General features: G+C 38.3%; 1 long non-coding RNA gene across 4 annotated transcripts; it reads left to right on the top strand.

Moving 5' to 3' along the window:
• Positions 1–66,978: 66,978 nt before the first annotated feature.
• LOC108393289 (uncharacterized) lies at positions 66,979–192,065 on the top strand. Of its 4 annotated transcripts, XR_012121040.1 has the most exons (8): positions 66,979–67,323; positions 134,736–134,976; positions 143,334–143,433; positions 152,842–152,909; positions 154,509–154,593; positions 156,318–156,414; positions 185,266–185,320; positions 191,573–192,065. It is a non-coding gene; the product is annotated as an uncharacterized lncRNA (long non-coding RNA). The 4 variants fall into 4 exon arrangements; XR_012121038.1 differs by lacking the exons at positions 152,842–152,909; positions 156,318–156,414; XR_012121037.1 differs by lacking the exons at positions 152,842–152,909; positions 154,509–154,593; positions 156,318–156,414.
• The last annotated feature ends 96,293 nt before the right edge of the window (positions 192,066–288,358 follow it).

Here is a 288,358-nt window from a genome sequence, read left to right on the forward strand (position 1 = left end):
CCCAGAAATCTTAACACAGTGGAATATTGTAGTTGTCCATATAAAATATAAGTACCCTTTTCATGATAAGCACTCAAAATATTTGTATAATAAATAGATTAGGTTGCCCTGGATTTTTCTGGGGAATGGAAGAAGGGAAATTATGAATAATAAAGGTGTAGGGGTAGGTATAGAGGAAAGAAAATATCAGGGAACAAAGATGGAATAACAAAGCCTAGCATCAGAATAAAAACAACCAGTGTAAGGAAAAAAATGTGTTTGTACATACTTGCTATGAGAAAAAGGAAAAAGTATGTGTGTGTGTGTGTGTGTGTTTTTCTCTGGTTTATTTGTCTCTTGCAATAGTTCCTGCCACTACCTCCTAAAATAAAGATGGCTAGAGTAGAGTGATGAAGCCCTCTGGGTTTAGTAATTGTGTGACCTCAAGCAAAGGACTTAAGAGTATAAATCTCAGTCTCCTCATATGTAAAATGGAGGTAAAAACAAAAAACATCTTTCTGACTGAGCTATTGAAAATCATATGAAATCATGTGGATTAATGATTTACATGGGATAAAGTAATGACTCAATGGATTAATAATTATTTAAAAAGTTTCTGAGAATGGAAAACAACTCCTATGAGTCCAGTCCATGTCTTAGCGGAAAGAAAACCCCCAGGTAATTACAAAGGAAATGGATGCAGTGTAATTCCACCATCCACTCCCTGTGCCTCATTCAGAAAGGGGGATTGGATTTGCCCTCTGACCTGTCTAGTTTACATAGAGGGAATCCTGCGGAAAGTCTCAACATTTCCCTTCTCCATTTCATCTCTGCTTCCAATATGCTATGACGCCTTTACCTAGAGAGGCATGGGAACTGTGGAATAGTAACAGTTGAGGTCTTTATGTCGTGAAGAGCTTAGGCTTCTTCAAGCATCTCCTGTAAGTTCAGTGTCTTTGGGCAAAAAACTGGTTTGAGAGGTTGTATATGGCCAGGAAATCCCGCATTATTCAAGCTTGAAAACAATCATTCTGTGTCTCTTTTTCCATAGTAACTCAGCCTTCTCTGGGTTTCTATTCCATTCTGCTCCCTGCTAGCTGGAAAATCTCTGTATTTTCCAGTATACATTTTTTGGGGAGAATTTTCTAGTTGGATAAATACACACTGTTGTCCTATATTAATAAGCTATTGTAAAAAGGCAACAACAAGAATGACAACAAACCCAGATGTGTAAGGAGACATCGAAGAACCCAGTATGCTAAAGTGTTCTGCATATGTCCAGGTTGATGGTGGTTCAGCTGACCTAAGACTGGGGTGAGCTGGGAAGCTTGGCTCCAGGCTCTTGGTTCACTTCAACTCTGTTCCATGTATGTACATTCCAGGGCCCAGGCTGAAGGAGCAGCAGGTTTCTGGGCATTGTCTTCTCATGGCAAATGATCAAACAAGCCATGCCTCTTGAGACCTCAGTGGGGCACATTGTCACAGTCACCGTATTTCATCAGCTCCAACAAGTTGCATAGCCAAAGCCACCAATATGAGAGTGAATATACTCTGCTAACTAAAAAAGCAATGTCCTTTCCCTGGACATCAAAGTATTTCTTTCCATGGGAAAGGGCGTGGATGTAGAATTCTAAAACAGAAAGTTGTGAAGAATTTTAAACAATGATCCCAGATTTACTGCAGATGACTTATCTCGGTGCATCAGGTGCCCACTCATCTAATCTTTGGCTGTATTTACACAAAAGGCTACTGAGTAGAGCAGCCTGCCGTGAAAGCAGGTCAATGGGCATGACTTACCAAGACTCATGTATCTAGGGTGTGAATGCCAGAAAAGGGGTAAATAGCATCAGGGAATAAAGAATAGAAGGGGACAGCCCTCATTGTTAATCACATTCTACCATGAGTGTTTCAAAGGCAAAGGTTAGTCAAATCTGTTGGGAAGTACATTTGTTGAAAAAAGTAAGTTATGATTCAAAAAGAATGAAGTTATGAACCCTCAAATAGTTGAGTCTTAATACAAATAACTATAGACAGTCTTTCTTTAGACTCCAGTGTGCACAAATTTCACTGAACCACAGTTTACTTAAATAACATCAGTCCCTCAGCACCATGATTCAAAATCAGTCACCATAGTATATTAACTGTGATTAATTACATAAAGAACAAACTTCACTGCTAGCTCTTCAGCCTACAAATCACTGTGTAAATAAGAGATGTGCATCATTATCAGTGAACAATCACATTGCTTCTTTCAAAGTCTTGGTAATTGGTCATTGTGCATCTTATATTCAGTTCACACACATACAGCAAAGCATGTGTGCCTTCTTGTCTCAGTGATAAACTCATGTAACATTTTACAAAAATGGATAATGAAGTGTTAGTTACTAACAGCTTAAAAATGATGGAGGTGGTGGTGGTTCTTTCAAGAGCTAAGAAGAGAAGGGAACAGACAGCTGTCATGGAAGAGGGACCAGCTCACAGCTGGTGCTTAGATTTCTGAAGGGATCACACACAGCTGATCCTCAAAGTGATGAAAGATGCTGGAAAGATGCATACAAGAGCTGGAAGTGGGAGCATCTTTTCTCCCTTTTTTTCTCTCATCTCCCAGCAGTGCCTCCCACTGGCAGTAGTTTGGGAAATGTAGTTTATAGTTTCCAGCATTACAGCCAAATATAGAAGGGTTGGGGTGGTCTGAAAGGTAGTACATAAATAGCTGCAGTAGCTGCCATTACTATTTCTCCCAGGGATTGTTGCAAAAATAGGATTGCTACTGCCTTGCTTTGATACCCCAGGTCTCTAAAGAGGCATATCTGCAAGGGCACTGTCAAAAGTTGGCTCTACTTGTAAGTCATGCTTTGAAATAAATGGATACCTGTTGTCCAAATGTCAACCAGAGGTCAGTTACAACTACTTTTTTGGTCCATAACAATCAAACATTTCTTTCCAAATGCAATCATTGTTACTTGCTAATTGTTTCATTTCTTATTCTCAAATGACTAACCTTTGTGTGATTCCATGTCCAAGAACTTTTCTTGCCTCCTCTCTGTTCTCAGGCTGTGGGATTGCTTTTCCTTTATCACCTTTCTCATTTGCCTCTCTATTTCTGGTAATGAGGTATCCTGGGTGTTGATTCTTTGAGAGTATTTTTCTGTTTGGTACTCAAAGAAAAAGAGGCTAAGGAATCTGAGATTTTAATTTATTTCAACTTCCTGTTTCTTTCTTACACCTCTGCTGGCCCACTGGGAAGAAACAAATCTACCCCTTTGGAGAATTTTAAGCTTATTATGCTCTGGAAAAGAAAACAGTGGCCTTTACTTACTTCTTAATGTATTTCTTGATTTCTTTCCCATACATTCTTTTACACATAAGCATTTGTGTGTGGTAAAGATAGATACCTATAGCATTTGAGCTGTTTAAAAGATAGTATTAAGACAGTTCTGGAATCTTCCCTGACACCCACTTGTATTGGTTGCAGTGACACCTGGATGAAAAAGGCTAATTAAATAATACAGGGACATTTAAAAATTATGAATTGAACAACCAGCTGAAAACTAATATAGGTTATAATTCTTGTTTATATTCTAAATTCCCATAGCTTTTTTCAAATATGTCATTGATTTACTAAGAAGCTATAAGAAAGATACCAAACAGTTAAACTGACTAGTGCTTCTTTTTTGTTGCATTTGTTTATGTTTACTACTTTTCATGGCAAACTTTTAGAGGCACTTCACTTTTGATGTAAAAAAATGGTATGTTTGTCCTGGAGAGCTAGACCAAGATGTACTCAGTTTTTGAAAAAGTATGCTTCCATGGCTTAAGAGAAGATTGGCTTGGCATGACATTACCAGTGAGGTCTTTGTGACACACTGGCCTGCTGACCCCATTGGATAAGAAATAGTACATATGAACTGTTACATATAATATAGAATAATATAGAATACACACATGTACATGTATTAGCAAAACTAATTTTCCATGAAGTATTCATTCCTATTAATCAGCTACAGAAATAAAAAAGTACATTCTAGTGGAAGGAGCCTTGGGTGACTTTTTTGTTCAGGCTCTCCTATTATTTAGCTCTGTGATCTAGGTAAAGCCATTTAACCTCTCTGGACCTCACTTTGCTTATCTGTAATAAGAGAGAATGAACTAGACCAAAGGTGACAAGCAGAATTCATCTTGACCACCAACTCCAGAAAGCCAGCTGTTACGTGCTGAGAATTCCAAGGCTGAGTCTGGGCCTAATGAGAAAGAGTGCCATGATCGATTAGTGCTGTCTGCTATGGGTGCAGAATGTGGAAAGCAGCACCAAGAACACCATATATTAGCTGTCTCCCTCGACTAGATTACCTCCAAGCTCACTCATGCTATGCCATATAATTCAAGTTATTCATCATGTGAATTTAAATTTATAAACACAATACAAACAGAAAAAACAGACCTTAAGATTTCCTGATCTAAATGTGGATTTGGGGAAAACATGCTTTCTCCTTTTCAAAGTAGGGATGAGAAAGGAAGTTTCTGCCACAACTTTTTTGAAAGAATTTTAAAATAATGTAGATTTATCTCCTTTATGTCTTTCATTTTCTTATTAAATATTCATCAAGTACCAACTTTGAAACTGACACAGTGTTGTGTGTTGAATATTTGCTGAACTGAATTGAAATGGGGGATAGAGAGATTAATAGACACAACCCTTGCCCTTGTGGGGTTCATTGTCCAGAAGGGAAGGCAGATATCCTAGCAGGTAATTCCAGTACAACATGTTAAATGCTATAATGGTCTTGTGAAACCCCCAAAAATGAAATGACTAGCTGTCTCAAGGAGTTGCTTCAGGTTCTACGGAGAGGATAATATCAAAGTGAATGTTAAGGGTTGACCAACAATTTGGTGGAGAAGGATAGTTTAGGTATCTTGGCACTATTGAAAAAGAACTTCTCACAAAGTATTTGTATTTGGGAGGTGTGTGGGTTTGGATTAAGGTGGAGTCTAGAAAAATAAAGTATAATTGTTAATGATTATTCTGTTTGTTTAAGAAGCAATGGTCAAATAATGTGGGTCTGGAAAAGAAATTTGAACTGCCTGGGAGACACAGGGTGAGGTGTTTCAAATGGAAGTTTAAATATATCTGGTAACACCTTGGAACAGCTTGGAAGGAGAGATGGTAACTGCTGATCAAAACTGGAGAGTCAGAGAGAAGGGAAGAGAGTGCACTGGCTGAGAAGAGGGATGGGGAATGGAGGACCTCACCAGAAAATTTGTGTAAGGATTTGGAAAGAGGTGGCCTAAATTCAGGCTTCTCCAGGGATATAGATGGAATAGTATCTCATGCTGGAGAATGACAGCAAAGTATTAAATAATGAGAATGACCATCAAGAGTTGTGTAAACAAGAAGTTTCACTCACCAGAAGAAAGGATATATGCAGCCTAAGGAGGGAAAAGCTGATTGTGTATTAGCAGGTGAAGACTTCATTTTTAGAGCATGCAAAAACTCCCAAAAGACAATAGAAAAAAATTACTCAGAGGAGGAGCCAAGATGGCAGCATGAGTAGGGCAGCAGAAATCTCCCAAACCATATATATTTTTGAAAATACAACAAATACAACTATTCCTTAAAGAGAGACCAGTGGATACAGTACAACAGCCAGGCTATATCTACATCTGCAAGAACTCAGCATCTCACGAAGGGGGTAAGATACAAGCTGTGGCACGGCGGGACCTGAGTGCTCCCCCTACCCCAGCTCCCTGGCAGGAGGAAAGGAGTTGGAGCAGAGAGGGCATGAAAGCCGAGGACTGCAAAACCAGCTCTAGAAATCCGCACCGGAGCGCAGGCACACAGTGCACGGTGTGCTGGATATTAGAGAAACAGAAAAGCAAAATCTGCAAGTGGGTCCCTGTAAGCGGCTCCCCTGGGACAAAAGAAAAGTGAGTGCTTTTTGAAAGTCTTAAAGGGGCAGAGACCTCACAGCTGGATGGAATCATCTCGGCACACACAGCCCAGCAGCTGGGAATCCTATGGAATTTCAGGCACCCTAATCCCCTGGGCAGCAGCACAGCTCTGCAGCCCCTCATGGCATAAGCAGCCTGCCAGTTGTTCCTCTGGCCAATGCAGCCCATGACACAGTGGCCCAGTGGCTTGAGACAGGCGGCAGCAGAGCGGCCTAGGAGCAGGCGCACAAGCTGGTGGCGGCCAAGCGGCCCCAGAGTGGCCACGTGAACCCGTGGCGATAGTCAAGGAGCCAGGGAGCAGCCGTATGTGCCTGCGGTGGTGGCAGAGCAGGCCAGGAGTGGCCGTACCCCCAGCAGCTGCCCAGAATCTCCTCCCGGCATGCACCACATGGGCCAGACCCAAAGGCTGCCACCACTGGGCAGCTGCCCAGCACAGGCAGAAGAAACTGGGGCAAGGTGTGAAGGGGCACCACTCTTGCAGGAGAGCACACCCGGAGTGTCTGCCACACCCCGCAGGGCTCTGGGCTACCCTGATGGTGACCCAACCCACAGCAGCTCAGGGGATTAATCTGGAGGCTACTCCAGGAGTGTGGGTAACCAACACAGGCAGTGGAGAAGGGCAAGGCATCCAGCAAGCAGGAAATGACTTTGTTCTCCCAGCTGACAGATGTGCTACCTGCCTACGGCTACCTCTATTGCCATGAAAAGGCAGAAGAATTTGGTCCAGTCCAGAATTATGCAGACAACCCCTGAGAGAGGACCTGGGGAGATAGATTTAACCAATCTTCCTGAAAAAGAATTCAAAATGAAGGTCATAACCATGCTGATGGACTTGCAGAGAAATATACAACAGCTAAAGGAGCAAGTAGGGAGGGAGAACACAGAAATCAAACAATCTTTGGAAGGACTTTAAAGCAGACTGGATGAGGTGCCAAAGGCAGTTAATGGAATAGAAATCAGAGAACAGGAATACAGAGAAGCTGACACAGAGAGAGATAAAAGGATTTCCAGGAATGAAAGAATATTAAGAGAACTGTGTGACCAATCCAAACAGAAGAGTAGTAGCATTATAGGAGTACCAGAAGAAGAAGAGAGAGAAAAAGGGACAGAAAGTCTCTTTGAAGAAATAATTGCTGAAAACTTTCCCAAAATGGGAGAGAAAATAGTCTCTCAGACCATGGAAGCCCACAGAACTTCCAACACAAGGGACCCAAGGAGGGCAACACCAAAACATATAATAATTAAAATGGCAAAGATCAAAGACAAGGACAGAGTATTAAAGGTAGCCACAGAGAGAAAAAAGGTCACCTACAAATGAAAACCCGTCAGGCTATCATCAGACTTCTCAACAGAAACCTTACAGGCCAGAAGAGAATGACATGATATATTTAATGCAATGAAACAGAAGGGCCTTGAACCAAGGATACTGTATTCAGCACGATTATCATTCAAATATGAAGGAGGGATTAAATAATCCCCAGACAAACAAAAGTTGAGGGAATTTGCCTCCCACAAACCTCCTCTACAGGATATTTTAAAGGGACTGCTCTAGACGGAAGCACTTCTAAGGCTAAATAGATGGCAACAGAGAAAATAAAATCACAGCAAAGAAAAGAGACCAACCAAATACTAACGAAAGGCAAAAAATAAAATCAACTACTCACAAAAGCAGTCAAAGGAAACATGAAAGAGTACTGAATAAAACACCTAACATATAAAGAATGGAGGAGGAGGAATAAGAAGGGAGAGAAATAAAGAATCATCAGACTTTGTTTATAGTAGTTTAATAAGAGAGTTAAGTTAGACCGCTAGATAGTAAAGAAGCTACCCTTGAACCTTTGGTAACCATGAATCTAAAGCCTGCAATGGCAATAAGTACATATCTTTCAATAATCACCCTAAATGTAAATGGACTGAATGCACCAATCAAAAGACACAGAGTAACAGAATGGATAAAAAAGCAAGACCCATCTATGTGTTGCTTACAAGAGACCTCAAACCCAAAGACATACAAAGACTAAAAATCAAGGGATGGAAAAAGACATTTCATGCAAACAACAGGGAGAAAAAAGCAGGTGTTGCAGTACTAGTATCAGACAAAACAGACTTCAAAATAAAGAAAGTAACAAAAGATAAAGAAGGACATTACATAATGATAAAGGGCTCAGTCCAACAAGAGGATATAACCATTATAAATAATATATGTACCCAATATAGGAGCACCAACATACCTGAAACAAATACTAACAGAACTAAAGGAGGAAATAGAATGCAATGCATTCATTCTAGGAGACTTCAACACTCCACTCACTACAAAGGACAGATCAACCAGACAGAAAATAAGTAAGGAGACAGAGGCATTGAACAACACATTAGAACAGATGGACCTAACAGACATCTACAGAACTCCACCCAAAAGCAGCACAATACACATTCTTTTCAAGTGCACATGGAACGTTTTCCAGAATAGTCCACAAAAAGAGCCTCAGTAAATTACAAAGATTGAAATTGTACCAACCAACTTCTCAGATCACTAGAGTATAAAACTAGAAATAAATTGTACAAAGAAAAAAAAAGGCTCACAAACATATGGAGGCTTAGTAACATGCTCCTAAATAATCAATGGATCAATGACCAAATTAAAACAGACATCAAGCAATATATGGAAACAAATGAAAACAACAGCAAAATGCCCGAACTTCTGTGGGACACAGTGCAGGCAGTTCTAAGAGGGAAGTACATAGCAATCCAGGCTTGTTTAAAAAAGGAAGAAGAATCCCAAATGAATAGTCTAAATTCACAATTACTGAAACTGGAAAAAGAAGAACAAATGAACCCCAAAATGAGCAGAAGGAGGGACATAATAATGATTAGAGAAGAAACAAATAAAATTGAGAAGAATAAAACAATAAAAAATATTAATGAAACCAAGAGCTGTTTCTTTGAGAAAATAAACAAAATATATAAACCCCAAGCCAGACAAAAAAAAAATCTACATGAATAAACAGAATCAGAAATGAGAAAGGAAAAATCACAACAAATACCACAGAAATATAAAGAATTATTAGAGAGTACTATGAAAACCTATATGCTAACAAACTGGATAACCTAGAAGAAATGGACAACTTTCTAAAACAACCTTCAAGACTGACCCAGGAAGAAACAGAATATTTAAGCAGACCAATTACCAGAAATGAAATTGAATTGGTAATAAAAATCTACCCAAGAACAAAACACCTGGTCCAGATGGATTCACCACTGAATTTTATCAAACATTTAGAGAAGACATAATACCCATTCTCCTTAAAGTTTTCCAAAAATAAAAGAGGAGGGAATACTTCCAAACTCATTCTATGAAACCAGCTTCACTCTAAGACCAAAACCAGGCAAAGACCCCGCCAAAAAAGAAAATTACAGACCAATATCCCTGATGAACATAGATGCAAAAATACTCAACAAAATATTAGCAAACTGATTTCAAAAATACATCAAGAGGATCATACACCATGATCAAGTGAGATTCATTCCAGGAATGCAAAGATGGTACAACATTCGAAAATCCATCAACATTATCCACCACATCATCAGAAAGGACAAATACCACATGATCATCTCCATAGATGCTGAAAAAGCATTCAACAAAATTCAACATACATTCATGATAAAAACTCTCAACAAAATAGGTGTAGAGGGTAAGTACTTCAACATAATAAAGGCCATATATGAAAACCCACAGCCAACATCAAACAACAGTGAGAAGCTGAAAGCTTTTCCTATAAGATAGGGAACAAGTCAAGACTGCCCACTCTCCCTGCTTTTATTCAACATACTACTGGAGGTCCTAGCCATGGCCATAGGACAACACAAAGAAATAAAAGGCATCCAGATTCCTAAGGAAGAAGTCAAACTGTCACTGTTGCAGATGATATGATATTGTACATAAAAAACCCTACTAGAACTAATATCTGAATTCAGCAAAGTTGCAGGATAGAAAATTAATACACAGAAATTTGTTGCATTCCTGTACACTAATGATGAACTAGCAGAAAGAGAAATCAGGAAAACAATTCCATTCCAATTGCATCAAAAAAGAATAAAATACCTAGGAAAAAACATAACCAAGGAAGTGAAAGACTTATACCCTTAAAACTACAAGAAACTCCTAAGAGAAATTAAAGAGGATACTAATAAATGGAAATTCATCCCATGCCCTTTGGTAGAAAGAATTAATATTGTGAAAATGGCCATCCTGCCTAAAGCAATCTGCAGATTTAATGCAAACCCTATCAAAATACTGACAGCATTCTTGAATGAACTGGAATAGTTCTAAAATTCATATGGAACCACAAAAGACCCCAAATAGCCAAAACAATCCTGAGAAAGAAGAATAAAGTGGGGAAATTATGCTCCCTGACTTCAAGATCTACTACAAAGCCATGGTAATCAAGACAATTTGGTACTGGCACATGAACAGACCTATAGACCAATGGAACAGACTAGAGAGCCCAGATATAAACCCAAGCACATATGGTCAATTAACATATGATAAGGGAGCCATGGACATACAATGGGGAAATGACAGCCTCTTCAACAGCTGGTATTGGCAAAACTGGACAGCTATATGTAAGAGAATGAAACTAGATCACTGTCTAACCCCATACACAAAAGTAAACTCAAATGGATCAAAGACCTGAATGTAAGTCATGAAACCATGAAACTCTTAGAAGAAAATATAGGCAAATCTCTCTTGAATATACATATGATCAACTTCTTCATGAACATATCTCCCCAGGCAAGGGAAACAAAAGCAAAAATGAACAAGTGGGACTATATCAAACTCAAAAGCTTCTGTACAGCAAAGGACACCATCAATAGAATAAAAAGGCATCCTACAGTATGGGAGAATATATTCATAAATGACAGATCCGATAAGGGGTTGACATCCAAAATATACAAAGAGCTCGTGCACCTCAACAAACCAAAACAAATAACCCAATTAAAAAATGGGCAGAGAATCTGAACAGACACTTCTCCAAAGAAGAAATTCAGATGACCAACAGGCACACAAAAAGATGCTCCACATAGTTAATCATCAGAGAAATGCAAATTAAAACCACAATGAGATAGCACCTCACACCAGTTAGTATGGTCACCATACAAAAGACAAACAACAGCAAATGTTGGCAATGATGTGGAGAAAGGGGAACCCTCCTACACTGCTGGTGGTAATGTAAATTAGTTCAACCATTGTGGAAAGCAGTATGGAGGTTCCTCAAAAAACTCAAAAGAGAAATACCATTTGACCCAGGAATTCCACTCTTAGGGATTTACCCTAAGAATGCAGCAGCCCAGTTTCAGAAAGACATATGCACCCCTATGTTTATCGTAGCACTATTTACAACAGCCAAGAAATGGAAGCAACCTAAGTGTCCATCAGTAGAGGAATGGATAAAGAAGATGTGGTACATATACACAATGGGATATTATTCAGCCATAAGAAGAAAACAAATCCTACTATTTGCAACAGCATGGATGGAGCTAGAGGGCATTATGCTCAGTGAAATAAGCCAGGCAGAGAAAGACAAGTACCAAATGATTTCACTCATCTGTGGAGTATAAGAACAAAGCAAAAACTGAAGGAACAAAACAGCAGCAGACTCACAGGACCCAAGAATGGACTAACAGTTACCAAAGGGAAAGGGACTGGGTGGATCAATGGGAAGGGAGGGATAACGGGAAAAGGGGGCATTATGATTAGCACACATAATGTAGTGGGGGGGCACAGGGAAGGCTGTATAACAGAGAAGACAAGTAGTGATTCTATAGCATCTTACTACGCTGATGGGCAGTGACTGTAATGGGCTATGTGGTGTGGAACTTGATAATGGGGGGAATCTAGTAACCACAACGTTGTTCATGTAAGTGTATATTAATGATACCAAAAAAAGAAAAAAGAAATAAGAGCGTCAGGGCTTCCATGTTGATGACTGCACATCAAATTAGACTGGCAGAGATGCTGTGAATTTCTGCATTTGAATGCCCCAAGCCTGGACAGTTTCCCTCCAGCTTACATAGCCTCTGCTCCCTATCTGACCCTGTGTCTCTTTGCACATTTGTGCTGTTTGCATGGGCTCTGAAGACAATTGAGTCTGTGACTGTGGCTTCATCAACTACTGTATTCTAAGTCCTCCACACGGAAACAATGACTCTAAAAAAAAAAAACAAAGAATTACATTCTCCCTTTATGTACGTGTTTATCCATTAAGTACTTATATGTGCGCCGTTTCTTTTTGTCTAAAATCATTGATATCTTCCCAGAAAGGTGTGTGCATGTGTGTGTGGTGATAATAGAGAAATTGTAAAATCAGATGTTGAACTGAGCTGAGATCTATAGTTCACATCCCTGTTTTGAGACAGCTGCCTCTAACCTCTGAGAAATTTAGTGTTGTGAAGTGTTCTATTAAAACCTTGGAGAGACGACAACATCGTAAGTCCTAAGTGAACTAAACTAAATAATAGGCTTTATTGTTTTTCAACCCTTGTGGCTTGATGGAATCATAGAATGATAGTGTTTGTTGGGCAGAGTGCAGACACCTTACAGATGCATGGAGATGGTCCTTCAGAGTCTCCTAGGTGCTGGTGATTGTATTCCAGGCCCTGGGCACAAAGGAGATGACACTCTGAACCTGAAGCTTTTTGCAGACATTTGGAGATGAACTGACCGGGCCAGCTCTGCAGAGGGGACATCTGCCTTGCTGGAGATGGAAATCTTAAAAAAAAAAAAAATGCTGCAGTGTCTTGTATTTCTTTCCATGGTACTTCACTTTAAAATTTTTAAACTTTGCTGTATACCTAAGGCTTGTGGTATAAGAACACAGCTTTCCAATCTTATCTATTTTCCAATGTAGAATAAACATGTTGGGTTTAGTTAAATTATGAATGCTGATAATCTTCATTTGGTACAATTTATATTCTTCTTTTATCTTTTTATTTTTGACAGTTTAGGCTGGGGCATAAAGCATAATTATATTCTTGGCATTCTCCCTTAGAAGTTTTAAATCAGTTCATGAGGCTTTCAGTGCAGATCGTGTCATTTATCCATCAGCATTCAGTCCATTTAATTCTGGCCTCTCAGCTGAGCAGCCCTAGCCCCTGTTGTGAGTGATTGGCCTGCTCCAGTGCTCCCAGCTTCTCCTGTCACATTGCATTTGCATAAAAGAGGACAGATAACCAAATTTGAGCACACAAATGAAAATGCTAAGCGCTAAACCTGTCACAGTTGTTGTTCAACTAATTGTGAAAAATTTGATTTGCTCGCCTTTCACTGTTTGTCATGTGGACCCCCTTCTCAAATGTGCCTTGACTTCAGCCTCTGTATATGTAGCTTTTAAAGTCTTGAGCACAAGCAGCCCACCCTGGGGATTACTTACCTCTCCTACCAGCTTTTAATGTTGGCTCATCTTCTTGACTAAATTAGGCCACCATTGCAAACAAACACATAATTAAAAACCCAGGAAAGACAACTGCAGTTGCACTTCTTAAATTGATTTTTACATCACTGGTGTATGCCTCTGTATGCTCTTCCATTTGATAATTTGATTTCTTTATATAACCTTTTGGTAGGATAAAATTAAGGATGGGCATTGTAACAAGTTTTATGTTCTTTTGAAAACTGTGTGTTATTTTGTTTCTTCCTGTTCCTTAAATAATGAAAATTGTATAGTTGGTCTTAAAAAGCACATTTATTCACTAATACTTTACCTGATGTGCAAGTATGCGTTTTTAATCAAGGTTTCAAATGATTACATTTGAAATAGTATTAAAAACAATGGATAAAATTCCTTTGCTTGCAACACTAAATCACATGAGCTCTGTTTAAATGATATTTTTATGTGCACTGTGTACAATCTGATTCAGTATTTGTTATAAAGAGGCTTAACTATTCTCGTCTTACAGGTATTAGGTTGTTAATTTCTTGATGTCCATTAGAACAATACATACTGCATCTTTTTTTTATTAAGGTATCATTGATATACAATCTTATGAAGGTTTCACAAGAAAAACAATGTGTTTACTACATTCACCCTTATTATTGAGTTCCACCCCATATCCCATTGCAGTCACTGTCCAGCAGTTTAGTAAGATGCCACAGACATACTGCAATCTTTTAAGTCAAAAAGTTTGGTTTCCAGGAGTCACACAATAAAATGTCTCTTTTGTTGATAACAATACCTCTGATTGCTTTTCTGCATTAATTTGTCCTTAATCTTTTAGATATATAATGATCAAAGGCAACACCAAAGATGTCATTAACTAAAGTTGAATCCTTTTAAGGTTGAATTCAGCTTCAACTGCCTTTGAGAATTGGAGGCTTATAGTCTTGAAATTGGGTTGAAATGAAATGTGATGTTACAGTGACAGTTTGTGGTTTGTGAAAGTTTGATGTAGTATCATTTATTGCAATATTCCTTTGGGATTTGTTTTTAGTAGGTCATATGAAATAGATTATTGAAGAAATATTTGAATATATGTAATTTTATATAGTCATACTCTAAAGAAAGCAATGTCTTTCTCCTTTTCTCAACCCCTTAATATGCTGAGGGATTAAATCTAATTAGAAAATTTGAATGTACGCTAATCTCTTTACAATATTTAATCCTGCTTCAGTCCAAAGAAGTTAGATTATGGTATGAAATGCTCACTACTTTAAAACATACTTGACAGATTTAAGTGTTGACCTCTTCTTTGATAGAGCTAGGGGAGTAATTTTATTTATATTATTCCTATTACATTTTGCTTATACTTGACTTATTATGTCATAATTTCTTTTTTGTGATGAAAGTCTCTGAGTCTATATAAACTTAAACTAGACATGGCTAGTTACATATGAACAATGTTAATTATGAGATATTTTAATGTCTCTACACCAAAACTCTGGAAATGACCACAACAATTCATTTAACACTCCAGGAATGATGGAGTGAAACTGTTATCAAAGCAATCTCTTATTACAACACAGTACAGGGCTTTATACAGAGTAGGAACAAAATAAGTCTTCTCCATTGCTTACTTTCATCTTACTTCCACGTTGTGCTAACTCCTCTTCAGTAATGTTTCTTCTTTATCCTTTATATCCTAATAAAGTATTTTATTACTTCTTTAACAGTAATGTTTTCTTCTATATACATTTCCTTTATGCATTGGTTTAATTATGGGTCTTCTAATGGAGACAGTGTTGTAATACTGGAGTTAATAGTTTGCATTTCAGAGCCAACTACACAGGTTGGAATCCTGTCTCATACTGTGTGTCCTTGTGTCTCGTTACCTTCAGGTTTCTCTTCTACCTAATGATGATGATAGTAACACCTTCCTCACAGAATAGCTATTAGGTTTAAATGAGTTAATGCATGTGATGCTTTTAGATCAGAATTTGACATATAGTAAGTACTCAAAAATAGTAGCCATTACTATAGTGCATACAAGATTAATGCTTTCCATTTGCCTTTGACCTGTTTTAAATACTTTTCTAAGATTACTAAGCAATCATACTTAGCATTTTAATAGTTTTATATAATATTTCATAGTTAACCCAATATCCCCACAATTATTGGATATTGATATTATTACAAGTTTTTTTTTCTTTCATAAACATAGTTCTCTGTCTCTTTCTTTCAGGCTCTTTTCCTCAGTACTCTCACCTATTATATTATTCCTCTGAGTTAAGTATCTAGAGGTGAGATTCCTGTTTCATATGGCATGAGCATTTTATAGAGGAATACTGAACTATATTGCAAAATCATCATCCAAAAAGTTCAAACCACTTTACAGTGTCAACTGCAGTCTCTTCTCACCAATACTAGCCTCACTAGCGTATCCTGCCTTTGTGTGCTCATCACATCTGTAAGTCTGGGGAGAGGAAATCCTGGGGCAAAATACCTCTAAATCCAAAATCAGTCAAAGGGATAAATAAAGTTTAAAATTTGTTTATTGCTTACAAACTGCAGTCTGGGGTCATTTCTCTTTCTTGCTCCAGCAGAAGCAAAACCAGCTCTCCCCCTCACTTCTCAGGTACAGATAAACCCTCTGTTGCCCAGGTAATTACCCACTGATAGGGAGATGAACTCTCCATCTCTGAGGAATGCCTACTTATATGCAAATGAACTAAAGCCATTACTTTCCACCCCTGAGGACTAAAGCCAGGTGAGATATTCTGGAAATATTACAGTTTTACCCAAAGACCACCCCACCAGAAATCTCGCCTTACAATTTACTTGTTCCCACTCTTCCGCAGTGGTTCCTAGGTGAGAAGACTGAAGCATTGTGACCAGACTAATGACATATAATAGCAACAGCAATAAAATCATTATAATTCTCAAAACAGAGGATTCAGCCTATGCAGATTAAGTAAATATGCGTTATAGCACAATCTCTCACTAAGCACAAAATATGTTTAATACACTAACACTATTATTATAGCAAATAACCATGATATCTGGGGACCACTATGCCTGTTATTCCAGTAATAAACAGGAGGCCAGCTACCCAGCCTTTTCCCCAAGGTGCCAGAAGAGCCAGCCATTGCTGGTCCATGTATCGAAATGTCCAGGGCCATGTCTATTTTATTCCTGATGGCTGCACCCATCCTTGCAATGCATGTCCAATAAAGTGGGTGCCTTGATTGCTCTCAATCACTGACAACTAGCCATAGGGCTCTAGGCTCCTCTTGGTGGTTTGCTGATCTGCACAACATACAGGGCACTCCTTTCAGGCTCGGCTGACTTCTTCAAAGGTCAATGGCAAGCCCCACAGATGAGCTACAGCCCACATTGTCTTTTGCCCCATGTGCAACAAATGCTGATGTAGCCATTGGCTCACATCAGAGGCAGGCTTTCCTTCTAGCCAGCACACCCGGGCCAATGCATCTGCTTCATTCCCTGGGGATGCCAAAGGTAAATGGCCAGTCACATGATATACGGTAGATGTCTGTGTCATACCACTCTGCGGCCTTTGGGTCCAGTCTTGCAGCCACCCTGAAAAGGGATAGGTGGTTATTACCTTGCTTGGAGCTGTTCCAGTGATGGGTTCTGGAGCCAACAAGGCATGGTACATGGCAGCCAGTTTCTTCTCTTTCAGGGTGAACCGGACCTTTGCTCCTTTCCACAGTTGTGACCAGGCTCCAGCCAGCAGGAGGAGCAGCAGCAGGGGTGGCAGCAGCAGTCTTCAGCTTGGGCCACAGGCTGGGGTCGGTGGGGTTGGCATGGCCAGCAGGGGTGTTCGTACCTCCACAACTGCACGAGGGTAAACACATGTTCCTCAGCACAAGCACCACTTCTCCCCACCATTTCTAGGGGCAGCCGTCCCAAAGGTTGCACCCATTATGACAGATTTCGGGTTCAGAGGAATCCTGTCGACTAACGCCAGATGTAAATGCTCAGTCAGCCCTTTGGCTAATTAAGTTAACAAAACGGTTTCCATTCATTTTGCCCTATTTGTAGGTTTAATTGTATAAGAACATTTCCCTGACCTTAGGAAACTTACAAGTTATTTGGACAAACACAAAACATTAAAAAAAATCACAGATAAAGATTATGAAGCAATGCCACCAGCATAAGCATAGACCAGAGTTTTCAAATTCAAATGGCAATGGAGCTGAAGAGTGTGTGTGGTCTCTAAAAGTATTAAAATTTAGTAAACAATAGCAACACCATGTTGATCAAACAAAACATATTTGAGTGGCATTCTGCTTTGTGACTACTTGTTATATTTACAGAGCCAATCATGGTTGAGGAAGAGTTAGGCATCCGTTCTAGGCTTTAAGTGGCAAATGGTATGTGAAGATGGGAGACCATGTGGTAGAGAGAGGGGATGGAAGGGAAAAAGTAGAGAAAGAGAAGTAGGTGGTCTTTCCTAGAATTAATGAGTGCTTTGATTTTATTTGGGAGGAAATTTATGCCCAGGGCAAAAGCTTGAGTGATGAAAAAGGGTGTATTTACTGTATGTGGTGGCATGTTATAGAAGGGTACTGTTCTCCCTTGGAGAGTAATCTAATAAAAGTAACATTTCAGGATGATTGTGCAGGTGGCATGCTGAAATTGGGAGACAGAGAAGCCTGGAGAAAGGGACACCAGTTGGAAAATTATTTCAGTGGTCCAGGTATTAGGTGCTAAGTATCATTGTGGTAAGAAATGGAACATGAGCGCACACAACAAAGATTTCATAAAAAGAATTAATAGGCCTTGAGACCATGTAACATTTGGAGCTATGAAGGATGAAGAAATCAAAGTTCCTTGACATTTCAAATTTGGGCAAGATATTAATTAAAATAATGAAACCAATATGGCTGACTTTGTGGGAAACAAATGATTTTGTGTGTAATTCTAGATTAGTGAAGTAAGATATTCAAGAGACATCATGTGTATGTAGCTGGAGCGATTGAGATTGATTTCAAATATGAAGGTTACATGGAAGGAGGAATTGCAGAACAATGAACAAGAGTTGGGGCATAACTCATTTCAGTAATTTGATAGTGAAAGAAAAAAGTGAACTAGGGAAACAGTTTGAGCAAGTAGGAGAATTACAAGAGTTATTGTTTTTCAAGAAAAGGGAGGGATATTGGAAGAAGCCTGTAAAGTAAGTCTTCCTATGAGAAAGTGATTGTCGGTTGGTTGTTCCCCTGACCAAAACAAGTCACATGATCAAATGGTTTAAAAATCTCACATGGATTGGATCCTAGAACTAAGTTCCTTTTTTTGCTGCTCTGGGGAGAGCAGAGAAAGGGAATTCCCTTTCTTCTTGCAAGAGGTAAAATCAGAGTTTAAAGTGGGAGAGGACACTTCTATAAATCCCTAAAATTGTGTGTGAATTAAAAATGTTTTACTAGGATCTTCTCTCATGACCTTTAATATCTGCCTCTGAACTTTGTTAAATGTTCTGTTGGATTTGTAATGTAATGATATCTTTTTAAAGGAGCTTTGAGAAATTATAACTTCTAAGACCCAGTCACTGCAGGAATGATAATTATGATGGTTCACAGCTGTGGCAGGTATAACCCCTCCTCTTCAGCATCTGGTTCTCCTTCACTTTTGGGCAGATGGGCCAGTGGATTTTTCCTACCTGCTGCCCTGATGACAGGTGTACTGTACAATTTGCTTTCACAAAAGCATGTGAGTGGAAGTACTGTGTGTTAGAAATGATTCAACTCTGCTCATTCCTCCCACAGCTGTTGGTCATAGACACTCATGTTGATGTGGAGATACCCTAAGACTCAAGCAGGCGGGAATGAAACCAGCACGTGGAGGTGAGCTTCCTTTAAGTCTGTTGTCTGGGACACTGAGAGAGAATTTTTTTCTTTAAAACACAGCATGATCAAGTTTATCCTGGTTAATAAAATAACTGAACTGAAAAAATAAAAAAACAAAAAAAGAGCAGTTGTAGGATGCCTAATGGTCTCTCTTCACTTACCTGAAATGTTATAGTGATTGAAAGTATGAATCTTTTATTTAGTTAGAATGTAGAGTTTTATAATCACAATAATCAGGTGTATAATGGGTAACAATAACACCTAATATTTCATATTTCATAAGCTCTTGCTGTGTGCCAGGGCTTGTTCTAAATCTGTATAAGCTCTGTGCATTCTCTCATGTAACCCTTATGACAATCCTAAGAGCAGACTGCTATTAATATGGCCATATGACTGATGAGGAAGCAAAGGACAGAGAGGTTTTAGTAACTTGTCAGTGGGGGGTTAAGGGTCACACCTTAGTCTCTGATTTCTGATTCTGCGTGCTTAACCACTACCAAACGACTTCTTGAGGCATCCAGGAAACGTGAATCGGTCATGGTTCCTGTGGTTTCTGGATGTAAATCCTGGCTGTTTCTTCTATAAAGATTATATGCATCAGACTTCCAAACTTTAGATCCCTTCAGCTACTAATTAGTAAATCTTCAACTAAGAGAGGAGAAACAGATTATTTTAAAGAATGAAAGTGGTTTACAAAGATGAGAACCTTTGGTTAGTCTTTGGGTGGGAATTATTTACAATTGAAAATGGGTCAGAGTTATTTGCAGTTGAACCTTGAGAAGTAATTTAACTGATTGGTTGATTCTATATATACAGGAATGGAAAACAAATGCCACCAATAAGGTGAGAAATCTCCAGTTATGCAAATCACTTCATTTATTTAGCACCTGTGCTGTGCAAAGGCTAGTACTAGGTATTATGAGGATTCAGGGATGAATAAGCACAATACCTTAAGGAGCTCACTATCTAGTGATTATGTGACATCAAAAATAATAACAGTGACATCTAATATTGCTGAACATAAAAATGTGCCTATATACTAAAAACCATTGAATTTTGTACTTAAAAACATACGCCTGGCATTTCACATTTCTCACTCTTTAAATTAATCTTATGTAATAGTTTTCCACTTTATGAATAGAGATAAGATATGAGGCTCAGAGAGTTCAGTTAACTTACTTGAGGACACATAGTAGGTGGTAAAACTGGGATTCAAATGGGAATTTGTTGCACATCAAAGCCTAAGCCTTTCTTTTCTCTACTAGTATTTCTAAAAGTGTGTTAGATCTATACTGGTGGTAAGGTAATGATTCTAATGTAGTACATAAATAACATTTTAAGGGTTATGGTTTTTAGTCATTTTCCTCTTCCCTTGACGGTGATACTGGTTTTCTGCTTACAATAGTGATATGAAATTTATTTTAGAATAAATATATTTAAGTAGTCAAACTGATTTAAATAAAAATAGTATTTAGATATGTAAAAAATTGTGCACAGGGCACCTGAGTGCTAAAGTATGAAAAACATTGCTCTAGGCCACATTGCACTGTGGCTGCCAAAGGGCTGAGGGTAAGGCTAGGTTATGTAGCTATAACAAACAACTCCTGAATCCAAGAGCTTAAGAAATTTTTTTTAGATTTTATGGCTCACGTTATATGTGACTGAGGGATGTGACTCCAAAATGACTGGAGGGAATAGTGGAGGTGTGTCTGTTTCATGTAATCACTCAAGAATCTAGGCTGACAGAAGTCCCACTATTTTATGTCATTCATGGAGAGGCAGGCTGGAGAATTAAGTGGGGCCAGATCCATGAAAGGTTAAAGAATTTGGACCTTACCCTGAGGGCAAAAGGGATTAGTGCTTTTAATGCCTTTTGTTCTATTCTCTGCAAGTTAGGGAGTGTCCTGGCCTAAGAAGATAATACAGTATGTTGCCTGGGGACATATCAGTGAGATTTTTGTGATTCAAAGGTAATATATGAAATCCAGGCTTTACTGCAAATAAACGCGGGGATTGTTTAAGTTGCAAAAGGATTCTTTGCTTAAATAAAGGATTAATTGCAAGGTGCTCTTTAAGAGTAAGTATCCCTTAATATGGACTATTTGAAATGAGTACTTAATTCTGTGTGAGCCCAACTTTTCAGAAGCTCTTCTGTGATGCCGAGTTTCACCTGTTTCACAATGAAGGTATCAGTGTAAGTATTTAAAATGTGAATGTTGTTCCATTAACATTAACAGCAAAATAGAGTTCTCCCTCTACGTGAATGCAAGGCAAGCAAGTGTAATTTAGATTATAAGCATTGTAACAAATACGATTTTGAGAGGCAGTGACATTTCTTTAGTGTTTATTTGAGCTCCCAAACACTTGGTTTACCGCAGACATTGTTTTACATTAGCTGTCTTCTTCACTGGATCCTTGAGGGCAGCAGTTAACTGTCTTTTCAGCGCCTGGCATAGATCCCAGCTCCTAGTCGGTGCTCAATAAATAGTTGCTGAGTGACTATATAAACACCTACTTGCATTTTTCAAATGAAATTTTAAGGCAGAAGGCTTTCCTAGTCAGTTTCACCTCTGCCAACCATGTCTTTCTTTGTAATTCATCAGTCCTTACTTCTCCAACTGCACCTTTGCTAGAGATAACAGCTAAATATTTAAGTAATCCGAGATAAATAAGAAATATGCTTCAAGAGGGTCAATGCATTCTTAAAGTGTTGATTCGGGTGACTGAGTGAGAAAAATGAGTTTATCAGTGTAGGCAAGAAATAAATTCTCAGCAACCTTAGCGTAGTTGTCTAGTTTTGAAACATTAAGGCCAATTTATCAGCCATTACATTCTAGTTAAGTACTAATCAAGTTTATGTTCCCCCTCCAAGCTAAGTAATAGAGAAGAGCCCTGATTGCAGGGGAGCACTTAAACCATCTATTATACTATTTTGAAAGGCTTATGACTTTAACTTCTATGAAGAGCATATGCTTATTGTGTCTAAATGTCAGTTTCACAAACTGGGACCATCTGGTAACTGGAAAATAATCTGCAAAAAATGAATATTTACTTTGTCATCTCCCACCTAGCAAGCATTTTTTCTTTGTAAATTTTGATTATGTCTTTTTATGTCCTGAAGCATATGTATTGATGCAGATTCCAAATTCTGTACCACTTGTGCCATTGAGAGCTGTGGTTCCCAGATGATCTCCGTTCCCTTTATTCAAGCTTAAGCATCATTTGTTATCCTTGAAATTTATGTGACAAGCCAGAATTGTGGTCATGTATGCATTTGCTTCCTAGCAAAACTTACAAAGCGAAGGGGTAGAAAGCAGATGCACGCAGGGCTCAGATTAGCACTTGAGTTCAGTAATAAAGGACCTGCCAGTAATTAAACCACCTCAGAATAATGAAATGATTGTACACAGTACTGAGGGAGGTCTACCATTACATGCCAACCATAGCTAAAGCAAAGGAGGACCTGGGCTTTGAGGGAAGAAGTATTGACCTGAACCTGACAGATGTTTTCTTTTGACACTTCTGATAGATAATATTATTTGGAGGCATTGAAATCAGTGCATCTCTGTTTAGATGAAATACAATGCCAGGGTCACAATATATTTGTTTGCTCTGTGCTTTAGAGTATTTAGGTATAGGGACCAAATTTTTGAAGTTCTTTGTTAATAAGAGAGGCACTATGTAAACAGAACAAATTTCCTGGGGGTAGGGAATGGGAAGGGCCAGGCATTGTCTACAAGAGGGCAGCATCTAAGTCCACCTCCTCAGTTTATGTTATTGTAGTTCCAGTTCAGAAAGCAACACTTAAAGCTATTTAGATGGAGGGTAGTGAATAGGGATGAAGAGGCCAATTAACCAATTTTTCTTGGCCTTTCCTCAAGCATAGACACATTCTGTACAACACCCCAGTTTTGATGTATTATTTTAATTAATCCCAGTCTTTTGATTCCTGCAGAAAGAAGGTTAGCAAATGTAACAATGCTCGGGAGTTTCTTTATCGTAAAAGACACATAATTTCAAGCATTTAATAAGGTAGATTTATTCTGGGTAGTTTAGCTTGCACATTCACTCAAACAGCCCTCCCCAAAGACAACATTAAAAATGTGATTAGTTAGCTGCCATCAATAACACAAAATAGGAAAATGCTCTCTGAAGGGACAGCTTTGTGGAGGGCACTGCACAGTGTGTAGTAAAAATATATGGCCTAATAAGTTTACATTTGCAGGCTCATTTGTTAAAACTCTTGAATTTCTAATTTGTGTCGGAAAGATAAATGAATGGAGCCACAGTAAAGTGTGAGATTAATACTGATGGATGGGGATTCAGTTTTTTGCTAGCTTCTTAGTTCTACACAACCCAGTAGGCAGTTTATAGGAAAACCAAATGTAAATAAAAAGAAGGACATTATTTACTTTGGTGGAGACCAATTGCCAGTTATTTTGTTCCTTTCAACCCTATAGTTAAGGAATTTTCTGTGTAATTTAATTATTATACTTCAGTAATCAAAAGGCCTGCAATTTATAATTTGATCTTTCTATATTGGCCCCCAGAAGCTTTATCATGTAAAGAGCAGTTAAAAATTTTCTTTCTCATTTCACAAAATATTTCCCTACTGAGACTGTCCCTAAAAAAATTTCTGTACAAAACATGTAAAGAAGACATGGTTTCTGAGGAAAGGCAGAAAAAGAGTGGGTTTTTTGACAACCAAGGGATTTAGTAAAATAAAATTCTGTAGTGAAGGAAACAGGAAGCAGAAGGTAAATTGAATGCCTTTTGCCATCTTAACTTTCCCACCAGGGACAACACTCAAGGCCTGAAGCAGCCCCTTCAGCATGGAGTTTCCTGGTACCCCCAGAATTTCCTGCCTCTGTGTCACTGATGGCAATCAGATCAGAAATAGCAGGAATGGTCAATGGCAGAGACAGAGGAATTCAATATTCAAAATACTAGTTTGACAAAAACTGCTCTAAAATCATGAGATGAATGTTCAACACATTTATGAACTCTAGCTCCTTTGATTGAAGCTAGACATATATCTAATGACAGAGCATGCTGTAAACCTCATGCCAATATATCATACAGTCTGCCTGGAAGGGTGGAAATGGGCTTCTCCCTCTGCTCCTCTTCTGTCCCCATCCCTACCCCTCCCTCCTCTCCATCAGGGTGACATACACACCTGAAAGCAGTCTCCAGGAGGAAATCTCTAATGTCCCTAAATCCCTCACTGATTCTGCTTGTCTCAGGAAGCCCCAAGAGTTTGTGTGGTACAGAAGAAAGAGATTTGGTCAAGAGAATAGAAAAATGTGAGAGGTGGCTCTGGCTCCCCTGTGAAGGCTGTGTGATGGGCACGTCACTTACCTTCTCAGGGACTGTCTTCCTCATCCCTAGAATATTAGGGCAATATTATAAGGGATCTTATATATGTAAGTGCTTACATATGTAACAGTGCTTTAGAAAATAGTTCAATTCTGTCTATCTGTAAGCTGAAAAATCACCTTAAAATATTAAAAACGGTAAAGGAGAATTAAAAAAAATCAATGTAGCGTAATTATGTGGCCATGTCTACAGGAGTTGCTCATATAGCACCTCCATCAACATGAAACCTGGGGTCATTGTTAACAGGTGTTTGCTGACTCAGAAGGGCTGCATGGTGGATTCTGTGGGGGTGGGAGCTTGGGCCTCTGCTCCTACTGCTTCTTTACTACATAAGCCCAGGCTATCACTGTGCTGGGCACTGGCCTCCAGCCAGTGGCCTCCAGGCTTGGACTGGCCTCTCCTGAGCCCCAGTAGCAATTTTTAGCCTGGGGCTCTCTGGAGATATTTCTGAATAAACTACATCTGTCCATCTGGCACTGAGCAGCTGGCTTTTCAGAGAACCATCTCTAACTGGTAGTTCAGCTAAGGCTAATTCTATTGCTGATGGGTTTCATGTGCTCCAGTTAGATCAGTCCTGGGAATGTAGCCTTGTCTGGAGATGGCTGTTCCTCTAATCTACTTAGAAATTAGCAAGAGGTGCTCACAGATCCAGCAATCAGCATTTATTGAGCACTTACTATGTTTAAAAAAATGATCTCTTTTCATAGAAATGCAAGAATGTGGTCTTTGCCTGACACGACCCAGAGTCAAATGTTTGTACTTAAGGTAGAGTGTGAAGGAACGGAGGCATTGTCAGGACATATAACCACACACTGGGTTGGGGGAAGGGTAAAAAATACAAATACATTGAAATTTTTATTGGGAGGCATTGTTCCAAAAAATGAAGCACTATGTAGAACAAAGACGAGAGGCCTGTGAAAGTTTTCTTTGGTGAGTATTATTTGTAGAAGACAAATCTGTAGAGGATAAAGCCACGGATTACTTTAGGAAATTCTATGAATGGATTTAGCATGCACTTAAGGCCCCCTTGCTCAGGGCTAAGCAGAATTAGAAGGGGTATAAAACACTTAGAAGAGTGTTTTCTCCCCTTTTATGACATCATGTATTCTTCTCTTTTATGGGCCCTTGATCTAAAGCCACTAGAGTAATTTGTGTTAGTGAGTGAATCCTCCTATCAACCCTAAAATGGAGAAAAGAAATTTTCAGAGTCTTCGTAGGTGAATTTGTGGTAAAACATGAAGCAGGAGATTAACTCTGAAACTTCTAGGACTCTATTCTCTCACTTAAAATTCCTGAATTTTTCCCTAATGCGTACAAGATAAAAATGCAAGTTCCTTAGCTCAGCATTCAAGACCCTTTGTAATTACTCTTAAGACTTGTCTATGCAGCCTCATCTCTTACATTCTCTAGCAATGCATTCTGGCCTCAATTACTTGGAACCCATTTGTAGGTTACTGAAAACTCAATGCTTGCAAGCAATGCCATTCTATTGAGATGCTGTTTCCTGAACTGGAATGTTGCCCTTGTCTTCTGCTAGTGCCACCCCTTTCCTAACCTTCAAGGCCGTACTCAAATGCTGCTTCAAATAGAGCCACAGTGAGCACCTTCCTTCCCTTTGCTCCTCCCACATGCTCACTTCTCCCCTAGTATGCAGCCATTAGCTGGCAGTTATCTGTTTGTGTGTCTCTGTACATAAACTCTGAGCCCTTCAAAGAGAAACCTGTGCCGGTGTCCCCACACATAAGATGAGGACAAAGGCACCAGGAGTCTGAAGGAGAGCCATTGTTCCAGATTAGTGCCTTGGTGTTCTGTGATCGGGAGCAAGACAAGACGGACTGACGGGGTGGATGCTGGAAAAAGTCAGTCATTTCTGTGTCTTGGGTGGGAGATTGGCTGAGCCAGAAATCAAAGGCAAATTAAAGTGCTTGGGATGAGTTATTGGCATGGAGATCTGGAATAACGTTTTCCACCATTATTCTAAAAGGCTTATATGTTTTCAAGGGACTTTTAGACTCATAAATGGACGTGTTTGTAGCCTTTTGCTCTTTAATGTGATCAAAAGGAATGCAGTTTTTCAGCTGACAGCTGTCAGGCTATTATAGGGAGGAAGAGACAATATAACATTAATTTAAATAAAACACACTGTAAATGAATGTCCTTTATTTGGAAACCACAAACTTTCAAATCTGAAATTCTATTTGGTCAAACAATGAAGAGTTCTACTTCCTATGTTAGTAATCAGTAACTCGAATCTCCCAGAATCAAGCAAACTGTCAGTCCCTTGTTTAGGAAGGATTAGTTCTGGAATGAATCCTTGCACATTTGCTTTCAGTCTCTCATGTTGATCTCATCCTTGCATATGTATATCCACATTTGCCTCTCAGTGGGAATGCGTATTTGACATTTCAAAGGCTACAAAATATGATCTAGAAAATAAACACTGCTGTAGTAATTTTGATGGTAGATCATCTGTTTAATGTAAAGTCAGTTAATTTTGAGACTGCAAATTAGGTTGACTTGATTTGTTATCAATTTTCAGTGCTGATTAGCATCCTGAACAAAAAAAAAACAAAACAAAAACTCCATAAGATCTAGCAAGGATAAAGGGTAAGGATGGATTTTTATCTTTATAGGAAGAACGGGTAGGTATTTCCCAGCATCTAAATGTAGGTTTCTTTGATTAACTCTACCACACAAAAGGCATTTTATGTGTTTAGATTTAAGGAAATGATATTCTGGGTAATGGAACTATTGTTTCAATCTTTATTTTATTTTATGATACTGGTGAGCTTTTCCCCATGGGAAGAATCAAGGCCGCTCTTTTTGGTTGTATTGATTCATAAAAATAACTTTCTATGGAATTCTTTAAATAGATGTTTGGTGAGTTTTGTGCTTATATGACATTATTGCTTTTGTTAAAATGTTCAGTTTTTTGTTTTCCTTCCTAACTGAATGCCTTAATTTCATACAGGCCTAGTTTTAGAATTGAAGTTGTTATTATGTTTCAGATCCTAATTATTGGAAAACTTTCTTGGAATAAAAACTTTCATATCCACCAAATTCCATCTTTTGAAAATAAAGATATCAATTTAAGAATCTCCTATGTGACATAAATCTAAGAACTGTAGATAAGCCCAACGCAGCTCAACGAACATTTGGTTTATGCCACTGAAATAATCACTATGATTATTATCTTCTTTCCTTGTAGTGTTCATTGTAAGGGTATGTGTTTATGGGTGTTTAGAATTTAAGGGAAGCAAAGGAATGAGTGAAATAGTTGGAAGGGAAAAGCAATTTCAAAAAATTATTTTCTATTTTTGTCAAACTAACACACACATAATTAAAAATGTCAGGGCTTTTATTGAAAGCTTACAATGAAAACCACAGTTCTGTACCTTGATCTTCCCTACCCCTCAGTCCTATTCTCCAGGGAAAACTACGGTCACATCTTTTAGCTGTTTCTTTACCTCTGTATTTTTAAATAATAAACTTATACTGCTATGACCTTTTCAATCAACTGTAAATTGATTTATTAATTTTAGAAACATGTATTGACTTGTTCTCATGATAGATGAAGATATAGCTTTCTTCATTCCCTCCCCTCTCCACATCAAGAGTTAAATTACTTCCCTTCAATAAACTTACCATAATTTCTAACAGTTTAGTGTTTACATTATTAACATTGTAAATATTTTTTACTTTGATGAGCAAAATAGTGTACTAAGACTAAATATAGTTTTCCAATAAAAGTTATCTTTCTGGTATTAATAATTGCCAGTTTTTTCTCTTGCTGATTTTTCTGTTATTTTCATAAATTCTTCCTAGTCTTGCCAACACCCTCTCAATACCATTGTTAAAGTGATCAAATGTATTTGATCATCTAGCAAGTCCTTCGCCTTGTCTCACCTCTGACTGACCATCTATAATCCTTCATCTGCCCACTCCAATCCAGGAATTCTCTAGTCTGATTAATGCTAGAGGAGCTAGGATCCTCCACTATTGTCTGCCTGAAATTATTTTTTATTTATCCTGTGTTTGATAATTTGGCTGGATGTAAAATTTGAAGTTAAAAGTAATTGTTCTTTCGAACTTTAAAGCTATTACTCCATTTCTTATAGTTTCTAACTTTGCTGTTGAGAAATCTAATGTATTCTGATGCTTGTTTGTAAACTGTCTTCTTTCTGGAAGCTTTTAAAGTCTGCTGGTTTCTCAGGCACTCTGGACTTTAGTGATCAGCACGATTTCATTTATTGTGGTAGATCGTTGTTGGCTCTTCTCATCAGAAGATTCATTATTTTTCAGTTCTGAGAAATGTCCTTTTATTATTTCTTTGATAATTTCCCTCTCGTCTTTGTTGTCATTTTCTTTCTTCAGAACTTTATTGTTTGGTTGTAGGGCCTCCTAGACTGATTTCCCAACTTTTTTAAAAACATTATTTCCTCTGTTGTATTATCCATCACCTTGATTTTTGTCTTAGTTTTTTCAATATTACTTCAACTTTGTTCTCCAGTCCTTCTATTGAGGTTTACTTAGGTTTTAATGTACTAGGAAACTTTCATGTTATCTGAATGTCTCCTCCTTATTTTTATTAAAATAGGCATCTTGTTTTTATTTTACTGTTTCAAACCTCTCTTTTCATTCCTATAAGGATATTGTCTTTCTCTCTCTCTCCCTTCCTTCGTTTCTTTCAATATTCTTCTGTTCCCAGTAAGGTCTCTGCTTTTCCAACTTTCCCCCGATTTTTTTTTTTTTGGTACTAAAGGTTTAATTTTGGAGGGCTTTTTCAAATTATGATGATCTTTTGATGTATGTTTTTATTTCTTAGTTTAATTAACTGATACATTAATTAAAAGTTCTGAGTATGATTAGGGCTTGCTATACTGAGCTTTTCTTAGAATGAGTTTGTTACTAGCCTATATACTTTTAAGGACTGGTGGTAAATATTTGTATCAATAGGTCTTTTCTTTGGGGTGTTTGATTTTTCTCAAGAAAAAAATATCGAATTTCCTATCTTGGGGCAAAGAATGTGGAATAGAAACCTGTCTGGAAACTGAAGGGTTGACGGTTTGCTGAAGGGCTTAAGTCTCTGTTTTTCTGATGTCTCATCTCTACCTCCATGTGGTGCTTGTAGTCTCCCTGACTCAATTGCTCTGATCTCAAATTCTCTAATAAACTGTCTTGAGGGGTTAAGGAGGGATAGTCATTGGCATCATATAGAAGAGATGGATTATTTTGTATTTTATCCAATGCCCCTTTGTCAGCCTCATATCTAGCCTTCAGTTTATATGCACTTGGTATCTCCAATTATTGAGTCTGTCTGGGGCTTGGTGACTGACACTGCCTTCTTATTGGAAGATAGGCAGATTTTAGTTCCTAAAGGTCAGATAGAGCACCTTCAGAATCTTTTCATTTTCTGTTCTCTTTGTTCCTGTGGGTTTACAATTTTTTTTTTATTCCTTATTGTTGTTTAAGTGTGATTTTTGGAGTCAGTGTAGATAAAATACATAATATTTAATGGGCATGTTGAAAGAGAAGTCCAAAAATTTAACTCAGTAGTTCTATTTGTACTTTGTAAGATACTTTATAGTCATTTTTCACTATCAAAACAGGCTTCAAAGGGAAATATTTGCACTCTTACTTTGAAAATGAGGATATCTGAGTTTCAGAAGAAATAATTTGCCCAACATCATATGTTACTGAGCTTGAGTTTGAACTCTGTGCATCTGACTCCCAACCCTCATCATTTTCTGTGGTGGTATCATACCTCTTTTTTGTGTGAAATACATTATGTTAAGTCTTCATTCTAGCATATTCATAGGACCCAACAATATTCTGATGTGTTCACTGTTTTGCTTGCAGGAAGCAGAGCTAAAGCTCTGTGCTTAGACAGACAGCCTCCTGTTGGACCTGAGTACTAGGACACGTCCCCTTTCTTGTGCTGGTCCTAGGTAGCCTCCCTGTGCCATATTCATTCTCTCTTTTGAAGTTCTCCATTTGGTGAATCACAGTCTATGTGTCACTCCAAGTCTCCATCACCTCTGCACCCAGATGTTGTTCTGGTTCCTGGCTCCCAGATAACGATTTTATTCTCACTCTGCTTTCCCCAACTTTAACATTCTTTTCCCTACCTATGCCCAACTAATGACTTTCTTTTATCACTGAGAAAGTGAAAGTTATCAGAAACAAACTTCTACATCTTCCTTCTATCAAATCTGCTAGCCTGTATCCATACCAAGCACCTTACGTTCCCTCTTGTTGCACTAGATGAAATGTCCTTTCTCCTAATTTATGCCAACTTCACTTCAAAGGCACCGGGTCCATGCCCTTTCAGGCCACCTGAAAACTCTCACATCTTCATTTTTTCCTTTTCTAACAGATCACTTATAAGCATACATCATGTATAGTATTCTACATTTAGAAAAAATCTTGCCTTTCCTCATGATCCTCATCGAGCCACCATTCTTTCTCTCCTCCCTTTCACAGAAAAGTTCCTTATGTTACCTGTATTTGCTTTCTTCAGTTTTCTTCTCAAATTATTACTTGCATCTTCTCATCAGGTTTTTTACACTTAGCACTCCACTGAAACTAGTTTCACCAAGAACACCAAGCACTGCCCCACTGCTGAGCCCACTGGGTGATCCTCGGTGCTCATTTACTCAGTCTGTCGGCAGAATTTCACACTATTGATTTCTCCCGTCTGGAAACACTGTCTGCATTTGGCTGCAACCTTATGGATTTTTTCTTTTTTTTATAGGCTGTCCAATCTTTCCTTTCTCAGATCATCCTTCTCTTTCTGACCTTCACATGCTGAAATGCTCCAGGCTTAGTCCCTGGACCTCTTTCACTTTATTTGAATTTTCATTTCATAGATGACACATCCATTCATGGGGTTTTAATACCATGTATATACTGTTGATGCCAACATTTCTTTCTCCAGCTTGAATTTTCCTCTGAACCTCAGACTTGCATATCAGCTTCATGCTCAACATCTTCACTCAGTTGTTTAACAAGCTTCTGAAATTTAACATAGGCAGTTGAACTCTTGATTTTTCCCTTCTGCCCCCGTTCTTCCCTCAGTGCCCCTCATAAATGGTTCTTCATGGATTCAGTATTTCTCAGTCTCCAAACCTTGAAATCATCCTTGATTTCTCTCTTTTTCTCACACTCCATGTCTGGTCCATTAGCAAATACTGTTTCCTGTATCTTCAAAATAGATTCCACGCATGACCCCTTCTTATTACTTCTTTCACCAGCACACCAATTCAAGCTGTCCATTCTTGCCTTGTCTAAGACAATGGAAGCCTATTGGTCTGTCTGCTTCCATTGTTACCTTCCTATAGTTTATTCTTTACCCAGTAGCCAGAATGATACTTGAAGAGCGTATCATGTTTCTCTGTTACATTTTCTTCATAGCATTCACCACTGTGGAACATTGTATAACTATTTGCTAATTTGATTATTTGCTTTCTTTACCACCAGAATGTTAGCTCCATGAAGGGGGATATTGTTGTTCTTGTTCACCTCTTAGTCCATTTCAGCTGCAAAAAATATATGCCATAGACTGGGTGGCATAAACAACAAAAATCTATTTCTCACAGTTTGGAGGCTGAGAAATCCAAGATCTGGGTGTCAGCAGATTAGGTGTCTGATGGGAACTTCTTTCCTTGTTCATAGATGGCCATCTTCTTGCTGTGTCTTCACACCAAAGAAGGGCAAGGAAGCTTTCTGGGGTCTCTTTTATAAGCTAACTAATCTCATTCACAAGGGTTTCACCGACCTAATCACCTCTCAAAGGCCCCATCTCCTAACCCCCTCACACATTTTAGATTTCAATATGCTAATTTAAGGGGACACAAACATTCATTCTATAACCACCTCCATATCTCCGGTGTCTAGAAAAGGGCATGGTACTTAGGCGGGTACTAATAAACTTTTAATGAATGAGTTCATGAATGATTTTGGAAGAAGCCCCCTCCTGGTATCCTGTAATTATTTTTTCAAATGCCCTTGCTGACTTTGTCTGCCTGCATTATCCTAAATAGCCATTCTCCCATGGACCTCTTAAATATATGAAAATATTTTTGACATTTAAGGGTAACTGTTCCATAACCCTATTCAATTTATTTAAATATTAGTTTAAAATGCTGGATAATGGAGTAAAGTGTATAAGAAATGACTAAGTGATTAAAAATGGACTATTATGGAATTTTCTATAAAATAGTCTTTATGAACAAAACTCTATCATGACAGTTTTAGGGGGAATAAATTTGAGTTAAATTATTTCACCTTACAGAAAATTTTCTTTAAACATGAGCTGTGGTAAGTGTCTAGTTTTGTGCCTTGCAATGTGTGTATATGTGTGTGAATGTATGCATGTATTTATATGTGTTTTAGAAGCTGGGACATTACACAGAAAAAGATGCGATCTCTTCCTAACCTATGCAGCATGTGTTTCATCTCTTAAATTTTCTGATAAAGAATACTCTTTCATTGCCTAATGCCCTTCGTTTAAAATAGAGAATATGGTCATTGCAAGAACATAAACAAAGGCAAGCACAAAATATTTTTCAAGACCTAGTTGAATTGGGCACAAAGTTTGTTTGCTACTTCCATGTGACATTTTTTCTTGGAACTATTTGTGCAATGGGTTTTTACACATGTTTACAAAAAAATGATGAGTCCTTCACTGACAGGGTTCTGTCAGTTTAACTTAAGAGCATATGGCAATTTACATATAAACTGCTTTATGTTTGGAATAATAAAAATGTCAGAGCAAATAGGAAATGTTAAATACGGTGATATTTTTATACCATGTAAATATATTGCTCCATTTAAAAATTGAAGTTATAAAAGAATGTGATTGATACTGTGCAATGTAGTTGCCAGAGACGCTATGCAACACCACTGGAATTGTATGTTCACTTTCAGGCTGAGTACTGTTTTATTGGTAAATCATTTGACTGCTGTAATGCTTTCTTTTGGCCTGTATTCCTCTAGTAAGCCTACCTAGGAAGCATAAAGAATGTTCTGGATATATCGAGTTAGGTGTAAACAAGTTCCCCTCTCAGTCCTCCTCTAAGGAATGGGCGTGAAATATTGGTGGTTTCTTTATTGTAGTTGCTTCCCTCTGTGGAGTTTATTATGGTGTGGTGCTTCTGAGGTCCTGAAGGGCTGGTTTTCAGATCACTTTCCTGGGTTATACAAAAGTACATGGTCCTTAGTGAGTGAAAACTGAAGAAACTTACACTGTTCTCTTCAAATGGAATTAAATAGATGTGGTGAGGGAGGAAACACTGGAAAGAGACATGTCTGAATAAAGGATGTGCCAGCCCGACGGTAGATCTTGTATGATTTACTCAAGGTTTGTGTTTTCATTCCTTCTAAATTTTGAAGGAGGTGAATGATATGTGTGAACACCTATGAGTATATATAAAAACAAATGTGTGCATAAAATTTCATACCTAAACCATCTGAAATAACTCAGACCTGTCAGTTAAATTCCCTTGAAAAAAAGAAATGGTGGAGAGATATTCTTTAAAGTAGTTATAGACTCTTTTGGGATCAGAGAATGAATTTTGACTTGTGTTTAGAGACTACCTTAATATGAGCAGTACAGAGATCTAGATAACATACCCAAGCCATAAAAAAAAAGGATAAAACTAGAAAAATAGTAATTTTGCATCAACTCAAAACTTGGACAGAGGTCAACAGGGAGTTGTTCTGCTGTGCTTTTCAAGCACAGAGGTGTCTGCTGCTCTTTCTTGATGAAATTCTGGGATGAGAGGTAAATTGTGTGTATTTCATGCCTTTGGAGTAGACAGGTGTCGAAGTCCTACCCACACTAATTATAAATAATGCTCTCTCTGACTCAGTACTTAAGGCCTGACAATAACTCACCCATGTGCTGTCTCTCATAGTCCAACAATGAGGATTTCAGTGTCTGTACCTCATTGTCAGGAGACCTCTTGGAGGAATCCAAGTAGTAAATTTCTGCCAGCAGTCCTTACTCTTATTCCTAACCTTTTTGCCAAAATCAGGTAAAAGAGGTAGCAAGGGGGGGCAGACCAATCCAAACCAAAAGTCTTTCCTGGTTATGATTCAAGTGTTTTTTAAAACCTTCTTTAAGGAAACATTCAAGGCTGATCTGAACACCCTGTGACTCTATAGAGTCTTTATTGTCATATAGCATGTTGGATGCAGTAGTAGGAAACACAGCTAGTCTTTATCTCTCCATTAATTATACAAGGTAGGTGGTGGTGTCTCACCATTTGAATGAGGAGACAAGAAAACTGAGGCTAAGAGATGTTGAGTAATCTCTCCATGTCAAAGTACAGGGTGGAAGTAAATTGATAAGTAAGTGGAATAATTTCAGTGGCAAGTCCACTGTTGTTAGCATATGAGTTATATTTTGCTTTGCCCAGTACTGGAATCATCTTCAGAAATCATAAAAATTATTTATTACCCCCAGGCATATTTCCAATGCTAAATAACAGTCCTTCATAAAAAAGTAACACTTAAAAATTAGAGACACACTTTAAAAATAGAGGTTTATCTATATTACTTATTTAATTCCTACAAGAATCTTGTGAGGTAAATAAACATTACTGTCCCTGTTTTATTAAGCTGTGGAGGCTCATGACTTGCCAACATCTGTCCACTGCAGTGGTTTTTGAACTATAAGAAGTCAGGATCTTCTAATTTAAATCTTTTCCTCTCCTCTTCTTATCCACTGGTGTGGGCAACTGGTTTTCTTAATCCCATTAGGTATACAGCGGAGAGGCTGTACAAAGGCATTTCATGACTGTCCTTCAAAAAACCAAAACAAACAAACAACAGGAAAGCATTTATCCATTGGTGCCTTTTCTCTGTTCTTCCTAGAATGCCCAAATTATGTCTGCATGTGTGTTGTCTCCATAAGCTACAAGACAGGAAGTGTGAAGCACTGACATGGGGCTGAGGCAAGGTGTTGTCAGCTTGCATCTATGTGAAACTGGTTGGAGTCCACATAGGAACCAGTCATGGTAGAAGTAGCTGACATGAAATTCAAGTAGTGCAAGAGACTCTGAAGTAATATACAAGACAAATTCAATACAAATAAATTCAATACCCCTCCAAAAGCCAAGAAAACATTGAACTTGGGACAAGTAGAAATAAAATAGGTAGTTACAGTAAGACCAACTGTATCAATAATAAAAAAGTAGATGAAACATACTAGTTAAAGACAGGGTCAGATTCAATTTTTAAATTCTAGCTTACATTTAAACTATAAAGGTTTAGAATGGTTTAAAGGATGAAAGAAAATATACCAAACAAATGTTAACAAAAACAAAGATGATATAGATATATTGTCAGATAAAATAGGCTTTAAGAGTGAAACCATTGTTAGGAATATAGAGGGTCAGTAAATGATAAAATACTGAAATCACCAGGAAGATGTGGCACCTCTAAACCTGTATGGCTCTAAAAAAATATCTTAAACATATAAAGCAAAAATTGATAGAACTAGAGGAGTCCATAGCACCAATAATAGTGAAAAAATGCACTACATCTGTTTCAATTACTGTCATATCCAAGAGAAAAATATTTGATGAAGATAGAATTTTGAACAACACAGTAGACAAGTTTAATCAAAATATGCACCAAATGCTTAAAGAAAACACATTCTTCTTAAGCATACGTGTAACATTTACGAAAAAATGATCATGAACTGGATTCAAAAATGAGTTTCGACAAATTTCAACAAATCAGTATTATATACACTGATCTATAACTTATATCTCCCAGATCTTCAGAAGTTCTGGAGCTTTCTGGTAAACACTTCAGCAACAACGCTGTGGGTTAATTCCACGTGGAGAGACTAATAATGCCCAAATGGATCTACAACCTTGGGTTGGTGGTGTTGGGAAAAGGGCCTTGTTGCAAGGTGAATTATGAGGTGACAAACTACTTCCTATGAATCCTAGATAGGAAGATATATACCTGTTTACCAGAAAATGCAGAGAAATCAGCAGCTAGGCAATACCTGAAAAGAATTCAGTTAATCAGCAGCTTCTAGTAAGGGTAGTTATTGGAAATCTAGCTAAACCAAGGTGAAGAGCTATTCAGTTTATTAGAGAGGAATGAAAAATTTTTAGGTGCTGAACTGTGTCAGAGGAGGTCAGATTACATGAGTTAATGTGAAACTAACCTACTCTGCAATGGTTGTTTCATGCTGTGTCTACAACTGAAGGCCATTTCTTTCAGGTGTATATGCTCTATGTACAGCCACATACAATTTAAATTTTCTGGATAATATCCTCATTTTTGTTCTTTTCTTTTTATTTTTGCCCAAGCTACGTAGTTGATGGTAGTCCTTTAATTCCAACTCCTTTACATTTGAGTTATTAACTCAGGTGATATGAAATTGGATTGACACATGTATATATTACAAACCTCCATTGATTATTTTTCCTTTAAAGAGGGTTGATAATTCTGGAGGCAGGGAATGTTAAGTGCTGGTTGGGCACTAAACTTTACTACTGACATTACCTAGTAAGTATCTCTAAAAGAAATAATAAAATGGCAGCTTTTTAGAGCTCATTTGTGACTCATAAAATATGGGTTAAAACCACCCATTTTATTACACTTTTACTTCTGTAATTATTACTGGAAGTGATAGAACAGTGCAGGGCAATCAGGAAATCAATTCTCTCAACTCCTACAAAGGTCCACAGGCTCTCTGAAAATGATACAGACCCTGCACTGGAAGATCAGTTTAGTGAAATAAACAGAATCAAATGAAAAATCAAACTCAAAGTAATGTAAAGCAGTCAAGATACTGCTAAAATCATAGATCTTCAGAATCTTTGAGCCCATAAACACCTGCTTATTCCCGAGGAGATCTGCCCAATGTCTCCACATCTTTAACCTGCTCTCCTAGTAAGTGGGAGACAGTAATTATACATAATGAATTTTGTGTTGTGGGGACTAAGTGAGCTGATGCATTAGCACAGGTTCTGACATATAGCAAATAAATGGTCAACAAATATCAATTATAATTATAATTGATTTTCTTGCATATTCTTATTCTTCAATATAATTGCTGACTGTTTTCTTATATGTGGCCCATTAGATTGCCTTGTGGTTCATCTTATGTGATGTTTATGAAACTATATGACTGGTAGCCAATTTTCCCCCCATCCTTATATGCCTGAACCTAGTAATCACAATTGAGTTGCCCTAATCAAACCTGTTTTCACTCACTTTAGTTAGGAAATGATAGGAAGACAGTGAATCTAGATTTCACAAGTGTTGTGTGAATGCCCACTGTCTTAAAAGCATTGCTTTTTTATTTATAGGAATAAGCTGGGTTCCCTGATTTTAAGAGCTTATACTATAACATAGCAGACACAGATGCAAATACTGTCATACAACTAGAATGGGGTTGCATAGGGGAGAAAAGTATGCTTGGACTAAAATACAGATTTAAATAAAACCAATATTTAACCAATAAGCTACTGGATTTCAGGGGCTTTTCTCAGAATTCACTACTGTTTGATATTGAACCAATCAACTACAGCTCTAAATTGGAACATTCATTTTTATGATATGCAGTAATCACTTTAAAATCCCATTGTATTACTGTTATTTAAGATAGTACTGTCTGTGTTTGAAACCAGGAGAAAACATAAGGTTCTTTTGCATAGCTACTTAATAGAGTTTCTTTTTCAGTTCCTCCAAGGTCTTTCATCATAATTCATTCACTTCATTAACTAATTCAACAAATATTTACTAAGCTTCTATTATGTGCCAAAAACTGTGCTAGGCACTAGGGATTCATAGATGAATAAGCTACATTCCCTGTATTCAAGAGGCTCACAGTCTAGTGGAAAAAACAAACAAACAAAAAACCCCAACACCTCAACAAAATATTAGCAAACTGAATTCAAAAATATATCAAAAGAATAATCTACCATAACCAATTGGGATTTATTCCAGAGATGCAAGAATGATACAATATTTGTAAATCAATCAGTATAATGTACCACATTAACAAAAAGATAGAAACCATATGATCATCTCAAAAGATGCTGAAAAAACATTTGACAAAATTCAATACCATTCATGGATAAAAACTCTCACCAAAATGGGTATAGAGAGTGTGTACCTCAACATAATAAAGGCCATATACAACAGACCCACAGCTAACATCATACTCTATGGCAGAAAGCTGAAAGCTTTTCCCCTAAGATCAGGAACAAGACAAGGATGTCCAGTCTTATTCAACTTAGTGCTGGAGGTCCTAGCAACAGCAATCAGACAAGATTAAGAGATAAAAGGCCAGTTCTCCAAAAAAGAAATACAGATGGCCAACAGACACATGCAAAGATGCTCCACATTGCTAATTATCAGAGAAATGCAAGTTAAAACCACAATGAGGTATCACCTCACACCAGTAAGGATGGCTGCCATACAAAAGACAACAACAACAAATGTTGGCGAGGCTGTGGAGAAAGGGGAACCCTCCTACACTGCTGGTGGGAATGTAAATTAGTTCAACCAGTGTGGAAAGCAGTAGGGAGGTTCCTCAAAATGCTCAAAATAGACTTACCATTTGACTCAGGAATACCACTCCTAGGAATTTACCCTAAGAACGCAGCATTCAAGTTTGAAAAAGACAGATGCACCCTATGTTTATCGCAGCACTATTTACAATAGCCAAGAATTGGAAGCAACCTAAGTGTCCATCAGTAGATGAATGGATAAAGAAGATGTGGTACATATACACAATGGAATATTACTCAGCCATAAGAAGAAAACAAATCCTACCATTTGCAACAACATGGATGGAGCTAGAGGGTGTTATGCTCAGTGAAATAAGCCAAGTGGAGAAAGAGAAATACCAAATGATCTCACTCATCTGTGGAGTATAAGAACAAAGGAAAAACTGAAGGAACAGAACAGCAGCAGAATCACAGAACCCAAGAATGGACTAACAGGTACCAAAGGGAAAGGGACTGGGGAGGATGGGTGGGTAGGAAGGGATAAGGGGGGTGAAGAAGAAAGGGGGTATTATGATTTGCATGCATAACAGGGGGGTGGGAGAAAGGGGAGGGCTGTACAACACAGAGAAGACAAGTAGTGATTCTCCAACATTTTGCTATGCTGATGGACAGTGACTGTAAAGGGGTTTGTCGGGGGGGACCTGGTATACGGGAGAGCCTAGTAAACATAATATTCTTCATGTAATTGTAGTGTAGATTAATGATTAAAAAAAAGGAAACAAAAGGGGGATTACTCCCTGATAGGATAAAATGAACTGTAAATCAACAATTAAAGCATGCTTTAAATATCCTTAATTTTGATCATTTAAAGGGTGTCAGATGATCAGCTATGGAAGTACATTTTTCTGATAATACTCCTTTCTCTTAAAAAAAAAAAAAGCAGTTCCTGTGTGGTGATCTCCAATAAGTTCTTCACAATGATATAAAGGGCATATCAAAGTGTGGGCAAAGCGTTTGTTGGTGTTTATACAGAGGATCAAAGCCTAATTTGGCTACCCAGAAAATGAATTAAGATGCAATATGAAGAACTTCCAACATCAACAATCTCTGGAAGAGTCATTCCAGAAGATGAACATCAAAAAACTTCAGCAAAGATCCTGGCACTGTTGCAGTTGTAGCTGCATTCATCCCACTGGTTCTTGGACTTGCCATTGGAATGAAGAAGGAGATATCTAAGCTGGCCTGTGCATACAGTAAAACAACAAATTTGACTGGATCTATACTTTTGGAACTCAACCAAGAATTAGGAGAAGTGCAAGTTGCAGTGCTCCAAAATCTTGTGACTACAGACTATCTACTGTTAAAAGAACATATGGGATGTGAACAGTTCCCAGGAATGGGTTGTTTTAATTTATCTGATTTTTCTCAAACTATTCAAATTCAGTTAGACAATATCCATTATATCATTGATAAGTTTTCACAAATGCCTAGGGTGCCTAACTGCTTTTTTTGGTTCCACTGGAGATGGCTGGTAATTGCAGGTCTGCTTTGGTTATGTAGCTGTATTCCTATTATGTTAATGTGTGTGTGCAATTTAATTAGTAGTTTAAAACCTATACATGCTTATGTTACTCTACAAGAAGATATGTCAAAGAAATAATCAATCTTCCCATGTTTTCTTCCATCTGCTACTTCTATAGCTTTTCTTCTTCCTTCCTAATTACAACCCTTAAGTAGAATTCATGCCTCATATAGAAATTACCAAGTATCATAATTCTTCCAAGTGGTAAAGATACCTCAAGACAAATGCTGGGTATAAAAGCCACAGGGCATAAATCTGCAAAGAAGTAAAAAGCTAACCTTTTCATACAATATTGCTTCTCTCTCACTTACCAACTTTACATTTCCCGGTATGGCCCCGAAAGATAACTGGTTAGCCAGAGATGGGTAAGATTCCTCAAGGGAAGAACAACCTAAGATAGGCACAGTCGCAGGGGGGCCATCAGGTGAGAAATTGGGGATCAACAGAGGTGAGGCTTAGAACCTCACCCCCCCTGTTTTGAGAGAAATCTTCTGCATCCGTGGATGTTTTGTTGCCCTTGTCCAGCTCGGATTAATACTTAGTCTATAGGCTCACACCTGATCATCTACATTAGCCCTCTTACAGCACTAAATTATGTTTTCTACCTTTTATCTTGCATCTACCTACCACTTCAGTATTTTGATAAAAATAATAATAATAATAACAACAATAATAAGGGAGAAATGTGGGATTCACATATAAATCAAGTATAAAAATCAAACGAATATTCATATTTGACCTGATTGTGTATAGTTCATAATGTGTGATCAAAACCGAAAGTTTCTGTGATGACTGCCCTTGTACTGTTCACCATGTAAGAACTTATTCGTTATGCTTCAGAAGATTGGAGACTGTTGAGAACTAGGCTTGGGGTTGATTAATGATTGTGCATTGAGTCCCCTATACAGAATTTTATTGTTGTTAACAACCATTTGATCAATAAATATGAGAGATACCCTCTCAAAACAATAACAACAACAACAACAACAACAACAAAAAGAGATAAAAGGCATCTAAATTGTTTGGAAAGAAGTAAAACTTTCACTATTTGCAGATGACATGATATTATATAGAGTCTACCAAAAAACTGTGAGAACTAATAACTGGATTCAGCAAAGTCGAAGGGTACAAAATTAATACACACCTGCTTATTCCAGAGGAGATTTGTTCAATGTCTCCACACCTTTAACTTGCTCTCCTAGTAAATGGGTGACAGTAATTATACATAATGAAGTTTGTGTTGTGGGGACTAAGAAATCTGTTTCATTCCTATAGCAGATAGAGAAGTCAGGCAAACAATTCCATTTACAATTGCCTTGAAAATAATAAAAGATCTATGAATAAACCTAAACAAAGAGGTGAAAGAACTATACTCTTAAAACTGTAAGACAATCATGAGACATTAAAGAAGACAACAATAAATGGAAATCTATCCCATGCTCATAGATAGGAAGAATTAATATTGTCAAAATGGCCATCCTGCCTAAAGCAATATATAGGTTCAGTGCAATCCCTGTCAAAATACCAACAGTATTCTTCAACAAACTAAAACAAATAGTCTAAAATTCATATGGAACCACAAAAGACCCTCAATAGCCAAAGGAATTCTAAGAAAGAAGAACAAAGCTGGAGGTATTATGCTCCTTGACTTCATGCTATACTACAAAGCTTCAGTAATCAAAACAGTATGGTACTGGTACAAGAAAAGACCCACAGATTAATGGAACAGAATAGAGAGCCCAGATTTAAACCCATGCATATATGGTCAATTAATATATGATAAAGGAGCCATGAATATACAATGGGGAAATGATAGCTCTTCAAGAACTGGTGTTGCCAAAACTGGACAGCTACATGTAAGAGAATGAAGCTGGACTATTGTCTAACTCTGTACACAAAAGTAAACTCAAAATGGATTGAAGACCTAAATGTAATACAGGAAACCATAAACCTCTTTGGAGAAAGCATAGGCAAAATCACTTGAACATAACCGTGAGCAATTTTTTCCTGGACACATCTCCTCAGGCAAGGTAGACAAAATTACAAATGAGCAAATGGGACTGCATCAAATTAAAAAGCTTCTGTACAGCAAAGGACACATCAGCAAAGGACACATCAGCAAAGCAAAAAGGCCACCTACAGTATGGGAAAATATATTCATAAGCAATTTATCCAATAAGAGGTTAACATCCAAAATCATAAAGAATTCATATGACTGAACACACACACACACACAAAACCTGATTAAAAAGTGGGCAGACGACCTGAACAGACATTTCACAAAGAAGAAATACAGATGGCCAACAGGCACATGAAAAGATGCTGCACATCACTAATCATCAGGGAAATGCAAATTAAAAACCACAATGAGATATTACCTCACACCAGTTAGAATGGCCACTATCCAAAAGACAAGAAATGACAAGTGTTGGCCTAAGGATGTGGAGGAAAGGGAACCCTCCTACCCTGTTGGTGGGAATGTAAATTGGTGTAGCCACTGTGGAATGCAGTATGGAAGTTCTTCAACATCTAAAACCAGAAATGCCATGCAACCCAGTAATTCCACTCCTAGGAATTTAAATGAAGGAAACAAAATCTCTGATTCAAAAATATATATGCACCCTTTATTTATTGCCACATTATTTACAATAGCCAAGATACGGAAGCAACCCAACTGTCCATCAATAGATGAATGGATAAAGAAGTGGCACATATATACAATGGAATATTTTTCAGCCATGAAAGAAAGAAATCCTGCCATTTGCTACAACATGGATGGACCTAAAGGGTATTATGTAAGTGAAATAAACCAGGCAGAGAAAGACAAATACCATATGATTTCACTTACATGTAGAATATAAAACCAAAACAAAACAAAGTGAACAAAACAGAAGCAGACTTACAGACAATGAGAAGTGACTAGTGGTTACCATGGGAGAGAGTTTAGGGTTGGTGGGTGGGCATATGATGGGGGATAAAGGGGCAAAAATATTCTCAATCAAGATATAAATTGGTCATGGGGATCGTAGTACAGCAAGGAGAATATAGCCAATGATTTTGTAACATCGTCCAATGTTGAAAGATAGTTACTGCACTACTGGAGGTAAGTAGTTAATAATATGGGTTACTGTTGAACCACTGTTATATAGTCGAAACCAATATAACATTGTATACAATTATACTTCAATTAAAAAAAAAACCCAGCAGTACATCAATGTGATAAATTACTATGTTGTGATAAATTCTGTAATGAGGAATAAAGCAGTGATGTATGAATGGTTTTCCTTGAATTAGTTCTAGTATGTCTCTGGGAAAAATAAAAATTTTGAAATGTCTATTTATGCCCCTCAGTGCCCTGGGCATTTCTGTAATCTTTGATTTTTTGATTCTGTACTTTCCAAGCCTTTATGCTAAATACCATGCCCATTGCACAGGTTCTCTTTTTATGTCATCTAATCCAACCCTAAAGAAGTGTAACTACTCCTGACATGAGATTTCTCCTCTTCAAGAGTTAGAATTTCAGTAGGGACATCTTGAAGAACAAAACCAAGAATGAATGTGATAGAGGACTTGGGCAAGGGTGCCTACCTAGGGATCCTTCTGTACCACTGTAAAAAATCTGTGTCATATAGTGAAAAAAGAATGGACCTTGGATGTGATAGACCTGAGTTGTAACTCTTGCTCCAGCATATACTGGCAGTGTTGGGCAAGTGACTCAGTCCCCTTGAGTCTGTTTCCTCATTACAAGAGGGTAAGAATCTCCATTTCAGAGACCCACTGTGCCAATCAGATAAGGTCAATGTATATATAAAATACCTAATGTGATGCTTTGTATGTTGCAAACAGTAAAAAATTATAATAGGGACAGGCAGACAATGGATAAGAATAGTAACTAAAATATGGTATGTCGTGGTAATACAAGCTACTGAAGAAATAAAAAATAGGGAAAGCAAGAAGGCAATGGAAGAGGCAGTTTTCAAATTTAAATAGAATGGGCAGGGAAGGCCTGACTATAATATGTTTGAAGAAAGCCATGAAAACACCGAGGGAATGAGTCACACTGACACCTGTAGAAAGAGAATTCCAGGCAGAGGAAGAGCTGGTGCAAAGCCTGGTGTGTCTTAAATAAGGGGAACGCGTGGCTGAAGAGGAATGAACTGGGGAGAGGGGGATGTTAGAGGGGCACAGACAGAGGGTAGTAGAATACTAAGGCAGAGAAGGTGGATGGTACAGACCATTTGGGCCTGTGTTGATCATCACAGCAATTTGGCTTTAACTTTGAATGAGAGAAGACGCTTTTGGAGGTTCTTGTGGTAAAGAGCAAAACAATCTGATGTACGTTTTTTTAATTAAGGTATCATTAATATACATTCTTATGAAGATTTCACAAGAAAAACAATGAGGTTATTACATTCTCCCTTATCGTCGAGGCCCCCCCATACCCCATCACAGTCACTGTCCATCAGTGTAGCAAGATGCCACAGAGTCCCTATTTGTCTTCTCTGAGCTACACTGTCTTCCCCGTGACCCAACACACACCATGTGCACCAATCCTGATACCCCACAATCCCCTTCTCCCTCCCTCTCCACCTGCCCACCCCAAGCCCCCCTTTGGTAATGGCTAGTCCCTTCTTGGAATCTGAGAGTCTGGGGCTATTTTTTTCCTTCAATTTTGCTTCATTGTTATACTCCACAAATGAGGGAAATCATTTGGTATTTGTCTTTCTCTGCCTGACTTATTTCGGTGAGCATAATAGCCTCTAGCTCCATTCGTGTTGTTACAAATATTAGGATTTGTTTCTTTCTTATGGCTGAATAGTATTCCATTGTGTATATGTACCATGTCTTCTTTACCCATTCATCTACTGATGGACACTTAGGTTGCTTCCATATCTTGGCTATTGTAAATAATGCTGAGATAAACATAGGGGTGCATATGTATTTTTGAATCTGAGAACTTGTTTTCTTTGGGTAAATTCCTAGAAGTGGAATTCCCATGTTAAATGGTATATCTATTTTTAGTTTTTTGAGGAACCTCCATACTACTTTCCACAATGGTTGAACTAATTTACATTCCCACCAGCAGTGTAGGAGGGTTCCCTATCTCCACATTTGTGCCAGTATATGTTGTTCCTAGTCTTTTCTATGTTGGCCATCCTAACTGGTATGAGGTGATATGTCATTGTGGTTTTAATTTGCATTTCCCTGATAATGAGCAATGTGGAGCATCTTTTCATGTGCCTGTTGGCCATCTGAGTTTCTTCTTTGGAGAAGTGTCTGATCATATCCTCTGCCCATTTTTTAATTGGGTTATTTGCTTTTTTGGGTGTTGAAGCATGTGAGTTCTTTATATATTTTGGATGTTAACCCTTTGTCAGATAGGTTATTTTCAAATATATTCTACCATACTGTAGGATGCCTTTTTGTTGTGTTGATGGTGTCCTTTGCTCTACAGAAGCTTTTTAGCAAGATGTAGTCCCATTTATTCATTTTTGCTTTTGTTTCCCTTGCCAGAGGAGATACGTTCAAGAAAAAGTTGCTCATGTTTATATTCAAGAGATTTTTGCCTATGTTTTCTTCTAAGAGTTTTATGGTTTCATGACTTACAGTCAGGTTTTTGATCCATTTTGAGTTTACTTTTGTGTATGGGGTTAGACAATAATTCAGCTTCATTCTCTTGCATGTAGCTGTCCAGTTTTGCCAACACCAGTTGTTGAAGAGCCTGTCATTTCCCCATTGTATATCCATGGCTTCTTTATCATATATTAATTGACCATATATGCTTCAGTTTATATCAGGGCTCTCTAGTATGTTCCATTGTCTATGGGTCTGTTGTTGTGCCAGTACCAAAATATCTTGATTACTGTGGCTTTGTAGTAGAGCTTTAAGTCTGGGAGCGTAATCCCCCCCACTTTATTCTTCCTTCTCAGGATTGCTATGGCTATTTGGGGTCTTCTGTGGTTCCATATGAATTTTAAAACTATTTGCTCTAGTTTGTTGAATAATGCTGTTGGTATTTTGGTAGGGATTACATTAAATCTGTAGATGGCTTTAGGCAGGATGGCCATTTTGACAGTATTAATTCTTCCTATCTCTGAACATAGGATGTGTTTATTGGTATCTTCTTTAATTTCTCTCATGAGTGTCTTGTAGTTTTGAGGGTATAGGTCTTCCACTTCCTTGGTTAGGTTTATTCCTAGGTATTTTATTCTTTTTGATGCAGTTGTGAATGGAATTGTTTTCCTTATTTCTCTTTTTGCTAGTTCATTGTTAGTGTATAGGAATGCAGCAGATTTCTGTGTACTAATTTTGTATCCTGCAACTTTGCTGAATTCAGATATTAGATCTAGTAGTTTTGGAGTGGATTTTTTAGGGTTTCTATATCTACAATATCATGTCATCTGCAAACAGGGACAGTTTAACTTCTTCCTTTCCAATCTGAATGCCTTTTATTCCTTTGTGTTGTCTAATTGCCATGGCTAGGACCTGTAGAACTGGAAGTGACTTTATTTTTGTATCAACTTAATTAAGCAATCATTTGAGGCTGAGCTGCATTTTTGTGACTGGTTGTGTTTTAATATGCACACCTAGCTTGATTGTTAAGGACCATCAGAGTTGCTGAATGTTACATTTTCACATCTCTCAGCATAGGTGGATTTAATAATTGAATCATTAGACTCAATTGCAGAGATAATCTGGGAACTCCTAATTAGTTTAAAGAAAATACAGGTATAGTTTATGACAGATTTTTGTTGGGGACAGTGGGTCTAGCTTGAAGATCCAGTCATATTACTCTATAACTCTATTCTTACATATCTGTTATATTAATACTCTGCCAATGATGTCATTGACAGTTAAAACAGCAGAAAAACCAAAGCAAAAGTAAAGACCAATTAAAAATTTGAAAATTACTCTTTATCTAACCAGCTTTTTGTCACGACTGACATTATTTTTATAGCTTTTTATTGAAGTATAATTGACATAGAATAAACTGCATGTATTTAAAATGTAGACTTTGATGAATTTTGATATGTTTTTATACCCATATAATCATCATCACAGTCAAGATAAATGAACACATCTACAGTCCTAAAAGTTTCTTTGCATCTCTTTGTAATCTCTCCTTTATTCCCTTCCCAAAAGTCCTTTTAATCTCCAGGAAACTATTGATCGGCTTTGTGTCACTGTAGCTTGCATTTATAGAATGAAATATAAATGGAATAATATAATACATTCTCTTTTTTGTCTGGTTTTATCCACTCAGCATTTTATTATTTTGAAGTAATCTGTGTAGTTGCATGTAGCAATAGATTATTCTTCTCTATTTCTGAGTAAATTAATTTATTTTTGTTACTGAGTAGTAATCCACTGTATGGATATAGCACAATTTATTTATTCATTAATTGGTTGAGGTACATTTGGGTTCATTTAGTTTGGGCTCATACAGATAAAGTTGTTATGAACATTCTTGTACTAGTCTTTGTGTAGACATATAGTTTCATTTCTTTTAGGTAAATGCCTAATAGAATGGTTGAGTTGTATGGAAGGTATATTTTAATTTTTAGAACTGTCAAAATGTTTTCCAAATTGATTGTACAATTTTATGTTGTGTTCATCAATATATGAGAGTTCTGGTAGTTCCACAGCCTCACCCACACTTGGTATGGAGAGTCTTTTTAATTTAAGCCACTCTAGTGGCAATATAGTAAGGTCTTATTGTGATTTTAATTTGCATTTCTCTAATGACTAATATTGGATGTCTCTTGTATGCTTACTTGTCATCTGTATATCTCTTTTAATCATATGCCTGTTCAAAGCCCACTTAAGAAGGTGAGTTGTCTTCTAATTGTAAGAGTTCTTCATTTATTCTAGATACATCTTTTTTTCATATATATGCTTTGCAAATGTTTTCTCTGAGTCTGATGCTTATCTTTCATTTTTATAGTAGTATCTTAAGAAGAAAAAAATTTTAATTTTGATGACATCCAATTTATTATTTTCTTACAGTTTGCAATATTTTTGTGTCCTATTTAAGAAGTCTTTACTAAACCTAGGTTCAATAAGACTTTTGCTATGTTCCTTCTAGAATATTTGCAACTTTAACCAGTACAGTTAGATGTATGATTTGTTTTGATTTAAATTTTGTACTATAAATCACTGCTTAGCAAATTTTTATAAAACCTAAGTGGAAAGATAAATTCTATTCATGGATTAGAAGAAAATATTGTTAAGGTGCCAATTCTCTCCAAATTGATCTATAAATTCAACACAATCCCAATTAGAATACCAGCAGCTTTTTTGTAAAAATTAACAAGCTGGTTTTAAAATTTAAATAGAAAGGACCTAAAGTAGCCAAAGCAAGTTAAAAAAGAAAAAATCTGGATGACTTATGTTACCTGATATCAAGACTTACTCTAAAGCTATAGTAATCAAGAGAATGTGGAATTGATGTACAGATAAACAAATCGGTTACTGGAGCAGAATATAGAATACAGAAATAAACCCACACATATATGGTCAATTGGTTTTCAACAAGTGTGCCAAAGTAATTTAATGGGGGAAAGGATAATCTTTTCAACAAGTGGTGATAGAACAATTGGATATTTGTATGCAATGAAATGAACTTGACATTGTAGACATTTAACTGAATCAAATAAAACCTCAAGAACCTGATAAAATACTGTGGTTTCAATAGATTTTTCAACACATAAATGATTAAAGATAAATGATTAAATTGAAAAAAATGTTAAAAATTTGAATTATCACCAGCCAACTGAGGAAAATTCATACAAATGATCATATAAATGGTGATCAATATTGACAGGTGCAATTCAGTCTCTGGTTTGCCTTCTATAAAAATATGCAAAAAAATATCCAATACAATTCCAAAATGTATAAAACAGAAACAGCCAAATAGTCACATGCTCTATCATTGTCTACATAAGCAAACCAATTTATGCATTTTTTTTAAAGGATTGGATATAGGGCAAGATTAGGTTGTTTGGAAAACAGCTTTTTAAATCAGTGAAACAAAACCTTTTTGTATCATAATATTTACCTCTTTTGTGTCCAGATGGAGCCTATAGTAGCAAATACAGAATTGAGATATAAAGGTGAAAGACTTACTAGTTAAGAAAGAATTTATTTGATATCAATTCCCATAAAACTATTTATATGTAACTCTCTGTTCTCTGGCTGTTATCACTGTTTCAAAACAAAATAAAAATTTAAAAAACACTGTTTTTCCATCTCTTTTTTTCATTTAAACTAAATGCAGATTTGTTAGAGACCTTGCTGCTTTCCATGCCAGTAGATGGCATTCTTATTCTTGTTTTTATTTGACTAGTCTTGGATTCATGATAAATGCAATGCTGTGTGCTAGACTTACATTGAGTTCTGGTTCCTACAGTCAAGTTCAGGATGAACCATTTCTGATGCATATGGAAAGGAGAAGAATATGCTCAAGAGAAGGATAAAAATGGAGTATTTGGAACTGCAATGTGTTCAAAACATTGTCACTTCTTTGTTTTTTACTTTGCTGGGTAACATCTGGTTTAGTGAGGGTAGGAGTTTTGGGCAATGGGAAGGCTGAAACTTGGTCATTCAAACTATCCCCATCTCTGCAGGGCAGCACGATTTCTTGAAGGTTCCCTCCTCCACTTCTGGGTGATGATCAGGCTTTCCGGCTGTGCCTGCAACTTGTTGATCTATGTGGGGCAGTTTCTGGATGTCAGAGAATATTGACCTTGTGGCTATAGGATAAGGTGTTGGGTCTGCATGCTGGCTGTTGTGGATGTTCCTTGTCCCCCTGGTCACTTGGTCTTGATGAGTCTGCTGCTGTGATGTATTCCTTTGGTAGAGCCAGGATTCCCTCCCCCAGTTCTTCAGGTGCTGCGGTCTGGGCTGTTGATCTCAGGCCACAACCTCCATCCAGCCCTGGCTGTGACTCTCCACCACACAGCACAGACCCTGCTCCAGGGTCATCTTACTCTCAGTAGGGCAACCTGTGGCAATCTTCATTTGCTACTCTTGGCTGCAATCTGACTCTCACTGAGAGCACTTAGGCATGCCTGGGTTTCTTCTCCACCCCCCACATAGAGCCACTGGAATCTCAGGGCCACCATTTCTGACCTGCTTCCTATGTGTGACCCCTGACATTTCTATTCTGCTGTGATTCCCATGCTCTAGGTGAGAGCATAGCACAAAGCGGCATCTTCCCAGGCTTTCAAATGGGAGCCTGCCTTTAGCTTAACCTCCTATCTCTCTGAGATGGCTACATATTCACTAGGTCTTCAAGGACCAGTCATACCTCCTCCCTCTTTCTCCCTTCAAGTTTTTGTCCCCAGAAAGGGGACATGACATGTCTGTTGAAAACATCCCTTAATTTTTTTTTGAACCATACAGATTATCTTTACCTTAGATTTGTGTTCCCAACACTGTCAGATCCAGTGTTCCCCTTTTATATAACAAACATTGTTATATAAGTATTCAAATTGATTGTAAGTATTCAAAGACTGAGCTTTATTACAAGGGAGAAATAAAAGGAGAGTAATTTGTTCTAGAAAGATATTTGCTACCATATGTAAAATCATTATGATTCCCATAGCTCCAAGTGCAGATTGATTTAATTGTTCTAATTTTTGCTCAAATATCATAAACGGTCAGATTTTTTAAAACTATTAATATTCTTGATACATATTATCATAACAAAGTATAATCTTTCCTTGACTTATTTTGAAGTTATCATCCCATATTAAAACTGATCAAATAATACTGTATACTATATGTCAAGCAAAATTAGGTAATTATGAATATGCCTTCATTAATACAATGTTGTACAAGATTCTGTGGGAAGTGGAACAATTCTTCCTTGTGCAGAACTTTCTTGAGCTAACTAAATGCCAGTAGTACCTCAATTACTGTCACAATTAACCCCTCCCCAGTTTCCAAAACGTCCCCTAGAGGGCAGTAGCATTCCCAGCAACAACCATTTTTCTAGGCAGTACCTTATGACAAAATAAGTTTATGATCTCTCCTGGGTCTGAATAACAGGTTCAGCAATACTGTGCAAAATGAGCCTTTTGTTCATATATATATATACTTTAAAATCATCCCAACCTTTGTGCTGTGGGACTTCTTGGTACAATGTCCCCCAAATTGATACATCTAGGTTGCCCAAACTTTTGTTTGAGAACCATAGTAATGTACTATACTGCCATCTTTTCCTATCTTTTGCTCACTTGTCTATTGAGTGTTTTCTCATGGATCTGAATCAACTCTTAAATCTCTCAGTTATGATTAGGAAAATCGGGAACCAGAGAGACCAAGAGACTAACAAAAAGACTCAGGTGGAAACTGAGTAGATCAGGACCAAAGCCCAAGTATTCTGTCCCCAACTTTCCTATTATGTCATATTTTATTGTCCCATAAATTAACTCATTGTTTTTTTTTATTTGGAAATGAGTGTCTAAATAATTTTTTAAAATTATTGTTGGTGCAAATCAGTTTAGTAGGGCCTGACTGTGCTTGGGTAAAGGGACACATGGAATTTCTAAACCTGCAGACCTACTAGGGGAGGACTCCATTAAAGCTACAGCCACCTTATGAGGCCCAGCCTAAGGGAGCCTTTCAATTATACCCACAGCTCCTCTTCAGACCCAAGGAGCCATGATTTTCCTTGGTCTCTTATTCCATATTTATCCATTCTGATAGTGAGGCTTTGTTTACTCTACTGTTGCGATCTTTTTTTCTTTTCTTTGAATGCAGAAGTGTCCAGTGCCTAGATGTTCAGGTGCTGTCTGGGAACAATCCATCTTTTCTGGAATCAGGTAACAAAGCACACCAAACATAGAAAACAAAAACAGAATTGGGTTTATTTTCTTCCCTTGATGTAACAAGTCCTGTTTAAGTGTGAGAAAGTTAGTGTCTTTTCTACAAAATTAGAAAAAGAATTTCTATATCAAAAGCAAATTTTATGATCCAGTCCCCTCAGTCTGAGACCTTCTGCTCTATCTGTTATTCCTTCTAAATCAAGAGAAGAACAGTAGGCATAATGGCTGAGTTGTAAATAATGAACTGTGTGTGTGTATTAGGGAGAGAATGCATATGTAGCAATTGACTTAACTAGGTGTGCAGCCCTGTGCACATTTATGTCTGAGATCCAGATCAAGCCCTTAACAGGCAAGATTCTTTAATATAAATGAGAAATGGTCTTTATCCTGCCATAATGCCCTGCAGCCTCTCAGACATGACTCTCCACAGACCGATCACTCCACAAAAAGGTTGGCCAGCTCACTGAAGCCATTATCTTTTATTTATGCAGATCAAATTGTGACAATCCTTGAATTCTTTGTTTTATCTTTTAAAAAAAAAATCCTCCTGATTCGGTCCTTTCTTTCTGTTTCTGTATAGGCAACTCCCCAAACAAGCATTTTCATGACTTTCCAAGTCATTGAATGAAAATATGAGAGTATAATTTGGTTAGCTTGTATTATTCCACAAAGAAAAGAAAACTGTTTTAATTTTGGAGGTTACTACATGAAGGAAGAGGGGAAAATTCCTTAATTTTTTAAGCCACACAGGAAACTATATGCTGTGCCAACATACTAACCAGCAACAAATCCCAGTAGTTTACACTTTCATTATTTAATGTGCCCTCTGGAATTTTGGATGTGGCACAGAAAAAAAAAGTTTTTAAGCAAATTTCTTACATATGACCCTAATTTCAATGGATGTACTTAAAAAAAGAAACCCTTAGCTTTTTTCCTTTTATATTTCCCATTAGTCAGTATTAGCTACATATTCATGGGTGAGAATTTAAATAGCATACAGCTTATAAAAAAACATACCAGGGTGACTTTTTTTAATGGGTGTTCTTCCAGTGATCTTTCCCTCTTGGGGAGTTGGAAGGGAAATGTTCAACCTTAGGAGGTAAAAGAAAAAGAGAATATTACTTCTGAATAGGGCAGTTTGGTCTCCATTGCATATTACTTCTTTTTTTTTTGTCCCTGCAGTGCTGCCTTTTCTAGCTTTTATCTGAGCCAAGTAGCAAGGCAAGAGGCCCACTGAGAGATCAGGCAACAGCCATTGTCGGAAATATTTTCCCAGTTGATTTGGGGGGTGGTGCTGAATTCAGCTGATATCCTCAGGGTTCTTATTCCTGCATTTCATCCATAAGCATTTTATTGACTGCTAATTATTATGCTTTAGTTGCCCTGATAGATGTGATGGCAGATGCAGCAAAGAATCAAACATGATTCTTGCCTTTATCCATTCGATAAATATTTGCTTCCCGTTCGTGAAACAATGAACCAATCTACTGATCTTTTCAGTCTAGTGTGGAAGGCAACTGTGTTGTCCTAGGAGTAGAAGTACTGTGTGTGATGGGAAGAAAACACCGGGTGCTAACTTGTGTTGTGAGTGCAAAGGCTAGTAAAAGTCTCCCTGAAGTAATAAAGTTTATGTTGAAACCAGAAGAATGAGACCAAGTTAGATCTTGTGGAGGTAGGGAATGGAGAGTGTCCTAGGAAGATGGGACACAGCTGTGTGAAAGCTCAGGGGTGCATTGGGGGAAGTAAGACAAAGCTCAAAGCTAGATCAAACTCAGTTCTTTTTCTCATTCAGATAGTAAACTTTGAGGGCTGCTTTTAAGTGGCCACGAGTGGCTGCCTTAAGTGACTGAAGAGGAGAGCTGCATCAGGAGCAGCTTGCCATCTGTAATTCACATCTCACTGGGAGGGACGGGGACACCCCTGAGAAGCAGAGGATCCGAGTGAGGAAAGAGAGTTCAAAAAATAAATTGTTTGAATTGGAGTTAATATAAAGAACCAGCAACCCATAAAATATTAACTGATGATAAGAGGACAATGTCTCTCCACAACTAAGGAATAATTGAGCTCTTGAGAGCAGGCATGGATTGTATTTCAGGCTTCTTATCAGTCATTAGGAATGAATTTTTAGCTGCTGGTTGAAGGCAGATGATTAAGAGCATTGGATTTGGAGCAGGAAAGTGACTTCAGAGAATATATAGAGAGAGATGGGACAAATTGTTGAGTCAGAGAGAGAGAAAGTGTTAGAAGACCTAGGCAGCCAGAGGCTCCGTGGGGATATGGGCAGGGAGTGAGGCTTTGTCTATAACACTGATTCTTCTCGCCACTGTCCAAGACCCTTCAGGGTGACAACTGATACTTCCATTTGCAACTAAGAGTGGAGGCCTTGTAATTTCCTAAATATGAAGTTTGCCATGTTCTCCTCTTCTATGCCCATCAGGAAGCCATTTCCTATCATGAGAAAGGAAATTGCAAGTATCAATAGGAAAATATTTAGATTGGAAGTGAGGTGTGACAGAATATTTCTGGAAGGATAATCTACCTAAGTTTCCTCAGGAAAGAAGGACAATGTTTTTCTTATAACTCTCAGGTAATATTACACTAAATTGAACTGCATTCATGATGAGTTTCTTGTCATTTTAGCTAGAGCATTTATTTTTCTATTCCTTTTTTAAAAAAATTAAAAATGAAGAGTCCATCTAAAGAAACTATTTTTTTTAAAAAAACCTTTCATGAATTGCATTTATGATGGATCAGGAATTTTATTTGATTTCTGAGATGAAGAAACTATTGAAGAAATCATGTTTGACTACATTCATATACAAAACTGATGGTGAAGTCCACAATGCAAAGCAGAGATCCTAGGAACTCAGAAATAAAACTAGTCAATTAATAGATGATAATGGTGCCATGAATATACAGTGGGGAAAAGACAGCCTCTTCAATAACTGGTGTTGGGAAAACAAGAAAATGAAACTGGGTTATTTTCTAACTCCACATACAACAGTAAACTTGAAATGGATTAAAGACCTAAATATAAGACATGAAACCATAAAACTCTTAAAAGAAAACATAGGCAAAAATCACTTGAACATAACCATGAGCAATTTTTTTTCTGGACATATCTCCCTGGGAAAGGAAAACAAAAGAAAAAATGAACAAGGGGACTACATCGAACTAAAAAGCTTCTGTACAGCAGAGGACACCATCAGCGGAACAAAAAGGCAACCTACAGTATGGGAGAATATATTTATAAATGATTTATCCAGTAAAGGGTTAACATCCAAAATATATAAAGAACTCATATATTTCAACACCAAAAAACCAAATTACCTGATTAAAAAAGGGATGGAGGACCTGAACAGACATTTTTTTCAAAGAAGAAATGCAGATGGCCAACAGGCGCATGGAAAGATGCTCTACATCGCTTAATCATCATGCAAGTGCAAATTGAAACCACAATGAGATGTCATTTCGCATGGGTCAGAATGCCCACAATCCAAAAAGAGAAGAAGTAACAAGTGCTGGCTGGAGGATGTGGAGAAAAGGGACCTCTCCTACCCTATTGGTGGGAATGTAAACTAGTGCAGCCACTGTGGAAAGCAGTATGGAGTTTCCTCAAAAATCTAGAAATAGAAATACCATACAACTCAGTGACTACACTTCTAGGAATTTACCTGAAGAAAACAAAATCCCTGATTTGAAAAGATATATGCACCCTTCTGTTTATCACCCCGTTATTTACAATAGCCAAGATTTGGAAGCAACCAAAGTACCCATCAATAGATGAATGGATAAAGAAGAAGTGGTACATATACACAATGGAATTTTATTCAGCCATAAGAAGAAAACAAATCCTGTACCATTGCAACAACATGGATGGACCTAGAGGGTATTATGCTCAGTGAAGTAAGCCAGGCAGAGAAAGACAAATACCATATGATTTCACTTATTTGTGGAATCTAAAAACAAACAGAATGAACAGAACAGCAGTAGACTCATAGACACGGAGAAATGACTGGTAGTTACCATGGAGGAGGGGTTGGGGTAGATGGGTGAGGAGGTGGGCGGAATAAAGGGGCATAAAAATTCTCAGTCATGATGTAAGTAGGTCATAGAGATGGAAGTGCAGCATGGAGAATGTAGTCAATGATTCTGTAACATCTTCCTAGGTTGACAGATAGTTACTGCACTAGTTTGGGTGAGAATTTAATAATGTGGGTAACTGCTGAGTCACTATGTATATACTTGACACCAATATAATATTGTTTAGCAACTACACTTTAAAAAAAAAAAAAGAAAATGAGCCACAGGTGGTCAGTCAGTAAGTAATGGTGGTAACAAAAAGTTTGTAACTGCAAAGAAGCAAGAATTTGTCCTTAAAGGTGGAGGAGTGGTGGTCTGAAGGCTGTGGTGAAAGAAGAGAATATCAATTACATTGCCTCACCTGGACATTAGATGTCGTCATTCAAAAGGACAGAGGGGAAGGGCTGTCCTCAGAGGTGTACCATTTAGGTAAGGCAGGAGGTAGAAAGAATACTCTATAGCGAGGTAAGGAAAATAAGAAAGTATGTTTGTTCTAGAAAGAGAATACCAGAGGGTTCAGGGAAAGGTTTTGGACAGAGTGAAAAAAGCAGTGGGAGGATCAGTGGACTAGAAGAATTATAAGGCAAGATGGGGAGGAGAAATGAGTGTGGATAGAGGGGAACCTTGAGCCAATGATGAAGTCACTGTGCTAAGAATCTGTTGAAAGTTATGGATCCTCTCTCCAGAAAAATATGCATTTAATTGTATATGCAAATTTGGCATGCAATCTCAGGAAGGTCACAAACTCAAAAAACATTCACTTATATCTGTTGCCAACAACCAGATCAATATACAGAACATCACCTGCTCCCCAGAAGCCCCACCTTGAGTCCTCTTTTGGTCACTAACCACCCTCAAGGGTAATCAGTATCCTAACTTCTATGAAACTAGATTAATCTTATCTGTTTTTGAAGGTAATATAAATAAAATCATCTACTATGAAAAAAAATAAAGCTAATTAGATAATAGCAGAAACAGAGAGAAAATATATATTAAAATAATAATTAAAGACTCTCTAAACTCATCTAAGCAGTAGTGCTTAGGGGAGTTAAGCAGAACTTGTCATCCTGGACTGACCCCATCCTTACATGCTGGCTTTGACAATCAGTGCCAAATTGAAGGTGAATGATTTCTGTGTTCATATTAATCATTGAAAATGTCAACCAAATCTGAAATTCCTATGTTCGAGTCTGAGCACTCCCTTTACAGGGCACATCTATGAGAATGCAGTCCTTATTTATTGCATTCTGGGTAAGACATGCTATCTCATTCACATGTGAGAAACTCTAATGCATCTTTCACTTTTAAAGTGCCCTCTGAAGCTTTCTGCTGCACAACCTCTCTCCTTTCCCTCTTACCTCTAAATTTTTCATACTGTCTTGAGCATCTCTCCAAGAATTGCAAATTTTAGCTGGAACATGATTAATTTAGCATGTGGCCTCCTCCTACGGAGTGCTCTGCCGTCCATCCTCCTTACTCAAGGCTACCTCTCCTCTTGGCTCTTAGCAGGAAAAGAGAATTAAGGCAAAGGCCCAGGTGTTTCAGATGTGCTGTTTGAAAATGAATTTTTACTGGCCGTACCACAAAGCCAAAAGTGTGCTGTTGCAAAAGTGAAATTACAATATATAGTTGTTATTACTTTAGTTGCAAAGCTTAGGCACCCTATTTCCCCCTCTCAGTTTGCCAAGGGAATATCTATTATTCTTTATTTGGAGGTGAAAGGTAAAACACAGGCATTTCTCCTCCTTAAAGACTCCTTATCTTTATTTTGTTCATGTTTCTAACACTTTATTTCATCAGCTAATATTTTCTGTGAGAAGGTCACCTCACTCTACTATTAAAGGAAGAGGCACATTTATTTCTCTTGGAATTCTTTTAATAGGACTCAACCTAGCTGAGACATGAAAGCCAAAGTCACTGCAATCACAGGGGGCTCCCAGTGGGGCCAGTGAGTACACCCGCTACAGATCTTTTTGGCTTTTACTTATTTGGCTCCCAAGCTTTTTATAAAAAAGGACAGTGGAAAATATAAACTTCCTTTCGGACAGTATTTTGATATCTTGTTTGAATATACCTCCTTCATTTTAATTACTTGTTTAAAACTACTCTTTGTGTGAGAGATGTGATTATCAGGTATCTAAAGTGCTTAGCAAGTGGCTGGCACGGAGTTAGGACTCAATTCTTGTTGGTTGTAATGCTGATATGAAAGAGGAAGAGGAGGAGGGGGGGAATGCAGGATCTCTGAAAATATCAACAGAACAACTTGTTGATAAGACAAAGCTGAGTTTATTCATATTGCAGTAAGGGAGGGCATCCTCAGTGGAAGGCTGGTTTGAGGCAGGTCTTTCAGATTTGAAGCGGGGAGTGGATGTTGGAGGGGTTGGAAGATGTTTATTGTGATTCGGTAAAGATCATGATGTAATAGTTTATGACTGAGGGATTTGAGAGTTTTGAGGGGTCTTAAAGAGTCAGCAGTCATTGGATCAAAGAGTTGAACATTTCAATGTTCACTTTTGGGATTTTCAAGAAGGTCCCAAATTAACAATAAAGTCATTTGCAATTTGTTTTCTTCTTGGGCATGTTTTCTGAAGTAGGAAACAAATGCCAGTGAAATCAGTGAAATAGTAAAGTTAAGTTAGTGGAGATAGCCAGTAGTACAGCCACACTTAGATCGTGCTAAATTGGGTGGATATGGATAGATGGCTTATATTCTTCCTCCACATTTTATTCTTCCTCCTCTTTAATCTGGAATTTTGTAGGTGAAGCCACCTGCTGTCAGGGAATTGGCTATTTGAGGTGTGAATGTGTGTGTGCGCACGCGTGTGTGCACTATAGTATAGTAAATATTCTGTGCTGACTTGAAAAAGAAGAAGCAGTGCCAGGGAAGACTTTCTTCAAGGCCCTTTCAAATCTTGGTGCTTTGTAGAGTCTAAACAAAGTAAATCTAGCTCCTCTGCAGACACTCGCAGGTACCCCTGTGAAGTGTTAGGATTTCCTGCTTTCTTACCCCCCCACCCCCACACACACTGTGAGAACCTCAAAGAAGGATTTCACTGTCTTTCTGTCCTCAGATAACTTTCTGCTTAATGCCAGGGACTGTATCATGTGCTGAAGATACAATGAAGAATAAGAAGCAGTATCTGCCCTCTTTGAGTTCTTGTTCTAGTAGAGAAAGCAAATGAAATAACTATCATTTATTTACCATTTTAATGTTTCTAAGGGCTAATAGAACACTGCACTGAGTACTGTTCCAATAAATCTGGGGTGAATAATGAATGAATAAAGGATTGCACATCCATGAGGTGCGTGTAAAATGGTATTTTATTTCCTTTTATTTTCCCAAGAAATGTTATATATATTGCACTTTTTGTTCCTTTTCTAAATACATTGCCTTTTTATATCATTTACCCATTTTTTTAATACTAGATGATTGTCTTTTTAAAAATGGGTATGTAGGATTTTGTTGTATGGTCTGAGCAAAAACTAGTTTTATGGATTGTAAATACCTTCTCTCTGTGTCTGTCTTGTGTCAGTGTCACTTCTTATATATTGTTTTTTATGGTCCAGAAGATTTAATTTTAGTGTACACAAATTTACGAATCTTTTCCTTTATGACCAGTGCTTTTTTGGTGTCCTGTTTAAGAAAAATTTTCTGTCTTGATGTGATAGACATGTTCTCTATTTTTTTCTAAAAGTTTTAAAGATTTGCTTCTTGAATTTATTTTATTTAATTTACCTGGAATTGACTTTTGTGTATGGTATAAAGTAAACATCTGACTTTTAGTTTCTTCACATGCATGTGCTGATCAGAATATCCGAATACCTAAGGGGCCCTTCTGCGAGTCTCTGAAGGTCCTCTCTTTGTGCTGCTCTCTTCTCCCTTCTCCTCTGTCCTACCTTTAGCTTCCTTGATTGCCCTGAATTATCAGCTCTATCTCCTCAACTCAAGCGGTTGTGCTTGAGGTCCTCCCTGCGCTGTGGCCTGGAAACACTTTCAGGGCAGTTGAGGCAACCGTCAAGCTTACCTCATTTGTTTTCCATGTCTCAGGGATCACTTTCCTTATTTGCCTCATGTTCAGTACCATGAAAACCTTTGTTTCATATACTTTGTTCACTTTTTGGTTGTTTCAGACAGAAAGGTAAGTCTGATCTCTGTTACTCCATCTTGACTGGAAGCAGAAGTCGCAGGTGGGACCTGGGCTCATGATAATTCAATACAACTTGATGAGGAAATGGAGACTGAGAGAAATGAAGTGACTTTCTAGGTCTTTAAATTATTACTTCAGGAGATCAGATGGTGGGTTGGATTGCATTTTCCCTGAGCTCTGGTGTTATGTTTGGAAAGACAAGATTTAAAAGATCTTTTTTCTTCTTTTTAGTGTTTATGAGACCTAGGAGAGAAGGCTGTGGTTTGGGCTAGGAGAGAATCAGTGGAGCTAGGAAAAGAAGCAGACTTCCTGAGGATGAGGCCTCAGTTAGTGTAAGACTGCCTGTGGCCTCACCTCCAAAGTCCCAAAACCTCACTTCCACCATGGTCTTAGGGTAAAATCGAGTCACAGGGCCAGCCCAGAGGCAATTGAGGGACACGAGGAGGGGTTATTATCAGTGTGATCACTGGGGCAAACATCTTTAGAGCTAATTACCATGGTAATCCTCCAAATGGTTTGAGTGGAGAAATGGGGAATAAAATGACAGAGGAAAAATATGGCCAGACTGTGGGAACCTTGAATACTGGGGTGTAGTCAAAAGGAAACTAAAGGTGCTTGTGCATAGGATTAATAAAATGAGACCTAGGAAGAATAACCTAGTGGTGTGTGTTCTGATTAGAACAGGGAGTACAGATGCAGACTGAAATGATAGGAGGCTGTTGCAATTATAACTCAGGTATGAGTAGGTAGAACCAGAACAAAGGTGGATGCAGTGGGAATAGAAAAGAAAAAGAAACTTCTGGGATGTTTTGATTCTGACTTGATATGTCAGAATCCTGCTTAGTAGAAAGATGAACTTCCACTGGCACATGGTAAATATGAAAACCAAATAAAAGAATATGCCAAGTGAAGAAATATGTTAAGTCAAGAAATTTAAAGAATTCATAAGAATAAGAGAGATAGCAGGTGAGACCAATTAAGCAGAATAAGGAGCAGGAAGGAAATAGTAGAGAATAGAAACAGTGGATGTTTAAAGTGGAAACAGGGGCAATGACTATACCCACAGAGACAGAACGTAAATTACATGGGGAAAAAAAGATTTTCACAGGGGAAGAAAAAAAAAGCGCTTAATAGAAATGTATACCATTCTAGGTAAACTCATTAGAGAAGCAAGTAGTACATAAATTTCAATGACCACTTAATAGTATGATAATTGATTTTATTAGTGATAATACATTCACTTAATAAACATTTCTAAATATTTGCCATGTACACACAATGTACTCATCTCTGGCACTAAGATGTTCAGAGATAAAAATACTCTCAAACTCTACCATCAAGAAATTAGAGAGAGACGTATATAGAAAAAAAATTGTATGATCCCAAGATAAGTGCTAAGGCTAATATAATGATAGGAAGAAATTACTTGGAACACAGAAGAGAGAGTGGATAACTTTTCCTGAGGGTGTCAGAGATAGTTTCCTAAAAGACCCGAGTGTTCAGGAGGGATGGGAGTTTGTAACTGTAGAAAGAGGACCATTTCATTCCAGATAGTGGGGAGACCTGGCTCAGAGAAAGGTGGGGAGGCTTTAGAAAGCAAGGTGGATGAGAAGACCAGCACGAAGTCCCATATACTCTGATCACCAAGGTAGGGAAGTTGGGAAACTGTAATTATTAAAAAGTATTTTAAGTCATTGCTGCCTAAAAGGTTATTGCACTGTCAGTTTCCTGGAAGTCAGTTAGCTTACAATGGCTCTATACTACCCAAAGTGCCCAGACTAAAGTGTTTCTTAGTGATATTTGTTACCATTGCCCACTCTTATTTTTACTTCAATGTGATGGTGTGGCTACTGCAAGATTTGTGGAATTCCTAAGTGAATTAAAGGCTTATGTGTCTTCCTGTGTGTTGAAGCACCAGACTAGATTCGTATTAAACCAGTATTAAGTCATGTGTTAGGTATTCTTAGGATCGCCTATGTGACTTTGGAAAAGTTGGGAGAGGCAGATCAGTCAATCAATCAATCAGTGTCCGCAAATTGTGTTATGAAGTGTCCTTGGCCTTGCATAAATTCCTATTTTATAATGTAAGAGTTACCAGGCAGCATGGAGTAACAACGCAGAACGCAAGCCATCTGGATGAGACTGCCATCTTTGCAAGTGTTAACCAATGGCGATATTCTACTTCATGACCTTAATCCAAAGCATGATGGCTGCTGTTTGAAGTATGTTCTTTGGGTAAGTCTTTTATTCAGAATAATGCTAATATATATGTTTTGCAAATAAAGTTCCAGTTCATAAAGTACTGTCCCATCTGTTATTGGCTCACTGCACATCTAAAAGGTAGGTAGGCATTTCCCCATCTATTTTACAGACTAGGAAACTGAGGCTCAAAGACATCTAGGGCCATGCCTGAGACCAGACAGCTCCCAAGTGTAAGTGGCAAGATTTGATCTTAAGTCTTTGACTTCAAGCTCCTTGTCTTGCTACAACACTATAACTTCTTCCTGCAAGTGTCTATAATAAACAATAACTGGTTATTTTTTTTTGTATTCATGGAGGTCATCTTCTTTCTTTTTTTAATTCAAATATAGTTGATATAAAATATTAGAATGGTTTCAGATGTACAAAATAGTGATTCAACAATCTGATGATTTTAATTTAACTTTAAATCTTTGTCAATGCATTTAACAGGGCATTTAAGCACATTATTAATTATAGATATAATTTCAGTAAAGATATGACACTTTTTAAAAATATAATTTGTATCTCTCTGAAGTAGACAGCCTTCTGATAAAGAACAATTCATTTTACTTATTTACTTGATAATGATGGTGAAGTTGGCCTTGACCAGCACAGGGTCTAATAGATTCTACCCCACAAACATTGCTGGGACACGGTCCCTGCCCTCAAGAACTTGCAATCCAATGGGAAAGACAAATGAACCAAGTATCTGCAGTACAGTAAGTGATAAGTGTTGACTGGGAGGTGCAGATGCATGAAAGTGTGGGAAAGGGGGACATTGATTTCAATCAGAGCAATCAGGAAAGGACCATGGAGGAGGTTTCTTGGAGCTAAGTTACGCCATATGGATAAGATCTCAAGAAGTCTCCATGTGTTTGGGTCTGGAGGGAGGTGGAGTGAGGAACATTCCCTAAAGAAAAATTCAGGGCTGACATTAGGAAGTGGGAAGGTATTTGAATAACTACGGATAATCTGCTGCCACTAAGGCAGAAGATGCTGGTAAAGGTGTAGGGCAAGAAACAATAGCACAGGGAATTGGGGGAAGATCATGGAGGGAATTAAATGCCTCCCCAGTGTCTGTTCTGCAGGCCCAGAAAGATGTCAAGATTGGAGCTGAGAGGCTTAACAGAGCTGTCTGTGAGAAGGTTGCTGCAGGAGAGGTTTATAGAAAGGATGAGAGGGAAGGAAGATTATTTTGGGGAGAGGCTAAGGAATGACTAGGAAGGTGACTCAAGAGGGGCAGAGAGCTGGGTTAGATCCAAAGGAAACGACCATATGAATAGAAGAAGAGACTTTGAAGTGTGTTCTTTTTTTATTCAGGATAATGTCAGGGAGAACAGTCAGGTAGTGGGGGTCCAGAGAGGTAGGAGCCAAAGGCAATGCTGAGATGTCTAGCTTAGAGGATGGTGAGGATGGTGATGATGGAGGGGAACTAGGGCAGATGTGAAACCAAAGGGCAAATTGGTGAAAAGATACTTGTTTTGTTTATTTGCTTTTAAAATTCTTGTAGCATTTTAGTTTTGTGGATAAAGCATAATATGACTTTTCTTTTAGGAAAAAAAAATCAGGCAGAAACTATGTGTTTTGTAGACTGTGATTTATAGTGTTTGGCGGTCGGGTAAATTTTACCCTCTTTGGCCTAAGCACTCAAAAGAGAGCTCTTGCTAGGACACACATTCCGATTTCGTGTTTCTGTATTTTACAAGGGAATTGAAATGCATCACTTCAGAGTGAATTAGGATTGAGTTTGTACATTTTTCTGCTTAGTGGAACTGAAATAGTTTCCCAGGGAATACATTCTCTGTTTTTCCAACACCTTTCCCTTATTCCCCAAACAGATTACCACATGTTTCTCTTATTTCCCACAGTGTCATCAGAGTGAGAGTGTGAGGGTGAGATCAGGCATAGGGCATGATAACTTTACGCTTGAGACAGTGATACATAGGATCTGAAGTTTCTAAACTCCTGAACACTCTGGGGTGCAAAGTATCTTTCGTTTTCTAGCACAAAACCAACACAGCCCATGGAGTAATCCCTAAAGCTATCTGGGCTCATAGATTCTGCATCTGAGAGCTCTGTTGTTCAGCATTTGGAAACATTTCGTACTGTTTCCTCAATGCCCAGTTTCACATTTGTGACATAGTATACTTCAAAAGAAAGCCTTTGTTTATATTCAGCAGGGCTAACACTAAGGAAATACACATGCAGTTTCTTTTACCAATGCCTTGAACACTTTTCTCCCACATTTAATCTCATGGGAGTCCCTTTCCTCTATCTTCCATCCTCTATTTTTCCACCCCCAGACCCTGAGAACTCTTAATTTCCCTGAGCAACACCAGGAGATATTCTCTGATCTAAACCCAGTATTACCTGAAAAACTAGCTGAATAATCTCTTTTGGAAGAAGCTTAGAAGTTACATGTATTTGGAAAAGGCCACTTATGTAGTGGGGTTGCAAACTTACATGCATTACACCCAGATGTGCCTAGAAAAATTAATTAACCTGTTCTAGAAGGTAGAGGAGGAAGATAACTGACAGTCTAATCCATTTTAAACCCCAGTTGGATATAATTTAAGTAGTTCTTTTGGTTATGCTTGCTTTCTACTCCTTCTTCACCCCAAAATGGTGTCTGTCTGTCCTGGAACTTAGAATGTCTTCTGACATGGGTGAGGAGCCCTTGGGATTTCTTGCAGGATCTGTGGCCCATCCCTTAGCTGCTCTGCCCTGTCTCAGTGTCCCTTGTCTTATCAGTGGCTGCTGCCTCACTGCCCATCCAGGCGACCATCCATATGACCTGGTCTCTCTTGCTTGGCCAAGACCTGAAAGCCCTCCATATATGTCTTGGTCCCATCTCAAACCTCAGGCAGCTCCAGACCAGACTTGCAGCTACTTGGAGGTATTTGGGGGCATCCTTGGTCCCATCCACACCCCTGGGGACTGAAAGAAGCTGAGAAAGCACTACTGTCTGCCTGTCCCAGTGTCCTTTACTTGTTGTAGCTGAGTGTTATTGGGGTGGGGTGTTGTTCACTACCCAGTGACCCTGTGACATTGGGAGAAAGATGGACACCATTCTTCATATGGATTTGGGCCTCTGTTCTTCTTATCACACATTATCAAGTAGGGCAACCATGTAATTAATGTCCAAACTGGGACACTTTTGAGACTGAGAGGGAGTGCCAAATTAATGAAAATTATACAATATTTTTGAAATATATTTTATTGAATGAGATACATCACTTTTATTATTTTGATGGCATTGTCAAATATTAAAACTTGCAAAATGAAATTCTTCTGACTAAAAATAAAAATTACATGTATCTGTGTGCAGACAAAATGGGAACAAGTAGCCACCTAGTTACAAGCTGAGCCTGGAGGAATATCAGATCCACATTCCCAAGTTCTCCAGCACAGGATCAGGGCACCCGGGGTCAGGTCAGCTAAGCAAAAGGGCCTCCGGACTGGGACTGGGGTTACTGCTGGCACTGAGTCACTTGTGAAGTGTTCTCAGGTTCTGGCCACATCACGAGACACCAGGCCACACAGACGGCATCCTTGATTGCCAGTGGAGCAGCAGCCACCTGCCAGGAAAGGGACATCATTGTGGAGGCCCAGGGGCTGGGGAATACTGTTTTATTCTCCGGCCTGCTCTGGACCCTGGGTTTCCCTGAGCAGTCTGGACATGCTTGAGCTTTGGCCTTTGGATATCTTTGCAGGAATGATCAGAGCCAGAAGCCACGGTTTAGAGAGGAAACCCCTAGAACAATGGGAGATGGAGGCAGAAAGGAAGAGGGCTCCCAGAGATTTCTTTTTCTGCTGAGATTCTGATGACCTCAGAAGGTGAAAGCACTGCCTAGAGTGCCTGATGTTGGGAGGGGACTGGTGCCTTTAACGTAGTGAAATCACTACGTTATAGTGATAATCATGTGATAATGTGATAATCATGTGATAATCATGATCACAGAAATGCTGCGTCATAGGAAACAAAAGAGATTAGCTATGTTGGGAGTAAGCAAACAAATACAACAATACAACAGATGCAGGAAGTGAAACGAAGAAAGTAGCTTAAATTATTTTCTAATGAACGAGAGTGTCTTTCTGAGTACTGGCATTAGCAACTTGGTTTCAACTCTGACAAGTTTTCAAATTACGGTAGTTCCCTTTTATGCCAGGTTTCAGTTTCTGCAGTTTCATCACCTCCAGTGGTCAACGGAGGTGGGGAAGCAGATAATCTTTTGACGAATCATCCGAAGGTCAATAGTAGCCTAACACTACGTCACAATGCCTGCATCACCTCTCATCATCTCCTCAGCTGGGCATTTCATCACCTCACATCATCACGGAAAGCAGCAGGGTGAGTACAGTGCAGTAAGATATTTAGAGAGAGAGAGAGAGAGAGCCCACATTCACATAACTTTTATTGTAGTATATTCTTACAATTGTTCTATTTTATTATTAGTTGTTAATCTATCATTGTGCATAATTTATAAATTAAAACTTATAACAGATATGTATTTATAGGAAAAAACACAGGATATTTAGGGTCTTAGTACTCTCTGCAGTTTCAGACATCCACTGGGGATCTTGGAATACAAGTGGATTCCCAATCCTGTGGATAAGGGGAGACTATAGTAATATGCTAGAAATAGTATGTGATTCCTATTTTTCTAAATAAAACTGAAAATGATAACTTTCAATTTTCACTAGAGGGACTGTAGAAGTCCTGGGAGAGGAAATTAAGATCACAGACCTAGTACAGTTTCATGTGTCAGGGTCGTTTTGGAAATCGATCTGCCATCAGTGGTAACTTTAGCAGATTGGCTCCCAATTTGCTCATTGGAAAATGAAGCTGGGCAGCACAAGACTATGAAGATCCTTTCAGCCCATATGAGAACATTGGGCTTCTTTACTGGGGGGTGATAGACCACAGGGGTTTCAGCAGTAGAATCATGATGAAAGTGGGGTCTTAGGAGATCACTCTGGCACCATTGTGAGGCAGAATAGGGCAACAGAACCCAGCTGATCAATACTTCTGGGGCGATAGCCAGAAAAGGAGTAAAAGTCCTGAAAACAGTGTTTATTTGAAACCAAAGGTTATCAGACCATGACAGAAGAGGCTCCACGAAGCCGAGTTGTACCAAGGTACACTTTTGAGGACATCAAAGAAATAAGATTGAAGCAGATGTCAAGTTAATTTTTTGCTCATGTAGAATTTCTCTAGCTAAAGGGAAATTTTTTTTCCCTCCAGATAATGCCCATATTACTCTGAACTTCTCATTCATCCTAAGATTTTTTTTTCTGAGGCTCAGTTTTCTCCTTTTTTTATTTATGTACCATTATTATCCTGAACCTTTCAAGCAATATCAAGATAAATTATTTTAAAAAGGCATTGTTTTATAGAACTAAAAGTAAAAATCTACCAGAATAACAATAGTAGTGGATATAATTTGGAACAAATAGCAATTGGATTATAAAAATGTGAACATTTACAAACGCGTTTTAGCAAGTTATGCTTTATCTCTTGGCAAAGCCATATTAGGTAAATTATGGACGATGCCTCATTTTGAGATTCTATATCCCAAGAAGTGCTGGTCTCTCCCATCATCCCCTAATTGCATGCATTTTCTCTGGTAAACCAAAATCTCATACAGCTGGGGTCACTCTTAATAATCAGCCAGAATTTAGTACAATTTGCATTCTTACCCTTTGTTATTGTTTTAAAAACCAAGACAGAAGAAAATACTCTTTTTTGCATGGATTTATTTAAAAATTCGTGTGGTCCATACAGTAGGACTCTGCCAGCGGAGATTTTGCAATGAGGATGGTTTATTTCAGCAGCCGAATTCTGTTAGAGAATATCTTGTGACTTGCCTTAAGGTAAATGTCTGTATCTCCAACACTCTTTGATTGCAGCTCTTGGTTTTGACTCTTCAGGGCTGGCTGTCTCTTTATGCTATCCTCTATCAGCTGCAGTGAGCAGTGGGGAGCTATCTTTTCTGTAGCCTGATGATGTCAGGCTCTTGGAGAGCTCAGATTCCAGCTTTTATCTGCTCTGTCAGGAGCACTTTATTTGGATTGCTTGTGTACCTACATTTCCCAAATCAGAATCTTGAGAGTCAGGAAAACAACTACAAAGCAACAGTAAGGAAAAAAAAAAATCTATGTCCTGGTGCATTTTAAGGGACCTATAAGCCATGGCAAATTTCTTTCCAGCAATCCTAGGAGTCCTCAGGGAATGTTTTGTGTTCTGTAGTTTTCCTGGCAGACATGTCCAGCATTTTCCTCTTCTCCTGATCTGACTTGCTATGATAATGTTCCTATTTCTGGGGAAATTATACGTGGCTACCCTGCCCCTATCACTCCCAGCCAGCAATGTCATCTCTGAGACTGGTGACCACCGAAGGAGCATAAGATACCTGTGTCCCAGTAATACTGAGGAGAAGGTCTCAACAGAGGATCCTCTGTCACCCTAAGTGTTGGTGCTCATAATGTGAATCATTTGCTCAGAGTGAGATACTTGCCTTGGATAGGAGGTTAACCTTTTTATAACTGTCCCCTTCCTTGCTCAGGATTTAGGTGTCAATTGTTAAGGCCTCAAGACAATCCTTGCTCCTGCCTCTGGGTGGTGTAGGACTCTGAGGTAAAAGTGGTCTATGGGTGTGTGCATGTGGTGTGTGTGAGGGTGTGGTGTGTGGGTATCCTCATGAATGTGAGGAGAAGCTCAGAGGGAAAGGTGCCCAGGGACCTGTTAGTTAGCTGCATGCAGCCAGAGGATGGGAAACAATATAGTCTGTTTTCCTTCCTATTCTTTTGAATGGTTTGAATTTTTACAATATGTCCATGTTACTTTTACAATAAGGGAAAGACCTGTTGATATATATTTTTTAAAGACAATGGTGTGTCTTCCCTAAATTCATGTATTGAGACCTAGTCCCCAGTATGATGATATTTGGAGGTGGGACCTGTGGGTGGTGATTAGGCCATGAAGGTGGAGCCCTCATTCTAGGGATTAGTACCCTGATACAAGAGGCCCCAGAGAGCTCCCTCACCCCTTCCACCATGTGAGGACACAGGGAGAAGACAGTGGTCTATGAACCAGGAAATAGGTTTTACCAGATACCAGATTTGCCAGTACCTTGATCTTGGGCTTCCCAGCTACCAGGACTGTGAGAAATGAATTTCTATTGTTTATAAAACACTCAGTCTATGGTATTCTGCTATAGCAGCCAGAACAAACAGATGAATGGTAAAGCAGAGGGTTGCTCAGGTTCCACAGGAAAAGGCCTGTTCCTGCATGTGGGTGGTGGGAGAGTGAAGCTCAGTGCAGTGATCTGAGCAGGTGGGGCCACAGAGGGCAGATCTGAGGCCAGGAATGGATGTGGGCTGAGGACTGCAGGCTGACCCAGAGATCTGTAGAGAAGGATGTTCTTCCATTCGCCATCTTGCTGAGGGAGATGGAAGGTGGGCCCTTCTCACCCAATCTCTCCTTTTATCCAAGGCTGTGAATGGTGTTCTATATACCATTCACCCTGTTACTGGGAAAGGAATTAAGAGTGCCCAAGCACCCACTCCACCATGATGGGTTCCCATGTGGAACCTCTGATCTTGGCCTGTCCTCAGGATTCGCCCCAGCACGGCCTCTGCCAAATTAATTTAAGGCCTTATATTATGTCTGTACGACTGTATGCTTTGTTAGACTTTAAATTCTTTTAAGGGCAAGGACTGTATCTTATCCATTTTTATTCCCTTTTCTAGACTTTAGCACTGTAATTTACATGAGGTAGGTGCTCAATACATATTAAAGAAAACAACTGTATAAGAGTGAGGAAACATTTCATTTATTTCACTAGTGTGTCAAGAGCTACACCTGGTGAAAAATTGTTGGTTTAACTCCCACTACATTTGTCTTCTGTAAATTGGAGATAATTTTTCATCATGTTAGTAGTAGTATCATGAGGCTTAAGAAAAATGATCCATGTTAAGAAGATGCTGCATTGTTACTGCTTAATAAATGTTAGTTAATATGATTTATGCAAATCCAACAGTTGTTCCTGTTTTGCAAGGTTAACCAGGTGTGAGAATGACAGAGGTGAAAGTTCAGAAATTTGCTTATTTCATCAGTTAGAAAAGAATCAAACTTCCTAAAGAAACTTACATGAAAAAACAGGTTTTCAGTCTACTATGTTTCTGTTAAAATATCCCATAACAATTAGCTTATAGCTAATTGGACTTACCTAAGTTTCACAGACCTGAATATGACCTGAAGATCAGTCACTTTAGGTCAGTGGAGAGGGCAGAAGAGACTGATAATTCAAGTCCTAGGAGGGCTGGGTCAGCTCTGGTTGTTGTTTTTTTTCATGGAATACCATTTATTTGAAGAAGGAATGGCACGGAAACTGTGACTATTTAGACTGGATATTTGGCAGACACTTTCTTGAAAATGAACATTGGCCTGTCCCTTCAAGAAAATCAACTGACAGATGACAACTGACACTACTTGTTGCCTTGATAAAATGTAAACTGAAGAGAAAAATCAAAAGTTTGGAAAACTTGTGTCCCACCAATAGGCTTGACAGCTTCTCAGTACTGACACTTTTCTGTTGGGAACTGTGGTCATATAAGACAAATGTGATTTTTTTTGATAATTTGATTCCACTATAATCAACAGTGGAAGATCTATATAACTTAGTGAAACAACATATTATTTCAAAAAAATCATGCATAGTAGAAGATGCACTCAATGTGTAAGGTATGCCTATGGATTTTAATATGACAGGAAATATTTAATGATACTGTTTCAGCTTCAACTTTGCAAATAACCTTTGAGAAAGAATGACTTGTGTATTTTAATTTAGTATCAAAAATGAAGATCAATGATCATCTGAAAAGGTTATTGAAACTACTACTTTTACATATTTGAGTGAGACCATATATTTTCTCAAAGAACCAGTTCCTGGTTTCATTGATTTTTTCTATTGTTTTATTCTTCTCTACTTTATTTCTGCTCTGATCTTTATTATGTCCCTCCTTCTACTGACTCTGGGTTCCATTTGTTCTTCTTTTCTACTTTCTTTAGTTATGAGTTTATACTGTTTATTTGGAACTGTTTTTGTTTCTTGAGGTAAGCCTGTGTACTTTCCTCTTACAACTTCCTTTGCTGTGTCCCACAGATTTTGGGCTGTTCTATTTTTGTTTATATTTGTCCTCATGTATTGCTTCATATCTGTTTTAATTTGTTCACTTATCCATTGATTATCTGAAAGCATGTTGTTTGGCTTACATGCATTTATAAGTCTTTTTGTTTTCTTTGTCTAATTTATTTCTAGTTTCATACCATTGTGGTCTGGGAAGCTGCTTGATATAATTTCAGTCTTTTTTAATTTATTGAGGCTCTTCTTGTGGCCTAGTATGTGATCTATTTTGGAAAATGTTCCATGTACACTTGAGAAAAATGTGTATCCTGCTGTTTTTGGATGGAGTGTTCTTTTGAGATCTGTGAAGTCCATTTGATCTAATGTATTTTTCAATGCCTCTATTTCCTTATTTATTTTCTGTCAGCTTGATCTGTCTGTTGATGTGAGTGGTGTGTTGAAGTTTCCTGAAATGAATTTGTTGCAATCTATTTCCTCCTTTAATTCTGTTATTATTTATTTTACCTAATTAGGTGCTCCAATATTGGATACATAGATATTTCTTGTTGGACTGATCCCTTTATCATTGTATAATGTCCTTCACCTCTTGTTACTTTCTTTGTTTTGAAATCAATTTTGTCTAATGTAAGTACTGCTACTCCTGTTTTTTTCTCCCTATTATTTGTATGTAATATCTTTTTCAATCCTTTCACTTTTAGTCAGTGTATGTCTTTGGGTTTAAAATGAGTCCCCTGTAGGCAGCATATAGATGGGTCGTGTTTCCCTATCCATTCTGTCACTCTATGTCTTTTGATTGGTGCAGTCTATTTACATTTAAGGTGATTTTTGATAGATATGTACTTATTGTCATTTTATCATTTTCTGATATGTTTTTATATCTCCTCTCTGTTCCTCTCTTCCTCTCTTACATTCTTCTCTTATTATTGATGGTTTATTTAGTGTTGTAATTGGATTTCTCTCTCTTAAAATTTGTTTATTTTTTTGTGTGTTTATTTATTGTAGGCTTTAGTTTTTTGGTTACCAAAGGTTCAAGGATAGCTTCTTTATTATATAATAGTCTATCTTAAATTGTTGATTACTCTATTTCAAACACTATCTAAAGGTACTTTTTTTCCATTTTCTTTTTCCAGCTCCACATTTTTCATATTAGATGTTATAATCTGCACTTTTTGTGTATCCCGTGACTGATTTTATGTATAATTGATTTTGCTTCTTTTGTTTTCTTTTAATTTCATACTTGCTTGATAATTTGTTGGTCTATTACCTTTATTGTTGGGTGTATTTTCATTTGTGAAAGCTATTTAGCCTTAGGGTCATTTCCATCTACAGTAATCTCTTTAACATATCATGTAAGACTGGTTTAGTGGTGACAAATTCCTTCAACTTTGGTTTATCTGGAAATTGTTTAATCCCTGCTTTAAATTTAAATGATAATCTCACAGGGTAGAGGATTCTTAGTTGAAGGTCCTTCTGTTTCAGAATATGTATCATGCCACTCCCTTCTGGCCAGAAGAGTTTCTTTAAGAAGCCTGCTGATAGCCTGATGGGATTTCCTTTTTAAGTAATATTTTTTCTGTCTCTGGCTGCTTTCAATGCTCTCTCCTTATCCTTGATCTTTGCCATTTTAATGACTATATGTCCTGTGTTGTCTTGCTGGGGGTCCTTTTGTTAAGGGAGGTCTGTGCTTCCATGACATGAGTGCATATTTCCTTCCCCAGATTGGGGAAGTTTTCAACAATTATTTCCTTAAAGAGACTTTCTATCCCTTTCTTTCTCTTTTCCTTCTAGTACCCCTATTATGTGAATACTGTTTTGTTTGGGTTGGTCATATAGCTCTCTTATCATTCTTTCATTCCTAGAGATACTTTTTCCTTTCTGTTCCTCTCTGTTCTTCTTTGTTATCCTGTTCTCTAATTTCTATTTCATTTACCATCTCTTCTATGTGATCAAATCTACTTTTAAATCTTTCCATTGTATGTTTCATTTCAGATACTGTAGTCTTCAGCTCTGAGTGGCTCTTTTTCAGGTTTTCTATTTTTTTGTTGAAGTCTTCCCTGAGATCTTGAATACTTTACTGTAAATCTGTGAGCATTTCTATGACTTCATTTTGAAATCTTTAACAAAAAAATTGTTGATCTCTGTTTCATTTAGTCCTCTCTCTGGGGTTCTGTCTTGTAGTTTTGATTGGATCAGATTCCTCTGCCTGTTCATTTTGTCAGTGAGTCTGTGTTTCTTCTTTTGTATTAGATGTCTCTGCTATGCTTTCTGGTCTAAAGAGTAATTGCTTTATGAAGACGGTGTGCTATGGTGCCCAGAGGTTTAAAATTCTTTACTCTATAGTGCCTGGCTCTATTTTGTGGGAACCACAGTTGTCGGCATGCTGTGGGTTGGGTGCCATTCTGTCTGGCTTCTGTAGTGGTCTGAGTCTGGGTGGGATGTCTACTTAAGCTGCTGATTTTGTAATCAGCTCAGGAATCTCTGTTGAGTTCACTGTGGGTGGGGCCACCCTCTTCCTGGCCTGCAGCAATGGCGGGGCAGCAGGGTTAATGGGGTGGATGGACCATTGTGCCCCAGCCAGACACATAACACAGGGTTTGAACACCCACACAAAGGAAGAAACTCTTGGGACTGGCTCCTCCAGGCACCTCCCCGGATGGGCTGAAATGAAGCCAAGCAAGCTGGGAGAGTCTCCCTCAGTCGGCCAGGCAGCAAAGTCTGCTGCTGCTGCTGGGCCAAGTGGGTTGGTTCCTAGCAGTGCACAGGGAGGTGCCTTGGGGTGGCTTTACCAGCAAGGGGGTGGAGTGTCTGGAGCTCCCGAGAGTTCCCAATCTGTTGGACTGAAGAAGGGCTGGGGAGGTATCCTCCACCTACCCTTTCTCCTGAGGAGAGAATTCCATCCAACCCTCATCACCTCTGGTACCCCTCCCACTACTGGCAAGTCTTTCACACTGCCACCTCCTCTTTGGGTCTCAGGACTGGTGGAGCATGCCTGCCCTCCACACTGGCTGGGGTCTCAGCCTCCCAGAGTGTTCTGCCTGCCCCTGGTGTCCAGCCCCACTGATCAGCAGAACCCAATGTCATGTGGGCTTGTGCTCCTAGAGCCGATCTTCAGGGCCAGCTGTGACGTGCTCTGAGCTTCTACCCTCCCCCATTCTGTTCCTTTTTCTCCACATGTAGGCTGGTGTTGGGGAGGACTTGGGTCCCGCTCAATGTCGGCTTTGCTGCCTCACCCTTCTCTGTGTGGTCCTCTCTTCCTCCTCAGGTGTGGGGGGTCTGTTCTGAAGCCTTCAGGTTGTTTTCAGGTCTAGTTGCATTTCAACTCATTTTTTATTCTTCTCTGAATCCACAGCCCATAGGAAAACACCTGCTCTGAAAGGGAGTGAAAATATTTGCTTAAAAGGATTAATGAATGATGAAGGGTCAAGGTTCTGTGATAGTTCTAAATTGTACAAAAATATGTCAAATATATGACTTATATTAGAAAGAAAAAGTTATGTGTGTGTGGTTCTGAGATTTGGATATTGATATCAAGGTATTTATTTGTGGTTAAAAACTGTAATCAAAGTAGTTCAGCTATTAGTTACTGAACATCCAACCTGAGTGAGCTGAGTAGAAACAACCTATGAGAATCTTGGTTAAGTGGTATAATTTGAATGTTTGGGTCAAAATGCTTTTTCTGAATCCCATATAATAGGAAAACTAAGTTTAATAAGTAAATTGTGAGAAATCAAAAACTCTAGAGACTGAGAGACCTCTGAAGTAAAAGGATTTATTGAGCCATTACAGATGCTAGCTGGATAAAGGACTGAGTCTTGGGGCAGGAAGTTTCTACTTCGCCAGCAGCAAAGTCAGTTAACAGATGCAACTTGTCCACCAGGCACAAGAAAATGTGACATATAAAAAGGGTTGCAAGGACTCTCTGGAGGACTTGTGCCGGGGGACAATCATCAAAAAGCCTCCACAGGGATCTGGACGATGCTGCGGTTGTGGCTGCATCCACCCCACCGTTTCCTGGACTTGCCATAGGAATGAGGAGGGAGATGTCTAGGCTGGCATGTGCATACAGTGAGACAAAGAATTTGACCAGATCTGTACTGTTGGAACTCAACCAGGAGTTGGGAGGGGTGCAAGTTGTAGCACTCCAAAATCTTATGACTATAGACTATCTACGGTTAAAAGAACATATGGGATGTGAACAGATCCCAGAAATGGGTTGCTTTAATTTGTCTGATTTCTCTCAGACTGTTTAAGTACAGTTGGACAATATCCATCATATCATAGACAAATTTTCACAAATGCCTAGGGTGCCTAACTGGGTTTCTTGGCTTCACTGGAGATGGCTGGTAATTATAGATTTGCTTAGTTTATGTCACCATATTCCTATTATGTTAATATGTGTGCGCAAGTTAGTTAGTAGTTTAAAACCTATACATGCTTAAGGTACTCTACAAGAAGATATGTCGAAGAAATAATCAATCCTCCCATGTTTTCTTCCATATGCTACCTCTATAGCTTTTCTTCTTCCTTCCTAATTACAACCCTTAAATAGAATTCGTGCCTCATATTGAATTTACCGAGTATTATAATTCCTCCAGGTGGTAAAGATACCTCGAGACAAGTGCTGGGCATAGAAGCCACAGGGCATAAATCTGCAAAGAAGTAAAAAGCTAACCTTTTCAAACAATATGGCTTCTCTCTCACTTACCAACTTTACATTTCCCTGTATGGCTCCGGAAGATGACTGGTTAGCCAGAGACGGGTAAGATTCCTCAAGGGAGGAACAACCTAAGACAGGCACAGTCGCAGGGGGGCCTCAGGTGAGAAATTGGGGATCAACAGAGGTGAGGCTCAGAACCTCACCCCCCCTGTTTTGAGAGAAATCTTCTGCATCCGTGGATGTTTTGCTGCCCTTGTCTAGCCTGGATTAATACTTATTCCATAGGCACACACCTGATCATCTACATTTGCCCTCTTACAGCACTAAACTATGTTTTCTACCTTTATCTTGCATCTACCTACCACTTCAGCATTTTATTAAAAATAAAAATAATAATAATAATAAAGGGAGAAATGTGGGATCCACATATAAATCAAGTATAAAAATCAAATGAATATTCATATTTGACCTGATTGTTTATAGTTCATAATGCGTGATCAAAACTGAAAGTTTCTGTGATGAATGCCCTTGTACTGTTCACCATGTAAGAATTTATTCACTATGTAAGAATTCGTTCACCATGTAAGAACTTGTTCGTTTTATGCTTCAGAAGATTGGATACTGATGAGAATTAGGCTTGAGATGGATTAATGACTGTGTGTTGAGCATTGACCCCCCTATACAGAATTTTATTGTTGTTAACAACCATTTGATCAATAAATATGAGAGATGCCCTCTCAAAAAAAAAACAAAAAGGGTTGCAAGGAAAAAAAGTTCTTTAAATTCACATTGGATACAGATAAGAAAGGTGGGCCAGTCTAAAGCCCAGGGATAGGGGGTTGGTTCTTAGAGAAGGACGGTGGATTGATGATGGTCAGACATTGGTTACATGCAAGGGGATGTGATGCTTCTGGGGGCCTTTCAGATGATTGTTGAAATGACTTCAGGAACGTGAGATTTCTAGTTAGCTAAGGCCCAGGGCTATTGACTTGTTGGATTCCCCTGAGGAAGGCGCCGCCCCAAATCACTCACTAAAGACGTTTCTTGATGCAACAAGCAAGAGGAATTTATTCGGAAGCCAACTAGTTGGGGTCCAAGTCAGCCTGTCGCAGCAGGTCTCAATGAGGACCCCGAGCACACTAAGGCAGAAGATTTTATAGTATTTTCAAAAGGGGTAAAATTTTTCATAATCACAATACAGAGTTTTTTCTATAGGCTCATAAATCTTTTGCTGGCGCCACATCCTGGGGTCTGATTAGATGAGATCACCTACGGAATGTCTAGGGTGGTTCTAGTAAGATAAGCTAGGCGTATATGATTAACTGATTTACGGTTAGCTAACTAAAGGTCACTACAATTGACACAGGCTAACTAACTTGTTTTTCAAGATTCTAATGATTTTGCTTCTTCTGGGTTAGGGGGTGGTATTTAGGCCTTAAGATGGCTGTACTTATGCTAACTTTTGATTCTTCAGATCCTACATTTCCCCATTTCTCTTTTTGGGGCATTCCAATCATGGAATGTTTGTATCTTCTTATGAGTTGAGTGAGTGGTATTGTTGCTTCAACATTAGTACATGAACGGCACTCACTCTTTCTCTAACAAAAGTTATTAACCGGTTTAACATGCAGGGTCCTAAAGTTAGAAGCAACACAAGGATGAGTAGGGGCCCAGCCAGAGTGGATATCAGGGTTGTAAACCACGGGGACCTGGTGAACCAAGATTCAAACAGTCCTTGGCCTGCTTCTCGCTCTCTCTTCCTCTGATCTAGCCTCTCTCTAAGTTTTGACATTGAATCTCTTACTATCCCGGAATGATCTGCATAAAAGCAGCATTCTTCTCTTAAAGCTGCACACAGTCCTCCTTCTTTTAGGAACAGTAGATCCAGCCCTCGTCTATTCTGTAAGACTACCTCAGAGAGGGAAGTTAGAGATTCTTCAAGTTTTGTAATGGATTGCTCTATTGTTTTTAGGTCTTCATCAATAGCAGTCCTTAGTCCTTCATAATGCTGGTTCCCTTGAACAATAGCGGCTGCCCCCGTTCCCACTCCGGCTGCAACTCCTATCCCTAACAACACGGCTAAGGTCAGCGAGACCGGCTCTCTTTTATATCTATGCCTAGGTTCAAATTCAGTTACGAATGAGAGATCATCATGATACATTAACCTGGGTACTAGCTGAACCATAATACAGAAATCGCGAGAGGAATTGAAGGCAGAAGTAGAGACACATGGGGTCACTCCAGTATTACAAGCCCACCATCCCTCGGGGGGAGGGACTAGATACTCATTTTTACCTGAGGGGGTTATAGCTACGGTTTCATTACACAAGGCTTTATGGGTGGGGGGGACTGTACCTAAACATTTTCCTTTTCCAGTTACTTCAGTTAGAGTTAGTTTCCGGTGGCTTCCCCAGCTACAGATCTCGTGACGGGTTGTTTTATTAAAATTGCCTAACAATCTTAATCCTTCATAATAAGGCGGCCCAGAAGAGAAACACAACCAACAGGATTCAGTAGTTTTAGGATTGGTGGTGTTTAAGGCCTGAAAAGCTCCTTCAAGGAGGTTAAAGAGGCGTCGTCCTGTGCTAGGGAAAGGGGCAACTTGACCAGGAGTGGAAACAGAGGGAGCGGCGGTAGAGTCTACAGGGGGGGCTGGGGTCTGCTCGGGGGCCGGGGCTGGGAGACGCGGCCGGTCCTGCAGGACAGTGTTGGGTCCCACTGGGATAGCCGGGAGAGTTTCTACTTTTAGCCTGAGCATAAATAAGACTCCATTGTCATACCCACTCTGGTACAGTCTTAGTCCCCAAGTAAGCCCCTTTTCCCAGTTTGCTGCCCTTTTTCCTGCATCTGTGAAGGAGATATCAATGAGATTGCAGGTGGGATGAGTCTTGCACTGGGCATGAGTGGCACCTCGTTGGATTTTTATAAGGCCTGGAGGGGGTCTCCCTGCGCTTCCTGTCAGCCAATGGCATGTCCCTGTCTGTTCACAACCCCAATTCTTACAGAAAAAATCTGTCTGCCCTCCACATTGTGAGACCTCGGCATCAGTTGAGGGGGCCGGGCATACATAAAAGCAGGCACTTTGAATTTCTTTCATAGTCCCAGAGCCCCAATGCACTATATAATCCCGAGTGCTACATCCGGGTACTCCAACTGTGTCCTCATACCTAGGGTCTTGCTTGAAAAGAGTGCATACGTCTACAGTGAGGGTAGGCCACCAGGTTCCCTTAGGGTGTTGTCCTGTTATCTGGACTACTATTTGGCGGGAAGCTGGGGTAATGATTTGCCATGTCAGTAACCTGGGCTCATGAGGGTTAGGGTTCTGGTGGGTTGGAGGTAGCAGAAACATCAGAATTACTAACAGCATAATTCTTTTTACACAAGCGAAGCTTAAGGGGGTTATCAGTCCGAGTTACTCGCCAGTCTGGGTCCGGGGGTGCCTTCTTTAGATGTGAAGCGTGTATCCAGGAAGAGACGCCGTCCACTTTTACAGCTGTGGGAGTAGTCAGGAGGACGACGAAAGGCCCCTTCCACCGTGGCTCGAGGTTTCCTGTCCGGTGCCTTCTTACATAGACAGGGTCTCCCACCTGGAACTGGTGAGGCACTGAGAGTTCCTCTGGCCGATAGGCTTCCTTGATGGAGGCCCACACCTCTTTCTGCACAGCTTCCAAGGCTCGTAACTTTTCAAGCAAAAACTTATTAGTTGCACACTCAGGGAATACATGAAGATGTGCTGACTGAAGCGGAGCTGGGGCCCCAAACATTATTTCAAAAGGCGTTAGTCCAAAGCGGCCGGGAGTGTTCCTGACTCTAAATAGGGCGAAGGGAAGGAGGACTAACCAATCACATAAGCCAGTCTCTATGGACAATTTAGTCAAGGTCTCTTTTAGAGTTCTGTTCATCCTTTCTACCTGTCCTGAGCTCTGGGGCCTGTATGCACAATGCAATTTCCAGTCCGTCCCCAGGATCTTGGCCAATCCCTGACTTACCTGGGCAACAAAAGCAGGGCCGTTGTCGGAGCCGATTACCTTTGGGATTCTAAACCTGGGAAATATTTCTTCAAGGATCTTTTTAGACACCGTCTGAGCTGTCTCAGTTTTGGTGGGGAACGCCTCTGTCCATCCTGAAAATGTGTCTAGAAAAACTAGAAGGTACTTATATCTATACTTGGCAGTATATATCTGGTGGCTCCCTGGCTGACCTCTCTTACCTTGGCCAAATTGGTGGGACGTCTTGCGGCCCCACGGAGACCCGCCACCAGAGCCTGGCGATAGATGGTTAGTCGCTCCCTACCTTCTGGAGAATTAAAGTCCCAGTTGGGTCTAGTCAACGGGAACCCCCTCTCTATGTCATGAGGGAGTTGCGAAGGCCGTCCGTCGGTTCCAGGCACATTCTTCCGTGCCTCCAGGAGAATCCTCTCTCTCTCTTCCGTGGTGAAGAGCACCTGTAAAAGCTGCTGACAGTCATCCCAGGTGGGCTGGTGGGAAAACATCAGAGACTCTACTAAACCAGTTAGTTTCTGCGGTTCCTCTGAAAAGGGCGGGTGGTTAGCTTTCCAATTATACAAATCAGCAGAGGAGAAGGGCCAATATTGCAGAGGTTGGAAAGGCGGTTCCCCTTCTTCTCCAAGGATGGGAACTCCATAAGACCGGAGAGGAAAGATACCCGGTGGGCCCAAGATGGCCCCTCGGCGGCGCCGGGTGCCCTGGGCAGGTCCCGGAGCCGGCCCTACTGCCTCAGCATCAGGGACTGAGGGTGCCGGAGCTGGGGGTGCTGGGGGTGCTGGGGCCGGGGGCACCGGGGGTGCCGTGGGGGCAGGAGGGTAAGGAGGGGGAGGGGGATCATCAATTATAAGCGAATCTTGAGTATCAGGGTAAACTTTGGTAGTTTCTTTTTCTTTTTTCTGAGGTTGAGTCTGGGCAGCTAAAACTCGAGGGCCCATTTTCTTTTGCACCCAGGGCTTTACCCAGGGTGGTGGGTTCTCCACCAACTCTTGCCAGACTACAATGTAGGGTTGCTGATCCGGGTGTCCTTGAGACAAATCCTGAAAAACAATAGCTTTTACTGCTAGTAAAGTGGGGAGATCAAAAGTCCCCTCCGAGGGCCACCCAACATTGAAGGTGGGCCATTCGGAGGAACAGAAAGTCTGCCATGGTCCCTTTTTCACTTCTACTGACAAGTTACGTGCCCTCGCTCTAACTTCCGTCCAATGATCTAGTGTCAGGCTAAGGGGGGTCGTCACTGTCTGTCCCATTGTCAGTATAACAATAATTAGACACGTAAAGGACACAAAAAACAAAGACACACACAGATTAGACACACAGCGGCCGCTTTTGGTTCTTTTCAGAGCCTCGAACAGAAACCGAAAGAAATCAGAGGGTTGAAATTCTCGGCGCCCAAAAATCAACCCTATCTCATCAGGTTCAGTTTGCCGGAAAAACAGACGGGAGGCTACCAGGCGTCCCTGGCCCCCCAACCTCCCTGAGGCGTCCCCCAGGGTTGCAGCCTGCGGTGCTCTAGTACGTCTACCGACCGCAGTCACAGCCCCTGTACGGGATTGAGACGGCTGCCAGACAACGGGTACCCTTCAGAACTCTGACCGGTCTCACTGAAACAGAAAACAGAACACAAACAACAACTCAAGGCGCCACTAATCTTACCTCTTCCTCCAAGAGCGACTTCGGGAGTGAAGCGGGGTGGACAACCGATCCCGGACGAGCCCCCAAATGTTGGATTCCCCTGAGGAAGGCGCCGCCCCAAATCACTCACCAAAGACGTTTCTTGATGCAACAAGCAAGAGGAATTTATTCGGAAGCCAACTAGTTGGGGTCCAAGTCAGCCTGTCGCAGCAGGTCTCAACGAGGACCCCGAGCACACTAAGGCAGAAGGTTTTATAGTATTTTCAAAAGGGGTAAAATTTTCCATAATCACAATACAGAGTTTTTTCTATAGGCTCATAAATCTTTTGCTGGCGCCACATCCTGGGGTCTGATTAGATGAGATCACCTACGGAATGTCTAGGGTGGTTCTAGTAAGATAAGCTAGGCGTATATGATTAACTGATTTACGGTTAGCTAACTAAAGGTCACTACAATTGACACAGGCTAACTAACTTGTTTTTCAAGATTCTAATGATTTTGCTTCTTCTGGGTTAGGGGGTGGTATTTAGGCCTTAAGATGGCTGTACTTATGCTAACTTTTGATTCTTCAGATCCTACAGACTGATTATCTTCCCTATCTTCCCTTGTCTCTCTCCCTCATTACAGCCCTTATGTCACTTAACTTTAGGACATTTCAGAATTTTCCTGTATGAATTGGTAATCTATGAAGGAATACTTACATAGAAACCCTGTATTCAAGAAATATATAGAAAGGCTGATTTGGAGTTTCTCTTTTTCAGGGATATGAAAGAACACCTTGAGGGTATTTAAATAAATCTAGTGTTCCTGCTGCTTTGTACAGAGGAGCTACCCACCTTGTTATATTTGCTTTGCCACCCTGCACAGCCATATTAGGTACCACCCTATTGGAGGAAATAGTATGCGAGGGTTTTCCATTTTAACTGTTAACTAGCAAAAAGCTTTTCCCCTACACCACAAAGTACCAGGATTCACCAGCTCCTGAGAGGCAATCTACATGAAAATGCTTTTGCCAATTCTTAAGTACTGACTTCTTTAAAATTTACAAAGTGATTTTACCTACTTAATCTCATTTGAGCTTCATAATTTTGAATGGTGGAGACCACTATCAATCCCATTTTATAGGTAGATGTAAGTCTGGGGAGAGGAAATCCCAGGGCAAAATAGCTCTAAAAACCAAAATCAGTCAAAGTGAGAAATAAAGTTTAAAATCCGTTTATTTCTTACAAACTGCAGTCCAGGGCCTTCGCTCTCCTCTGCTCTGGAAGAAGCAAGCCAGCAAGCACGCCAGCCCCCTCCCCTTAACCTCTCAGGTTCAGACACACTCGGTTGCCCAGGTAATTACCCATTGATATGGAGATGGACTTCTCTCCACCCCTGAGGAATGATGCAAATGCCCTAAACCCATTCTCTCCACCCTTGAGCGCCTGTCAATATGCAGATCTACTAAAGCCAGGCGAGACATTCTGGAAATATTACAGTTTTACTCACAGTAGAATAAGGCTTAGAGTTCAAATCACTTGTCTAATCTAGGTCCTGTGCTCTTTTCATGAAATTTGGTGCTTAAAGTGTCTTAATAACTGTAGAATGGAGTGTGGAAATGGAGGTGGAGCAGGGAGAGGTAGGAGTATTGTTGATAAATAGCAACACAAAAGCTGGAAGCTGGACTTTCCACTTTGACAACCTCTGGGTGCAGTCACACTCACACAGCCAATTGAAGACTCCATAAATAGCACCTTGAGAGTGGAAGTAGCTTAGGCTATGGGACACTACCTCAAAAAAAGGAATATCTAGAGAGAGGGGATTAAACTGCTAATAATTGCTGGGGACACGTCCACAATGTAACAAATGCCCTTAAAGAAGCAATTTGGAAAAGAGTGAGTTGGAAACCTTGGGGGAAAGTCAGACTCTTTAGTCATAAAACATCTGAACAAGACATAATTATTAGCCTCAAGCTTTATTTTAATGATGCATTATGTCTTAAATACAATACCGACAGTTTGTAGAAAGATGCCAGCTGCTTAGAATGAATAGAACAAAAGTAAAAGAAGGGCCATTTGTAATGAGCCTGTATCTTTGTACAACCTGTCATTTTTGTGATCTGATGCTCTGGTACCCCCACAGGGCTGGCAGAACTTGCGGGCATATGCCCTACAACATCTGCCAATGGTCCTCTGGGCTGTGAGTGTGCTCCACTTTGATTCTTCACCCGGTGTGTGCCTTGATGTGTTTTCAGCAGGTTGTAAGAGAAAGGGTGATCTATCTCTGGAGTGGTGTAGCCAATTAAACGTTTTCCATAGAATTTGGAGACTTGATTTCAAATTCTGACTCTAAATGTGACAAATAACTTAGCTTTTTGTCCTCTCAATTCCTGACTGCAAAAATTGGCTTGAATCTAGATACTTTAAAGGATTATGGTGAGGATTAAGTTATATTCTTTTTGGGAAAATGCCTAGAAAATAGCAGAAGTTTTTCTGAAGGGCAGGTAATTGTTTCAGTACCTCCTAGGGAAAATCAAATCCTGTATTAAAACTTAGTGTTCATCTGGAAAATCAGTCTTTTTCTTTTTATTAACAACTTATTCTTTATGTCACAAACATGTATTCTTCAACGTACATCCCTTGTGACAGTGCATCTTTTTACCAGGGTGAATAGACAGGTAATTTCATTTAGACAAGGGAAGAGCTTAGTGAGCTTCTTTGGGACTTCTCATTTGAAATTAATTTGAATTTTTCAGTCTTTTGGAAAGGATCAGATGAACAATGCCTCCCAAGGCATTTAAATATTAATTCAGTACTATTACTTCCAAGAAGCAGTTGATGAACACCCAAGCTGAGCTTACGTATTTGTTCATTTGCTCCATAGTGTACTCACCCACACTTTGTGCTCCCACAGTGCCTACACACAGCTCCAACACTGTTTCTACCATTTGATAATACAGTTAACTTATAGGTGGTTTCATTTCCCTACTAGATTTCAGTAACTTAAAGATAAAACTTTGACCTATGTGTCCTCGGGCTTGACACATATAAGTCTCTGGCATATTATACTTAGCTCAGTGAGGGTGTTTTTGGCAGCAGATAACAGATAACCTAACTCAAAATGGCTTAAACACTAAGGATATTTAGTATTTATGTTGTAAGATGTTTCCAGGCTTGGTTGGTTAATGAGTTTTGTGATATCATCCAGTTTTAGGTTCTTCGTATCTTTCTGCACTTGCGTTTTCCGGATGACTCTGTGGCCACCTTGTTTCCTGCATCATATCAGACATGCAACATCCTGTAGGAAAAGGCACTTTCATTCTTTTATTCCTTTCTCTGTCTTTTTTTTAAAGTTCTGTCCTTCTCCTTCCCTATCAGGCTTCTCCTGCCATCTTATTGACCAGAAAATAGTCATATCCTTACTCTTAAAAATAATCAGTGGAATAGGAATGGTGATACCAAACTACGCTTGGACCAATCAGAGCTCACCTCCGGGATGAGGATGGGGAGCATTTTCTTGATCAAAATGCCCACCCAAAAGAGAATGGATATCTGAAAAAAATGTTTTGTTTCACTATTTTTTTTTAACATAGAAGAATGCTGAGTTGAGAAAGTAATCAAGAATGTCATGAAGAACTAAATATTTAAAGAGTAAAAGAATGAAGGTACTCCACATTTTAGTTTACCAAATAATCTGTTAAAATACAAGTATGTTATGAAGTTGACTTTAAATATTAAACATCCTAAGTCCTGAATCAAAAGCTATTTTCTTTTTTGAATAGATTCCATTTAGCAATATTGAAATTCAAAATTCTAAATGCTTTAGAAAGGCAGACCTTATATTAGGGCAAAAACAGAGGAAGAAGGCTCTAAAAATAATTTTCCCAATTACCTGCCATTAATACATTATATTCAACAACTAGACATTTTATTCCTTTGGATTCACATACTTAAACCTCAATGGTAGAAACACATTAATCTATAATAATCAGTCACTTATAGTTTAATATCAAGTATTTAATTATGTACTTTTTTCCCATAGTAAGCCAGGTATAAATGTTTTCTATGTAATAAGGAGGAGAGAGAAATCCTAAATACAATAAATACTACTAGAATATTAAGATTTCCTGTTTTCCATTATTTTATATTTAATAAGTACTGGTATTAAATTAATGTATTCAGATTCAATGATAAATTTGAGTTGATTTCCTTTATTTAAAAGTCAGAACTATAACATCTAGCCCTAAAATCTTGAAAATATTTTGATCCTTAATATTCTCTCTCTAATGTAGTATTGGATATTACTTTTACATCATGGAGGTCAATGAGTACTATAAAAGTTTAATTAAGATCAGTTCTTTGGAATCTTTTCACCAAAAGATGGCAAAATGAACCTAAAACAACATTTCTGAAAATCCTCATATATTCTCTTTTCTATCACAAAGGATAAAAACATTTAATATTTGTAATAGTAACTAGAATTCACATGGCATATTATAGTTTATAAAGGGTTGTCTCATGCATTACCTCTAATGGAGCCTTACAATAAAACTCTAAAGAAGTGTTCTTTAGAGGATGAATGGATGATTTGTTGTTGTTGTTATGCTCACTTTATAGGAGATAATCAGGTCCAAAAGCAATAGATGTTGAGAAGGTATTTGCAATGCACTTCCACTTAAAGGTGACAGGTAAGTCTAAGCATTTATCTATACTTTCTCCTACAAGATTCAGAAGGACAAATAAAGGAAATGGTTGAAGACCGGCAATCTTACAGTTTTGGAAAATGGAAAACCAACAGTATGAGGCAGCTAATTTAGGAGAATAGAGAAATTTGAATCCTGAGTGCCTGGAGAGTATAGGAGGGTGCCACAAAGAAGAAAGCTGATTCCCTTCATAGAACCCTACAAGGGTTTGGGAAAAAGAGTTATTTGGGACTATGAAGGGTGAGGGAATGGAGTTAAAAACATAAGACTTGGTTCAGAGTCTATATAAGGAACACTTATGCCTCTGGTACCCAGTCTCATCCATACTGATGGATGACCATCCCTCAGACCCTGAGGAGACATGAGGTTTATTCTCCAGAGAAATTGTTCTAGACAGGATTCAGTCTTTGGCACAACAGAGGGACATATTGAGGTTCCTTGTTAAAAGCAGGGCAGGTAAATTCTACTGACTGAATTGAGAGGTATTCCATCCTGACTCCCCTGGATGGTATCTAGGCTATTAGAAACCAGACTTTTATACCTCTGGAAAAAACTAAACAGTAACAAAGAATACTTACAGACATTGATGTTTGTAGTTCTCTTGAATAAAGTTACTCTACAATGTAGTTTTATAGTCAGCATGCCTTGTCCACTGAGAACCTGTAGTCAGTTTTTTACTAATTCACTCTTAAATGTGAATATACAATCAAGCCTCATCAAGTTTGAGGACAGCCTCTAACAAATAAGAGGTAGACAAAAACAAAGACACAGTAACTTGAAGGGAACAGATGCAATATAGGATGCATAAGAAAGCATTCTACCATGAGAAAGATGAGAAGAAACTGCATTCATGAAACAAGAAAAGGATGCTATAAAAGGAACAAGGAATATGAAAGAGCTCTTGTAAATTTATATATATATAAATTGGAAATTTATTTATATAAATTCATATGTATATATTTATAATATATAATATATACATTTGTTATATATGTTTTTATTTATATATATTCCATATTTATGTATATAAATTGGAAATATATATGGAATATATATTCATATATATGTATATATGAATATAGATAATGTTTATTAAACATTTGGAAAGTAATATTTAGAAAATAACCCAGGAAATAAAACTAAAATATAAACAGAAAATAAAACAAACTAAAATAAAACAGAAAACAGAAACAAAAACAGTAAAAAAATTAGGAGATAATCTCAAGTTACAACATAAAATGAAAGGAAATTCCAGAGGAGAGAGTGCAAGCATTACGAAAGTGGAGAGAAGAAAATTATTTAAAGAAAAAACACAAAACGATTTTCCAGAATTAAAAAATATGAATTTCTGGGTTTAAAGGTGCCCACCATCAGCATCATCACTATCATGAACAAACCAAATATCAAAAAAGAACACAAACATTGCTATGAAATTTCAGAGCACTGGAAATAAAAAAAACTAAAAGCTCATAGAGAAGAAAAAAACAGGTAAATATGGAGGACTGTGAGTGAGAATTATGTTAAATCTGCAACAACGACATTGGAAGTCTGGTAACAGTGAAAAGAAACTCAAAATTATGAGGAAAAATAATTTTCACCATGGAATTTCACCATTCACCTTGGCTTGATACATGATATACATTAATTTTGATAATGGAAATCATCTAAATATTTAATCAAAAAATATTTAATACTTATAAGGTGTCAAATAATGTCTCAGGAAGCTGCTAGAGGATGTACTCTGCTGAAATGATGGAATAAACCAGGAAAGAAGATGAAATTTAGGAAAACGGGAATTTTACACAGCGGGGAGGCAAAGCAATGCCTGGGGTAAAGGTCAGAGGTCCCAGACTGAGCTAAGTACCCAGTTAAAGAATAACTAGTCCAAACTGGAGCAAGTGGACAAAGAAGTTTAGAAGAGAAAGAAAGATAACTTTCCACTTATTTATGTGGAAAATAGTACTGAGAAAGACTGGAAAATGTAGGGAGATTTAGTCAAAGAAAAGCATATGGAGAAATGAGGCAATTACTAACTCCAGGAAAAACAAAAGTTATGCAAAAAAAAGAAAGGAAATATAATAACAATAGTAATGAGCTCAGCAGTGATCAATATTTATATACTTATAACATTTCAAGTTATAATATTTTAATAAGAAACTGAGTTATGATTTATTGGAAGGATGAGGTAATGGGTAGTGTTGAACCCTTACTCTCCACAGAGGAAACTAATAAAAATAATGTCTAGAATTGATAAATCAAAAAATATATAATTGTGTCATTTGGAAATAGGGATAAACATTAGGACAAATTGCTGAAAGCATGTAAGATGATTGATTCTCTGGGGAAAAACTCAGGAGTAGGGAAAAGATTTCAAATTTTTGTTTCATTAACCTTTGTAATAGCTTTTTAGTGTCTAGAGTATATATATATACACACATATATATACGTATGTGTGTATATATATTTATATATATTGAGATGTATATGTATATTTCTACAGATCAATAAGAGAAAATTCACTAAAAAAGGCCAGCAGTTCACAGAAGAGGAAATTTAAATGGTCTGTTATTTATGGGTAAAAGGCTACCGATCTTAGATGTAGCCAGAAAGCAAATTGCAAATGAAATCAATAGAGTGCCACTTCACATGTGCCAGAGTGCTAAAGACTTAAACTGTAGCAGTATCAAAAGTTGACAAGGCTGTGGAAAAATTAAAGTCACATCCTGTTGGTGGGCATATAAACTGTAATTTCTAACTTTGGAGAATAATTTGGCAATTTCTTGTAAAGTAGGAGAGGAGCATTACTATGACTCAGCAATTTTACTTCTAGGTATGTATTATTAATCTAGAGTTTTTCCCCCAAACTTCCCTGAGGATAAGAACCACTGAGTGGGTAAGTCGGAGGTGGGGTGGGGGTACTCATTAAACATGCATCTTCCCAGTCTTCTCCCTGGAAAACATGACTGAGAAAGACTGAGATAGAGCTTGGGATTCCATATTAGAGAAATGTTTGAATGTGTGTGCCAGGCTGTTAGTTGCTGCATTGTTTTTAACAGCTATAATGTTCAATATACTTAAATATCTACTAACAAATGTAAGAACACATCAGCTGTAAAATAATGGAATGCCATTGAAATAAACTACCTACATTAATATATGTATGTATGAACATGGAAAGATCTTGAAAACATAATACTGAATAAAAACATCACAGAATGTTAAGTACAGCATGGTACCATGCATGTAAAGTTTAAACCTCACAAAATAGTACTATTTATAGTACTGTTATAGATATATAAAACTCTTTCATTATTTTATGTTACACACAGGTGTAACATAAAATAATGAAAGAGAGTGATACATTTTTTTTTTTTGAGAGGGCATCTCTCATATTTATTGATCAAATGGTTGTTAACAACAATAAAATTCTGTATAGGGGACTCGATGCACAATCATTCATCAACCCCAAGCCTAATTCTCAACAGTCTCCAATCTTCTGAAGCATAACGAACAAGTTCTTACATGGTGAACAAGTTCTTACATACTGAGTAAGTTCTTACAGGGGGAAGAGTGCAAGGGCAGTCATATCACAGAAACTTTCGGTTTTGATCACACATCATGAACTATAAACAATCAAGTCAGATATGATTATTCATTTGATTTTTATACTTGATTTATATGTGAATCCCACATTTCTCCCTTATTATTATTATTATTTTAAATAAAATGCTAAAGTGGTAGGTAGATGCAAGATAAAGGTAGAAAACATAATTTAGTGCTGTAAGAGGGCAAATGTAGATGATCAGGTGTGTGCCTATAGACTAAGTATTAATCCAAGCTAGACAAGGGCAACAAAACATCCACGGATGCAGAAGATTTCTAGAGAGTGATACATTTTTTTTTTTTTTTTTTTTTTTTTTTGGCATTTGTGAAAATTTATCTATGATATGATGGATATTTTCCAACTGTACTTGAACCATCAGACAAATTAAAGCAGCCCATTTCTGGGATCTGTTCACATCCCATATGTTCTTTTAACCATAGATAGTCTATAGTCATGAGATTTTGGGGTGCTACAACTTGCACCCCTCCCAACTCCTGGTTGAGTTCCAACAGTACAGATCCAGTCAAATTCGTTGTCTCACTGTATGCACATGCCAGCCTAGACATCTCCCTCCTCCTTCTCATGGCAAGTCCAGGAGATGGTGGGCTGGATGCAGCCACAACCGCAGCATCGTCCGGATCCCTGTGGAGGCTTTTTGATGATCATCCCCCGGCACGAGTCCTCCAGAGAGTGCTGATGCCGGAAGCTCCTCCTCATATCGTATCTTAGTTCATTTTCTGGGTATCCAAGCTAGGCCTTGATCTTCTGCGTAGAAACAAACAGACCCTTTGGCCACACTTTGACATGCCCTCTATACCACTGTGCAGAACTCATTGGAGGTCAGCACACAGTAACTGCTTTTTTTTTTTTTTTTTTTTTTTTTTTTGAGAGGGCATCTCTCATATTTATTGATCAAATGGTTGTTAACAACAATAAAATTCAGTATAGGGGGGTCAATGCTCAATGTACAATCATTAATCCATCTCAAGCCTAATTCTCGTCAGTCTCCAATCTTCTGAAGCATAACGAACAAGTTCTTACATGGTGAACGAATTCTTACAGAGTGAATAAATTCTTACATGGTGAACAGTACAAGGGCAGTCATCACAGAAACTTTCGGTTTTGATCATGCAATATGACCTATAAACCATCAGGTCAAATATGAATATTCATTTGATTTTTGTACTTGATTTATATGTTGATCCCACATTTCTCCTATTATTATTATTATTTTTATTTTTAATAAAATGCTGAAGTGGTAGGTAGATGCAAGATAAAGGTAGAAAACATAGTTTAGTGCTGTAAGAAGGCAAATGTAGATGATCAGATGATCAGGTGTGTGCCTATGGACTAAGTATTAATCCAGGCTAGACAAGGGCAGCAAGACATCCACGGATGCAGAAGATTTAGAGAGTGATACATTTTAACTTCAGGGAAGTGGTTACCCCTAGTGAGGAAAGGAGGCTTCAACTCTGCAATGTTTATTTACTGAATAAAAAGATCTGAGGCAAATACAAGAAAATTGTGTATGGAGTATATAGTCTTACTGCCTTTTTCTCTGCCCTGTTAAATGTTATAAAAAACAATAACCAAATAGGCTTAGGAAATTTGAGTGATTTCTTCCTTGTCACATTATGATAGAAGCACACCTTGAATCCAGATTTTCTATCAAAGTTTCTTTTCTTTCTTTAGGAAGAAGCAGTAGAAAAGCACTAGCTAGGAAGTGGACCTTTGTGGGTGTGTATCAGAGAAAACTCAGAATTTTGAGTTCTAATTACTGACCTCTTAGCCTGGAACAGTTCTTTTCTAGTTATGAGGTTGCAGGACTACCTTCTTTTCTCAGCGGTGTAGAGTGGGGATTACATACCTAGCGTACATGAAGCACCGTGTACATGAAGCTAGGACAAAGTGTGTTCCCAGCCCGGGGCAATGAAATCCGTGAAGCCAAAATCGTCGAGGGAAAATCTAGATGGGAGAAGCTCTTTATTGCTTACAAGAGGCCTGGCTCCATTCATCTCTCTCTTGCAGCTACTCTTATTCACCATTCCTCTCCCATCCCAGCGCGCTCTCACCTCTTCCCCAACCCCTTTGGGGAGGAACTCCGCAGGCAGAGCCCCAGTTACTGACAGGCGCCAGACCAATTGCACAACAGCGGGGAGGGGAGAACAGCTTCTCTCCACCCCTTGTCCCCAGAGGCTGCAACTGCTCTGGTGGTAAACACCTATTATTATGTAAAACAACTAAGGCTAGGTGAGAGGTTCTGGAAATATTGTAACTTTTATTCACAGCCCATCCCTCCAGAATTGTTATGTAAAACGACTAAGGCCAGGTGAGAGGTTCTGGAAATACTGTAATTTTTACCCACAAGCAAGAACAGTGCTAGGGACACAGTAGCTTATCTGAATTCCCTACCTCTCTCCTCTCTCCTTTCTCCCTTCCTTCTTTAGCAAAACCAACAGTCATTTGTCTGAGTGCCATGGGCTGTATAAATGTGCAAACCACACTGTTCTTTGAAGTAACATCAAATTCAGAGATAAAAGATTATTTGATCCATCCCTAACTGTATGGTTTGTTCTCCTCTAACTGCTCTCTAAGCTGTGGACCTACAGGTCTGAATTACCTGTTTGCCTTGTTTGAGGAGGTACATTTGTTTTTCCTCACAAAGTCTGGCTCTTAAATGGGGTGTTTACATTTTGAAAGGAAACAGTCCCTTAATCATGTGCCTTAATGTATTTTAACCTGAAAGATTAACTTTTGACCGCATCCATCTTTACTGAGGCTATATGGTAGCTTTCCTTAAAAGAACTGCCAGGAATACAAACCTTTATTTTTTGACTTCTTCCTTTTTTAACGGAAACTATTTAAAAAGTCCTGTGATTTCTCATTTTGCTTGATTCTCTCACCAGGGCCACTGCCATGGTAGGAACTTTTAATGGGGATGTGATTGGGACTGGGCATTTGTCAGTTAGCTGAAAAAAAAATCACTTTAAAGTTATTCAAAATTGACTAAAGCTCTATACATAGATCTGCATGCATATAAGTTCATTGGCCAGTATGACAAAAGCCAAGATCTATATTTTGTGTGAGTCTGATTCGAAGGCCTGGCATTTCTTGCATAAACCACACCCATTTTGAATCCTTGATAATTTCCAGTTTGGGATTCTGTAAAGTGGAGCAAAAAGGTAGAGACTCCTAAAGCAATTTGAGGTACTCTTAGCTTTATTATTTTTTCACTTTGTTTTTTATTTCTCTGCCATTTGAGAGCAAATTTTAAAACAAGTCTACATATCAAGTTCTTCAAAGTATTCAACTTAGTTTTCAAAGAAATGTTACTTGTTTTAGAACTTGTATATCATAGGTTTATGAAATATTTAGTAAAATTAAATAATAAAATAATAACTGGGAATATGGAAGGTTTGTGAACAGAGGGGTTGTACTACCCACCTGGAGGAGAGGGAATGATGGGCATATTGGAGAGCAGCCTGACATTCAGAGTGTTCTGCATACTGTTGGCAACTGCTGGCATATTTTAAGAGAATGGGAAGTGCCACAAATGTGATAAATTAGTTAATTAGAGGTTGCTTAAAATAACTTCTATATTTCCATCTGTCTTAATATAACTACAAATAAGAACTGTGAGCTTTTAACAACTGAGATGATCAAAAATATACTTTCTCTGAAGTATAGGAGGCTTGTGTAACTTTCCAGACATAAATGATTTTAAACAAATCTCCACTTTATGCCATAAGACAGAGTAGAAATGTTCATAATCGCTTAGAAGGAGATAATGTTTTATGTGTCACTGGAGGAAAGTATAAAATAAATATTTTACAATTTTTCTCTACCCCATCTATTGTTTTGATTTGACTCAAATAACCTTTTCTTGTTATTGTAATCGACTTCCTAATGCATCTTCTCAACCGTGTAGGCAGATACACAGAACTTTATATGCATGAATAATATAAGTTGATGTAGCAATATATTTTTTTTGTTTTCACATTACATATACAGCACAAATCCTAATAAAACTAGACTGGAATATATTACAAATTCATTTGGTTAGTATTCAGTTACAGAGTGAGTGAATAAATATATATGATTTAAGTTAAGAATGTGAAGTCCATTACTTACATGCCACCTCTTCTACTTTATTTTGACTTTTGCACTTATCATGTTTTATTAAAATTTAGAAGTTGTAAACATGAGTAGAGTGAGGGCCATATCACAAAGTTAAAGTTAGGGGGTTGTTATATATTGGAAATGAGAGAAACTGTGGAGAAACTTGTTCTCAGGTGCATTGATTGAGAATATTGCTGTGTCAGTGATGCTGCTGGCTTTCCTTTGTGAATAGTGTGTGCTGATGGGCAAGTCTCTTGCATCTCAAAGAGTAGACAGTAGACCACTGTATTGAATCCATTTTCAGTCCGTGTTAAGGACACAATATACCTATTATATTTATACTTCTCTGGAGGCAGGACCAGAGAGTGTGCATTTAAAATAAACTCTACTATTGATTCTTACAAATGATTAAGTTTGAGAATTTCTTATTCTGATTCTTTAGTTGCAGAGCCTTTGCTAGGGTAGTTGTAATCATGGCATGTGATTTAGTGAGGAAATGTTTTTCAGAAAAATCCATGAGGTTGGGAGTGAAGAGGAAAGAGCTAAGCAATGGTGTGGTCTCAGGTAAAAATCTAGCCTTAGTCTGGTCCACAGGATGTGGGCTAAGGAGTTGTCGTCCTTTGAGGCAAGGATGGGAGTATTTAGTACCCTGCTTTTGCCCAGTCAGGTGCTGGGCTGCATGGGGGGAGAGAGTAGGTAGAGTACAGACCTTCCCTGGTAAGGCAGTTCTTAGTAGCAGAGACACTCTTTCGGGAAGAGGGTGGCTAGCTATGACTCCTCATCAGCCCATACTCACAGGAGTTGGGAGATGAGTGCCATGGTCTTGATAAGAGGATGTGGGTGGGGCATCGGAACAGCATTCATATAAAGTTCTGTGTATCTGCCTACAGTCTGCCCCTTCCACTGCTCAGGTCCGCTTGCTTCTCACATTAAATTCACTCCATCCACACAGATCCTGTGATCACAGTTCTTGGAGAAACAGAAGAAGAGGGATTCTGGGATAAACTATAGCCCCTGAATACTGTAATTGATACAATGTCCTAACTGATGCCCATTATCTCCTTCCTCTACCACCCACTCTGGTTCTCTGCACCCTCAGCTAGCACTTCCAGCAGGTCTAGGTGACCTGCCTTTTGGGTTGATGGAGTTTCCTAAGTCTCTCGTTACCATGCCTTTTTGAAACTAGAGTTGCTGTACCTGCCCATTTATAGTCACAAATGAGCATGGATGTGTCAAGAGATGCCTGGCAGATGTGCCAGATATGTCTTCATTATTAGGTAATAGTTCTTCCTCATTTTGTTCAAGGCTGATTTTCCTGGCTCTTAAATGGCTCCCTTTTTTTTTACTTGCTGGACTAATGGCATAAAGAGCCCATTGTGACTAGTGGTAGCCATTGCTTTGAATTTAGTTGTTGTTTTTCTGTATCCCTTGGTAAGAATGCTGTCCATTTTGCAATCTAGACTCAGAGGCCATAAACATATGGGGATGGGAAGCACAAATTCAAGTGGAGCCACTGGAAGTGATGATGAGTGTGGTTACTCCTGCCTTTCTACTGCTTGATATGCAACACCATGTGATGGCCCTTGCTTTAAGGACTTTACCAAATCCTGCAGGATAGCTCCTCAGAGTATCATCTTCAGGCTGGTGTCTCAGCTGCATCTTTAAGAGGCTGTTTCATCACTCTGTTTGGACAATAAATTCTTGATGGTACAGAAAGGTAACACTCTGTGTCCCACATATGCATGCCCACTGCTGTACCTTCTTGACCATAAAGCAGGTCCCTTGACCCAGAGTGATGTGCAGAATTCCATGACTGTCAAGTAGACATTCTGTGAACCCTTGGATAGTGGTGCTAGTGAGAACCTGTGGGCAAGAAAGTCAAATCCATATTGTTTGTGTTCATAGGCTACAACTAAGGGTGACAGGGGATTTACCTATAGATACTTAAAAAACCAAGATTGCCTTCTAAAAGTTAGGCCATAATATTAGGATGTGATGGACAACCATGTCTCTAACCATCTGTGAATCCTTAATGAGATTTATAGCTTCATTTTCAGTTTGCATTTAATTCACCTTGATGTTCAAGACAGGAATTGGATAATTTATTTCATTTTCTCTGATGTCAACACATGCTTCAAAAGCATGGAGATTCTTTCTTTGCTTTCCTTGCTTTGCGAAAGCTAATATATTCTGTATGTTGCATTTAGAAATTTTTTTCCATAAGCTTTAATTCTGTTTTTCAGGTTTCATCTCTTTTTTTGTTAATATTTGATTTCCAGAAATTTGATTGATTATTTCCTAGATAGGGTTTTCTTTCTGTTTATCCTGTTTAGGTTTTATTAAGTTTCTTTAATCTATTGGTTGATATTTTTCATCAAATTTGTAACATTTGCAGTCATTATGTATTCAAATTATTTTTTTCTATTTTGATGTTTCTTCTGTGAGCCTATTTATGTATATATTATGCCACTTGATATTATTCTATAGGTCATTGGGGCCCTGTTCATTTTTTTCAGGCTTTTTCTTCTTTATATGTCAGTTTGGATAATCTCTATTGTCCTGTCTTCAGCTTCCCTGTGTTCTTCTGCAGTGTCTAATCTACTGCTAAGCTCATGTAGTAAATTTTTCATTTAAGTTGTTATAAATTTTTATTCCAAAATTTATATTTTCTAATACTTTCCATTTCTCTACTGATATTCTTCCTATGGACACTAATTATATTAATCTTTCCATTAAATCTGTACATATATTTGTTAAACTGTTTTAAAATAATTTCCTATTAATTCTAATATTTCTGCCATCTCTGGATTTGTTTCTATTTACAAATTGTTTTCCTCCTATTTTAGGTGAATCAATCCTTTATCTAGTCATTTTAAATTATACACAGCACATTGTAGATGTTCTATTATTAAAACTTTGGATTTCACTTTCTTACTTTAAAGACTGTTGAGCTTTTATTTTCTCAGGCAATTAATTTTCTGGTGAATCAGCCTGATTCTCTTGATGCTTGTTTATAAGCTTTACGGTGGCATATTTATAGTGGTCCTTACTCTAGGGGTACACTGACCCTATTCTTAGCATGTGGTCTTTCTGGGTTTTCAGAATACCTAGATATTAGTTGAACTCTCTATACTCTTGCTGACTGGAAGCCCAACATCTCTCATCTCTGAGAAACCTCTAGAATCTCCAGTTAACACACACGTCTCCAGTAACTGTTTTTTTCCCCCTAGGCTTTAGAGTTTTATCTAACCATCTGCACTTAGTAATTGGTTGAGTTCTTGAGAGGGCCCCATGCAGATATCTGGACCCTTTTCTCTGTGCAGTTTCCTTTTGACAATTTCAGTCACCCCAGTGGCCCCAAACTCTGATTTCTGCCTCCTCAGCTCAGTGAAGCTGTTGCTTGAGCTCCACCTTCCTGAAGTATGTTCCAGAAAGTGCAGCTATGAGAGAAGCAGGCTGACTGTGGGACTCAGGCATGTTTTCCTTTCCTAGTGGATCGCAGTTCCGCATGGCTCTTTTCAGGCACAGGAAAACGGCTGCTTCATGCAGTTTGTACAGTGTTATTGTTTTTTAAAGCTGGTAGGCTAATCCAGTACCAGTTAGGTCTGGAAATGGAAGCCTTCATAACAGTTTTGTTTATATTAAGAGACTAGCATTTGTCTATTCCTAAGATATCTCTTCTATTGCACTGTTTTATTTTCTAATTAATTATTTTTATGCATCAATCCAATGATCTATATTTCTGATCTATGCATTTTTTTTAACTATGAGTTCTTTGGTGTATGGTATGATTGGTGTCCTCTAAGATAAATCAGTTGTCAAAATTAAATTTATTTTAAAATAAGTTTACTCTTAATTCTCCTTAACCACTACAAATTTAATCTTCAAATTTTTATTTTTCTTTTGTTGACATATTATCTACAGTTGTTGATAATCTCTTTGAGGCTCAGCCTAGTAGCCTATAATTTCAGACAGGATGCTAAACAGCCACTTTTCCTAAGACATTAAATAGTCTAGAACAGTTTAATCTCAGAAGTTACCTTTGCCATTTTTAAGGTGGGATCCAGAGCATCTTAAAAAAATCAAGTTCCAGCAGTATTTTCCTCCAAAATAAAAATTTCAATTCTGGTGATGGAAAATTTGCTTGTTCCTTTAATAATATCTATCCCATTTATTTTGGTAACATTTTTTTCCCTTGTAGTTGGCAAAACCAATGAAGGTAGGAACCTTGTTAACTACTGCATCATTAACACATAGTACTCTGCCTGCATATGATAAATACTCATTTGTTTAATAAAAAAATAATAGTTAACCTTCATTGAGAGCTAATATGTGCCAGGAACCCTTCTCAAAAACACATATTATTATTATTACTACTCTACAATTTACACATACTTTATTTATTTGGTTGGAAGCTTTCTTACATCACATAAAATATTTTATGTGGTTGGTTGCAGCTTTGTTCACACAGACCTCAGTGAGCTGTTTTTAGTTTTCTGTGCTTAACACTGTTTCATTGCTGCTGTTGCTTTGGTTTATTTCTTTCAGGATCAACATGAGTGCTTTAATATAAAATTGTTATTTTCAGTTCTTTCCTGGGTTCTTACCTTTGCATTACCATACCTGTAATGGAGCTAACGTCCTAAAGTCACCAGATAAATTCTTCTCTTCTGACATTGCATGATCCTCTAATTCTACTAGCTAACGAAAAATGTCCAAGTCAGCTACACCACATACTAATGAACATATTGAATCTTGTGCACACTCAATGTTTTCAACATCTAAAATTCCTAGGAGCTTAAAGGATTTCCCCTTCCTGGGTTTGCTGGGCCCTGGTATGGTGGCCATGGGAATGTCCATGTATTTGTTTTAGCAACTTTTTGAAAATGTTTAATTCTCTTTTCTTTGACCCTCCAAGCATTGGCTTTTGGCAGGACCATTTTCCCAACAGCAACATAATAGGGCGTTAGATAAAATTTTTAGGTTTTGAAATTCTAAGAGATTTGGAGAGATGGACTTGCCTGGAGATATGGCTCCCTGAGAAAGAAATCGTTTCAGAAAAGTGGATTGGACTCCAGTTTACAGAGCGTGGACTATGGCAGGTGTGGACAAGGCTTATGTTAACTTAAGGGAGGGAGACCTTGAGTGAAATGGGGGAAGGCTATGATACCTTCCCTCTATAATCTGTCAGATCTTCAGAAAAATTGCTGAAGTTTCAAAATTCATGAAGTGATTGCATTTCTTGTGGAAAACAATGAGATAGGTTTGGTCTGTACACGGCTTGTGAAGGAGCAGAGAAAGGGTGGCAGAGACCCGTACAGAAGCAGAGGGCAACCTGAAGAATTAAGGTTACATACACTATAGGTAGGTCATGGAAAAAGCAGAACCACATGGACAAGACAAGTAGTGACTCTATAGCATCTTACTACACTGATGGACAGTGACTGCAATGGGGTGGGGGGTGGGGACTTGATAATATGGTGAATGTTGAAACCACAATGTTGCTCGTGTGAAACCTTTGTAAGATTGTATATTAATGATACCTTAATTTTAAAAAATTGAAAAAAAAAGCCCCCCAAAATTGAAAATAAATGTTTCTGGAACTAATAAGCAAAAAAAAAAAAAAAAAAAAAAGATTTAGTGCCCAGAGACACATTGTAATCTTGAAGAAATTTATGTTTCCTCTTTGAGATAATGAATATTAAATATCTTATCATGTTTCCTTTCTATCATGGTTCAATGGACACTCAGAGCCCCATTTGTTGATTATATGTAATCATGTTATAATTCTGCTACCTATTTACCTGCTCCCTATAATCTCAAGTCCCTATTTTTCCTTTTACTAAGCTTGTCTAAATAACCTTTTTTGTAAACCACCACAGGTTTTCTTTTTGAGATATAAATAAATTTGGCAAATTAAATTATTACTAGCTCTATGAGTGATTTGTAGATTAATATATCACATAGTCTCACCATAATAGCTCAGTTTTTAACCACTTGACATCAAGAATAAGTTAAATATTTTGGTGCCCAGTTCTGTAACTTTGTGTTTCCTAACTTCTCTTTGATTACAGAACTAAAATCACTGACATGTCTAGAAAACATGGAAACATTTACATTGCTTGCCCCATATGTTTTTTTCCATTTATTTATTTTCTTTCTGATGGTTTCTACATAAAATGAGAAATTACATTTTTTACTTACCCCTTTTTCTTTGTTTTTCTTGTCGAAACTGGATACATCTGGCCTGTTATAACTCAAGAGTAATTATTTTTCAGTTCAAGGTGACAATTTATTTTATTATGAACTGAATCACATTTCCCAGGCAACATATGTTTTAGGACTTAAAGTGCTCCACTGACTGCCAGTGTAACATTCAATAGTTAATTTTCATTTTGTGGAGTGCCATGTCCACAGTCTTTAGGGTTTGCACTGAAATCCTCCTTTAGGAAGGGGTAATAAGGGATGATTTTTTAAGGTAAGATAGATCTAGAGCTAGAGTTTCATTGTAATATCAAGTATTGGAAAGTACTATATAAGCAAAGATTGTTTGCATAACTGACAGTGACAAGAGCATGCCTTTATTCTGAAATTCTCTATTTTTTGGTTTGTTCAATAGACTTCTTGTGGGAATTTGGTAATCACGTTGCAATTCCTTTTAGGGAATGAGTGAGTGTGGGTGACTGAATTTATGCAGGAATCCTGAGAATTCCTGCGAATGGAAAGTCTTAACTGTGGAATTTTGGCCTCTATCTCTCTGTATCTGCTATTGATGGAGCAAGATGTTTGGGATGGAATGAATAGAATTGATTATAATGCCAAGGCCCAGCGGACTTCAAGTTTATATATCCACTTATATGATCCAATATCACCATTTCTGTATCTCACATGGACCTGTGACCCCCTTTGCTTTCACACCCCTCTCTGGTCAGCATCCCAGTTCTACACATCATTGGCTCTTTCCACTTAATAGGATAATTGTATCCCAGGTATTACCAGCATTTCTTGGGCCCATGGAGAAAAGAACTCATTAGTTATGCTAGTTAGTGTAGTAATTAGGGCTAATTGCAATGACCCTTTCTAGCATGCCTACAGTTGCAGATAAAAATTCAGTATGGGGATGCCAAATTTAAACTTAGGCTCCAGTGACCCTGTATTATTTACAAAGTTGAGTTTATTTAACTGAATATGAAGCATAATCCACTCCACCTATTTTTCTTTCCTTATGAAAGCTTCACAGAGGGACAATGGAGTCTGTTTTGCTTCTCATCTGACTCTTGCTTGATTTCCTTTTATCCTGCCAATTCTGTAGGCAACAGGGGGTGGGAGAATTGCTTAGTACCTGGCATAGGAGGCCTGGGTTTGAGTCCAGCTCTGAAACTCATTATTCATGTGACTTTGGTATATTACACATCCAGAGTCTCACTTTCCTGACCTGTCACATGGAGACTAAAACTCTCTTAGCTTTGGATAGCTGAGAAGAATAAATGATTAAAAAGATTAAATGAGATATTATATGTGTACAAACTTCTGTATACTATGATGTGTGCTACTCATGTGAAGAATATTAATAAATATTATATACTGTCATTAATTTATATCTTATAAGATATTTTGATATAATTTGGGAGCTGTTCTGATAAAAAAAATATTCTGATGAAATTTGGGAGAGCAACCAACCAGATTTATTTCTTTCAAAGGTGTCCTGTGTGCCTATAGTGGTAAATAAGTAATGATGATAATAAATACATCCAGAAATTAAGTATTTATGTATAATACTTTACAACTTCATTTGGTGGAGCATCTTTCATGCCAACTATATCCCCAAACAGATTACATTCAATAAAGACTTACAGTGATAAGCAATAAATAGTAGCAGTGAGAGACAGACATTGAGATAAACAGGCAGGGGAAAGTGCTTTTCAGCTAAATTCTGAAAATAATGAAGAATTTAGAGGGTGAAGAGACCCAGGAGAGATGTCACAATAGGCAGAAACTACTGGAGATAAAGTTCTTGCACTCAATTTTCTTAGTGAAAGGCTTGAGGCACAAAGTTCCAGGGCCTTGAGCCTCTGTCTAGGTCATCTGTCTGGCAGCATATCTTCACTATGGGAAAAAAGGATATTAAGTCCAAGAGAAGTGAATTCTAACTTCATGGGAATTATGAGGCAGGGGAAGTCTTGCTTTGATCTGTATGAAACAGAGGGAAACTATGTATTGGTATTTTATTCCCTATATTCCAGCCAGGAAGTGCATCTGTGAAGATCATCTCTGAAAATGAGCTGGAAATCTGATTTATTGTCTAAAGTGAGGATTTTCAAGTTAGTTCAGAATAAACTTACTTCTAAACCCTTCGCTAAGTTTGTCTTTGGTTCAGCCAGTTTTGACACAACAGAGTTATTTCCTTGTATGTTGACTTTTTAGTAGACATGTGGATAACATAATCTCTTAGACTAACATGATGTGTGTGTGTGTGTGTGTGTGTGTGTATGTGTTTGAAGGAGGGAGTAGTGGCAGGTAGAGGAGAAAGGAAAGAAAAGAGGGGAGGAAAATGTTACCAATCAAAGTCTAATTTAAGAAATGTTACCAGTTCTATTCTGTTTCCTCATATATAAAAGGAGAATAATAATATCTACTTACCAGGGTGTGTGAAGATAAATGAGACAATGGTAAATCTTTCAGAGAATGCACTGCAGTGTATAAGGCTCTTAATACATATGAGTCCCATCTCCATTAGCCTGAAAGTATTATTGCCATGGAACCCAGGAATGCACGAGAAGGAATTCTCTCTTCTCTCTCTCTTTAAGGAATTATTCTTTGGAAATTTTGTGAAACATTATAATAGAAACAGGACTACATCACAAAAAAAATCCTTAGAGTAGGCATTTAAAAAATCTCATATTTTTATTTAAAAATGTATTATGTGCATTTTTCAGCCCACTTAACCTTTGTTAGTCTCTCTAGGTAGTACTAAAATGAGTGTATTTCTGTAACTCGTAGTGACTGAGATTGCAGGAATGTAGGAGTGGGGAAAGGTAAGAAGGCTCAAAGGTTAAGGAAAGGTTGCTTGTATGAGAGATTTGATTTACATAATCTAAAAATTGCATATGTAAGAGTTGCAAAGTAGTAGTGTTGGTGTGGTTTGGTTTGATTTGGTTTGGTTTAAAGGCAAACTAATGCCCTTCAGTGAAAGATGACCTTTCAAACCTATTTGAAACCTCATTATATCATTTTATGTTCAGATTTGTAGATGTAGTTCACTTTCAATAGAATGTCTTTGGCTAGCTGGGCACATATTGACAGATTTAAGGCCACTAAAGGGTCTCTCATGAATCTAAAACTGCCTCAAAATGAGCAATTCATTTTGGAAAAGCATATTACAAGTAAAAAAAAAGAGTTTAACCTAGAAGTTTTGATTTGAGGAGAGACTGTATGTAAATGCATGAAGAGGTTAGTGCCAAGTAGCTACAAGCAGAAATTGGTTTCATAGTTGCTCCTGATATGGAAAATTAAAAAAACAAGAACTAGTCAAATCAGTCAAACTGCCATGAGAGGATCAGGTCCTTAAGGACAGAGCTCCTGTCTGTTGCATATGATGTGTACCCAACGCCTATAATGTGGGAGTCACATGGTAGGTTCTCACAATTTCATAGTAAAAAAAGAAATGTATATATATGAATAAATAATATATATTGAGAAGGGAATGGTTTGATTTTTTTTTTTTTTTTAGGTAGACTCTATATTATTTGATCCCATGACAGAGGCTGTCTTTTATAGAATTTCCTCTATTTCCCTGTTGTCTTCCAGGTAGATATTTCTATTGGTGGCATTCTTTATGGGCTAATAAGTGCAGGTGATGCCTCAAGAGAAAGAATGATCTGAAGTTGTTACATTAAAAAGGTTTCCCAGGCAAGCAGGAAATGGCCTGTAACAGGAGCACCTGGTCACAACTTTAATCATTTCATACTGGCTGACTGCAAAAATTAATTAGAATGGTGAAGAAAATACTTGAATCTAGACTTCATCATGTTGGTTATGCAAATTGGGAGTTCTTTAAATCTAGGAGTATGGAAGATTAATCTGCAACTTTAGCCCCCCAAATTCCAGTAAATCCAAGAGAGGCTATATGGCTCTGTGAGATGGATGAGAGAGAGAAAAGGCTTGGTTAGTCAAGGAATCATGAATGGGAGATTTTTGGGTGTGTCTGGAGTTGTTCAGGCCCCAGAGAATTAATTTCTAATAGCTATGGGGAGTTTGGACTATGGTTTGGAAAATAGCAAAGCAACCAGGGATCTTATGATTGATGGCAATCAAGGAGTAAAATCATACCATGTATTTGGAGGTCAGGAAATTGATCTGACTTCAGAAGACCACAGTATTTTGATACAAAAGGAAACTCAAGCTACAATAGTCATGAAGTCAATCTGGGTGAGAAAGAACTTGCAGGAAAGGTGATTAAGGTATGTAAGGGAGTAGATTCCAAGAATTAGATAGGCCAAGAGAATGAAAGCCTCCCTCAGAAAACAGGACTTGTCTGATTATTCCTATACAGGGATAACTGGACTTAAAAATGATTTTCTTCCTGCCAGGTGTAGGAAGTGGTTCCCCAGAACTGTTGGTACACCCAAGGGGGGAATGGCTCCTTCCTTCTCAACTCAGAGGGGGCAAAGGCACTGAGTGGGAGACTGGGAAAGTCGTCACTGCTGAACAGGAAGAAAAGCAGGAAATCAGGAAGATGACTGTATTTCCAGGAGAGTGGGTGTTCCTGGCCCAGGGCAAGTCCCCTATGAGTCTGGTGAAACAAAAATAAGTCACAGGAAAGGGTAGGTTGGGAGAAACTTTTCATTGTTCACATGTTGCTCGAATTTGCTGGCCAGGCTCAGCACCCTACAAGGCCTCTGGCAGAGGCTTACTCTCTGCCTCCTTAGCCTGCTCTCTACTGCCTGCCAGACCCTTCTGGGAGCAATTCCATTGGCGGGCCCTTGGTGATTGGCAGATGCCAGACCAATTACATACAAGGAACAGAGGGGAGGGGAAAATGGCTGTTTTCTCTCTACTACTGCTTGACCCAGAGTGAAGGGAGGCCCTGCAGTGGTAAACACCAATTGATATGTAAATAAACTAAGGCTAAGTGGGAGATTCTGGAAATTGTCATTTATGCCACAATGAGATTATAGAAGGATCTCTCCAGGGCAACACTGGATTGTGTATTGTAGGAGGATTGCATTTCTTGCAAATAAACACAAAGACCTTTCTGTGTTTGTCTTCTATTTTACAAGAAGAGAAACTCAATTGATTCTCTCCAATCTAGTCACCAAATATACACAGGACAGGTGTCCAGAGTGAAATACCCATGAGCAGTTAACCAAAGTCATTTTCAGATTTAATGATCCCAGGAGTCTAAATGAGTGCAGGATCTCTCTTAGCTGCCTGAATAGCACTGCAGATGTCCCTCTGTGGTTTGGCTGACCAATCAAACAACCCAGAGGGGAAACTGCTTCTATGGTGAAGTCTGTAATGTCTGATCTATAACCTTCTCATTTCTTTTTTTTTTTAAAGATCTTTTGATAACACACCACATAGGAGTATTCCTAAAGTATTCAAGTGTTGTTACTGGCTATAATTAAGTTCTTTCAGCATTTCTGTTATAAATTCTTCTTTCCAAGTTTTAATATCTCAGCGACTTCTAATCCCACTGGGCCCAACTTCTCATAATTTTAGCAGGGATGCAAATTTTTCTGCTCATTCCTAAATATTTTCAATCAAACGAAAGTCCTCCTTCATTGCAGAGGTATAAGGAAATAGGTTTCAAGTACTTTTAAAAGAGAGAAAAAGAGAAAAAGTATTCTAGGCACAAAATCTGAGAGAAATGTTCAAGAATGCAAAACACATCTAGTTTTGGGGTGGGTGGGCAAATTTGAATATGTCCAGTATCAAAGAGTTTTACCTTGTGTTTTTAAAAATGAAATTCAAGATTTAAGTGTGAAAATAAGCTAAAATCATATTGATTGTTGGTTTGAAGTTTTGACTTCTTTTTTTAAAGAGAAATGTTTTTTACTTTTGTAAAAATTTAAGATTGTCAACTGATTCCAATATATTCATCTGATTTGGGCTATAATCAAAATGTTTCTTTTCCTCTCTTTTGTGTGTCTTGAAGCCAAATGAGGGAAAATCATTTATGATATTAATTTATAAAAATCATTTATGATATGATTCATAACAAAGTTATTAAAATTCAAAATTATTTTTATTTTTTATTGTAAAAAGCACATAACATAAATTTACCATCTTAATAATTTCTAACTGAACAGTTAGTTCAATAGTGTTAAGTATATTGCGTTGATGTACAACCAGTCTCCAGAACTTTATATCTTGCAAAACTGAAACTATACCCATTAAACGATGGCTCTCCATTTCCCCATGCCCCCATCCCAGCTTCTGGCAACCATGGTTCTACTTTTTGTTTCTATGAATTTAACTACTCAGGGTGGAGGGAAAAAGATGGCGGCATGAGAAGAGAAGCAGAAACCTCCTTACAAAACTACATATAAAAGGAAAATACAGCAAATACTACTAAGCCTCAAAGAGAGACTCAAAGACTGCAGAACAGATTGCCTACATCTGGGGAAAAGAGAAGACCTCACAGAAAAGGATCAAGAATTCGACTACTCAGAGAAAGCTCGTATAAGTAGACCATACAGTTTTGTCTTTTCGTGACTGGTTTGTTTCACTTAGCATGATGACCGCAAGGTTCATGCATACTGTAGCATGTCAGAATTTCTTTCCTTTTTAGGGCTGAATAATATAAAAGTTATGAACATTTGACTTTTTGGATATTAATTCAGTGTTGTCTTTGTACTCTATTAATCCCAAAATCCAGTTTCTGAAATGGAAGACCCTGTTATATCTTCAAATACTTTCATACTTATTAAAATTCCTCTCTGGGGGTTTAACTTTTGAGTTTGAGGCTACAGGTCTTTGACCTTGGCTATCCTAGTTAAGACAACAAGCAGTTTTTACAACCAGGTTTCCTAGATAGTGGAAGGTGGCCTCTTAAGGTCTCTGGCATTGGCTGTTGCTCCCAGGTCAGAGTGGTCCTGATCCTCTGCCTCACTGTCCTTGTGTCTGCCTCCCCTGCGTACCCCATCCTCCATTCTGTCTCCATGGTGAAGTGTCCTTGCAGCTATCCTAGTTCTGGCCATTCCAACCCCGTCGGCACTTCTGGATGTGGCTCTCACGCTCTCATCTGTCTCTGAAGTTACTTCTGTTGTGTTCTGCAACTTTTCTTGTGTCCATCCTTCTGCTTTCTTCTGCCTCCTACAGTTTCCCTGATACTTCTTGTTTTCCCAAGCACAGATTAATTTTTTTCAAGACATGTGAGTCATCCTCTTTCTCACTGAGCTCTGACATTTGATAAAATTCAGTTCAACTCACCAAACATTTATGGAAAATTTTTGGGTGTCAGACTGAAAATGAAAAGACAGCCAGGCACTGACAGTATCCTTAAGGAGATCTTCAGCTAATGGGGCAGATAGATATGCAGACAGACCAAGTCAGTGTGGGAAATGGGGAGTGGGGAAGAGCCTTTGTGGCCTTTGTGAGAGGCATGGGTGAAGAAAAACCTTGCCATATGTTGGAAAATGAGATCAGAGCTTAACATTTAAAATCAGTCTTAAAGAGTGATGACAAGTTGGCTAGAAAAAAAATACTTGAGGAAAAATTCTTTTCCTCAATTATTTGCTTATTTTGTAAAAACACACTTTGAAATGCATGATCCCCAGATTTCTTCCCACCAAAAAGATACTGATTGGATAAAATTGTAACTTTTCTCAGGTGTATTTGTTATTTCTTGTTACCCCAGTACCCCTACATTTTCTACAAGGTCTATTTTTGAGGCCTTCTGGGTCTGGTATGTTAAAGAATCCCAAGGATCTGAAGGGATGGATTCTGATGACCTAGCACAGTATTAACTGTTACCAGTCATTTACATGTAGGTATGAACAAAGAAAACAAGCAGGTTTGATAGGAGCAGGAAGATGAAAGGCAAGAGAATCGGAAGAGTTTTGGAAAGACACAGCTGAAGGTTCACTGGTGAAAAGGGAGTGGAGAAGTTAAGGACCTTGAACAAACTAAAGACTGGGTTCTCTCCAGAAGTGTTGTTTGTGTGGAAGAATGCCCTCTGAGTCATATTTTATTTGAACAATGAGTGTCTAAGGTTTCTCCAAGGTGGTGTCCAAGAAGAACTACCCTCCTCCCCACCTGGGTTCCAAGCAAGCTGAGAAATAAAACAAAGAGTAAATATGGACTAAAAAAGTGCCCCCTTTGCCACTTGTAGAGTTCAGGTTGAAAGAAGGAGCTCTGTTAGTCTAGTGGATTTGCTGATCTTGAACCCAGAACTGGGCAGACTCCTCCCCACTCCCTTCTTGGCAGCACTCGACTGGCACAGGACCCTCCGTAAGCGTAAGGTCACTAAGGGTCAGTCCTCAAACCCTTCTCTGCATTTACCAAGCACATGCATCACACCTCCACCCTGCACTGGAGTGAGGAAGGGGGAAGGGAGAAGCTGCAAAGCACTAAAATCTTTGCTTCCGAGGAAGGAAGGCTAAGAAATAAGGAAGAGAAAAACATTTCCCTCCAATGAGTTATTCTCACTTACATTCCTTCTTTTTCTTAAAATGGAACTTTAAATGTCATCATGGAGGTTATTGCCTTTCAGCTCTTTTTATTTTCAACTTTTGTTTTGTCCTTTGTTTTTGGCATTGAAGCTTTCTCAGCTTTTTCAGCCGTGGGGTTTGGTGTGAGCAGCCTCCATCCCTCTATGATAGCGGAAGTATCATCTTAGTTCTCCCACTTGTTGCTTTTTTGTTTTGTTTTTCCCTATTGATGGGCCTCATTTTTTGAAGCAGAATGCAGGAGGATGTAGGAACTAGATGCATTCGAGTCCCTGGCACCATTGCCATCTTCTGTCTGCCTCCTCAGGCTCTCTGGTGGATGCTGTCAGTTGCAGTGTTGATGTGGTCACATCTCAGCTCAGGGAACCTGAAAGTGACGGCCTGTTCACCTGGACACCCTTCCCCTGGGGCTGGTGAACTATTATGGGACATTTAAATGAGCCTTTATGTTTGTTTTAGGAGTTATTACCTCCCTCATGTTCCAGTAATCTTTGTATAGCATTGCCTTTGTGAAGCTTATAAGAGCTGCAGCAACTTAAAAATGGAGCAAATGGCTCTCCAGGGAAATCTCCAGAAGCTGTGAACCACTTGGAGTTTGTGAATGCTTGGAGTTTGATTTTCACCATGAAACAAGATCAATGTAAGTTAGAAATTTAATGGAAAAACATTTTGTTCCTGTGGGTAAAGTTGGATTGGTGACAATTAGGTATTCTAACAGTCAAGTTTCATAATCTGGATTGATTCTAGAGAAATTTAGAAATTATCAATTGTTACAGTTCTATGAATATGAAAGAATACCAGGACAGGGGATTCCAGTATAAATGAGAGCCAGTGCCATCAATGCTAATTCGCTTTCTGTTTTCTTCGTGACACAACAAAGTGGCCGAAGAGATCTTTTGCTGTTGTCATCACTCATTTTTCAAATGAAAGGTAGTTTCAATATCTTATTTTTAAAAAGTTATTTTGGCATGGATAGTATAGATTTGTAAAGTTTCTGGATCTAAGATAGGGTGTGTTTTCATCCTAGGCAAGTTTGAAGTTGCTTTTCAGGCCCTTAATCTCATAGAATTTAGACCACCCAAACTTAGTCCTCCCTACCTCCATGCCACCCGGTGTCTTCTAGTATCCTCTGCCTCACACCTGTGTCCATCCCAAAGAATGTTGGGAAAAGTACTCTAAAAGTTTGAGTGTATTGTCTGTGCCTTGTGCCTCCACATGTATTGTTAACTCTCACAGAGGTCCTTTGAGGAATATTTGATCTGTGAAGAAAACAGAAAGTCAGTGAAATGAAATGCATCACTAATTGCCATATAGTCAGTGATGGTGATGCAGATAGTCAACACACATGCCTGACTCTAGATTCTAGACATGTGCTCTTTTACTGTTCCATGCCATTCACACTAGCCCAGATTTTTCCTGGTGCTCTGTCACGCTTCCGATTAAGTCATGAGTCTCAACTTCTATTCAGTTGGTTCTTCTTGAAGGTTAAAAGGCAACTAGATTAAATGTTGAAATGATGCTACATTTGAAGTTGTAATAGCATATTCAAAGCATAATAGCATAATCAAAATCATGCTATGGTATTAGTGACCACCAATGTCTTTGAATGAAGATATACGTCTTAACCCTGAAGAGAACTTGGGGCAGAAATGTAAACCTTGTCACCACTCTTTGCATTGCCTGTACAATGCTTGCATGTGGGAAAACTTAGGTTATATTTTCTCATATGTGTCTAAGAATATAGCACACTGCAGAGCTCTTTGTAAATAGCACACTTGCAAAATTATATTATGTGGATGAATGAATGAATTGATGGGCAGTATTCAACCTCAACAGAAAGGCAGTTTAAGTGGATTTTCACATGTGGCATTCTTTTTTACTCTTCATGAATAGCAATGCTATCTGTACAAATGTAGGTTTTTAGCCAAATAGAACATGGTGGCATCTAAGAAATGCAATATGATGAATGTGTTTGGAGCTTTTTAAACTTTTAGCAATTTATAAAGTCAACTTTCCAATATTGTGTATACATTCTTTTGTCCCTTAGAGTGTATTTTGAATGAAGATCATAGTGTAAGGTGGTTGCTAAACTCAAGCTGTGTTAAACTGCCTGACTGCCCTACTTTATTGTTTCTGACTAGAGGTAAGGCTGGTGATATACTGAAATAAAATATTGATGAAAATGCACTGAAAATGTGTTAAAGCATCATATTTTGAAATGTATGTAGAGCTCTTTGAAGTAAAATAATGGTCTTAAGTGAATTCATAAAGATGTTAGCACATCTTTTTAGTGATAAAATTGTAGTGACAATGGACATTCCTAACCTCACCCAAGAACATAGATTAACTACAGGGTTTATTAATTTTCCAATTTAAGAATAATTTAATAACAATATAGGAAATATATGCTACAAATACTGAATTTTTTTGTAAATCTCTAATATTGACACAACCTAATAAAGATTCATGTTGCTACCACATGATTTACACAATGCTAAATACTTTTAGATTGATTTCAGCAAGAGAGATTGGAGAACACTCTTCTAAAAGTCTCAGGAGAACCATTTTAGCATATTTTTGATAAGGACCCACATGCACACAATAAACAACTTCAAATATAATATCATTTCAACATTTAATCTAGTTACCTTTTAACCTTCATGGATTGTTAGACTAAGATTTCAAACTTAATAAAAGAAGGAAAGTATGTGTATTTGTGTGTATGTGTGTGTGTTTTAATAAAATGCTGATCTTAGAGTCTTTCTCTAGAATAACCAACTATTTTCCATGAGGACAAAAAGGGAAAAATATGATGGAAATAAATGGATATATATCAATATCTTTAAAAGTATTTATACATGAGGTCACTGATCTGCCCATTTGGCAAGGATATACTTTAGAAGAAACTATATTTTAATGATAGCTCTTATGCATTATTTTATATTTCTGTGCATGGAAGGAGCAATGATACAGCATGGACAGCTAGATGGAGCTGGCTTTCCATAAGTCACAAGCTTTTTCATTGCTAGAAAAGCACATTCTGATGGTTTAGTGCAGATTCTGTTCTGGAGAGAAAAATAAAGAGAACACTGAAGTGTTCTCTCTGGTGGACCAGTAATGACAATAAATGACAAATCCTATTAAAAACAAAACCAGAATAAATTGTCACTTAATTGAACACAACAATGCAAAGATTGCCAAGGGGCCTGCTTTCCCACAAGAAGTATTTTGTTATAAGCATCCAAGATCACAACTGAACCCTAAGTTTATATCACCCCTAAATCTTCATTGTGTAATTGCCTTACTACTAGGTAACTAGATTAAGTTGGTGAGATAGTTTAACTGGAATATCAGGGGATATATACAGCATACTCAATTTCTTTTATTAAACAAATTTATTTCTGGTTGCTTTCTATTTCATTATAGCAGCTATAAATTTCTTTTTATACATATTAATGTATATATTTTTTTTCCTGGAGTAAGGTAGACCCCAAACATTACATCTAAATTTAGAGAGCAAGGGTCTATCACTGCTTTGCTGAAGACTACTTGGTAAACTTCTTATCTTCTCCCCTTCTGCTAAACATTTTCAATTATATCAGGTCTCAGGTTCTAAAAATTTCTGTAGGTCTGACAACTTAGCACAAATGACTCTTTCCATAATTTTTTGCTGATACCATACTGCACAAGGCATCTTCTTGTCTTTTCCAAAAGAGAGTTTCAAAGCCACCGGAGTTTTCTAGGGCAAAACCCCCAAAGGCACCCCTACTTTCAGATAGAAAAAATGTATTATTCTGGATGCTTATGCACAAAATTTTAACACATTTTTCAGGGATAGGGTAGGAAGACCAGAATCAAGGCCAAATAATCAAGGACACAGAATTAAGACTCTTAAATTAGCTGTCCAGTTTATTCTTGTGACTTTTTGGAATGTGTTGTCTTGGGTTTTAGATACTTTCTATCAGCTCTTGTCAATAAATAGTCTGTGAACTGTTGTGGGTTCACCTAGATCCTCTTAGGAATCCACAGGTCCAAATTATTGACAAAATACTAAGATATTATTTGCCTTTTCCACTGTTTTGACATTTTCACTGATGGTACAAAAGCAGTGGTGGGTACAAGTGCTAGTACCTCAGCACAGTTAAAGACTGTGGCACCAATTATGACCATAGTCATGTTTTTCACTGTGACTCACTTGCAGAATGTCTTTGATGAAGCAGTTAAAATCACCCATATCATCAAAACTCAACCTTAAGAATACCTTTTGGGAGAAAAGAAGATGGCAGAGTAGGAAGGCAAAGTGGAAACCTCCTCCCTCACACACACCAAGGAAGCAACTACAGCAAATACAACTAACCTGAAAACAACCTGAAGACTGCAGAGCAGACCACCTACACTGTAAAAAGAGAGAAGACCACGCAGAGAAGGGTAAAGTGACAGAGCCACAATCAAGCAGGATCCAAGCCCTTCCCCAATCCCTGCCCACAGGTGGGAGGAAGAGAATGGAATAGGGAAAGTATAGATGCTCAGGAACTCTGCACACCTGGTCCTGGAGATCTGCTTGGAGAACACAAGTCCACATTGCATTGGGTTCTGGTGATTAGCGGGGCTCAATCCCAGGGACAGTTAAAACACTCTGGGAGGTGGAGACTCCAGTTACTCGTGGAGGACAAGCATGCTTCACCAGTCCCGCTGAGACCCAGCACAGAGCCAGATGTTTGAGAGACTTGCAAGCAGTGGGAGGGTGCCAGCAGGGTTAGGGTTGGATGGAGCTCAATCGGCAAGAAAAAGGGCAGGTGTACATACTTCCCCAGCCCTCTCTCAGCCCAACATGTCAGGCACTCGCAGGAGCCCCAGATGCTCCATACCCTTCACTGGTGGCTCAGCCCCTGGGCATCTCCCTGCGCACTGCTAGTACACAAGCCCACTTGGCCCAACAGTGTGATACTTTGCTGCCTGGCATGCAGAGGGAGGCTTTCCCAGCTTCCTGGGCTCTGTCTCAGCCCACTTAGAGAGGCACCTGCAGGATACAGCTCCTAGCATGCCTTCCTCCTTGTGGGCAGCCAAGTCTGGTGTTGGCCTCACTGCCTCGCAGCTGACCTATTGCCCCTATGCCAATGAGCCCTCCTGTTGAGGGACTCAGTGCACCCTGCACCTGCCCCAGAGACATACAACTGCCTTGCCCACCCCATTAACCCAGAACACTGTCATTGCATCAGGGCAGGCAGAAGACAGACTTACCCACAGTGATCCCTGCAGAAGCAATTGCTCTGATCATGAAGGTCTGGCTAAGGCAAACTGCCAGCTGCAGTGAACTGAGACCACTGTTGGTAGACAGACAGAAAGGTGACCCCATCAGTACCTACCAACAACAACTGGAGCTCCACTGCAAAGGAGAACAAGGCACTGGAAGTAAAGAGTCTTGAGCTTCTGGCCACCACAGGACACCTTCTTCATAAAGCCGGTACTCTCTAGACCAGGAAGCACAGCAGATCCATCAACTACAAAGGAAGACACACAGAAACCCTCACAAAATGAGAAGACAGAGGAACATGTTCCGAACAAAACTATGGGATAAGACACCAGAAAGAGGGCTAAATGAAACAGAGATCACCAATCTTCTTGATAAGGATTTCAAAGTAACAGTCATAAATATGCTCACTGATCTGTGGAAAAGTACTGAAAATCTCAGGGAGGACTTCAACAAAGAGATACAAAAGCTGAAAAAAGAGCCACTCAGAGCTGAAGAATACAGAACTGAAATGAAATACACAATGGAGGGAATGAATAATAGACTGCTGCAAGTAGAGGAGACAATCAATGAAATGGAAATTGAAGAACAGGAAAACAATGAAGCTGAGAAACAGAGAGAAAAAAGAATCTCTAGGAAATAATGATAAGGGAGCTGTGTGACAACTCCAAATGAAACAGTATTTACATAATGGGGGTAACAGGAGAAGAAAAGAGAAACAAAGGAATAGAAAGTCTTTTTGAGAAAACTTCCCCAATCTGGGGAAGGAAATAGACACTCAGGTCATAGAAGTGCAAAAACCTGCTAACAAAAGGAATCCTAGGAAGACAGCACTAAAACATATAATAACAAAAATGACAAAGATTAAGGATAAGGAAAGAGTATTGAAAGCAGCCAGAGAGAGAAAAAAGATTACCTTTAAGGGAAGCCCCATTAGGCCATTAGTAGATTTCTCAGCAGAAAAGTCTACTTTGACAGGCTAGAAGTGAGTGGCATTAAATATCTGTGGCATGTTATTGAAACAGGAGGACCTTCAACTGAGAATTCTCTACCCAGCAAGATGATCATTCAAATTTGAAGGAAAGTTTAACATTTTTCAGATAAATGAAGGCTCAAGACATACAGAGACTAAAGTGAAAGGATGGAAAAAGATATTTAATGCAAATAATAGGGAGAAAAAAGCAGGAGTAGCAGTACTTAAATCAGATAAAATTGATTTCAAAACAAAGAAAGTAACAAGAGGCAAGGAGATTACATAAAGATAAAAGGATCAGTCCAACAAGAAGATATAACCAATATAAATATCTATGTACTAACATAAGAGCATCTAAACACATAAGAAAAATACTGCAGAATTAAAGGGGACTAGATTGCAACTCACTCATTTTAGGAGACTTTAACATACCACTCACATCAACAGACAGATCAACCAGACAGAAAAATAAGGAAACAGAGGCACTGAACAATACATTAGATCAGAAGACCTTAACAGATATCTACAGAACATTCCACCCAAAAGCAGCAGGATACACATTTTTCTCAGGTGTACATGGAATGTTCTCCAGAATAGATCACATGCTAAGCCACAAAAAGTGCCTCAATAAATTAAAAATGATTAAAATTGTATGAGGCAGCATCTCAGACCACAATGGTATGAAACTGGAAGTAAATTACACAAAACAAGCCTACATAACATACTTCTAAATAATTAATGGATCAATGAATAAATTAAAATGGAAATCAAGCAATACATGGACACAAATGAAAACAAAAATACAATAGTTCAAAATTGCTGGGATGCTGATAAGGCAGTTCTAAGAGGGAAGTACTTAATAATACAGGCCTATCTCAAGAAAGAAGAATAATCTCAAATAAACAGTCAAAATTCACAATTAAAGAAACTGGAAAAAGAACAACAAATAAAACCCAAAGGTAGTAGGAGGAGCATAATAAAGATTAAAGAAGAAATAAATACAATAGAAGAGACTAAAACAATAGAAAAAAAAATCAATGTAACCAAGAGCTGGTTATTTGGGAAAATAAACAAATTAGACGACCTCATGGCAAGACTTACCAAGAAAAAAAGAGAGAGTACACAAATAAAATCAGAAATGAAAAAGGAATAGTCATAACAGATACCACAGAAATATAAAGAATTATTAGAAAATTCTATGAAAAGTTATATGCCAAGAGATTGGACAATCTAGAAGAAATGGACAAATTCCTGGAAAAATACAACCTTCCAAGGCTGACCCAGGAAGAAAGAGAAAATCTGAACAGACCAATTACCAGCAATGAAATTGAATTGGTAATCAAAAAAATCCCAACAAACAAAATTACAGGACCAGGTGGCTTCACAGCTGAATTCTAACAAACACTAAGGAAGAGCTAATACCCATCCTCCTTAAAGCATTCCAAAAAATAGAAGAGGATGGACTACTTCCAAACTCAGTCTATGAGGCCAGCATCACTCTAATACTAAAGCCAGGCAAAGACACTACAAATAAAGAAAACTATAGATCAATATCTCTGATGAACTTACATGCAAAAATCCTCAACAAAATGTTAGCAAATCCAGTTCAAAAATATATCAAAAGGATCATCCATCATGACTAAGTGGGATTCATTCCAGAGATTCAAGGATGGTACACTATTCATAAATCAATCAATATCGTATACCACATTAACAAAAAGAAGGATAAAAACCACATGATCACCTCAAAAGATGCTGAAAAGTATTGGACAATATTCAACATCCTTTCATGATAAAAACTCAACAGAATGGGTATACAGGATATGTGCCTCAACATAGTAAAGGCCATGTATGACAAACCCACAGCTAACATCATACTGAATGGTGAAAATATGAAAGCTTTTCTTCTAAGATCAGGAACAAGACAAGGATGTCCACTCTCACCACTTTTATTCAATATATTACTGGAGGTCCTAGCCACAGCAATCAGACAAAACAAAGAGATAAAAGGCATCCAAATTGGTAAGGAAGATGATAAACTGTCACTATTTGCAGATGACATGATAATATAAAAAACCCTAAATACTCCACCAAAAAACTACTAGAACTAGTAACTGAATTCAGCAAAGTTGCGGGACACAAAATTAATACATAGAAATTGGTTGCATTCCTATATACTAACAATGTACTAGCAGAAAGAGAAATCAGAATAACAACTCCATTTACAATTTCATAAAAAAGAATGAAATACCTATGGATAAACCAACCAAGGAGGTGAAAGATCTGTGCTCTGAAAACTGTAAGACACTCATTATAGAAATTAAAGAAGACACCAATAAGTGGAAATCTGTCCCATGCTCATGGATAGGAAGAATTAATATTGTCAAAATGGCCATCCTGTTCAAAGTAATTTACAGATTCAAGACAATCCCTATTAAAATACTAATAACATTTTTCAATGAACTAGAACAAATAATCATAAATTTATATGGAACCACAAGAGACCCCCAAATAGCTAAAACAATGTTGAGAAAGAAGACCCCCAAATAGGTAAAACAAAGCTGGTGGTATTTTACTCCCTGACTTCAAGCTATACCACAAAGGTATGATAATCAAAACAGTGTGGTACTGGCACAAGAACAGACCCATAAGTCACCGGAAGAGAATAGAAAGCCCAGATATAAACCTATGCATATATGGTCAATTAATATACAATAAAGGAGCCATGAATAAACAATGTAGAAAAGACAGCCTCTTCAACAACTGGTATTGGGAAAACTGGACAGATACATGCAAGAGAATGAAACTGGATTACTGTCTAACGCCATACACAAAAGTAAACTTGAACTGGATCAAAGACCTAAATGTAAGACATGAAACCGTAAAACTCTTAGAAGGCAACATAGGCAAAAAGCTCTTTAACATAAGCAGGAGCAAATATTTCCTGGACACATCTCCTTGGGCAAGAAAAAAATGAAATAAAATTTGAACAAGTGGGACTACATCAAACTAAAAGCTTCTGTACAGCAAAGGACACCATCAGCAGAACAAAAAGGCCTCCTACAGTATTGAAGAATATATTTGTGAATGATTTATCTGAGAAGGGGTTAATATCCAAAACATATAAAGAAGTTATATGCTTCAACAGTCAAAAAACAAATAACCTGATTAAAAAATGGGCTGAAGACCTAAACAGTCATTTCGCCAAAGAAAAAATACAAATGGCCAACGGGCATGAAAAGATACTCCACATCACTAATCATCAGGGAAATGCAAATCAGAACCACAAGGAGATATCACCTCACACCAGTTAGAATGGCCACTATCCAAAAGAGAGGATGTGGAGAACTGGGAACCCTCCTACATTGTGGGTGGGAATGTAAATTGGTGCAGCCACTTGTGCAAAGCAGTATGGTTGTTCCTCAAAAAACTGAAAATAGAAATACTATTTGACCCAGTATTCCCACTTCTAGGAATTCACCCAAAGAAAACAAAGTCCCTGATTTGAAAGGATATCTGCATCCCTATGTTTATCACTATATTATTCACAATAGCCAAATATGGAAGCAACCAAAGTGTCTGTCAATAGATGAATGAATAAAGAAGAAGTGGTACATATACACAATGGAATATTATTGTCATTAAAAAAATATTCTGCTATTTGTGACAACATGGATGCACCTAGAGGGTATTATGTTGCATGAAATAAGCCAGGTGGATTTCACTTACTTGTGGAATCTAAAACCAAAATGGACAAAAGAGCAGTAGACTCATAGCAGAGAAGTGTTTGGTGGCTCCCATGAGGGAAGGGTTTGGGTTGGTGGGTTGGGAGAAGTACAAAAATTCCCAATCGTAATATAAGTTGGTCACAGGGATAATATTACAGCATGAAAAATACAGCCAATGATCCTGTAATGTCTTTCTATGTTGACAGATAATAACCACATGTGTTGGGGTGAGGATTTAACAATATGGGTAACCACTGAACCACTGTGTTGTGTATTTGAAACCAACATAAGTTTGCCTATCAAAGATATTTCAATTTAAAAAAAAGGGAATATTTTAACTATTCTATTGAGAAAATGGGAGGTAACCATAAACACATTGCTGCATACCAAAGTACAGTGAATTTCTCAAGTAAAGAAACAGGTTCAATTGTACTAGTTCCTTTTCTTCATGAAACACCATTATTATCTGAAATAATGACTGACAAACCATGGTTATGCCGATGGGTATTTGGTAGATGTTTCTTGAGAATAAACAAAATGAACCTATCCCTTTTAAGGAAAACAACTGTTAATTTTTGTTTTCTAAGATAAAATTCAGGCTTTCAAGCAAAACAGAATTTCAGAAAACTTGGATATGCCACCATGAACTTGATAGCTCTTTACTATTTAAAGGCTTTTCTGATAACAGTGGTGGGAACATGAACAAATGTAATTTTTTGATCTTCTGTAATGGAATGCATGAGTTAAATGCATGAGTTACAAGAACATGCAGGAGTAAAAGATCCATTTGAAAGGGAAGACAGATCAATATATTCAATGTAACAGAATAGTTATCAAATTTCTAAAGTTTGTTGATACGGTTTCTGATTCCATGTTAAATTAGCTTCTAAGAAACTACTTGTTGAGTTTTGGTGCAACACTGAAGAATATCCTCAGTTACATAAAAATGCTATTAAAATACTTCTTATTCCAACTACAGAACTGAGGCCAGATTTTCTTCATATACTTCAACTAAAAATAAAAAAATATCCTATTGAAATAGATTAAATGCATGAGTATCCAGCTGTCTTCCTTAAGTAGAAAATATAAAATGATTTCAATATTATCATTGGTTTTGTTTTTGAAAACTTAATTTTTTCCCCCAGTGGGTAATAGATTTATACTGATACTTTAAAGTAAGTTTAGAGACAAATATACTAAAATTTTTTAAAAATTTCTTTTAAAGCAAATATAATCCACCTAAACATTATTTGGGTCCTAAATATTTTCTAAGTGTGGAGAGGGATCTTGACACCAAAAAGTTTAGGTTTTGCTTTTCTGTCTTCTAAGTGGAGAGGTCCTAATCTCAATGCTGAATCACTTGTGTGAGGGCACTGTGATATGCTGCCAGATGCCCTCTTCAAGGAAAGACTTACTGTCCCAGTTGCTGGGAATGTTGCCACCAACAGTCTTTAGTTGTCAGCCCCTTCAGGGATTGTCTCAGTCTCAGAGAGCTGCCTCACCTAAGGTCATGTCCCTTCTCAGGGTGGCACACATCTGATGATTGGTGGAGGCAGGTACATAAGCCATCCTTGTCCATCTCAGGACACCTCAGAGGGTCCATTCTAGCTCCAGATATCCCCCTGGGATCAGCTGTGGTGTCAGTTAGCCTGTATCAGTATCCAGAATGTATATTCCAGGCACCTTGGTACAGGCTGGTTTGGGATTCTCTAAGGCTAGTTTAGCAATGTGCACAAGGAAGGCAGACTTTGGCTTCTGGGAAGCACCAGTGAAAAAAACCTGATGCTCCTTCTATTTGTATGCTCTTGGGATAAACTGTCTTAAAAATTTTAGGTGTGTAATGAGGAGGCAAGAAATGATCAGGGAAGAGGGTCAAGAGGTTAGTAAGTGTGGGAAAAGCAGACCTTTCTGTTCATCTAGTTCATTTTCACATTTAACATATGCTGACAGGCAATGTCGGATCAGTTGAATAGTGATCAGGATTAGTTGTTGAGAGTGAGTGGATGGTCCCTCATCTGTCTTCATCTCAGGCCTCCCTACCTGGCCTAGAAAACAAAGCTTGGGAGGCAGCCTCATCTGGATCAGGAGTATTTCAGGCTTTAACATTCTAAAAAGTGAGGAAGCTTAGTTGACCTTTCTGTAGCGCCATGTACATGGTGAAGTAGTCACAACAGAACATTTATTTCCAATTTGATAGGGTTAGCTTTCTTGCTCTGGGTATCAAAAACTGTTTCATAGATCCTGGATGTATAAAGGGCACCTGATTTGAAAATGAAGTCAAATTTTATGCTGTGATATTTGAAAAATACCTATCTGTAGCCTGGGTGGTTTAAAAATCTATTCATTTCATAGACACTCATTCATTACCTACTATATGGCAAGAAGTGGGATACAGTATTTCTGACTTTAAGATGCTTCTTAAGATATGTTAGAAGATAAACTGATCCATATTAAAATTTTTATGAGTTTGGACAAAGATTGATTTGAATTAGGCAGCACCGAACTGGAAGGGTTAGGAGCACTCCATTGATAGGAGTTAGGGGCAAGACTTTTCATAGAGAAGATGCTGCAGTGCAGCAAGGAAACTGTTTGATCGGCTATAGCTTAAGTGGTTGCCTTTATTTGCAAAATTCTAGTTGGCTGTTTATGATTGGTTGTCCTTAGGTTTTGATTTCTTAACCTTAAGACATTTACAGGCTTAAGTGTCAGCTTGCTGACATGGGTTGCAAAGGTACTAGAACCACCTCAGCCTTATTTATTAACAGACAGATGATATTATTTGGATCTTATTTAGTCCATTTGCCTGTGCAGGCATAACCCACACATGGTGAAACAGGAAAGAGTTTAACAATTTCAATTGAGATAGCAAAGCACTGAATGTAAGTCATGTATTTTGTGGAAGGAGGACCCTGTTCTGGGAGATGGGGAGCCAATGGTGAACAAACTATTTTGTCCCTCACCTTTATTTTACAGGAGAAAGTGAAAATTAGGACAGAGAAAAATAGATATGACTAAAAAAATCAATGCATTAGGAAAACAAAAAATAAAATAGAGTATTTGAATAACAAGCAGCATGCTTGATCTATTGTAAATCCAAATCATGAGTGCACACATATTCCTTTCAAAATACATAGAACATCACAAGAATTGGTTGTATATTAAGCAACAAAGAAAAACTCAAAAAATTCCCCAAAGCTGAAGTGCTATTGGTCACAACATTTGCCCACAATATAAATAATATTAGAAATAAACAGGAAAAAGATAGTTTTGAAAAGTCCTAAAAATTCTTAAAGGGGGGAAGCAGAACTGTAGTTAGAAAACATTTGGAAATAAACAGTAGCAAGAGGCCTACTTATCAAATCTGTGGGATACAGCCAAAACTGTACTTAGGAAATTTTATAGACATAAATGCATTGACTAGGAGATGGAAGCTTGAAAATAAATAAGCAAGTCATTCAACTCAAGATGCTGGAAAAAGTAAAGCACAGTAGTTAAAGAGAGTAAAAAAAAATAAGAATCATATTTTTGTCATATAAAATTAAACCAAACAAAATACATATAGTAAATAATAAAACATAAAAGTTTTTCTTTGAAATAATCAGGAAATTTTTAAAAAAGATTTGGTGAGTTTTATCAAGAAAAAAAGACACATCAGAAATGAGAAATATGACAAATTACATGGGATTTTCAAATTTTGAGAGAATGCAGTGTTCAACATTATACAAAGAAATATGAAAATTTTACAAAACTCATGGTTTTCATGGACTATATATTAACAATGACTTAAGGACAAATAAGAAAATATAAATAGACCAATAAAGATATAATAAAATGACAAAGACAGTTTAATGGTGAGGTTTTTCAATCCTTCAAGGAAAATATAATTTTATGTTAAAGAAAATATTCCATAGAAATTTAAATACTTTATACCTTATCATAAGGATAGCATAACCTTGATGTCAAAATTACATAAGTGTAGCTCCTAAAAGAAAATGGTGCAACAGTTTAACTTATGTACGTAGATACCAAAACTTTAAATTAAAAAAATGTCACGTGAAATCCACAATGTATTAAAGGCATAGTATCATAACCAATTAGGATTTATCCTAGGAATGCAAGTATGAGCCATCACTAGAGCTCCATCGGGGTAATTAACTACAATAATACTTTTAGTTATTGTTTAATACTTATATATTTATTCAAGAAATATTTATAAAATGCCTACAGTGAGGAAGACACCGTTCTAGATTTTGGGGTAAAAGTGTGAGTAAGACAGATAAGATCTCATGGAGCTTATATGAGATGAAAATCTAAAAATCCACATAACATCTTGATAGATGCTCAAAATATGCTTCAAACATTGATACAATTCAACATTCACTTCTGAAAAAATTTTTTTTACCAGGGAAGAAAAATAGTGTAAAGACAGGCCTGGCTAGAGCTACCTTGGCAACATTACAATATTCCCTTAAATTCAGGAACTAGGAAAGAATGTCAGTTTTCACTCTTAAGTGCTCTTATGTTGGGTGTATTTATATTTATAAATGTTATGTCTTCTGGTTGGATTGACTCTTTTGTCATGTGCAGAGCACAGTGATACTACAGCTTTTGTTTTAAGATCTATTTTCTCTGAGATGAGTGTAGCTGCGCCAGTTTTCTTGGCGTGGAATACCTTCATGGGTGGACAGATTCCTACACATCCTTACTTCTGAAGTGAGTCTCCTGTGGGCAGTGTTGTAGATGTGTCTTTTTTTTTAAATCCATTCAGTCACTCTATGTGTTACAATTGTAGAATTTAGTCCATTTACAATTAAAGTAATTATGAATGGGTATGTACTGATTACCATTTTGTTAATTATTCTCTGGCTTTCTTTGTAGTTCCTCTCTATTCCTTTGTTCTTCTCATTCTCTCTTCCCTTGTGGCTTGATGACTTTTAGGGTTATGTTTAGATTCCTTACTCATTTTCTTTTGTGTGTTTACTATAAGTTTTGCTTTGTGGTTACCATTGAGGCCCACATATATCATCCTATGTATGTATTTAAGTCTTTCGGATGCTGATAGCAACTTCAATTTAAACACATTCAAAAACTCTGTATTTTTGCCGCCCCCCCGACATTTTATGTTTTGGATGTCACATTTTACATCTTATTTTATGTATCCCCTTGCTAATTATTGTTATTTTAGTTTAGTTTACTACTTTTGTCTTCTAACCTTCATAGAAGCTTCACAAGTGATTCATCCACTACCTTTACTATATACTTACCTTTTCTAGTGAGTTTTTTACTTTCATGTATTTTCTTGTTATTAATCAGTGCCAGTTCTCTTCAGCTTAAATAAGTCCCTTTAACATTTCTTGTAAAGCCAGTTTAGTAGTGATGAACGTGTTTAGCTTTTGCTTGTCTGGGAAACTATCTCCCCTTGAATTCTGAATGATAACCTTTCTTGGTCTAGTATTCATTGAAAGTGTTTTCCTTTGAGCACTTTGAGTATGTCACTCCATCCTCTTCTGGCATGCAAACTTTCTGCTGAGAACTATGTTGATAGCCTTACGGGGATTCCTTGTATGTAACAATTATTTTTCTCTTGCTACTTTCAAGAGCCTCTCTTTAACTATCTACTCTTTAATTATAATGTGTCTTGATGTGCAACCCTTTGGGTTTTATCTTATTTGGACTTTATAGGCTTCCTTGCCCTGAATGTCTGTTTCCTTCTCTAGATTAGGGAAGTTTTCAGTCATTACTTCATATAAATTTTCTGCCTTTCTCTGTTTCTTTTATTTCTTCTACTTGAATCCCTGTAATGAATGTCATTCCACTTGATGTCCCATTGAAATTAGATTACTTTTAAATAATTTTAGCAAAAAGTTTTTTATATATATTATATATAACCCAAAGTCACTGTACTGAACACATTACAAATGTCTTGAATTAATTTAAAGGACTAAGTGCTGAACATTTATAAAAGTAAACTTATTCTTTTAAATTGAAATTTGTTCAACTGCAAAATTTGCTCAAAATTGTTAAGTTGACATATAAGAAGGGACACAAAGATAAAACTAAAAGATGATATTCATGTATTACAAAAACCTGTTTATGTTTTAAAATCATATTTGAGACAAAGAAGGAGTACATAATAAAACATTGACTTTTATTGGGAGAAAAGAGCCAATCATTTGAAATCATAAATGTCTTTTTGATTCAGAAAGCACATAATTTAGGAATGACTTAGGGTTGAAAAAGGAGCTTTTTGCTTGTTTGTCTTGCCCCTAGGTGGTGATAAAACTGTTCCAAAGTAAAAAAGACAAGGCAAAAAGACAAATGTAGGCAGGATACTAAGTTCTTCCAGAAGATTCTGGTTTTGATTCTTAGGGATAAGTTGATTCAAGTTATCTGCTCTTTTTCATATTTTTACTCATATGAACAAGGATAATCCTTTTAAGAGCCTTATATCTGGATATTTTCTTCACTGTTTCTCCTTCCTGTCTTCTGTCTTCCACCAAACTTGTCACAAATACAGACTGGGGCACCTATTTTCTAAACTATCATCATTAACTCACTAAACTTCAATTTTGATAGTGGTCTATAATTATAATGACAATATAGACTGCTCAGATTAGGCTATGTTAAAAATTGTTAAATGAATTATATTGCAATTATATTGTTAAATGAGGAATTTTAATGTGCAATTTTACTTATTAAGTCCTTTGCTTCAGATATTTTAAAGAACTTTGCTAAATAATTATGTATCTTGATTATCACATCACATTACACCAGAGTTTCATATGCCTTTGAAGACATACCATTCAGCTAGAAATCCTCTGAGAACTGAAGAATCCGATTTCCAACATGTGTTTCAAAATTTGAACACCATTTCTTTTTTTATTTTTTTTAATTTTTTTTAATTTTTTTTAATTTTTTTTTAATTTTTTTAATTTTTTTTTTTGAGAGGGCATCTCTCATATTTATTGATCAAATGGTTGTTAACAACAATAAAATTCAGTATAGGGGGGTCAACGCTCAATGTACAATCATTAATCCATCTCAAGCCTAATTCTCGTCAGTCTCCAATCTTCTGAAGCATAACGAACAAGTTCTTACATGGTGAACGAATTCTTACATAGTGAATAAATTCTTACATGGTGAACAGTACAAGGGCAGTCATCACAGAAACTTTCGGTTTTGATCATGCAATATGACCTATAAACAATCAGGTCAAATATGAATATTCGTTTGATTTTTGTACTTGATTTATATGTTGATCCCACATTTCTCCTATTATTATTATTATTTTTATTTTTAATAAAATGCTGAAGTGGTAGGTAGATGCAAGATAAAGGTAGAAAACATAGTTTAGTGCTGTAAGAAGGCAAATGTAGATGATCAGATGATCAGGTGTGTGCCTATGGACTAAGTATTAATCCAGGCTAGACAAGGGCAGCAAGACATCCACGGATGCAGAAGATTTCTCTCAAAGCAGGGGGGGGTGAGGTTCTGAGCCTCACCTCTGTTGATCCCCAAATTCTCACCTGATGGCCCCCCTGCGAATGTGCCTGTCTTAGGTTGTTCCTCCCTTGAGGAATCTTACCCGTCTCTGGCTAACCAGTCATCTTCCGGGGCCATACAGGGAAATGTAAAGTTGGTAAGTGAGAGAGAAGCCATATTGTTTGCAAAGGTTAGCTTTTTACTTCTTTGCAGATTTATGCCCTGTGGCTTCTATGCCCAGCACTTGTCTCGAGGTATCTTTACCACCTGGAGGAATTATGATACTCGGTAAATTCGATCTGAGGCACGAATTCTATTTAAGGGTTGTTATTAGGAAGGAAGAAGAAAAGCTATAGATGTAGCATATGAAGGAAACTTGGGAGGATTGATTATTTCTTTGACATATCTTCTTGTATAGTACCTTAAGTATGTATAGGTTTTAAACTACTAACTAATTTGCACACACATATTAACATAATAGGAATACGGTGACATAAACAAAGCAAATCTATAATTACCATCCATCTCCAGTGAAGCCAAGAAAACCAGTTAGGCACCCTAGGCATTTGTGAAAATTTGTCTATGATATGATGGATATTGTCCAACTGTACTTGAACCATCAGACAAATTAAAGCAGCCCATTTCTGGGATCTGTTCACATCCCATATGTTCTTTTAACCATAGATAGTCTATAGTCATGAGATTTTGGAGTGCTACAACTTGCACCCCTCCCAACTCCTGGTTGAGTTCCAACAGTACAGATCCGGTCAAATTCGTTGTCTCACTGTATGCACATGCCAGCCTAGACATCTCCCTCCTCGTTCTTATGGCAAGTCCAGGAGACGGTGGGCTGGATGCAGCCACAACCGCAGCATCGTCCGGATCCCTGTGAACACCATTTCTTTTTAACAAAATATATATTTCTCAGGGAAAAACACAATATTATTTTTTTGTTGTTTTTGAATTCAGATGTATTTTCAACATAAAATGTTGATTGAGGTTTTTCTTTGCTAGTGATAAGCCTGATAGAGAATTCATGAAATTAATTAAATTTTAGATGCTCAACCACCTCCCCATAAGTTTAATATCCCAGTCTGGATAAAGAGGCATACAACTGAGATTGTAAATCCTATTTAATCTGAAGAAAAATAATCCAGTACTATACTAACAAATATTCTAGCAACATTCTGGAAATGAAAATACCTATTTGAGGCCTATCTTTGACATATAAGAAGAGACACAAATATCAACTTTGTATTTGCTATTCTGATATTGTATTAATTACTTCTTTTTCAATAATAGATGATTAAAGAGTAAAGGAGTTGTAGTTCATGCTCGTCATTGGGTTATTTTCTAAAATCAGAAGTTGAAACAGCTACTATTCTGCACAACTATGGGAAACACAGTTTCTTTGGACTATAACATAAAAGGCACTTCCTGGATCAAGGCAGCTCCCTGAGCTAGAATTCTGGATAGAATGACCAATAAGATACTTCCCAGAAAGGCTGTAGAGATATTTATACTAAATAGATATGAGTTTGTTAGGTAGAGCAGCTCAATTTCTTGAGATTAGCCATTCTATATAACAAGGAGAAGAATTTTACCATTACCATAGTACTTCCATAAACATTAACTGAACAGTAGTACATGTCTGGCATTATGTTAAGTAATTCACATTTTTTTCTTAATCCTCAAAATAATAAAAGAAAATTGAGATTTTGAGAGTTAATTAACTTATTCAAGGTAGTGTAGCTAGTAAATTGCAGGAACTAGAGCTAACCCAGGTTTCCCTGACAGAAACAGGTTGCTCATAATACATGCTATGCCACGCTACCACCATAGTTCATTAAACAGTTCCCACTGGCTTGCATTAAAGTTTATGCCATGGACTTCCCAGCCAAGAAATACTTGAACTTGTAATTTTGTCTGAAATTTGAGTGTCCTATATGGAAATATAATGAAGAAGTTCAAGCTTTAAAAACTTCATGATAAATAAAAAAAAGTTCTGTCTCTAGATGTTGGAACAACATATTCAGGCCATGGATGACTTCTCAGTAGTATAATTCTGTGTATTTTCCTCCCTTTTTCCATTGATTCATTCTTCTTGAATTCAGACTATAGAAAGGGACTCTGGCTGAGTTAAATAAGACATATTTATTGAAAGATTGTTGAGATCTCATTATTTGCCCTGAAGGGTAGAGAACCAGGCTCAGAGAATGCTCAGAGAAAAATAGATGTTATGCAGCCAGAACCATACCCCAAATCAGGCCCTGGAAACAATCAGGGGCAGACCCAACAACTAGTAATAATTTTCAGCAAGTGACATTTAGGTGGCAATGCACAGCCAGGACTAGGATGAAGCATATGCAGGCATTTATCTTGGGTTCAAAATTTAAGAGGATTCCTCCCAAAACTCAATAGTTAAGACAAATAATATTTTAAATCAAATATTAAAAAAAAAATCAAAATCAATGCAACAATCCATGATGAACAAAATACCAAATTTTAAATACAAGATGATGGTAAAAGATAGTGCAAGGTACAGAATTAAGGAGGGTTATGTGTGTACATGTACATGTACATGTGCATATGTGTGTGTGTGTGTGTGTGTGTGTGTGTGTGTTACAAGTTCAGTTCAAGGTAGGATGGGTTTGATACATCCACAAAACATCCAAAGCTGGAAACTCTTAATTAAAGTTTGAAATCTTGATCTCGAACTCAAGATAGGGTAGCACTAAATATAGGAATTTAGGGCCTTGGTCAAATAGATGTTACTTGATATTGTGGAAAAAAGAAGAGATCTAGAAGGAAATCTAGAGAAGAAGATGGAGGACTGAATCCTGGAGAATGCCCACATTTAATGGGAGGGAGAGGAATAGAAGGCAGTGGAGGAGAATGGAGAAGTCCAGAAGGTGTCAGGATAACCAGGAAGGAATGCCCTCCTAGAGATCAGAAGAGTAGACACTCATGATTAAGAGGGTTGTTAAAAATGAACAGGATCAGAAAAGGTGCAATGAAGTTAAGCAACCAAAAGCTGTTATTTATAAGCATTTGTCACATATTAAGCAAGCACTGTGCAATATATTTAACATACATATCTCTTTGAATCCTCATATAACACCATAAGGCAGGTCTTTTTTTCTTTTTATATATGAAGAGACACCAGGATTTGGGGAAGCAAAGAACTTGCCAAGGTCACACAGTAATAAGTGACAGAGGGATATGGAGCTCAGGTCTGTCTGAATGCAAACTCGTGTGTATGGTATTTCCTACCAGACTCATAGTTTTCATCTCTATCTGATTATCAGGATCAACAGTGAAGCTGTAAAAAATGCAGACACTAAGGCTTCTGCCCTGGAGATGCTGATTTTTCAGGTCTCAGTTAGTGTCAGGAGACCATTGTTGGTTGTCTTTACAGTTAAACAACTATAAAATAAAGGGTTTGGACCAGATGATAGTGAAGCTCAATGATTTGTGACAAATGTTCATAAGCAAAGCAGATAGGCAGTGACATAATGAAGTATACATGCTTTTTTTTCTTAAAAAAGTGACTTTGTAATTTCAGTAAAAGAGATTGCATATTCCTTTGTACTATTGGCACCAGTCAATTCAATAGTCAGAAAAGTATTATCATAGTGAAATCACTGAGTATATTATTCTCAAGCCCTTAGAATCTGCAAAACATGACCTCTAATAAATCATCTTATATCAGCACTTCAGTGTAGGATAATGCACAACATATCCTGTCTCTTTTAATAGTCATCCGAGTTACCATTTGCTGCATATCACCATTTTGCTCATAAAGGAGAATATCTGCTTCATTAAGTAAATAAGAGCAAAAAAACTAAGTGAGTTTTCTTTCTATTAAATGAAGTCTTATTTAATGTGGTAATATTTGGTCTTGATTCTCTTAGTGCAGTTCAAAAATTAGCCTATATGTAGAGCACTTTAATAAGTGCTACTAGTTTTATTTGACACTGAGCACAGTGTTGTGCACAGACTATAGGTTAATATTATTGAATGTTTGTTGAATATCTGTAAAGCAGAGAAAACCCAAAAGGTATGTGGTAGTTATTTATATAGCCTATACAGGATATCAATGTATTCTTGATTTCTAAAAATTACACTTATGATCATTTAATCAAGGACAAAATACAAGCACAAATAGCATCATACTAATAATATTTTACACTTAGAGAAAAAAATACAGAAGACTTTAAATGGTTTGTATTTTCTTATGGCTGTGCATACCATAGATCCTTATAACTTATTAAATTAAAAAACTGTGTATAGTAGGATAAGGTTACAAATTATTTATATCATTATTGCCTGTGCATGCCAATCAAATAGCATCTAAACCACAAAATTACAGAAACAAACTATACATATGACTTTTGATGGAATTTATCTTACCTTTGGGATTGTTATATTAGACTATAACCCTTGGGTTTTGTATGTGTCCTTTGTGGAAGAATTTCAAAACACTTTGCAAACACTGAACATTACTTTGGATACCAGTGAAAAATGACACATTAGTAATTGATCTGTGTATGGCAGTACCCACCGGGACACTTGTACTCAAGACCTATAAGACTTAGGCAGGTTCCTTGATAACAATTATAGTGGAATGAAAATCACTGTAGTCTTGCACCACAATTTTTACCAAAGATTGACTCCTGTTGGAAAAGTTAACAGAATAGTTGCTGGAAAATCATCATCTAAAATACATTTGTGTTCATTTCTGGTGTTCTGAATGAAGCCTAAATTTTAGTTATTGGTCATGTCTTAAAGTAACAGTACATTAATCATAAGAACTACTATTTACTGAGAGCTTATTGTTGCTTGGCACTTAACATACATCTCATTTAATCCCTATAATAACCACTTAAGGTGGTTTTTAAAAATCCTTTCTTATAGAGAGTCATAGTATGCTCTGATCAAACTCACAGAGTTATTAAGTGGTGGAGCCAGAGTTTGAACCCAAGTCTTTCTGACTCCAAAATCTGGGCTGTTAATCATTAACACCAATGCATCTATAAGTTTATGGTATTCAATAGGACTAACTGCTATATTATGAGTGGATTAATATGCAGAGTAATAAGAAACCCAGCCAATTCTGCTGGCTGACCTGAGTGTCAAACCATGATCTAAGTAGTCTGCATTGTTTTAAAATAGTGAAGGGGTCATAATACACTCTTCACACATATTTTTTTTTAAAGGGCATCTCTCATATTTATTGATCAAATGGTTGTTAACAACAATAAAATTCTGTAGAGGGGACTCAATGCACAGTCATTAATCAACCCCAAGCCTATTTCTCAAGAGTCTCCAATCTTCTGAAGCATAACGAACAAGTTCTTACATGGTGAACAAGTTCTTACATAGTGAATACGTTCTTACATGGTGAACAGTGCAAGGGCAGTCATCACAGAAACTTTCGGTTTGATCACGCATCATGAACTATAAACAATCAAGTCAGATATGATTATTTGTTTGATTTTTATACTTGATTTATATTTACACATATTTTTTTAAACTGAATATTTTCAATCCTTAAATTCTTTAACACAACAGATTTTATACAGACCATTGCCAGAAATGATGTTGTCTGAAAAGCCATAAATCATAAATAACTATTGAAAAGCTCTGGCAGAGATTTCATAATGAAATATGGTGTTTGCTTTATTTTCTTTTAGCACTTTAAAGATGTTACTCTGTCTTTTGGCTTGCATACTTTTTCATAAGAAGTGTGCTGTTGTTCTCTCTTTTGTTCTTTGGTTTATAATATATCTTCTTTCTCTGACAGAGTTCATGATTTTTTCTTTATCTTTGGTTTTCAGTAGTTTTAATAGGACATCCTTAGAGTTTTGTTTGTTCGTTTGTAATTATTATTGTTTATTGGAGATTCTGTGATCTGTGATTATGTGTTTTATTATTTTTGGAAAAGTCTCAGCTATTATATCTTCAAATATTTATTCTGCCCTGTTCTCTCTTCTTTTATTTCCCATTTGTATAGCAGCCAATCTTCTTCCCTTCCATGGTCTGCTGCCAGTGAGCCAGGACTAGTGTCCCATCTCTCTGTGGAGACACCCATCTTTCCTTAGATTTTATAATGCACCTTAGTGCTCCCCAATGGGCTTAAGAAAGGTTATGATTTTGTAGTTTATCTGGCTTCTTCTCTTGTTAAGATGGGAGAAAACACTTTCCCACTTTTTACTTTGTGGACTGAAGCAGGAAATCTCTTTCACTTTTGAGAAGTTTATGATAAGATATTTCCCTTTAAGATGGCCTCGACGACAGTATAGATATTTTATCAAAACTTCTGGTTACTTCTTATGAAGAAGAAGATTCAATTGGTGTATTATCTGCCATATATTATAGTCCTTTACAGGTGTTTCTTCAGTATCATTATCACTTATGTGTCACCAAATCTAATAGCTGGCAGCTAATCAATTTTTCTTCTAAGAAAGAAACCCAGATATTCTGCATGTAGTATGGTCAAGAAAACATGATGATTACCCACTAAATTAACTACATGATTTCCTCATGAAATATGTTCAATAGAGATTAACAAAGTTTGATAGTTTATGAAGAGTTTGAATTTGAGTATTTTATTCTTCAATGCCCTTCTGTTCAAGGAAGAGACACCATTCAAAAACATCTGAAAGAAAGCTCAATTTATTATAATTTATTATTAGTTCCTGTTCAAGAAGAAACTTGTTATTTGTAGAGTACAGTCCCTCTGAAGAAAGCAGAGTGATCTTATAGTAGATTCTGAAGAGGTGTGGAGTTCACTGATGGCTGACATTCAGGAATACTGAAGAAAACCTATGACTGATAGATTTGGGTGGGTTTAAACCTGGTTCTGTGGTTACTAGTTTATAACTTGGGCTAAAGTCAAAGAATAGTCATGTGCTTCCTTTCTTGAACTTGAAAAGAGAAATTTCGTATTCTCATTCTATACTTAAGGTAAAAAAACGCTTTAATGTCATATGTATACCTGCTTATTTGATTGCATTTAATCAGATGAGAGGGTTCTGGGAGATGAAGGTTGTGCACCAAAATCTGGGTTACAAAGTAATAGATGGCACAGAACATTAGGGGTACCAGTTAGGATTTTGGGGGCAAGCAACAGAAATCAACTCTGGCTACTTTAGGGGAAAAAGTTGGGGAATTGATCAGATGGATATTGATCACAGAATCAGTGGAAGGAAAGAGTACTATGCTTGAAAAATGGGCAGAAACCCCAGCAGTTTCAGAGGTGTCAAGAAACAGCATGTGGAAGGAAGAAAGCTGTCTTCTAGCAGGGACAATATGCGCAGGATGGGAGTGCTTCGTAGCCCACTGCCACTGCTTCTTGGAGAATCCAGACATGCATGTGCTTTCATATGTGTAATCAGCAAATATTTACTGAGAACCTACCCCATGGTGGATTCTGTTCCTAGGTACAGGCATACCTCATTTTACTGCACTCAGCTTTATTGCACATTGCAGATACTGCATTATTTTATGGGTCAAAGGTTTGTGGCAACCTTGTGTCAAGCAGGTCTTTTGGTGCCATTTTCCCAAGAGCAACTGCTCACTTTGTGTCACATTTTGATAATTCTTGCAAATATTTCAAATATTTTCATTATTATTATATTTATTGTGGTGATCTGTGATCAATGATCTTAGCTGTTACTATTGTAATTGTTTTGGGGTGCCATGAACTGCACCTGCAAGACAGCTGAATTTAATTGATAAATGTCGTATGTCATGACTGCTCTCCTGATCTGTTGTTTCCCTGTATCTCTCCCTCTCCCCAGACTTCCCTATTTCTTGAAACACAACAATATTAAAATTAGGCCAGTCAGTACCACTATAGTGCCCTCTAAGTGTTCAAGTGAGAGGAAGAGTCAATCGAAGTCACAATGTTCACTGTTGTCATTTTAAGAAATTGCTACAGCCACTCTAACCTTCAGTGACCACCACCCTGACCAGCCAGCAGCCATCAACATGGGCAAAACCCTCCATCAGCAGAAAGATTACAACTCACTGAAAGCTCAGGTATGCTTAGAATTTTTTATCAGTAAAGTATTTTTTAATTAAGATATGTACAGTGTTTTTTAGACAATGCTATTGCACACCTAATAGACTACAGTATAGTATAAATGTACTGGAAAACCAAAAAATTCATTTGACTTAATTTATTGTAATGGTCTGTATCCACAGTATCTCCAAGGTACTGGAAATGCAGTTGCCATTGCTCCCTTGAAATTTACATTCTGAGGAGGGAGACTGATGATAAATAAAAAAGTAAATATATGTTCAGATAATGACAAATGCTGAAAAGGATGAGCTGCAACTTGAAACAAGATATTTAAGGTGGCTCCCACAAATGTGACATTTTTCACAGAGAACTGAAGTAAAAGAAATAGAAAGTCATGTGGATACATGGAGGGTGAATGTTCCAGACTAAGAAAACAGCCAATGCAAAGGCTCTGAGACATGAAAGTGTGGGGCACTGGTGTGATTGGAGGAGTTAGGGGTGGTGTCGGAGGTGACTAGTTCAGAGGTCAATGAGGGTTGGGTGGACAGTTGGGTAGATCATGTAGAACCTTGAAAGCCATTCTAAAGACCTTGGCATTTATTAATTTTTTCCAGCATTACTGAGATATAATTGACATACAGCATGACATAAGTTTGAAGTGTACAACATAATGATTTGATATATGTATATATTGCAGAATGATTACCACATTGAATTTAGCTAACACATCCATAGACTTGCATACTTATGATTTTTTTCTTGTGATGAAACTTTCAAGACATGCTCTTTCAGCAACCTTCAAATATACAGCAAGTGTATTTGAAAGTGTTAACTATAGCCACCATGCTATAGATCACATCCCCAGAACTTATTTATCTTATAAACTGGAAATCTGTACCTTTTGATCACTTACATCCTACATCACACATTGGGGAACTATATCCTACTAGGACTATATGACTGAAACAATAGGAAATTCTCCAAAACTGAGAAGGGGAATTAGATACCGTATAGACAAAACACTAACACATGTCAGGAATTATAATGTTGTTTCAGCTTGTCACAGGTCCTAAAAGCAGAAGATATGTGTGGCCACAAATTCTTCCTATCCCTGTATGTGCACCTATTTGCAGGGTGTCTTAGCATATGTTCCTTTCAAAAGATGGTGTTTATTCCTTACTCCTTGAATCTGTGCATATAGGATTGCTCTATTTCAATGAGACATTAATTGAAGTACACCACAAGTGGCTTGAAAAGTGTGCAGTGGGACTTACGTTATTACTTCTTTGGAACCCTGGAAGTACAGCTATGTGTAGAAGCTCAAGCTAGCCTACTGAATAGTGAGAGACACAGCCCAGTTAACCCACCCATCACTCCACTGACAGCCAAATGATAGACATGGGGAGAGGCCACCCTAGATCATCCAACCCCCAGTTGATTTGTCAGCTGGCTCCAGACATGTGAGAGAGCTCAGGAGAGATCTGTGGAACTGTTTTAGCCAATCCACACAGTTACAAACTGAATAAAATCGTTGTTGTTTTATGCCACTAGGTTTGGCATGGTTATTGTATAGCAAAAGGTAACTGATCATCTACAAATTCAATGTAATCCCATTTAAAATTCCAACATATTATTATTATTCTTTTTGGGTATTGACAAGCTAACTCTGAAGTTTATGTGGAGAGGCAAAAGACCTGAAATAGTCAACACAATACAGAAGGGGAAAAACAAAGTCAGAGGACTGACACTACCCAACTTCAAAGATTGTCATAAAGTTGCAGCAATCAAGGTGGTTTCTTGGTGGTGTTGGTATTAGTGATAAAATAGAGAAAAAGATGGTTGGAACAGAATAGAGAGCCCAGAAATAGACCAACACAAATAGAGTCGACTGATCTTTTACAAAGGAGCAAAGGAAACACAATGGAAAAAAGACAGTTTTTCAACAAATGCAAGCATGTGTTATCACACAGCATTACATCAAATGTGATGGATACACACATACAAGAAAGTGAATCTAGACACAGACCTTACACTCTTCACAAAAATTAACTCAAAATGGATCACAGACCTAAATGTAAAACATTATAAATTACATTTTTATACAGATTTAATGTAAAAATGTAATTTATGTTTTATATAACTTTTAACATTTCTAGAAGATAAATAGCATAGAGAAAATCTAGATGACCTGAGTATGGATATGACTTTTTAGATACAATGCCAAAGGTATAAACCATGAAACAATTAATAAGCTAGTTTCATTAAAATTAAAAACTTCTGCTCTGTGAAAGACAATGTCAAGAAAAGGAGAAGACAAGTCACAGATTAGGAGAAAATTTTTGCCAAGACATATCTGACAAAGGACTGTTATCCAAAATATACAAAGAATTCTTAAAACTCAACAATAAGGAAAAAACAACTAAAAAATGGGTCAAAGGCCTTAGCAGACACTTCACTAAAGAAGATACACAGATGGTAAATAAGCATATGAAAATATGCTCCAATCATATCATATGTCATTAACTAAACAAGGTATCACACACCCCTACTAAAATGGCTAAAATCCAGAACACTGACAACACCAAATGCTGGTGAGCTTGTGGAGCAACAGAACTTTCATTCATTGCTGGTGGGAATGCAAAATGGTGCAGTCATTTTGGAAAGTAGTTTGGCACATTCTTAAAATGTAAGTATACCCTTATCATATAATCCATCAATCATGTTTCTTGGTATTTACCCAAAGGAACTGAAAACTTATGTCTACACAAAAACCTACACATGGATGTTTATAGCAGCTTTATTCATAATTGCCAAGACTTGGAACAACCCAAATGTCCTTCAGTAGGTGAATGAATAAATAAATGGTGGTATATCCATAGAATGAAATACTATTTGCCACTAAAAAATGAACTATAATGTCATAAAAAGACATGGGAGGACTTTAATGCATATTACAATGTGAAAGAAGGCAGTCTAAAAAGGCTACAGCTGTTTGATTCCAACTACATGAGATTCTCAACAAAGCAAAACTATGGAGACAGTAAAAAAATTTGTGGTTTCTAGGGAGAGGGGATGAATCCGTGCATCACAGAGAGCTTTTAGGGTGGTGCAACTATTCTGTATGAAACTACAGTGGCAGATACATGTCATTATACATTAGTCAGAATGCATTGGAATGTATAACACTAAGAATGACCCCTAATGTAAATATGGACTTTGGTGATAATGATGTGTCAATGTCAGTGCATAGGTTGTAACAAACAACACTCTGGTGGGGGAAGTTGATAGTCAGGGAGGGGCAGGGGATATGGAAACTTTCTGCTCAAATTTGATTTGAATCAAAAACTCTAAAAATAGTCTACTAAAAATACTAGGTTAATAAATATTCAAAATTAAAAACAAAAACAAAAAACTGATGACTTGCTTTTACTTACAAATCACAAAATATTTGTGTTTAAAGACCAAAAAGGCCTAAAGTTAGAAATGGTTGTATAATTATTAACAGTAGCAAGATATTCTTTTTCAACTAGAATGAAGAATATACTATTAGGTTTTGGTTGAAGAAATGGAGGAAAAGCCTGTTTATTTATTTGCAAACATGACTGTGCCTGAACAGGAAGACCCCAGACTCTTAATTGGAGAGATGATGTCTCATCTTCAAGAAAGAAGAGAATAAAAATGCAATGCCTTTGGATAGCAAAATAAACCCACTTTGAGTTTCTACCCATTAGCATTGGTGGACAGTCTATTAGGCACAGATTCTGGGGCAGAGATTCAGTTCACTTTTTCCTGTCCTCAGTTTATTTCGAATAAATATCCAAATAAACATTACCTCACATGCTCCCAGAAGTGACGGATACCATCTCTGGGCTATTTTCATTCTGAGCAATTTATCTGGAGGTATCTCTGAATGGACGAACACATTGATGATCATCATATTATAAACTCATCACTTTTTGAAAACCAATTTAAAGTAATTTTCAAATGAAAATTATGTCCTAAATGATTTTCAAACCAGTTAAATAATTTATTTGAGGGTTTCTGTTTTACAGACAATCAAAGTAGTATTGTCCTGTTTGGTAAGATATTGCTTCCAAAATTCCCAAAGCACTCCCTCTTAAAGAGTCCTAAGATCTAACAGGCACACTCAGGGCCGCTAAAGTAACCCAAAGAACATTCGGTGGCTTCCCTTGGAAAGTCACAGCATAAATGCCTTTGCTGGTGAGAATTCTGATAGAGGAAAGATACATTATCTCATGATGCCAGTACCAACAGAATGTTCAAAGTGAAATTGTTTCAAATTTATTAAAGGCAGTATTTTGTTTTATTTTATTCCAGCTTTTTTAGTTACAATTGACAAATGAAATTGTAATTTGATGGCAGGAATCCTTTCATAATGTATGAGTATTTAAAATCATGGTATAATATATGACAAATCTGTTGGTTTGTATGACTGCTTTATAAGACAATATCATATTGTTATGTGTATATATTATATATGTATTTTATGTAATATGGAAAGCATTATATAAATAGGCTCTTCTTTATGGATCTTAAATATGGACTCTTTTCCCAGCCAATCTACTTAAGACTTATCCAAAGACAGTTTCAATTTGTTTTTGAAGAACAAAAACAAAAACTGTATAATGTTCCAGCAACAAAGGTAGCTAAGCAGCTCAGAGATGTTTGGGCTAATATTCTGCCTAAGGCAATCTTCATGTTATCAGCCCATCCTCAGCTCATCATCCTTTCAATAATGTAATATAAGTGGCTAAACCCCTAGAGCTGATTGTATCACAAAGGGATTACCCCAGTCCCATTCTGGGAATTAAACCTCCAGACAAAGGGCAGACAGCTGGGCTGCCTGCATCAATTTGACCTAGGTTATTTTCTACGTACATTAGTACAATCTGCTGCCACAGGACAGAATTGTAAACATTCTAGCTGTGTTCTCAAGACTCTGTTTTTAAAACGCTAACATCCTTCAGTGGGCTTTAAGTACTCAATAATATAGTTAAATTTGCAGCAACTGAGGATATAGAAGGGAACCTAATGAAGCTGAAAAGGCTTGGGATTCTTCAAGATGTGTTTGTGAGTCTGAAAATTACAGGCACTGAGTTGAACGTTGGCAAAGAACTGCACGTGAGGTCTGTAATCACTCCACACACTGATGACTCCCCCCACACAGGTTTTTAAGAACTTTTTCCTTCCTGTTGACTACCTTACCATTTGGAAAACTGGATTATATTTGAAATTGGAATTGCAGTAAACAGTGTCACTATTTTTACTGGTATTTTCTGTTGTCTTACAAACATTTGAACAAAAAATAGTGTATTAAAGGGTTTCTGCTTTGGAAATAAAATGTCCAAGGGGAAGGTTTTCAGATTTAACCCAACATTGTGATATAATTACTTGTAAGTAATTTACACACTTGTGTGGAAATATTAGTTCAGAGTTTTAAGAGATTTTTGTCAGTGTCCAATGTATCTGAACTTTGGAAATGCTGCCAATTCCATGCCTTTACAAGATGCTGCATCCACAACCTTTAATCACTCTTCAGTCTTACTGCCTCCTGTGAAACTCCTTTGTCAAATGGGATGACATAGTAAAAGGGACTACATTGGAAAGAGCTTTCCCAAATAACACAATATTTTGGTGGCTAAGATGTGCCTGGCAGCTAAATAGGAATCTTATTTCAATTGAACTCTATTTAGGCCTCAAATCAGGATGTTGCACAGTTTGATTTTAACACAATCAGTCAAATTACCCTAGCCCTGATGGCCCAGAACCTGATAGATAGTGGCAGCTAAACCCAATGATGTTAAGAGTAACAGTATTAATGGAAACAGAAAATTAGACTTACAGTTCTAGAATGAATTCATGTGCTCTAGAATAAATGTATCCTGAGATATGTTGGGTAGCACAGTCTTTGTATTATTGATAGGCAAAGCAATAAACATTGAAGAATATATAGGGCTGATCAAACTTTTCCTGGGACTGAAAATCTTTTGAAAAGTAGGTACTCCTAAGGCTAATTTAAGCTCCATATCAAAAGATGGGCACTGGACATTTCATTTAAATTTTGTTACAATATTACCAGCACAGATAATGAATGTGAAAATGAATTCTTTTTCTTAAGTGGTTGGAAATACTGAATTTTATTTGTAATTACAATTTAAAAGACATTCCAAAAAAGAGACACAAATATGCACCTCAGTGACAACAAGCTCCTGCCAATAATAACCAGCACAATTTGTCCCTTATTGTCCCTTATTTCCCAGAATTCCTTTACTTTGTCTGGCTTATAAGGGATAGTCCTCAATTAGTTGTGCTATGTTTTCTCTTGCTTGGTAAGCATTTTTGGTCAAACAAGGAATGGCAGAGTTCCACAATTAGATCAAAAGATCAATCCTAATGTACCATTTTCTCCTCACCCTCCTGCTGTAATAAAGTGGCTGCAGCTCTCCAGGGGACAACTCAAAATCCTAGGACTGATATTTCTAAATTAGCTGACTCTCTGACCTTGCTGGTAATTGCGTTAGTTTATCAATGTTCAACACAATTTATTACTCTCCAATATGTACCAAAGTGTTTATCTCTCAACACTAACAATATTAAAAAATCTAAACTATCTATTGCAGTACAAAGAGGCATCCTTTCATTAGGGAAAAACATAAATAAGTGGGAAATGTCATGTGACCTGCCTTAGCACAGAAGAGTCCCTGAAAGGAAGAGGCGTGCCTCCTCCTCTGATTTAATGACATCGTGTTTGTAAAATCTGGAAGAAGAGCCATCAGGTTTTATTTCCAGTTGTGTCTGTGTGTGATACAGGAATGAAATGTGCTTTCTGTGTTTACTGAAGTAATGGTTTCATTTTGAGAAAAGTAAATGACATTGATAAAGCCTTATCAAAGCATTTAAGAGCCACGTGGGTACTGATAGCATCTCACTTTGACTGACAACATGGCACACTTCTATGGGGAAAAGCTTTAAGTTCATGGGTCTTGCTTGGAATGAAGGAAATCAACAGCATTCATTCACTACCTTCATCTTAATCATTTTATTATATTTAAATCTTGTGCCTGATTAGGATAATGAACAAGCTGTGATGAAATTCAGTGTATATTAGATAAACTAAAAGTAATGTCATATTAAAGTTTTGCAAGAGAAGTGTTACCTCATTTTCACATCCTATCAACAAGAAAATGTGGTGTGACCTGACTATGAATGATGTTAAGACCTGCTCTGATAGAAGTAGGTGTGATAAAAATCATGTTGTCCAACTTTAAGTAATGGGCTGCCTTTTATCTACCCTCCTTCTTCCACCCAGAAACAGTCTGTTCTCTACTGTTTCCTCACAGATGATAGAGAAGTTAGGAAGTATTCAGTCACATCCCTCCACTCACCCACCTACTACATCCCATTAAACCGAATCCCTGTGCTTATTCTTCACTCAAAGGAATGGGTTTCGAAGGCAGCTCATACTGGAATAAAACTGGTCTGAAGGCTTGCAAAGCACTTGGTATCTTTTAAAAATCTTGGTGTCTTTAAGTTTGAACTCATATCATTATTACTATTATCATTATTTTACTTTATTAATAACTGTTAGGCTAATGTTCTTTCAAAAACAGATTTGTTTTAATTGCTTTTGTTCACCAGAAGCTCATTTCAGTGCAAAGAATAAAATCCTTTTGGTAAGGGAACCATTAGATTTGCCTCCTCTCTGCAATTTACTCTGGAGTTTTCCACAGCACTTTAAAATCCATATTTGGAAAATTTTATTGTTCTAATTACATGCCAGAGTCATTGAAATTCTTTTAGTTTTTAAAAGTCCTCAAACTCTCTGACATTCCTTTAACGTTTGAGTGCTATTTATGGTACATTAACATTGCCAACCTGAATCAAGAAACCCCCAAAGTGTGTCCACAGTGTATGTTGCTCAAGCTAAACTACAAATGCAATTTACTGTATTTTAGATTCAGATTAAACACTCACTAAATGCCTGTAAGAAGCCAAATTGTGTTCTATTCATTTCAGGTATACACTACATACTTTCTAATCACTTGGGAAATAAATTATTTTTGTTGATTTTAATATAATTTTACTCAAGTGCTTTAATTAGCCTTATAACATTTTGTTTTAAATAAGTAATTGCATTATTTTCATTTAAGTAAAAATGAAGGGTAAATAAAAGTTATTTTGGGCAGTAAAAATCTTTGTATTTTATCAAAGTAGCAGTTTTTGTAAATTTAAAAGATCTCTTAGGGAAAACAGGGTGATGAACATTTAGTAGCTGCCTACTGTTTGCCGCTAGTACTTTAAATATGTTATCTGCTCTTCTAAGAATATTAATTGGGCATTTATCTTGTGACAGGTACTTTGTGTAGGACAGAGGATGTGACAGTCCATGCACTGAGGCGGGTAGGAAAGTGAGCAGGCCCTTTGCATGCAGTGCTGTGTCTCATACAGAAGTGGTGAGTACCAAGTGTTAGGAGATCCCACAGGAACTGCCAGTCTGTCTGAAGATGTCTGTGTGGTTGAGATCTTGCTAATCTATTTGGAGTCCCTCCTTTTGCCCTCCCTCCTTTTCTCCTTCTTCTTCCTCTTTTCCTTTTCACTTTACTAGATTAAAAAAAAAATTACCAAAGTATACCTGATTTTTGTATCACATCTAACAATATAGAGATACAGAAAGCAAAGGTTAATAAGCTCCTGATTCCATACTCCAAATGATAATTCTCTGAGGTAACTACAGAGAAACCACTGTTCTGCACTAGAAGCCATTTCAATGAAGTGGCTTTGAGGGAGCAACGTGCTGTTGGAACTGTCTGGTCTGTGTATGTGACTGAACCGTGTTAAGGCTTCTCTATGAACTTTTAAGATTCTGGCCACTACGTGTAGAGATCTACTCATCTCGCGGCCAAGATAGGCCTCTGAAGTAAGTAGGCCTGCCACCTGCCAATCTGGGGTGGTCTGCCTCTGTCTCTGGTTTCTCCTTGCTTGTGTCCAGGACCGGCGTGGGACCCAGCGCCTTCCCACATCATCTCCCTTTCCTCTGCACCTTGCATGTCCTTCCTGCATTTTGGACATTCTGAATCACACATCTCACTGTGCTTATAGTAGTCAATTTATATGCATCCTAACATATGTATTTAAATGCATTACTAGGTTTTGTTGTGTATTTTATAAAAATCTGATCATACAAGCAACATATGCCATAATGGATACAATGAAACTCATTCAACTAGTTCCCTATAGATGGGAGTTCTGGTTGGTTTGTTATGATACAGAAAAATCTTGCAACAAACATCCTTCAACATCTGTCCTCTCCACTATAGATTTTATTTCCCTGAATGCAGATTGCTAGGACTAAGTACATGTCCATACTTTTAGCTTTGTATCGATGGTCAGATTGCTTTAAGGTTATGGTATATTTATCAGCAATGTATGAGGCTTTTCCTTTCTGTTGCCTTTATCAGCACAGGATCTTACTGCTCTTTGTAAGTCTTGACAATGGGTAAAAAGGAGGTGTCTGTCTAGTTGAAACCTGAACATCCTCAGCTATTAGTGAGGAAAGCATCTTTTCCTATATTTAATGTTTATTTATTTATACATTTCCTACTTAGGTGCTTTGCTTGTTTTTTCTGAGTTGTCTTTTTTCTTTTAAAAACCAATTTACAGAAGCTTCTTCTTTTATCAGGGTTATTAATCCTTTGCATTGGTCAGGGCTATCATTTGATAAGGAGGGAAACATGAGTTTGTGGAAGCATATTGAACAGCTCATAGAATCAGTGGAAGGTTTTGAGAAACAGGCTTGCAGCCAAGTTTCCAGGAACACCCAGAAGAGCACTGCGGAACTGGCGTGAAGAGAAGGCTCCCTACCCTGTGGCCTCCGTGGCCACCATCCCCTGCAAAATCAATTAACCCTGCAGAGTCTGTTGCCCCAAGTGGGTGAGTTCTGGATCTTAAGATTCCTGCAGCTGCCTGTAATTGGCTGAACACGGTTGACACAGCTGCAGCCTGTCTGCAAGCGGGCTGGGAAAGTGGTTTTTCTGACTTCTGGTGTGTGAAGGTGGGTTCAGAATGTGGTAAATTGTTAAAATGCAGGCAGATATTCCAAAGAATTAAGCCATCACAAACTACAGATGTTCACTGCACCTTTTTAACCTGTCTTATGAATTGCAAATATTTTTCCCTAGTCTATATTTTGGCTTTGTTTGTGATATCTCCTGTCATATAATTACAAAAAAAGATACAAACATGTTAGGTTTCTCTCCCTTTATGGCTTCTAAATTTTCTTTCTTGCTCATGTAGTTCTCTACCATCCCAAGATTACACAACTCTTAAAAAAATTTTTGTCTTTAGCTTTATTTTACTTTTTACACTTAGATCTTTAATTCATATGAAATTTATTTTTGTATATTATATTAATAGGACTTTAATTTTTTTCAGATTAATATTAGCATCAAAAAATCCTATCCTTTCCCTCATTGAGTGGAAATACAAATTTTGTAATACTATTAAGTTCTTATATAAGCTGGATATATTTCTTTACTTTCTTTTTCTATTTTATTCTTATGCAAATCTATACTGTTTTGGTTGTAAAGTGGTTTTCAGTACTCTTTATAGTTTTAATAGTTACAGTGTGCTTTATTTTAATGGTAGTTTGAGACTAGAGATTTATTGCTGTTATAGTTGTCTCATTTACTTTTTTAAAATAAAATTTAAAATAATTTTGCTTGACTTTGACAAAGACAATGTCAAATTGTGATTGAACTCGCCTTACATTTGGTGGAGATTGATCACATGAGACCAAACCTTCCCATCCAAGAACATGGTCTGTCTCTTTATTCAGTTCTTTTCTTATACCTTTTAATAATATTTTGTAGCTTTCTTCAGATAGTCATGTATCTTTCCTGTTAGATTAACTCTTATGAAGGTTTCACATGAAAAAACAATGTGGTCACTACATTCACCCATATTATCAAGTCCCCACCCAAACCCAATGCAGTCACTGTCCATCAGTGCAGCAAGATGCCAGAGATCTACTATGTCCCTTCTCTGTGCTATACCTTTCTCCCCGTGATCCCCCACACCATGTATACTAAACATAATACCCCTCAGTCCCCTTAACTCCATTTTTTAAAAATTGAAGTATCATTGGCAAACAATCTTATGAAGGTTTCACATGAACAACGTTGTGGTTTCAACATTCACCCATACTATCAAGTCCTCACAGCCCCTACTGCAGTCACTATCAGTATCTACTGCTATTTTGTCTGTTTTGTTTTGTTTTGGTCTTAGATTCCACAAATAAGTGAAATCATATTGTATTTGTCTTTCTCTGCCTGACTTAATTCACTTAGCATAATACCCTCTAGGTCCATCTGTGTTGCAAATAGCAGGATTTCTTTCTTTTTTATGGCTGAATGATATTCCATCATGTATATGCACCACATCTTTATCCATTCATCTATTGATGGGCACTTTGGTTGCCTCCATATCTTGGCTACTGTAAATATTGTGACAATAAACATAATGTGGGGTGAATATATCTTTTTGAATCAGGGATTTTGTTTTCTTTGGGTAAATTCCTAGAAGTGGAATTACTGGATTGTATGGTACTTCCAATTTTAGTTTTTTGAAGAAACTCCCTACTGCTTGCCACAGTGGCTGCCCAGTTTAAATTCCCACCAGCAGTGTAGGTATCTTCAAGAAATAATTGCTGATTTCTTTCAAGTATTTATTCATCATCTATTAATATAATCATATGGATTATCTCATTTAATTTGTGATATGATTATGTTGTTAAATCATTCAAGTATTCCTAGGCCTAAACCTACTTGTCATACTTCTTGAGTATTCAATTATTTAGTATTTCATTTAGAATCTTTTTCTGTATCACAAGTCAAATTTTTGTCTTTATTTTCCATTTTGTACTATTTTGTTGAGCTTTGATATTCTGTTAGTGACTTTTACTGTTGTTTTCCTTATGTTTTGTACCCTAATTTCTTTTGTTCTCTTGTTCCAACAAGTAGAAGCATAGGGAATATGATTTTGTCTCTATACAAGGAACCAGATTTCTTTAACAACAAATGAGATGGCCTTTGAGATATTGTGTTTTTTATCATGAATTGCATTATATCAGTTAGGTGTAGAAGGAATATTCCTCTGACTTAGAGATTTGAAGTAGATGACTTTGGAAGGCCCCATTCAACCCTTACATTCATAAGCACTGAATTAGGTAGGGGTTAGGAGTGTAGCTTCCAGAGTCAGATTCCTGGGTTTGGATTTGAGCTCTAAGACTTACTAATTGTGGCAATTCGCCTACCTTCACTAAACCTAGTTTCTTTATTTTCCAAAGGTGAGGTTCAAATGAAAAAACCTCAGTGAGGTATTTAGCATAGGGTTGGGCACCTGATAAACACTGTAGATATTAGCAAGTAACCTCATGGGGTGAAAACTTTCCACAAGTTTATCAGAAAGAATATACTTCATTTAATTTTGTGACGTGATTTGTGTAAGAAATAAAATTACTCTTCAATTATTATGGCATTCTAGAAAAGTGTCTTCCTTCACTGAATTCTTAAGTCTTTTAAAAAAAAATCTACCTATTTCTTACATAATCTTCTTTTTCGTTATCTATTTTGTTCCTTTTTTTCTGCTCTGTACATATTCTCTAGTTGGTTGCAAATGCTCTTTGGCTTTAACTAGCATCCATTTGCTGATGACTCTCACACAGCTCTCGCTTCTGGGGTTCCAATTTATATGTCACTATGCCTAGTAGATGTTCCCACCTGGAGATCCCACAGGCACCTCCATTACAATACAACCAGGACAAATCCACCATCTCTCCTAAGCTGCTCTCCAAAGATTCTCCTCCTCCAGTGTTACCTGACTCAAGGAATGACACAACAATCTTTGCTCAGATCAGAAATCTGGAGTTATCCTTGACTCCTCTACTCTCTCTCCCTACCTCCAACTCTAATTCCTAAATTCTAAAGTATTCCTCAAGGCAGTCTATCACTCGCCATCTCCACTGACTTCTCTACCACTTCAGAATAATTTTTAGTTTCAACCCTCCCACTTTTTTCTCTACTTGTGATGAATTTCTTTTAGGTACTTGAATACCCCATGCTCTTTCTTGGTTCTGTGTCTTTACACACTGAAGTTCCTAACTGGGACACTTCCTCGTGTTTGTTAACTAGCGTACTGCTCTTTATCCTTCAGGTCTCTGCTTAACAGAAGCAACACCAACAATAATATCAACGTCAAAAATGATAATGATAGCAGACACTGTATGCTTACCATGTGCCAGACACTCTGCTTCCAATAATCATTCTGCTTCGTCTTCATGACAACCCTGTGAAGGTTTCCCATTCTCACACCTAGAAAGTAGGAGGTTTAGTGAGTTTAAGTTTAATTTCCCAAAGTCGTAGAGCCCATCTGAGGAGGAGTTAGGATTTTGACCTAGGTCTCTCTCACTCCCTCCAGAGCCTGTTTCTCTTTATAATCTGCTCCAGAAAGCATTCCTCCAACAACTGTCCTTTCTCCTTTATGTTCATCTGCACATCACGCTGCCTCTTTTCATCTTAGTCCGTTTGGGTTGCTAGAACAAAACGCCTAGACCAGGTGGCATACAACAACACACATTTACTTCTCACAGTTCTGGAGGCTGGGATGTCCAATATCTGGTTTTCCTCTTATACCATGCTGCCCCAACCTGTGTCCCTCCCCACCACACTCACCATCAGGGTAAGTATGGCTGTTTATGACTTCCCATAGAATTCTATCAGTAAACATTTTGCCATCCGTTACAGTTGAATGAATGAATGAGTAAATAAATCCAGGCTGAAGATCTGAGCTTAGACCTAACCATCCCACAAAACTTTCTTGAAGCTGGATCATTGAATATATTGATATACCATATCTGCTAAAAACATTCATGTTTTCTTGGGTAATTCTATTTAGCTGCTCTTTAAGTACTGTATTATGAAAGATAATTGTTTATTTTTTCAATATGCATGTTTATCTGTTTTGAGTTCTAAGACTCGGGAGTGTGTCCTGTACTTTTTTGTGTCTGCCACATGGTTTAGCAAAATGCCTTGTGCCGAGTAGGCACTCACTTAGTAGTGAGTTGATTGATCGAATAATTATTCCACCTATAAACACTTCTGTAGCACATTACCTGATGAGTGTCTATTTCAGTATGACGATGGCTATGACCTTCGTGTAGTTCATTAGCAAATGAAAAGTATGCTCATTTCCATGGAAGGAAATGAGAATATAAAAAATGTGGTTCTATTTGTAGTGCCATTACTGTCTTCCTGTTTGATTAAGAACAAATTCTTAACCTTTTAATGCTACCAGTTACCTATGACTCTGATCTCAAGGGCTACTGCAATACCAAAGTCCTGGGGAGGATAATGTAATAACCCTGACCTGTTTGAAGGGATAAAAATAGGCCACAAATGAGGGAATTCATTGGCCATAAGTAATCTGTAATAGAGGAGAGGTGAGGGCTTTAGAAACAAACAAACAAGCAAAGAAGCAAACAAGCAGTTTCACAATTGCGTTTTGTAATCATAACAGTTCCCTGCAAGATTATCACCATTCTGCTGATAAGAACATTGAGGTTGAGAAATTTTAAGTAATTTGAGCCCAGTCATGCAACTAGTAAGAGGCAGTCATTCTATCCACTGTTCTCTCTCCTCTCTTCACACACCCTCATCAACCCATTATTCCTTGTCACTTTTCAATTTTGAAATGTTTTTGGTAGGGTGCCTCAAGTCATGACATCTGACAAATAAAGCAGAATTACCCTGAACTGAAGTGGCCGCTGAAAATAAGAAACCTGTTAATAAAATATTTGAACATTGCTCGTTATGCATCTGATGTGCATTGACTGCACCCCATTTCTGTTCCGGACACTTTGCTATGTCCCAGGGGCATGCAAAGAAGAGAGAAGCAAGCTCTCTGCTTTTCAGAGGATTCTGGGTCATGAAGGGTGGGAAGGGTTCCAGATGGACAAGGGAAGAAAGGACATTCCAGGTAGACTGAAAAGTAGACACAAAGGTAGAGAAGCAGTCAGGTCATTTCGAGGCTGTGAGTGTTTGAGTCTAGCTGGAAGACCAAGAGCCATTGCAGAATGAAAGCTAAGGTGACTGGAAAGACAAATAGAGAATCAAGGAGAATCTTGAAGTGAGAAATTTGGTTTTACCTAGGCTTTACATGTAGGCAATAGAAAACCAGTAAGGAATTTTGCACAGGAGACTCTCAGGATCAAATTTGCATTTTAGAGATATTTTACTGATGTTGAAGAGGAAAATAGATCATGGGTAGGTAGCAGGGATGGGAGAAGGAATGGAGACTGTTGAAGTATCGGAAACTATTGCTGTGAATTGGAAGCTGAAGGCACTTTTCCTTTGGCAGGTGAGTGGGAGATGTTACAATGTTAGACTTCCTCCCCTGAGAAGGAATGACTTGATTTCAGTGGTAGACACAGGAAAGTTGGTGCATTTGGTATTTTAAAATGATTACTGAATAGCAATTCTAGGTGCTGTGTCTTCTGAATGAAAGCTTACGCGGTGAGTTTATGGCGTTCTTTGCTGCTCAGGGTGTGATGTTTCTTTTTGCCAGTGCCTCTTCCTTATTTGCTTCCACTGACTGTTTAAATCTTTTCCTGCCCATTTAGCATTCCTATCATGACCTTCCTGTGTTTGCTCCTAATGTGTTAAAATTTTTCATAATCTGGTGTTCACCTGATCCTGATTCCCTCTAATATTTCTTTTTCCTCCCTTGAGGAAAGTATACGTATTTTTGGTTTCAAATGCTTATCATCTTTTGTAAATATTAAAGCAACGATTCAATTTAATTTGAAAGTAATGTTTTCCTATTTCTTCTTCTATCAACAAATTACCTCTGTTGTCTTTTAAAGTTGTATTGTTTCATAATTTCCTTCTGTATTCTTGTTCCATTTTGTTGTTCCCCAGAGGATGTAAGAATATATATATATATCTAGATATAATGAACAATGTGGAAAAAAAAGAATTTAGGGTCCCATTCATACTCTGTAGTGTTTACTAGTGATCTATTTTAAAATAAAACAGTTCAGTCCTGATGAATCAAATATTTAAGAAACATTATTTAAGTGGGGAACTATACATGGAAAAGAATCACTAGTGATCCTCAGAGGCCTCTTTGAAAAATTCTAGCCTCAGATGATTTATCTCTGATTTTAGTCCCACTTCTACCAAGGGTGATCATAGTGAGCATTGCTCATGAGGTTCTAGGAGTATCAACAGAGGTCAGAGGTCAAAAAACATAAGATATAATATTAGATAAAATATTAGTAACCCTGGAAGTATTCACAAAGTCATATATTATGTTAGATCCACTAAATTCCATGTAGGAAAATTAAAATAGGAAATTGCATAAGCCACTTTCCTTTTTATTACAGAATTTAAAGGTCTAATTTAGGTTTGTGAATTTATGTAAATAGCCATTCATACCATTTTATTAGTTCAGGTACTCAGGGTATGAACATATAAATATAACAGGATTTTTATTGTGTCTGCATTAGTAATTAGTAATTCAGTTTCTTTTAAATATACTGAATTTTTAAAATTTATAGAACTGAAAGATGCTCTGAGCAGCCCTTCAAATTCTTATTAAACCATGTTTTTGAAAGTTGCTTTCAACTAGATGCATTTGCTTCTTCCTCTCTACCAAATACAAGGGGGTGTGTAATGATGCTGTTGCGGATCATGAGGGTAACAGCTGTCAGTTTTGTCCCTAACAAATGCTTTAGCACTTTCTGCCATAGATGCATCATGCTGCTTCACCTCCCCAGCCCTGCAATTTAAGCGTTATTTCCATTTTGCAAATGAAGGAAAGGAGGTACAGGGAGATAGAGGAACTTGCCCAAGGTCACATAAATGTGCAGTGCAATTGGGAATAACAGTTAATTCTGCTTTGCCTCACAGTCTGTACTCTCCTGTCGACCACAGGACATCAGTGATAAGGGAGCCCTGGTATGAGCAAAGGCGGAGAATGACTCCAGTTCACTCCTAGTAAGATGGTAGTTTTTTCCCAGAGAATGTTCACAAAGAATCCTGATCATGACTCTGCATGGTATATTTCTGTGTGATGTGACCCAGAGGGTCACTGTGTACTTCATAAGTATCTAAGTGTCAGATAACAAGTAACATTTTGTTATTTCCTTTATCATCTTCCTTGAGCTTAATTTGAGAATTTGTGCCTCATACTGGTAAAAGGGGAGAATTAAATTATTATTGATTCAGAAACTTGATCAACCTGAATTGTTTAGACTATTTCCTTTCCCTGGAAATTTTTTTAACCTTTAAAAATTGGTAAGTGTAATATATATGCAAAAAATATAAAATAATATGTACCTGTGCTTTAACAGAATTATGAGGAGAAACATCCATATACTCACCAAATAGGACAAGAATAATATCCTGAAGCCCTTGTTTGCTCTTTCTGGAACACAGCTCCCTCCCTCCCAGAGTGAATCACTGTCCTGAATTGTGTACTTAACACTCTCTTGCTTTTCTTCATGATTTTACTGTATGTGTAGCTATTCCTATTTACTTACTGTGTTGTTTTATTTTTGAACTCAACATTAGGCTTTTGAGATTCATTCATTTTAATACTTGTAGTTTTTCATTTTCATTGCAGAGTATTTAACACTTTGTGTGGTATTAATATACCACAATCAAGCCATTCTATTATCAATAGACATTTGGATTTTTCACACACTTTTGATGCTCCATCTGTGGTTGCTATGAGCATTTCGTATATCTCTCCTGATGCACATAGAAGGGAGCAACATACGCTGTCCTGCCTGTAATCTCATGCAGATCAGCAAACCTTGGGGAAGGAGAGAGTGATGACCCAAATCTCTCCTCAAGTCCCTGGCAGAACTTAGGTAAGTTGCCTGTGGGAAAAATGGCTTCAATGACCACCCACATTAATCTAAACTTGTGGCTCTAATCTAAACTAGAGCCAAGATGGCCTTCTATGCCTCCCACTTTGGCATATTATATTTCTTTATACATGAAGGATATTAACCAATGGAATGAGAATTTATTCAATATCACAGTGATTCAGTTAGTTTTAGCTGTATCATGGGTAAATAAGTTGAAAATCTCCATGGAACTGTGGCAAGAGCACATAATTGTGACTAATCACTTTTTCAGAAACTAATCGTATTTAGTGTCAATGAGCATGGCCCCTTCTGTGGATAATCTTGTTTTAATTTCAAAACTAAGAATACTAATAGAATTAAATGGGAAACCAATAATAGTTTACTGCTGACAGGTTAGTTTCAGGTAAGGTGACTTGGTATTATATAAGGGGAAAAATTTACAAATACCTGTAATTTAGGATAATAAAAGTATTAGAAGATCAATTAAAATTTTAGTAGCCTTGATGTCATTGAAACAAATACAGCTAAGCATATGTGAAACTTGTGCGGAACTGAGTTAAATCAGAATATTAAATTGAAGTTTTGGGCAAGATACCAAGTCACAGTAACTGCTACATCCTGATGGATATGTTGGACTATATACAGAATTTACTAAGGATGCATCAGAAAATTGGGTAGAAGTCTCTTAAACTACCTCATCCACTGAAGACAGAAAATTACTGAGAGAGTAGGAGATGGAGTGAGCTGTCTGTAGGATTTTTTTTTTTGAGAGAGTGGACGCTCTGTGCATCCTACCCTCTACAGGGACAGGGATGTGGATAATGGCTGTTTCCTATATCCAAGCCTGAGGAGAAGGGCTTCACTGGGTCCACCCATGATGCTTACTGTGTAGTTCTTGTAGCTGGGTGTGCACTCCAACATACTTCCTTTGAAATCCAGATGGCAAGAGAGATGCACCATTGAACAGTTTTGGCAGTAGAGCAAAGGGGCATGGCTGCTGGGCAGAGATTGATCTATACCCCAAAGTCAGTCAGAACATGGAGGAAATGAATATTTCCTTTGGGCCAGACAAGTGGCATGCAGGAGAAAGAGCTGGTCTGGAGACATTTTAAATTCTATTTGGTGAAACACAGATAATCTAAGAATTGCTTTAAAATCTCCCCAGGGGAAAAAGGAAGGTAGAAAAATGTTGATAATTGTTGGAGCTGGATGATTATACCTGGGTGTTCATTGTATCATTCTTTCTATGAAAGCTTGCAGTTGTCTTTAATATACAGTTTAGAAAATTCTGCTCAAGATGACCTCTCTGGGAAGGCAATGGGATTCCAAGAGAAAAAGTCTGTTTGGCGTATGCCTCCCGGCAAACGGGGCTGAGACAGCACAGTGGCTAGCGGTGTAGAATGCATTGCCCTTATTTAGACAACTTCGGGAGAGGCGCCCAATGCTTGGGAATGTGTAGAGTGTGTGGAAGTATCCCCATGGGGAAAAATCCCCGGTAAACACTTCTCCAGATTAGACACTGAGAGGCCATTGCTGACAGTACCAGTCAAGTAATAAGTATTCTGCCCCCATTCATTTTTTATTTTCTTTCAAAAACAGGTCTGGCAGGTGAAGGAGAAGATAAGAAGAGAGACAGAGAAGAAACGGGGAAGGAGATAAGAGCAAGGGAGATGAAGTGAGGGAGGTAAGGGAAGGAGAGGGAACAGCAACACATCCCATCTCAAGGCAGGCAGGTGGCTCGGGAACAGCTCCAGTTAGGAAAAAGGGAACAGGAAGCCCACGCCCCCTCTACGAACATCAGGCCTGGCATGCAGCAGGGGTCTTGCTGGGAAGTGGAGAAAGTTTTTCACTCTAAATTAAGGTCACAGTTCTGATTAATACTTGGGACTGGACAATTTTTATTACTGAACTGACATTTGGTTTGTGACTTCAAGTATTTGCAGGACTTTTTAATATCTAGGAGTGACATGACTTTCTAGGAGTTTTACCCATAATCTCCTAAATCCAGGCTAATCCTGGAAATTTAGAAACTCTAAGGAATGACTGAAAGTGTTAAGAACTCTCCTGGGGTGGTGGAGCCACGCTGGGGCCACCTTCCAGGTTCTCCCCCCCACCTCACCCCTGGCGCCTGGCTCCTCCAGGTCCCAGTGCTTTATCATTTCCCCAGGGACCTCAGAGACTGAGAATTGCTTTATTTAAGAAAGATTCTGGGGCCACCAGGTTCAGGCCTTTATTTCCTAGACTCAGAAATCAGAGGAAGTCCTTGGAGGTTGTGATTTTCTCCTGATAGCCCATGCTTGATCAATACATCAACCAATTGAACATCCACCACCTCATTAAGCATGAATCGAACACCTAGTGTATCCAGTTTTCTGGTAAGTTCTAAAATGCACATATGGGTGCTCTTGCCATCTCTAATACTAAAGAGTATCCTTATGCACTGTATTGCCCATCTGGTGTGTCCACTAGATTCTCAAAGTGGAGACATGGACAGTAATTAGTTAGCTCCTTTACAGATAATTGTTGAATAAGTTAAGAAGAATCTGCAGTATACTACCACTGTGCTTGGCACTGGAGATATCAGGGCCAGGAGGAAAAAAATGAAAAGGAAAAGAAAAAGAAGGAAAAAGAAGTGAAAGTGCAGTCCTTCGTCTCAGGAGACTTACAGTTTAGGAGGGGAAACAGACGTTAGTGAAAGACTCACATGAATAACAGCTACATAGCAGCTGTGGTAAGTGGTAAGAAGGAGAGGTGTGTGGTGTTACACTCAGTACAGGGGCTGGTGCCCTTGTCAGCGGGGTCAGGGCAAATTAAAGGAATTTAACATTCATCAACAAAGATTAACTCAGTACCTTCTGCAGGGGTCAGGGAGAGGGAAGGGAGGTAGTTCTTAGAGACTTCTCCTGAAGTGCTATCTTTCTTCCCTAAGAAAATAGACCATTAATATAAATAGAATTAAAGTTGAATTAATTTCCATGGGAAGAACATCTTGCTTTCATTGATATAGGAAACATGAAAAATCCAAATTTAGTATTTTTGTAACTTCCATACTTTTAATTTCTGTGGAATAAGCTCTTTGTTATGCTCTAGGCTTTGAGGGAGCAGGAATTATGTCTTGGACTTAATTTCTTTTTAATGAACATGGTGACCCAAGAAATTTTGGCAGGATTCAGCAGCAGTCTTCCCTTTCTGAGGCAGAGAAAGGGTGGCAGAGGGGATGGGACGATTATGAGTTAGGGTACTCCACAGTAGCCTCAGCGGATGGCAGGGCTTTCTGAAAAAGATGGGACACAAAAGGACTCTAGGGTAGCAACAAGGTTGTCAGTGACCCAGGGGTATGTCTTCTTGAGTGTTTTTAGAGACTTCTGTCTTCTCTTTCTCTGTTCTTTATTCCCATGCCTAACATAGTGCATGGCACAGAACTGGCCTGCAGAACATGTTTACTGAGGGAATGATGGCACCTGAAACTATTTTTAAATGGCTTCAAACCAAGCACTCATATAAGGTGAGGTTATCAGTAGAAAATGAGGACCTTGGAAAGAATGAAGAAAGACCAAAGTTGTCAAACTGGAGGGCCAATGCAGTGGCTATAAATTGCTGAGCATCCAAATTGACCCTCAGCCAGCTGCATATTGTTAAATGTTGATTGTTGGTTTAATGCTCAGGTGAACTGGGGAGTCCCTACCCTTCTTTCTCAGTAGTGTACATGCATGACAGTTTTTGGAGACCTAGAAAACCCAGCTCAGTCAGTGGAGTGGGGAGAGCGGGCTGATGAGACAGGATGGCTACTATCAGCTTATTGATCCTGGGAGGGGCTTTTGTAGGCTATTGCCCAGGGGACACTGCAGTGCACACCTCCTGCACTCCAGGGAGGTGTGGGAGAGGAGGAAGATGGCTGAGAGGATGGGCTAGTGCCTCCTGCTCTTCTTTAGGTTTTGATAGTAATCATGACTTAGCTCCATTGCTTTAAGATTTCCATATGCATTCACTGTATGTTTAATTACCAGTAGCTGTCACATAGTGGCAGCATTCAATGAAGAGTCACACATGTACCAAGCCATCATCATGACAACAAATCAATGATTTTGTACACTTGGGAATATGCATGACTGCACTGCAGTCTCATATAAAGTGCATTAATCAAATCAGAAAAATATATTGCAATAAATCAAAAGATGGATTGTAGAAATAACAGTGCAATAGCATAAAAGAAGGGAAGAAGCATTGCTCATTCAGAAGTTTGCAGCAAATTTCAGACTCAGTCAATTTGCTTTTCTGTCTAAAGATAATTTTGATGCCTAGAATACTACTTGGCATCCTTCAGTGCTCAAAAAAATACTTGTTGAATGAATGAGTAAATAAATTTTCAGGCCCTCCCAATACTCATTGTGTGACTTTGTACAAATTTGTAATTACTTCCTTGACTAATAATGGACTCATAGTTGAACCTGGTTCATTTTTGAACCTGGTTTTGAGCCATACATGGCTTGCTCTTTAAGAATAAGTGCTAGTCCTCAGGGTGTTTAGTTTTTGTGCTCTTCATTTGCTCTTATTTTTTGATAGATTTGCTTAAAATTAGCCTTGATATCAGAGTAGTAAATTTAAATCCATAACAGCAAAAAAGAGTTACTTGAATGCATATGTCTAGGCCACTAAAATAAGCCACTGGCAATCAATTGCTCCCAAACCTGACCTAAGAGCTGGGTGGTTGGATTCAGTCTTTGGGTGAATCCCAAGCTAGTGGAAAGCCTTGCGTAATATCCACACCTAAGTGTAGTTAAGTTCTGGGGTTCCTGTGACCCAGGTGGAGTGAGGATAGCTACACAGAAAGAGAACTGTCAACTTGTCTTTCTTACTGTGTCCCAAAGGAAACCTCCAGATAAATCAGTGAATTTTTCTTTCACTATGGTGATGTAAACCCACTACAACCTATCTCATTCACTAAGAACAACTAAAAACTCTGAGCGAAATACAGAAAACAGCTATAAAAGACTCCAGGATCAAAATTAAAGGAGCAAGCAGATTGTGAAGGGTCAGTCCATAGGGGAAAAAGGACAGTGAGCTACTCCTTCTTTTCTTTCATTTTTTTCTCTTATGGCTTTGTCCCGATGGTAGGCTTCAGTCATAGAGCTACTTGGCAGAAGTGGCTAAAACTGGTAAGAATCCTGTATTTCTCAATAGGAGAGTCAGAGAAAGGAGTATCTGTGGGCCAGAAAGTGTGGGGGAATCTAGAGGGCTAGACAAAGAGATCCCTTTACTTCTGTGAGAATCCATGTAAGTCTCAGATTAACCTCTAGACTATGCATGGGTCTCCAGAGCCAAACCAGCATAAGACAGTCTCAGACACTTAAACTGAAATTGGGACTTCCATTCACAGAAGATGAGGCAGAATTTATAATTGGAACTTAAATGTGTTGATTGCCTGCTAAAATTAAAACACTCTAGAATGATTGTAATAGGACCCAGAGTCTACAGAACATAACATTGACTACTACATCAAGCATATAATCTGAAATTATTCAGATATACACACACACAAAAAAACACCTAGGAAAATGTATAACCAATTCTCAAGAAAAGGATGATCAACAGATGCCAAACCCAAGATGATTCAGATGTTAAACTATTTATTAAACAAAGACTTTAAAGGAGTGATTATATCTATGAATCCATGAAGGAAAGGAGAATGTGCATTTTGACAGAGTATAAAACAGAATCAAATGGAAAATTTAGAACTGTAGATTTAATATCTGAAATAATTATCTCATTGATTGGGCTCTGTAAAGGAATGGAGAGGACAAAGGAAAGACTGAAGACTGACTGAGACAAATTATCTAATTTGAAAAACAGAGAGCAAAGCAGACTGGAAAAAAAAAAAGAACCAAAATGCAGGCACCAGTGGGACAGTATGAAGAGGTCTGACCTGTGAAAATGAAATCCCAGAAGGTAGGACAAAGACTGAGACAAAAAAACTTTGAAGAAATAATAGCCAAACCCAAATTTGGCAAAAGGCAAAAATTTACAAAATCAAGTTCAGTAGAGAATAAGCAGGATAAACATAAAGTCATGCTTAGACACATTATAACTGAACTGCTGAAAATCAAAGGTAAAGAAAAGGTCCTATAAGTGACTAGAGGAATCTTGTGTATAGGTAGGCAATGGTTTGAATTACTGTGGATTTCTTGTCAGAATCCATGGAGGACAGACAATATAACAATATCTTTAAAGTGCTAGAGGAAAAAAACTGTTAATATAGAATTCTAAATCCTGTAAGAGAGCCTTCAGAATTTAAGATGAAATAAAGACATTTTTTGGATGAAAGAAACTTAAAAATTTGTCTTCAGCATGGCTGCTTTATAAGAAATGCTAAAGGATGTTGTTCAAACTAAAGGAAATTGATTCCAGGAGGTACCCTGGATCTTTACGAATTATGGAGGACTAAAGGGGATGATATATAGCTATGTAATTGTAAAAGACTATTCTTTTTCCTCATAAATTCTTTAAAATACAAAGACTGATTAAAGCAAAAATTATAATGTGTTGGGTAGGGTTTTCAATGTACATAGGTATAATACACATGACAACTACAGTTTATTTTGGAGGGGTAGTAAAATAACTATTTCAAGGTTTTCCATTTTATAGGGAATGGCAAATATTAACTCTATGTAGATAGCAAAAGGTTAGCTACATATGTTATAATCTGTACAGAAACTCCTAAATACAATACAAAGAGATATAGCAGAAAAACTCATAGACAAATTAATATGGAATAATAAAAATTATTTAAGTAACCAAAAAGAGGGTTATCAGAAACAAAATACACAGCGACAAACAGAAAACAACAAAATGGTAGTCCTAGATCCAAGCATATCTATAATTATATTAAATGTTAATGTCTGAAATACTAAAATTGGTAGGCAGAGGTTGACTGGATGGATCAAAAGGAAGACACTACTACATGCTGCTTGTAAGATATACACATTAAATATGATGACACAGGTTGAAAGTAAATCATGGAATAATATATGCCATGAAAATGGTTAAGCACATCAAGGCTGGAGTGATTTTTGAAAAATTCAGATTAAATAGACCTTAAGACTCAGAGCATTATTAGAGATAAAAAGAGAGATTTTGTAATGATAAAAGAGACAGTTCATCAGGAAAACATAACAGCTTACAAATGTGTGTGCATCTAATAACAGAGCCTTAAATGAAACTCTCCAGATCACTGGGTCACCTGCGGAAGGCAATGCCAAGCCTACTGTGTCCCTGAAGAGCATCCTCAGCATGACTTCAGTGATGCACAATACACATGGTCCCTGGGTCAGAGTTGGGCATAGCATAAAGTTAGGAGCGCTCGTGTTCTCTCACTCTTGGCTTAAGAAAGACATTTTATCTATGCGTGACGTTGTTAGTTTCTAGACATTAATCTTTTCTAGGAGACCATCTTTTCTTCCCAGTAGGAGAACAAATAAAAGCAAGTGGGAAGTAGTCAACTTTTTGTTTTTAATGTTTCAGGTGTTTTACAATGATGACTACACATACCATGAAGATATTTTTCAGAGAAATTCAAATTAAAGATAAATAATAAATGAAAAACTTAGTTTTTATCTGAGTCTCCACTGTGTTAACTTATAAATTTACCAGGCTCTTCTTTTGACAAAATACAGTGTCTAGTAGCATAGAAGCAGGTAGTGTAACATTTTGCAATTGAAAAAACAATTTCCAGAAGTTATAGGCTGGGTTGTGTTCCTGCAAGATGCATATGTTAATGTCCTAACCTGTGGTATCTTAGAATGTGGGTATTTGGAGACAGGATCTTTAAAGAAGTCATTAATTTAAAATGAAATCATTAGGGTGTGCTCTAATTCAGTCTGACTATACTTTTTATAAGAAGAGGCAATTAGGGTACAGACCCACACAGAGAAGACCGTGTAAAGACACAGGGAAAAGCCAGCCATCTATCTGCAAGCAGGGGAGAAAGCCCATAGAAAAAACCAGCCTTACTGACACCTCGCTCTCCAACTTCTAGGCTCCAGAACTGTGAGCAATGAAATTTCTGTTGTTTAAGTCATCCAGTCTGTGGCACTTTATTATGGCAGGCATAGCAAACTAATACACTAGGCAGGGAAGCAGCAGGAGTTAAGTGGGGCCCTTCTGGAATTAAGCAACATCTAAACTGTTTGCAGTGGAAAACATTCCCACTCTGTGAAGGTAGTCATTTATATCCCTGGACTTTATTGTTAATATTTGTGAAGTTTTTCAATATGCATAAGTACATGTACAGATTTCCTTGTGTAATGAGAATAATGGAGGTAATAATAAATGTTGGAGTGGGTGTAATTGTGGCTGAAAGGATGATTTTATTATATGGGAAAGGATACTGTTGGCTAGAGCCAATTCATTAGACTGCACTGGCAGTCTGTTATTATTATTTCTAGCCCTTACTAGATTTCATTCTTTTAGATAAAAACATGCATATCAGCTCTGCAGTTTGATTGCCTTATGGGCATAAAGCTTTGCATATTTACTGCCCATGAATCATACCAGTGTGTGAAATCCAGAGAAGATTCAATTTTTCCTGCTAGATGCACCTCCAGCCGTTTAATTAAAATATGTATTATTAATAAAACTATATTTAAGTCATATTTTTTACAGATATGACTGAAACATTAAGTGCAAATTGTTTCATACTTTCATAGTAATTTGCTTTTAATGTTTTGTGCCTTAATCAAGGTAGCACACTACTTGAGGATTTGTGGTTTGGCTGAGTTCTCAATAGCGACATTGAGAAAAGCAGGTGGAAAGTGGTGATTAATGAAAGGACATATTTACTTTCCACAAAGACTTCATGGTTTTATTGCAAAAGAGATCTGTACCAAATAGGAAAGGGATTAAAACAAATAGCAGAAAAGAGTATTTTGTCTCTGTTTCAGTCTATAGCAATGGCATTTGCCATTTGCACAACAGCTGTTTTCGTGTCTGAACCAGCCTGGCCGTCTGCCTTTAGATGTCACAGTTGTTCTTCCACTGAGCCGAACCAACATCAGCCCTGTGACTTCACAGTTCTTCCGCTTTTCAGAAAACTTGTAAAATCAATTAACACTGATTAGCAGTACTACAGTTCACTTACATAATTCTTAGTAAGGGATTGACTCAAAATAGTTTTATTAAAATAGGTAATGATGGGGACAGCTGGCTGACTCTATTAGACACTGCAAGGCTTGCTGTAAGAATGTATCCATTGGTTTACGGAGTTTGTTATTTCAGGTGGTAAAATGTCCAAACTCTCACACTTGGTCCATGTGGTGATGGTGGGGAGTACAGCAGAAAAACAGAAAAGAAAAACATTAATATGTAACGACTACCTACTATGTGCCAGGCACTGGGCTAATTCCTTCACTACCTCGGTTTACAGAGTCCTCCTGACGAAGCTGTGAGTTTCACATGAGGGAATGTAGGCTCCGACAAGCTGTGTGATTGGCTCAGCATCGTAGTTGGTTATTGACTTGCGCACAGTCAGCCAGCGTCCCGCCCTTTTGGTCCACTCCTTAGTCGCCCGCACTCCCTCCTGCCTTCCCCTCACTGCTTCTCACTCCACCCAAGAGTGAAGAATCTAAGTCCTAGCAAGGTGAAGAGATGACGAACTTTCTATTTGGAGATACTCCTTCACATAAAATCTTACATCCCTCATGCTATTTACCATTTTCAATTAAATTCCATTATAATAGTTCTTTTTTTTCTAAGTGGCTTACCTGCTAAAATTTAATTTTTAAAAGTAATTCTGTGACTCTAGAGCCTGTACTTAGAGTTCAGGTTAGTGAAACCCTCTCCTTTACTTTAAAACTAGTTTCATTGGAAGTTATTAGCCAAGCTAATAAAAGAAGATGTTTTTTCATGTTCCCTCTCCCTGGGAGGTATATATATATGTATATATATACATATACACATAGGCCCCTCTCTATATAGGTTAGTTATATAATTTCTCAGAGCCTACATTCCCTCAAGTGAAACACATGAGATGAACATTTCTTTCTTGAAGCTTTGTCATGAGGATTCAGTAACACATATATGGTGTGGCTGTGACTTCATGGCTTCTACTTAGGTGGCATTGGACTAAAAAATTGTCTAGAAAGAAAAAAAAGCCCAGAGCTGACTTAAGCCATGGAATAAAAATCCTCACTAAAATGTGTTTACTATGGTTATACAAACCTCTTCTAACACTAGGTTCACATGTAGAGATATTTAATATGCCTTTTTACCTTCAACTTTCCCATTTCTACACACTAACTATAGAAACTGAACTGAGCATCATGTTACCACGGAAAAAATAGATGCTTCTCTCTTTTCCCTAGCCAATGGGGGAATTGACCTTTGTTTAAAATAGTAACAATGACCATACTTGAAAATCAAGTAGAATCAGATCTAATTTTCAATAATTGCTAAAGGAAGTCTAGAAAAAGAAATACAAAGCCCCCAAAAGCCCAGCTCAGTCTGAATTCCAAGAAATAAGTGACAAGGTCCTGGGTCTGGTTTGGAAGGGTGTTGATGAGTGGCTGTTCACTGTATGTTTTTAAATTGTGTCTTTCACTGGAGAGAACTCCACTGGCTTCCCAGAGGATGCATTGCCTCTTGATTCTTCCGAGTAAGTGGCATGGAAATTAACCACACTCCAAAAGCCCGGAGTGCTCTGGAAAACAAACAAAACACACTCTGAAGGAGTTATTATTTGCTGCACCCAAATTACAGGTTACCCTCTTGCATGCATATACGGTCACATACATGCACCACACACATTTTAAGTGTAATAACCTATCTTGAAAATTTTGTCGTGAGGCCCCCTGAAGTAGCATGATCTCTCTCAAGCCAGCCTAACACACACAAAATAGAAAATACCTAAAATAAATACAATTAACTGGGTACTAGATTTGTGCAAACACCAGTCTTCAAAGAAGAAAAGCCAGAGAGGAAATAAAGTAGAGAAAGCCAGCAACTTTGGCAGGAACGGGTAATGGAGAAGCCCTTCGTGGAGAAGCAGCTGTTAAAACACCCACCATACCAGATGGTCCACTTGAGCCAGGATTGGCCTCTGATAATATTGCTGGGTGAGGTGATGGTTTTTTCCAGTGTGCCACTTTTATTTTCAGAATTAGGATGTCCCGGGGGGATCCTCATGGCAGGCAAGATGACTGAGATCTGTTAAACAAAGTATTGTCTGCAGCTTTCCTTGTTTATAATTTTTCATTGTGGTTTTGGAACCACGGGGAAGTTCAATAAGCCTCATGTTTGGGCAGATGTGAATGAGATAAGACAGAAAATTTACTTGAGTGAATTTAATCAGCTTTGCTTTTAAAATTGTATAGAATTAAATTAAAAATTTCAGAGGACTTTGTCACTTTCTTTTTTCCTTATAACATTCAATCTTATGAAGTTGGACAGTGTTCTTCCTGAACAATCTGTTTGTATTCCTCAAGTACTGAAGAAGTGCTGTATATTGAGAGGGCAAGGAACAGTCAAACGATATAATGGTAATCTGCATCCCTGCCTTTTTTCCAGTCTGGTGTTGGAATCTTAATTTTTAGATTGGAATTTACAAAAAGTAATATTGTGCTGTCATATACTAGTGCCAACTTACCCTAAGGAGCTATTTCCAAAAGCTCTTCTCAGTTTTAGCAAGGGTCTTGCAGGAGAGGTCCCAGTTCAGCCCCTACATTTGCTTAGGGCTACTAATAAGTTACTGATGTTTTTTTTTCATCTTCCTTCTTTTGAATTGCCTTGGGCAATGCAGTTGAGAAGGTGATGAATTACTTGCAAGCCTGTTTTATATATTTCAGGAAAATTCAGAGACATTTAAATTCTTTAGTAACATTTTGCTTAAATTGTGAGGGCTTTGTCACGCATAGGAAAAACAATGAGATGCCTTGGGAAATCTGCATGGCCTTTCCTTTCTAAAGCCTTTTTTAAAATTGAAATATAGTTGATATACAATATTATATTGTTTTCAGATGTATAACATAGTGATTCCACAATTATGTACATTATGAAATGGTCATCATGAGAAGTGTAGTTAGCATCTGTCAACATACAAAGATATTACAATATTATTAACTTTGGTCTCTATGCTGTACTTTCATCTTCATGACTAATTTATTTTCTAATTGGATGTTTGTACCTCTTTATCCCCTTCACCTGTTTTGCCCATCTCCCCATGCCTGTACCCTATGGCAACCACCAGTCTGTTCTTTGTGTTTATGAGTTTATTTCTGTTTTGTTGGTTTGTTTTGCTTTTTAGATTCCACATATAAGTGAATTTATGTGGTGTTGGTCTTTGACTTATTTTGCTTAGCACAATACCCTCTAGGTCCATCCATATGGTCACCAATGGCAAGAAATTATTCACTTTTTTGATTGATTAATATTCCATTGTATATGTACAACATCTTTGTCCATTCATCGATTAGTGGAACCTTAGGTTGTTGTAAATGATACTGTGATAAACATAGGAGTGTATGTATGTTTTCAAATTAGTGACTTTGTTTTCTTTGGGTAACTTCCCAAAAGTAGAATTGCTGGGTCATATGGTATTACTGTTTTTAGTTTTTTGGGAAACCTCCGTTCTGCTCTCTGTAGTGGCTGCACCAACTTACATTCCCAATGGTGTATGAGTGTTCCCTTTTCTCCACATCCACACCAGCACTTGTTATTTATTGTTTTTTGATACTTAGCCATTCTGTCTGGTGTGAAGTGATACCTTATTGTGTTCTTCTCTGGAAAAATGCATAATTAGGTCCTTAGCTTGTTTTTAAATCATTTTCTTTATTTTGGTGTTGAACTATGTGAGTTCTTTATGCATTTTGGATATTAACCCCTTGTTGGATATGTCATTTGAAAATATATTCTCCCTTTTTGTTTTGTTGATGGTTTCCTTTTCTGTGCAGAAGCTTTTTGGTTTGATGTAGTCCTGATCATTTATTTTTTATTTTGTTTTTCTTGCCTGGGGAGACATGTCCAGAGAAAACTTACTAATACTGTTGTTTAAGAGTTTACTGCCTATGTTTTCTTCTAAGAGTTTTTCAGCTTCAGGTTTTATATTTAGGTCTTTAATCCATTTCAAATTTATTTTTGTGTTTGGTGTAAGATAGTGGACAAGTTTCATTCTTTTACATGGAGCTGTTCATTTTTCCCAGCACCATTTATTGAAAAGATTGTCTTTTCCCTATTGTATATTCTTTCCTGTCATATAACTAATTGACCACATAAGCATTGGTTTCTTTTTGGACTACCAATTCTGTTTCATCGATCTATGTGACTATTTTTGTGCCAGTACCACAGTGTTTTGATTATTATAGCCTTGTAGTATAGTTTGATATCAGGGAGTGTGATACTTCCAGCTTTATTCTTCTCAAGATTGTTTTGGCTACTCAGGATCTGTTGTGGTTCCACACATTTTAGAATTATTTGCTCAAGTTCTGTGAAAAATGACATTGGTATTCTGAAAGGGATTGCATTGAATCTGTATATTGCTTTGGGTAGTATGGCCATTTTAACAATATTAATTATTCTTACCAGCATGCAATATCTTTCCATTTATTTTTTTCATTTTCAGTTTCTTTCGTCAGTGTCTTTTAGTTCTCAGTGTACAGGTCTTTCACTTGGTTAAATTTATTCCTAGATATTTTATTCTTTTTGATGCAATTTTAAATGGGACTTGTTATCTTGATTTCTTTTTCTACCAGTTCATTATCAGTATATAGAAACAACAAATTTCTATATATTGATTTTGTGTCCTTCAATTTTAGTGAATTAATTAATTAGTTCTAATAGTTTTTAGTGGAGTCTTTAGGTTTTCTATATGTAGTGTTTTTTAAAACCCAATCTGATAGTAGATTTGATCATTTCTCCTTATAATCAGGGAATTTTTGCTTTATATATTTTGAGGCTTTATTGTTGAATGTATGAATATCCAGGATTATTATATCTGTTAGGCAAATTTTTCTTTTAAGACATGTACCCCTTTTACCATAAGAATTGGTTTTGCTTTAATGTTTATTCTGCTTTGTATTAATATTGCCTAACCAACTTTATTTTTGTAACTTTTACTTTATACATAAACATGTTTCATTACTTTATAGTCTATATTTTTGTTTCACTACATTTTGGCATTTCTTTTGTAAACAGACCTGGATTTTGATTTTTCTTCTTTAATTTTAGTCTGAACATCTCTGTCTTTCAACAAAGCAGATTAATTCACTTACATTTAGTGTGATAACTGATTTTGGGAGGACTAATTTATAATGCGTCATTGTGGTTTATTTTTATCATGCTTTGCATTATTTCCTTTTTCTCCTATTTTTAATTTATTGAATTTTTTATTGCTGGTGTTTTAATTTCCATTTATCTCTTTATTTGAAAGTTATATATTCAATGCCTATCTTCTTATAATAACCCTAAATTTTTACCTTCAAGCATAGTTGATTTAATAATATCAAGAAAGAGTCATTATCTCTAGCCTTCTTTTGAACAAGATTCTTAGAATATTTTAAATCTAGTCAACTTTTGACATATTTTGTTATGTTCAGTATTTTACTTTTATCTTGTTTTTAATGTCTTCAACATACTTGATAATTATAAATAAGCTCTTGAATATTGTTATTTTCTATTTAGACTCACTTTGATTTTTTCCAATTTCTTTGCACAGCATTTTTCTTATATACCATTTCTTCCTTCTGAGTTTAATTTCTTTTTAATAGAAACACATAATTTCATTTTTGGTGTTTGTGTTGAGTAATGGATTATCTGTAAGTGGTAAAATTGTCAGTGTTTCCTTATCTTAGACTGTCTTTATTTTGGTTCATTTGAAGATTATAGTTTTGCTGTCTATAGGATGCATTTGATAGTTATTTTCACAAACTTTTTGAAGTTATTATTGCAGTGTCTTCTGGTTTCTATCAATATATTTTATCTCCTGGCTTTTTTTTATGGGTAATCTTTTCTTTTTTCCTTCTGTGTTAACTTGTACAATTTGCATCTAGAAGTTCTACTTAGTTGTTCTTTAAGTCTGCCTATTCTGCCTATTTTTAGTTCTTTTTTTAATCCTATTTCATCATGATTTCTCTTTGTTTTATGCTTATTTTAAACAACTTCTGATTTTTTTCCTTCAAGTTATTTTGTTGGTAGTTCCATTTTTCACTTGTTACATCTCCTCATGCTCCCTCATAGTGGTTTGTTTCTGTGCCTTTTTATTGTAAACTCATGTTTGACAGGATTGTTTCCTTAGAAAGTTTCATGTGCCCTAGGTTGAATATATTTTTCCTATGTGGCAGCTGTACAGTTTTTGCTAGGAGTTTTAATGTTTCAGCTTGGGATTCCCACAACATAAGGATAATATAAATTTAGCCCTCCACATCTGTGCAAGTTACAAGGTAGGAATTTTCATTTTTATAAACAACCTTTTTTCCTTCCCTGAGACAAGGGCACATAGAATTTTCCTTACTATATCTACTACAAAGTAGGTGGAGTTTTTCTAGTCCCTTCACTAACTCGGTGGGCCTTTAAAGATCCTGGCTTTCTGAAAGGCCTTCATCTCAGCTTGCCTCCCAGGATCACTTTGCTTATTCCTACACTGGCATTAAAAACACATCCCACAACTCATCTCTGGCTTTAAAATGTACCTTGGAGAAAAAGAGGATCAAGAAATTCCTTGTGCTAAGTTTATCTTACAAGGAGTACCTCGAGGACGGATGACACAGTGTCTCTCATTGGAGGTAGACATCATGAGACCACCTGTCAAGCCTATGCCCCTCTGCCCACTGCTTTTCCCCATTCTTGAGAGCCTTGAAAAACAGAATCATAAGCACTTAAGCATGCCTCCTCTCTGCACTCCCCTTTCTTTGAGTGTGTACTTTTGCCTTAAATAAAGAATTCCTTCTGCTCAACTTACTGGTTTTGTCTCTGCTCTTCCAGTGTTGTCTTTGTTACCTTGCTATTTCATTCTATTTTCTAGACTTAAGCACAAGTCTTTTCTCTCTCTGTCCTTCTTCAGACAAGTAGGGAAGGCTTACTAAGATCTCTGATTTGGGCTTGCAAGTTCCCATTGCCTGAGTGACCCAGACAGGACTGCAGCTGTATGATCATGCTCTTTAGTTGCCTGCCTGCCTGAAAATCATTCTTTGCTTTGGGAAGTTTTCAGAATATAATCTCACTCCATTCAGTGCTCAGCAGCAACCCCAAATCCTGGGGGATTAGTTCCCACACACTGTGCAGATTCAAGCAGACACTAGACACCCAGTGACCTGGTGTCAGGGGCTGGCAAGTTCAGTGAACTTTCCTTTTCTCCTTCTGTCGTTCCTTGGTCTCTACTGCTTGCACAGCCACTGCCATTCACTGCTACTCTCACTTTAATGAATTCTTTCCTTATGAACACTCATCTCACTTGTTTAAGAATTCTTTCTCAACCAGAGTCAAGAGCCCTCCCCCTGTCCAGGTTGAGGTTTCACCTAGTGTGCAGGGAGAGACCTCCCCAGATGCAACTGCCTGACAATACAATAGCAATACATGGCATGTAAGTTAGTTAATGCCAGAGAAATCCTACTTAAAAAATGTCCCCAGAAGTAAATGGATTAAAAAATAACCATTTATTCATGGTTTGTCTAGTCTGGGCTAGGTTCAGCTGGACTCACTTTGTGTCTGTATGTGAAGGACTGAAAATCTAGGTTGGGCTTGCTGAAGGCAGTTTGATTCTGCTCCAAGTGTCTCTCTTGTAGCTTCTGGGATTACTGGGCTAATCCAGACATGCTCTTTTAAGGCCAGTGGCAGAAGCAAGGAGAGCAGACCAACTGTTCCAGAGTTATTTTGAACTTCTGCTTGCCTTATGTCCACTAACATCCTGTTAGCCAAAATAGGAAACATGGTAAGGCCCAAGATCAATGAAATAGAAAGTGTATATCTCCTATGGCAGTGAGGGAGGGGGAGAGAAATTTTCTGAATGATCTAATTATCTGTCTCAATTGGTAAAAACTCAAATATAGTGAACCTTGGTTCTCCAAAGTACTTTTTCTGTTTAAAGGTTCTCTAGTCCTGCAGACATCCATTCCTAATTGTAAGAAGCATGAAACTCTTTTTTAAAAATCAACACCATCTTCTCATTATTAAGAATGGCTACTCTTTTTTGAGTGCCTACATAGTGCAAGTGATTTATATATACCATTAAATTCAATCACTCTAACATCCCAGTGAAGTAACTATTTTCTTCATCTTACTTCCCAAATAAAAAAAGTGGCCAGAATACTTAAGTACCTGGATCTAAGTCAAACAGCTTGTCAGTGGTAGAGTAGGCATCCAAATCCAGTTCTCCCTGAATTCAAAGTCCACGTTTTATGCAACCTCTCTGCAGCCTAGCTGCACAGCTGATCCACTCCATGCCATATTTTCATGCCAAATCCATGCCATGTTTTCACCAATACAACCATAAAGCTGCTTCAAAGGGGTGAGTTTTGAGCTCTGAATAAAAAACTGATGTGAAGACAGGATTTAAAAAAAAAATAAATAAATAGAAGTCTGTGTTTTCTAAAAGAGGGATATTTTGAATCCCTACCAAAAGAGGGATTTATTGAAAAAATACACTATCTCTGATTGTAGTTATTGTCATTTAGAATTGGACCAACTCCTGACCTTGTACTTTTTCAAAGTAATATCAGTTTGTTGCTACTGTCACCTGTACTTTCTTTTAGCAATATTGTCATCTTAACCTAATGTGGGTACTTCTGATTACACTTTTCCCCAGAAATTCGGCTTGCATTTCTCAAATATAAATCTATTTAGTTCAGGATACCCCAGAGCCTCAGGCCTTCATATATTTTCAGATACCAAAAATACATCTATAATTTTTTAAAAGTAATTTACTGATCACTCAAGTTATGACTTATATATTCTATGTTCTCAATATTTCTCTTATTAGAAATGTCCACAAAAAGCAAATGTCTGACAGTTTTACAGTTTCAGGAAAAAAAAATAAATGCACAATTGCCATTTTATTGGGGATTAACATATTGATATATATTTACTATTATATATATATTTATATATATATATGTATTATTTATATATATTCACTATTTACTATTTTCAAAGTGGTGGCAATCTTAACAATTTAATTGCTGGTGCTTGAATTGATGAATTGTGGGTAGAGATATGTGAACTGATGATTGATAGAGGTGTGGGCCTATTGGGGGGATTCTAATGATTTGGGCTTTGCCATCATTTTTGCCTGCAATTATCTCTGTAATCTTAGTAAAGCCATGTTACTCCCTTCCCCACAGTGAGCTATCAATTTACAGCCTCTCCCATGATCAGACTATCCTGTTGCTTATCTTGAACTTGCCACTGCCTCCTAGTCCATTTTTGATAAAGAAAAATCTCACATTGATAGTTTATCTTTTCTTTTTCTTCTAGAAAGAGGAAAACTGATGGAGGGAAAGGTTCTGCTGTGGTTTTTCAACGAGCTGTGTGGGTTGGAGGGTTGTAGTGTGAGACATGAGGAGTTTATTGATTTCAAATACAGGTTTGTGAGAACTCTTAGAAGACGAGGTATCCCTAGCTCCTGTGAGTCCTGTACAATGGTCTTCCTCCCTTCTTTTTGCTAATGGAATTCCAGCTTTGTTTGTGCAGCTCTATTGATAATCCCAGGTTTTTGTCTTGCTCAGATCAATGCTTTATGAGTATGAGATGCTTGGAACTGAAGGAGCTCTTTTTCTACTACAAGTGCAAAGCCTGTAGTGCATTGACACTGACCCAGCTCCCTGACTTCATTGAGCTCTTGAGCCAGTTGTGGAGCCATTCACTTCCCGACTGACTACTATATGAGTCAACTAAATGCCTTTCATTGTTTTAGCCTCTAGTAGTTGAGCTTTCTGATATTTGTAGCCAACACATCTTTAACCAGACTATCTGTGGGAAATCTTAGTTTCATTGAATAGGTTTATGTGTACTTTTTTGGGCATTCTGACTGCATCATTACTCTTTTCATTTAAATTCAGTTTCTTATTTGCTTGTGAATTGTTCTAGACATTGGGTTAAAAAAAAATGAACCATTCTGACTCCCTTATACACCTGCTACTAGGTAGAATGAAATGTGCCATTTTTGTACTGAAATCTTTTTATCAAATAGCATAATCATATTAAGAGTTTCTAAGTGCACTGAAGACCTTGAATGAAATTATTATTTGGCTCAGAATAAATTGAAAAAAAAATTAATCTCAGCTAAAGATGAACTTTTTCCCTTACATAGTCTACTGTATTTTAAATATTTTAAATATGAAAACTTACTGAAATACACCAAGAATGATCCAGAGCCACAATATCCAATCAAATTGTGGTGTGGGGAAGAATGCAGTCAGTACCAGTTTGCCTTTCAGGCAGTACACCTGGTCATTTAAATCCTTGTGGAACTAATCCCTCCAAGAAACCTGATTCTGGAGATGAGCAATTGTGCTGCCTGACAGCCCTCTTCAGTTGACTCGAATTGCCAATCGCCAGGTCAGGTTTTGCTGAAGACTGGGAATGACAACAATGAGAACAGGAATGACCTGGTGTCCCTGTATAACCAGCACTATACTTGTATCTAGTGTATTCCCTGTGCCTATATAATTATTATGAAATTTTTTTCATGGCTTGACTATTACATGACATGTCATGTTGCATGACAGTTATCAAGTAGTAACTCAAGTAGTAACTTCCCTTTACCTTACTGTAAATTGTTTCTGCATCAATCAAAAAGTATCAGGTACAGAGCACAGCATCTTCTTTGATAATCTCATTGAATGGTCTGCACCTTATATATCTGAAGGAGCCTTAATTTTAAATCAGGAGCAGTCAGTTTGAAAACTGTAGTTTGGCACAGATGCTTATATTTGAGTGTTCATAAAGTTGATAGTCAGACCTTTCTTTTTAAGTTGAAATCGCAGAGCCTACCAATATTAGGCATGAAATGACTCCATAAAAAAAGCTTTCCAGCCGCCGCCGCTTCTCTTATGAAGGAACCAACATCCAAGGTCCAGTGCCGAGGTGATTTCAGCTTAGATCCCAAGAGGGAAATTATCATTTTTATCAAACAAGGTGTTAAATCTCTTCCTGCTTCTGTATGAAGGAATCCTTCCAGTAACTGGAATGCAGTTAATGAATGTTGAGTATAGAGAGATGGCCAGTTACCTATGACATCACAGGGCTCTTCTTTAGACTTAGTAAATATGGTTCCAGCATTTTGTAAAGCACAGGATAGTTATTGGAGAGACAAAATCCTTTCTTGGAATCTGATTGATAGAGAAGTACTTAATGACTGAGCTTGGAGCAAGTGCATTAGCAAAGCCAAAGAAATTTTTGTGGTCAGTAATAAGAAGGCAAGAAGCAGAGAGCCCATTTAGTCCAGTGAGAGAAAAGAAGCAATTTGGGTATCCACAGAAGAGCATCCATATGGCACTAAAGCTGGCTAAGAGTCATCAGCTATTTGTAAGGAGGAACAGGAAACTGGCATCTGATCCCATCATATGTGCTTCATATTTTGAATACACACAGTGCAAGTGAAGTGTGATTTTCATCAAGAGTGTGGGTTCACTTTGTAGGAATGTAAAGTCACTACGGAGTGCTCCGTATGGAGTGTGTTCCATCATCTGTCATCTTCTCAGAGTACCAAGTTAAAACACAACCCAGGTGGGGTTAGAATGTTACCTAGGTTGCCTCAGGCTGATTTAGTGGAAAATAGAATACTATGTCTTATGGGAATCTTAAGGGTTACTTTAAGTCTTGTTTTTATTAGTCTGCAATTGCATGTAGCAGCATCTTCCCTGTCTTGTATTTATGCAGTTAAACTTCTCCCTCTTCAATTTTACTATCTGTTGATTAATATACCAGTTATTTTATCATTAATTCACTCAACTAACACTTTTTGAGGACCTACTATGGGTCTGCCCTTCAGTTATATGTTGCATGTCCCAAGGACTTTATGGGCCAGTGTGGGAGATAAAAATGCACAAATAATTATGCTACAGGGTCATATTTACTGATTAATGTGTGAGCAGTGCCAGGGAAGCTTATCAAGGTAATAGCATTTAAACTTTATGCTGAGGGATGGTGACTTCCTAAGGGAAACAAGGAGAAAAAGGGCACAAAGAAGAGGTTGCAGTACCGGTGACCCAAAAGGACTTGGCTGAGATGGGGGCTGCCTGTGAAGGATGCAGTGCTGGAAAGGTAGGTTAGACCAGGCTCCTGACGTGTGATTTGTCAATGGGGTTGTGGGATTTGGACTTTATCTTATGGATTATGGGCAGTCCCTGAAGGCATTTGAGCAGAGAGGAGACATAATTTAAATTTGTGTTTTAGAAAGCTGTCTCTCACGGCAGTGTGCTGAATCGGAACTATAGTAAGCAGACAGGTTAGGATGGTCTTATGATCACCCAGACAAAATGAGGGCTTAAAGTAAGACAATGGAAATAAGGACGTTCTGGCTTCCATCTCCCAGCATATTGGGCTGCAGGTAATAAATACGGAGCATTGTTCTGTCCTCCATTAGACCAATATTTCCTTAAATGCAAGGATTTTATTTTATTCATCTTTTTATGATCAGTAATGTGTGATCCATGATCCAGCATTTTTGAATCAGACAAGCTCAAGTTCAAATTTCACCCCTATAACTTAATAAATGTGTGCTCTTGGCTAAGTCATTTTACCTTCTCATCTGTAAAATGAGGATAATATATCTTTTTCAAAGTAAGGACAATGCCTATCACTCATTTCTGAGTGTGAATGTCACTACCACTTCACTCAGCTGAAGGGCTCGCACCCTCCTCAAAGCCTTCGTGACCCTTAGCTCTTTCCTATGGTATTCCTTACCTTCTATCTTATACTAGAGAGATATTTAATAACCAACCTTATTTGCCTTACAGCTCTCTAACCTTAAGAGGCATTTCCAAGTCCTCTTGTTCCATCTTTGTGTGTGTGTGTGTGTGTGTGTGTGTGTGTGTGTGTGTGTGCATGCCTAAAGTAGTATCATTCACATAGTAAACATTTATTAAGTAAATATGATTGAATGCAATAATAAACAACCATTTCTGAGTGGAGAGCAGAGAAAGCTGCCCAAGGGGGAGACCGCTCAACTGGCCTGGAGGAATGGGTCCCACCTGGGTGGGGAAACAAGAAGAAAGGGCAGGCATTTCAGAGCTGGTGGAGGGGCACCATGCAGGGATCTCCGCTGTGTGGGGCCAAGTGCTGAGGAGGGAACTTGTAAGGGGCGTCTGCGGGACAGTGCGTGATGAGGAGCAGAGATCCTGTGGATAAAACTGGAGGACAGCATTTTACATGAGTTGGGGAGATGGGATTCAGATTGCAAGGGCTTGCAATGGAATTTGAAGTGTTTGAGTTCTGCAGTCAGGATGAGATCTTGCAGGTGGGTACAGGATAAATGGGGAGGAGGGGGTGGAAAAAAGATTGCAGGCCAGTTTCTTGGGCTATTGTTTCTTTATGAAGTAATAAGCACTGAGCCACATTGCTCTGGTGGGAATAAAAAGAAAGGTAACATGCTGCTGATCATGCAGCATGTAATAGGAATTGGTGGTACATGACTGTGTGGGTGAACAGAAAAGGATGAAGAAGTTGAAGTAAGGGTGGTAGTGCCATTAGGAGAAGGACAGAATTCACAGGAGACACTTGTTTGGGGGAAGGTGATGATTTTTGCCTCCAAGTTTAATTTTGAAGCCATCTTGGTAGAAATCAAAAAGGTGATGATGATATGGTGAGAGAAGTCAATGCTTGAAGTGTCCTTTTGAAATTCTTTTATATTGGCATCATGGTTGAATTGCAGACAGAGAAATGCTCTCTACATACATTGGCTTCTTGGGGTGGGTGAGTCTGGGAGTGGAACAACTGGCGGGGTAACGTGGGATCAAACAAAGCATTTGTGATTATTCCTGAGCCTTGTTCAAGCCTTTCTGTGTATCTTTAGCCCCAATATGCTGGAGGTGCCAGATCTGGACTTACCTATCTTTATAAAGTCCAACTGGGATAAGAAGATGAAAAAATGATTTTTATTTCCACTTTATAAATAGGTCTAACAAGGCTCCTGAGAGTTAGAAATTATCCTCAACTCCCTTGAGCCTTAGCCTCCAGAATTCGGGTTTTCCACATACGAAGAAAATGTATTACTTTGGAAGTATTAAAAATTTATAATATAGTTCTCATTTTCAGAACAAATTCCCTTTTGCCTGTTTGGCTGTCTCCAGGAAAGCACTGCTTAGGCATATGTATAAGGTAAAGTCCAACAAGTGGTTGCTTCACCAGAAATGTATCTGAGTGGTCCCTACCTCGAATAGTTAATAGTCCCCTTGATTATTATAAATTGTGTCTTTGGTGCATGCAACTATTTTTGGTGGTTTTATTTTAACATTGTAATTATAAATGAAATAGTACACGAATTGGGGGTCTATTAGCAAAAGAATGTGGATTGGGAAACTAATGCTTCAATTTTGAACAAATATCCTTTTGTTAACAATTAAGGGAAGGTTTAGTGATTTTAGTAGTTCAACACTGGGGAACTTACTAAGAAGGAAATAAAATACTGAATCCATGTTGTACCAAGTAAGTTATATCATTTTGTCATTTTCTTGTTTTTATTCATTTTTTCAAGTAAAGTTTAAAAATTCCCATCTTATGTTTTTCTCTAAGAAATGTCATGAGAAAGGACCAGGTGATGCTTTAGAGGTACTTATTGTGGGGAGGAGAGGAAGGGTTTTTCATTTGAGAAACTTGGTCCTTGCTCTTTTAACCAATGAAGAATATAATTGTGGGCACATTTGGGAACATCAGATGATATATTTTGATAAAGCAGTTGTCTATAGGAAGGAGATAATACTTCCTTTGTCCTGTTAACACTTTAGGTCAAGACTAAGTGTGGTAAGAACATTGCCCTGGGAGTCAGGTGACCTGCGGGCTAATTCTGACCCAAGTCTGTAGTCAAAGATTCTCTTACTGTCTCTGCTTCTATGCTGAAAAATGAAGGAGTTGGATTTATTGATCTATGGCCCTTTCCATATGATGTAGATATTCTGTGAAGCTCTGGATTCAGGAGAGCTGGATCTCTTCAGAATGTTTGCTTTTCCATTAAGACAATAGCTGAGAGCCCATTTATGATTCAGAGGAAAGATCCTGGACATTTCCAGGTGAGGCAACTTTTAGAGTCTATTCTGAGGAATCTGCACAGACAAAGCAGTTTGACCCGTGCCATTGTAAATATCGTTAAAATTTACAGGTGGAAGAGGGAAATTATTAGCTAGGAAGATCCACATTTATTTGGTTATGCTTCATTGTGTTTGCAAACATGAATTTTAAACAAAAAGCGTTTAGGATCTAAGATTATGTCTGGTTAGACATTAGAAACCCACTTTCATATCAGAGAAATGGCAGGCTGTCTTCTCTCAGTGTTTGCTGTTCTCAAAGATGCAGCTACTGGAATTTTGAAATGGGTCAAACTGCTTTTAACCTGGCTAGTGTTATTCAATTTTATCAATTCTTCATTTTCTATTAGCAGAAAATCTGTTTCATGACTTCAATATATAAAAGGTAGAAAGATCACCAAGCAGTCCCAAAGCAGATAAATATTGACTGAATCAAGCACGCATGGTGCTGAGATTTAGAATAACTCATACTTTTGCTCTGGGTCCAGGCCAGAAGAATGAGGAGGCTGTTCATGTCTAACTTTTATCCCACTCATCTCTATTTTTTGTTTGTTTGTTTAGTAAACATCTCCTTCCTTTTTAGATGTTTTATCCCCTTAACCTTTATAAATGACAATTAAGTCCATCTAGCCTGTCAATAGCATGTCATTTATTTGTCGCTACAGCTGAGCCTGACCTTCATTGATTTTATTGCAGTGATTTGCTGGAAATGATTTTTTCATGTTAGATTTATTACTGAGGCACTTCATTGTCAGATAATTGAAGTAAATTGTAATTTTTTTCTTAAGCCAAATGCAAGAAGTATGGGAAAGGGTTTTATTATTTTCAAGGGCTATTTCCTGTTGGGGCAGAGACATATGTTATACATGCCATCATACATTATTCAAATTTGCACACACATATATATTGTTTTTAGGTGGTGCATATTTTTTCTCCTTTTTGGCTTTTCCTTAAGGATAGCTGAGGTAGCAATAAGAAAGGGTATTGAATTAGCATTTAAAAATGACCTTGCAAATTAGATTAGATATCTACATAAATCTGTCAAGTAACTACAACACCAGCCATTACGTAATGGGCCTTGCTGTTTTGATTTAACTGCAGGTTCAATTGTGAATAGACTGATGTTGCAAAATAATCTTACCTGTTACACAAGTATTATCTTATTCTCCTAATGTCAGTCTAATGAGGGTTTTTATCATATTGTGCTTTGGATTGTCCAAAGACTTTGCCCAGGTAATAATGAGAATTTCAATCTCTAAATGAGGCTTCCTTGGTATTTGTACATTTATTTTATTGATGTTAGGAATGGCTATGTGATTACTATATCTATGCATTAGATGAGATACTGAGTTATGTATTTTATATTTTGAAAAGTATTTATGAATATATAACTCTTTCCTTGTGCTGTTGTATCCCAGTGTCAGCAGGGCCTGGCCAGCAAAGGTTCGCCAGCAAAGCTGATGCTACTGTTATTCTGGAAGTGGATTCTAGCTTTAACTAAGGGAAATGGACTTTCAAACTCAACTTTAAATATTAGCAAATGAAACATGCTATTTTTCATATTCTGAATAATTGCACTGTTGCATAGCAGGATTTCCAATCTATTGGAACTAGTTAAAGGAAAGCGGAGCAGAACTTAAGCCTCATTCTTTGATAAGCATGTCCTTTTTCTTAACTCTCATAGGGGCAGAATCAAAGCAAGTCTTCTTGTAACCAAAGGCAAAGAGAAAACTAGGCCAAAAGTCTTTGGAAATCTGTGTGAGTTACAGCAATTTCCCCCCCTTTTTTTAACTGCAGGTTCTGAAGCAGAAGTAAAATAAATTTAAAAAAAGTTTTAATTTTTAAAAATATTTCATTAGGTAAATAGTATCTGGAAACAATACCCCTCTTGCCAGTTTATAAACTGAAATAATAACAGTATGAGTGAATATTAGTGATGTAATAGTTCTCACTCATGTAACCAATGACTTCCTCTCCCATCACATATTTTAAAGTGAACTTTGGCATTAACTTTAATGAAGAGCAGAAAGACTATGATGTCACCAGTTTTTAAAAATTCAAGCGCTGCGTCTTGAAAGGCGGTTACACACAGGGTTAGGATAATTATTTCAAAGAACATTCTGGAATAAAGTTCAGCAGAGGTAGAATCTGCTTTTGAAATTGTAGTCTGATGTAATAATTTCAGAGAGAGGAGCGTAAGCAGGCAATGGTGTTCTTCTCAACAGATTGGACTCTGAAATTCAATTTTAATTTAAGTAGAAATCATGAGGAAAAAAACTGTAAGGACTTGAGGGAGAAACTTCTTGCTTTTAAATTGCCGTGCTTCTGTCTGTCTCTGTTCCTGTCACTATTATTGATAGAAAGAATCCATCAACATATTTTTATGGGTGATTAAGAAAGGCTGACCTTTCCTTTGCAGGTACAAATAGGTAGTTCTTCAGAGGCTGTAACTGAATGACAAGATAATTCTATCCATTTAATATTGAAGTGATGTTGATAGTATCATTCTTCTCGTGTTGGAAACAGGACAGTGTAGAGGCTCTTTCCGCCTCAGCCTGTTCTGCCTGGGTGATGGATTTTCCCTCTGACTAATCGCTGTCACATTAACCCGCACTATTTCATCCTTCAGAGCTGTCAAGATAATGACGATAATCCAAGTGGTTCATTGTAGGTAAAGGAAATTATATGAGCAAAGTAATATCATAAAACAGTGTTTAAATATTTTAATTTCATTTGTCAGGGCTGCCCCAACACTTCATTACACATATAACCATCTCTCATCAGTGGAATTAGTGCATTATTCATTACTGTTAATTATTTTCACATAATGGCTGCCCTGATATATTTAACCTCCACATTATATCTCAGATAATGGGTCTGTAAAATTGAATTGTGTGAAGAGTGGAGTTCTAAAGCTCATTTGCAGAACATCAAAGAACAAAGAAGAGGAAAAGAATTCTAAATGGGACATTTTGCCCAGCTGGGGCCAAACATTTGTTTCTGTCTGATTTGCATACAGAAAATAGGTGGTGTAGAAGTGCTTTAATACTATATAGGCTGTCTGCTTCTATTATACAACCAATTAGGATTTGCTAAGATTGCACACGTTGGAAACAACTTGAGAATTATAGCATGGAAAAACGGAACGGTTAAGAGAGTAAGTACTCTTACACAATATAGACAAAATGGAATTTCCATTTGGGAACAATCTGTAACAGGCAAAGAGAGAGAGAGAGAGAGAGAGAGAGAGAGAGAGAGAGAGAGAGAGAGAGAGGAAGGGATGTTACTGATATCCAGATTAATTACATATTTTTATGAATAACTTTAATAATAGACATTAAGCTTTTAAAAGTGGTCAAAGCAAATAATAACCATAAAAATCAATTTAGATGTTAAGTCATATATTTCTGCCGTGGCCAGTACAAAATTTATCACTTGTATTTATGATAACACTTTCTCAGTAACTTGAAGGTTCAACATTCAAACAAGCAAAGTATTAATTCAGTTTCAGCCCCCTATGTATGGAAGCCAAATTTATAAACATTTAATTCTTCATAATTGTGCATTATTATTTACAGAGCATTTGAGAAGCATAACAATCCAATTAGTAATCTGTATCCAAATGTATTTTCTTTACACCTTTTTAGTGTGATAAATGGAACCCAAAACCAATGAAATCAGTTGATTCTGAGTCAGAAGCATCTGATGATGGAGCTTAGAGACATATGTATTTTTAAAATGCTGCAAGTAATTCTGAGGAGCTTCTTATGATGAGAACCTTGCCCTCAATAAGTGAGAGGAGCATGTGACTCATGGCAGGTTCATAGCCTCCCATTTTTTGTGTATTGAATGACTCTCTCATTTGTGAACATGCCCAGTAGCTCTGTCTTGGGTGAGCTCATGGTGGCAGCAATGGTGTCTTGCTTCCTATCAGTCACCCAAAGCACAGTGTACAGTCATTCAGTGACTGCTGTTAACTTTACTTTGCAGATTTCTGATGTTATTTAATTGTACTGAAATTAATTTCTTCAAACCTGTAAGTTTTCCTGCTTTTGTATTTTCCTTTAGGTCAAGTCCCATGAGTGTAATTCACAGTTTTTACAGATCTCAGTACATTTTGTCAAGTAGATGTCTACAAGTTGCACCAATGAATAATTCTGCTATAACAATGTAGAAATAGAATAATTTTACTGCAAACCTGGCAGAATTGGCTGTTAACATTAGAGCATAGTTTTCATTAACCTAGAAAATGGCATCTCACTGTGTTAACATGCATTTTTTTTTCTTACTGTCTAGGTTGAATGCTTCCCATTTTGATTTATATCTCTTTGTGTGAGTCATCTTTTAGTTATCTCAATCTTTTGACCATTTATTTATTGATCTCTTAGTATTTTTCTTACCAAATTGAATGATCTTATTATATAATAAATGTACTATACCTTTTGTCTTTTTTGCTGTCATATTTTTTCTACTGTCTGTTATGTGCAGTTTTTTAGCCTTCTCTTATTTACATCAAAATTTTCATTTCTTGTCTAATCAAGTGATTTGATCTTCTAGGGTTTTTCTTCCCCCTGTGTCTTCAAGGCTTAAAACATTATCACAATGATCTCATTTTAAAGATGATTTAGATCAAATCCTAAGAAGTTTGAAAATATAGTGGAGAAAGCTTAGCTACAGAGTTGGAAATAAAATCATGGTAAATTACCTCTCATTCTGCTAACACATTCTTATGTTTTAATGAATTAGGCAAGCAGTCATCTGAATGCCCATCATGAGAATAAACCCAGGTGGTGGGAAATAAACAGAAGAGAAGTTCATTCTCTGCCACTATCTTCTCTCTTATTCTCATTCATTTTGTACCATATGGTTGAGTTGTTTTCTTGCATCCATCTGTCAAGTCATTACATTTGAACTAAGGTCTGAACTTTTGGACTGGACATTCAAATATTTCTTTTTTTTCCCTTTGTTTTGCCTCTATCTACCCTTTTACTTCTCTGTATATATCCCAATGCTTTATTCATTTTACTTAACATTTCTTGTGCTTCTACCATGTGCCAACAAGGTGTTGAATATAAAAGCAATTCCTGACCATAAGGATCTCCTCGTGCATTCAGCTTCCTCTTTCTGGAACATTCCTGGTGTGCTCCTGCTTCTAGAGCCTCATTAATTTGCTCATTCCATTTGGCTATTCTTAGATCCTAGATAGTGCTTTAAATAAAGCACTATCTGCTCTTTGAGGCTCCCTTTCAAATTCCAAGTTCTTTAATAAACCTTGTCTGTTCACTACAACCCTGTTGGAATGAATCACTCTGTTCCAAACATCCCCAAAGAATGATGTTTTTATTTCTATTATGGTATTTTATTTTTATGAGCTTCATGAAAGAGTTATTGATGGGTGCCTCTGCCTCCTCCGCTAGATTATGACACTCATGACAATGGTAATAGGATCTTATTCAACTTTGTGTATCTCACTGTTCACAGCAAGACCTGTGCCCAGGGGAAATATTTATAGTTTTTTTTCCTGTTTGATTGGAAGCTTAAAGTCCAAAATTACAATCAACCCCTCCAGTGTAGAATCACAATTAGCATGACTTCGCTATTCTCAAATTTGTATATTCTACAGCAAGACTATAGAAACTGTGGCTTCCACACAGCTCAAATTTAGTATCCAGTAGGTGCTCAATAAATATTCTTGATTGACAACCTGAAAGGGTAGCATTAACTCTGTGGAGAGAGCCTGCAATAACATTTATTATCAACTGTGTCTTTCAAATATTTCTAGTTTTTCACAATTAAGAACATGACATAAAACATCATTTAACTAGTTGTCAACTGAAGCATCATGCTTACTAAGTCAGTTCTATGACGGAAAATATTACATTAGTTCCATGCAAAGTGTTAATTTACATAGCCTCCTGTTTTCATCATTTGCTAAAAAGGTTTATTTCACAACTGCCAAGTTGCAAAAGGTTTTTTGGCTTTTTCCATTAAGTATTAATAAAACATCCGGTAATACAGATCCCCTTCACCTGGCTCTTCTGGGAGTTGTTTGGAGGAGATCCATTTATTTCACTTAAAGTTTGTTACATCCTTCCATTTCCATGGCAAATCCCAGGGCACAGCCATGGCCCAGAAAGGTTGGTGTTCATTTGTTTAGAGACTTAAGAGAGATTAGTCTTTGCTGTCAGAGTCAGGATGTGTCAAAAGCAGGGTTCCTCTTTTATTTTCACTTGGCAGCCTTGAGATTGAAGACAATTTGATATTTCTAATGAAAGTGACTTTTACAAACAAGTCATTTCCCATTGAGCTTGACAAAATACCAAGGCCAATCCTAGGAAAAATTGGGAAGCTGAAAAAGTTTGTTTTTTGTTCTTGCCCAACATTGTTTTCTGAGCCACATTGCCTTCTTGGAAAACATCCCCTATTGTTCCTTCCTTCTCTACCCTCTCACCCAGGCCTGACCTCTGGCTCTTTTTCTAGAGACATCTCTCTGTCTTCTTCTACCCTTCTCGGTTTCTGCTACCTTAATACGGGGGTAAATAAATAATGTTTCCTGATCTCTTACCATCACCGTGGCACTGTGCTAAGCACCTAATGTATATTATCTCATCTGTCCTCAAAATAATTCCATAAAGTGGCTATTATTGTTACTATCATTTTACAAATGAAGTGACCGAGTCTTGGTGAGTTTAAAAGATTTGCCTAAGATCACACAGCAAGTGTGGTAGATGGTAATTTCCACAGATGGCCGCAACAGTATCTCTCCTCTGGCATGTCCTTGTGGCTTCTCCTGTTAAGGAGCTGGGTCTATGTCTCTTTCCTTTGAATCTAGGTCACTTATGATGGCTTCATCTCACAGAGTATGGCTGATGTGACATGCTTGGCCTCTGCATCTGGGACATAAAGGCAATGTAGCTTTTGCCTTGATCCCTGGAATACCGTGCTTGGAGCCCTGAGGCTGCCGTGTTGTGAAGAAGCCAGGCTACCCAGGGAGATCACATGGGTCACACGTAGGTGCTCTGGTTGACAATCCGAGCCTTTGAGTCACTTCGTTTCCAGTACCAAACTTCTGAATGAAACTGTCTCAAACTCTTTGACCAGCTCATCGCCAGCTGAGAATCACTGAGTGATCTTAGTGCCACATGAAGCAAAAGAATCCCTGAGAGGAGCACTTCCAAACCTCCCAGGCCCACAGAATCTGGGGGAAGATCAAATGGTTGTGATTTTAAGTTGTGACATTTTGGGGGAGTTTGTTATATTGCAGGAGTCATTGGAGCAGCTAGTAAACACCAGAAACAGTATGTGAGCTGGGATTCTGGCTCCAGAGCTCTCACACTTAAGCCCTGCGCTGGAAGGATGAGCTCACCACAGTAATCTGTGACACACTTCCCACCAGCATTTGCATATACCAGGATCCTGCCTCAGCCACAAAGGCTGAGTTCCTAATGTTGAAATTTCTGGCACCATTGGAAGTACTGATGGGGTTCCTCAAATCAAATCAAGGTACTCAGCACCTATTTCACACATGGGAAACATTAGCCTTCGTCACTGAATTCTAATGTAATTTATTTTATTTTTATCTCCTATTTATTAGAAAGCAAGTTTCTGTTTTTTTTTTTATTGGAATGTAACACACATACAGAATAATGCACAAGCCCTAAGGGTTCAGTAAACCATCATAAAGTGCACTCCTCCATGTAATGACCACCCAGGGCAAGACATGGAATATGGCCATCTCCAGAATTCCTCCTTGGGCCACCTCAAAACCCCTTTTCTGTTCTTCCTCCTCAAAGGTAACCACTACTCTGACTATTAGCATCGTAGATTAGTTTTGGCTGTTTCTGAACTTCATGTAAATGGAATCATACTTCAACATTTTCTTTGTGAAACTGACCCATGTTGGTGAAGGTAGTTGTAGTTCATTTAGTTTTAGTGTGCATGTCAGTAGTATCCATGGAACGAGGTTATCATGACTCAGTCCTTGTTTATCCAGCCGACTAATGACAGATACTTAGGTTAGAAAGAACACTGTAGTTTCTTAAAAAAGTTACTTGTCAAGTTACAAATATAGAAGGAATATAACATGTGAGGAACAACCACCAAATAAAATATAACCTCCATCCCTTTATCTCCCACAGGCAAATGAGAATAAAGGCGCATGAGCACAGGGAGTCCTGCACTGACTGGCAGGAGGTAAGGGACAGAGCCTGGGCGGTGAGGTGGATGTGCAGACCCCTCTCCTGGCTCTGCCGGTGTGCGTTCTGATGGGCCCGTGCTCAGGTCGTGCAGCCTGTTAATGTTGATTATCTTTCTTTTGGTTTTGGGCCGGAAAGAAGGATAAGTACAATTTTTACCTTGTAAATTTATCCAAAATATTCTTGCTGAGATCTAAAACTGGAGAAAGTTGGAAATAGATTCTTGCTTTTCTTTGCCTTTGATTTTTACCTTTGATGTGAATTGTATGTAAGTGAGGAGTGGCAGAGAAAAAGAAAACTGGGGGTCAGGATAGCTGGGTCTGTCTTCTCTACTGCCATACATTTAGCTTATGTGAGAGGATTTTCAGACAAAGAAAGAATGAATCTGCATCTTATTGGCTCTTTCTCAAGGGTCACCAGGGTGTGTGTGTTTGCTTCAACTGCTGGTACTGGGCCACCCCTTCAGCCCAAGGAGGGCCCTACCTCCTGGGGAGGACAATTGATCACTTCAGCCACTGGTCTCTTCACAAACATCAGGATTCACATTAGCCAAATAATGTGGATTTAAAGATATCTCAGGGGGAATTTGATTCCATTAAGAGTTATTAAGGCTCACAGTTCAATGGGATGAGCCAGAGAGCTGGAGTAGCAGGTCTGGGAATTTAATCTCCTCTCTCCCATTAACTCACTGTGCCACAAACTCTCTGTGGTCTCAGCTTTCTCAGCCCTTCAAATACAGGTGGAAAAATGTTGAGTTCCCTCACTGCCATATTCTAGACAATAGAAACATATTGGTTATTTTCTCCAAGAGAAACATAATGTAGCACACTTTTCATGTAATGCAATACATGCGTAGTTTGATGCTAAATTTTCCTAAGTACTTGTTCTGTATTTAGATTTCCAAAAATTATTTTGAAAAAGTTAACCCAAATTGCATCAAATATATTTTAAATTTTTCCGATCACTGAAATGAGTATCTGCTTTTAAATTTAAATTTAACTCAAAATAAAGATAACTGAAAATTCAGTTCTTCAGTCATATTAACCACATTTCAAGTTCTCAATAGCCACATGTGGTTACTGGCTACAATATTGGAGAACACAGGTCTAGACTACATGTATAATTACTATATATGTATATATATGCTGGCACAGACATCTACAGAAGTAGAAACTTCAGTTATGCAAACATATTGGGAATATGCTTTTCTTTCTAGACTATTTTCTCCTGTATAGCTTAGCATTTACCCTCCAGTAACAAAATTCTTCCTAATTCTAGATAGACTCTTCCTAATATACTTTACAAATTTTCCTGACTTCTTAAGTGAAGAACACACATAAGCAGAACGATTCTTGCTGAACTAAGGCTACCATTATAAATGTAATTATGGTATTGTGTTTTAACACAGCACTGCCAGCAGGGGTCATTAGGCCAGGGTTTGGTAACCTATAGCTGGAGGCCAAATGCGGCCCTCTGTCTGCTCTTCAAAGAAAGCCTCGTTGGAGCGTGGGCTTGCCCGTTTGGTTGTGTACAGTGCGTGCTTGCTTTCATGCTACCATGGGAGCGTTAAGTAGTTGTGATGGATACTGTACAATCTGCAAAGCCTAAAACATTTACTATCTGGCCTTTACGGAAGAAGTGTCAATCCATGGAGCAGACTAAACTAAGTGATCCAAACTAGAGAATGTTTATTTTATGTCTGCTTTTTATCATTCTCCTAACTCCTGTTCTTAGCAAGACGTTGTGTCTTCATGGCTATCACAGGGTTCCTACATATAACAACTGACTTGTTGATTTAAACTACTGTGGATTTAGGAAATGAGTAACAAAAAGTGTTAGATATTTTTCATACCAGAAGCAAACTGACATCAGGGATTCAGCTCTGGAGTGTGTGGCATCTCCTTAGCAGTGCAGGATTTTATCTTTATTTCCAAGTCCTCAGACATGCTGGCCTCTGCTCAGCCCCTTACTTCCTCATCCATGGGCTCCTGCCTCAGAGAGTGTGCCCCCATAGAGCCAAGTCATTTATAATTTGCACATGTGCCTTGCACAGTTAGGACCTTCAGCATCAATCATGACTGCTGCTCCTGGTCCTAGTTGGAACTGGGAGAAGGCTACTCCGCCATTCTCACCTCTGGGAGATCTTCTCTGACTGCTCCTCACTCTGACCTCCCCACCCCAGGCTCTAAGTGACACCAGGGCCATGGAATGCTGCCCTCCTCTTCCGGAACACACGCGATTATCTCGATCTGCCATTATCTATACACATTTCTACCTGCCAAAGAAAATGTGGGCTCCTAAAGGGCAGGACCCAACCTGGTATTTTTCCTGGTGCAGCAGGGAATTGACAAATACTTACCGAACTGTTTGAGTAACTACAAATAAGAGTATATCCTTTTTTATAGCTAAGTCACAAATTATAGAGTAATAATCTTTAGGTAATATGAACCTTAACTACAGCAATTTTTAGAAGATATTTTACAACTCAAAAATGTGCTAAATGTAATCAAATAAAATATCAGACTAAATGTAACCTACTACATGTTAAGGCAAAACTACAATACTTGCTCCTCTACTAAAACAGGCCAAAGAATAATTTGGTAAAAAGATCTGTAGCATGGGAATCCTTTATTCTTTTAGTGTGTAACATGTATGTTTAAGTTTCATTAACCTGTGAAAATAAAGTATAGGCACATTTTAATGAGGTCATATTTCCACTAATACTGAAATTGTCATGATTTTGGGTCCCCACTTCCCAATACAGATATTCAAAACATTTCCTCATTTCCCTATGTCTCAATTTCTTCTGCAGACAGTTCCTCTTTCAGCCTTGGGCCCACAGGGACAGGTTTCCTGGCTGCCTGGAGCCTCTCCCAGCCCCACCCTCCCCTCTTACTTCTGTCCCTCCCAGACTCCCAGAACAGGCTCAGAGAAGCTCAATCCACACTAAGAAAAAGAACATTTCTCTGAAGGGAGCATAACTTGCAGAGATCTAATGCTGTCTGCACTAGAGACAACTTTATATTACCACCCAGAGCACTTTTGCTTCTTGTAGCTACTAGTCTCAAATGTCTCCATTTCAGAAGAGTGTCTTTGCTTTAAATTGAGAACTGAAAGGACTGTTTGGATAATTTTCCCAGAAATCAGAGAATAGCCTGCCCCTGAAACAGTATTCAAAGAGTATTAAATGTTGCTTTTAAATGACAATTTTCCCAGCTACCTTATTTAAGATTGTAAACACCTTTAGGGCTCAGTTTCTGCAATGGCACACGGGGAAGAGCAAAACATTGTGTAACTCATACATTCCCAGGAGTCTGCCTTTTGTTGTGTTGTGAATATTCCCTAGACTATTACCAGGAAACATTAATGGAGGAATATAAACCAATCCCTTGGTAATTTTGTCAAAAATTCACATTGAATTATTAAGCTTTTAATAAGTTCATTTATTTCTCAGTGTGGAGAAGAATTTCCATTCACATGGGAAAATGAAACTTCCAGGTCCTTGGGAAATGTGCATTACAATGACCATTTGAAATCTGAGAGTTATAGGCCAAGTTCATTTTCAGTGGCCAGAGCCCCAAGTGCCTTCTGCCTGGGGAAGCAGGTCTAAGAGCGGGTCTTAGCATTCTCTTCAAATAGGTGGACTCTTCCCTAAATCTCTACGTATGGCTGAGGATCAAAGCCAGGGCTCTGAGGAGGCTTGTGATCTGAATACCACCATTTTCTGGTAATAAATAATTCCTTATTTAGATCAGAAATATAACAGAACAAAAAGGTTAGAACTGCTGAGCTCTGTAATCTGACACAAAGGAATACCTCATTCTTCAAATTGTTGCTCACCAGTCTTTTAGATGAAGCTTGAAAGATTTTGTTTGCAAAAAAGCTGGTAAGAGGTTATTAGGTCATCCCTACCTACAAAGCTCCTTAGGGTTTTCAAAGTATTTAACCATTCCCAGGAAGTGCCCTTTCCCTGGGAGTGTTCAAAGCCTCCCTGGAAGATTTTCCAATATTTCTTTTCCTGCAGTCAAACTAGGCTCATTGTTTAGAAGAAATGGATTAGGTGAGTGCCTTTGAACTGCATTTTGAATGGACTATGAAGTCAAGTGGCCTTAAATAGACACATATAAGCAATTTACAGCAAAAGGAGGATTAAACATATTAACTATCATGATGTTAAGAAAATGTGGTTGAAGTGGAGGTATAATATGTTGGTTAAAAAACATGTTCTCTTTGAGAGAGCTGACTTTCAAAGGTTTTATCTTGCATTTTCTGTGTATAGTTTGACTCCTGGCCATAGGCCAACCCTGCCTTTTTGAAGTGTGCTATTTAATTCATGGTAGCTCATACATTCTAACAGCTGCATGGACATAGCAGAGATCTCAAGCAATATCAGGTCTAGTCAGGCCAAAAGATCCACTGTTATCAAATAACTTAAATATTTATTCAGCACAAACTATGTGCTCATAGTATGTTTTTGTGGCCTTGTTTCTCTAAATCAGCTTAATTCTGTACTTTCCAAGGCTTAGAAAAAGAAAGGATGTGTTCCGATTTCTATGATTATGTAATAATTACCCCAGTTTTTTCTCAAGCCAGTTTTCACAGGACTGAGTTACACCAGCAATTGGTGTTTATATCTGAAACTCCAGAAAGTCCAGGTTATACATCTTCTATGACATGAGATGATTTAGAAAACCTTTGCCTTCTCCTTTATTGCCCAAATTAGTGCTGTCACATACAATTTAAAGTCCTAGCTATTAGAAGTTAAAGGAAAATATAAAATCGACAAAAGCAGATTTTACGTGAATCTCTACCTGTAACTTTAGCAGTTGCAGGAGAAAAAAGAGACACTTTAACCTTTTCAAGAAACCTGGACACAGTTTTATAAATATTTACCTGATTGTTTTTAAACTTTTCCTATCCTTTTGAGCATATTTTATTCCACATATGTGAGTCATGGATAATGCACCTGCCTACACACACACATATGCATTCACACTTACATGTGCATACACCTACACACACTTGTGCTTACCACTTGCTATGGAGACAGGGGAGGGCAGGGGAGATGGGGTCTAGTTGTAGACTTATCAAACAAAAGATTATTTGTTCTGACTGTCATTTGGTTAATGAGAAATCTGAAGCTGAATTGTGCAAGAGCAATGAGTTATCTAGACTTAAAGCCAGATCCTGACTTCTAAGTTTTATTTTTCTCTGCCACTTCTCACTCAAACCCGATTCCCACCACAGGTAAAAGTCGAAGGCATAGAAAAGCTAAGAATCTATTTCCAACTTTACCCAGTATGAGATCAACACTTCACTGGTGCCAGAAATTTCACTATTAGAAAGTCGGCTCTTGTGGCTGAGGCTGTTACATGCGAATACCGGTAGGAGATGTGTCACAGATTATTGGGAGTTAGCTCATCCTTATAGTGCAGGGCTTAAGTGTGAAGTTCTGGAACCAGAATGCCCAGCTCACTTCCAGGTTCTACCAGGTACAAGGTATTTCAGCAGTCCAAACACACACGTATCCTGGCGGCCCTTTGCAAAAGAGACAAGAAGTCCTGGCTTTGTTCGTGCGTGCCTGAAAACTGCCCCCTCATAAGCAACATGGATGGCAGAAGACCCATTTGCTGTTGCAGTTGTAGAAGAGAGAAAAACGCACAATTTTATCCCATCTTCTTTTCCATCTTTTCCTTCCAACAATGACTTTTAGTCATAACTGCGCAAATTCAGTATTTCTGTTGGTGAAACTACAGTCAATAATCTGTCTATTTTTCCTATGTTGTGTTGCAAATATGACAAAAAGCAGAAACACCGTTAAGGGTACCCCAATTTTATCAGGACACAAATTTTGCCACATCATCTGTAACCTAAACAATAAATACTATTATTGTTATAATTAATTGTCACAAAAAAGCAGAGAATACTAATACAGCACAGATTTTCCATGTGATGAAATCCCTCCATGTATTTCTACTTAAGAGCCTCTGTTCACTTTATTTTATACCACGTGAAGACATATAAGGACACTTTGAAATATGCTTGAGTTTGTAGCACTCTCTCTCTCATAGGAACCCAAAGCCTTCCGAACCAAGTTTGTGAATTATTGCTTAGAAATCTTCCAAACTTCTTTCTTGTGTGAAACTTTCTCATGGCTAAGGAGATATATAGTGGTTAAACTTAATCTGAAAGTAAGTGTTATAATTTTTTCCTCCTCTTTCCTTTTGTCTTTGCCACACACATGAGGCAGCACAGGAATGTTGGGAGCAAGGAACGGGAGAAGCAGCACCTCGCAGCGGGCTTCGCGTCTTGAGGCGGGAAGAAGACTGTGAAGGAATGGAAGCTGCAGGAATGGGACGTCGGGAGAGAAGTCTGACTTCAGACTGATTTATCTGAGAGAAAACAACAAGTAAAACATGACTGAGAATATTAGCCAAGAATTAGTTAAAAATGTAAAATTGTGTATTTGTTTTAAAGTAGCTCTGGGCTGCTTTAAAAATAACAAGTGCTCCTTTTAAAATTATTTGTAAAATAGAAAAGCATAGAGAAGAAAATACAAATCACTGGCAAGTCCCATTGAGATGATCCCACTGACATTTTGCGGTATTTAAAAAAATTTTTTTTCTTCACTTTTATATTCACATTATATGTGTGTGTCCTTTACTGAAATGATGTCAGTGTCTATATGCAATCTTATATCCTGCTTCTTTGGCTACATATATCATGAGCATTTGCCCTGTGTCATTAAACTTTTTTTGAAAACATAACTTTTATTTGCTATATTTTATTCTGTTCTATGGAAGTTCCATAATCTGACCCTTCTTTGTACGCACAATTTATCAGTTAAAAGGAGTCTTCCATTTGGAATACTTGATTAGTCAATGGTGTCTAAATAACAAAGTTCTTCACTGAAGTGTTGGTTTCCTGTCACGGGGCTCACAGGGTCTCTGGCACCCCACTCAGTTTGTGGGAGACATGTGGGTGGTGCCTTCAGCTGGGAATAAGAATAGCTAAGCCTCCATAACGGTGACCACCCAAACTATAATTCTCTCTGATGGGAGTGATAAGCCTTATCTTTCCCATCTCAAACCTCAAAAATCTCTCTTTAGACCACCCTGGATTCTCTATCATAAGTTCCTTTCCCTTTCAAACCATGATAGGATATCTCCTATACTCCCATCCTAAATTTCTTGATTTGCTCTTACTTCTTTCACGTTCCCCACAACCTACCTGACTGAAAAAATTGTGGCACAACCACACAAAGCAATTGTGTGCAATGGAAGTCTGGAGGAGAGTTTGATCAAGAAGAAGGGAGGTGGAATGAAGGTGGATGGGAGCTTGAGTGAGCAAGGACAGGCATTGTGCCTGGAGAGAGTCCATTGCTTACATTCTTTTTGTTTCTCCTTTTTCTCTGCTTTTCTTCATCTTAGACTTTCAGTGCTGTGCCCTTGACCTAGTTACTTGCCCTTGACTCCATTGTTGTTAGTACTTGTTCAGTAACTTGGACCCCAGCTGAGTCTCAAGGGGCCCTTGAATCTTCTCCCCACCCTTAAATGGACTTCCACCAACTCCCCAAGCTCAGTCAGTGTCCATATGTATTGACATGAATGAGCAGGACCAGTACCATAACATGTCGTTGTCATGGCTGGTCTCCAGTTTGGAAATCTGGGTCAGGACCCTATGGGACTTGTTGAATTCCTGCCACCCAAACTGTTAAAATGTGCGAGAGTGAACTATGCTGGTTGAATTTTGCCTTTCTACATGCAGTTTCATTATGATTACACAGACCCAGCCTCAATTAAGTAATTTTCTCTGCAGTGGGAGGGGGTCATTTTGTGAGTGAATTTGAATGTCTGCGTAGATCAGCATTATTGTTAATCACACTGCACTTACATATATTTATACGCACACTCACAAGTGCAAAGATGCAGTTTCAAACTTAATTAAAAATAGAAAGCAACCTAAAGTGTGCTAGTATTTCCCCTGACTTCAGCATGATCTACCACTTTGACAAAATTTCATAAATCTTCTGCAATAGAAAATTCTACTGCACAGAACCATTTTATGTAGCAATATAGGTACTTAAAATATTCAACAACTTTCATCATGTTTTGCCTCTTGGTACATGGGATTTTTATGTATTTAATAGTTACATATGTTATATATTTTAAACAGTATTTTTTACTAATGGTCCCCCACAGTACATTTTTCTGAAACTCTAACATCTGTGTTTTGTTCTTGCAGCTCATGATGATTATCTTAAATCGAGCATATCCAACCACAGAGGACGGATTAGCCAGCTATTTTTCTAAAGTGGCTCAATCCAGTGTTTAGGCATCAAAAGTTATCAAGTCCTGGTGACAGAAATGCCTCCCCCTCACTTTTTGAAGAGCAATTCCAGATCTGGCATCTGAGCAGCCCCTGCTGTTGCCAGGCCTGTAGCAGGTACACAGAAATTCAGAGGAGAGGAGCCATGGGGAATGTTCATTTGTTATTTATTTATAAACTTGCCATGCCACATCATGTAAAATTAACACCTTTAATGGGTTCCTGCCTCAGTTGCTGGAAGGACGCGCCTTCGCCAGCCAAGGCCACCCGCTGGCTTCCAGGCAGTGTTGCTTGCTTACCCGGGGCTGCTCGCTTTGCAGAATCTACCTGCTGGGGTCGTCCTTGTGCTGCGGCGGTCAACAAAGGTCTGTTCCTTTAGAGAGAACATTCAGGACGCGGGGTCTTTAGGGCTTTTGTGGCTGAAGAGACAAGTGATTACTTTGGAGCGTAAATTCCTTTCTGTATGTGGTTAATGAAGAGATTTACTCCAACATTCATTTATTATATATGGTGGGGGGGATGGCTTTTCTCCTGTGCCAGCATCCAGACAGTCCCTTTCCTATATGAGTTCATAAATAATCAACATTTACAATGAAAAGGTTTTGTAAGCGTTATCTTTTCCTGTCACAAAAATTTCCTCATGCTTCTAAGGGAAGACCAGTATAATTTGCAGACAAAGATTCTGGAATGAAAATGGCTTTATGCACAGAGTGGAAGTGAGTGCTGGGGGATTTTGGAGAAAGATCTCCCCTTCCACCCACCTAGCTCCTACTTCCTTGCCTAAAATTTCAGTCTAATTTTATTCAAATACAAATTATATCTGGGAGGAGGGGAACACATTAAGACTTTCAACAAACATGTCAGCTAAGTATTGCACTTGGTAGATATACAGGCTCCTGAAGAGTTCATGGTCTAGTGGAAGAGAGTGACAAGTGAGAGAGAATTACAAGTCAGGTTGAAGTGTTATAGTTGAGACTGGGTGCTGAGTTCTAGGGAAATGCAGAAGAAGGAGGCATTAACATTGCCTGAAGAAATCAGAATGCTTTCACAGAGGAAGAGATATTTGAGCTTTAAGAATGGATATGCATTATCAAGGTGAGAAGAAAAACGATTCCAGGTAACTTTCAAGGGAACAACATGATCACAGGTATGATAGTGACTTGTATTTGTCAGGCACTGCATGGCATGCTGCGGACATATCATCTAGCCCAGTTCTTACGCAGATGTATTATCACTGGTTTTTATGTAAGAAAACAGAGGCTCCAAAAGGTTAACTAACTTGCCCAGTTTTAGAATTCAGACAGGTCTGTCAACCCCCAAGCCCATGCCCTTACTTTGATCTTGCAGTGTTCTTGGCTACTGATTTTGCACAGCCATAAAGGAACCTGTCCTGTTGGGGAAGGGTGAGATCTAACACAGCTGGGGGCAAGGGGAAAGGACTCAGGGAAATCAGATGGTGGCCAGATTGTGAGGAGTCTTGAACGCTGTAAGAAGTTTGAACTTTATGCTACAGCCTTTAAGCAATGGAAGCAGCCATCAGAGGGTTTTAAGTGCATGTGTATGATTATGTGGCAGATAAACTGCAGAGGAGCATGGTGGTGGTGGGCCGCCGGGATCGGGAGGGCAGTCCTTCTATGAGATGGTAATATAGGTCTAAATGTAGGACCTCCATTAGTGGTGGTATCGAAAAGTTATCCAACTTAGTATGTAAGAGTAATTAAACTCTGGAGGTGCAGAGACTTGTGACTTACTGGCTGTAGGCCTTAGGCAAATTTTTTAACCTCCCTTCCCACAGTTGCAATGCAGACTTCAGTCTCCTGTATATAAGAAGAGGTTCATAACATTCCACATCAAAATGTTGTAAAGGTTAAATAAGATAATAATCCATGTAATGCATTTGTCCAGTGCTTGGCTCCTTGAAAATTTCTAATTGTTGATGGCTATTACTCTATGAACACCCTCCAAAGGAGAGTTATTTTAAGAGAGACTATCTCAGGTGCTCCTTATGCACGTGCTACTCATACAAAATGGGGCTTGAACCCTCACTGATGTATGCAATGGGGTGGCAGGTAGAATGAGGGGTAAAGGAGAGTAAGAAAAGTCTAGATAATTTTCCCAGCCCAGAGCTGGGCCTGGAAGCTGCAGATACCCGGAGTGGGACAGGAACAAAGAAACCAGGAGCCGACTGAGGGCAAGCAGTCCTGCCCCAGGTGCACTTGAGAGGAACTCAGTGTACAGAAGAATGCTTACATTTTAGTAGTGTTATGATTATTTTAATGGCAATAATTAAATCTGCATGTTTTCCTTCATTCACTCTGATGGCATAAGGTGGGTCTATTGAAAGGAAAATATTAAATAAATAATAGGGAATGTGTGTGGATATAGCAAAAATTGTGAATGTGATCTGAAGTTGGGAACATGGGGCACTAATGAATGTGGCCTTCTCCAGGGCAGGGATCTGTTTGTCTCACCAAACTATATGCCTGCTGGTGCTCTGGGAGTACTTTGATTGATTTTTACCATCAAGCCTTGTGTACTACTGTCATCTTAGAGATTATCTTTTGCCCTCTTTGCCCCCAAACAGGGAAATTTCCACTAATAATGAGAATTCTAGTTCTTAGAGTGCTTAATATGTACCTGCTGAATCTACACTGCACTCGTGATGCTCTGTGCAGTACTCACTGGGGAGTCGTCATGAATGATCAGGAGCACAGGTTTGCAGTCACCCAGACGTGGGCTCACGCACCTGTTCACCTGTTAATCGCCACCTCATCCCAGATGATTCACATCGCCGCTCTGAGCCTCAGGCTCTGCATTTGTAAAGGAGGGAGCCGATAACGGTGCTGAACTCACAGGGCTGTTATGAACACTAGAAAATATAAATGATGCAAAGTAGTTAACATAGGGCAGATCAGAATTATTTTTAAAATGCTTATATTATCATGTTAATATCATGTTAGCTGTGATCACTGAGAGTTACTGGGTTTTATTGGCACCATGTACAGTTTATGTCTGTGTTGGGAAAGCGTGCATAATCCATCTGTGCCTAGCACAGGGCCTGGTACATAAATGTTTGCTGAGTAAATGGATGAATGAATAAGATTTGGAAGAAGTGAAATGAGCTGAATTGGGGGCAATTTGAAGACATTTTGGCATATATGCTTTAATAAGCCTTATATGCAGTGTAGCCAGGTTAGCTTGACAGCCAAGGTAAAAGTAAGTGGCCATCCTCCTCCTAAAGGGTGGTAGGCGGGCAACATTCCCATCAAGCAATATCGCCTTCATATTTTGTGTCGCGAGGGGCATCTCGGGTGAAACCAGGACAGGGGTGAGGCTCCTCATAGACAGAAGGCACTGGGGGCAATACAGGACTTAGCAGTTACAACAGAGCCCACACAGTGATACGATGCCAGCACCGGAGAAGCTGATTTTACTCACCTGAGAAGTGCAGTAATTCCGTCTGAATATGCTGCTTCAAGAATAGCATTCCTTAGAAAACTTCAAGTGCTTTTTGACCAAGACAGCCTAATGTTCTGCTCAGCTTAACTAAACGTTGGATAGGCTTCTTCTGACACTAGGCCCCTGACCTCCCTTTTCTTAGATCATTTACGTTAGAAAACCTGCAGTTGTAGATTCTTTGTCTGCTCCTTTGAGATGTAAATCTTCTACAACCAAAAAGTCTTTCCCTGAGAGCACCTAGAAAATGTGCTTAGAGGGCACAGTTTGGGACCAGACGGGTGACCCAGTGTGGTGTATTCCTGGTAAAGGTCCCCGTTTCACTGGGGTGTTGGGCCTTGATACTCTAGTTGGCTTGTTCCAGAGGCAGTTGTGGCCGTCATGCCCGCAGAGGTGTGCCTGCTGGCCTGGGCTCTCTGGGGAGTGGAGGTCCACTGCCTGCTGAGGAAGTTCCTGGTTCCCTGCTCTGTTGGTTCCTTCCCTGTCATCATCGGCTCCTCCCCTTCTCTAACATTTACCGCGTCTGCCATTCTCTTCTCCCCTTAGACTCTGGTGATCTTCAGTCACTGTACCAAAAAACAGCTGCTGTGTGCACTGCACGTGGGCCATCCTGCTGAGAGAGGACACACACACTTCAGGTGCTATGCGGCTCTCTCTCTGGTTATGGACAGGCCTTCGCCGGGTGCAGTTCTGTGGGTCTGGTTGAAACGCTTCATGCCTTGGGCACAGGGAAAAAGGGAATGCTTGGTGACAGCTGACAAGGGATGCTTGAACTGGCCCCTGTAGTGTTCCAGCATCTCACGGCACTGCCTCAGTTCTGCTCACGGGGTGCTTGTTAGGGGCCTTCAACTGGATGACTAGATGGGTAAAAGGAAGATGTGATTAGTTTGCACTTTTATTCAGCATACTGATTTTTTAAATATAATTGATGCCTTAAGTTCTGTTATTTTGGATGGAAATATTTGGATCAAATAGTTATTTAGGATCTACCTGCACTGCTGAAAATGCACACCTACTCATGTCTCTATTAGAGGAGGACATTAATGTCCAGGAATAGAGCTACTAAGGATTAGGGTGTTTGATGGGCTGACAGCCTACTAGCTAATGCCTGATGCTTAAGTGGCGAAAAGGTACAGCGTCCTCAGTGTGAGGTGGCAATTGCTTCCTTATCCGTCAGATCCGTCAGTGTTCCCTTCCTTGAATCCACCTCCTTGTCTGTTACGTGTCAGCTCAAGGCCCTGTTGCAGGGATCCCTCTTTATATGCTCCCAAGGACACTGTGAGTATCTCCATCCCCACACTGAGAACACCATGTTGTAATTGCATATTTATGTCCCTCTCTTTACACAGGACTGTGAACTCTCCTGAGAGCAGGGGCTGTATTTTATTTATCTATGAATCCTCAGAAACTAGAACAGTTCTGGTTTCAAGGTTAGCACTGAGTGAATCCATTTGTAAAAGATTAATGAATAGGAAAACATCATTTTTAGTTCAACAATAGATTCGTACATACTAAAGCTTTTATAATATTTTGGACATCTAATGATTAAAGACTGACAATTTAAAATGCAATTTTTATCATAAAATATTTTTAAAAGGACAAAAGCTTTTCTAAACTGTAGAAAAGAAAAAAAAGTCATCCATATCGCCAATTTTCTTCTTCTTTTAGTAGTATTTTAAATACTTTGCCAGAAGAATTTCAGGATAGTTTGTCATTGATTTCTGAAAATTCCCACTGGGGCTGGAAATGCATTAAATGTAGATAGATTGGGGAAGAACTGTCATATTTACTGTTTTTGGTCTTCCCATTAGACACTTAATTACTCTGGTCAGTTATACAAGCCTTTTGTTTCTTCTAAGATGTTTGGGAGTTTTCTTCACTGAAATTATTCTAAGGTATATGGCTTTTCATAGTTTTGAGTTCTGATTAAAATTATCAGTGTTGGTGAGGAGGTGTGGAGTGTGGAGAAAAGGGACCCTTTGGGAATGTAAAGTGGTGCACCCACTATGGAAAACAGGCAGTGTCTTTAGAAACTAAAACTTCTGGGTCTTTATTCAAAAGAACTGAACTCAGAATCTTGAAGAAACATCTGCACTTCCATCTTCACAGCAACATTATTCACAATAGCTAAGATGTGGGAACAGACTGAATGTCCATCAAGGGATGAATGGATAAAGAAAATGAATTATTATTCAGCCTTAAAAAAGAAGGATATCCTGCCATATGCAACAGCATGGGTGAACTTGAGGGCATTATGTTAAGTGAAATAAGCCAGTAACAGTGCAGATACTGTGTGATTCCAGTTATATGATGTATTTAGAATGGTCAGTTCAGAGGCAGAGGGTAGAATGGTGGCTGCCAAGGGCTGGTTGGGGGGGAAGTGGGGAGTTGCTGTTCAGCAGGCATGTAGTTTCTGTCATTCCAGATGAACAGGTGTCAAGGGTCTGCTGTACAACATTGTGCCTGCAATTAACAATACTTTATTGTACCCTTAAAAATTTGTTAGGAGGGTAGATCTCATCTCTTGTTACATGTCCTTGTCGCAATAAGCACAAACAAAAACAAACACAAAGCCAAGAAAGTTTAGGAGAGTTTCTGGAATGTATTTAGTACTTGTCTCATGCTGAATAACTCTATGTAGCTTTCCAACATCCAAGTGAGTCTATGACATAAGCAGAATTTTTTTCTAAGTTCAGTTTACCTATCTGTAAACTAACATGCCAAGAAGCAACCAACTAAACAAAAACGGTACTAAGATGAAATACTAAAAAGAAAAAAAGTATATGGCCTCAAATGTTTAACACTCTCTCGCTGACAGTCCAGCTATTGAAGCATTATTTTGTGCTTCTCCTCCTTCTCCCCAATTTCCAGGCTCCATGCAGAAGTGTCCAGACTCCAAAGGAATTGGGGAGAGCTGTGAGAATCCACGCCTTGCTGGGCCCCGTTCCTTCTTCACCACTCTGTTTAATGTAAGTTGGAGGCCAATATCAGTTCATGAGACTCTTACCCTGCTTTTGGTTTATTGTCCTAGGGAGTAAGGAAGAGGTCTACAGGTTAGGGGGATCTCAAGGGAAAGGAAATAACTGACCCTGCCTCATTCACAGGCTTGGGAAACAACAATGAATAACGGGCAAGCAGAAAATTGGTGTCCCAACATTGCTAGCATACTCTCATGTTTTTCCCCTGAAGTGTTCCACAGTGCATAAACCTGATTTTTTAAAAAGGATTCATGCCATTAAACAGATTCAGTTGCTCAGAGATGTGCAGGCATTGTTGTTAAATATCAATTTCTTTGAGGATCGTAAGAGGTTGTGATATAATTCAGACATACTCTTCTGATGAAACTACTGAACCTAATCTAAATAGCCAATCTACAGAACCGTGAGCGAATAAATCATTGCTATTTTAAGTCACTTGAATTTTGTTGTAGTATGTTATATTACTCTTCTCATTTTCAATCACCTTCTAATAGTCTATGACAAGAAGACAATTCTTGAGAAATAGCAGTCACTTAATAAATGTTTGTTGAATAAATTGAAGGAGTGAATGCCAATGATAATATAGTTACATTTTGTTCTTAGTCAAATTTTAGGTTTTAAAAAAGTCCATTTTGGTACCTTGAATGTTGGTTTTCTCATCCAGAGCTGTGTCGCCTGGCATATGCCTCTCTAACAGCAGCGATTATGCTGACTTGCAGATATTTTTGTGTTTCATTAGATTATGTGCAGTTTGAGGGCAGGGCTGTTTGCTAGTCATCTCTGCATCCTTAGTGCTTTCATATTCATTATAGCCAAAAGGTTGATATTTTTGGATTTTAAAAGTATATATGAAGTTTTGACCTTTGAAAACTGTAGGACAGCCCTGTTAATATGAATGACTCTAAACCATGGCTGAAGATTAAAATGATTGGGAAAGCTTTTAAAACTTTAGTGCCCAGCTTTACTTCAGGCCAGTTCAGAATCTTTAGAAGGTAGGACTAGGCAGCACTAATGAATGTGCAGCCATGTTTAAGAAGCTCTGAGTTCAAATGGCCTCAAAGTTAATTTGTAATAGTGCTGAGAGATGGCATTCTCCAGCAACAAGGAGAACCTTATTAGAAATAATTTGGAATCACTAAATAGTTCAATTTTCAAAGTTAAAACATGAATGATAAATGAAGTGTTAAATATTATGCTGTATTATAAATGTATGAATCACATGAAGGCATACAGTCATTCATAACAAAATCTTATTGTTTGTTATTTGGCATACAATTATCTCTCTTTTCATTTTCCCTTTAATTTTTTTCATCAAAGCTATGAAACATTTCTTGTGTTTTTTTTTAATTTTCTGATTAACTCAAATTTCATTTTTCTGTTTCGTTTTCAGCCAAGAGTTCTAAAATATTTTAGTGTCTATTTCTTGGTGTTGATTTTGAACATTTTAAATGGTTCATTTAAAAAAGTTTCTGTTCAACAATAGCTCATTTAGAACAAATCACTCAAGATTGCATATCACATGAATATTTATACACTAAGGTCTCCATTTGACAGCATTAAGCTCTGTATTCTTATTTCTTAAACAACCAAAACATATTTATAGATTGATTTTAATGTACTTCCTCCCCATTTGAATACACTATGATTAAAAGTTCAGAGCCATGGTTATATTATATAATTTGAGAAATAACCAACAATGTCCCCAGTGATTAAATATTCAAGTTTGCAATTATTTTGTAACTTTTGTTCTGCTCTTCGTTCACTCTAAAAATTATCATAAAATTTTGAAAGATGTCCTCAGTGTAGAATATGTCCATAAAATATTAAATATTCAATTTTCCTCTATCATGGCTTGAAAAATTCATAATTACATGATGATCCACATAATAACTCATTCTGAAAAGTCATATATGGCACTCCCTCTGTGACTGAGTTAATAATTTACTGCTGTGTGGGATTTTCACTCTGCACTGTTAGTCTTGGGAACATTTATTAAGCAAATGTTCATTTGCAAAGATCAGGATGTGAATGAAGAGGGTAAGAATTTAATGAGGAGTGACAGACAGGTGAACTGATTCCATATAGAACTTTAGTACAAGGGAAAGCAGAGAGCTTTATCTTTCGTTGCCTCGATAGACACCTGAAATGAAATATAGAAGACAGAAGGCAGGAGAAAAAAATGATGCTCTCCTGCAGGGGCCATGGGGGGGATAAATCAAAGGAAGCGAGGCATACAGTTCAGGCCATTTGAAAAGATGCCATTGAATGAAGTGCTTTCAGCTTATATAGCACAGGGGATGCTGACTTTGTATTTTAAAGTCACCAAATGCTGCCAAAGAGAGTATTTCATGTATTCTCTTTTTTACTTTGGTGTTCCAAATTATCACTGATGGTAGCTTGAGTGACCAAAGCATGCAATTGAGTGAAACTAGACAGAGAAAGCAGTTTCTCCAGGACTGGTTATTTTAGGGGGTGGAATTGCTTATAGAGACTTTTGGGAAAACCGTGTTACTTAAAGGAAGGACTAAAATTCTTAGGTAATACCTTAGAATAAACCTTAGAAATGAATAATCCATATATTCTCTTTTGGGTTAGTTCTGTAGAAATATAGACAATGTGAATGAAACAAGCAGATTGATATATGAAATAGTCATACGATGTGGTAAACTGGATCTTAGTCATACGATGTGGTAAACTGGATCTTCACCTTTCCATATCCTTTTGGAGATTGTGTAATATTCACAGCAGTGATGGGTCAATAGGAGAAGTCCTCAAATGGAACCAAGAAGGAAAATTTACAAGTTTCATAATTACATTAATTTCTGAGTTTCACATGTTGAGGCTTGACCCGTACATGCATAAATAACTTCTATGTCATCATAACTTCTATTTGGAGTATGGTGAGGGTTAAATAAAAACATAAATGAATAAAACAAAAATTAATTTACAATAAAAAATAAGAGGCAAAATATACACATATAATTGGAAGTTTATTGGAGATTTAACTGTAGTCATCAGTTCTAATATCTCCACTCTTTAGTTTTTTCATCTGCAATAATTAGTTAGGAAAACCAGAGTCAGCCATCAAAAAGGATGTAAAGAGAGAATTGAATTTTGTTGATTGGAGATAGAATTAATTTGGTTCATTTCTCCTTCTGAGCCAAGCTTACATTTGATATCTTTGACAATGTCAAACTTTGCCTGAGCCCCGTGCTCCTGAAAAACAATGGAGGTTAAGATATGTGTAGATATAAGTAGACTCTGGGTCAAGTCCTGGCTTTGCCGTTGGTTGGCTGTGTGAGATTAGACACATCACAACAACTCTGAGTTTGTGTTCTCAAGTGTGAAAATGTGCATTGTAAATTAGGGAATCTTTGGAATTCTTACAGCTCTAAAATTCCATGGTTAGAGAATGATGCTGGTGTTTTCCATATAGGTTAATAGGGACAATTCTAAAATCTTTTTCCGTTTTGCCATCCCACTTATTCTTACAAGGACATGGATCAGTAGGCCTTCAGGTCTAATGTTCTGCTTTAATTCTTTTTATCCATACGAAGAGGCTATGTATTCTTGAATTTGAGCATGCATTCTGAGGGTAAGCCAGAAATATTTGTACTAAAATGTATCTTTGTACTCCATTTTTATTACCTTCAGGTATTTTCCAGTTTTGCCAACAATAAGTACCAGAGATTTTCCTCCTGTGCAGCTCCTGGGGCTTCACATTTCTATAAGGCCTTGGGTGAAATGACACAGGGTCAGCATTTCAAAGAGCCAGGCTTGGAAGAGACTTGTCTTCAGTATTCTCCTCTTCATGGAGATGTGAGTAGAAGCTGACCTTAACTAGTGCTCAGGAAGGAAGCAATAAAATCATTTTTTAAGGTATAAAGTCTTGGCATCTGGTTTTAGCTTTTTAAATAAGATTCTTCCCATTTTATAAGTAGAGAATAGTCATTTTTTCAGCAGTGTATTTTCTAGGTACTTTGAATAGGACAAGGAGCCTGTGTTCTATTTTGCATGTCCTATAGGGATAAAATATACTGATTGCTCCATTTTTTATATATTTATTTAAGGGAAAAATTTTAATAATATTTAAGAGTCAAATGAGTCTAGTCTTTTCTCTTTAATCTCGTGGCTTTGTCCTCAGTCTTCACTTTCACATAATATAAAACCTAAATTCTAGCTGTCCTTACTGAAACTCACACAGCACCAATGGTCCATTTACTCCTGTTCATTGCAACAAAGTCACTATGCCAAGAATAGCTAGATTTTCAAGACCGATAGAGACTGGAGAAGGATTTATAACCAAGTTCTTTGAATCATAATAAGCCAATTTCCTCATCAAAAATATTAGTTACCAAGGTCTAAATGAGGTCATTTTCAAATGCCAGGCAGAAATACAACACTCACTGGTCTACCTTAAGCAATTCCTCTAACTATAAATTTCAAGAGGAAGCAAGGCAGAATCATATGCATAGTACTGAAAAAACTCAAATCGATTGTATCTGTACTTAAAAAGAATGGTTAAAACAGTAACAACCGTGACAGTGGATGCTAGAGAAACATTCTTCTCAGATATCAGATGCAATAAATTCATCATTAATATGTGTTCTTGTGTGGTAATACCAAAAGCATGTATACATATACATAAAATATATACCCCCCCACCACACACAAATATCATTAAAATTCCCAACAATACAAGGCATAAGACTTTACAACTGCAATGAAAATATTTTGTAGGATATGTAAACTGGAGGCTCCACCAAGTTGCTCAAAAATTATTTGGTTAAAGGGTAAATACACCTTGTACATCATAATGAAAGTCGTATAGGTAGGGGTGCAGATTAACACTTCAGGCTGTCTACAGAATATTAATAAAATTCAATATATTTTCTAAAAGGTATAATTTATATTTTGTGGAAATGAGACCCTTTTCTAATAAAATTCTTCTGTCCTTCATTCTGTTCATATAATTTTGCTATAAATCATCCTGTAGGAATTTCTTCCCCCTAAATATTCATCTCAGGGAGAACCTATTTAAATAAGCCCTCTTAGCAAGATCTTTCAGAATTAAAATTACACCACAAGCGATGCTTCATCCAATATGTTTCCTCCTATAAAATTTTCTTATGCTTAAAATAACATTTTTGTTGAGTTATGTTATGTTAAAGTTGTTGATCGAGATGGTTTTGATGGGAAAGAAACACTGTGTTAAAAGATCAACAAATTATCTTAGGCTTTTTAATTGCACAGCTCTGAGTCTGCACCAACACAGCTCCTTTCTGCTTGCCATCTACATATATAGTGAGAAAAACCTAAGGGCATTATTCTCTGCTTCACCACAAAGAAAGAATAAGAAGGAAGAAAAATTGCTGCTGGATATACATGTTTCTTTGGTTTCTGGTAAAAACTAGAACATTTTGCTCTTTCATAGTCATCTGAAGCTAATTTTACTCTACTGTCTGGTAGTCATTAGAATAAATTATTTTGTTCTTGATAGGAATATAATATAATAAGTAATTTGATTTCTTAGGATGTGAGGTGTATTGTGGAGAGTGGATAGATGTGTCAGGCATTCACATATGTGCTCATGCATGTACGCACACACAGTGCATTACTGTCAGGTCCTTTGCAGGGTCTCACACTCTGGGGTGTTCCAGGGGGCTCCCTGGGTCAGATGAACTGGCTCTGTGGAGCTCAGACAAGATCTTGGATGGGGTAATTAGCAAACCTCTTGCTTTTGTAAATTATCAAGTGCTTGACAAATGGCATATTCACAGGCTTTCATTCACTTCTTTCTTCTGTCTTCCCTATGTGCTAAGTGAAGCAGGTTTTATCATCCCTATTTTCTGTGTGAAAACTAGTAGTCAATTTATGTTACTTCCCCAGATCGCGCAGCTCATAGTCCTGTTTTCTGACCCACAGTCCAGGACTCCACCACTGTGTTTCTTTCAACTCACCTTTTTCATTCTCCTGGGCACTCTGGGGGCCCTCATATCATCTCAGCCCTAACCATCAAGCAGAATATGAAACAGGGGCTCAGATTAAATGTATACATTCATTGTTTGTTACAGGAGGTATGTGAGAAGCAGCTGTGTACACTGTCTCCACAGTTCTTGCAAACACTGGGCACTTGATGGACCTTCCATGTGGGAGATGGGTGGTCATAAGCTGTAACATACATATTGGGAACAGAAATCACATCCCTTATAATCTGTGACTTCTAAACGACTTAAGTCCCTAGAGAAGAGAGTAGACTAAAGAGTAGCTACTGTCCTTCAGTATGCTTCACAAATACTAACTGAGTGCCAATACTTGTTACAAAGTATAATACTTATTGGATGCTTACAGTGAGTCAGACACTGTTCTAAGTACTTGTACACATATAAGCTCATTTAATCCTCACAACAATGTTACTGTTATTAGAGCTATTATTGATTACAGCTATGGTTATCTTTTCCACTTAGTACCCCAGGAAAGTAAAGCACAGAAAGGTTTACCTGTGCAAAGCCGTATAACTCGGATGGGACGGAGCCAGGACCTGAGCCCAGCCAGAGCTTGGGCCATGCTGTTCTGCTTCTCTGGGTCTCAGGGCCTGTACTGAGTGGGAAGATACAAAAATCAACAAGGTTGCTTTCCCAATAAATGCAGAGTCTATTTGGGAGATAGACATACATGAGGTGTGTACCATGTGAGAACTGCCACAGGAGGGGTGCAGGCAAGGCACAGTGAGGGCACAGAACACTGGGGGTCTCGGGGAGGTGCTTGTGAATGCAGTGATGCTTTAGCTGCAAGAAGAAGGAGTGAGGTTTTTCCATCTTTCGTGTCCAGGGAAGCTGATCTCAAGTACCAGGAACTGCACTTAACCAGAGAGGGAAGACTTTGTAAGGTCTGGGGTAAGTGCGGTGCAGCCTGCCAGGCAGTGAGGAGCAGAACCTGAAGCTGAGAAAGCAGGCAAGTTCATCAGAAGACCATGGGGAGCCATGGAAGGGTTTTAAGGAGGAAGTCATATGAGATTTGTGTTTTAGTAAGAGACTGCAGAATCAGTGGGAGGGATGGACTAAAAGTCATGGTGGTTGAGAAGGGATGCAGTCAGACTCATTATTGTCACTTGCTATGAGAAACGATGGGTGGGGGGCATCCTAAACCAGGGCCACAGTGGTGAGAATTTGAGCAAGAGCAAGAACTCTGGACTTTCAGACTTGTTATTCCTAGGGCTACTCTTACTGGTATCATTCGTTTCCCTAAGACTTTGCCCAAGCTGCAGCCAGGTTAGTTGTCTGCCTGGGAGGAGTATGTTACAGAAAGACAGCACAGCAGTTTGGATACTTTCTGTTCCAAATAACAAAACCTGAGTGGAAATGGATTAACCAGTGAGGAATATGTATTATTTCAATGGGAGTTTTGAGTTAGGACACTTCCAGGTTTAGTTGATCCAGTAGCTCAACAACAATACCACAGAGCCATTTTGTCCCCCCATTTATCTGTGCTACCTTCCTCAGTTTTACCTGTCTTCCTTGTGTCCAGGTGTCCTCATGGTCTCAAAAAGGCTGCTACAGTCCTGAGAATGAAAATCAGCAGATTAGGGAGGAGTTGAACCTCCAATGATACACATAGCTGAATGATAGAAAAACAGGGTTTTTGTGGCAAGGAAGGAAGCATTTAGAATAAACAACTAACAATGCCTTTCTTTGCAGAATGCAAAGAGAAAGCTAATATTTAGCTGCTTGCGTTAAAAGAAAAGGCTTGTGCAGCAAGAGTCAAGCCTCGTAGGCCAGATCATCTGAACAAATTATCTGAATTTCTTTACCTGTTCCTTTAGTGTGCCATTAGGCAGGTTTAGTAAGTCTGATCATAGTTTCATGTAAATGAGGTGTAGAGAGGAAAAGAAAGTAGGGGAAAACTGTCTTTTTTGGTCCCAGGAGATTGTGGGAAGGAGAAAGAGAGAAGAAGGGTGAGTCTGGAGGTGTGATCTTGGTTTCCTTCCTGGGGTTGTTCTGGGGAAGCAGAAGCGGTGGTGTGGTGTGTGTGGCTGGGCCACGGGCATTAGCCAGCTAGCAGGAAGCAGTGTGAGAGCAATGCCATGTTCCACTTCCCTGTTTGGAGTTCGGGCAGGAGCCCGCTCTGAGAGAGCCTTACTAGGAGAGGCGGGCAGTGTGGTCAGACAGACAAGGATACAGCTGGCACTCCTGGAACTTTCTGTTCCCTTACACTGTAGGGCTGAATTGACACTGAGTTGACCCGTCTTGGGGAGGGGACTCCTCCGAGCCAGGGAATAGTGGACAAAGTGGAGATCCAGAATTTTCTCAGGAGCCAAAAGAACAAACCACAAGTTCACCATCTGCAGGACTCAGGAGAGAACAGAAGTGTGCAGGTGCTCGGCAGGGCATACCAAGGACGGGCTAGTGCCGGCCTCCACCTGCTGTAATGTCAGAGAGCACATCCCGCTCTCTTCATGTGAGAAGGCTGTATTTGGGAGAGATGCAAAGGAAGCCTTAGAGGATCTGAAAGTCTGAACCAGCCAAGATGAAGTGTGAGTTAAATTGCTGCCCTTCTATATTGTCTGTGGCATAGAGCAGACCCCTGGGACAGTTAGGGTTCTCTAGACATGTTTCTTTTCCCTGAAGTCTTGTTTCCTCTAGTGTAGAGTTACATGTGAGATAAAAGTATGTTTACAACGAATCTGCCTAGGAAAAGGAGAAAATGTTCCATGAACCTATATGATACCTGCTCTTTCTTGATAAGAATATTTTGTTTATTCCTATTTACAAGGAGGGAATACTTATTACTAATGCAGCATATTAACTTAATGAAAGGAAGTGTTTGTGCTAATGAAGTCGTACTAGGATGTATTTTCTGAGATAAGGTCTAATTCTTTAATTGCCATTAATTTGCACCCAATTAAAAGTAGGCACTAAAAACTATAGTGAATATAAATGAAGGAAATCAAGGTGGTTAAGGGTCTTCAAGCTCTGGGGGGTTTCACCTACAAAAGGTAAGACAGTGGTGAAAAAATGACTGGCTACAAATATATAAAGGGTTATGTTGATAAAATCAGATAATCAACATAAATTTGCTTAATAAGCTCTAGAGTGGTTTGGAGATGTTAGCTTTTCCTATCTTATTTTGTTTTGTGTAGTTCCATATGACAGACATAGACCCAATGGGTCAAATGCATAAGGAAGCTGACTGCCTCTCCATTTATAAAATTACGAACTCCCTGACAGTGGGATGTGCTACCTTAAAAATTGAAGGCTAAAGTATTCAGGACCAGGCAGCATCTCTCTTTAAGGCTCTTGAAGACTCTGCATTTCCAGTGTTTTAAGAAATAGTTTCTTAATGTTCTTAGCAAAGATTTTGTACATTTGTGGGTCTTTGCCCTCCAAAATTAAAGAGGCTAAATGATTTACTCCAGGGTGTGAATCTGGTAAATGGTGAGCTTTTATGCCAGTGAGGACGCTAAATGTGGTTGCTTGATAATCAGAGGGCGAGCAGTGGGCCGGCAGCTGCAGTGCCACCAGGAGCATGTTAGAAATGCAGACCCCTGGGCCACCCCAGAGGCTCCGAGGCAAGGTACTGTGTTAGGTATCAGGGAACCCCAGAAGCGAGCTGCCCATGGGCGAGGGCTCAGCCCTGGAGACTCTCGAGTTCTCTGCGCCATGACAGCTTCAGTTCAGACTCCTGCCACCCTCCCATCAGGACAAGTGACCCAAACCTCAAGGCAACCCAGTGTGTTTGTTGTGGGTTAAAATCAGTGGTGCCCATTGTAAGGACAAACACAAATTAATAGTAAGAGGCTTGATTCTTCCTATTGAAAATAAGGGAAGATATACCCCTCCCCTCCTTTTTGCTCAGAGCATTTGCCTTAGAAAATTTACAATTGCATGTACTTTCTCATCCTTTCAAGTATGTATGATGAATCCTTTCACAAACTAGATGGGCCTTCAGTCAGCTTTATGACCTGGCCACTCTTTCTCTGGGACCAGGGAGCCATGTCTTTAAAATGTAAACATTGAGGAAGATAGCACCCATATCTTCCAGTTTCTGTGGGAAGGCGGGAGCCTAACTTTGGCAGGTGCCTTGTTCCAAGTTGCAAAACTTCTTGTCATTAAGATAGGAGAAGATTGTTTTCCTTCTAGATAAAGCTAATTAGCCAACAGAGTCACTCCAACTGCAAGGTGAAGTTAGGATGAACTACTAGTGAAAAATAGTGCTGTCAAGTGCTCTACTTGAGGACTAGTTAGTATTTATCTTGAGAACATGTATGTAATGGCTGTGTCTGCTTGGCTATCTAAGGAAGTGAGATTCTCTTCCATCTTTGCAGTCTTTTAGTGGACTGCCTGTGATGTGTATGTTTCACATTCTGGTTTAATGCTTATTCAACAATAGAAATGTTTTCTTTCTCTACCACCTTTGCACAGAGGTCTTTTGTGTAGGAAGAAGATTTTGTTTCTTAGTGGTATTTCCAAACATCTTACTGTTATACTGATAAATTATTAGTGTCTTACTTGTTTATACTATATTTCTACACAGTCATAATCCTTTCCCTCTGTCCCTCCCTTTCTCCCTTCCCAGCTGTCCTTCATTTTTTCTTTTTGTTTTACTTTTTCTTCTTTTCCAAATTAGTATGTAAACCTATTCTCCAGCCAAATTATTCTGTATAGATAGGATAGTACATTTACAAGAAGATATATGTCACAGCTGTTCTGAGAAAGGTGATACACTGGACCAAATTAAATCACTCCAAAATGTTCTTTTCTTTTCAGGGAGGAAATTTTAGAATTGGGCTCTCTGGTGTTTAGCCTTGAGAATTCGGAACAAAGGAAGTTTCCTGATGTCGTAAAGGAAGGAAACTGGTAAATGTGAAAAAATCAACTTCTAATTCAGAGAGGTATTAGACTGGAAATTGTAAAATGCCTTTAAGATACTATAGTATGATGTTATAGTTATCAGTCATCTAGGTACATGTGTGTATCTATCATCTATCTATCTACCTATCTATCATCTATCTATCTATATCTATCTATATCTATCTATCTATCTATCTATCTATCTATCTATCTATCTATCTATCTATCTTTCTATCTATCTATATCTATCATCTATCTATTATCTACCTACCTGCCTATATCTATCATCTATATCCCCAGGAGCCATTTTATTTGTCCTTTTTGGGATGGGAAAATCTTTTATTTAAATACTGTGACAAATGCCATGTGCTAGCAAACAGTGGAAATTCAAATTATTACCATTGTTCATTTCCAAGGTATTCTTATAAAACTTACTCAATGAACATATCAGCAAAATAGTCTATTTAAAAGCACTCATTAAACAAAAACACAAAACCTCTATAATGATTTAAGTAAGTGGTATTATGATTCTGTTCCTATTGATATAGTATAGGGATTGATGAGCTAATGTGTCTCCCTAAATCTTTGGTGGGGTGGAACTACCAGCATAACCTAAAATCTGAATACTGTTTATGTCCCTGAACTTTTTAATAAGCTATCGCAGCAGTATTCCTGGTTGAATACTCTCCTTTGTCAGTATCAATAAATACTTAACCTTTCGAAGCCAAAATGTGCATATGAAGTAAACAATGATATATCTCTTAATTCTCTGAGAAGGCTCAGACACTGATATTGTTTGCATAATACTGTGACTTAATTTCTGAACGTTACCTTTTTCACCCCTGGTATTTTGACCCTGTCCTTGCCAGAGAGCCGTGAAGCATCCTCTGGCTTACGAATAAATAAAATCTCACATTTTGCATATCCACAGATGTAATTCCACATTGGACAGCACTATTTAGTACTATCTTAGATCTACTGAAGAATTTCATTTTTATTGCAAATTCAAAGCTATCCAGTGTTACTTTTCTTAATTAAGCTGGGCTGTGCCCACAATTCAAAGAGCTTCATTTTTTTTCCTGCTTAAATTAAACTCCCTGTGCAATGCAGTGACCAAAACAAATAATCTATGACCTACAAACAAGACACTGGCATTCCCCGAAGAATTACGTTCTTGTTTCCTCTAGGTTATACATCTTTGAACCTCTCTTCTCTGTAACGACCTTCTGGTGCTCATTAGCATGCTGATTACCATTAACACAGCTATAATGCAGCAATTTTCTTGGTGTATGTCGAGGAGAAATGCTCATCTGAATGCAGTCAGGGGACAAAATTAACTGCATAAATCTACAGCACAAACTGGATCTCGTCCAACTTTGCACAAGTCGTCTTTCCTCTCCTAGTTGTGACATCATCAACCAGATTCCCACTGACGGCTTAATAATTATCTCAGGGCTTTGCATTTAATTTCCTTTCATCTCCATATATTACATTTCAACTTAATTTCAGGAGTGCCTGACCACCTTATTACCATGTCTCATAATATATATTTACCTTTAATCTTTGAGCTATGTCCCTTAATGACTCCTTGATGAAATTCAGATCTACTTTACTTTTTACATCTTATTTTTTACACATTTATATCTTTTAAAAAATATGGCCTAATAGATGAAGATTTTAGTCACACACATATTGATACATTCATGGAGCTAGGAACAAGGCTGAGGTAGGTAAGCCATATGTATTTTAAGAGGGAGGAGGACTAAGTATTACTCTTTTGCAAGATAGAATTATATGTAATAGTCAGGAAAGAAAGTGAAGTATTAATGCAGAGAGTAAGAGATGTATGAGACTTGGAATTTTTCTTACAACTGCCTTAGATATTCAGTGGTTCCTGGGCAGCACTGGTCTCCAAGTGTGAACTAAGGGTGGCTAACTCTCACCTTGCAGATTGAGAAGCTGACAGGAAATCTCATGTGACCCTCTGAAATTCTTCCTCTGGACTGTTCTCTGAGGGTGGTCTTTAAAATATCACAGCCAATGGAAAAATGGCATCAAGGAGATTATGAAATTTGGTTTCCTTAATGCTTACATAACTGGAATGTTAAGAAATGTGTCAGAGTCAAAATCGCTATTAAAATAAGATTGGATATGATTACAGATTAAACCAGTATGAGTAATCACTCCAAAAAGGAAGAGAAAGTTATGCATTTTATAATCAAGAATGGGCTAAAATTCCATTTAGTATTCTTTAAAAACAGTGAGCTGTGGCCTTTTTGTTTTTGAAACATGAAATAAATTCTATGCTGTGCTTTTCCAGTTGAAGAAAGTAGACTGAGAGCCTTTCAGCTGCTGTCTCAGGGTGATTCAACTTGGTGATGAGTAGCCCCCTGGTAGTTCCTGAGCACCTTCCAGCTTGGAGGGAGCCGACGAGAGGTTGGGGCAAGAGGCATCAACTAGCAGGCCCTTCCCAGAATACACCCTGACTCGTGCTGTGTTAGCTGTGTGAGCAAATTGCTTTAGATGCTCACAGAAGGGGGAGATTAATTCTGATTCTTCCCTGCGGGAATGGAGCTGAGGGACATGACAGAGAGGATGTGTAGGATAGTGTCAAAGAAAAAGGAAATATTTTAATTGAGTATTGAAGATGGAGTTGGATTTCATTAGACTGACGAGAGTGGGGAAGAGAGCCCTCTCTCTACTGTGACTATTACAGCTGTAGATGTAGAATCACAGAAAGAAAAGGTAGGAAATGCTGTTAATGATCCATTCTCTCCAGTTCATAGATGACAAGAAGCACTGCTCTCCATGTATCCCTGACCTGTTTGTATAAATAGGTGAGTAGGTTTGTAATACATCACTAATACAAAGAATGATAAGAAACTTTCAAATCTGTATTTTTACATACAAATAAAAAATTGTAAATTGATGAAGCAGCGAAGAAACTTGTATTTGTCATTACTCGCACATAAAACACTTGAATTTACTAAACCTGAATAAGCTTTTACTTCAGTACTCTTGAAGGAGAATTTACATTCTGAAATCTTGGTAAGTTTCTCACTTCACATTAAGAGGCAGCGCAGTATTAGAGGAAAGCCTTGATAAGGTTCTGCTTTGAATGACATTCTTTAAGTAAATCTTATAATAGCCATTGCTCTAAAACTGATTGCTTAATTGCCTATTCTCTCCATATAACCCATCCCTTATGCATTTCCACTCTCAAGGCATGATTTTCATAATAAAAGCAGTAACTTCAAAAGGTTAATGTGGCTTTCCAGCATTCCTGACTGATTCATAAGGAGAAACTCATCTTAAGGAAACAGCTCTACAAATGCCTGTGGTATTCTGTACATGGTCCAGAACACACAGGTAAATTCTTAGCAACCAAGAAGAGTTGTACAGATTTGCTGCATGTCAGTCAGAAGTGATTTGCCCCAAACTGAAACTCTGTAAGCTGGCATATATATGTCTGTAGTGTAAAAGTCCAACTGTAAATGCTTGTCTTTCTATCTGTAATCATTCAGTTATCTAGTCATTCATTCAATATCCAACATCCACCTGTTGGATTTTTGTCCAGTCTGTTTCCATCACTCCGATATATACTGTGTTATAAAGACATATCCTGACCACTGCACATTAAGAGGCAGCACAGTATTAGAGGAAAAAAGTAAGTCACAACTTAAAGGCTGACTCTGGTATTCAGCCGCAGTATTAGTCTGCTTGGGTTGTCGTAACAAAATACTATAGACGGGGTGGCTTAAACAATAAAAATTTATTTTCTCACAGTTCTGGAGGCTGGAAGTCTGCCATCAGAGATCAGAGCATCAGCATGGTCAGGTTCTGGTGAGGGCTCTCTTCCTGGCTTGGAGACGGCTGCCTTCTCACTGTGTCCTCTCATAGGGGAGAGAGGGCAAAATCTCTCTGGTGTCTCTGCTTATAAGGGCACTAATCCCATCATGAGAGCCCTACCTTCATGACCTCATTGAAACCTAATTACCCCCTAAAAGCCCCATCTCCTAACACCTCACACTGGGGTTAGGGCTTTGACATAAGAATTCATGGGGGGCTGAAGTGGGGGGTGGCATACAATTCAGTCCATAGCAGCCCCTATGCTACTTGGATAAAATTTCCTAGCCTCTTTTGAGAGTCTACTTCCTCCATTCTAAAGTAAGGATAATACTGCATGCTTCTTAGATTATTTGATAAGAACATAGAGTAGTATAAATAAAAGCTCCTACTATAGATGGTGCCTGATGAACAGTAGGGACTGAATAAACATTAGTGTCATGTCCCTTTTCTCTCTGCCCCTTTCTGCTAAAAGCTCCCAATAGTAGCAGTATATTAGATAGTCGGGCAAAGAGAAATAAAAAGGCAAGCCACTATCATAATGCTTTCTGATGCATTCTATGTTAGCAATATGAAAAGTGCTGTAGATACTCTTAAAAGGGAGAAATTAATTCTGTTTCTGCTCTCTGGGAATAGTGAGGGACACCACAGAAAGCAGTGGTATGAATAGTGTTCAGGGAAGAGGAGGTATTTGAATGAGGTTTTGAAGATGGAGAATAACCCTAGGCTGAGAGGGTGGGAAAGACCTTCCAGGCATAGCAAAGACATGAATGAATGCATGTTCCCTTGGGGAAGGTGTGTGCCATGACTGTGAACACCTATCCAAGGAATTTCAACATACTTTAAGGTGACCTGTTTTTCCCTTTGAAAGCTGCTCTACCATTTCATCTTCTCATCTTAATGGGGCATCATCTACAGGTAAGGAAATTCTACACCATCTATCACTGAGTACAAACTGGGAAGATCGCAGCATCCTGAGTTTTGCAGTTGCAGGTGTAAATGGCTTCACAGGGATTTCCAAATGCAAGGAGGCACTTGTAGCAAGTCTCAGCCCCCTGTGAAGCCTCGCTGAGCCCCTGAGCAGCTGCTAGTTGATGTCCTTGGAAGCATATTTGTTAAGGAAAATCCTTTTGCACAAATTCTGTAGGTTACATTTTCCAGATTTAAAAAAAAATATTTTTTTCCCCAAAAATAGGGATGAAAGTAATAGGTGTTACATTAACACCTAGGGTAGTAGATTTTTCTTCTTAAAACAAAATAGAACCCCTCCTTTTTTTGAAATTATAATGGTAATGCTTGTTTACTTTAAAAACTATAAATACAGATAAACAAAGGAGAACAAAATATATTCCTATTACCTAAAGATAGTTAATATTTAAACTCTAGGAGATTGGATGTTCTTTAACCTATATTTTATGTGGATATTGTTTTATTTTTGTATATAGTTTTAATCTGGTTTTAGTTGATTTTATCAGAAATCGAGTGTTTCTCCAACATTATTGTGATGACTATTTAGTATTTCAGTTTAAGGTTGTGCTATAATTTATTTTGACCAATTTCACATTCTTATGCAGTTTTTTTTCAAAATTCTGTGATACACTCTTATAGTTTTGAGTTTTACATAAGTTAATACTTCTTAGGATCAAAGTTCTCAAAGTAGAATATTTCAGTTTACAGGCATGTACATTTTAAAAGCAGTTGATAAGTATTATAAGTTGCTGACCACAAAGGATGCACCAATGTAAAAATTTACCAAACTTTTATGAGACTCTCTATTTTTGCTAACACTGGACACTACTGGTTTTATAATTTGTCTTTTTGATATCTTTTTTTTTAGGAATATACTTTAATGGGGAGGTTACTTGAGCTTTAGAAGAGGGAGAACTTGGGAGAATGGAAGTCAAGATAGGAGGTTTTGAGAGTCCAAGGATGCATCTTGCTTAGTCTGTGTTTTTGCCTGGGCATAGCCCTTAGTGGCAAGATGTGTTTTCTGAATTTTATCCAAGAGGTCATGACATACTTATCTGGAGTTTTCAAAAATAAAACAAAACAAAAAAACCCCAGAACTTTCAAAACTTTCCCCATTTCTCTATTTCTCTCCAAACATACCCTTTCTTCCTCATTGGAGTTGCCTTCTCTGTTGGAGCAATTAAAACAAGACTTCACGTACAGTGGTGTCCCCACCCTCTGCAATGGGGCCCCAGACATGTTTCCTCTGCAGTCACGGTTAACTCTCTGGAGTTGTGAGATGTTAATTTTTATTTATTTGATGACATGAAGAACTTTGAGTTTTCAAGATGGGGATTATTGAATGGTCATGGAATTAAAACCAACAAAAGGAACTTTTTCTAAAATAATGTTTTCAGGGAATGTCCCATTACCCACTCATAATTTACTAACTCACATACCTGTAGCTGAGGATGAAGAAAGGACTCCTACTTTGAGGTTGCTGTTAAGTTGTAAATGGCAGTTGCAGTGTGGTTAAGAGCATGGTGTATGGTCTAGCACAGCATGGGGAAAGGCCTGGTTACAGTGTACTGTAGGGTAGTTAGAGGACAGGTTGTAAGGCAGGGACCTCACTTAAAAACCACTTCCATTGTCCACTAGCTGTGTCACTTTACCAAGTGGCTTCATCCTATACCTCAGTATCTTATCTATTAAATAGGGATAACAAAGTCCTCCTCAAAAGGTTGAGGATTAAATGAATATTTGTTAAGTGCTCAGAAAATATCCAGCTAAGTGGCCAACAAATAGAAGCTACAGTTATAGCTGACTGAGAGTCTGATAGCCTAACTGTCAGATAGTTGAGTGAAAAGAAGAAGCTGTATTTCATTAACTATGCCTTTATAGTTCTAAAATTTGCACAAATGATAAATACAAGGGGAGGAAGAGGAGATGCACACAACTGTTACATTCTGACACAGAAGGAAAGACATAATGTAAGTCATTGTCCTGCTACATTACTGAGATTCTTATTTAGCCCATTTCAACCAGAAAATTGATTGTGGCTGGGGTAGAAACTATATATATATATATGTGTGTGTGTATATATACATGTATGTATGTATATATATATTTTAGGACAGGCTTCAGTTCCTATAGGCTTCTTGGATTGAGACAAAAGACAGCTGATTTCCTTTATAGGTAAGGTGACATTAACCAAAAAATAAATTTATAAATGGGCTTTGTCCATTGGTATCTTTGAAAAATGAGAATTCTAGCTAAATGACAAATCAGATCCTAGAAAGTGAATCTACACAAAAAGCCTATTTAACAAAAGACTGGAAACAACTGATGAACAATTCAATATCTATGTCTAGATTAATGAATCAAGGTTATTGAAGATGTTGTAATGGATGGCTAGATATCAAGTGTCTTGTTTATCCTTTTTATCCTCCCTTGGTGTCTGGCTGACTTCATATATACAGGCGCTCAAGAGCTACTCATTTCTAATTAATTCAAATACATTAGATTTCATTTTATTACCATGCCTTTAATACAACAGTCTTATGCTTCAGTATAGAAGGAGTGGGATATTATGTATGCACCAACTAGTTCAATGTTTAATTCCAGGAACAGTAGTTGCTTTTTAATCAAGAATCCATTCTCTAAAGATGCTAACATCTTATCAGATGGGCTATATTCCACAGTTGCCCACCCCAAAGCATGTAGAAAACTATTCATATTCCAATTGACACTTGAGGTGATGTTAATCAACATAGTGAACATCAAAAATGGGTTTTTATGGATGAAATCAGTAGCTTGCTATTTACTATGCTTAATGTCAGAAATGGGCTCTCACTGTGAAGTTCAAGTAAAAAATGTGAACTGGCTAAAATATTTACAGGGTATCCCTCCCCCGCTTCATTTCTTTTGCAGAAACAGGGATTAAGAATCCAGAACCTCCGGGCACAGGATAGGAAGCCCCCAATGGCCCTGAGTGCAGGCACTGGTTTAGGATTGCTGCTCACTTGATAGCAATCGTATTGGTTAGAGAAGTCTGCTTCTAGGATGTGGTCACACCTCAGGACTGCCCAAAGGGCACTGGATTCACAAAACAGATTGTATCAAGTATGTTGAAACTAACTTGCTATTGAATGATCACTTACTAAGTGTCTGAATGTGTGGAAGAATTGGGTTTGCGGTGGTTTTCACTGACAAAGCTGTTAAGAGCTGTGCATGACCAACCTGGCTTTAAGAAAACTTCACAGCGTTCTTGCCTGCTCTACACAATGGCCTTTTTATTACTTCCTCTGATTTTTAAAGGGAATCTTACTTGCTCAGAAATTTTAGGGGATTATGTAGATCATTCTATCATCCCCAGCTAACATTGCTGTTATATTTAATTTTTTAAACATTCAATTGTTGCATTCTCTTTCTTTTCTCTGAGTGTATTGGACACAGTAACATTCGGTTATGATGCATATTGAATATATTGACTCTAATGTTTCCCAAAGGAAATGGTGGTGGTGGAAGAGAAATGTTTTCCCCTTTTCCTCTATGCACAAATGCTATGGTGCAGGAATAGAACCTGGCTTATGGCTCAAAATGGGAGGAGGGCCAAGGAAGGGACAGAGGAATGAGCGTAGTGTTGGCCATGGTGGGAATCTGGAGGGGATAAGAGGAAAACTTTCCTCTAACAATAGTAATTGTTTTTATGGAGACTATTTACTGAAGACCTAACATGGATAAGGCAATGTGATTAACTTCCAACACGGATTCTGATACAGTTTTTAAAATCTCTATGAGGTGATTATTATTATTATGATCCTCATTTTACAGACTCAGAGATGTTAAACAACCTGCTTTCAAGTGGTGGTGACAGAAATCACAAGATCTGTCAGAGCCTAAAACCTGTAGCTCTGTTACCCAGCTGACCAGAAACACTCACAGAGTTTTGTCTTATCTATGCAAGAATACAGTGTCCTTTGACACAATCCCATATACTTTCACACATGAATATTTATTTACTTTAGATTCTTCCACTGATTTGATTACTAAAGCTTGCCCTTGCTTTTGGAGACATCTGTAAAGATCCTATAACCTGGAAAAGGAAAGGACACAAATTGCACGTTTTTCTTGTGACCCACCTTAGCTCAATTGTGAATATTTTGGATGAGTTCCTACTTGTAGAAATGTGGAGAGCAAATTATGTAGATCACTCTACCATCTCAGAAGTGGAGGAAAGTATTTCCTTTTCTTCCCTCTACCCCTTCAATTTTAAGGAAAATGGGAAATCCATGCTTATAATAGAAACAACAGGTATCCCCCCATTTTTCAAAAGTTCACCCTACGCCACTTGGCTTTTACGAAAGACCTACATTAGTGCCACTTTTCACCAACCAAAAGAAATCTGAAGAAGATTTTCCATTTTATGAAAAAAGGTGAAAAGTGCATAGAGTGCTCAGCTTTGGCAGCTGCTGTTAGGAAGCAGACCAGCTCCTTCCCCGGGAGCCACGCCCAGCAACTGACCGCCAGAGCTTTGCAAGGTGTCTGGAGCAGCTGTGCTTTATTTGGGTTTATTTTATGGACCCGTTAGCAAAATGTGTCCTAAGGTATCAGAAAAGACTAAGAGAGGTGATTTTTTTGGGTCTGGGGAATGTTAACAATTTTTTTCATATAAATTAACGGTAACTACTTCTTCACTTCATGCCTTTTTGGCTTACTTAAGGTCTCATAGGAATGTTCTACTTTAGGTAGCGAGGGAAACCTGAATTAGAAAACAGGGATGAGCAACAAGAATAAGAATCAATCGTAATAGTCACTCAGTGGACACCACTGTTACATTTTTGGAATACGTATCTTTTGGATTTTTTCCCCACTGCATACATAGTAGCAAATAAAAGCACATTAGAGGTACTACTTTACCTGTCTCTTATTAACAGATTTTCACGAACATTTTTGTTACTAAATATAAACATATATTTATGAACATATATGAGACATATATGAAATATATAGTCTTAATGTAGGAATTATAATTGGTTTCAACATTATTATCACCCCCCACCCCACAGGAGCTCCTAAAATCTTTTACTACAACTGTGTTGGGGGGATATCTGACATTGTTACCCAAGAGAACATAAAAGTTGTTGATCAAATGTATTTGTACTATTCTCCCACAGAAACTGTAGTATTTTTAACAAAAGAATCAACACAACTTGGAAATCAACTTCTCTTTGATCCTCACAGATGGCATCACTGACCATTTGCCACTGTTGTGTAAATTTTGTTACATTTTGTTCTGGGAATGGGGTCAATATGGTCATAGATCTAAGCCTGGATACTTTGGCAGCAACGAAATCAATGCTATTCTGCATTTCCTTTATTGATAGTCTCTGGAGGATGACACTTAGACCCAACTCTGCATTCCTGCTTTGGCAAACATATCTCCAAAAAGTAGATATTTTAATTCTTTGATACCTGATAGAAGTAACCCATAGAGTGTCCATCGTGTAAAATGAGAGAAATAATAAACTATCAACAAAAGATTTCTTAGATCTTTATGATATTCTCCCATTTTTTCTCTCTTTGTATATTGGTTGATTATGATTGTTCATCTTAAGAAGTCAATATTCAAATATATGTAAATCCATATTACGGTTTTTTTAAATTGGGGCTCTTTACTGATGATACTGAAATAAGACAGGTAATTCTTACAAAAAAAAAAGTAAAGAAAAACAGAAACAAACCTATGTAACAAGAATACCAAAAAGAATTCAAGGTTTTTAGGCCACGCCTTAAGAGGAAGGCACAGGTCCTGCATGGATCTTGCCTTTTGTTGGTGTTTGGGCTCCCAGGGCCTCCTCTGTTTTCTGAACCGAAGGCCACTACAGGGAAACTGGAAGTTGAAACATTAATATGTCACCGTGTGGAAAGGTGAGTCTCAGCATTTCCCATGCAGATGTGTTTTGATTTCACGTCAGTCTGCTGCTTTTCTCTCTTTCCTGGACCTTCAGAGGCTAAACCTGTAAGCGCAGAAGATCCTGACTGAGATGCTGAAATTACTCTTCCCATGGCTTTGACTGAATGTCGTCTAGTACTCTAGCAACCAAAGCATACATGGAGGACAGTTTATTTATGATCTGATTTTTCTAAGACACTTTTTTTTTTCAAGTTTTAAGTTTCTCATGGTTGTTTTAAGGGTTATATAAGATGTTAGATGTAAACAGCTTGAATTAAAAATGTTTCAAGAACTGTACATAACTTGATGGGAGAATTTGTTACCAACTTATTTGATGATTGGGAACAATTTTGGTTTATCTGTTTTTAACATTTCCTGTGGAAATTAATTTCTTAACTGAACTGCTGGGAAGAACCATTTGTAATAGGTAATATAAAACACACACACACACACACACACACACACACACACACACACACACACACATAGTAAAACAGCCATCACAGATATGTGTGATCCATGGGGAGGACTGGTGTGAGAAACCTGAATGGTTCTAAAGGGTGTGAGATCGACTGTATCTTCTTTTAAATTCTTGTAGGGTTTTCTCAAGGGAAGGTGAATTTTCTCACACAGGAGGTGGCTTGAGGGATCCTGACTCTGCCTAGTTTAGACAGGTATGTAGTTTTTCTTCTTACTCTGAGGCAAAGACCATTGGAAAGGAGAGGCTCGGATGAAATGGGCTTATTGTAGTTTGCAGTGGGAACTGTTTCATCGAAATTGGGGAAAACTCTAAAGTATCTGAGAACTTTTTGAACGCATCTCCAAACAAGACTATAAATCTGTGAAATGTTTATAAATATGTTGCTCCTGGGGTGTTAGACTTCCGTGTGCCATCGCATTTCCTCTGCCCAACTTCCATGGCATTCGGGAAACAGGCAGGAAGGTTGCCTAAGCTGAGTCAGAAGAAAAAAGGTAAGCAGATCCCATCCAAAGGCATCAGCCGCCAAACAGATGTGGTAAAAATGATGTTTCTGATTGTACAAGGCACCTGGCTACTGCCTCCAAGATTCAGGAAAACTGTACCCAGAGAGTTCCTCTGGAAATGAGTCAAATCATCCATGATGGGAGAAGCTGATTTACTCATCTAAATTTAGGCAGGAGGCATTGAAACTACCCCCACTCATGAAGGTTTATGCGAGACCATTATAATATTTCTACATTATCTCTCCCTTTATTAATTCATCCAAGCAGTCTATTTGCTTTTTGGCCCAATGTAGCCCATTGAGCAGACATCTTAATTGAGCTGTTCATAATGATGCCTAGATCTTTTTTTGTGAAAGTTGCCAGCTATTTCAGAGCCCATCAGACCCATTAGTGTGTGGGAACTTTAAATGGTCTTTTTCAATATGCATTACTTTGCAATGAACTACTGGGAGTGCATTGGCCAGGCATAACCCAATCAATTTCCCTTTTAGTTTCTTTGGGAATACCACAGAATCATCCTATGTTTCAGTGAGACTTGAAAGGAATGTTGTGATTTCATGGGTCAACTGACTGGCCAAATTCCTTCTTTCTTTCTGGACTTACATTTTCAGAATTTGTTCGACTATGAAAGCCCTAAGATTTTAATTTCAAGCCAAAGTTATATTTGAAATCATCTTCCTTTTTTATTTCAAAAATAGCTACCTGAAAATAGGTTTCAGATTTGTATTTATCTCCAAAGAATGAAGGAAATCAAAATGTAGAGGAAAGACATATTATTATTCAACCAGGGTAATGGGTTCCATAATGGAAACCACGTCTAACAATTTTGCATATTTTTAAATCTAGCAAAGCACTGATTTTGTTTATAGTCTATGATTTGAAATTTATTTAAGTGAGTTGGACTTGTTTTATTTTTATTTTCATTTTTGTGTGTAATTCTCCATCAATAATCCTGAGAATTTAAGACTACAAGCAATCTTTTGGATCCATCCTGCCCAGAGATAGACTTAATTTTAGTTTCCCTAAGAGATGGGCATCTAATATAGAAGAGGGAGAATTATGTTCTGTGACATGATGGATCTTTTTGCTTTATCTGTATCTTTACAAATGTGAAATGAAAATTAATCATAATATTTGGTTTTCTGGAATGTGGAATATTTAGATTAGTTATAAGGCTAACCTACTAATTAAGCCAATTTTTATTTCAACCTTAACTTGAGAATATTTCAAAGCTATGTAGAAAATAATGCAGGATTTTTCAAAATCATAATATGGTTATCATAGGGATAAATTCTTATTCTATGTGGATAAATGGAATTTGGCTATTAACCAGCACCCTCCACTCCCTACCCTTATGTCCCAACACCAGCTGGGTTCTTGTGCTTTGCTTCATTTTCATAAACCTATATAAGGAAACTAACTACTGATCATGTGATCTAAATATAATATTAACAGTGGTTATAGCCATAATATTTAACATTACCTATAATGATATAAAATAACAAATGTATTTGTATTTTGAGAGTAACTTTTTTCAGGTGATAGATCAAGATCAAAGAAGTCATTTGATTCTTCATCTCTGGACTCTTAAAAATAAGTTAGACTTGAAAGTGGCCAAAGAAAGGCATTCATATTGCATGCATATGCCAATGACATACAATGCCAGGAGTCCAAATGTAGTTCACCAAATTCAGATATCCTTCTGTAGTCACTGGTAGAGGGTTATTGCCAAGGATGACCAAATGACAAGTTGTGTAATGGCAAAGGTTTCTTTTGGAGGGTAGAAACCTAGCATCATGTTCCATTGTCTGTTTAATGCATGGCTTCAGTGATAATGATATCAGTTACCTATTGTGTCACCATTTTTAAAGTCGACTTCAGTGTGCAGTTTGCCTACTCACATCTTTCTGATGCTCGTGATTCCTTCCAGATCCCTAGGTCCTCTCAGACTCCCTGGAGAATGACTGGCACTCACTGGAGATGAGTGTCACTGCCAAGGAACTAGCAACGAAGAAGATACACAGTGACCTTTCAGTGATTCAATTATTTAAATAAATACCTATGCTGTGATTTACATAATATGATGCATTGAGAATTTGCAAAATTATATGTGAAAAGGAAATATAATATATTCTGCAGGCATTGGCACACTTTTCCCCGACTTGAAATTGTGGAATTTAGAAACAGAGCAGGTAGAGAAAATATTTTTTCTTTTCTTCCTTCTTTTCTTTATATTGTATCTATACGAGATGATAGATGTTATCTGAACCTATTTGCAATAATCATTTGACAATGTACATAACAATCATTTTATATTCCTTGAGCTTTCATAGTGTCTATTGTCTCTCAATTAACCAGGAAAAAAAGAGAAAATTTCTTCTGATAAAAACCAATGGAGGCAGGAAGCAGAACTAACTCCACTAATGCATAGTGTGGAAAGACCTCCAACCATAATGAATGCAAACAGTAGTTGTATTTGGAGAAGGACACCAGTTCATTGAGTCACATGCATTCTCCTCGAGGCAGTCTTTTTTTTGTGTATCATAAAAATGGTTATGCCCAAGCCCAAATTAACACATACCCATAGTCTTGAATGAAGTCTGAGAGTGATACTTCCCCATTATCTTTGAAACTAACATGCGACAACTGAGTGCATAGAAATAATCATAAGAAATCTTTTAGCCTTGATCTTTGCTAATAATCAACTTGATTCCTCTTCGTATGCAATATAGAGTATCATAAGCGCATTGACTCGACTTAAACTAAGTGCATCAGGGACAGACTAAGATCATCAAGCCAAATTATTTATTGGAAAAAGTGCCCAAAAGTGGGGGCATGTCTTAGATTTGGGTCACCTTGGGTGGTGAACAGATAGTCACCTGTGACATTTATGTCATTTTAGAAGTATTTGAGTAAAAATATCTCAGGAATATTAAAAAATAGAATAGACCCAACATATCCATCATTTTAATCATGAACACAAATATGTGTTGACAATTCTGTGACAAACCAGAAATACAGACCCTTTTTATGTTTCATGTTCTTAGCAGTCATTTGAGAACAAAATTTATTTTTTAATGTATTTTGTTAATGACTCTTGCAAAAATGTGGGTTATTAACAATTTGTTATTAGAAAAAGCATTAGCAGAGAGAAATAGCCATTGCCATAGAAAACCAGACATCTGCTGCCTGTGTGGGGTCAGGCAAAGAGAGACACACTTATCCAATCCCTTTCTTCTTCAGTCCAAGGGTCTTAATTATTACATTTGGAATACCTGAGTAGTCTCTGGAGTATGGCATAAACCAATAAAATCAAAATTATGGAGAGGAAAAATGGGGAAATAGGAAAGTAAATTTGATGTGTGCTGAAGTAAAAAAAAATCAAGAATTAAAGGAATATCATAAAGAAAAAAAATCTTCAATGGGGAAAAAGCATATTTTAATGCCTGCAATATAGTTAGGATTTGCTTGCTGGTAAAGAAGACAAAGCTGATCAGAGAAATGTAATGGGGTTTTTATTTCAATATCATCCTCGGTGTGTCTATGTGTGTGTGTGTGCACATTTATCAAAATTTTCAGTCAGCTTGATTGAAGTACAATATACAAATTAAAATGCTCATATGTAAGGTACAGAGTTCAATAAGTTTTGAAAATACCTGTCCAGAGACAGAACATTTCCTTTTACGTTAGGACCCTTTCCCCCGTGGCAGGCAGCATCTAAAGCGGACTGCTTCGGAAACAGAGTTTTGTAAATTGTAATAGAGGCTATTGGTTAAGGAAGGAACAATAGGCTCAAAAGCTTGGGCGCCAGAGTATGAGAGCCAACATTTTGATTGGCCAAACAACAGACTTGGGAGGAAGGCTGGATGAGCTTTCTGTGGGAATCTTTTGCTCTCTTAGTCTTGCTAAAAATTCCTTGGGCTGCGGAGGTGAAGGCGAGTCAGAAAAGCAAGGATTGCGCCTGTGTGCCCCAGCAAGCGGAGCAGCAGGGGCTCGAAGGGGTGATGTGGTGTTTTTCAGCCCACAGGGCCAGTTTCTCAAATCTCCAGCCACCTCTGAAGCACTGGGACAGGGCACCCGAAAGCTTTCCATCACCCCAAAAGAGGATGGGAGTGCCAGAGAGAGGGCCTGTGGGCCTGGGTGGAGGACAAAGGGGCCCTCATGTAGGAAGGAGGCTGTCAGAGAGGGGCCGCCAAAACAAGGCGGGCATTGGCCGAGAGCAGGGGCTCTCTCCTACCTTGTCGTCCAGTAGCCGCAATGTGATAGAAGATCCCCAGGACTTAGATGAACCCTAGGGAGAATGGGGAACTCCTGAAATGTCAAAAAACACCAATTTAACAAAAATGAAGTCGTGTGCCATCAAGTGGAATAGGGCTCAATGCAGAGATTAGACTGAGTTGTAGAAAAGAAAGTTAATGTTCCCTTTTTAAGCATATCTAAATTCTGAGAAATTTATGCCTATGACATAAGCAGGATACATATTAGAATCTGAAAATAGTGATGAATGAGCATCGCTCAGCTCTATTGAAGAACTGCGTATGTACGGCTCAGGAGAGGCGGCGAGTGGTTTCACGTACCTAATCTCATTTGTCCACTCAACAGCCTACACAGGAAGCCCACCTAAGACCCGTCCTTTACAGGCAAATGCAGGCGGCTATGAAACACCATCTCTCAGTAGGCATTGATTCAGTTCATCCAAGAAATCAGTGGAATGCCATTACTTGTCACCAACTTGACATTCTGTTTTCCCTGAAGTGCATTTCCAAGACGCTGGTGAAGGGTGTGGAGCAGGGCCACGCCAGCATCATGAAGAGTAGGAAGGACACTTGGCATGGCCATTTGGTATGACTTTGCCCATACACAGAGGTAGGAATGGAGGGTGAAAAGGACAGAGAGTGAGCTTTAGAAAATTCAGGTTAGCATTGCAGAAAGGAAGGAGAACTCAAGTAAGTGACATCCTAACTCCTGCTGGTGGTGACTGAGATGATGTGGAGAAGCTGCAAAGGCCCATGGGTGGAATGGCCTCAGTTATCCAAGTCAACCTGTGGAGGTGTCAGTAGTCCTGACTCAGGGGAAGGAAAAGCCTAGACAAGGTGAGGGAAGAGCTTGGAGAAATGAAACTGGTTTCAGAGACTGATGCTTGCTAAGGATGTGCCATCCTTGAGCCTGCTCCATAGCTGGATTGGCCCAGACATGCAGGCCTGGACAAGGCACTCCTCCCCCATGGAGCAGGTGATAGCAAAGCCGGCTAGGGGGCTGCTGAGCTCACTCACAGTACAGGCTCAGCCCCTGGCTGGGATGTGTGCATTCATCTAAGCAGCTCAAGGAGTAGAACAAAGTTTCAGTTCCAGCAGCGACTGGAGGGAAAAGAAGGCAGAACTCCAGTTGGTGGTCTAGGCCAAAGGAACAGGGGAAGGAGTAACAGAGATGAGGTTTGGGGCAGTAGGACCCCTTCCCTGCCGTGGTGTGCTGAGACAGTTGCCGGCCTTCTGACTGGGTCAGGATGACTATGCAGCTCAAGGGACCTGAGACTTTAGGCAGAGGCCACTGGCAGCTCCAGTGGAAGGGTCTAGAGAAGACAGGGATTGAACACGATAGCACCATACTTCTAGAATTTGAGTGGGACTGTCTGGGAAAGCCTAGCAGACAGAATATCCTAGTCATCTATTTGATGCCTTCCTGAGAATGAGAGCTAATTAGAAAACAATGCCTTTACCAATAAGCTGTTCATTAAGAAAAAAAAACCTAAAATAATCTTAATAAGACAGCTAAAAGATTTTGACAGTAGTTTGTAATTTTAACAGCTTAAGCATAGAAACCTTTTTTACATGAACAGCAGGAGACGTGCCATTTCCTAACCTAGACTCAGGAATGACATGAATAGCCCAATCATTTCTGATCACGCCTATCATACAGGGAAGAAAGTGCCCCACTGAACTCTTCATCTGACTAGCTTGGTGGTGAAGAGAGCTAGTCAGGCCAGTCCCATAAGCGTGAGTTTTCCCCTAAATTCTTAGATCCTGCAGTCAATTTTAACAAGGCCCTAAGAGGGACATTTGGGAGCAACTGGTTTTGTTTTTGTTTTGTTTTTTTCTTGCTCTTTACTTGGAGAGCTTTCATTCTCCATGTGCGCAGGACAAAACAAAAAAGTATTAATCTTGAAGGAATAGCAGCAACCTCTTATACACCCGTAACACCTGCGGCATCTATCAGGGTCACTACACAGCGTTAGGAGCACCTGCCTCCACATAATGGATCTTTAGTTGGACTTATTACACTTTCTAGAGCATTTTGACCCAGTTTTTCCTTAAAAGGGCCATGTTTCTTCCCACCTAGCAGAAATAATAAAGATAATAAGAGAAGAATGAACACCTATAGGATGCATCCTATGTGCTAGCTCCTCTTTGAGGTGCTCTATGAGGATTATTTTGTTCTGTTTCCACAGCAGGCCTGTGGGGAAAGTACTGTTATTAACCCCATTTTCCTGGAATCCAGAGAGACATGTATTCACAGAATTTTAGATTTGAAAGACAGACATATTAATAAGCCTGTAGCCCTGTTTTTCCAACTAGCTCTCATACCACACCAGTGCCTCGCACACCTAAGAATGCATGAGATACCAGTGTCCACACAAAGAAGACACGGAAACCCAGGTCTGTTAGGTCAGGGGCCCAAGGGCACACTCCTGTTTGGTGACAGACATTTATCCTGGGATAAATGTGGGTTATTTCATGTTCACTTATCTTTCAACTACACCATACATTCTCTTACTTATAATTAAGAAAGAAAAGTAGAACTCCTTAGAAATATGAACACAGAAAATAAATGAGGTCTGGTATAATCACCAGGATTAAATAAATAAAATTCTGTGGAAGCTGAAATATACATATATACATTAAGTGTGTGTGTGTGTGTGAGTATATATATATATATATATATATATATATATATATATATGTGTGTGTATCTATCTATCTATCTATCTATCTATCTATCTATCTATCTATCTATCTATCATCTATCTATCTATCTCAATCTATCTATCATCTATTGCCTTTAATAAAACAGCAAGGACAATAACAAAATACATAGAGACTCCAATCCTGGAAGGTGTGCCAGACTTCCCAACGACTAAGTTTCTGTCAATGGTTTGGAGCCACTTTGATCTCAGCTCCTATGAAAGATCCGAAGAAGGTGCCTATTAAAATTTCATAGGTCATAATTAATGATTCTGCTCATAAAATTGCTTCTAATATCTCTGGCTCTAGATAGACAGCTTACCTGCAGGGAGAATTGTCGTTGCAGCAACACCTGGAAGATCATAAATTGGCCTGGTTCGGTAATTTAGTGGGTCTGGGAGAGCTGAAATATCCCTCCTTCTAAATTGATGATTACAAAATAAGTTTACTGCTACAAGAAATTGAGAGCTTGTTATATACCTGCTTTCTAAATCTACTACCATGACCCAAGGTTTTGGAAATTCAAGGAAACTTGATTTCCACCTCCCGTTGCTGTTTTCCTATGCCCATGCCTTCGTGTCTGTACGCGGTGCTTCCACAGTTTCAGGGCACGTGTGGGAGCACAGCGAGAACTTGCTTCTCTGATGGCTCTGCTGCATGCTGTCCAGGGCGAGGGACAGAGAGCAACTGCATATTTGATGGGCCAAAGAGGCCCTTCGTTGGTCCTACTTTGTCTTCTATTTCTCCCACACTTTCTCTTCCCCCACCTCTACTCCTCCACCTCAGTGGCCCACCACCCCCAAGAACAATTCCTTCATTGTCAGTGTACAATTGAGCCAACAAAAGCTTTCGTCACCACACTGGCTTCCTTGGACCTCTCACATTGTTCTTTAGCCTCTCCTCTACTGTTACTGGAAATGACCCACATGGATAATGATATACATGGTTTGACTATGCTTCTCAAAGACCTCTCAATTTTAATACTCGTTCTTGGAATGTATATACTAATTCTATTAGGGATAAAAATAAAATCACATTTTAAACAAAAAAGAAAGGCCTATCGGCCCATTTCACATTTCTAATTATCTCCACCAATTCTCTTCCATTAGGAATTGTTGACTGAACCGAGCATTTTCACTGAAATAGTTTTACATCCTTCATAGACTTTCTGAAGACAATGCAATAAAAGTCATCAGTTGGCAGGAAATGGATTTCTTAAATTTATCTTAAATAATAGACCCAGGTGACACACCATACTGAAAATGTTGAAGTGGTTTCCCAGGCCCCATGGAAATAGGCTAAGGGAGAGGGAGGGAAGGATGCTAAGACAAGGGTGAAGATATAATTTACACTTGGTTATTAACTGAACCAATGTTGTCAATAGTGTATTTTTCCATTGCCTTGGGGCTAGCTGGAAATGGTCAAATTATCTCCAATCCAATCAACTGGCACCTGCCATTCAAAGAGTGAACAATACTGTGCTTAAAACTTGATAGAACAACTCATCTTGTGTAGACTTGAACCGTCACCACTGGAAATTACATCTCAAGAAACCAGAATCAAATATGACACATCGACCTAAAGTGGGGAAGGGTCAATAGCCCATTAGTGGTTCTCCAGAGAATTTGTGTTATAAGTGACCTTCCGTTTCTGCTGCCACTCTGCGAAACTCCATCAAAGCTGCTTGGGGAAGAGACAAACTAATCACTTGCATATACTAAATTTGCTGCAGGCTATTATGTGATAAATTGTCCAATTTCACTAAGCAAGAAGAAAGAAAGAAAGGAAATTCAGTCTCACAGAATATAAAGTCATTGTGTAGTCAGGTCTTCAGCTGTAATGCAAAACTAAGCATATCTATGTTTTCTGGCAACCTTTCCAACTTGCTGGGGGTGTGGCACATGGAGCGTGTGACCGTTGTAATGATTTCTCCATACTATTTAAAGAACAGTCGCCAGATGAGTCTTCCTGGCTAGAAGGATTTAAACGTTTTTAGTTGATAAGTCATCTCATTAATTTGGGAGTTGCATTTTTATAATTTTATTCTTTCAAGAAACTGAAGCATGGGGTGTGAACCCTAAGGCTGAGGTCAGTTTAGAATACATCATATGACTAGGCAAGTGGACAATCTCTGAAACATCTTTCATTGGCTTTAAAAATATGAATAATAATTTGGGTTATTGAAATTTGGGTTTTGGAAATGACAGTATAATAAATTCTACTGCCTGATCTAAGGGTTAAGTTCTGTAGGCAAATTCTACTGATATTTCAGCTTTATAGGCAGTCAGTTGGAAGGCATATTTAAGTTTAATTTTGGTTGCTAATTTTGCCCCAGCGTTTCTGGGCAGTGATGTTAGGAATATCAAATTTTCTGTTGGCCAGTTCTGAGTAGATGGGGAGGGGCATATTAAGTGGGGTTAGAAAATGAGGTGATTAAATCACTTCTGTCTCCTGTTTGATCTTAGCCCTTGTTTTCCACGCTTCCATCTCAAATCTTAGTTCCTTTCATTTCCAGAGTACCTCGGCTAGCCTTTTCCAAAGATTCTGCCTCTCCAAACCAGTTACACAGCATACACGTAGGAGCCGCTCCAAAGAGGGCTGTTGATTGGGAGACTCTGGGCTCAATACAGTGGAATGGGTGTTTTTCACAGGGAGCTTCAATTTACTGATATGCACTGTGGTTAACCAAGAGGGATAGACAGCATGCAGCACTTACCAAGATTATTTGTCCAAATATTGCTTTTGATCTAGGATGATTTTGCAGGGGTTGTGTTCCATGGAGCATACTTTGCCAAACATTTAATTTGCCCAATTTCAATTGCATGAAGTGTTTAAAAACAATGTGCAACACTCAGCATAGTGAAACCACTATAAGAACTTAGACATAATTGGGATGACAGCAATATACAAAAGTAAAACTTCGATGTGAACTGACATCACGAAGTGGTTTCCAAAGAATCCCAGACAACTCTACAGAAAATCAAGGTAGGAAAAAGCATTACTGCCTCTTCCTGCCCTGCCCACCCAGAGGTTGCTTGATCAGCTTTCAGGGGTGACATGAGATTGAGAGATGTCCCTGCACCTGTGAAAGCTGGGGGGAGCATGGCAGTCTTGGAATTTTCACTGGTTTTGTAACAAAGTATTGTGAGGGGAAATTTGCCAGGGAAGAAATGTGGCTACAGGAGCATCCTGTTGAGATGTGAGAGCATTGTACCCCCAGGAGGACTCCTCTCTGGAGCATGCCTAACACTACTTCCTTTTCCTCTGGGTCTGGTGCCGCTGTGACTACTCAGAATTCTCATGAGCATGATTTATCTGGGTATAGGAAAAATGAATAGCAGCTATAGTTTCTTAGAATGTTAGGCTAACATGCATAACTTGGAAAGCTACATAATTAAAATGCTCAAGAAAGAAATAGAACCTATTTTTGTTATGTATCTATTATTTTATTTAGCTTTTGAACCCCTTTTAACAATTATCAGCTATCTTATAATAATTGGTCTCTTTCCATATTTTCTGATTCTTACCTTCCCTTATCTCCCTGCTCCTACTTCTGGCCCCCACCATATGGCATTGATGGATTTGTAACAAAGGTCCCTAATATCTTCCCATTAATAAGAACACAAATAAAATCACAAACCAAAAAAAAAAGGGTGTAAGATTTTGAAGTGTAAGCTTATTCAGAGAGGAAGAGAAAAATCCAGTGAGGCTCTTTCTACTTCTTCAGAGAATAAAAACACTATATTCTAGGACTTGGATGCATTTACTTGGAGAGAAAATCAAGCTGACCCACATTTACAACTAAAAACATAGACTAAAAAATGTCTGCAAATACACATTTCTTTCCCAAATTAAGTAAAGTTCCATTTTAGCATGGTCAGATCAATGAGTGAGCAATGCAAAGTTGTGTTTACTTGTATTTAAGCAGAAATGTCTATATTTCTGAATTTCATAACTAAAATCATTGTTATTTGGTATTTGCTTATCTAGTTGAGTATAAACATGTCTTCTCCAAAACTTTTTTGTTTGCTATTTAATACAACAATGAATAAGTCCTTACGTTGCAACGAGCCTTGTGAGAAAGGGCTGAGAACTATTTTCCCTGTTTTACAGGTCAAGGAATAGAACTTTTAGAACTTTTAGATCTTCTTTGTCCCAAATCCAGGATTCTATATATCAATATATACTGCCACTTCAAAATACCTAATGCTTTTAAAGCCAAAAGCATTTTGTGTAATCATCATTTCTCAACAAATATAAGAACTGCCACAGAAATGCCTAGCTTTTAAAATTCCATAGCAGAATTAAAGAAGCTCAAGACTAAGCAGAAAAATAAGAATACTGAAGCTAGAGGAAGAAAAATGAACATAGCTAGTTTCTTTCTGCTGACACGCCTATTTATAGTCCCCTCGCTAGGATAGAAGGTTCCTACGAAGCTGTGTGCTTCCAGCTATTGCCTTGGCATCTCCAGCTTCCATCGCTGGACTGGTGATCTGAGTACATCTGCCCAGACTGGACAGTGGGGCAAGAACCCGCTCTATCTCTCTGAGCTTCTGAGGTAGCCCACGGGCCATCATGACCAGTGCTCTGTAAGCCAAAGCTTCTTCTCCAAGGCATCATTCCACGGCCAAGGGCAAAAAGCCAAGTTGTGAGGACACAACAAGGTTGCAGAATCAAAATTAGTGTTCAGGTCCCTGATATCCAGTTAGATTCACGACTCTTCTGTGCCGGTCAGAGCCTGTCGGACCCTGCAGGTGCCACTAACCATGCTGATATACCACAGACACTTCTTGCTGTCTCCACTCAAAACAGCTCTCCAAACTTTCGTCAAGTGTTGTGTGGAGGAATCATCAGCCTCAAAATGCTGAGGATATGGGTGGTGAGAGAGAAACACCGAGAAAGTGCCTGTTGTCTCATGACTAAGGTAACATGGAGTGGGGAACAGTGCCCGAGAGAAAGACCTGCACAGGGGGAAAGTTCTAATGGATGGAGGGGCTTGCGGAGGTCTCAGAAAGGCAGAACTATGTTTCAGGAATGACAGGTCATTTCAGAGGGAACTTTCTTGAGCAGCACAGATTTTGCCACCCAAGTCTTTCTGAGAAAACCGTCTTAGTTTTCAGAGACTACCAACAAATTCCAGGTGCTGGATTAAACTTGAGCAATCATTTTTTAAAAGAGAAACTAGTCAAGCATAAAGAACTCTTTCTGAAGGCTAGAACTATTTAGATAAATATAGAATATTCATTAATAAGTTGGCAAGTTTATGCAATGACTGTTTGATGTCATCCTGCTAGGCTGTCTGTGTTTAGAGCTGCTTAAAGAGAAAACAAGCAGGGTTTTATTAGATTCAATATATAAGTAGTTCCTATGGCCTTTGCACTTGGAAAATAAGACTATTACTATTATTATTATTATTATTACTATTAAGAGACGGCAACTTATTTTAATACAATTGCTTCCTGCCATTCCACGAAGAAGCCTTCTGAGTCATGATCCTTCCAAGCAGAAGAGGAAAGAGAGGTCTGATGAGCTCAGACAATTTATCTTCAGAAGCAAAATTGAGTCGTCGACCAGGCTGGGATAAACTACAGGTCCTTACTCACATGAAGTATTTATACTTTTTAAAGATTTTAAATAAAAAAAATTTTTTTTTGCTTCTCTTCACAATATTCATTAGTTCTAATCGTATTATGGTCCCAATGTAGCTATTTTAAAGTGAAATTAAAAGGCAGGCTAGCTTTGGAGGGTAAGAGTTATTGAAAGAGGTGTCTGGAGAGCCATTTAAAATTTTCAAGTTAAAAAAAAAAAGAGAAGAGTGTATGTGTGAGAGCTGTTCTTCCCCTTCTAAAAATTAAGAAAATCAAATATAGGAATAGTCTCATTTACATTAATGATCTGCAATCTATGAAACAATTTTTAACCATTTTCAAAGTGAAGGGCTGGTGATTATGTGGTTGAGTAGATGGCGATAATAACCATAAATCTTTGGAAGCTGGGGATGTGCTAGGTAACAGTATTTAAAAATGAGGTGGGGTAGGTTCCTGGCCTGAGAACTTTCGTAAGGAAAGCCTGAGCCACCACTCTGAGCCCCCGAGAGGGTGGAACTATTTCTACCTGTCCTTACACTTACAAGGTTGGCCTTTTCTTTGCGGAGTCCCAAACACCTCCATGCTCATTGTGTAGGATATACTCAGATCCCCACATGGGTACTGGCTCTTCTCAATTTCCTTGCCCAGGAGGGAAGGGCCCAGGCAGCTCAGGAAGGCTGGATGTGCAGAGATGCTCCTCTGAGGAGCTGGGGGACTCCAAGGAGAATTCGCCTTTTGTGTTACAAGGGGCTGGGAGTTCTGTTCTCCTGAGTTGTACCACGGAAGTATGGTGTACATCAGCTTCTGAACTTTGGTTCTCCTTCCTGATAGGCTCAGTTTCTTATAGAGAAATAAAGTATTGCTCCTGGGAGCATAAGGTACTGAGAATGGAAGGCAGAGGAATGGAAGATGGAGGTGGAGAAGGAGATACATCTGAACCCATCAGTGAGTAGAACACCCCAGACCTTATATAGAGGGCAGAATGGTGTCCACCACGGGATCCTGCTGAACAGAAGCAGAGGCAGGGATGAGATGTACAAATTTCCCAGGGAAAAATGCTTTGATTTAGAGAGCTGATTGAAAACAGAGTGTACTTGCCCTTGTTTCTGAATTCTAAATCCAATTTCATCATTGGGAAAGAATATCTCATGGCAATCTACAGATAAGCATAGTCAGAAGCCAGTTTCAGATTTGAAACATGGTCAGTGATACTTTCAAATATGCCATGAACAAGTTCCTGAGGAATTCCCCTTCTATTGCTGGACTTAGAACTTGAAAGTGCCATGTAAAGCACATTATGATTGTATTATAAAAAATAGCATGTTTCTTAACTATTTTAATTACTCAACTATATCCCCAAGTCTCTTAAGATAAATAGTTAATGGTCATTATGTATGAATGTCATACTTCAAGGAAGGTCTGTGGCATGGATTTGGTTTTACCTGACAGGTCAATACTATGGAAAGAATTTCAACTTTCAACCTTATTTTTAAAGATAAAAATAGATTTTTTAAATAAAAAGCCTGCAGAGAATTGCTTCCAGAAATGCCATTATGTGTTATACATATTAGAGAAGGGGGCATGGCTTGTAGTCAGAGAGTTTTAGAGGAAATTAGAATGCTACAAATGATACTTTTTCTGGAACCCTGAAAAATTCCACTTTGATTTAGCACCAGTGGAATTGTTAATAGAAACTTCTTTGCACATTGTGTATAAACAGCACAGCCCGGCCTGTATCAACTTTATGCTCCAATAAACAAGACAATAATGACAAATTATCAAAGCAGGCCTCAGATGTGACCCTCAATTGGGAGAGCAGCAATTTAATGAAGACAAAAGCTAGGTGAAAGCTGCTAATATCATTTACTGATAAACAGATTTTCTCGAGAGGCTCCTAGCTGAATCCCCTAAGGACCCATAAACCTGCATAATTCCATTTAAAATATTGTGCAATTCACTAAATTAGTCTTTGAACATCCTTACTATCCAATTACGAAGCCCCAGCATGGACAGAATAATGAAATTTTTCAAACTGTGGAATGCATGTGGTCTTAACAAACTTATGACAAACACCAAAATTAGCTTTCAATTTTGAGGCCAATGTAGCTCCCTTTAATACCTCAAGTCAGAGTGGCGACAATAAAACACTAGTGCAGGCCTAAGCAGAATGGAAGAAAAATAAATCTTGACTCACTCAAAATTCTGAACACGGTCTACCTTCAGGAAAAAAAAAATCATAAGAAGTTGAATGATGTTTTGCATTTGCAAGCTATTTGGTCGCTTAAAATCTAGTAAAAGCTTTACTGAATAAAGGGTACAAAATACCTCCTGGACAGTTCTATCTTCCAGGCAGGCAGAAAAAGGCGAGAGTTTGAGGAAGTGAAATTTATTTCTGTTCAAGCATCGCAAGCTGCATTATTAAAGTCATTTGTCATGGTTTGAATATTTCTGCCTGATTCACCATTAAATTGGCCTCCTAATTACCAACTTTGTCATGAAAAGTGGTCTGGCTGTTTCATTCACCAGAAAACTTCAATTCTTTAATCATCACTTGCTTCGTGTATGTAAAAAGAAAAAATGAAAACAAGCCATGTATTTTTATCCTTAAATCTTAAAGTAAATGATACCACACAGTTTTCCTTACATTATCACATAGCTCTACGTTTTTAAGGTGTTGATAAGTATTTAGAAAGTGAGTTTTCATTTCACCTTCATAGAGGAACTTGCTAACGTCAACCTATTACTGGTTACATAACTCAGCCTTGCTGTTGACCACGTAACCTCTTGTCATGGCTTCAGAACCAACAGGTACCAATTGTAATCACAGTGTGCCAGGTGAGATATTTCTCCCTCTTCTATATTCTACCTTTTTGTCTGCTTGTTTGTTAAACTTAACTCTATGCATGGAAGAGCTGGAACACATGGCTTCTGCAAGCAGCCTTGTCAAGTCTTTGACAATTGTGTCATGCTTGCTTTTTCATACCGTCAGGTAGATGGGATAGGAGATCGTTTCTGACCATCTCATAAGCACAGCATCTTTCCTTCAATGTACATTTCTGTTGGCCAGGATAATGGCACTATACTCTCATATTTTAAACTGCACAGTAGAGCGTATTCTCCAGTGCGTGGAGAAAGAAGATTTTAACCTACTACCATTGTTAAAAGAACTCCAACAAAGGCTTAATAATACAACCATGTCTGGGAAGTATGCAGATAATGCCACAAAGACTGGCAAAAAAAAAATAACTTGACCCCAAACACACCAAACTGTAAGATGTTTACACTTTACAGATGAAACTAAAGCATAGAGAGATTTCATAAGCTTCTCAGAAGTCACACAGCTAATAAGAGTAGCAGACCTTTGAAGCCCGTGCGGATAGCCATCTCCTGAGGTGCATGGAAAGCCCTTAACATAATGCCATGTGTGGGTGTGTGCATCAAATCTCTGAACTAGTTAATTTTTATGTTTAGACCATCTTTTAAAAATGTATACACTTTAGACGTTTTCACCTTTAGGCTCCAAATGAAGAGATCCATGTTTTAACAACTGTAAAGGCAACTAACACTAAATTTGAAGAACGTGAAGATTAAATCAGTGGGATCCCTGTATTAACAATCACATGATCACCCTTATAGATGCCTTTCGTTATGAAAGCAATCTTGGGCTAAGCCTTTTCTGTTGACCTATGTGAATAGCAAAAATGGGTAAAACATCTGAGTGAAGTTTATGAGTTGAAAGCTTATTTTTTTTGTGTTCTTCTTTTGTTTAATTACTAACTTTTCTTGCATTTGCTAATGAGAAGTTTATGCATAGCATAACTATCTCATAGCTTTGAGATAAACATTATATTGTTCTGTTCTATTTTTCAGACTGTATACAAATTCATCCACTGGTTTCATCATGTTTTTTTGCCATTGAACCAACATGGAGAAATTTGGTTAAGAATCCTAAATGTCATAAAATATGAAAATAGATATCCACCATTTAAAAAATATATTAAAAAAAAATAACTAGGATGACTTTGAGAATAAAAGGTGTGCTACCAATAATTATGCCAAAACAACAGGGATAAACTGAGACTGTTCCAAATAAGCCAGGACATTTTTCACCTTAGCATTGGAGGGTTTGTATTCTGAATTTCCTTTCTTGATTCATTCCCTACTTTTTTTGAACTATAACCTCAATAGGTTCCTTAAAAAGGATGATGGTAGATAAAATTTTTGGAGTCTTGGTATATCTAAATATACATTTATTCTACTTTAAGACCCAATTGTGAATATTGGTAATATAAAATTTTGGATTGAAAATCATTTGTGCCTTAGAGTTTTGAAAGCAATTTTCCTCCTAATTTCCACCTCTAGTTTTCAATGTTGCTTTTGAGAGAACTCATGCATTCTGATTCTGTGTTTTTTATATGTGATCTGTCACTTGGTCTTTTGTTTTTTTTTAATCTCCTTTTTTACCTTTGAAGTGCTTAAGATTTTGTGTTTATCTTTCACGTTCTGAAAATTCATGGTGGTAGGCTTTGGTTTGTTTGTCTTTTCCAATTTATTGGGCTGGGTACTTACAGTATCTGTAACTGGGAGACAGATGTGCCCAGTTCTGAGTGTTTTTCTTGTGTTAGTTTTTAGATAATTTCTTTTGCTCCATTCCCTCTATTCTCTCTATAACTTTTATTAGTAAAACATGGTATAGCTACTCAATTTTTTCTTATTCTTCCATTTTCTGTTTCTTTCTCTTTTTTTAGTCTGTGTTCTGGTCTTTGTCTATAAACCTTTCCATTAAATTGTTACTTTGAATATCTTATTCTTAATTTATAATAGCTCTTTCTTGTTCACTGATTGTTCTTTTTCACAGCATCCTGTTACTGTTTTATGAATGCATATCTTTTCTTGACTCTAAGGATATTCTTATTTTTAAAAATTTCTTCTGCACTGTGCATTGTCTGCTCTGAATTCCTTTGTGGTTATGATTATTTTTATCCCCTTTTTCATACTGGAGGCTTTATTCAAGAGCTTGGTTATCTTTTGCTGTCAACGTTTAGGAATGAGGTGTTAAAAGCAAATCAGAGGCTCCATATGTATGAATAGGACGTTTCCACTGAAGGACTTCACTGTGGGCTCATGAGGAAGCAAAATGACCTTTTTTCATCAAAAGATCTTTAAAAGTTAGTTCAGTTTCCCCAGAGAAGATTCCCTCCATTTTTCTGCTTCTCCATTGAGGGTAAACATTCTAAGAACCTGCTTTCTTTTAATCAGTTCACTTTGTTTCGGGCCCTACATTTGGATCCTGATCATTTTTATACCCATCCGATCAGAACCCAAAGACTTTCTGCTCATTTTCTCCAAGAAAATAAAACTCTCATTTTCTTGGGAAATCCAGTGACTACAGCTTGACTTTCAGCCCGATCATATCTTTTTGTCTTTGTGCCCATCAGATACTTGATGTCTCCAAGTGCAGAACCATTAGGGGTTCATGGGACAAACTTGCCCCTGTGTTGCTACTACGTCTCTGTCATTTATGCTCTCATTTCCTCCAGTCGCTAAATCTGTTACTACCTCTGCTTCTGCTTCCTGTCTTTCAACAATCTAATTGAAACTCTACATATTTTTATAATTTCAGTCTAAGTGGAACCCACGTATGTTCTAAAAATCAACTCCTGGTCTGACTACTACATTCAACTGAGAGTGAGCTGGGTATCCACTGGAGCCCAAGGGTCAGCCATTGTTTCAGAGGCCAGTAGAAATCTGAGATCCAGCAAAAACCCAGAGCAGAGATCTGAAGCCAAAGAATATTTCTAACTTCACAAGATCCCTGCTAAAGTATCAAAGCAGGCAGCCTCTAGCAAACAGGTGTTGCTGATCTTGAATTAGAAAAGGAATTGGAAAAAAAGTGGTGAGTTTACAGAGAAAAGAACATTTTTTAAAAGTAAAACAGACCTGCAGTGTTAGCACTTGACATTAAAAAAAATTTATCTGATAAGCTTGTGGCTTTAATATCACTGCTTTATCCAACCCTCTGAGTCTTTTTTATCATACCTGAAGAACTGTTCACTCATCTTTCAGGAATACATTAGAGCAGGAGAGTTTTCCCATAGGCAAAGGCATTATACATATTTGCAAATGTCTTACATAATGATTTGAATACTGTGCATAGGGATGTTTTGATGAAAGGTAGAAACAATGCAGTAATTTCCATCCTGTTTCATTAGCTATCATACTACTAAGTAAAGGAAGCTGCCTTTATTGTTTATGCTTCTTCAAATGTTCAAAAGGCTGGTATTTAGAATTCATGGTACTGGCTGTAAATAGGAAAGCTGGTTGCTATTTGATGGAAAATGTTTCTTAACACAGATGTTTCATGTCACACTCATATTTCTGGTCATTATTTCTAATAACTTTATCTGAAAATCCTGCTTATTCAGAAAATAAGACCAATTTTTTATTGAGGTTCAAAAGTATTTTCAATATATTAGTTATTCAGCTTGTTATGGTCAATTCAGGTCTAAAATTTTACTTGTGCAGCAGAAGCTTAAACACGATGCTTCCTGTCAGGACTTGGTTGTCTGATGTAAGGAAAATAAACAAAAGCCCCAACAGTTTAGTGCCTGCTTTGCATCTTCATAAGAATTCGCCTTTCATTATCCCCAGCTCCTGGCAGCTTATTAGGGCCATTGTTTAATTTGTGCTCTGTTTTTACAAATGACACTTGTACAGGCCTCTTGGGGCTGCTGAGAGAAGCCAGGCCCCTCTCTTTTCCTTGTGTCAATTCTTTTGTGAACCTTTATAATTAGCCACTTAACAAATTGAGGGAAATGAACCTTCAGCTGCAAAGTATATTCTCAAGTTAAGTCAACCATATGACAGGCAAAACCGATACAGGAAAATCTTCTTAACTCAATTGTTGAGTTACTCGAGGGTTAAGAGGTAGTCTGTTGGTCATAGCCTGAAAGAAAAGCTTTAGAAGTGGTATTTTTGATCGTTCACTATCCAAATGCCTGTTAGCCTTTCCAAGAAGCGCACACATTAGAAAAAGTGCATATCTCACAGCATTATGGTCACTTCCTTTTCAAATCTTTTGTTTTGCAGGAGAAAAATGTCAAGAGTCTGACTTTGAAACAATCTCCCCAGACTTCAAATTTACAGATTAAATGTTAAAAAGAAAGGAAAAGAAAAGCTTACATCTTTTGGGATGAAGTATTTAAGTGCAGAGAATGACATGTATATTAAGATATTAATGAATTTGTTTTCAGAATCTATAATAGGGACCCTAAGAGCAGGGTGCTATCGTTATGAACTCTTCCCTTTTTATTACTAATTAGATTCCTAAATGTGAGCATAAATGTACCTCAGAGAGTATGTATTAAAAGTTGCATATGCATAAGAGATCATTTCAAATTCGTCTTCCAAAAAAAACTTCAACTTTGATATTTTCTCATGTTCCCACTTACGCCACATTAACACAGTCTTTTGTATTTAATTTCTAAATTCCACTGTGATCATTCTAGCAAGGTATTTACTTTGGGGAACTGTCTGATATCTTAATCCCCAGTTCAATGGCTAGCAGTCAAGTATTATCAATTTAATATATCCTATTATCATCAGTGATTCTTTTTCTGGTTAAATGTAGATTGCTTCTCATGTACGCAATGAAATTTATCTGGTTTAGTGGCAGAGCCAAATCAAAAATATATATGATGCCTTTTACACTGGGGAGAGCTAAGGAGACATAAATGGAATTTATAGTCAATGAGGGCAAATAGAATATTATGATACTAGAATATAAAAAATGTTAAGATTCTATAGCATATTAAGACACCAGAATCCTTTATATCATGAGTAATAAAATGGACCACAGTAACATTTCTGTAGGGTACAGTGAAATAAAAGATGGTTTCACTTCACATAAGCTCAAAGTGTTATTATAAATACAATTTTTGTTTTAATTATAATTTACATCCCAAATACCTTAATTAAAGGTTTATAACAACTTACCATGGGTTTCAAAGACTCTTAAATTTGCTGTATAGTCTATTGGACTAGAGGTTGACATTGCTCAATTAAGGCCACCTCTATACAAGCTCTGTTAACTCGCCCATGTGTAACTTTTATTTTTTAAACTTCATTAAGGTATAATTGACAAATGAAAATTGTATATATTTAAGTTGAACAACTTGGTGCTTTGGTATACATATACATTATGAATGATCAGCACAATCAAGCTAATTAACATATCTATCACCTCACATAGTGTGGTGAGAACACTTAAGATCTATTCTTTTAGCAAATTTCAAGTATACGCAGTATTGTGACCTACAGTGACCATGCTGTACGTCTCCTCTTCATCATGCATAATTCAAACTTTGTACCCCTTGACCAACATCTCTCCATTTCCCTCTCCCCTTGGAGCTGGCGACCACCATTCTACTCTCTATTTCTGTGAGTTTGACTGTTTCACATTCCACACGTAAGTAAGATCATGCAGAATTTGTCTTTCTGTTCCTGCCTTACTATGTTCCTGACATAATGCCCTCCAGTTACAAACATGTCACAAATGACAGGATTTCCTCTTCTTAAGGCTGAGTAATGTTTTATTGTGTGGGTATATATGTGCATATATACATATATGTATGTATATATGTATATATATCACATCTTCATACATTCAACTGTCAACAGACATTTACGTTGTTTCCATATCTTGGCTATTGTGACTAATGCTGCAATGAACACACAACTCAATAGCATAATACCAAATGCCCTGATTAAAAAATGGGCAAAGAACCTGAATAGACATGTCCCAAAAGAAGATATAAATAGCCAACAGATACTGAAAAGGTGCTTGACATCACAAATCACCAGACAAATGCAAATCAAAATCACAATGAGATACTACCTCACTCCTGTTAGAATGGCCGTTACCCAAAAGACAAATAATAACAAATCTTGGCGAGGATGTGGAGGAAAGGGAACTCTTGTGCACTGTTGATGGAAATGTAAATTGGTGCAGCCTTGTGGAAAATAGTATGGAGGTTCCTTCAAAAATTAAAAATAGAGCTATCGTATGATCTAGCAATCTCACTTCTGGGCATATATCCAAAGGAAATGATATCAGGATCTCAAAGTGATAGCTGCACTTCCATTTTTCATACTCCATGCTTACCTTTCTGAATGATGGAGTAGTGAGAGCAAACCCTTATCATACAACTGACAGTGTGCTAGGCCCTGTTCTTGGCACTCCATGTATATTAATTAATTTAATTCTCATTGAAGTCTTATAAGATAGGTACTCTTATCGTTCACACTTTGCAGATGAAGAGCAGAGACTAGAAAACGTAAGGTCACTTGGGTAGGAGGTAGAGACTGGGATGTGCTGTGCACTCGACCACCAGGCCATGGTGATTTGTTTCCCTGACTTATCACTACTCCATTGACCAAACTGACAATTTTTTAGTATCACATAACCAGTTCAAGAAAATCCTCTTTAGATTTTAGGTTCTTGGTTAGAAGAATTTTAACCTATCAGAAGCATTCCTTCCCAAACCATTCATGGATTTAGAGACTTATTATACAAGACCAAAGTCAGCTAGTATTAAAGGGATCCCATAATTTGTTGTGTCAGTGGGATATTTTAAAGACAGAAATCAGGTGCCATTAATAATTACACACTTGGACAACTGGAAAAACTCAGATTGTCCCAGTCAAATCTGGGCATATAGGTACCCTAATGAAGAAACTTGAAGCCTGGGAGCTCAACTTTTTTATGGTACAGACTGAAAAATAGAGGGCAATTCTTGCTAATTCTCAGAATGTCCTTAGAAAATGAGAGCAAATAATATTTGCAGATGGGTTCACCTCATTGGCTTTCTACTTTGCACATTGAAACCCATTTTTAAAATCAGTTTGTGTGTCCTACGTGTGTCCACCCACAGATACTGTCAAAATGAGCCAGGATTCTAGCCACCCTTAACAGTAGTCCCAGCCTTCTAGATTACTAATGGGAAAACAGCCAACAGTCTTTGCAGGTAAGAGATTTGGCAGGTGGTAGTGCTCTGGTCAGTTAAGTCCCTCTGCTATCTCCTCCTTATCACTATCATCATTGCCAGTCACAGCTCATAGACTTGAACATTTGCCTTAGTGCACAAATGCTGTCATAGTCACTAGGTGATAAAGAATACTTGGCAGCATTCTTCTCAGTTCACTAAACTGCTTATGACTTAGCACAATGCATGATACATAGTAGGTGGTGCTTAATGCAGATCGTTGATTGAATGAATGAATGAATGAGTGAAGGAATGAACATGGGCAAGACTATTGCGTTCTTGGCATTTTTAATAGCAGTAACACAGTGCACCACTAACAGAATTACAGGTGGTGTTTCCACAGCCCTTCATGTTTTAGGAGATAGGTTATAAAATATTCTAACTGAAAGTCAAGTTGCCTATAAAAAGTAGAAACCCACAGCCTTTATGCCTGAGTGGCCTATTAGAATATATTAATTCTTGTAGCACAGCTGCTAAGACACCTATAATTTGGTGATAATGTACCTCATGTTCAAAATATTGTTCCAACTTTGATAGCTGAAATTAGAAAAAGGGCAATTCCACCAGTATGTGAGCCTGCCCATGGTGCTTCCACTTTTGAACTTTTGTTGGTTCTTTCCTGCTGGGGATGGCCAAGGTCCCACTCCATTAATCTAAGATTTGCCTTTTCTTGGTCAAGTTCAGCTGCTTTTGTGATGGATTCCTCCACCAACATCCATGTAAAACTCTCCCCTACCTGAATCCTGTGATACATCTTGTCTGTCCCATTATAAAAGACACAGTCTGTGCTGCTTAGATTGATAGGCACATGTTTATTTACAAATAATTATATAAGAATGTTTTTACAGGTACTTGGATTAAAGATGGCAGTGTGAGAGGAGAGACAGAGGCTTCCTCCTAAAACTGGATACAATTAGAAAATTTAATTGGCGCAACTAATCCTGAGAGAGCAACAGGAAAGAGGACACGTCAGACTGCACACACCTGGAGAAAAGAGCAGACCTCAGCGAACGGGTAACATACCAGAGCTGTGGCTCCGCGGGACCGAGTGCGGGACCCGAGCCCCTCCCCCACCCCAGCTCACCAGCAGGAGGAAGAGAAACAGAGCACGGAGGGAGTGGAAGGCTTGGCACTGCTGAATACCTAGCTCTGGAGATCTGTGCTGGGAGCACAAACCTACATTTCATGGTGTTTGCATGAGACTCGCATGACTACCGGGTTCAAAAATTAATAGAGGCAGAGTTCCTGGGGAGACTGGGATTCTGGCTGCTTGTGGAAAGCAGGGATCCATATCTGGCTGCTCTGGGAAAAAAACTTATACCTGTGTGCCCAGCCGACTGGCTCAGGCAGTGGAGACAGGCACAGTAGCCAGGAGGCGGGGAACAGCTCTTTCCTACCCCCAGTACCGCTCCCCTGTGACCCCCGACATTGCTTCAGGGGCTCAGCAGCTCCAGGATAGACCTTCTGGACACTAGAGGGCGCCATATACAAACATGAAACGCCAAAGGAACCTTGTCCAGAGTAAAATTGTTAATACAACTCCCGAGAAAGATTTAAATGATATGGACCTCTTGACTCTTCCTGAAAGGGAGTTCAAAATAAAAATAATCAACATCCTAATGGAGGTACGGAAAGACATCCAAGAACTCAGGAATGAATTTAGGTCAGAGATCCAGTCGTTAAAGAACACGATGGATGGTATTTAAAGCAGGTTGGATATGGTGGAGGAGACAATAAATGAAATAGAAACTAGAGAAGAGGAACACAAAGAAGCTGAGGCACAGAGAGAAAAAAGGATCTCTAAAAATGAAAGAATATTGAGAGAACTGTGTGACCAATCCAAGCGGAACAATACTCGCATTATAGGGATACCAGAAGAAGAAGAGAGAGAAAAAGGGATAGAAAGTATCTTTGAGGAGGTAGTTGCTGAAAACTTCCCCAATCTGGGGAAGGATATAGTCTCTCAGGCCATGGAGATCCACAGATCCCCCTACACAAGGGACCCAAGGAAGACAACACCAAGACACACAGTAATTAAAATGGGAAAGATCAAGGATAAGAACAGACTGTTAAAAGCAGCCAGAGGCAGAATTAAGATCACATACAAAGGAAAGCCCATCAGACTATCAACAGACTTCTCAGCAGAAACCTTACAGGCCAGAAGGGAGTGGCATGATGTATTTAATGCCATGAAGCAGAAGGGCCTGGAACCAAGATTACTTTATCCGGTGAGATTATCATTTAAATTTGAAGGAGAGATTAAACAATTTCCAGATAAGCAAAAGCTGAGAGAGTTTACCTCCCACAAACCATCTCTACAGTCTATTTTGGAGGGACGGCTATAGATGGAAGTGTTCCTAGGGTTGGATAGCTGTCACCAGAGGTAGTAAAATCACGGTAGGGAGGGTGTGGAACAGCTGATTGCGAGGCAAATGCAAAATTAAATTGACTATCCCCAAAGCCAATAAAGGGATAGAGGAAAAGTATAGAATCTGATACCTAATATATAAAGAATGAAGGAGAAAGAAAAAGGAGGAGAAATAGAAAAGAACCTTTAGATTGTGTTTGTAACAGCATACTAAGTGAGTTAAGTTAGACTCTTAGATAGTAAGGAAAGTAACCTGGAACCTGTGGTAACCATGAATCTAAAGCCTGAAATGGCAATAAGGACATACCTATCGATAATCACCCTAAATGTAAATGGACTGAATGCACCAATCAAAAGACATAGAGTCACTGAATGGATAAAAAAACAAGACTCATCTATATGCTGCTTACAAGAGACTCACCTCAAACCCAAAGACATGCACAGACTAAAAGTCAAGGGATGGAAGAAGATATTTCATGCAAACAATAGGGAGAAAAAAGCAGGAGTTGCAGTACTAGTATCAGACAAAATAGACTTCAAAACAAAGAAAGTAAAAAGAGATAAAGAAGGACATTACATAATGATAAAGGGCTCAGTCCAACAAGAGGATATAACCATTATAAATATATATGCACCCAACACAGGAGCACCAGCATATGTGAAACAAATACTAACAGAACTAAAGGAGGAAATAGAATGCAATGCATTCATTTTAGGAGACTTCAACACACCATTCACTCCAAAGGACAGATCCACCAGACAGAAAATAAGTAAGGACACAGAGGCACTGAACAACACACTAGAACAGATGACCTAATAGACATCTATAGAACTCTACACCCAAAAGCAACAGGATACACATTCTTCTCAAGTGCACATGGAACATTCTTCAGAATAGACCACATACTAGGCCACAAAAAGAGCCTCAGTAAATTCAAAAAGATTGAAATCCTACCAACCATCTTTTCAGACCACAAAGGTATAGGACTAGAAATAAATTGTACCAAGAAAACAAAAAGGCTCACAAACACATGGAGGCCTAACAACACGCTTCTAAATAGTCAATGGTTCAGTGACCAAATTAAAATGGAGATCCAGCAATATATGGAAATAAATGACAACAACAACACAAAGCCCCAACTTCTGTGGGACGCAGACAAAGCAGTCTTAAGAGGAAAGTATATAGCCATTCAGGCATATTTAAAGAAGGAAGAACAAACCCAAATGAATAGTCTAACATCACAGTTATCAAAATTGGAAAAAGAAGAACAAATGAGGCCTAAACTCTGCAGAAGGAGGGACATAATAAAGATCAGAGAAGAAATAAGCAAAATTGAGAAGAGTAAAACAATAGGAAAAAAACCAATGAAAGCAAGAGCTGGTTCTTTGAGAAAATAAACAAAATAGATAAGCCTCTAGCCATACTTATTAAGAGAAAAAGAGAATCAACACACATCAACAGAATCAGAAATGAGAAAGGAAACATCACGACGGACCCAACAGAAATACAAAGAATTATTAGAGACTACTATGAAAACCTATATGCTAAGAAGCTGGAAAACCTAGAAGAAATGGACAACTTCCTAGAAAAATACAACCTTCCAAGACTGACCAAGGAAGAAACACAAAATCTAAACAAACCAATTACCAGCAAAGAAATTGAAGCGGTAATAAAAAAACTACCCAAGAAAAATACCCCTGGGCCAGATGGATTTACCCTTGAATTTTATCAGACATACAGAAAAGATATAATACCCATTCTCCTTAAAGTTTTCCAAAAAATAGAAGAGGAGGGAATACTCCCAAACTCATTCTATGAGGCCAACATCACCCTAATACCAAAACCAGGCAAAGACCCCACCAAAAAAGAAAATTACAGACCAATATCCCTGATGAATGTACATGCAAAAATACTCAATAAAATATTAGCAAACCGAATTCAAAAATTTATCAAAAGGATCATACACCATGACCAAGTGGGATTCATCCCAGGGATGAAAGGATGGTACAACATTCGAAAATCCATCAACATCATCCACCACATCAACAAAAAGAAAGACAAAAATCACATGATCATCTCCATAGATGCTGAAAAAGCATTCAACAAAATTCAACATCCATTCATGATAAAAACTCTCAGCAAAATGGGAATAGAGGGCAAGTACCTCAACATAATAAAGGCCATATATGACTAACCCACAGCCAATATCATACTGAACAGTGAGAAGCTGAAAGCTTTTCCTCTGAGATCGGGAACAAGACAGGGATGCCCACTGTCTCCACTGTTGTTTATCATAGTACTGGAGGTCCTGACCATGGCAGTTAGACAAAACAAAGAAATACAAGGAATCCAGATTGGTAAAGAAGAAGTCAAACTGTCACTATTTGCAGATGACATGATATTGTTCATAAAAACCCTAAAGACTCCACTCTAAAATTACTAGAACTGATATTAGAATACAGCAAAGTTGCAGGATACAAAATTAACACACAGAAATCTGTGGCTTTCCTATACAATGAACCAATAGAAAGAGAAATCAGGAAAACAATTCCATTCACAACTGCATCAAAAAGAATAAAATACCTAGGAATAAACCTAACCAAAGAAGTGAAAGACCTATACCCTGACAACTATAAGACACTCTTAAGAGAAGTTAAAGAGGACACTAACAAATGGAAACATCCTGTGCTCTTGGTTAGGAAGATTTAATATCATCAAAATGGCCATCCTGCCCAAAGCAATATACAGATTTGATGCAATCCCCATGAAATTACCAACAACATTCTTCAACGAACTGGAACAAATAGTTCAAAAATTCATATGGAAACACCAAAGACCCCAAATAGCTAAAGCAATCCTGAGAAAGAAGAATAAAGTGGCAGGGATCTCACTCTCCAACTTCAAGCTCTACTACAAAGCCATAGTAATCAAGACAATTTGGTACTGGCACAAGAACAGAGCCACAGACCAGTGGAACAGATTAGAGACTCCAGACATTAACCCAAACATATATATGGTCAATTAATATTCCATAAAGGAGCCATGGGCATACAATGGGGAAATGACAGTCTCTTCAACAGATGGTGCTGGCAGAACTGGAAAGCTACATGTAAAAGAATGAAACTGGATCCCTGTCTAACCCCATACACAAAAGTAAATTCAAAATGAATCAAAGACCTGAATGAAAGTCATGAAACCATAAAACTCTTAGAAAAAAAACATAGGCAAAAATCTCTTGGATGTGAACATTAGTGACTTCTTCATGAATATATCTCCTGGGGCAAGGAAAACAAAAGCAAAAATGAACAAGTGGGACTATATCAAGTTAAAAAGCTTCTGTACAGCAAAGGACACCATCAATAGAACAAAAAGGTATCCTACAGTATGGGAGAATATTTTCATAAATGGCAGATCAGATAAAGGCTTGACATCCAAAATATATATAGAGCTCACGCTCCTCAACAAACAAAAAGCAAATAATCCAATTAAAAAATCGGCAGATTAGCTGAACAGACAGTTCTCCAAAGAAGAAATTCAGATGGCCAACAGACACATGAAAAGATGCTCCACATCACTAGTTATCAGAGAAATGCAAATTAAAACCACAATGAGATATCACCTCACACTAGTAAGGATGGCCACCATCCAAAAGACAAACAACAACAAATGTTGGCGAGGTTGTGGAGAAAGGGGAAGCCTCCTACACTGCTGGTGGGAATGTAAATTAGTTCAACCATTGTGGAAAGCAGTATGGAAGTTTCTCAAAAAACTCAAAATAGAAATACCATATGACCCAGGAATTCCACTTCTAGGAATTTACCCTAAGATTGCATCACTCCAGTTTTAAAAAGACAGATGCACCCCTATGTTTATCACAGCACTATTTACAATAGCCAATAAATGGAAGCAACCTAAGTGTCCATCAGTAGACAAATGGATGAAGAAGATGTGGTACATATACACAATGGAATATTATTCAGCCATAAGAAGAAAACAAATCCTACCATTTGCAACAACATGGATGGAGCTAGAGGGTATTATGCTCAGTGAAATAAGCCAAGGGGAGAAAAACAAATACCAAATGATTTCACTCATCTGTGGAGTATAAGAACAAAAGAAAAACTGAAGGAACAAAACAGCAGCAGAATCACAGAACCCAAGAATGGACTAACAGTTACCAAAGGGAAAGAGACTGGGGAGAATGGGAGGGTAAGGAGGGATAAGGGTGGAGAAGAAGAAAGGAGGTATTATGATTAGCATGTGTAATGTGGGAGGTGGGGGAAAGGGGAGGGCTTTGCAACACAGAGAAGACAAGTAGTGATTCTACAACATCTTACAATGCTGATGGACAGTGACTGTAATGGGGTTTGTGGGGGGACTTGGCGTAGGGGAGAGCCTAGTAAACATAATGTTCTTCAAAAAAATAAAAAATAAATTAATTAATTATTAAAAAAAAGAGTACTAAAAAAAAAAGAATGTTTTTACAGAACAGATTAAATGTCCTTTTTCTGTCCCTGCTTACTGATAGACATTTATATGTGTTTCAGTATTAATTCTCCCACTTGCTTTTATTGTGATATATCACTAGGTAGCAAAGTTTTGGGGGAAGAGAATTTTAGTCCTCACTAACTACTAACCATTGGGAGCTAGGTGTTCCTACTCAAAACAACCTAATAAGTGAATGCCCAAGTAAGCTTAGATGAGTAACAAAAATATTAATAAAAGGCATGGGGACTTATTATTAATAGAAAGTGATTGTTTAGCTTACAGTGGCCTCTGTATTTGCATAGTTTATTAATGAATGACTGAACATGTGCACAAATAATATATATTTACATTTATTACATAAATAGATAAATGCATTTGTGCATAGTGTTTCAAGGCAGTGTATGTGTGGTTAATCAGAATGATATGAACACTATGTGATATAGGAGTTAAGGTAAGGGGCCACAACAAACCTTAAAGTTCTTTCCTAGTACTAAAGCAATTCTTAAAGATATTACCAGCTTTGTCAAATACCTTCTTAATGATATGATGATGAGTTATTTTATACTGATTATAGTGCACTAAATACAGCCCTAGAGTTTTAAAAGGGTTAAAGCATCCCCCACTGGGGTCCAACACAAACCAGGACACAAATGAAAACAGCTTGTTGGGCTTTTTGCTGGGCTCACCTCTCTGCTAAGTAAGAAGGACCAGAAAGATGGACTCAGGCACAGAGATGCTTGCTCCCTGCACAAAGGCCACCCAGGGAGGCTTCCTGAATTCAGGTCAATGCTTTCTTCTTTAATATGTTACGTAATGAATTTACTTCTTTTAATGGTTGAGGTACACAGAGAAAACTAGCCGAAAGAATGGATTTCCCTTCTCACTCCTCTGATAATGGCCCCTGACTGGTGAAAGCAGAACTCCGACAGCAGGATGAAAGTGGATGGTATTACAGTCCTCCAAGAAACACCACCACAGCCTTCACCACGTATAAGTACTCAGACAGATTTGCTGGGCGGCCAATGAAGAATTCTTATTCAGAAGAGTGATTTGGTCAAGTCAAGAGTGAAAATCATTTTCTTCTTTAGTTTTTCTGAAGGATGCTGCAGGGGACAGCAAGAAAGCGTTCTGTCTGGGCACAGAGAAAGGTCTCTTTAGAGTTGGTAAACAGATTGATGGTGCGCAGGTGCGCCGGTCAGTTAATGCGAACGAATAATGCATCCAAAGTGTTACATGTCCATGGGAAAAACAGGATGCCGGGATGTGGACATCTTTTAAAAACTTTATGCCCATATAGCAATCTTATAAATTCTTTTGTCAATTTTACATATCATTCTTCCCAGTGACAGCTTGAGATTTTTAAGCATATCGTTCTTAACTACATGATTGTGATGAATAGAAACAAATTAGACATACTGCTCTGAGTAGCAGGCAGTATTGACCTATTCTAAAATGCATTATTGGACCAATTTTAAAACAGAAGAATCAAAGTAATTGATTGGGGGCTGTGGGAATGTTGCTCCCATCAATATTTAAGTATATTTTAAACTCTCTGTATGCAGTTAAACGAACCTAATTGAAGTACCATAAACATGATTTTTGACACAACAAAATCAGAAAGAAAATAGTCTGAAGGGCAAATTTTAAAGTTACATCCTCTAATATTTCATTCAAATTAAAATGTGATATCCTTCACACTAGCATAAAATATCATTTTTTTCACCCTTTTAAGTAATTTGCAAAGTAGGTTATTGTTACTTTGAGAAAAATGTATTTTAGAGAAATTTCCAACATCAGTCTTAGAGAATGGACTAAGACCAATTACAGATTACCAAATGCTTAAGAATGCAAAGTTTTGAATGATAATTTTGGCGGCCTTTACAAGAATAGCTACTTTATTTGAGGTATTGCATAAAGCATGCTAAATAAATGAAAACATATTGTTTCTACTGTTTTTTCAATTGCCTTGCTCCTAATATATTGTAGTACCTATACCTTCATTTCCTTATGATTCTCAATATACTTTTGCTTAAAAGTGGATAATTTCAATCCATCATTTCATTCAGTCAAAGCCAAATGAAGGGAAAATGAAGACACGTTGACTCACATGTGTCCAGTTTTTATCCACCCAGCCACAGAATAGGCGTGAGGTAGACTGAGAAATGAAATCAAGCTACACAAAAAGCATTTAACATTAAAGAAAATCTCCTCTAATGAAAATTCACTGATTGCTGCCATGGGTGCCTTGCTTCTCTGTTGCCCTCGATCTTGTTTCCATGGCTGAGAGAGACTCCTATTTCCTAGGCAGTTTTGAGGGCGCACTGAGGACATCGCAACACAGCTGACATACTCATCTGTCTGCTGATCTCTTAAAGCTCAGTGCATACAGACGGAAGGCATCCAAACTATTCTTCTCTACTCCTCACTTAACAAGCATAATAATAAATAAATATGTGAAGTAACAGCAATTAACCAGAAGCAAATAGGCTTCACTTATAATAAGTGCACACAGGTTAATTAACAAGAAGACACTTCCATGTTGAAACTAGGCTCCCTGATGCAAGCTGGCCAGGTGCTGGTGAGGGCCAACTGAGCTCTCCAGGATCATCATTAAGTATGAGCAGGCTCTTCTGTCGGTTAACAGAGCACTGCCCACTATTTGCCTAAACCTATAAACCATCATCTGTGATCCTCAGCAGCACTTAAGTGACAAACATCTCCTCGTCTGAGACTTAGGAAACAAAAGAGACGTGGTAGTATTTAAGGAGCCAGATGGATATTTTCAAATGTCAGCTTTGAAGACAACTTTTTCAATAGCAAAGCATTAGAAGGAAATGTATTTGGTACTATGTGAGAGAGGAAACACCATGGTATTTCTAAAAGAGAAACTAAAATGGGCATACTGAATAATTGAAGCAGTGCATATTTGAACAGCTTTTGGTTCTAAAATCTCGGCGTGTTTAGCAGATGTAATAGAATATAGAAACCTAACTGATTTCCTTGTAGCACAGTTGAATCTCTTTTTATCCTACTACTCTACCTACCCACCCCCACTTGGGGAGGGGCTGTGAAGAACGTGGTAGGAGTTCCCTCGAAGTACAAGGGTTAAAGTCTAACCAATATGCAGCTGTTCTCCAGGGCATCAGTTACTAATTAGTTCTGCAAAAAAAGCTTATTACTGAAAATGATATATCAGCATAAAAAAGTAATTTTAGACTTAGAGATTGTCTTCTATCACAAACTAATTGATCTAGAAGTTTTAAGGATGTAACACTTGAATTGCTTCTGTAAGCATAGCAATAGTTCCAGGAGCTAGAAACCTTACAGAGGCACAGTTGACTTAGTTCAATTAATTGTTTGGTTGGAAGCATCTCCAAAACTTGCAGAAGCTCTTGTTTTTACAGTTAAGGATCTTCTGGGCATTTAGTTGTCTACATTAAGCAAGATTGTCTAACTGGTTTGCATAATTGGTAGAGCTAAAAGGCTATTTTGCAACATTAAAAAATGCAATTATAAATTTATGAGTTTCCCTCAGTCAGAAGGTACTGATTTTTTTTCCAGTCCCAAATAACAGCATTTACAAATGTTTTCATGAACCATGAGGAACGATTGTTCAGTGTATTCTAATGTAGGATGAGGTCAACATCTCTCTTAAAAGAACAAAACCAACCCAGGGCCAAACAGGCAGACAGGCCTCATTAAGCACTTCCGAGTAAGAGAAGCTCTCTCTCGAAACTGCAACAGACTCGCCCCTGCTTTGTACTTCACCAGGTTTCTCTATACCTGTGTGATGTTCCTCTGGATTTAATATTTTTTTATGAATTATTTAAACATGGCCACTTCACATCTACCATCAGTTTTCAAAGAAAAGGCAACAGGAGAAAACAATCACAAATTAAACAGCTTGAGAACAGCCCCAGTTTTGGCAGGACGTTAAAGGCCGGGCCCTGTCTCAGAGCCCACCTTTGGTGGTGGCTTCCCAAATCTCCTTTTGTTTTAAGTCCCTTAGATTCAGCCTATATAGCAGTGTAAACCCCTGTTTCCAACAGGGAGGACATGCAAACATCTGAGAGTAGCTTTTCTGGGTTACCCGCCTGTGTTTCTTTTATGTACACAGATGGGAATTAATGGTCATAATTTCAATAGTAGGGAAAAAACAGCCTGTTAAGCATGGGACATTCATCAGTATCATTAAGGAGCAAACAATCCATTGAGAAATGGAAATACTACTAACACTAACCAGTCGCAAAAATGCTTAACAATCGATTTGATCCTAATTATCTTTCCTCTGTCAGCACAAGGCACTCAGTCCTGCCTCAGTGGGAATGACTTTCAAAACTCACGGTACCCTGATCCCTTATATCTATTTGAAGACCCATTCAGCTGGAATAGATAGGAAGAAATCATCAAATTCATCCTTCTGCCCTCAGGTGTGGCTACACTCTGCTGGAACTCATCATTTTATAATATAATATGATACAGTGTTTCATCTGCTAGAGGGAAAACTTTCCCAGGGCTGGAGCTGGAGCTGAGGCTGGATTGTTTGTTATTTTCAGAGCCTGGCAAGTAACAGATCTTCCAAAATATCTATACTGGAAAGGACTGAAACCCTCAGTGGGAAAAATAAATTTTTCTTAGAAAGTCTTTGCGGGGGGGAAAAAAAGGACTTTAAATTCACTTACCAATCCTTTCTGCTCATTTTGATATTTAACAAGACTCCCTCTGGGAATATTCTTTATAGCTAAACTAAGAGCAATTTCCAATTGTTATCAGCTGAGTAAAGAATTACCTTGAAAATCAAGTTTTCTAAAATGTATGTGGACTCAATAGTGACACTTGTATTTAAAATTGGGAAAAAGTCATTAGTTTCTTATATGGGTTAACAAGTCATTAATCTCTTAGATGGTTTAAAAGTAAATTGCTAAAATACATGACTGGGAAGAGTTGCATTTGATAGTAGAATTATTTAAGATTATAAATTGATACTTACTCAAGAGTTATCATGTGCCTGGTCCTCAATAAAAGATTATTCCTAAAGTTCTGACCACAATATTATAAAGTAAGTTGGTCATCCCCAACTGACAGATATGGAGGTCAAAGGCTAGAGGACTTTCCTAAAGTCACACAGCCAGGACGGAGGGCAAAGGGACTGGAGTAGTCAGACTACACCAGATGCCAGCTATCTGACTCTAGGCTTGGACCCCAGCAACCTATTTCTTCTCTGTGATTGAGTAAAATCGGAAGTAGGGTTGGACTTTTCTTCCCCAAATTAGAGCCTGAATCCACAGCTGGTTAGTGACCATGGCCATGTTAACTAGAGTAGGCTAGGTGGCACCAGTTCCAAATATGTTCATACCATCTCATTCATAATACGGCAAAGTGCCTGTAATATGCTGTATCATGGCTATAAAGGCACAAAATTTACATGAGCAAGATGCCAGCACACTCTAGATTCTTCATGAGAAGGACTCAATAGTACCTTTTTCTCAGTGCCTTGGTAATGAATGCCTGTGGCACATGGCCAGGGAGAAAGTGAGTCCTGCCCCCACCATCTGCCCAACTGGAGCCAGTGTATGAGGTACTGTCAATCCTTTCCAACTTTTCCTGTTGGTGGCAGGCTTTAGTCAGTACACTGCTCATTAGTATTTATTTAAGAGGATGCAATAGTAGAGGAAAAAATTCAATAGACTCAATGAAAGTTTTCCCTATTTGCTAGTAAAGCAAAATGAAAAGGATGTTTTTAAAACTGGATCTTAAAACCAATGGATTATTTGACAATTTCATGCAATGTTAGTAGTAATGTAGCATTATTGTTATTTTATACTTTGACGATATTGGGGAGAAATCTAGTATGTTAGCAGAAGCAATCTGAAAGCAATTGCTAGAATACCTGAAATTTTAAATGAACTTTCGGAAAGATCGGAGGTTTCTGTTTAGCATGTGTGGACTGAAAGGGAAGGAGCCTCTCGTGGGCTCTGACAGTCCCAAGGAGCCAGAGCTGCGGCTAGGTCAGTGTGTTCCTTTTTCTGCAACCATTCTATCTATTGTCTCTGGGCCAGGTATTCACTCCTTAGTCTCTCTCCCTTTTCTAAAGTCTCTGAGGCCCAGAGAATTGTGGGATGAATTTGGCAGGGTTCTGAGCCATGATCTCCAAAAACTACAAGGTGAGCAGGAAGTGATGAGGCAGTGGGTGTCACCATGTTGACGGCATCGTGAATGGAGGAGGGCATGTGTTAGAGGCTAAGAGCAAATGGTAGGAGATCAAGAGACACCTATGGATGTGTCATTAGTATCTCCATTTTACACAAAGGGAAACCAAACCTTAGCATGGTTATACTGCCTGAATTTTTGTATCTAGAAAACAGCAGCTTGAGGATTCAAATTCAAATTCAAATTCAAATTTTGCCTCCAAAATTTATGGTGTACCTATTAGAGAAACCTGTTATTTCCCTAATAACCAGATAAATTTTTCTAGAGGACCCTCCCCTATATTCACCCTCCCTGTCTATTTCTCTTTCTTCAGTGCCCTCTGAGGGCTCCTAACCAAATGTTGTACACACAGTAGGTGCTTTGGTTGAATGACATACTATATTTCTTGAGAAAATCTGAACTATCTTGATTCCCCTTGCTGATTCTTATAATAAAAGTGTGCTTTAAAAAATAATGGTAATATGTGAATTTATACAGGGAAAATTATATTCCATACAAGATAGCTTTCAAACACCATGAAATAAAATACTACAGTACTTAGAACTAGAGGCTATTAACCTAATTAGTGTACTAAGCATGAAATATAAATGATCATACTATAGTGTGAAAAAAATAATTGAAAATAATGGCTAACTACACTTCAGAATTGTATAAATGAATACAATTATTGTATCTTATAAATGTTAAGATGACAGGAATATTGTTAAGTAAGTGGATTAAAAAGATGAGTTTAAGGGAATCCTACAATTTCAATATTACCTGCTACAATTGGGCATAAAGCTTTGAGTATAGTTTAAATCAGCTACTTTGGGGTTGGCTAAGGAAAGGCAAAGTTTGCCTTTGATTGCACTGTAGTTTATTTCAAGTACTTTCTCCTTCTGCTACCTTAATAAGAACAGTAGGTTTAGGAGTTCCAGGGAGAGGTTAAGAGGCACAAAGAAATACAGGGCAGAGCAACTACAACTTAACGGTGATCTTTAAATGTGGCTCAAGTTCCAATGTTAGCAAAAAATGTAAAAAAAAAAAAAACAGAGAGCCCGCAGAATGGAGGCACTCGGTCAGAGCATGAACCATGCGTTTTTTGTCCTGTGTTCTCAAACCAACACAGTGTCTGACCTAAAGCAGTCATCCAGTGAGGAAACAGCCAATCAATAAATAAAGGAATTACAAAGGGAGACAGAGTGGCAAGAGTCCTAATACAGGAATCTAAGTATGATCCTTCAGGGGCTCCCCATCCACAAGTAATAGAATTCGAATTTTATAGCAGGGCCAGCAGGGTCCAGCCCTGTCTCTGGGTGGTATGCAGCCACACCCCTCCCATTAAGCTGGCGCCCACACACAGTGGGGCCTTGGGAGACCCCCTCAGTGTCCTCAGCTCCAGTCTGCCTGTACACTTCTGTTCCCTCCTCAATCAAACCTCCTTAAAGTTGTCCATGTTTTCATTTTCTCCCCATGTTTTCCTGCTATTGTTGCACTTAGGAAATAGACTAGAATTCTCTGTGTGTGTTTCAGACAGGAAGCTAAGTCCGGCTCATCTCTGAATACCCAGCAGTTCACACGGTCAGGCTGCAAATGGGGCACCATGGAAGTCCTTGGAATGAAAGAAGAAACAGTGCAGGGAAGAAGAGAAGAGAAAGCATGAAGCTCAAACAGAAAGGGAAGCTGATTTGCAGCTGGGTAGCCATTCTGCAAAGATAACAGCTTCAAATTCCATCCTCAGCGTCTGAAGTTGAGTGTACCTGAGACTACAACAACTTGTGTTTTTGGTTATAACAATTAAGAGTTAACCTGTGATTTGGTATTATGTGAGCTGAAGGAAATGGTAGCTTTGTCCATTTTTTTTACTGATTTTTTTTTCCTTTGAAAATATTAGACTTGTAGAAAGGTTGCAAGAATAATACAAAGAATTCTCATATGCAATTTTCTAAATATTAGCATTTACCATATTAAAAAAAATAATTTAAGAGCCAGGTGCAGAGATGAAGCCCATCTACCTCTAAAGACTTCATTTTGTGTTTCCTAAAAACAAGAAATTCTTTTACCTAATCATTGTACAATTTGAAAAATCAGGAGCCTAACACTGAGACTATGCTATTTGGATTTTGTCCATTGATTTAACATCCTGTATAAGAAAAAAAATGAATGTGCTTCATTCAAAATGATTGTGTCTCTTCATTAATCTGGAACAGTGTTTGAGTCTTCTTATGCATTTCATAACATTTTTTTAAAGCATGCAAGCCAATTATCTTATAGAACATCCCTCATTTTGGGTTGGCCTAATGGTGTCATGAATTTAGATTCAGGTTTTGCACTTTGGGCAGGACTGTTGCAGAAGTGATGCTAAATTCTCCACAATACTTTATATTCAAAGGCACAAACTAGATTTGTGCATTTGCAGGTGATGTTAACCTTGATTATGTGGTTAAGGGGAAATTTTTCCATTTCTCTTCACTCTCCAGTTCCTTTTAAATGAATTCTGTAAAGAGATACTATGAGATTATATAAATAATCCTTCTCAAACTTTTATCCACTACTTTCAGTGTTTAGTAAGGATATTTGCCTGCATCAATTAGTATGATGATGACTGCCAAACGGAGAGTCCCTAATTTATTGATTTCTTTCACCTTTATTAGTTTACCTTTCTTCTGTAAGGAAAGTTTTCTTTCTTACCCATTTTTTATGTATTCATATTAGTGGGAACTCTTGGTGTTTTTACCCTCATGAGAAAGGTTAGAAACTTTTCCTGTCATTATTTATTTTGATTCTCAAACAGTCCCAGATTTGGCTGGTGGGAGCCCCTCAAACTAGCTCTTGAGTTTCAGTAGTTTTAAATCTGCCTTTAAGTGGCTCTGTTTCCATCGTGTATTCAATCTCACACTTTGATTTCACTGTTCTTTTTGTTGGACTCATCTGAGAAAACTTATTTTAGAAGATTTTATTTTTCACAATCAAATTTTACATAGAGCAACTCCCAGGATCAATTTATGACCATGATTTAGCACCACAGCAGCTGAATTTAGTTATTCAAAGCAAACCTGCATTTTCTTTTTTTTTTTTTTTAACTATTCCTATCTTGATCATTCTATTTGGAGATTTAGAAATGGTTCAGCTTGCAAAAAATTTAAGTGTCAACATAGGCAAGGTAAAATAGAAAACTGAAGAAATCATCTGGATCATTACAGTAAAAGTCCACTTCTTTTTGTTGATGAGAGTATTGCTACCTTTCTGCTTTGCTCTCGGGCTAAGAGTGTATGTGTGGGTGCAGCTCAGGGAGCAGCAGGTGGAAGGGGAAGGGAGGTGGTGTGGCGTAGGGCTGCCTTCCCAAGAAACCTTAGCTCGCTTTATAAGCATTGCTCAATATTAAGACCATGCCACTTTCTGGTTATCATGTGAATGACAGGCACTCAGATTGTTCACAGACTGCAGCATTTCTGTTTTATGCAAAACTTATATTGAAGGGAAACAGCAGATACGTTACTGCATTTACAAATAATGTAGGATTTCAAGGTTTCTGGGGGTAATTCTGATTAAGACATACATTTCTCTGACCCATGCACATAGTCCTTTGCAACTACCTTTTCAAAATAGAGCTTCATAGGCAGCTCTAGGGGATGTAGGCGTAAAGTGGGTGGTAATAGTCCTCTGACCATCCTCCAGCCCAGATGCTCTGATGTGGTGGTGAGGGTACATCATGGCTGGGCTCACCTCTCCAGCCAAGACTCCCAAGGCCATGTTACCATAATTGATCTAACTGAAACAATGGAGGAATTTCGGCAGAAATCATTTGGTCCCAATGACATATTACCAGTTGTCCAGAAATTAGCTTGCAGGATTACTTGTTCTGCAGTGTTGTGGGCACGATTGCATGTCCCTCATCTGCTTTCCCTGGCAGAGGCCTTGCTTCATTGGCTGGAGCTCCATTTCTGCAGCTCTACGAAGTTTGGAAAGTGGCAACGAGGGAAAAGACGGGCATCGGAACCCTCCTGCTCTCCCAGTTGCAGCCCTGGTGGTGCTCATGTCTGGTCGATCATAAACCATTGCAGTTGATCAAGCTTAAAAAGCAAACTCAGATTTTTCAAGCAGAGCAGTCACTGGAGTACATTTATGGATTGTGTTCTCATTCCAATACAGTTCCCAGGAGACAGAATGCACAGCACAAGTAACATATCTGTTGTTTCCCTTCAATGTAAGTTTTGCATAAAGCAGAAATGCTGTAGTCTGTGAACAATTTGAGTGCCTGTCATTCACATGATAACCAGAAGGTGGCATGGTCTTAACATTGTCCAAAGGCTGTCAGCTCCACCGTAGAACCTAAAGCAGTTACTTGTGTGAAGGTAACTCTTTCTTGTGCTATGCTCATTCATTCATTTGTGTCTGTCCATGACTACAAACACACAAACCCCTTCTTATGCCTGGAACTCTTTGCTTATTTCCATTTCCTTTTTTATCCCCCTTTCTTTTAAATTGATATTGTTCTGCTTTATGCTTTAGAAGACTTGAATATTGCTCTGTGCTTATCTTCCTGTTAGAAGCATTTGGCTAATGAAATCTAAATGGAGTCTTATGGTTTGAATTTTGCTTATGTCTTATTTGTAACCAATTTCCCTTCATATGAAGAAGATCTTAATTTTATATTCATTCATTTAAAAAGTTTAGTTCCAACAGTAAGTAATTCTTTGGTCAAACTTAGCAAGATGAATTACAGGGAGTGATGTGCATGCATATAATTAAAAAGGGCATTCTAACTTTCAGATGTGCTCAACATTGCATTTATATCTCAGATTCAATTATAAAGAAAGGAAATGGCCATAGAATTTACCAGTATGTTTACTTTCATTGAGAGAAAAGATACATGCCTTTATATTTTACAAAACTGTTCTCATTACATGTGTCAGAGTCCATATTAGTTAAAATGAACAATGCTTAAGTGAGCAGGCAGTATTTCATAGCAACTTGTGAATGCTGGCAAAAGGTACTCAAAAAAGTCCCTTTCTCAGGGCCAGTAAGAGAACCAACCCTCTGAGGCAGTAACCCTTCATTTGTCAGTAAAAAAAAATGCACATTTCCTTGAAGTGCATTCTTGTGTCTCTTCTTTCTTTCTTAGTCATTTAGGTGGGAGCTCCAGATTGAAAATGACCTTCTGTTTTCCAATACTCTTCTGTACAGCTCTTTATACTTATTACCCCTCTCATAGCCTCCCCGCGCTGGGGAATTTCTCCCTGAGCTGTTCATTTAACTTGGCTTTTGTGACATTCTGTCCTACCCCATCATCGGCAGCTCCCCTGCCCCTGCACAGCCTCCTTCCCCTCCTTCCATTCAGCCATCGAATGCTTCCTGGGAGACGCAGCTCTCTCCAGCTGGAAGCTTACTTAGTCCTTACCTAAAGGCAGCACCTAAATTAATTGAACTGAACTGCTATTCGGTCTTGTGGAATCCAAAGAGCAACACAGAATTATATATACTTGATAATATGTAAATCCTGAAGAAATGACTCATTCCTGGGGGCAGCCCATCCAGCAGTCCAACCAATTAGTTCCTCCAAAAAAGTCACCCATAAACCAGATTCTAGATATTTCTCTTTCTCTTCTTCGAGGATGGAGAAAATAGGCTCACGTGAAGCCAAGTGGGTGATATTGGTCACTACGGCAGCTTTTTCTTTGTTGGAAACTTGAAAAAACCATTTTATAAGTATAAACAGGTCATACCTCAGAGAGCCCAAAAGTTTGATCTTATATGTCATAACCTGAACCTGCCAGGCATTAGAACTGATAATGCCATTTTCTACTTTCCCCAGTTCCATTTGTACTCATGCCATAAAGTAGCGAAGTGGAAGCTTAACCTTAGAGAGGCACTATGACATTTCACCTCTCCCCTCAAGTCCTGTGAGATCCCAGCATATGCCCGTCCTGGCACAGCTCGGAGAACAGCAGGCTCAGGGGACGCCATATGGCCGAGAGCCTGCCTATTAGACCGGGGCATGCTAGGGCTTCAGGTTCCCCCAGCCAGACTTAGGTCTGCCTTGGTCTCAAGGGCCGGAATTGGACCTTAAGGAGCCCTCTGGGAATGAAAAATCCAGTCCATGGAGGGCTGAGAATAATTACTTCACCCTGGAAATGTTTCCAGAATCTACATTAACTGAGCTGCATTGTCAACCCATCATGTGAATCACGAATGAAAGCCCTTTTCTACTCTAGGAGAATCAGTGAAGGGAAGACCGGTACTTTTGTAGCAGCAAAGTGGCGACAGTTTCCCCACTCCTCCCTGGCCTTTAGGACCCAGAAAGTTTTTCTCCTATCCAACTGCATAACCCCAATAGATGCATAACCCCTAACAGAGGAAGGATAAAATTTCAGGATGCTTTTCTTGGCATACAGTACGTGCTCAGTAATTTTAAAGTGAACAAGTGAATTCTCAGGGTCTTGAAGTTAAGGGTGGAGAGGAATTTCCTCCTGTTGCTCCCTCTCCTCCTTCCCCCATCTTGGAAATTCTGGATTCCTAGTTATCTCCAGCATCTACATCAGAAGTCACCTTTCTCCCTCTTTGGGCGTTCAGGTGGGCTACGGGACCCTGGCTCACAACAAAGATCAGTTGAGGTCTCATATTATTTCCTTAATGCAGCATAACAATTCAAGTCAACTAAATTTAAACTTCAGAACAGCATAATATAGGAGCAAAATGAAGAAGGCAAAGAGCATAGAGAAAGGAGAATTCAGAATGTAACTGAAAATAGGAAACAAGCAAGGATGAGAAAGCAGGAAAGAGGTAGAGAGTGGACTGTGATGACTCTACTGAAGAAAAAGGAGGCAATTACTAGGCCAGTGACTTTTTTAATTAAAAACTTTTTTTCTGCTTAATTTTTTTCAGTTCTATTGGCATATAATTGACATATAACATTATATTAGTCTTAGATGTACAACATGACAATTTGATATATTTTGTGAAATTATTATCACAAAAAGTTTAGTTAACATTCATCATTGCTAGTGATTTTTTAAAGAATTGCTTTCCAGTCTGTGTTTGGGTCCCTTCACTTGTACATTTGTGCTGTCTTGCCTGAGGGTTTCAGCCACAGGTTAGTTCACTATAGATTCAGTGAGAATGAGAAATGACAATGGAACATTCTTGGAGTAAAAGGGTTTATATCCAGCTTTATTCTCTGGGTGGTAGGTTGAGCACTAGAATCACATCTGCATCCAGCAGTCTGCAAGTCTGTAGTCCACCCCCATATCTGCCTCCTCCCAGAGCACTGGGCAGAGCTCTTTATATAGTGACTTAGTCAACAACGACTTACTGCCTACAGGTGTGGAAGCAGTAGCCTAGCAGCAGGCCAGTTACATCATTAAGCAGTTTAGGGTGAGGTGAGGACCCTGGCCATAGGAACTTCCATTTTCCCCACAGTGCCTTCCTTCCTCTGAAAGATGCTGTGGAAATTACATGAGTTAAAGTACCTTGGGTTGGCCAGTGATGTATGATGAGCCCTCATAAAGGTTAGTTGTTATTTTTTCCCTTATGGGCAAATCAAAATAAAAAAGATGTCATATCTTCACAAATTAATTTTTTATAACAAATTAATTTTTAGATTTAATAAAATTATAACAAAGATTGTAGTGGGATTTGGGGTAGAGATAAATTAATAAAGTTATTGAATATGAAAGAATAAAAAACAAAGAACATTTCAAGGACAAAAAGTGATTCAGGGGACTTCTTTACTTGTTATAAAACAAGATGAATAAAATGGCAGCAGCATGGAAGAATTACAGAAAAATCAGCAATTACATATGTAGTTTCTCAGCAGATTTAGCATAGCTTCTTTCAAAGTAAGGAGAAGTCACATACCAAATGCTGCTTAAAAATAACAATGTGGGAATGTCTTGATGGCCTTTTTTGGTCACTCAGTGTCTATCGAGCATTATAAGAAGCCTCATTTCTCCCCACAGCAGTGTCACCTTGCAGGGGAGGGGACAGAGTCGCCCCCCTGTGATACGCTCTAGGCAGAGGGCCCACCTGGACTGCTTTCACACTGCCTCTCCTTTGGCAGGTAAAATCATGTTACTTAATACTCAACCGGCGCTATGAACCACAATAAGCAAGAAGTAGATTGGTGAATGAAGTATAAAACCTGAAACCAAAAAAATGCTAGAGGAAAATATGTGACTAATTGATCACTGTTGCATAAAAATGCTTTTTAAAAATTACTTTCATTTTTCTAGTGTTATTGAGATATTATTGACATATATTATATGTAAGTGTAAGAAGTATGACATGATGTCTTGATACCATTACATACTGCAAAATGATTATAACATTGAAGTTAGTGAACACTCCTCATGTAATTACTGTTTTTATAAAGGGCTTTTATTTTGAAAGAAAGGGAAAGGAGAATTAAAAATTGATGGGCTATGCTGAGTTAAAAAAATTAAATTATGTTTGTAAAAATGTCAAAAAAATGAAAAGGCCATTGACAAATTGGGAGAAATATTTGCAGCAAATAGAAAATAATAGAACTACTATTCTAAATGAATAAGGAGCATTTGAGATTAGAAAAATCCTCAATATTCTAATAGAAAAAAGAGCAATAAATATTAACAATTAAGAAACAGAAATTAATGCAATGTATAATAAGTATGTGAAAAATACTCATGCTCACTATTAATGAAATAAACATAAATTAAGACAATGTTCTCAACTATCCAGTTATCAAGGATTTTATAATTTCATAATTCAGGTCAGATAGCCATGTGTTCTGACGTTCAGTGGGCAAGAATGTAACAGGAATGGACTTTATAAAAGCAATTTGGCAATACAGTCATCAGAATTTATTTAAACATTCTTAATTTTTGAGACAGAAATTCCACTCTGAGAAATCCATTCCAAGGAACTAGCTCAATTTAGGGCAAAGATTTCTTTATAAAGTGAAAAATATACCAGATATAATTTCAGCATATGCAGGGGAAAGGCTAAATAATTTTTACACATTCGTAGGTGGAATATTATATTTCCTCTAAAAATAGTGCCTTTAAGTAATTTTGGAAAAAGATAAGATAAAGTTAAATGAAAACAGCAGGACTTATATATGCAACACACTTTCAGTTATGAAACATATATTAACAGAAATATGGAAGACTAGATCGTTTTGATTTTCATATACTTTATTTTTTGAAAATTCTATAAAAACATGTCTTTCCTTCATATATAAAAAGGTCTTCATTTTTTGTGTGTAGTTTCACTTCCTCTACTTTTAATAACTTTAAAACACTTTAGAGCATAAAAGATGTGTGGAGAAAAATAATACAGATGAATAAGATTAAAATATTAGGATGATCAGGAAATGCTAGAGATCATTAGCATGAGAAGGACAGAAAGGTGTTTAATTATGAAGTGTGGGAGGGAAGAGAGGAGAGCCAAAAAAGGAAAGAAAAAGGTCACAGAGACACACTTAATGCTTGTACATGAGTAATAACTCAGGTTCACACCCAAAATTCACTGAGGCCCTAGGGTTCACTCACACCTTAAACCTGGAAGCTGAACTCTGAGTCGATTTTCCAGAACAGAAAGTATGCTCTGGTTGGAAGCAGCCATTCCCAAAGGAATATCACCCTGAGGGCAAGAGGGGGCAGTCCAGGGCTTCCCTGGCCAGAGGTCCCCAGCTGTGTCAACATGAGTGCCTCATCTCTGGTCTGACAATAAGGAGTTGGCTCTGTCATGAAACCCCCAACCTGAAAATTGTCCCTGTGGATCCTGTCATTCAGGTGTTGTTTTGTTGGCTGATGGGCTGCTTTTGACATTCTTGGCAAGCTGTGGTCACCAGGAGACAGGAAGCCAGCGTCCCCTCCCAAAGGGGTAGCTGCTGCTCAGCTACAGCAGGAGCTTCTGTGTTGGACTGTGAGATCAGTGTTGCACCATCTTCTAATTGTTTGCTGGTGTGGTTGTTTTTGTTAAGATGAAGGCTAGAAATTTGGATTTTTTAAATGATAAATCTCTCTTCTTGAAATTGGCAATTCATTAAAAATACTTTAGACCTGCTCTGGGCAACTCCTTGTACACCAAACAAAACTTGTCTGCTGATCCCATCCAGCCCAAGGGCTGCAGTTTGAGACTTCTGTTCTATGGTGTGAGGTGTGATTAAATCGTCTCTGTACTAAAAATAACGTGCCAGGTTCTGAGAGGGATCAGAGATGTAAAGGTGAATAAAACAAGTTTTCTGCCTTTAGGGAGTTTCATGTGTGGTGCAGGAGACAGACCTCTAAGAACGTAAGTCAGGATAGAACAGTGTTGTGTTTATATAGAGAACTATATCAACTGCTACTTAACACAAGAGGTAGTGTTACATCTTAACACAGAGGTAGTGTTGTCCGAATGGAATCAAGGAAAGTTTAATGGAGGAGATGGAGCTAGATCTGGGTAGGCTATTTGACTCCCTCCCTAGCAGAAAGGACCACAGAGTTTGGTTTGCTTTGAGGGAAAGCGATCATTTGAACCAAAGCACAAAGTCAAACTTTTTCTGATCAATGAGTTTTCTTAGAGGAGAAAAGCAGTTCCATCCTGTGTAAATCAAAGCAGAAAGCAAGGAGTGGACAAAGAAATGTAGTGGACAATCAGTAGAGGACAGAAATAACAATGAAAGAAATGAAAAAAGTATGAAAGGATGAGAAGCTATAGGAAACAGAATGTCTACGTGAGAGGAAATTCAGTAAAATGAGAAGTGAGTTCATAATGACTTTCAGCAGTGCCTTAAAACTCTGGGGTTATCTGGACATTCGGTTCCTTGCAAAGGAAGGATGGGCAATGTGGTAAAGGCAGGGGACTCAGACTTAACTCTACTTCTTCTAGCAAGGAGGAACTGGGGATCAAAAATATTAACACCTACAACATTTTCTCGCAGGATGTAAACTATAATTAGTGGTGCACTGAAAACTCTAATTCAATAAGTGTGGCTATATTGTTATCCTATTCCCCATGTCCAGCTATTTTGGGGACAAACTTTTTACTTAATGTCCTATTTAAGTAATCCCAACCCAAAATTTGTGGCATTAATCCTTTGGTGGCTCTAGCAGTGCTCCAGGAGGCATATCACCCCTGACCAGATCAGCTTGTGTGCTGCACACTCAGTAGAGGGAAGACTAAATGTGAATAGAAGCGGTTACTCTATCCTTACATACAATTAGCTCATAATTATCCTTCAAAGCAAATACGATTACCCTTTTCATTCCACACATAATTCTTAGGTTGAATATTGCCACGTTGGGACTTGAGTTCCATTTCAAGGCATCCCTTGATGCTAATTTTAACCTGAATTCATATGGATAAAAACATCTGTGAGACAAGCAAGGGGCATGTGGTGTGATTTTCCTTGAACACCACTCCTTCAGAAGAGAAAAATTCTAGTACCCAAGGACATTATACTGGTCAGGACTGGCTAAGTTATGTTGCAGTAACAAATAATCCTAAAGCCCCAGTGGCTTAATATAACAGAAGTTTATTTCTTACTCACATTTCATGTGACAAAGGCTCGGTTCACACACACTTCCCTGATCACTGCAGCGAGGGGAATGGGATGTGGTGAATTGTGCACTATCTCTTAAAGCTTCTGTCCAGAGATCATCTGAACTCTTCTATTTCACTGGCTAAAGCAAGTCATGCTGACCTAACTTCAAGATGGGCAGGGACATGCAACCTTACAGTATACCTAATAGGAGAAAACTGGAATATTTATGAACAGCTTGAATGGCTATTGAATGCATAATTCCTGATGAGAGAGGTTTTCTCTTTAGGTTATTGTAATATATAAGCTAACAATTACTATGTCATTTGATCTATGCCCCAAGTCAAGAGGAGGCAGGGTTTAGGGGAACAAAAAAATTACATATCCTTTTTCTCAAGAAGTTTGGACAGAAGTGAGAGATAGGTGGAAGAGAAGATGGTGAGGAAGACAGAGGAGGAGCTATCAGATTTAGAATGAAAATGTGAAAGGGGTTGTATGGTGAAAGGCAGAGGAGAAGAAGTTTAAAAAATAAGTAATAAAAATTTATTTCAAACATTCTGATTTTCATTTCTAAATTTTTTATTTATAATTCCCATTTCTCTTCTGAGAACATCTATCTTTCCATTTATTTCAAGAGTGTTTGCCCTTACTTCATGGAATATACATACAACAGCTGCTTTAAAATCTTTATCTGATAGTTCTAATACCTGGGTCATCTCATTTGGGACTCATTGATTCCTTGTGGAATTAGTCATCTTTTCCTAGTTCTTTGTACATTGAATAAAGTTTGGTGATATCCTAAACATTAAAAAATAATATGTTGTTTTGATTCTATTAAGTCCTCTGGAGAATGTTAATTTTGTTTGTTTATTTGTTTCAGCAGGCACCCACCCCAGTTGTTTTCAGATGGCAACTCTATCTCACCTTCTGGGGTGATGGTTCCAATGTCAGCTCAGTTGTCAAAGCCTTTGATAGGCTACTTTAGGTCTCCTGTGAGCTTGTGCCACTAAGAGGTTAGCCTGAGATCTGGGTGATGAGCTCAGTTCTCAGAGCTTTTGCTGTGCTCTTTCAGGTCTTGGTGCTCAAGAGCAAGCCTGGGAGTTAAACTCATTCATTCACGGAGTTAGGGGAACCCCTTCTCTAGATCTCTCATCTCAGGATTTCCCTCACACACTCCAGTAGGGGGTAGTCCTTTTCCAGGTCCTCTGTCTAAAAACACTGAGCTTATCTTGGCCTTTTAGCTGCTCATGCTGCCCATGCCCAATTCCCATGACTATGGCCACTCCAGGCAAACTGGGCAGAGAGAAAGAGATAGAAAATGGAGCTCTCTTCAATAGTCTCCCTGCTGTAGCGGCTCCTTTACCCAATTCCTCAGTCTGGAAGGACATGGTTTTATCAGAGCTTATAGCACTGCCCACCACATGTGCTCCACTGGCAAAAACCCATCTATGTGAAACAATAACAGAAAAAAAAATGGCAATTCCCTGCATATTCTTTGGCTCATTGAGGCCTATATCCCACTCTCCAGCCAGAAAGACAGACTTGGTCTCAGAACATGAGATGGCCACGCTGCTGCCATGGCAGGTCCACTGCAGGGCCACCCTTGGCTCAAGTCCATGAAAGGAAAGAGGGAATCATGATGAAAGGGGAACTCACCCGCTGCCCTCATGGGCCCTTGTTCTATGTTTTCACTCCCCTCTCCAATTTCCTGCTTTGGTTTGTTGTTCAGGGTACTCAGACTGTTGCTCTTTATATTTTGAAGAGATACTTTAGTCACAGTTAGTGGGAAAGGTAGACTCTAGTGGGATTCCTCCAGCTTGGCTGCCCCAGAGGTTGCAAGAAGGAGTTAACTAAATACAAAGAGAAACTCTCAGTAAAACTGAAGCCTAAATATTGTGTGTTTGATCAAGCTCTTAGGAAAGTGTTAGAGATCGATACAAAATCAGTGACACGTAGGGCCAGAAATAGAGGGAGTAGGGATGTACAGGCCGGCAGTAGAGGGAGTAGGGATGGGAAGGGGACAAAAGGGATGGGTGTGCACTATATAGCTTGGTTGTGAAGGAAGGTGAGAGCAAGAGCAATAACAAGGGGGTGGATGAAGATTGTGGAATATTAAAAGGGGGAGGATAGATGACATGCCCAGAGATGAAGGTCAGTTGGTAGATTTACCACTGGTAAGATGAGGTAATTCTCTCTGATTTTCTATTTCCTCCCAGGACATACTATGTGAAATTATCAGCTGAGGATCAGAAGAGGGGAATTGTTCAAGCTTCAAGAAGAGTGATGTTCAATAATCATCTTGATAAGAGAGAAATTTAACTTCCCAGTAAAAGATTATAGGGCAGTGGGAGGGCCCACTGTAGTTTGTAATGCTAACCTGAAAATCAAATTCGTCTGTTCCACCAGCTCCGTTTCTTGCCTTCCTGTTCTCTAGTGGCTTTCCCCTCTAACCTGCAGCTCTGATCCACGGCTGTGGACCACACTGTACCCTGTGGGTATCTGGGTGTGGTTCCTTTCCGAGAGGGTGAGGTAGGCCTTTGGGAGACAAGGTGAGCAGTTCTAGGGGTCAGATCAAGCCAGACAGAGGTTACCTCAAGGCTATTCAGAGAACTATAGCATCATAGAGGACAGAAGAAAGCAGTTGGTGATAAGGAAGCTTAGGTTCCCAGACTAGGAGGAAATTAATCAGGAAACTAAACTGAAAGTGCTGAGATGGAGGCCTAAGCGGGTGATGAGTTAACAGACGACTGTAATAAAGGTCAAAGTTCATAACTGAGAGTGAAGGACAGTTGTGCCAGTAGGTACAAAGCCTAAACCAATGAGGATCTACGGTCCTTTACTGTTACTATGTGTGCCATTCATCTTCATCAAGTATTTTAATCCTGTAATTTAATCCCAGATTGTTCTCAGGTGATCAGCAGCTTCTGGGAACTCCTGTTTTGTTCCCATCCTGAGAGCTGGACTTCCATTTCAACCTGTCTTCCCTGGTGCTCACGAATCTCCTACTCCATTTCCTTCTTCGCATCTGTCCTGAAGCCAACTTCCCTCCACGCTTAGGTAAATCCAGCCCTCCTACGTCTCCCTTCCTACTCAAACTATTGAACATGGCTGAATGCCTTCAAAATGTATCACCCACTGGACCATTACTCACGTCTTCTATGCTGGCACTTAGGTCACAGCCGTGCCTACTCTCTCCAGGATCACCTAGCAGCCTCTGATGAGCCCCCTTTTCATAAGCTTGACCATCACTAATGTATTGTATACTCAATTCCCCACAGAGCAGTCAGAGGGAGGTTTATAAGACAAGTTAATTTAAATGACTTTCCTGCTTTAACGCTTCAAAGGTTTGCCATTTCCATTAGGACTCTGGCCTACTGTATTTTTCCCCATTATCTGACCCTGCCCAGCCCTTCCACAAGGGTCTCTTTTCTTCCTCCTTCTCCTTTTCCTTATCCACACTGGCCTTCTTGCCACTTCTTGCAAATGACAGGCTCATTCCTGCTCTCTCTGCACACCTTCCCCATCTCAGACAGGTCAAGCTCAAAGGGCACCCCTTTGACCCTTGGTGTACAATAGCCCTCCCCCTTCATTACCATCTTTACTTGACTCTGTTTTTTTCTTTTTTACATGGCTTATCATGCTGGACCAGCCCCCACTAGACCATAACTCCTCAAAGGCAAAACCTTAAATTATCCTGTTTGGCTACTAGATCCATAACACATGAAACTGCCCAGCATACAATACATGCTCGTAAATTCTTAAGAGCGTTGTTGAATTATCAGCATGAAAATTAAAATCCTCTAGGAAAATGGTGAGAGTCAGAGTGGGAATGAGGGTCAATGTCACATGGTAAACTGAAGAGAGGATAACTTTATCATTTGGGGAGAAAGACTATAGCATGCTAAGAGTTGTTTCTGAATTTTAAAAGTTTTTATAAGAAATTTAAATTGAAGTGTGCTGTCTACTGATCTTCGTGTTGGATGTCATTGGGACCGATAAATAGCATTTCCTGGTTATCATTTGTTGAGTCCCTCTCAGTTTTGCAAGGAAAACATTGCACCATTAAAAGATAAATGGAAGTAGCTTAAGCAAAAGTAATTAGGTATAGTTTTCACTTTCTGTGGTCCCTATTAAGGATGTTTCCTAGGCATGTGAAATTAATTTCAAGGGGGGAGGAAAGTAGATATGTAGCTAATGCGACAAAGATCACAAAAGTATTTTGCCTTGTGTAGTATTCATCATTTTAACCCACTCTACAGATTACAAAATTTGTCATGCCTTTTCTGTATCTTAAAGGAAAAAAACAGGGATTTAGCTGATAGAAGAAGGGAGACTTTGGAAATTGAAGTGTAACTGAAAAATGCAGCAGCTGAGCTAAGACAAACAGCCTCTGTATCTTCATCTGTAAAACGTTCAGACTGAACTTGATGATCTGGGAAGGACTCTTAAAGCCCTTCTGGTCTACGAGTATATGAAAATTTTATGCAAGGGTGTCTGTGGATCAGCTACTGCTTCCTATTGCTGTTAGGCAGATGGTCATTAGATTGGTTTGATAAGGAAGCCAAAATGACATTAATATAATTAATAAAAGTATTATTAATGTGCCAGTTCTAGAGATCCACAGGGGAGCTGCACACAGCCCCAAATATAAGCCTGGAATTCTCCAACATGGTCCCCAGACTAGTAGGGTCAAGTAACTTGTTAGACTTGCAAATTCTTGGGCCCCATCCCAGATGAACTGAATCAGAAACTCCAGGGGCAGCAACTAGCCCTCTGTTTTAACAAGTCCACCAGGCAATGTGGATACATGTAGGTACTTGAGGATATTGACGGAAGTGAAGTGAATGGCTTCATCAGTTAAAGTGCTTTTGGAATATAGATTTCCAAAAAGTGTTGAAAGAATACAGAGGAGAAGGGGCTAACTGTCTGGGACATTTGGACCTGTCTCATGAACAAAATAGTTCAAAGTTGGGCAGAAGGTACTTCCCAGGCAGAGGAAACAGTTTGGGGAAGTGGAGAAGATCAGACTGGTCCTAAGACTTCCAATGGCTGGGTGGGCTTGGGGCAGCAGGGTACAACCTTTCTAGGTACTGTCCTCCCTCTGTTCTGTGGCACTAGCACAAGATGCTGGTGATGAAGGGGACTGAGTGAGGGCAGAAATAGAGCAGTGAACGTCAGGGCCTGTAAACTGGCAGTCGGTGGGTCAATTGTGCTTGCAAGTGGGATAGGTGGTTGGCACAGCATGACAAATAATCTTGAGCCAATGTTAAATAATTAGTAGTTTGGACATTGAAAAAATCTTTATTTTTGACTTTTATTAAAGAAATGGATGATTTGGGTGCAACTCATGCATATTTCTACACAGGAACAATTTGCTGATGCCAGTAGCAGCTGCTACTTTTTGTTGGGTGATGTCATCTCCATTTTTTCACAGTCCCCACCACTCCCTTTTATATCCCCAGTAATCACTACCCTTGGACTGTTCTTTGTAAAGAAAGTGTTCTATTTTTTCAAATCTCAATCAAAGGTGAGAAATGCAGAAAAGGACCAGGGGCACTGTCTCTTTCGAAACAAGTTGGAAACAAATGCATATTTGAAGGATGAAGAAAACTATCTCTACATATTTGGTAATAATTGCAATGAAAATTATAAACAGAATTTAATGGGAGTAAAAATGAAAAAGGGGCAAACTCTGTCTTGGCAAGACTTCACAAATAAGACCTGTTTCTTCAGAAATAAGCAAGGGTATTGCAGAATGAATAGGAGTTTTCTAGATAAAAATTTTCCCCTTTGACAGTCATCCTTTCAATAAAATGTGGGGTCTAAGGCAATTCATTATTGTAGAAGTGTGTGGCTTTTTCTGTAATTAAAGTAAATTGAAAATCTCTCATCACATGGCCACATATCATACAGCCATGTTGTCCAAGGCTGTGTTTTAATTACCCTGGCCTGAGGCCCTCCTTGAGCTCCTGGGTACCTGCAAGTCCTGTTTAATAAGGAGTTAATGCTCAAAGTGGCAAAGCCATAGCCACTCTCATTTGAAAATGAGGAGTGAGGATACATTACATAAGTCAAAAGCCTGAGGAAAAATAGTTAACCCAATATGTTCCAAGCTTTTCCATGCTTCCCTGAGGCGGTGCATTATGAATGAATGCTTTGCTGGGTCACTGAAATACTTAAAGACGAGAAGCAAAAGACATCAGAATCTAACCTTGTGTGCCTGTGTATGTGTTTTTTTCGGAATCGGTGCATTCCTTACAAAGGCTAAGGTAAGGCGGCTTCCTCCGGAACCCTGGCGGGCGGCCTAGCCGGAGCAGAGGCACCGACCCTCCTGCCTTTAGCTACCGGGAGACCTCCAGGCCCAGCTGGGGCTTGCTGCCCTGAGGGGAGGGCGGCAGCTCAGATCCCGGGGGAGACGAATTCCTCACGGGGTGCCCACTTGTGGCGCCTGGAGGCCTGTGCCAAGGCGGCACAGGTGAGTTAGCCTCCACCTGCTGGGGAGCCCGCGTGCCAGGGACGCGCTCCCAGCGCCGCTCCGCCTGCTGGGGTCGCGTGTTTGTCACCGAGTGCTTTGTGACTGGGCGGGGGACAGAACGGCGTCCCCTCCTAGCTGGAGGCCGGGAAAGAGGCTGTAAGTGTGATTACTGCCGACAGCTAATGGAGCATCGCCGCTAGAGCCCGGAGTGGAGACGCTGCTTTTGGACGTCAGCTACTTTGGTTCCCATCCCAGAAAATTTCTCACCGGGAGCTGACTGATCTTTCTAAGCAGATGACTGCATCAGCCAAGTGGTTTCCACCTCTCTCCTCCAGCTCCTCATCCCTAAACCACACAGCCGGACGGCAGCCTGGAGGTGCAGTGTTCGCCGGGCGGGCTCGGAGGGAGCGCAGGCCTGGAGGTCGCTGTCACCCGTCCTCCGCGGGCAGCGGCGCCTGCGGGCCTGAGCGCGTGGCGGCCGAGACACTGGGGGCCCGGGGCGTCGCAGCGACGCCCAGTAAGTCAGCCTGACGCCGGCTACATTTTGTCATTGTCAGTGGAGATCACTAGAACTAGTCCGAGAAAAGTGTAAGAATAAAATAAAAAATTTAAAGTAGGAAACGCAGCGGCCTGGACTTCTATTAAAGAAATGGATGATTTGGGCACAACTCATTCATATTTCTACACAGGAACAATTTTTGAAAAATTCAACCAAGATTTATCGAGCAGTTATGTGCCACGCAATATTCTAATTGCAAAGAATACAGGAATAAAGGGAAAAAGTACTAAACAAGTGAACAAATAGAGGACTAATCATTTCCGGCGCTTTCCCTCCGGACCGTGCGGGGCCCCGCTTCCCTCCTGCTCCACCGGACTGGAAATCCTTACAGCTCCAGTCAGCCCCTGTTCAGCCACTTGGCTCAAAGCTCAGCTCTGGTAACTTTCCCCCGAGTAGCTGCAGTTTACTGCTATTATTGTGTTATGATTATCCATATACACAACTGACTCAAGAGCGAGCACCCCCCCCCCCTTTTTTTTGAAAGATTTAACCAAGATTTGTTGAGGAGTTATGTGCCAGGCAATATTCTAATTGCAAGGAATACAGGAATAAAGGGAAGAAGTATTATACAGTGAACATAGAGACGACTAATCATTTCAAATATCAGCAAGGGCCGTGCTACAGTTTCTGTTCATTTCAAGGTGAAGCAGAGAACAAAGACACATCAGAGGAAACTAAAAAGTGCTGCCTCCCAGTAGGAGCATCTAGAAACGAAAGTTCCAGAAGGAAAGAGTCCTCAGTGTTATCACGTGCATGCTGCCCATTAGCTTGGGCAAGGGCGAGTCACTGGGGGCTTCAATCTGAACATTTCAGTGGACTGCTGGGAGCAAAGCCCCTCCTGGAAGTGAATGCAGAAAGTAGAAAGACAGGTATCCTGTTTCATTCATCTTTGTACTGTTTTCCTACTCCAGTGTCTAGTGCATAGTAGGCACTTAATGAGTGTTGATTGAATATATAAATTTTCGGTTTTCTACTCTAACCTATGTGGATTGGAGTTTTATTTTTGGACTCCATCATATACTATATAAGCATCATTCATAGCAATGACATTATGCATCACTAATCATTCATAGGGATAGTTCCTACTAGTAGGCCGTACGTTCCTTGAGGGAAGGGGTTTGTCATACTAATTTTTGTGTCCTAACAACCTAGTGCTATTTCTGAACTTTAACAGTTATTCAGTTAATAAATATTGGATGAATGAATATCAGCAGTAATACCTGCCTCATTTTTTTCCTAGAATTAGCTAAAATTTTCAGGCCAAACTGAATAATAGACTAAGCAGAGGGCATCTAGGAAGATTTAAACAGAGTTAGGCCTTGGATAATATAATAAATAAGAGACATACAGGAGCAAAGTTTAGGTATCTTACTTTAAAAAAAAATTAAGGTATCATTGATATACAATCTTATGAAGGTTTCATATAAACAACATTGTGGTTTCAACATTCACCTATTATTAAGTCCTCACCCCCCCCCCCATCAGCGTAGTAAGATGCTATAGAGTTAGACAGATTACTTTTAAGAATCAAATCTATCAACTGAAATAAGAAGAGTAGCTAACATTTATTAAGTGCTTATTGTTTGGTAGATATTATTCTGAATGATATACACATACATGAACTTGTTTAACTTTCAGAACAATCTTTTTTGGTAACAGTGTTATTCCCATTCTATCGATGAGAAAACTAAGGCTTGGAGAAAAATTAAACTTGCCAGAGGTGGTAGAGACTTAAGCCCACATGTGACTTGAGAACCTGATGTTTTGTCACCACGTTCTCTGCCTTTAGGTGGAGCTTTGGAAGAGAGGTTTTAATGATGTGGGTGGAAGAAATCTGCACTTAAGGCCCCATTCAAACTGTAATGAACTTTGGTTTTATTATCTAAAAATCACAATCCACAATAATAAAAGAGCTATCCGTTTCTGTGTACTTACTGAGTTCTATACAGTGTCTGAGGCACTTACATCTATTAATGGAAGTACTTGAAGGCTAGATGTCATTATCCCCAGCAACAGAAGAGAAAAATGAGCAAGTTATACTCGTTACCCCGTATCACAGAGATAATTAGTGGTGAGGAGGGATTTTTCTCCCAGGTCTTTCAGACCCCGAAGTCCAGGGTCTTTCCATCTGCCACCTTATTTTCCCTTACAGTCAAAACGAGCAGTACTACAAGTACCAAAAACCAAACCTAAAGCCGACCCAGTAACACTTTCTTACCTTGGGTCAATAATAGCACCAAACAGAACTAAAGGCCTGCCAAATAAAGAAGTCCAGAAGCTCTCTTTAAGCGATTAGTTTTGCAAAAGTACTCAGGGTATTCAAAAAGTCATAAAATTCAGACACAATACAGAAAAGTAGTTTTTATATAAGGTCCTCTCCCTTCCCTTCCTTCCTCTAGCCCTCTGACAGCCAGCTTGGGTGTGTATTTATTTTCCGTGTCCTGGACACCTTCCGCGAGCCGCCCGGCACTGACTCAGCCGAGCCGGACCTTCACTGGGGCCCCGTTCTCGGCAGCTGCCGCCGCTCTGCGTTTGCCTCCAGCGCTCTGCCAGCTGTCTCCGCCTGCATTACGCCACAGTAATGTGAACAACTGGAAGCAATAATGTGTCTCCCCATTTGCCTAACAATACCAACATGGACAATAACTCAGAAGGCTGAAGATTTGTGCTGTAATTTAATAAACCCCATGCACATTTCTACAATTGAGTATCACATCTGTGCAATGGATCCTAGAAGTGTAATATTCTTTTATAAGAGACCATTAACCAATCTTAAGTTTATAGGTTTCCTTAAATCTTTTTCATCAGCTGTTAAACTACAGTAAAGAGAAAATTGCCTCTTATGAGACAAGGGATAGTAAAATACAAAGACTGTGATTAAACGTCAATCAATTAAGGATTATAATATAATAAAATGCTGACTGATTATTAAAATGGGCACCTTCTAGGAAAATTGTATAAGCAGTATTAAGAATTATTTTTGAAAAACACTAGAATAAACTTTGATTAGGTTGCATTGTATACGAGTCCTTGCTCTCTAAGAAAAAATGATTTATAGGAATTACTCCTCAGGTACAAAGATCCCCAAATTGACATTGAACGTCTATGCAAAAATGTATTTTTTTAGCTTCTCATTTTACTAGTCCCCACTCTCCAAAATTTTAGATCTTTTTCTGAACAGAATAAGTAATGGCATTTTTGTTTCAGCTAGTTTTCCACCCATGTATACAGCTGGGCAACAGTTTATGAAAATGGGTTGTGCAGTAAAACCACCGAACAAACAAACAACATTGCAATTGAGGTAACAAAACACTGACTAGAACTTCGGGCCCCAGAAAGGAGCTCTGGGGCTGTTTGTAAACCTTCACAATCTAAGCCTTGCTGAAATGCTCCCTTACAGAATTCCTTCCTCTGAAGGTCAGCACACTTCTGTCTAGGAAGCGATCACCTGCAGCTGAAGAGTGACAAGTAATCCAAAGCAACCACTTTCTTTATTTCGGCTTTTCACTGGCCACACATTTTTAACCATCAGCTTCTCCACACGGGCTAGAGTTACAATGCAGGACCCAAGCTAATTACATCAGCCTAGCATGCCAAAAAACACGGAGAGGCTTCTTCCTTTTTGCTCTTGCTGCCATATTTTTTCTCCAAGTATATTACTGGCAGAAGGCCATATTTTTGTGTGTGCTGAGCTGCTCCTTCCTCAGACCCTCTCTTTCACATTGCCCTCCCAAAGCAATTTTCTTGCTACACTGCTTGTACCTGATCCCTTTGGAACTCCAAGGGCATTCAGACTCCTGCCAGTTTGCAGGGAGCGTTTTGAAGCTTGTTGCAACAGCTGGCCTATATGAGCCTTGAAGGAGAAGCATGCATACACGTGGCAGCACATTTGGAGAGCTAAAGCAGCTGGCAAAGTAAGCAGAGACCAAAAGGTGCAGGTAGCTCACAGCTTTGCTAGAAATTGTGCTGGAGGAGCCTTGCATGGCCGACGGAGGCATAATTAATGGATAACTCCCAGCGCAGCTTGGCTTCTTCTGCCCTTATCACTCGATGGAATCTACTCTGGTGAAGGTCACCGATGACCTTCTAATTACCCAATTCAAAGGATGCTTTTCAGTCAATGTTTTCTTCAGCTTCTCTGCTGGCCTTGGCAGGACCGCTGAGTGATAGGCAGAAAATCACACACTAAGTAACAAAGCTGGAATTTTAAAGAGGTAGGTTTAAGCCTAAACTCAAAATCTTCCCATTGAACCTAGGTGCCTCTCAAAGTTTCATAGGTATGGTAAAGAAAGGGTGAATGGGAGAAAATGATGGATTGATGGTACACTCCTATTTTCTCTCCTTGTAGAATAGTCCCAATATGACAGTAATGATATTTTAAGAAGGTCTAGAGCCACAAGGACAAATAATGAGAGAAGAGACAGTGGAGGACAAGAGATATCAAGATATTTTTTGGAAGACAGAAGGAGGCAAATATCCAAAGTACATGCAGGGATTGAAAAACACCTTTGAAAAGTTCCCAATTAATGGCTAATATATATATATACATGTCTTGCAAAAACAGAAAAAAATCCAAAGCAACTTGCCCATGGGAACAGGCCCTGGGGACACTGAGTCCTGGGAGAAGTAGAGATGAGCTGGATGAAAAAAGATCAAGACTGGTTTAAAGTCTGCAGACAAAGGAATTGCTGCCCCGGATGGTCACTCCTTCCCTATAGAATGAAATCACTACTTGCTTTCACTGTCCCATGGGAAAAGTGAAAAGTTTAGTCATTCAACAAACCCAGCCAGGAAAACTTCATACTTGGGGGGCACAGAGATGGGTGGAATTTTATACACTCAGTGGTGAGATTCCTAGCGTCTGCCCTGTTCCCCAGTCCTGTTTGCAGAACCCCTGTACTCAGGCACAGTTTTCTCCCCTCTACCCTTCATTCCTAAATTTTTCCTGGAGATCCTGAAATGCCACAGTGACAGCCTTCCAGATTCTAACGTGTGGGAATTCTTATACGGGAAAGGAGACCATATGGTGATGCCGACGAGCTTCCATTTCAGCTCTGTAGTTCTGCCTGTGAATTACCAACAGATGACTCCTAGCTAAGTCCTTCATGGCAAAAAATGAACAAATATGAAATAATACAAGCAAAGCAAGGAAATCTACACAATGCATATCAAAACAAGGAGAAGAAGAAACTTAAGTTAATGTCTTCACAGAGATAAGAGCATATTGTTCTCATGAAACTAAATTCCCAGGTAACAAGAAAGAGAGCTCTTGAAAATAAAAAGTTAAATAGCCCAAATGACAAATGCACTAGGAAAGTTAGAAGATAGATGTAAGGAGATCACTTAGAGTGTATAAAAAAGGCCAATACATATAAAAATGTGAGAAAATAGGAAATAAAATAAGACTCATAACAGGTTATATGTAGGAGGCTCAGAAAAAGCAAAATAAAAAATACAGAGAAAGAGAAATTGTTAAATAAATACTAAAGGAATTTTACTCCAAACTGCTAAACATTAGTTTCCAAATTGAATGAGTCCACCAATTCTCCAACACAAAAAAATGGGGAAAAAATAAAAACCTAATCTAGACCTATCACCACGGAACTTTAGAACCCAGGGATAAAGAATGATGTTTAAAGTGTTGGAATAGAGATACAGAGAGACAGATACAGAGACACAGAGACAGAGAGAGACAGACAGAGAAAGACAGAAACAGAGTGACAGAGAGGATGTGAATCATATAAAAAAGAGTAAGAACAACACTGCATCAGACTTCTCAACAACAGCACAGGAAGCTAAGACACCAAAGAGCAGTGTTTTTAAAATTCTGATGGAAAATTACTCCCGAACTAGAATCCTCAAATCATATCTAGCATCTGGCATCAAAGCTAAAGACGATTTTAGATGTAACAGGATTTTCATAGTAAGAAAGTGGCCCATGTGCTCCAGCCAAGTGGAAATAAATCAGGACTGAACACCAAGGGGGACTTCAGAATTTTTCCAGAATAAAGTGCCAGCTTTGCAGCACTGCCAGAAAGCAACCAGAGGAGTGCACAGGACTGTGGGTAAGATGCCTCTGCGGGGAAAAACGGAAACAAGACTAACTATCTATTTGACTATTTTGAAAACATAGATATTAGAAAGATTATTGGAGCACTGGATCAAGGCATGTAAGTGCTATATTTATAGAAACTAAGCAAGTGAACAATGATCCACTTGTTACTCAAGGAACAAGTTGAACAAAAACGAAAGTAGAACTAGAAGAAAATGGTATCAAAGTACACGTCCTGGCTAAGGAATTAAGGTATTCACATTTCATAATGTAAACGTTGCCATGGGTTTTAACAAAATATTATAAACCTGTGATTAAGATAGAAAACCAGAAAACTCTTCATCTACCACAAGAGGAATTCAGGTCAATGATGTTTGATATATACATCAAAATGAGCAATACATATCAGAATTAGCAATATGAGCATGTTATTTAGAAATGCAAGGACAAATATTAAACACACCTAAAAGAGTCAACCGTGGTGACCTCTGGGACAATGTCCTGGCTTGGTGAACAATATGGCAGGGCATATTATCATAAGTCTTCAGGTATTCTATGATTTCAAAAGCATATGTATATGTTATTTTTATGTAACTAACAAGATATTAACATTTTGAAACATAGAAAATACCAATGATTGCTGGGAAATTTTGCTGTATCGTTCCTAGCTGGGCATGATCTTGCCTCCTCTGGTCGGGAATCACCACACTTTGGGAGTAAACACATTGGTCACTAGCCACTGGGAATCTGACCCCTTTGACAGTAGTTATTTTGCAAGGTCCTTTATTAATTCAGTATTGAAGTTGTATGTGTATGCACCCCTGTATGCCTATGTAGAGGTTAGTGACCAACTAGCTTTGAGGACCAAGGAAAATGGAGCTTAAGATGCTACCAGGATTTCTAGGTTAGGGACTCAGCTTCGACCACTTTCCAATTCTTTTATTCAAAACGAAGACAGTAGGTTCACTTGAATCACACTGTTTCTTCAGTCTAATTGTTTCGAAACAGGGAAATCACCGAGATAATGCTATTTTTAACCCTTTTATTATCTTGAAATACAGCACACATAAATAAAGGTGCATCAACTAAAAAGAACATTTTTATGAATTATTATAGAGTGCATCTGAGAATAATGGCCACCCAAGCCAAGAAACAGAGATCTTGGGGTCCTTCGCACGCATATTTTTAATCACAACACCTTCCTTCTTTCTAAATATAACTCCTATTCTGACTTGTATGGCAATTTTCTTTTTGCTTTTCTTCATGGTTTTAGCACTGAGGTATGGATTTAATTTTACTACATTCAAGCTTAATTTGGCAGTTAAACACGCTGGACTTTCTAGTTGACTAAACAGAGTCAGAGCAGAGTATGACTGGTGGGGGAGGAAAATGAGGGGCTTCCAACACCTCAAAAGACCTTATGTACTTGAGGTCAGGCTTCTCAACCTCAGCACCATTGCCACTCTGAGCTAGAGATTGTGATCTGAAAGCACAGTGAGTGATAACGAGTCCCAGATCTGGTGTTTACCCTCTGCTCAACCTTATCCACCCTTCATCTCTCTGAAGTTCATTTTTCTCATTCATACCATGAGACTCAAGCACACCCCTCAGAGTGGTTGTTTGACCCAATGAGATGAGAAATGGGAAATGTATTATAAACAGTAAAACACAATAAAAAAATGATTGCATTAGTATTTTCTAAAGCTTCAAAGGGAAAAGCAGCCTCAAGGTTTGCAACAATTAATATAATACTGTAGCATCTTTCCCAATGATTCATTTTGTGGGATTTCTGGGCCAATAGCAGAATAAGAATGGACTCCTGCACTTTAGGACTCCTGAACTTTAGATTTTAAGCAGAACTGAAGTCAAGAGAATTCAATGAAGGAATAAAAAGGTTCACCTCTGAGCCTTTGGTACCATCCATCTTGTCATGGTATCAGCGGGTGCCAGGTTTGGGCAATCTCATTGCTCCTGCTAATTTGCCTTTTACATAAAAAAATAAGTATTCAGCTAATGGATGTATTTTTAAAGGAGGCCATTAGGATGATCCCTTAATCTGATACGAGTTACCGCCTTACAAGATCACTCTCTCCTCTCTTTTTCTCTTCTCTTCCAATCTCTCTGTCAATGTCTCTCTCTCTCTCTCTCTCTCTCTATCATGTGAGGACACAGTGACTATCTGTAAGCCAAGAAGAGGGCCCGACCAGGAACCAAACCAGTTAGCACCTTGATCTTGGACTTCCCAGCTTCCAGAATTGTGATATAAATTTCTCTTGCTTAAGACACTCAGTCTGCTGTTTTGTTATGGTAGCCAGAGCGAACTAAGACATACTCCTTCATACATTTTCCTTCTTTCTGAAGTCTTGGCCCCTAAAATCCTTGCTGCCTTTGTTACTCTCTGATTCCCTGAGTTCTCTTTTTTTTTCAGTGAGGCTTATATAGTTGTTCTAGTAGGAAGTTTGGTCTGATAATTATTCTATCAAAGGATTAAGCAAAAATCTCAGAAAGATACATTAGAATATTTGGGGAAAGAGTACTTTAGGAAAAGGAAAGCGTAAATATAAAGACCTTGGAACAAGAAATTGCTCAGGAAATAGAAAAAGAATAGAAGACCAAAAGCATAGGTAACCTGCTAGAAAGGGAGAATTGTAGGAAGGAGCTGGGTCAGGCAGGGCCTGGTAGGCCTGAGAGAAGAACAAGGATATCATTGTGGTGGCAATGGGATGCCGTTGTGGGATCTCAGGCTTGGAGACATCCTCTATCATCTCTCTCTCTACATGACATTTGTAATCTGATGTACATCTCTGGCCTCAGTTAATAATAATGAATCATAAGGAACACAGAGTTGACATGAAAGAGTAGTTGGGAGGCTGCTGTAGAAATGCATGTGGGAAAAGATTTGGCTAATGTGGTAGCCAAGAGGGTGATGAGTAGAGGTCATATCATAATATCTAGCACGTAGTTGATTTGCTGACAGGTTGAACATTTATGTGTTAGGGGAAGGAAAAAAATCTAAGATGACTTGAATTTTTTCTTTTTCAGTTTGAAAAACAGATATTAGGAAACAGTGAGGGAAAGGCTTGTTTTGGAGGACTAATAGGTTTTCCTGTTACATTTGAGATGCTGGTTTGACATCTGTGATGGTGAATTTTTTAGGCATTAACTTGGCTGGACTATGGTGACCAATTGTTTGGCCAAACATCAGTTAGATGTTGCTATGAAGGTTTTTTAAAGATCTGATTAACATTTACAATCAAGGGACATTAAGTAAAGCAGGTGGAGGATCCTCAAGAATGAGGGCCAATCAATTGAAGGCCTTAACAGCAAAGACAGAAGTTCCTGAAGGAGAAGAAATTTGGTATCAGGACAGCAACATAGAAATTCTCCTGGGTTTTCAGATGTTGGAGTCAGGGAAGGAGTATCAACTCTTAATAGACCCTCTAGCCTGATGGTTTGCCCTATGAATTTTGGATTTGCCAGTCCCCATGATCTCATGAGCCAATTCCTTATGAATATATATTCATATATGTTTTACATATATAAATATAGGAGACATTTAGGGCCCATTTTAATACAGGATGATTTCATCTGAAGATCTTTATAATAATTGTACCTGCAAAGACCTTTATTTCAAATATAAGTACATTCTGAGATTCCAGGTAGGCATATACTTTGGGGAACACTGTTCAACCCACTGCAATAATGTAAGAAATATGGAATGTTATACTGCTTCTACTATTAATAAATGATATGTGGCACCACAAGATCCTGTTTGCTTAATACTATCAGCCTCCTGTAGAATTACACTCATAGAATTACACTTTTGAGATAAGCCATTGTCTAGAAAGGTACTCTTTTATAAATCATAAAAATTGCCTGGGACTGTTACCCACATTTGTACTTTTTAACTTTATTATGTTCAAAGCAAACTTATATCAAGGTTGTATGTTGTGGAGGGTAAGAACTGTGTCACTTTCATTGGCTTTGCTGTAGGCACAGTGGAAGCTTTATTCAATAATAATGCACAAATCCATAAAATAGACCCAAACACCTGATGGATTGGTGTGGATACAGTTCACCTAAGTTTAAGTTTCCATCTTTCGGAATCTGAAGAAAGTTAGATAATCAATATTCTTGACCTACCAGCTCTGTGAAACGTTCACGGCTACCTACCCCTAGAGATGTGCCATTTTCTTTGTACTGAAAGATCTACAGAGTATCTGGACCAAAGTGACTAGAAATGCCTTCATTCACAAACAGCCTCACCACATTAAAGACCAAATTTCTCCTCGGCTGCTTTTCCTCTGATGCTTGTGGTCATTTCTGCTGATGTCAGCTCTACTCTCCCCAGCGATCATCATCGTTTTCCTACAGAGATGGATGGCTGAGTGGGCTGCAGGAGTGGCTATCCATCACATACGCCTATGGATGATCAAGGCCATGTCTGTGGCTCTGAACTGAGCAGCAATTAAGTGTGAGCTGCATCCAGCAACACAGCCCTCTTGTGCCACCCACAGAGAATCAGGGAACCTGAAAGATTGTCTACTTATTTCAGAATGCTGCTAACTGCTCACCTACTGAGATTGAAAAGTAGAAGCGAAGATGAGATGAAAAGTGAAAGGAGATGAAAACAATTGAATATTCAGGAGGTTAGCTGGGGGACCTTTGAGCTCATTGATTTTATGGGATGCAGTTTGCTACGTGTGCCAAGGCTTAGTAGACAAATAATAATGCCTTTGGGAAGCAAAGGGGCTGCATGTGCTGAGTTGGGCAGATACCTTGGAGCAGATCTCAGCTCACAGAGATATGGAAAAATGAGTTTCTTGATGATCCTCTGATATTGAAAACCAAGACATACCAATGGCCTCAGAAGCATTACAGAAGGGTCTAGTTCTTCCTCCACAGCACCCCCTTTTTTTTTTTTTGCTACGGTCATTCATTTGGCATTTATTAGGTGGGCACTATTACTGATTCATTGGTAAATTGCAAAGAGACGCAGTGAATTCATTGTGCAATCCTGGATTAAGATAAATTGAGAACAAGGGCTCACATTTCTAGCTCAAGTCAGGTAAGATCCATTTAAAAACAGAGAAAGAAATAGTGACAAAAAAACAGATTAAACTTATGAAAAATATGAATATCTTCTAGATGAGCCAGGAAAATCCTTAAGCACATCAATGAGACTTTACACCCTCCTGGCCTCTCCAGGTCTTTCCATCTCTTCTTCCATAACCATCATTCATCAGATACTAATTGAACACTTCACTGTTTGGGTACAGGTACAAGGCACTGCAGTCCAGGAATGTAGTCCAGGCACACCAAACTCATGATCCTCATTTTCTTTTTGTTTTGAGACATACTGACTATACCTTCTTCCTATTCATTAAGCAAGGGATTTTGTGTCTGCCAGGGTGACAAATATAGTGCATAATAAATTGATCTTTGCTAACCTTGGGATTATAGAG

This window comes from Manis javanica, chromosome 9 (assembly GCF_040802235.1).
Source record: "Manis javanica isolate MJ-LG chromosome 9, MJ_LKY, whole genome shotgun sequence".
NCBI lineage: Eukaryota > Metazoa > Chordata > Mammalia > Pholidota > Manidae > Manis > Manis javanica.